At 30.1% G+C, this 283464-nt stretch overlaps 2 long non-coding RNA genes across 2 annotated transcripts; both read right to left on the minus strand.

Annotated features, from left to right (window-relative positions):
• Window positions 1-24811: 24811 nt before the first annotated feature.
• On the minus strand, window positions 24812-218988 carry LOC147658623 (uncharacterized). Its single transcript, XR_015293579.1, has 3 exons — window positions 218618-218988; window positions 29972-30075; window positions 24812-25232 (listed from the first exon to the last, which is right to left on the minus strand). It is a non-coding gene; the product is annotated as an uncharacterized LOC147658623 (long non-coding RNA).
• Window positions 80597-81418, minus strand: LOC147658624 (uncharacterized). The gene is made up of 2 exons (XR_015293565.1): window positions 81198-81418; window positions 80597-80948 (listed from the first exon to the last, which is right to left on the minus strand). It is a non-coding gene; the product is annotated as an uncharacterized LOC147658624 (long non-coding RNA).
• Window positions 218989-283464: the final 64476 nt, after the last annotated feature.

The following is a 283464-nucleotide window of genomic DNA, read 5'->3' on the forward strand; positions in this document are numbered from 1 at the left end:
GGCTGAAATTGTGTGTAACAATATTTACAATCGATTGTGAACTGGTGTAATTTTATTTCGATTAATAAAAAGTTATTTTTTAAATGTTAGATGGAAATTGTACAATCACACAAACAATTACATCTCTTTAAATATTAATTTAAAAAAATTGTTAGTAAACTTATTTTCGAACAAAGAAAATTAAATAAATTTGTATATTTTTAGTTATTTCGTTTCGATTATTGTTAATTTTTCGAGTATTCGATTTAATAAATTTAAGAGAAACTCGAGCACAACAATTTCAACAACAATTTTATTTAAAATCCTTCTAATTCTTTTCAACGAGTGGTCGAGGATTCTATGAAAAGGAAACGCACGAGTCATCCAACCGAATGTAACACAAATTAACAAACGCAATGCGAGATAAAAGCAGTTGGCAACACTTTATGTCAGTCAATGGTTGTTAAAATATTTTTCAATTATCGTCGACTAACTGAGTAGTCTCTTCAACAAATTAAAATTCCTCACCATCGTAAATGCGGGATGCTGAAGTATCATTCGTGTAAAACGAAATACGATTGTAATGTGAAACGAAACAAACCTTTTATAAGGTTTCAAACTTTTTTTTTTTTTATAAAAAAATGTATTTCTAAAATTCATGTAAACGTATATAAATTTATAAACGACTAGGAAATGAAATGAATTTAGATTATACTGTAATTTTTTTTCTCCATTCTCTTTTTTGATTAGTATATAATTATCATATAATTCTATTAAAATTGTCTCTGGAACTAAAAATTTACGAAACAAATTTAAATGTAATAATTTTCATATTGATAAGCTTACATTGCAATTTTAATTACAATCTCTTAATATAATCTATCATTGTAACAACATTAATATTTATTTTCTCTGATATATATATATAAATTGATCGTTTCGAAATGTTCTATGATAAAGTAATAAACGATTTAAAAATAAAATGATTAGAAAGTGATTATTAAAATTTAACGATTTTTTCCCTATATAATCGAACGAATATACTTATTGACGTATGCGGGTCAATGAGAAAAAGATTTTTTATTGTATCAGATGCGACGGAAATTTTATCCGAAAGATTCTTTCGGGCGGTTTGCCAAGAACAGGAACGAAATTCAACATCGCATTCACGTGACCTAGGTGTTTTTTTTTTTTTTCACCTAGTCATCTAGTGGAAATGTCATCTCTGTTGGCGTGTGATTGAATTAACTTTGATGGTGATTCAACGGTTACATTTTTCTTTTCTCTGCGGCCTAATGGAAACTATTTTTAGGATAGAACGTTAGATAAGAGATCCTTTCGTCTGAAAGGACTCTGACTGAAAGACTGAAAGAAACGATTGATTGTTTTGCGAGTCGAAAGTATGAGAACATTTTCTGTTCGATGACACTTTCGTGAATATGCTTTCTTTTATTTTTTATTTCGTATAACGACAGGTTTTTGATATTTCGTCATTCAATAAACGTAAAGAACATTAACGTTGATTTTTTTCTAAAATTTTTCTTATTATATATAAGTCAAAAATGTTTTCGTGCAATTTATTTAAATACGTTAAATTTTTCTTTAGATTAGATTTCACGTGAAAACAGTTTAAATTTACAAAAGATTATTAGATGTGATGCATACGAAATATTATTTTCTTAAAATTTGAGTCTATGATTTTGCAAAAGTAAATCGTCGCTTAAAGTTTTGAAAGTAAAATATTATATCGTAGGTCAGTTTCTGCAAATATTTGATTATGATTTTTTATTTATTTAATTTATTCAATATTTCGTTTTATAAAATATAATTGTATCGACAGTAATTAAAAACTTGGAGAGAATGACAAAAATTTAACGTTTTTTGAATTTTTTAATGCCAATATTCAACTTTATAAAAGTCAATCTTCAAATCGATTGATATTTCAAATATTTGAGAAAAATAATATCTTTATTTTTCCACTTGCTACATGATATAAAAACAATAAAAAAAAAAATGAACTCAGGATTGTGAAAATAAAAGTTTTATACTTTGAAATTGAATTTTTCAATCAACAATTCATAATATCGAATTTTTATCGCTTCAAATATGTTTTTTATAAGTATATTATATTTTTATACGCATAAATCGATATCGATATCGCAAGAAGAATATTTTGTCAGATACAAATCAAGATCTATATAACGATGCAGATATTTCAATAATAATCCAAACTTGATAATCCTTCGTTCTAAAATAATCTGATACCAAATAAATACCGATTTATTTATCGACGAATCTTTAATTCGAAGAAAAATAAAAGAACTTGTATTTTCATTGTTAATTAATTATCAATTAATTATCACGTACAATACTTTGAGTTACCAAAAATATTCATAGCATATTTCTTCGCATAAATATTCGCAATTGGAATACGTGACAACGTATAATTAGCGCCCTAAATTGGCACTAATTTGATTTAAAAAAAAAAATAGCGTAACAAAAGAGGAGAAAACCGTGAGGGGAAGACACGTCCTGTAGAAAAGATTATCGTAGCGAGTTTCATTTTATATCACGTAACAATGGCTGTACTCTGGCTGAACGTCTAAAATAAGTGAGGGAATTCGCGAGGAGTAGCGCCTTTGCCTGGCATTATCCGCGACTACTCTTATTTCGCCCGCTCGAATATTCGTCAGCTTATTCCAGATAAAGAAGTATAAAAATTTCCTGCTCGAAGCGTTTATTTAAATCCATCCGACCTGAGCAGACTTGCTTAGCGCGGTTACAATTTTATTTCTTATCCTCTCCTCCGACCGCTTTTTTCCCCCTTTTTTAATTATTCGAAGACAAGATTTGTCCCAGATATATTTCGTGCGAATTAAACTGGTTATGTCAGGCGAATTATAATAAAGCGATAAAAGAAAATTTCAATCTGTCGGATCATCGTGCGATATTAGGCGAAAAAAAAAGGAAAAAGATGGTAAATTTATTTCTACCTTTTGCTTCTAAACTTAATTGTTATCTTAAAAATCTTGCAGAAATTAGCTGAAAAATAAAAAATGAAAAAAAGAATCGTACGAAAATAGTTTATTTTAGAAAGTAGCAATCAAGTAAAAAGAATACGTCTCGAAGCACTATCGTTATTTGAGTCCATATATTATCTTGTCGATGTCGTGGAACCAAGATACGTGACAGTCGAATTGAGAAAAGTAGATTTATCGACTGGGTCATGTCCAATCGTGTATTTCTTTTAAATTTAAACGAATTACTTACAATTACTCGAAGAAAGTTTGGACGAAACCTTTTCTTTCGGATAAAAACAGGAAAGGATAATAGTGATTACGAATCCAATGAACTTAATTTTGGAAATGGAGATGTGATCCGTGGCCAAGTTTTACGTCTTACCAGGGAATCTGAGAGATCAACCGCGGATGGAACGATTTATTTCGTGGACGAGGATGATGAGTTCCCTCTTTCTCGTTTCTCAGTGAATTTGTTAGAATTGGAGTTAGAGATGGAGAATGTGATATTGCAGAGATGTTTCGTGTTTACTTTTTTCAAAAACTATTTTTAACATTTTTGCTCCATTGCTTCGTTAAATTATATCAAAGATGTAGATAGTAAAAATATTAGTCAATGATTCTAAATTATTTTATTATTACACATAGAAATAGGTATCGAATAACAAAGAATCCGATTAATTTATTCTCGTTTCAACTTGGCTTCGATGAAAACCCAAAAACCAGGAGGTGAAGATACAGAAGTTTCTGGCCGAAACTTAGTCGTCGAGTTGCTTTGTTCGTCGAAACTTTATATAAAAGTATGGTCTTCAAACACTTGTGAAAATTTGTACCCATCTTTCTACCAGATGGTGACGAATCCGGCACTCGTATTTATTCTACCAACACAGCTCTTTGCTCCAAGTATAATAGCCTCTTCAATCTCTGCTACTTTTAGTATCTCGATACCGTGTTTATGAAACTTGCTCTTTGCCCCAAACTCTCTACGTAACAAATTGGACGAGTTTACGCATTTTCCACGAAAATATGAATTTTTCGTTTCCGTAGATAAGATTTATAATTCGAATGTAAAAACATTCGATAACATTTTATCATGGCATTTACGATCCTTTTCTAAAAGTAGAAAGATTTATCCTTCTATTCGATTCGCATAAAAGTCTGCCTGAATTTTATAAATTTTCAAAGTGAATTTTCAACGCTTCTGTTGGTCCATAAAAAAGGAAAAAACGAGAAGGAACAGATCGTTTTGCTTTGTGCCAAGCAAACATTTATCCCGGTATCATCTTGGGGCAAAAGTGCTTTAAGAAATAATTATAGATTCACTTGGAGCTGGTCTTATAACCAAACGTCCTTTCAGCAAACTCTATGCATTCAAATCCCCGAAGCTTAATTGCATTAACGATTTCAAATGAAATCGATACGGAGCCGGGCGAGACGACGACTCTCGATTAAGCGTCTCTCGTAGATTGCTTCTTTGAAGTTTAATATCGTTTCTGGACAAAGTCAAATGTACTTGTCTCCATTTAAGTCTTGAGAGAGTTGGTTAAGCAAGCTCCGTGATAGAGCGGCCTTTGCTTCAAGACCGGGCCGGGGTTCTAATCGAAAACGATCGATCACGGGCTTAAAACTTCGACGCGGCAGCTGATGCAGCCGGATAACGCGAGAGATCCATTCGTCATCGACGCCGGCTGAGAGAACTCGAATCAAAAGTCAAAGTTCTTCCGTTATTTAGAGATATAACGACAAACGTGCATAATCGATTCGATGCTAGAATTAAGATAAATCTTCCCAGATTAATATAACGAATTAATTTTGAATAATTCAAAATAGTAAAACTTTATTGTTGATGTAGTGAATATTCACCATAAAAATATCAAGGCGTTGTAAAATTATGGAGAAAATTGTTGAGCGTGCGATGAACAAAAAATTTCCCTAACTGAAAACAACATAGAAAGCGAATTAGAGTTAAACAACGATAACGAAGAGGAGAATATTATAAATAAGCATCCAGAGCAAAAAAGAAAAAGATTATTGTTGACATCCGAAAGTGAGACTGACGTAGATCAAATCATAAATCAATAAAAATCAAAAAAAGTAGCAAACGTATGCCAGAAATTAGCTTTTGTAATAATACAAAATTTGGTGTAGACGTGGCGTAAAAAAATGGCAAGAAAATACAAATGTGAAGTCAAAATCTCCTCCAGATATTTTTCAACATTTTAGACTTAGCTGGAATAAATGTCTAGGTTTTGTATAAAGAAACAACGGGTGAAAATATTTCAAGGCAGGAATTTTTATTCTAATTAATTATTCTAATTTGCAGAACTGCTTATAAAGAATGGCGAGAAAACCATGTACTAACACTATCAACAAGTACAAATTCGTTCGTATGAAAAATTTCAAGTAAAATATTATTTGTAAAAAATAATTTGTAAAAAATGCTGCGAAGCTGAATAAGATAAAAATTAAATTTTAAGATATGCATACTGTAAAATTTGGTTTATTAATTAGATACATTGAAAACTAATCTTCCAGAAATATATTATATGGGAAAAATGAAGTTTTATATAATTGAAATTATATAAAAATCCATTATCTACGTTAAATCATAAAAATGGTAACTTTTTTAAGCACCGGTTATTTTGATCAACTTTAGTGTTAAAATTACATAAAAAGTATATAAATAATCGTGAAAAAGAAAAGAGTCGATTATTCGTAAGAAAATTAAATAAATCTAGATTTGAAATTCTATATCGTTCGTCGCATTCAAATTATATAAACACGAGAAAAATTAGCTTTTTCCAACTTAATAATCGCTCGATAAAAATAAGTTCCGTTAAATTTCACGCTTTACACTTCGTCGTGTCGTTTAATCGCGAGAGGAGAAGAGAGAAGGACGATGTTCCCCCACCCTCGGTATCATCGCACTGTCGAAACCAGGGTCGCCATTTTAAAGCGTGGCTTGATTAAAAACGTATGACGGGGACCTTTAGTGGTCTCGTTTTCGAAATAAATCAATGAGTTGAAAAAGCGCCCGTCGAGGACGACAAACACCGCGTGTTTAACCGTGTTTGACGGATTAACGGCCGTCACATTTATCGGTGGCGTGTCGAAATATCCGTAATAAAATTACTGTGCGCCGCCTAAGCAGGTCGACGAAACAAATGTCGTTCAATTGCCAAACTGTCGGGATCAGACAGTGTGACACAGGCAGGAATCGAGAGTTATTTGATTAAATATTCACATGCTCGATGGCAATTTATTTCGTGATAACGAAAAGAGTTCGTAGAAACGAAAATGTGCGTGTAAACATGGTATTACGTATTGCACGACTCGTATCGATGCTGCTTGATAAATAAAAGCAAATATTATTAGTTTCGCGAATCGAACGGCGGATATGCGATCGCGTTCGAGTATATTGGATATACTCGTGGAAATAAATTATGCGGAGGAAAGAATTGATTGTTTGCATAAATATTCGAATATGAAGAAAAAGTATAAAATTCGATAGAAGTAGAATTTGGAAATAAATCGAGAAAAGTTAATATTTTTTGTTTTGTGATTTTTATTGAGAATACATTTTTGGCAAAATTAACATTGTTAATTCAATTATATGCATCTTTTATGACATTATTTTAGCTGCAATCATATAAAATAGATAATAACTATAGGTAATTCTACAGTTAAAGTATTTACGCTTTTTAAAATATTAAGTAGGGCAAATTAGATTTAGAAGAGAACGTTTGTTCATCGCGAAGTAAAAATATATTGAAATTCGTCATATAAAAAAAAAAAAAAAAGATTTTATTTTAAATTATGTCCGTTTTTGAACGGACAATTGAACAAAACTTTTTAAACTTGAACAACAAACTTCCACTGCATGAGATCGATAATATTTTGCAAATTTATATGTAATAATAATAATAATAATAATTCTTTTGTGATCACAAGTTTGAACAAGATGAAAGAGGAGGGGTTATCGAGATTATCGATCTGGAGGAACGGCGCAATCGAAATGGAGTTCAGTTGATTTGTATAACCGAAAATCCATAAATGAAAAGGGGACAACAACGTGATATCGGATTATCCAATAGCACGTGGACAAATAGTAAATATTATAGGTCGTTGCAACGATATGGCGAACAAAGAAGTGATTCAAGCGATTTTGCTTCGTGTATCACGCAGTTGGACAAAGTTGAACCAGTTTTGTACGAATAACGTGTCTATCGTAATTTATGATGAGGATTATGAAAAACAGGATTTAATTTTTCATTTCCTTTTGAAATTCCGTTTGAAATTTGTGTGTATCTTTTCGAAATGAAGAAAAATTCTACTTTTTAAATTTGCATTCATTGAAAATAAAGAAAATATTGTAAACATATAATATATCTCTTGTAAATAAAAAGAATCTGTACATAATATTTTTTTTAGAAATTGAAGAAAAATTACAAACGATTCTCGTTATCTTGTTGATAATCTCATTAATCTCGAGAAACTTCTTAAAATATAAAAAAAAAAAAAAAACTTTATTCAAACTTATCGAGTTACTATTCGTTAATAATGGAAAATCCTCGATCCTGTAAAAATCTATTCTATCGAGTTTTTCCAATTCGAATGAAAAGTTAATGACATTCGAGAAATCGCGACGAATCTTTGTCTGGCGAGCGAGTGGTTCGAGTGACGGGATCACAGTCAATGGAGGAAAGCAACAGAAAAAAGAGGAAGAAAAAAGCGTTGAAAATACGTATCAAACGGGTCTGTGTTCGAGGCGAAAAAAAGAGAAAAAGAAGAAGAAGAAGAGAGAAAAAAAAGGAAAAGTGGTCGCGACACGCTTAACACCGTGCAAATGAACGCAACGAGGCCACGAAGAATGAAGAGGTTGACGGTGCATGATAATTAGAAGTCAAAGTGTAATTACGAAAGCAGCGGTTGCACGTGGATTACACGGCTTGGTAATCGTCCCTCTAAGAAACCTGTTTATACAACCTCCCCATTACTTATAATCTTTGCGTGCTTGTATAAGCCACGAAAAGTTACCTCTAGCTACGTTCTAATCCACTTAAACGCTTAGTTCGCTTAAGAAACGTATTTGGATTATTGTCCCCGTGCAAATGGATCCAATTTTTCTCTTCTTCACGAGAACAGATAATTAGAAAAGCTTCTATTTTTCTCTTGTTCGTTAAATCGTACGGCAAGCAAAGGAAGACCGTTCGTTTAACGAAATAACTTGTCAAAATTTTTGAAGAGTATGATAAAAATATGATCAACGACGCGATCATGTTACTCATCGAGTAATGTTAGAATCCACACAGTAGAATTCTTCACTTCTTAAGATTTTTAACTCGTATTTATATTTAAGAAAGTCGTACATATGTTTGCACGTATATTTCTTAATGTAGGATAGCGACATACGAGTGCAAAGGATTAAAACGGAATTTTTTAAAAGAAATTTAGTGGAATAAGCACTGAAATATGAATATAAAATCAAAATCAAAATATAAAATCAACACAGAATTTAAGAACAATAGAAATAGAAAAGAGGGACAAGTATGATCTGTTAGCGAGCCATCTTTGTACAATTTTAAATCTAAAATTATGAATTTCTACCGATAATACAGAACTCAGTTGAAGTTGGACAGTCAATTAGAGGCTTATATTCAGACCAGAATACTTAAAATCGACTTTGGAAAATCTCTGAACGAAACAGACGAAGTACCCCAACTAAATTTCATTTTAAAATATACAAAATAAAAATATTAAAAACTGCTCTATCGCTCCGCTTACGTTCTGGCTTTCAGTAACGAACTCGACGCTGTGCGACGAACGTGTTAACGAACGAAGAAGAGTGGTAAATTGGAGTTTTCCTTTTTTTTTTTTTTTTTTTTTACAACATCGTCCGGAAATCCCCTTCGAAAATCGTTCAAAGAAACGAAAGTGGTCGCGATTCGCTCGACTCGCGACGAGGCTCAGCCAGCCGGATTCAGACGTTTCTTCTTTAACGATTCAAAGGCGCGCGATAGTTAAGGGTGCTTGGAGAGACCATGGAGACAGTTGCGGAGACAATTACGAAGCCGCATTCCCATGATAATTAGTACGACCCCGTGAACGAGGTTGGGACTTTGATATCAAGAAGAAAACTCTCGTTATTTTTTCGTAATTAGCGGGAAAACTGCGTTTCACGGATGATGCTCCAGGAAACGGATGCGGTTTTACGAAACGACGAGTTCGAAGAATAAAGCCACCCTTTCGTCTCAATTTAATTAACGCTCGTTGGCTAAATAATTAACCATTGGTTTTTGGCGATTCTTTTAAATCGACTTAAACTTTACTATAAGTTGGAAAGTATTTTAAATCGAGTAGAAGAGAAGAATAACACGTAACCGCGAGGGAAAAACGTGTACTCCCTCTGAAACCTCGTGTCGTGTTATTCAAATTCCTCTATCTCCCGCCGCAAAGTAATTTGTTCCAGTTTCTAGAATCAGCTCGTGCAACGCAAACATATTCCAGTTGGTGAGACTTCATAGTAGTAGTAGTAGTAGTAGTAGTAGTAGTAGTAGTCGTTTTCGGATGTGTCCCCGTTGCGGCACGCGCAAAGAAGGCGCGAAGAATTAAAACTGCAAATCCTCCTCCCTTTTTCAAACCGCCATTCTTCCGCGCCTGCCTTTTCACCCTCACCTCCCCCCTCCCTCTTTTCCCACGTCTTTCGGCCTCTTCTCATCATCAACCATCACCTCCTGGCGACGACCTCTCCCTTTCATCCACCGACTTCCCACGATTCTTTAACGGCGGTCCACCCTTCCAGCAACCAACCCTCCCCAACCCTCCCCAACCCTCTTGGTTATCGCGTTCTTACACGAACGCCGCAGCCCGTTGCATTTTTTATTTAGCCATTGATCCCTCGGCGGAATCGTTTCAGGTTGAATATAAAATCCATGCAACGTTCACGTGCATCCATCATTCTCTCCCCCTCCCCCCTTCTTTTTTCTTGCTCTTTTCCACGAAAGCGTAGAAAAGCACGAGGAAGGAATGAATATGAATATATATATCGTGTGTGGGTGCGTATTGGGAGGAAGGTGTGTGTAGGTGAATGAGATTGTTTCCAGTGGAAATGGGATAACTCGTTCCGTGTTAATGCAGCGGGTGAAGGAAGATGAAACTACGTGTATAGTCCGTTTCGTTTCCCTCCCCTCCCTCCCTTCCCCTCCTTCTTTCTCTCTTCTTTCTTTTGCTCTTTTTACTCCGTCGAGATGTAACGAGTTGGATATTGTGTGTGGCATGAAAGTGGCGAATGAGATTGTTTCCAGTGGGAATGGAAAACTTGCTCTTTGTTCGTGCGGTTCGGTAAAAGGAGGTTGAAACTGTGTAACCGGGTTTGGGTTCGAGACAGGATTTGTCGAGTGGATTATTGCTTCGGATTTTGACACCTTTGAGTATTTGTTTATTATGGTCGAGATGAGGGAGGGGGGGGGGGGATTATTGTTTTCCATTCGTCGGAATTTTCTTTTCAAATTCCTTTTTTCAAATTCCATTTTGCAGTCAATTTGAATGCTGAATGAATCGGTTCGTTCATCGAATCGTGGAAAGATGTGGGATATTTAAGATTTCGTATTTTTAGTTTTTTAAACAAGTCTGTTAGAATGTTTATATTATATTATACGATATATATTTTTGCTCACGTAAATAAATAAAAATAAGTAGCATTTTATAATGTGTTATTAATGACTAATCTCTTTATGGGATAAATTTATAAAATTTTTTACAAAATGTATAACGAAAATCATCGTAAATTATAAAAATAAATTGTTTGCTAGGAGAAGAGTTAAATATTACTTCTACTTATTGAGAATTATATAAAGTTTTGATTAAAGTCACGTTTTATATAAATAATATATACTTATGAGCTTATATTTAGTGGTTGTTTAAGTGTACGTGATGTACAATTTAATTGTATACATCCAAGTGAAAAATTTGAAAAATTTAATAAAAGAAAAACGATTACACTTTCTGCAAATTTTGCTTGTAATTTTTGTAATTTAACGTGTAATAATTATAATTATTCAAGAAAGTATACCATAAATAGAGCATAAATCATATAACTTTCAAAAACCAATTTCAATTAATAATTTAGAAAGGGAATAATATTATATAGTTTATTTGTGAAAAATTAAAGTATCGATTGCACGTATTGAAATTGGCTTATTTTTCCATCGAGGCAAACTTTATAGCGGTTTTATGTTTACAGGAATTACGATAATATCCATTTCATCAATGAAAACGATATCGATCTAATGGAAATCAAGTGTATCGATTTATTCGATAACGAGTTTCATCAAAAATTCTAGCGAATTCAAACCATCAACGGTTTAAAACGCGGCATCGGCACCCAGTGTAAAATTCGTTGGAATTAAATTATTGTAAATTCATGCGGAGACCGTGATAAATTCCAAAATACCGGATGGAAACAAACTGAAACGTTAATTCCGTTTCCAATTCAATTCTGTTTCCAATCGGAGAATTGCCTCAAAACATCAAACTTTCACGAAAATCATGCCACGTTGACTTTTCTTTTTCAATCAATTAAACAAATTCGATGAATATTAATAGCGTGGAAATTTTCTCATACTCATTCATATTTCATTCATATAATTTCCAAATTCGAAATATGCTTATTAATTACTTTAGTAATTATTTGGAAAAGATACTCTTTTAATTTTAATGATCTTGAAATATATTATCAAGAGCACGATTTCAAGATCCTTTTATAAATAATTATCATATATTTTGTTCCTTGAATATCTTTAATACTTTGTCTTCCTATATGCATTTATTTTGTACATTAATTTTGCACGAATGTACAAACGATACGAGACAGCATGCGTAATTATTTTCGATTTTCCATTGCATTTTTTCGTTTTACAACAATTTTGGAAAAATCGATATCCGTCACCGGGATTTTCGATTCAATTTTCAATTGGAACGCGTTTCAACGATCGCAACGATTTATCGAGAGATATTCCGATCCGAAATGAAACAATTGGGATAAGTTCGATCCATGGAAATTTCGCCAACTCGATTTTCGCGACACTAATCGAGCGAAACAACTCGTGTTTAACCATGGGTGGTCTGCTGATGCCTCGCAAAAGTTCCAACATGACCCGTATGAAGAACGCCTTCAACGACGACCAGTTTCAAACTTCGATGATTCCGTTCCGGTGGATCGTTTGCATCTCGTTTTCGCGTCTTTCCAACCACTTCATCCCCTTCTCCTCCCACCTCCCCCGCTTTACATGCAAGCTTAGCCACTTTTAAGTTGGCGCAACGAAGGATTCTTCTTCTTCTTCTTCTTCTTCTTCGGTTGGTTGTTCCAACTGGTTGTCGAGTCCTTCTTCCGATTTTCTGCTTTTCTTTTTTTCTTTTTAATGAACTTCCCTGGGATTAAGCTTGAATTTTTCTATTTAAATTTCGATCTTGGAACATTTTAAAAATGTTACGAATACTTTCTTTTTCACTTCTTTCGATTGAATTCTAATTTTCCATAAATCCAGCAGACGATAATGTCGAAAGCAAAAGAAAAATACTTAAATTCAAAAAGCAAAATATTTATTATTCCTTTTTAGGAATATTTTCTAACTCGAATTCGATCGAGTTCTTCTTTTTAAATTTCGATCTTGGAACATTTTAAAAATGTTACACTTATAAATACTTTCTTTTTCACTTCTTTCAATTGAATTCCAATTTTCCATAAATCCAGCAAACGAGACTTAAATTCTTATTCAAAAAGCAAAATATTTATTATTCCTTTTCAGGAATATTTTTTAACTCAAAGTTTTTCTTTTGTTTGTAAGCGTCGTACGAGGAAGGTTCACGAATTATGACAGGAAGAGATCGGTCAGCGTCGCGACATTCGCCGACGCAGTAAGAATTTTTCCACAAATCTCTTTCGTTTCATAATTCGCGGCAACTTGGAACGGCGTTACCCGCGTCATTGGATTCGAGGATTTATGGCGGCCCGGGATCTTGTTCGAGGTGACGCCGATGCCTCTGTTTTATCCATGAAAAACTTGTATCCTGCTTTTTCGCACAGACTCTTAAACTCCACGTGGCGATCGTTCGTGGAACTTTCGAGTCGAGGAGGGAAAAAGTTTCGCGGGTGTCTTGAGAATAAGCGATGGAAACTCGGACGACCGTGTTATTTAGCTACAAAATGAACGAATCTAATGAATTAAAATATTCTAAAAAAAAGGTGAAATAGATTAAATAAAATTTGAATTTTTCGCAAAGATTTATTTTTTGTTCTGTACATCTTCTTGCATGGTGTATTTCACCATGAAACTTAATAATGAATGATCGAAACGAGAGAACCGAGAGAAAAATCAAGTCGGAAGAAGATGAAAGCGTATACGTTTTGTTTCAGAACTTCTAATGGATTCCATCGCCGGTCCAAAATCACTTAATGGACTCAAAGATATTCGATGCTAGAATTAAAGAGCTACGAAAAATCCATTAAAAATAGTAGACAAAAGTTGAAACGTTTTCTCGATAAATCGATTGTCAAACGTGTAAAAAATTGTTGCAATAAAGACAATCTTTCATTGTCGTTACAGTACAGTACAGAATTTTAGAAAAATGTTGAATTGTCAAATGATAAATATTATTTTCATTGATTTTTCATTAATTTTCCATGATTTTCTATTAAATTGTAATAATTGGTTTCTTATGGAAGAAAATAAATCATTGTCTGCAAAAGTATTTTACAATAATTTCTTATATTATTTATACGAACATATCGATAAATTTGAAAAGAAAATTTAAAAAAACTATTAGAAAGATATTCTTATAATTTTTTTCGTATTATCATAATTTCAATTAAATTTTAACTAACAACGTTTCTTGATCGAGTCTGATCATTGATAAAATTTCGATTGGTTGAAAAATTTAAAATGCTTATTAACAATTAAATATTATTTAGTAAACGAACGAATTACGAAAACGGTTGATTTTGGAAAACTTTGAAACGAAAGAATATAATTACGAGTGCGTGAAGAAGACACGAGCTTCGTTTCGAAAGAAGTAAAAGGTTGATTATTTTCACGAGAAAGAGGGATTTTTGGCTTGGAAGCGTGCTTTAAGCGACCATCCATATTTCTATTCATTATCTAGAGTCATTAACGTGAGCTTCTTCGATTTCCGTCGAATCGTTCTCAAAACGTGGCAAAGAAATACTCAGTTCGAGGAACATAAGGGTATGCAGCTCGTTTGCATGCCCCAAATATGAAAGGGTACCATCGTCTCTATATCTTTAAAAGGAGAAAAATCCATGCGACAAGAAAAATAAGACGGTCTGATTTTTATTAAAAGCTTTCCATTTTTTTTTCAACCGTACATCATTTATAATATACAATAAAAAAGATGAGAAATAGTCTTGTCAGATGTAATTAATCGTTATTCGAATAAAATATTTGAAATAATTAATTGATATTTTATTTTTTAATAATTTATTAAGATAAGTTTATTTTTTTTTATTATTCAATTTTATTTATTAATTTTATTAAATTTCACTTAATACGTTCATTACAATTTTTTAAAAGATGAATAATATTTTATTACGTTTATTTTATCAATTATATCGGAAGTGCAGATTTACTTAAAATATAAATATTTCATGAGAGGTTGTAATTAAATTACCTCTTATTTAATTTCACGTAATTAATTCGTAAATAAGAAATTATATTGATAATAATTTATTTTATTACGAGATAAAATAAGTTCTTTCAAAGTAAATAAGTTAACTCGTGTTTCCAAATATTGTTATTTCGTTATTTTATTTAAGAATAAATTACGTTTAAATTTATTAATGTTCGTTGGATTCCAATATAATTATATGTAAATATAAATTATACTCTTGATTTCTTCACACAAAGATGTGTATTGAATGAAAATCAATTATGGATTAAATTCTACAAGTTTTTCTCACGAGTCGTTTACTCGAAAGTTTTTAATTTTGGAATTGAACGATTTTAGATTTTGAGTTAAATAAATTCTCTAGTATCCAATATAGAATTGGAGTTTCCAATTTTTTTTCACTTTAACGAATTCTAATTTTACATTTTAAAATTGTTCGTGTATTTAAAAAATTTATTTTCTTATTTTATAGATTTTACGATTCTTTTATTCCTATTTTTTTTTCTTTTTACAAGTTTAATTTTAAACTTCAATTGGTCACGATAATTATATAATTCCATAAATTTCGCGTGTTGAAATATTCAATAAAATTATAATTAAGATCTGTTCTTTCATTCGTCCATGTGAAATAAATGTTTCTTTTTGATCGTGGTTGGAAATATTTTATTCTTCTTCTTTAATAGCTATAGTATGGAAGTAGTTATAATCAACATGAACCGCGACATCTCTCGGTTGTCATTGATATCCAAATATCAATGCAAAATATCGATATTTAACGCAGTCGCATATGGAGCAAAACAAACGTTGCTTTCAGCTTTTTGCAAGAACATTGTATCGTTTAATAAAGTAATTAATTTTGTGTAATTAACTAATTATTCTAACTATTACGAGAATTATAAATAAATTGTATCTGTCGAATATAAAGCGATAATATAAGAAAACATTTTTAAAGATTTTCCTTTTTTTAATTACAGTAATAAAAATTCCAATGAAAATATCCTTGCCCTAATTATATTATTTATTCTCCTATTCTTAAATTAAGGATAAGAAAAAATTGCAGAGAATAAAATTTCGATACTAATGAAATAATCAAAATAATCTTGTAAGATTATCTAAATTTTTATATATATATATATCTACCTATAAAATATCTCTTCTTCAACGATACAGAAATAAGTTAAATGCTTAGATATTTAAAGAGACCCATCGTTACTTTATTGTCGAATCGTTGTCCAAAGTGAAAATAACCTTGCATCTCATTAGTAAAACTGCTGTAATTAAATTGAAACTATCAGATCTCACGGGCGATGATTTTAAGTTTTAGCCTTATTACGCGTCCACTACTTGGAACGTTGCAACGTTCGTGGACCAGTTTCCTGTGTAACGCGTTTCCTCTTACCGTTTGTCAGATCGAAATCTATCGAATACTAATAGAAAGAGAGAGAGAGGGGAGGGGGGGAGTATCGCGCTCGATTTGCAATAAACAAGAAAATTAACGTCGCTTTGAGAGGATGCACAGTGCATGTCCCAAGTGTTGCGTTCGAATCGGACGTGTTAAAGAGATTTTAATAACGCGAAACGTTCACAAAGATCGTGTGTGGATCCCTTATGCAAGCGCAGTCTCTCCGGTTTAATTCGTAATTTTCACGGTTTCCGGCTCGTAAAAGGAAGCCGGGGGAGTAGAGAGGGGCGCTCAAAGGCCAGATCGAATTTATAATGCTCCGTTCTCTATTACTATTTGACACCAGTTTCTGAACTGAATCCACTCTGTCATAAATCTGGAACAGTTTCGATCCCTATTCCGAATTAATAAAGTTTCCATCGTTATGTATCGAGTCTCTTTCCAACAGGGATTTTTTAATATCGAGCAATAATAACGAAAAGTTTTTCCATTATGAAATTATACGAGATTTAATAAGATTTAATGATATAACTTGAATTAATTAGTAACTTTTTAATCAATTTTTTCACAATTTGAAAAACGTTTATTTATATATATATATAAATAAGATGATAATTAATTAATAATTAAAAAATTTGAATTAAATTAAAAATTGATTTATAAATTGATAAAATTATTTTTGTATTGAAAATATAAACTACATAAATTATTTTAAATTTAAAATTTAAAATAAAAGAAACATAGACTTTGAATTCAATCTTTTATAAAGTTGGAAACTTTATTTTTAATAATTTTAGGTTTTTGGATAATATTTTATTATTCGTAATTCTTTTAAAATTAAATTATTCGATATTAATGTAAATTTATATAAATCGTTATGAGTTACACTTTGACTTAAATTTCTTTGTATTTCCATACATTTTACAACACACGTTTTCTCCCTCCCTTCTCAAACATTTGATCTTGAAATAAATAACCAGAGGTGAATAAAGGTAAAGGAACGAACAAATAAATAACCTCGTTTAAGGTTTTGAAAAAAAGAAACTCGAAAGGAGAATTTGTGAAACCGGTGGATACAGCGAGAGTTAAATGATTTATCAGTAGGAAGGAAGCATTAATTAAATTGCGCGCGATCTGTTTCGCCTCGCGTGTTTTTCTCTCCCCCTTTTTCTTTTTCATCGAAGGCAGATTTCTCTTGGAAATTGGATGTCGTTTTAAAATCGACAACCTTACGAGAGGCCGCGTTAATTTAAAATGCCGCCCCCGGGTAATATTTCGCGAGTGCTCGAGGCCCGGCTTTGGTAAAAAATATCGGCCAAACAGTTTATAACCGAGGAAAAGTTTCGCGCAAAGGAGAAACGACCTAGCCCCACCTCGCGGGGTGTATTTCACCCTTGGAACGAGATTCCTTGTGTTTCGTCGAAATGATACGCGACAAAGCTCGAATTTGTTTCGGATTAACAAAAGGCGTATCGAAGCGCGACTGAATTCTATTTGTTTCTCTTTTTTTCTTTTCCTTTCCACCGCGATAATTTGTTCGCGAAAATTTGTTAAAATATTCGATTCGTCGCTTGAATCACGTTTTAATCAAGTTGAAAAAGAAGGGGATGAAATGGAATATGTTTATTGATAGAAAGAATTTTCGTTTCGATGCTTGTCTTCGGGATACGATTTTACAAAGCTCTTTTCTATACAGGGAGGATCAAAGATTGAATGTGAAATTAAACTCTCGTTAATTTATCAGGCGCATGTATATCCCGTGTGTATAATTTCCGAGTGAGAATATCTGAAATTTTATTTACTTCAACGCGTCCAGCTTTGGTTTTAATTTGTATTAATTAACAAATAGTAATTTCATACGTTGGAAATACGTTAAATTCTCTTTATATTTGTATGCAACGAGCATATAAAAACGAAAAATAAAAAATTCATTAAAAGGAATAAATTTGAGATAATTATATACGTATATATCGAGAACAGAATTTCAAACTTGTCTTTTTTTTTTTTTTTTTCTTTTTCTTTTTCAACGAGGGGACACTCTCCATTTATTACTTTCCTCTCGAAATTTTCGCGAAATTCTATATCCTCGAATGTTTAAAAGAGGTTTGGGAAGAAAGAAATTCGAAAAGCGGGGAAAAGATATAAGAAAAATAAATTTCGAGATATTCTGAAGCAGGCATAGATGCGAGGACTCCCTCTCCCGTAATTCTAACGAAACCAACAAACACGCGTTCCGAGGAATTTTATACCGTATTCCATTCAAATTCTTGCGCGTTTGCGAAATTCCTGGAATAAACATCGAATTCCATCGCATTGCAAGAAATCGTGAAATTCCTTTTCTCCACGTAACAAGCTGAGTGACAACTCCTCAACCAGAATATTTGCACCGATCGCTTTTAATTTTATTTTCTTTTCATCTTTCTACGTAACATTGATTCAACGTTGTCAAAACAATTTCTCGCAACTATATGCTTTTCCATCTATTTCAAATTAAAGAAAATTGTAAAAGAAAGAGAAAATTGACGCGTTAATTTTTTTATATAAAACTTTCCTATATGACTTTCCTCTTCAACTTGTGTATACTAAAAATGTTGATAAGTATTTTTGTAATTAATACATTTTGTTGAAATTTTCAGGAAATTATTTGTGAAAAATATTGGATCTTTTGACCAATATTCGCGTATTTCACAAAACCCGTTAGAATTATTATTGTCTCTTGGCAAACGCAAAAAAGTCATCAGTAAATAATATAGTTTAATTTCATTGTTGATTATATTTTCCGAGTTTTCTTGGATTTCTAATTCACTGTCACTTTCTATATATTCATCTTCGATTCTTTCACAATCACGTGTCTGATAAATCACCGTTAAATCAAAAATAAACTTTTAAAAATTAAACTACTTACGCTCCTTCATCTTCATCTCGGTTCAAAATTTGAATCTCTCTACTCGTCGTTTAATCGTCGATAACAAGTGAATTCCCAATCGTGGAAAATAACGTCACTCGTTCGTCGTGTATCGCTGCGACAATAAGCATTCGTGAATCGTATTAAACCGTTCACCGCATCGCGGTCCAAGGCAATCCATTTTCCCGGTTCGCGGTGCTATATTGAATTTTCAGTTATGCACACACACACACACACTACTCCTGTGTATGTCCGCCGTGCGTAATTTGCAACGATAACGATACTACGTCCGCCCGACACCTGGCAATGAACTATTTTCGGCCATCAATCCGCGAATCCCGTATTATTCGCCCCGATAATAGCCGGCCGAATGAATTCCGGATGAAAAATTTCGTCGAAACAGCCTACTCTTTTGTAGATCGTTTATATTTCCCGCGCTTTCAACGAATCTTTCGATTGCACAAGGTGTGCTATGTTGTAAGAAGTAAGTAGATTTTCATAGTTTGGAAATGTTTGATAAACCTGATTAATTGTAATAGAAATCGAAACGAATGTTGGTACATAAAGATTCGACATGGAGAATCATATCTCACTCTCAACGTTTTATTAAATAAATAATATTGTGTTAGTGTTTGTTAGTTTCTTATTTAATTCTTTTCTTCTTTTGTTTTTGATTGTTGATGTTTTTCTTGTTGAGATACGTTACGAAGGAATACTGTTAATAAATTAAATCAATTTTTTACATACTATTTATTTTTCTTATTAATAATTATAAATTTAAATAATGCATTTATATTCAATGATTAATTATAGAATTTAGAACAAAAACTACATGTTTGAACAAGTTGATACAATTAGTCTTCTGATCTTCCAGTCTCTATCTTCGTATTCCTACTTCAAAAGAATATCTAACTAACGTGGTATTTCGTGCTATCCCAACACTATTTATCAAATGCACGACGAGATCTAGGGCGTTAAGTCGAATTATTCTTCGAATTCGTGTCATTTTCATTCTCAATTCGGTCCAATTGACGGGGTAAAATTTTCAAACGAACCACACAGACGTTGAATATCGTTAATTTCCACGTCGTAATCTTAATAAAATTCGCTTTGCACGAGTCTACGAGGTTATTAGATATGAATCGCGTTAACACGCGCTGTAAGCGTTCCTCGAGCACGAGCTAATTGCAGGGAAAGAAGAGATGGATAGATAGACGGAAAAAGGAAGGAGGGGAGGAATTCTTCGAGTCGATTCTTCAACGTCGAATCACAAATTAGCACAGGTTGCGATACGATTTAATTACAAAGATTTCTTTAACTTTCCCTTCGATTTGTATTTTTTTTTTTTTTTGAATTCAAGATGTTCAAAATTTTAATTATTCGTTGACACTTAGATTATAAATTTGTAAAGAATTTTCCAAAGTATATCTATATTAAATTTTGAAATAAAATACTTTTAAATATCCAGAATAAACAGTTGATATTTTTACGTACGATCTGTAAATTACAAACCAATTTGGATAAAACATGGGGATAATTATCGTTGAAATTTGAAACAGAGAGGTATCTCTGCAATGATTTGCGTGAAAGCTCGCGTCTACGCCTTTGCATGCGTAAATCTGAGCATGCCTCCTTTGTTCCTCCTTTCATTCTCTTTACATTGAACGAGTATACGAAGCGCGTGCCATTTTTAAAATGAGATCTTCGTTGCGAATCCTTTCTTTTCTTTTTTTTTTTTTTTGCCAAACGTGAAAGCATTCGTTATTTATTGCAAGAATTGTGCTTAAAAAACTGAATTTTTTTATATAGTTTTGCACGATTCGTTCCGTGCAAAAATTTATTTCCCTCGATTCGAATCTCTCGTTAAAAATCCTAGGCGTATCTCTATTCGATTTCATTTTGTTCGTGCATTTTTCTCCCGAGAGAAACGTCATTCCAAAGGGGAATGTTGCACGAGAACGAGAATGTAATAAGTACCTTTGAACGTGGGACCGAGACAACAGCTATTCAAATATCTTGCGGCGAGTGACGCGAGCTTCGTTTTAAACGCAAACGAAGAATCCCTCCGTATCCTTCCGTGGCATTCGAACACGGAAATTTTAATTTCCTTTATCTTTTACGCCTTTCGAACGCGTATATTTATTAACTTCAATCATTTGTTTTTAAAAGTATGTGTTTTTTTTTTCGTTCTTTTTTAAAAAAATCGCCCAAATGTTACTGTCGAAAGCCGTAAGAAGGGAAGTAGTTTTAATATTTTTATTTTATATATTTTAAAATAGAATTTAGTTGGGATATATATATATAAAATTTCGTTTCCAAAGTCGATTTTAAATATTTTGAATATAAGCCTCTAATTGGCTGTCCAACTTCAACTCAGTTCTACATTATTATTATCGCTTGTATGCTTTAAGGAAATTTTAATTGAAATTCGAGCTTCCAAATAATAACGCTGATAATTGTGATTCTCGGTTTGATGCAGTTCGATTCGAACGGCAATTTATGTTTGATTTTTTGACAATATAATATAAAAGTATAATCTTATAAAGTGTAGAATAATATACTATCGAATGATTTTTTTACATGAAATTGATAGTCGTGGCGATAGAAATATTATTTCTAAAGTTTGAAATTAGTTCGAGCGAAGATTTCGTTGTTAAATGACGAAATTATTTCTATTCGTTGAAATTGAGAGAAAGAAAATAGTGATAAAAATAGAGATGTAGTATAAGAAGGTGATAATAAAATAATAATTACTTTATTATTAAAATATCACACGAAACAACGATATAGATTTTAATATAAATAGAATATAAATTTTCTTTCTTTGTGTGTAAAGATACGTAAAATATTAAAATATTTTATACGTTAATTTGTGCGTGAAATCATTTCGAGTAGCTAAGAAATTCGTCTGGAGTTCGGTCGAGCGAAAAAAAAAGCTTGGAGCGCAAGGGGATAATATTTAACGATATAATAATAAATTTTGAAAATAAAACGAATATAGGATTCGTAATCGAACGAAACGATTCAAATTTTTTGTGATTTCGAAATGGACAAGAAAAAGATGAGAACGTACAAAATAATTTCGTAATTGGAATTTAAAATCGAAATTCTCATCGCATTAATAAAACTAAATTTATATTTTTTTCATTTTGATCGTGGATGATTCACAGAAAAATATGTAAAGATAATTTTTATCCAGGTTTCGTCCAAAACGAGCAACGAACACAAGTGGAGCTAATCTCTATTTTTGACAAATAGGACGATTCATTCGTGCAGCACCAGTGACAGGTTTAAACTTGTCCAATAACAAATGAACAGGCATTTGGATAACACGCAACAACACTCGCTATTTCATTAGCTTGACATTTTGAGAACTGGTGAATTGAATTCGATCATTGGCCAATTCCAGCTTTCGCATTTATCCTGGATTCGAGTCGTAATCATTCGAAGTGACAGAGTGTTAAATTAAGCCTTAAGGAATTCGTTGAAACGAATATTCAACGTGGATTTACAAAGCGTTTAAAAATTCGAAATATTCGAATGCACGTTTATTACTCCTTTTTAATTTAAACGAAATTTATTTCACTTCCTATCGTGAAATTGGCAGTTGTATTTTTGGTGGAGTGTTTTATAACGTTCGAATAATTGTTTTTTTTTTTTTTCTTTTTCCTTTTGCCCCAAAACCGATATAAAAATGTTTTTTACGAACGAATTTATGAACGATTCTTTGATAATTTCTTCTGGCTCTCTGATGTTTCATAGTAATTTCTCCAAAAGACTATGAAATTATTCCTGAAAAATTTATACGAACTGTTGTTCGATATATTTGTTTATTTACAATATACAACTTTTTGTGAACGAATTTATGAACGATTCCTTGATAATTTCTTCTGGCTCTCTGATGTTTCATAGTAATTTCTCCAAAAGACTATGAAAATATTCCTGAAAAATTTATACGAACTGTTGTTCGATATATTTGTTTATTAACAACACACAACTCTTACATCGTTACTTGTTCGAGTCACAATTATTCCACTCGCGAATCGAGCAAATTATGCACGGATAGAATCCATTGTTCCCTTGGGGGGGGGGGGGGAATGACAAGGAATAAAATGGGAAATTCAACGACTCATCGTGACGCTCCATTAATATTATTTATGTAAAAAATTCCGGAAGATCGTGTCGGATATTTTAGCCATTCACGCGGCCCCCCAGAGTCGTTTAAATTTCTATTAAGAACATGATTTGTGCTAAAGACCGAACGAGAAGATTGAGTCGGATCTCGTGAAAGAGGAATCTGAACACTCTTATTTCCCCTGTTTCTTAATGACATTCCATCTCTCCTCTTTCAATTTACTCGAACGATTCTTCGTGAACGCTTCTCCTAACACGTGTCTGTCTCTCCTTGTGAATGAATAACTGTGGACACTTTCCATACGTGGAAAAATCGTCCATTGATATGTTTGAAACGTTATTTGAAACTAAAATAATCGAATAATACAAAAATAGAGATACGCAGATTTAAATTGTTCGTAATTTAATAAACAAAGGTGTTAAAGGATTTAGGTATATCATTACGATTGTTCTAGCTTTTAAAATCGATTCTTTCGCTCGAAAATTTTCATTCCAGTTTTGTGAAGAAGTTATTAATGGAAATATTGGCCAATCATGAAGCAAACGGTAGACCTGTCGTGGCCAGGGCAGTAGTAGTTGGGTACGTGTCGTTGTCAGTAATGATTCCTTTTTCGATGCACAATTAATTGCAATTTCTTATTAAATTATAATAAAAAAGGAAATTCACAAGGAAGAGGAATCGTAACAGTAGTAACAATAAGATTAAATGCAATTCTTTAAATTAAATTAAAAGAGGAAACTCAAAATAAAGGCAGAGAAATCGTAAAAATAGCATAATAATTAATGATCGATATTAAATTTAATGGATGAGTGAGATTTATATTATGTGATAGTAGAAATCAACATCATCGAATATAATCGTGTTGCTTCGATTATTTGTTCAATTCCGCTGACGGCACATACCCATCGCTACTATTGCGGCGCGACAGGTCTAGGCTGTGATTGGCTAGTATTTTTCATTAATAACACTTCGATAAAGCTAATAAAATGGCAATTTTCGAAAAGAGAAAAGTTGAAGTTTGAAAAGAACGACGGAGGAATCGTCAGTTGAGCATTTTCGATTTTTGATATATTTTATTGCTTGTTTTTCAGAATCTATTTACCAAAATTTTATAATTATAATAAAACATTCAGAGAGATTTATTCATCAGAGAGCGTCCTCAGTTTGTAAAAAAAAAAAAAAAAAAAAAAAAAAAGAACAATGACAAATATTAGGAGACGAGATTAACAATGAGAACAAAAAAACTAACGATCACAAAGTGTGATTGAATCGTAAATAAAATTTATAGAATATTTTTGAATGAAAATGGTGGATCGAGAAAAATTCTATGAATAAATAAAATCTATTAAAACGAGGTGAAACGTGAAAATACATTTTAAATATGAAATCATAAAATGCCAATATAAAATGAAATTCGATTTTGGCATTTCAACATCGTTCTACCGAATATAATCGATAATTTATTTTCGATGGCTATACAAAAATGTTTTATAGCTTCGTATTTCATCGATAATACATCTACTACATTCGGTATATCTCTATCGAATTAAATCAAAATAAGAGAACATGTTTCACATATCGAAATATACGATTACGTAGAGATGTGATGAAATAAAATATATATATGAAGTGCAACTAGAGACGTAATGTAACCATAGAATACGAGCGATAATAAAATAAAACAAATATTTCAATACAACTAAATTTATAGAACAAACTTTCCCTTACAAATAAGAAGTTATATATTTGCCACTAATAAAATTCATAATAAATATGCTAAATATTCTCTTTTTTCTTTCTATTCGAATAATTTGTAATGAAATTGTAAAACCGAAGATTTTTCGTACAACTTCATTGATCACGTTCCTTCTAAAAGCTCGTCGTTCGACCCACATCCATATACAGATATATTTTAATCCATGGTGGCATCGATAATTATACCAACTCCGGGGATGGTGCGCAAGTTGGAACGATTATGCCGTGTTCTGATTAATGCGTCAACTTGGTTGGTTGACCGATTCGAGATTTTGCCAGGGCGGCGCCAATCAAGAGACTTGGTCGGGAAACTTGAAAGCTGTGCCATCGGGATTCTATACTTGGCACAAATGGTCTCTGAAAGGAGAAAAGCGTAATTATCGAACAACATTTCTTGCCGGCTGCAACTATTTCAATCTCGCTCCCACGGAGCTTCGGTATCGTTTATTAAACATTGTCATGTTTGTTACGCTTGCGCACGAAAGTTGGAGAGCAAAGAGTCCCCTGTTGTTGAAAATTTCATCCGCTCGCCAACTTATCCCGCGACAAACGAAACGCAATTAACCGAGATCGTTACCTTTGACTTTACCCTCTATCTTCCGGATTGTTGAGCACGCTTTCACGATGCTTTGTCATTCTTTAATATTTTTTCGTTCATACGTGCAACTTGATTCTTTCGAGATTTAAGGAAAGGTTTGAAGTCAGGCATTGAAAGTTGATGCACTCACAAGTTCGAATTATAATAAGCATCCAACGAAAGAAATAAGGAAAAGAATTTTGTTTTAATTTCGATTCTTTTATTAACGATTATTCTTCAAGAGCGAAACATTGTTTTTCAAGTTCAAGGACATCTTGGCCAAGTTTTGTATAACAATAATAATGAAAAAGGAACGGTAAATAATCAAAAGTAAAGAGGATATTTGATGAATAATTCTGCAACGATATAGTTTTGTCTTTTTAAATCTAATCGTGTGGAAGAATTTATTGATTTTCGGCAATCATCAGCCTACTCTTCAACTTTTTGTTAATTACTTAAAGTTTGCCGACAAGTTTGGCAACGTGTAATTAAGTTGCCGCAAATATTTGGTCAGCTAAATTATCGGAAATGAACGAGGCGAGTTTATCATCGAGCCAAGGGTAAACTTTCCAACCATTAGAACCGGTCAACGTAGTACTCCTTTACGTGGCCCTCTTTACGCAAGGCTCTGCTTTCCTTTTTCATTATCCGATCCTTAAGCGAGAAACGAATTTCACAAAGAGATTTCTAAGAAGATTCTTCTAACAAGCTGTTTATCTTGCTCCATTGCATCGAATTTTTTAACTTCTTCGCGAAGCATTAATTAAATATTAATAATTCCCTCTTTTTGTATCGGAAACGTAGAAATTATTCGAACACAAATATCTCGACTTTACGAGTACTTGTGTTATATATTCCTGCGTATATTTCAATTTTTTGAAAAAAAAAAAAAAAAAAAAAGAACGAAACGAGGCGTGCAATCCTCATAGTGATAAATTTTCTCGAGAGGAGATTAATCGACTGGCAAGAACTGTAGCGAGCACCACTGACACTGTAGAAAAATGCAACGTCGGACAGGTCTACGCGTTCAAGCTGGCCGGCCGCGATCAGCGAAACCTATAATTTTCTTTCCGGATGGAATACCCTATTCGATGATGAATTACTTGTCGTCGTAGTCGAACGTTGGGTGACACGCGAATCATGTTGCGCCGAGTAAACGCGATATATTTTTTCCCTGCCACTTGTTCGATAAAACGCGTTGGCTGGATGAAAATATGTTCCTTCTTTTTCTTGGAAAATTGAACGGTTTGGTGAATTTTTTATTACGAGAGGTGGAACGAGGAGGATGGATGGACGGAGGGGTCGATTAATGCCCGAGAGAGATAAGTATAGTTAGTATAATATAGTAGACCCTCGAAATTCGATTACAATAGTACTCGTGTTATCAAGAGATTTTAAAGTTTCGAATTAGTGCAATTAATTTCGTTGCGGGCGTTCGAAATTAAGCAAAGAAAACGAGTTTAATAATCGAATGTTTTTATTTTATAATTATTATTATTATGCTGTTTCTTTGGAAAAATATTGAAATAAATTATTTGACTTTTTTTATTCCGAATTTCTAATGTATTCTAATATGAAATATTTGTACTATTAGATATATCTTGATTTTGTTTATAATTTTATCTCGTGATAAGATGTCTCCTCGAAATTCGATTACAATAATACTCGTGTTATCAAGAGATTTTGAAGTTTCGAATTAGTGCAGTTAATTTTGTTTCGAAATTAAGCAAAGAAAAACGAGTTTAATAATCGAATGTTTTTATTTTATGATTATTACTATTATTGTTATTGTTATTTGCTGTTTCTTTGGAAAAATAACGTAATGAAATAAATTATATGATTTTTTTTTATTCCGAATTTCTAATGAAATTGAAAGAAAAATTGAGTAAATAATAAGATAAATTAAAAGTATTATAGGATTATTATATAATTTATTTATAAAAATTGTTATAATTATAATAATAAGAAATGAGAATATAAATTTTGAAATATAAATTGGTATTATTTTCATTTAAAATTTTTTAAAAGTCAAAAAATAGTTTATTAAAAATAATAATTTTGGGGATTATTGATATTTATTTATTTAAATTTTTTCGAAATTTTAATTATTTTAGCAGAAATAATATTTTATATATTTAATTTACAAAATTAATGTTTCTATTCAAACTATTTAGCTTTAAATTTTAGAATTTATTAAAATTGTTTTTATCTTTTTCATTATACTTTAGCTGTAATTTTTTAAGTTTATTAAAATTATTTTTATATTTTTATTTATATTATAATATTATATTATAATATTTATTTTATAATTATAATAGAATTTGTAATAATTACCATTTTATTTTCAATAATTTATTTTCAAATAAATTCTTGATTATTTTTAATTTATTCAGTTTTTTCTGTATGTGAATTAGTTTTAGGATTATCTTTATTTATAAGAATAAATTATAAAGTTGGTCATCAAAGCTTGAAAATAACAAATTTAATTTAAATGTCTCTATATCATCTCTTATTTAAATGATTGTATGATTCTAATATGAAATACTACTGAATTATTATATCTTGATTTTGTTTATAAACGTTTATAATTTTATCTCGTGACACGATGCCTGTTTTCTCAACTGCTTGAAGATCGCAGATCGTGTAATTTCTAAATATACGTGTGCGTGAAAATCAGACTTTCTGTGAACAGGATTTGACATCAACGTTGAAATAATATTAGAAATTGAACAACTTTAGTTTCGATATTAAATTTAGATTATTTTGATCATGGATGCATATTTGCTTACTGTTAAATTTTTATAAATCGATCAATTTCTTTCCTGCTTAAAGTACAATTCAGCTTTAAACAAATCCTTCCTCAGGATTTTTCTTTCCTATTATTAGTCCTCTTTACTTATTTTGTAATCTCGTATCATTACACGTATATATACAAATTTTTAGATGTCAATAATAATATAGTATCATTATGCAATCCATAAAATAACTTATCGAAGCTTATACTTTAAATGCAAAATACACGAAGCTAACTATGAAGATGATGCATTTTTGAAATGCCAAGTTCATTCAAGATACGTATTACGATAATATGAAGGAACGAGAATAAAAATTAACCCCTTTCCGTGAAAATGATGCTCGAAAACAGTTGCGATACGAGTCGAAATACAAGTATAAAAATAAATGTGATATTTGCTTTACAGCTCTTGTGGACGTAAGCAGTAATGTACAATAATATAAATCACAAATAACAACACTTTAATAGAAATTACCAATCTTCTTAAGAATGTGATAACACTACGCCTTAAAAATAAATAGTATATTACATTAATACAAAATTAATCTATAAAATCATTTTGTAATTTTATTCAAAAAATAAAATTATTAAATCTCAAACATCACGTTTGCTTTGCAACGTAGATTATAAAGAATCGTTACCTTCTCGTAACTAAAATCTAAATCACTAAATCATTTTCAGACTCACTCGTTATAGTACGAGAAGGAATATTATTGATACAATAAATTAAAAAAAAAAAAAAAAAAAATAACCTGTACAAATAATTCGATAAAAATAAACCCGAGCGCGGAAAAATTACACACGGCTGGTCACCAATCGCGCAATAAAAGAGCGGGAAAAGTTGATAAACAAGGCGTGTGCGCGTCGCATTATCGAGCGATGTTTAATAATGGAAAAGCAAATACGGCCGTTGATCGAGGAGGGACGTTTATTGAATCGGGGCAGGCGACAGCCGTTGCGTTAAGCGGGTCATCGATTATAAGTCAAAAGCGTCATCCATCAAACGACGCAGCAGCGTACACCACGCGTCTACACGTGAGGGGCAAGGGAGGAGGGGGTGGGGAGGAGAGAGGCTCTAAATATGCAACGAACTGTGAACTTTTCTCCGCTCCGTGTAACAGTTTCCTTCGTTTCTCGCCGGGATTGCCGTGGCCCGTGCCTTTACACCTGGCTGCATGCGATCACAGCCTGGGATAATACTTGCCCGACCGGAAGTTATAGTTCACGCTAGCCTGCCTCGAAATCGTTCGTAACGAGACGCATTAAGGGCGGCTAGTAGCGCGTCTCATTTAAAAGAACTTTTTCTCTCCGCTGAATCGAACTGATTTCGTTTGTTACTTTTGCAACTCGTTTTTTTTTTTTTTTCTAATTAACACTCATCGTGAGTGTAACAATGAATTTATATGATATTCGAAAAATCCGTCTTCCCTTTGAAGAGAAATTTCGAGGTATCGAAAATACACGTACGATTTTGTTAAATTGTAATGAACGCATTTCTTGTAAGTCGTTAACATTGAAAGGTAAAATTACTAATCTTTGTAAAAAAAAAAAAAAGAGAGAGAGAAAATCAATCACAAGGAAGAAAAACACGTATCGAAATTCGTTGAAACGATTAAAATCGATGCAATAAACGATGTAATGTTCATTGTATCCGTCATCACATCCGATTTTTTCGCGCGAACAATAGTGGCGTGTATTTCGTATCAATGACACCGTGATACGTACGATGAATGGTGATAAAATTGCGTTGGTGTCTGCAGGCCACGTGGGAAATTCGGTTCGCGTCAGGCCACGCTTGTCACACGGTTGACGGTCCGATGTGTACGTACCTGGAACACATCATAATCCGTGAAACTTTTGAACACGTTTCGTGGAAACGCGATACGTAATCGGAAACCTTTCGGTGTACAACCTGGCGGCAAACAACAAAGATCATTCGCAAAGTCGCGAGGAAGTATGGATAATTTTTTTTGATTAAAATTTCTTATCTTGTATTTCGTAACTTTCTAAAAGAAATCTTAAAAAATTTTCTTTTTTTGCCGTGCCATTAATATATTTTACCAGTTTTCAAATGTTCCACGAAAAGTAAAGAAGGAAGCCTTTTTAAGCTAAAATAAGAAAATTTCGAATTTCTTTTCTGGTTATTGTTAATCGAAAATTGATGGAAATATCTCTTTTTTACTTACTGATGAAAGAATATTCGAGCAATAGAAAGCAATAGAAATATTCGAGCAATGATTTTTTATTTTTTTATTGAAATTTTAAACATATACGTGTGTATGCGTATATAAAGTTTTAACAACAATTTTAAATGTTTAAACGTTTTAATTAAAAAGTATAAATGTTCGAATAGTTCGATTTAAAACGTGAAATTAATATTTGTTTCTCCGAATAAAATTCTATCGATTCGTTATTTAATATTACGTGTTCCAGGTTTTTTTTTTCACCATCCTGCAATCACGTTGGAATCAATTTGTTACTTAAATTCTATATCTTTAAACGACGATATTTTATGGGGAATCAAATGTCGCAAAGATGGAAAATAATTAGGCGAACGTCGAGGAAGATAACGTTTTACGCAGTGGAAGGAATCGAGAGAACGAGAAATATGAATATAAAAGTGTAATCGAGAAACATTGGTTCTTTTCACGTGGAATCCGATAAGAGAAGAAGGGAACAATCTGCTTCCTTCTTTTCATCGTTCTTTCAACTCTCCACCATTGTGATACGAGGAATTATCTCACGTACGAAAATCCACCCTCGACAACGGTCTTTCATCGAAATATTTTCGGGGAAAGATCGATCAACCGTGTCCACTTTTCATCCTTTCTCTCCTTTTTCTTTTTCTTTCTCGCTCTGCAATCTTTCAACATTGTCAACTGCAATGTCTTCTTCGTGCCAATGATTTTTACCATCTTGAAAGCAGGAAAGGTATCGGTTCGAATCATCTAAGAGGAAAAAATAAAGAATAAAAATTCGGATAGAAGAAAGAATTAAAAATATAAAATTGAAATTATTAAAGAAATTAAAGAATACTAACATTTGTAATTTTAATATAGATAAATGTATTGATAATTTCTTCGTTTAATATTCAATCTTGTGCATCCAAAGATTACTTCTTGATATATTTATCTATATTTTATTCGTATATAAAATTGCATGAAAACATTACTTATTTATAGTAATACTTTTCTTCTCTTAAATTTAAACTAATTTATCGAATTGTCGATAATGATTTACAAAAACAAGATAATTAAGTGCATACTATTTTGCTAATTTCACTTTTTTTTAATATATTCGTTTTACTATTTCATATCATGTATTAAAAATCAGTTTTTCCAATGGAATATATTTCGTCTAGCAGTATATTAAATCTATAATGTAGATATCAAAGTACTTAAATAAATTTATATACTGTGAAAAGAAACTTTATTCTTTTTTAAACTTGAAGTGAATTATAGTATATTCAATTTAATGATGATTTATATTTTTCTTTATTATTACTTATTTTTCTTATTAATTAATTGTGTTATATAAAAATCACTAATAGTAATAGTAATAATAGTAATAAATCGTAATCCTTTCGATAAGCATTATTTACGACAATTGGAAACAATTTACGACTTTATATTCACGTTGTTTCTGGTATAAAATTATTTTTATAGTATAAAAAAAAAAAATTTTTCCAAACTCTCGATGGTCAATTCATCTCTGTATTCCATCCTACAAGACTCGATAAAGGTTTCGAAAAAAAATCCACACCATATATTCATTCTGATCAAACTCTCCAATATTTTTCTCTTTTCATGGAGAAAATTTATATATATAAATACATATATATAATACAGATAAACTACTAGAAAAAAGTTAAAGATTCAATCCTATTGAAATTATTCATCTTAATAAAAGATTAATTAGTGAAATACCATTTTCTTTCTTTCTTTTTTTTTAAATACAAATACTATTATTGTATTGTCATAATTTAATATATAAAAATCACTAGTAATAAAATATCCTTTTCGATATTTTTTTTATACTACAAAATTATTTTTGTAGTATAAAAAAAAAAGTTTTCCAAACATAATATATATAGATAATACAAATACACATATAATACAGATAAACTAGAAAAAAGTTAAAGATTTAATCCTATTGAAATTATCCATCTTAATAAAAGATTAATTAGTGAAATACCATTTTCTTTCTTTTCTTTTTTTTTTTTTTTTTACCTTTTTCTGATTCTGTGAAAGACACAGGTAGATAGAGTCATTGATAGACGTACACGCGCACTTGTTGCACGCATGAAAAGCTTCGATCCGTGGTCACCGCGATAAAATAAGTTTTATACGCAATACGAAAGTGACGCGAGGGTGCGAGCCGGAAATAGCCGGCCGCCACCACCGTTTTCATTCGACCAAGAGGGGGGAAAAAGGAGAAAAGAAAGGCGAGCGGTGAAAAAGGTGGATTATATCTCAATATTCCACTTATGCACCATGTTATACAGCTTTTTCTCTCTCTTTTCTTCAATAACTGGCAAAAGAAGAACACTTGAGGATGGTCTTGAGCAAGGATTTTTCTTTTTAAGCGAAGTTTGGGAAGGGAAAGTGAAAAGGAAAACGATTTTCAAAAAAAAAAAAGGGAAGGAAGAAGGAAAGAAGAAAAAAGAAAAAAGAGGTACACGCGTGGCGGCAGCTGGGAGGAGAGAAACTTGAGGAAAGTAATTAGAAGCCATCGTTCGAAGGAAACGAGAGAGAAGGAAAGTTTCGAAACCCCTGTTGGCCATGGCTGAATTTGCCAATTTTTTTTTTTTTATTTCACACTCGAAAGAAAATTTGATCCTTTTCGAATATTGTTGTCAGATTTCCAGAAAGCGAGAAAAATGTTTATACAATTGCTTGTATAATATTTTCACTAGCGTTGACGAGCTATAGCGTGGAACACAAATCACGGCACGGGAAGTGACATCGAAATATCGATTTAACAAAGTCGTTCTCTGGACACAGCTCGAACGTTATATTGAATAAATTAGCATCGTACGAATAGTTGTAAATAAATTAATTATTGTGATTATTATACATACAAAAAGGAGATTATTACGGATGGATTTAATTGTTGCTCGACGCAACAATATGTATAAATATTAAAATCCTTATTTCTGGTTTTTTTCAAGAGTACAAAAAAATGGAAAAGAGAAGAAATGAAAATTTGCTGATGAATTTTAATAAAAAAATATTTATAATAATAATACTATCATTCGTCATTCACAACGAAGGCAAACTGATATTATTTATTGCCACCTTTTCCATTGAAATGTAATTATTGCCTATAATGATATTGTAAAAGAATACTCATAATCATAGTCTTACATTTTCTCAAAAAATGTTGTATCAAAAAAACGTATTATTATTTTATAGAAAAATATTTATCGGCAGGATAAAAAGACACGAGAAGCATAACGAAGAAAATATCAATATACGTGCAAGCACTTTCGTCCAAAATTATTTTCTGTGATGCATTTATGGACACGCTATAGATGGATAGTTTTAAAGTTAAGAACAATGTCACGGACTAATCGATAGTTGCAACAATGAGATAAACGTCATAATGTCTTCGCTCGTCGAAAAACACGTTTGACATTTCATTTTGTTAAATGTCGAGCTGCAAACGAGATTTGCCTCGTTCGTTTTCACGTCACGTTCGATTCCCGGATAAGTAACGGAATTTCAGGAAATTTCTCTGGCCCTGTATTGGATGTATTGGAAATATTCTTAAATACCGCTTCGAATTTTTACCCAGAAGAATTCTGTGTCATCGTTTAATTAAAAACACAACGAATATTAATCGAGAATCTGAGAGCAATAATGGAATAAGTCCATTATTTCGTTTCCCTTTATATCGTTGTTTAATAATCGAGTAGTTTCGATTTTTTAATTCGTTTAGAGTTAAACTCCAAGCAAGTCAAGATGTATACTTTTTTTCTTAAAGAAATTACGTATAAACGAAGAGAAGTATTTTATATATAAAAATATGCATTTCCATTCTTTTGTATATTTTACATTATAAAATTTTAATTGACAAATCTTACTTTTTCCCGTATAAATTGTAACCAATTTTACCAATCGTAAATAATTAAATACGATATAACAATTCATATTGCTTCAAATTTCACTCGCGTTATTTTCATACGAATTCAAGCCTGATTGGCACAATTGTATCGAAAATACTTCCTTCGACAAAGATTAATAATAAAAAGGAAACTAAAGATAGATATTCACAATTTTGAGAAAAAAAAAATAAAGCCAATTTACGGAGGTAAAAATCAGGGACACTTAAGTCGGATAAAATAAAGGATCAACAAGCTACGAGAATCGATTTTACGAATTATCCCGCAATCCGTGACGCGATTTAAATTAATTCCTCGCGAGTATCCCCCTCGTTCACGACGCGAAAAGCTCGAGGTTAATCGAGGATAACGCAACAACGGTAATCGGCCTCGGCGAAAATTTATCGAAGAGTTGAGCGTCGATGGAGAAAAAAGAAAAAAAAAGAACGAGGACGGAAGGATTGGAAAGAGGGTTGATCTGTCATCGATAATGCCGCTACGTGTCCGGAATGTGGAAACGATCGAAAGTAGAGAGAGGTTTGGCTGGAAACGAGGAAAGAGCGAGCGACTGTTTGCACGCGTGCGAGGCGCGTTCATTGAATATGCAGAAAGTGCGTGCTTCGTACGGAAACAAACGGTTCATCGAATTTGCACGTGGCTCATACGTAGCCTGCGAGCCGCTCTTTCAAAACTGTTCTCGCGCTGGAATTTTGCGCCAAGCTTGATAAATTCGATCGCCTTCGAAATTTTCCGTTCGTCAATTATCGTTTAACTTCGTTTCGTTCTATCAAGGGGATATGTAACGATTGGAAATTAAAAATTTTATGCTGTGTGGCTCGTGGATGAAAAATATTTACGCGAGGATTGAATTGTTGAATTAATTTTGCGCAACTAGTTTGCGTGGGGATGAAAATTCGACCGAATGTTTGATTTTGAAGAAGAGCTTGATGTATATAATTTAAGGTAAAGTGTGCTTCGATGCTGGAAGAACAATCTCCGAAGATTGTCGAGTCGGTGTTGAACAGAATGGTATTCAGGATAGAGAGTATTTCCTTTTACCTGATGTATGATGCAACGAAATATATTTAGTTATTATAAAGATCGATGGTAACGAAAATAAAATATACTCGTTGCAGAAATTTTGTTTATTATTTTCAAATCGAGAAGTACTTGTCGAAAGGTACAATTGAATCGAGATTAATCCGAATCGAGATCCTTGCTATTTTTTATTCATTATTAAATACTTTTTTTTAATTTTCTAGTAAATCTTTTTTGCTATAGTATTCGGGTATATTTACTGTAATTGGTTCTCAGTGATCGATATCTACCGATGAATAATGATTGTTTACTTTGGAGCAATGCTGTTTACCATACAGGCAGAGCAACGGACAACCAATATTGATGCATATTATACAAGATTTGGATAATAGCGAACAAAAGGCAATGTAGTTAGCAGGCTCTGTAGGATCGAAAATCTTAATTATCCATATAGTTAGTTTTATAGCTTTCCTTTCGCCATTGTCACAATTTTTCTTTTTTAAAAAGCAAGAGTAATAAGGTAAAATAAAAAAAGAGAATTATTCGAAACGAAAAGCACCATTAGCTATGTTGTCACGTAATCGATATTTTTATAAATTTTATAAATTTTTGTGCTTCAATATATAATTTGATCAAAATAAGAAGCGATGGATTTTATTTTAAATTATTTATTGATTATTTTATATTTGAAAAAATATATACGAATATGATGTAAAATTAAAAAATAATCAAAATGTAGGAGTAAGTAACAAAGAGGAGAAAATTCACCTCAGATCAAACGATCTTCTGCGGATTAAATAAGTGGACAACGAAAGTATTCGAACGATTTTATAATTTTTGATGAACGAAATACATATGTTAAAGGAAAAATAATGAGAGATGTAGGAAGAAAATTTCAAGATTACGTCAGCAAAATTTGAAACTTGATTATAAAAGTATATAGCTGATAAGTTCTTGACAGTTTTTAAACATTTTAGCCAGAAATATAAATACTAAGTGAGATTATTTTTACGTTGATGTCAAACTATCGGATAATTAACAGTAAAAGTGTAACGAGAAACTCTTCCTCTGCATAAGGAAATCATATAGTGAGATAGCAAAAATTGTAAATAAAAGTAAATCTACATTACATCATAAAAAAAATCAAAAACTGAAGAAACAATTGTAGATAAAGGTCATTCAGGTCGACCAAATTAACTGAAAGAGAAGAAAAAGTTATTATTCGCAAAGTAAACAAAAATTCTATTATTCAAGTATGATATTTGAAGTTTGACAAAGATGTTCATCTCCAATTATGTCGACAAGTCTCACGAAATAATAATAGAATACCAGAAGAAGAAAGCCGTACATTAATAAAACAAAATCAAAAGAAAAGATTGACTTTTCCAAAAACATTTGTAACAAAAGATAATGCTTTTTGGGAAAAAATGATATTTTCTGATGAGTTTAAGTTTAATATTTTTAACTCAGATGGGCGAAATTATGTATGGAAAAAAAGGTCAAATACGAAATTGGATATCCAAAATGTAATAAAAAACAGTGATGCAGGCTACATGTAGCAGCTAATTGTACAGAGAATTTAGTATTTATAGTAATAATTATAGTATTTATTGATGGAATACTTGATAAATACAAATCTTTAGATATTATAAAAAACAATCTCAAAATTTTTTTCTCTATTTTCAACAACCATCCTAAACATACAGCACGAATCGTGAAAAAATGGATCCTATACAATATTATATCTCATATGCTAAATATTCTACCACAGATATAAATCCCATACAAAAAATTTATGAGCTGAAATAGGCAAAAAGTTAAATAAATTTGAAACATCTTCAAAGCAGACGCTTGAAGAAAAAATTATAAAAATATGAAATTCCATCGATCGTAATTTTAGAAAATCACTAGTTTATACTATAGATATAACAAATTATTACCACCAAGGATGGTTCAACAAAATATTAATTTTAAATAATACTGCATATTATTAAGTTAAGTTCTAATTATTCTATCGTGTATATTTGCATCGATAAATAACTAGTAATAATTATTTCTTAAACGAAATACAGATTTTCTATGAAAATTTAATCGTTTCGTCGAAGCTGACGAGAACGTAAAGATAAATATTTCGAAATTTTGGGTGAAAAATATTATAAAATGTGGTGAAGCGATTAAAAAATTCCTCGATGTAAAAGTTTCTTAGATAAATTTTTCAAGAATCAACGAGTGAAGATTTAGTGATTTTCAAAAATTACAAGTTCGAATAAAAATTAATATTTTAAAATCGAAAAACTTGTAATTTCAAAAAACGAATTAACTGAATTTAAAAATGTTGCTTCCGGAATATTCAGCTACTTGAATAATTGTTAAAACATTCTGAAATAAAATTATAACAAAAATTGAATATAAACCGTGAAAATTCTATCTCTGTTTAATTTCTCGAATCAATAACAAATCGGCAACACGTAGAAAATCGTGAATAGAAACGGAAATAATGATCGAACTAACAAATTTGTAAATTATTTTGTTTTCAATATAATCGATAATTTTACCGAATGAATCATTTATGAAAAATTCCTGTGATGAAGAATAAAACGAATTCATTTCCAGGACAATTACTTCCGATTCGCTCGCGAAACGATCGCGTTTAATCGAAAATTTTTCATTCGAGATATTAACACCGTTGGGCGTGATAACGACAATTCCGTAGCACCGTGATAGCGAATAAATCGCAACGATTAACAAGGCTCTCGAATTTTATAAATATATCCGTCGAATCATTTCAGTGGCCACACTCGATCGGCTCTCTTACGGTGAACGATTAAAAAACACTCGCTCGTAGTTGAGTGTTATAGCGTGTTGTAGCTCTCGAAACTGTCAAACGTCAATTACCATTCTCTGTCCACTCTGAATCGTGAAATTAAATTATCTTGACGGTGAACGTTTAATCGAGTACTTTACCCGCTGTAATCGAATCATTTCGAGATACACACAACAAATGATATAATTGAAACGAATATAATTGGAACGATGCTTTTCGCCCACCCACGTTCTCGACAATCGAATCCATAGATTATTATAATTTAGAGGCGACGAAATTTCACAATCGGCAATCAAGAATTTTCCAGTGCACAGGGTAATCAGCCGTTCAATGATGAAAAATGTATCGAGAATTTTCAACATTTTTCGCGTCTATGCTATTTATTGATTAATTTTTATTTCATCGTGTTCTTTATCCACGAATCATTTCGTCAAATTGTCAAAATTCGTTTCTTTGAAATAACTACGAATACGATGATTCGTGTGCAAATATTGTAAATAAATTCTCAACTAGATGCGACTAAATCTCTTTTAAATTTCGCTAAAAGAATAAATAAAAAAATTGTGAGTGATTTTATTTTTTTTTTTTTGTTTAAAATTATTTTCGATAATTTCATGATGAATTTGCAAATATCCGTTCAAACATTATAATTCATCGCGAAATGTTGAAAAATCTTTCCGAGCACGATGCTTGTCTCATCCAGAAATATTTAAATTTCGAAAGCATTTGCATATAATAGACAACAAAGAAGACGTTTAATCAAACTTGACTCAGAAATTCTCAGAAATATTCAAAGATTGTCTCAGAACGGGTAAAAGTGTTCCATGTTATTCAGAATTCACTGTGTTCCTGATTCACGATTCGGAATACGAATTTGATTAGATTCGCCGCGCCATCTTCGACGACGTCAGCTATTCGAGGAAAAATATTCGCCGTTTCGAGTGAGAAAAGGCCACAAGCGACACAAGCTCGAATCAAATCGCATCAAGCTCGCAGACATCGCGGAATTCAACGTGCGGTCTGCTTTGGAATTCTCCCTTTTGCGATAGCTAGAGCAACGCGTAGGAATTTATTAGCGCTCTCTCTCTCTCTCTCCCTCCCTCTCTCTCTCCCTTTTCCATATCCGCTTTCCCGCGAGCGCGAATAATCGTTTCTGTTACGATGATAATCCTTTGGCTCGCAGCAGAATTTAATACCAATTAGCCGAGAGCTAATTTCCGGAAAAGTGTATCGGCCGGTAAACCGGGGGGAGGGGAAAGTTTGGTAGATCGTCCTGATGAATTTTTAAATGGATCGGCGAATTTGAATATGATTATGGTGGTAGTTCGAGACGGTTATCGGTTTTGGCTACGATAAGATGAATTTTTTATCTTTCTACGATGAGAGCCAAGTGAACCAATTTGCGGCCTTCGTTTTGTTCGATAAATAGGAAATATTCTATTGAACATAGTAGAACGAAAAATAATTTGCAATCGAAACGAAGAAGGAGTATTTATCAATGACAATTTTCCAAGCTTCACGTTTAATCTCTCGACTAATTCCAATCAAACGATTCTTTCTGTTAACCCTTTGCCTCTTTCGCTCGGATGAAGCAACAAATCCAAACGATTTCCCTCACGTTCGACGAATTTCTTAAGCCAACTTAAAATTACCATATAAAACTTTTATATTTTAATATTTTATCTGTCTTTACATATAAGGGAAGAGAATTTTTTGAATATTAAAAATCTAAATTGTTGTGTGATATTTTAATAATAAAGTAATTGCTAAGAAGCATTTGATAAATATCACAATAAAATGTTACAAACCTTACCCAATAACATACTCTCATTTATTGTCTATTATTCTTATTTTTCATCTTCTTATATTACATCACTATTTTCCTTCTCTCTATCGTCAATTTCTTAACGAATAAAAATAATCTCGTTATTTTATAACGAAAAATCACTCGAACTAATTTCATCGCCAGTATTCGATAGTATATTATTCTACGTTTTATAAGATAATACTGAACCTACAGAACGATCAAATTGATCGTTTTCAAATTTTTATAGATATTTAAAGTTATTATATCGCTATCAAACTTTATGACTTTTCCTAAAATATGCATACAATATATTCTTCAGTATTTATTTTTAGTTTTTTTTTTTTTTCTTTCTTTCTTTCTAAGAAATTATTTGTACTCTGTCCTGCCTCGATCGATAAAGTATTTTAAATATATATAATCAATACAAAAAAAAAGTATCTTAAGATCGGACAACAATTGAAAATAGTAATAACAAATAATATCAGAGAGTACAAACTCAAGAAGAAAGCATCGCAGAACGTTTCGTGTGCAGTTTTTGAAAAAAAAAAAATGTTCTATGGTAAATATTCGGCATAAAAATGTCAAGGCATTCCAAAATTAGAGAATTATTAGACAAAAAAAATGGACATAGAAGAAAACTGTTCAGTGTGCGACGAACAAGAAATTTCCCTAAATAAAAATAACATGGAAACAGAGCTATTTACTATAATTGAAGCTATGATTAATATTGTGTGAAAATAAATTTGGACGAAATTTTACGAAAGTTCTTCATTTTGTATACATTCAATAACAAATTAACCATTGTCTACGTTAAATCATAAAAACGATAAATTTTTTAAACACTGGTCATTTTGAGCGCAGTAGGAATAAGTATACAAGAACTGTGGATAGTTTTAGCGTTAAAGAGCTTAGAAATTATAAATATTATCGTTCGAATTGCTGCATCTATCCGAGTGGTGCCTGAGATCAGTACGATTAATTACTACCCCCAAATTAATATCTCAATAATTTGTTCTCACATTCACTGTCTATTATTCTCATTTTTCACCTTCCCTTACTGCATCTCGATTTTCATCATTATTTTCTCAACGAATAATTTCGTTATTTAAACTTGAACCAATTTCATTCCATGCTTACTCAAAAACTTTAAAAGTAATATTTCACAATTGTCAAATTAACGCGTAAAATGTAGTTCGATCCTCGATGAAATATTATTCCACGCTTTATAACATTACGCTTAAAGAGTTTAGGAATCTATTCACGAAGCGATATTTTAAAAAATCAAGCATAAATAAATATCATCGAACGTGGTATTCAGAGATTCGCTCTCGTTGGAGCGCAAACGGAGATGATCATTCTTCCCCGAACCGCTCGGTCGTTTAACCCTTTGCAGCCCAGGCCACAACCAACAACTCCACACGATTCATCCGTTGATGAATTTCTTAGCTAACTTAAAATGATTTCACACACGAATTAACGTATAAAACTTTTGTATTTTAATGTTCTATCTATCTTTACATACATGGAATGATAATTTATTGAATATTAAAAATCTAAGGTAAGAAGCATCCTCAATTTATCAGAGCAAATATCACAATAAAATATCGTTACAAACCCAATAATTCTTCTTATATTATAACTTTATTTCTATCACTATTTTCTTCCTCTCCATCGTGAATTTCTTAGAACGAATAGAAATAATTTCGTTATTTAATAACGAAAAATCGAAACTCATATCCACTAATTTCCTTAAAGTATTCCATGCATATTTAAAGAGCTTAGGAATCTATTGATGAAGCGATATTTTAAAAAAATCAAGCATAAATAAATATTGTCGTTGTTCGAATTGCTGCATCGGTCCAAGTGGTGCCTGAGAGTCACTCTTGGAGCGCAAAGGGTTAATTAAGACGCTCGAATGGGACAAATGAGAAATTTATCGATGCGGCATCGATGAAAGGAATAATTAGTCCGAAATATGGGTGTTTGGAAACGGCGAAACAACGGTGTACGCGAAGTTGGCCCCGGAACGTGCCCGCTTAGTAGATTCTAGACACGTGCTATTATCTCCGCCGGAAGCGGAAGTCCACTCGGCTGCTCACCCACCTGGTCTTTCCGTCCCGGCTCACGCGCTGTCATCCCAGCCTTCCCCTCTCTATCTGAATTAATTCACGTTTCTTCTTCGTTCCGTTTCTCTGACTCCACTAACCCCGTGATACTTGGCCGTATCACTCGAAGGTAATACGTAATTTTGCAAGGAGGCACGTGCTGAACAGGAATAATTCGAAGCGCGTCTTCGAGTGGAATAATTTTATCGATCGAGCAAAATATTTTATATCACCATTACTCGTAGTGGTTGAGAAAATGATGATCTTATTTTCTTCTATTCTCTTCTTGGAGGAAGTTTTTCGATAATTACGATATTTTTACCGATAAAGACAGAAGCATAGAAGCATAGGAAAAGGATGTCTCGATATTGTTCTCGTGTGCGTGTTTCCGGGAATAAATCATTACGTCGCGGTAGCTGGATAAAATTTATTGCCCTTAATATATCTTACAACTTTCTGAGAAGAGGATTCGATTTCATGTTCCCCGCTTAATCTGCCCTCTGACTTCTCTACCAGCTTTAAACGCTTGAAACCTTGAATTCTCTATCGATCTCTTCGTCGAATGATCGAAAATCGATCGAGTTAGTCGAGTGGTTTGATTTGAAAAAGAACGAGATACATTGGATTTGAATTAATATTTGACGTAGTTAGAGATTATTTCGAAGGGATAAGTTATTTATTTATGGACAATTTAAATTTGCGTTAGAAAAAATAAAACGATTTTATTCTACACTTGATACAAATATTATATAAAGATAAATTGTTTGCGATCCTTCAATACGTATATTTGTCATAATTTTATTCAATTGATCGTTTTTCAATATAGAAGAACGTTTTGAAAAACAATTAACCGGAGATTTCTAAAGTAATTTTCCTTTGCGAGGATTTTCGTTTACGGCTTTTGTTTAACGAATTAACAAAAAACACTGACCAATTACGGAACGCGTAGATTAGTCAAGCCGCGGCGATAGTGTTGGGTATATGTCGCCGACCGAACACGAACAAATTCAACAAAAGTAACAAATGTTTCTCCATCGACGAAAAATTATATCCAATTACGTGTTATTCAGAAATGAACAAACTAGAACTTGAACTAATTGTTCAAGAAACGAATTTCATTCCTTTTTATTTACTAAAGATATGGAATCGATAAAGGAGAAGGAGTGGCAAGGAAATGGAGGAAAGGATAGTAAAGAAAAAGAAAAATGACGAAGCAAAATAATGACAGAAACGAAAAGAGGATTTGATGAGAAAAAAGAGAGAAAGAAAAATTGATAAAGAAACGAAGAGAAATTGATAAAGGATAAAAGGAAGGTAATTCGATATAATTTTCGATAAAAAAAATTTTGTTATATTCAACATATTTTCTTAGACTTGTTCACGTTCGATTCGCGACACATACCCAACACTACCGGTTTGATCTAATCTACACGCTTCGTTTGTTACTTTTTTTTTTCGTTAACAAAGCTGTAACGAAAGTTCTTGCAAAGGAAAATGTTGCTCGAAATTACTTCAGGAATCTCCAGTTAATTGCTGTTTCCACATTATTGGGACATCCTGTATATAAAAATATAAACACTCGTTCCAATCAGTAGAAATATAATTTTTATTTAATATAACATAATTCAACATCGAAAATATGTTCAGATACTTATAAATTAAAATTAAAAGAATAGAAATTTTTTTATTTATCCCTTTTTTGACGCAGTTATAAATAATGTATTTTTCTTCGATTCATCTTGCAATGTTCAAACGATAAACAGAATATACAACATTATAGAAATGTAATATTAAATATAATACAAAAATATTCAAAATGAAATTTTGTCATTATTTAAGCAACGTGTGCAAAATAAATAAAATTCAAATTACTATTAACTATAATAAAAGTTTTAATATATTAAAGGAACAATTTATAATAATCTCTTGCATTCGAATATTGATTCAAATTTTTTATCATACGTGTCTAATCGTTGCGATATAACCTTTGGAGAAAAAAGCTTAAAGCTCATTATAGAAACAGAATGGAAATTAGAATTTAAGAGTAAAAGGGCAATCATTTCGTGATTGTTATGGTAGATTTAGCAAATGCGAATTCTATGTTCTCACAAATTCTCGTCTAACCATCAATCCTTTCGTAGATCCTTCATCCCTAATAGCGAATATCCCTGTGTCTAAAGCACACTTCGCTATGCGAGTGGTTTTATTGATGAGCTCTCTGGCACAGGCAGGATGAACCGCGTATCCTTCAACTTCTCGTTTCTTCTCTTACACGATCCTTTACCCTGAATTGCATTCTACAACCAGAACATTCGGAACTTTAATCTTTGTTGTAATATTAAACGACGACTTGGAACAGGTTTTTCGTGACTGGGAATGAAAATCGTCTCTATTACTCGAATATTTTATCAAATAGAAATGTCAGTTTCTCTCGACTGAGTATATCCATTGAGTATTTACATTCGGTACTATAAAAAAGCAATTTTTTTATTTTTTTTCAATATTCGTATAGAAGATAAATTTTGATGATCTTGAACTTTCGATAATCTATTTTAAGAAATTAATGTCACGAGAAATTACAAAACGAATCCGTTATTGATCTCTATAGCTTAATATAAATTTGTAAAATCATGGTTTGTTTCCTTTTGCAAATTGCACCGATAAATATACTGAACTTAATGAGTTATTCGCACATTGCCAATATTTACAGATGAAAATGCGAAATTGTTAATACTTGTACAATCGTGTACATATTTGAACACGCATAAATTACAGATCCATAAACTTGAAATACTAGAATATTTTCATTTTTCATCAAATTCATAAAAAAATCGCTATTTCTAATATCACTTTCGTTACGAAGATAAGTTTCCTTCTCTTATTTCTTTCTTCAATGTTAAAAATATATTTACTGAGATAAACATAAAAATTACAGAAAAATATCGGTCAAAATTTGTTCGATCAATTATAACCAATCGAAATCGTTAAAGATACGAGAAATTTTTTACGAATCCCTCTTTCAATCGTTTCTGAAGCGAGAACAAAAACTTGACTATACCCTTTCGAATATAGCAGTAGAGAAAGAAAAACCATCTGGCACAAATAAAAAGCAAATCAATCCTGCCATACTGTACGCGTTTAACATGAAGAAAACTCGGATACTCGCGAAACAAGAGTGAAACTGCCACCAGAGATTATTCATCACAGATGCATCACCGACTCGAAGACATAAAAATTGGCCGATGGCTCGTATCCAAGATAGCATCGTCCATCGTGCAAGCGATTTCTCAATTCGTAGGTATATATCGAGGATCCTCCAGGCCAGGGATACACGTTTTTCGGTTATCGGTCACGTGCCTGTGCCCTGGCTGATACATAGACCGTGTCGGGGAATCGACATACGTATGCGTCGACGCTGACGACGTGATGCGCGGCCATCGCCATTTCCACGAAGAACACGTTTCAATGCGGTTTGCATACGGGAACGATCTCGATTTTCAATGCAAAGATCGATCTCCTCCTCCCCCTCGCGCCGTTACCAAGTGATTTAATAATGAGCAATCCGATCAGGATTCGCGTTCCTGAAGACCAAGACCAATGCATTTTACGATCGCTCGAGCGTGTACCGCTGACGTAGACGATGCCACCGGATGACCGGATGTCCCTGATAGGCGGCCATTTCCTTCTTCGACTCTTGCGGCCTCTTCGATTAACGCTCGAGATTGGGATTTAGCTACGAATAAATCCGGTTTTTGGAGATCGGAACAATTGTTATGGAATTGGGTATGTGATAAAATTTAATTGAAAACATTGTGTTTCGAAAATTGTTTGTAGATATAGACGGTGCAGTTTAGTGATATTTCTATAATTGGATAAAATTTTGAATGATTCAAGCAATCTTTTAATACAGAACTGTTGTTATATTGAAAGGAATACAGTAGAATGTTTATTCTTGGCTCGTCTTGTAGGGAATAGAGTCTGGAATGGCGTGGAGTTCGTCAATTTTTTAAGGGATTCTTTCTTAGTCGAGAACAATTCAATTTATTCGGGCAATTTTTAAATACGAAATTCTGAATATTTCAAATATCGTAACATTCGATAAAAATACAGTAGAGTATTAGTTTTTGTTTCATTTTTTAGGGAAAAGAGGCTAAAATAGCGCAGCGTTCGACATTTTTTTTTTTTTTTTTTTTTTGAGGAACTGTTATTCATTCTTGGCTCATTTCATAGAGAATACAATCTAAAATAGCGTAGCATTTGTCAATTTTTTGGAGAATTATTTTCTACTTCTGTTGCAATTTAATATGTTCAGACAATTATTAAATACAAAAGTGTAAATCTTTGAAATAATATAACACTCGAAAAAAATATAGTAGAATGTTCATTCTTGACTCATTTTGTAGAAAAAAGAGTTTAAAATAACGTAGCGTCTTTCAATTTTTTGGAGAATTTTTAGTATATAAAAATTGTCAATATTTGAAATTTCATAAGCAACTACAGAATTGAAATAGAATAATCACTTTGGACACATTTTAAAGAGAAAACCCTAAAATAACGCAGGATCCTTTACTTTTTTTGGAGAGATTGTTTTTTACTTTGTGACAATTAAAAAAAAAGTCAAGAAATTTTTAGTATAAAAATAGATCAATATTTAAAATTTAGTAACTAACGGTAGAAATGAAATAGAATCATCTTTCTGGTCTCATTTTAAAGGGAAAAATGTCTAGGATAACGTAGGATCCTTCACTTTTTTAGGAGAATTGTTTTTTATTTCGTGACAATTATAAAAATCAAAAAAATTTTTAGAGTAAAAATTTTTTAAAATTTCATAACTAACGATAGAAATGGAATAAAATAATCATTTTTATTTTAAAGGAAAGAAGAGCTAGAATAACGAAAGGTTTTTTGGATAATTATTTCTTATTCCATGACAATTCAAAAAAATTCAAGAAATTTTTAGTATATAAATTGTCAATCTTTTAAATTTCATAACTAACGATAGAAAAAGAACAGAATAATCATTCTGATCTCATTTTTAAGAGAAAAAATCCTAGAACAACACAAAGTCCTTCACTTTTTTGCATAATTGTTTTTTACTTCGTGACAATTAAAAAGAGTCAAGAAATTTTTAATGTAAAAATTGTCTCAATCTTTGAAATTTTATAATTAATGATAAAAATGGAGTAGAATAATCATTCTGATCTCATTTTTAAAGGAAAAGTGCCTTGAATAACGTGACATCCTTCATTTTTCTAGGCGATTATATCCTTGTCTGTTACAATTTAATTTATACAGACAATTTTTGAATAATATAAAATTGTAAATCTTGAAATAACTTTCAAAATAAAAAAGAAATAGGAATAGAATATTCATTTTTCGCTCGTTTATTAAAGGAAAGAGTGTAGAATAGCTTAGAATTCGTCAATTTTCTCTGAGATTGTTTTCTAATCTCTCACAATTTAATTAATTCAAGTAATTTTTGAATAAAAAATTGTCAGTCTTTGAAATACCGTAACTTTCGAAATAATTACTGTGGAACATTCATTCATTATTATAAAACAAAATGATTCTAGATTGCTTCATAATCTTTCGACTTTAATATGTATAATTTCCAAGTTTTCTTACTGAATTACAATATTATATAACATTTAAAATTACCTATTGTTTTCTCAGTGAAGAATCATTATTTATATTTGTATTTATTTTTTAAATATCTATCATCGAGTCGAAATGTAGATCGAAAATCGTATGTATTACATTTTTAAAAATGTAAAATAACTCAAGTTGTTGTCTCGTTAAGAAAAATTTTTACATCCAGACAATTGCAACTCGGCCAACAAATTATATGATTCGCAATAGTTTCGAGTTGAACAAGCAGTAAAAGTTGCAGAAACCATTGAACAACATCTAGGAATGGGGTCAATTTACTTTGATCGTGCGTACGTGTGCATTAAGCAGTTTACTCGGGGAGATCTTGCTTTTCCTTCCAAAGACCAACTGCACCCCCAAGTTTGCGTAATCTTCCTACGTTTCGACGTTTGTCCACGACCAACGTGGCAAATTACGCGTTTCCATCTGCATATTTTGTAACGAATTACCAAAACTTTGCTGTAAACTATATTAATTGAATCAGAATTACGTTTCTGAATAATCTTTCAAAATTTTTCAATGTCTCATTTCGATTGGTACTGAAGAAATTTTTGAAAAAATTTTTGGAAAGTTTGAAATACGAATTTTAGAAAGTAATTATGAAATCTTAGATTACATTGGAAAAACTTGAAATAAATCAGAGATTATTATGGAGAATTAGTGTGTTTTTGAATTTGTGGTATAAAAATTATTATACGTGAAGTTGAAAGAAATTCGTAACGATTGTTGTAATTTTGAGAAAGTGATTGTCTTGAATGAAGAAAAATAAATAACACTTCAACATTATATAATTTTATTATCGAAAAAATTTTTAAATATCCTTAAGAGAGAAAATTTAAATGAAATGCGATGTAATTAATTTGAAATTATTGATATTTATTCTCCATACGATAATAAAGCATTTAGAATTGGATCAAGTAAAATAATAAATCATATTCATGATACTATTAAAATACTATAGAATATTTATTTAATTTGGATTGAAATTAAAAAAGGAAATTACATGATATCCAAACAAAAAAAAAAAAAACAAAATAGCAGAAATATAGAATTTCATTGAAAAAAAGTTTGTATAAATCAATTGAAATGTGTTATCGATACCAAAGAAAAATCGATCAGATATTAATATCAAATAATTTAAATCTTTTTTTGAATGTATAATGTTCGAAATGCTATATTTATATTCAATATGCATAAATTTTTTTGTAATTTTCCACGTGATTTTGTTTACAATCTTATTTTGAAAATTTCACTCTATTCGTGTATATCGAACAGCGCAGAAACAAAAGGATTCAGCATTAAATATCCATAATAATAGACAACAAAATCTTAAAATAACAGGAAACCACGTATATTGTATAGGAAAATGGTCAACAATAGTACCAATGGATTTTGCATTTCATAACAATACGTATAACGAGAAACGGAAATTTATCGAAACACGTGTACTAAAAAACAAAATAAGCAAACAAAAGCAAACAAAAGTGTAATAATAAAATAATAGAATACACGTAGAAAGAAAAAACGCACGATTCATCGAGCGTAGAAAATAAGAAAATAAAAAGAATTATCAATATCATTCTGTCAATCAATCGTCACCATTCGTTCCACAAGAATCTACTACTATTAGATCCATATTCATGTCAATACAAAAATCGATTATATATCGACGTATATTCATCAAAGATATAGAGCTTGTGAAAAATATAATGATAACAAACAAAATCGCTCGACTTCTCTCCACCCAGTTTTAATTGAACTCCTCGATTCAGATTCCGCGTAAAACTTCATCTGATTATTCAACGCCGTTGAACAAAGATATCGAACATTATCGTCTTCTCGATCGTCGAAGTCAATTTAAACTTTCTTTCAATTTAAACATCGTACCACTTCTGTCTTTCTACTCGTCGTCAATGCCTGAGGAGGCAAAATTAGCTCGATTTAATCGAATACAAGTGTGTGAGAGAGAAAGAGAGAGAGGAGCGAGTTCTCGAATTAAATTCCCTAAATATTAAACAATCTTATCGAGACAACGCCAGGACAAGATTGACTTTGAACTCGATCTTTGTTTTATCCCTCTCTGCCGTCGAAAAAGCTGTTCAGAGGTCGCTAAGAGGTCGTAATCGAGAACGTGATCACTGCGTAATCCCTTTACTATTCTTTAAATTTTGATAGAAATTAATTAAACGAGACGATCGATTTATCTTAACACGCTTGTTGCAGTGGACGAAAGAGTGACATCGATCTTTGTATTTTCTCTAAAATCGTAACCTTTTGGAATCGCCTCGAGCGTAAAAATCTTTATCACCTTGTCTTGGAAGAAAACTTGGAGGTCGATTCCCTCGTCCAAAACGAAATTCTTCAACGAAAAGAGTGAGATGGCACACGTAGAATCCGAAACAGAGGAGGACCTCGCGTGCGAGCTTCGATTGATCGTCATCATTTTCGAGTTTCCGTGTCCAACGACAGTATCACGTTCGCCATTCCACTTAAATGGAACGGGTTGAATACGTTAAAAGCGGAGAGATGGGAGAGTTTGTAGGGGTCGTTGGTCCTCTCCTTTTTCCAGGGTCTCTCCATCTCTCTCTGTTCTGTAAATCGGCCAGTTACCAGCTAATTATTCCCCGCATTATCATGTGCATTTTACCAGCTGGTTGGTGAATGATTCATAGGCATCTTCGATGGACGGATGGGGAGGGGTTGTAAAGCTCCTTGGATGGTATCCATCGTCGTTTCGTGTTCGACGATGAATTATGTAAATAGATGGACGGGGGACATAAACTACCCCCCGCGGCAGATATTCCGTGTCCTGGTAATGGGTTGAATAAATGTTTTGGAAATAAATTTACTAGGTGAACTCCTCTCCAGGATTGGTAATTGAATATCTCGAATATTTCGTGCACAAAATCCGTACGGCGATGCGATTACAAGGAACGTGAAATGTTTGCTCAACAGTTATTTGCATATTGTGTTCGAATATTTCGAAATTTGGAAACGTTGGGTTACTTTGTTGAACGTGTTATAAAAATAAAACTGATCTCAAAACACAAAGTTTTTTTTCAAGCAAAAATTATACGAGGTCTTCCATTTTAAATATCGAGCAAGTCGATATTTTCCAATTTCCAATTGTAGTCTAATTATCGAAGATTTCTTTGAGAGAATCTTTGAGATTTATGATTTATGACATTCGAAATATTAAGAAGAGAATAATTTTGTTCGACGACAAACCTAATTTCGTTGACTTTTGTTTGCATTTTGATTTTAATCCCGCTGAATTAACGATTCTGTACACACACTTGGATGAACAAACGAAAAATACACTCAACCGTGTAAACGAAAGAACTCTCCAAGACTATTCCCTGTTAATTATCGAATAGTTACGAGATAATGCTTGGGTTCGCGGATAATTCCGCGGCTAAGCTCGCAAGAAATTGCCACAAAGGGCTCTAAAATTCTGATTAAACTGGGATCTTGTAAACTCAACGACGAAACTGTCATTTTAGAACTTGGCAATGCGAGACTTTCGGCTAAAGAGGCTTCGGTTCTCCTGGGAACTCGTACGATCAAAGCGATCTCAAGGATCTCGAGTCTTGTAATCCGGTGGTGAAAATTCTTTGGTTCGGTGAGCAGATAATTTACCTACTCGCGGCTGTTATTAACGTGATATGTAGGATATATAAGAACTGTTATATCGTGATAAAATTGGTCTTTTATAATTCGAAGGAGAATGATTAATTCATCGATTTGAATGCTATTTCTGGAAAATGTCTAAATCGTGAGAATATTTCGTGTTAAATAAACTGTAAATAAACGACGAGCTTAAAACGGAAGAGTATCGTTCACCAATTCATGAAATTCTCGTTTAATCTTATTTCGTTTAATAAGTGATTAATTTATTCGATTAATGGAACGAAAAATTCTGAAATAAAAATTTACGTATAATAATCCTTCGTTATTGTGAATATAAAGTATACATTTCAAATTATAAATTACAAGTGTAACCTATCGTTAAGAAGAAAATATTACATATTGTGCAGGCTGATCTCAATCAAAACTATATATTATTAAATTATATAGTAATAACTTTTTATGATAATTTCAATCATTTTGCAATTCACAAACTTTGCACACGTAGAATAAATTCTCGAAGAAAACAGTTCTTCTGCGCCAGTGTACGTCACGAATGAAAAATTGGATGGACGAGAAAAAAATCTTGTTGACGGATTCGAATGTGAATTAATTAGATGGCCTTTTCGCGGCAATTTAAGTGCAACGGTGCGTTCATTAGCATGAAGAATTTAATACACGGGCCGAATGCAGCCGGCACAAAGAGAGGAGAGCATCGTCGACTGCTCGTAAACCCGGTAGAACGTGTGCGTTACGCGCACTTGAGGACAATTAAAAATGTATTAACTCTTTGCTGACTGGTACAAACGGACGAGGGAAAGAGAGAGATCTTCGTGAGGAAGCATTATCTCTCTTGGTGGTAGGGGAGATGGACGAAATTCTGCAGAATTTCAAGTTGGTTGACGTTTCAATGGATATACTCTTCTGTCTTCGGATGTCTTCAAATATTCATTGTTCCTGCTCGAAAATTGAGAATGGAGTCAATTAATATTAAAGTATTTCATATTTTACGAGAAGGAGAAAGGAATTGGACGCTGTTTATCAAATTTTTGGTACACGTGAGATCGTATAATTTACTCCAAAATTTGATTAAATTAATGTCTTTCCGTGTATGAAGGATCGATAGAAACGAGGAACCTGGAAAATAATTAGAGGAAAATAATTAGAGTGTGGATTTTCAAATATGCAGAAAATATTATCTATCCACGATATTTATTATAATATCGTTCAAAAATACAAAAATTTTTAATCCTCTCATATCCGAATTATCTTTGTAACATTTTCTATGGTATTTTGATAAAATGAAATAAATTCTGAATTGTTAAAAATCTATTTTATATTCGAGCCAATTCCAAGATGTACATTCAAAATAAAATAAATAAAATAGATATTTTTGGACAACTCGTTTACCTGAGACTTACTCTTTACCGTTCCATTTTACGATATTTTATTTTAAAGACCTTATCATAAACGAATTTCTTAACAATAATTCTAAATAAGAGAATTGTGTAGAAACAGTAATCCGTTTTCTACGAATACAGACTGTTTCCTACCTTTCCAATCTGCTTTTAACCAATTCAATTGTGTTTAAAAAAACTTTAGATTCGCTTCAATTGTTTAAGTTGTAGAAAAATTACAAAAATTTAGATATTCTTAACTTATGCCTTACGTATAAAAACAATACCTTCCCCAAAAGTCTGAACACACGAGGGTATAATATCGATATCCGAGAACAAAAGCCGCAAAAATGAGGTGCAAGAAACGAGGAAAGTTGGTCGATTACGTAATTTCCTTGCGCTCTTCTTCGAAACGAGTTCGGGGGAAACGTAATCTCGAATCCGAATTTTATGCAAGTCTCCGCACGGTTAACTCCGCGGTTTTTCCTGGAAGAAACGAGACGCAACGCCCCATCAAGATATTTCCGTCCCATATCTGAGAGAAACTGCAGAAACCGTTGCTGCAGCAATCGATACCACGGTTTAACGTTTCATGGAAACGCGTCCCAAGTCAGAGGAGACAGCGTTCCCCAAAATTTCTCTTTAATTGTCTTCCATTTCTCTGTGGATCTTGGCTAAATATCCAGGTTGTCCCGTGTTCCAGCACGAAAATTGTCACGAAAATTGTCGCTGCTATTGACACTGGTTACGCCGACACGTGACCATCTTCGTGATCGTGTCCCCCTGTGGATACGCGACGACACATGATACTTGATGGAAGATTGGACGAAGGAGAAGTTAAAATTGGAAATTTAGGATTTTTTGATCGTTGAAAATTAAAAGATACATAGAAAAAAAATACGTTTCGAGGAAATTGATATAGCGAGCTATGGTAATGAAATTGACTTTACTCGTAATATATATATTTTTACTATTATATATATAGTAAAATTATAGTAGTATATAATAAATTTATATATTTTTGGTGTAAATTAAAAGGTATCTAAAAAAAATACGTTTCAAGAAAATTGATATAACGAGTTATGATAATAAAATTGACTTTACTCGTAATATATATATTTTTACTATTATATATATATTTAATATTTGGTGTAAATTAAAAGGTACGTAAAAAAAATACGTTTCGAGGAAATTGATATAACGAGTTATGATAATAAAATTGACTTTACTCGTAATATATATATTTTTATTATTATATATATATTTAATATTTGGTGTAAATTAAAAGGTACGTAAAAAAAAATACATTTCGAGGAAATTGATATAGTAAGCTATGGTAATGAAATTGACTTTACTCGTAATATATATATTTTTACTATTATATATATAGTAAAATTATAGTAGTATATAGTAAATTTATATATTTTTGGTGTAAATTAAAAGGTATCTAAAAAAAATACGTTTCGAGGAAATTGATATAACGAGTTATGATAATAAAATTGACTTTACTTGTAATATATATATTTTTACTATTATATATATATTTAATATTTGATGTAAATTAAAAGGTACGTAAAAAAAATACGTTTCGAGGAAATTGATACAGCGAGCTATGATAATAAAATTGACTTTACTCGTAATATATATATATATATATTTAATATATATATTTGGTGTAAATTAAAAGGTACGTAAAAAAAATACGTTTCGAGGAAATTGGTATAGCGAGCTATGATAATTTTTCTGCAACTTTCCCGAAATAGTTAGCATTCACGTGGGCGCGTTGCGTACGAAATAATTCAAGCTGAATTCTGAATAAACATTAGAATTCTGTCTGGAAGTGCGCGTCAAAGGAAAGAGCGTAAATAAAACTGGCCGCTCCGTATAATTCTTGAACGTAAGGGAATTCGTGGTTGGTTCGTTCACGCCGTTCGAGCTACGTGAAATATTCTTTCTATTTCTGTTTATTAGACACGCGCCAACCAATGATCAGATCGTTCGTTTTATTTTCAAGAAAGGTAAGAATATCGAATAAATAGTAATTCAAAGAAGAATATCGAATATTATCGAGTGTTTTTTTTTTTATAACATTTATTACCATTTCCACGCAAAGGTCATCCACGCGTCGCTTCCGCCTCTCATTTCGCCAAGTTAATTATTTCTAGGCGCGACCATGTTCCACGCGCATGCGCGCATTTGTCTTAATTAAACCGTGCCAAGAAGACCTCTGAAAATTTACCTACTATGGAATGAAACCGTTCCACCTAATCCACCTAACTTTACACGCTGATTCGAAACGAGTTACGCAACGTATATCACTTGATTTCGTTTCTAAGCTTTTATTAATTGGAAATGATTATTATTAAGAAATTGCGATACGTACGATTAAAGATTTTAACGGTGTGAAACGACTCGACTGAAGCGGGTGGACCTGATTTTGCAGTTCCAAGTAGAAGTAAATTGTAGCAGACGGTGTGTGGAGCATTCGTAGCGACGCTTTGAATCATCAAAATGCACAGTGGTGCCTCGAAAACGTGGTAAAATCGTATATTTATCCTCTTGGCTCCTTCGTTTTACACAAGTTGCTTGATTTCAACCTTTCGATGCAGAATATTAATCTGAATCTTCTAAATTGATATGACATATCAATCGTTTTTTGGAATATATATATCGACACATTTAAATACAGGAAACAAATATTGAATTTAATTAAAGACGAAATATATTTTTTAAAAATGATCCTTTTAAGCGAAAAAAGGACAAGCAGGGGATGCATTCAACGGGAACAAACTCGAATCATCGTGGGTGGATGTTAACTTTCGCCTATTTAATATATCGAAAACGCCTTATTTCGTATTCAACGTGTCAAACTGCTTACTACCGAGCCCTTGCCACGCGCCGACATGCTACTACGTGTCGAGATTTGAAAAAAGGGCCAAGCGTTTCCCTGAATTATTTACCTCTCTATCCACTACGTGGTGAATTTTTGACGAGTTGATTATATCTTTCGCTTGTTTAGTCAGATACGTAATTCGATAGTTTTTATCAATTGAGCAAGAATTTCTCGAAGCATTTTATACAGTGCTTGATGCAAAAAAAAATATCAAGCGTGAAATTGCGAGCTTTTTTTTTTCTTGCTTCTTTTTTTCTGTTGTATTCATCGCACGATTTAAAAACAGATGAATTGTATTGATAAATTGTCCTGAAGCAATCCTCCTTAAATCACTTCCATTTCCAATTCTGCCGACATTCCATTTCTCTGTGTCGCACTCTCGATCAATTCGAATATCGAATAAGTTGCATCCTCCTCCCTTTCGAGTCACAATTACGAATCCGAATTTCGCCGCGAGAAGAAGCAATCGCTGTTTCGAAACGATTTCAAAAGTGATATCAATCTGTGCGTGGAGAAACGCAGGAAGGTATTCCCGGAGCTGAAAGCAGCCAGCAGTTTGCTTTCAACTCGGGAGACAGTCGAAACGGACGACGTCGATAAATTACAGTTTCAATTTCGTACAAACGAAAGCCGGTACATACTTTCGAGGAATACGTGTTGGTTGAGGGAACTTACCGGTTCATTACACCGATGTACATTTCAATTACACGGCTCGCGGCCTGATGAAACCGAGCGTTCGTTCCAGCGCCACTGAATTCGGCTAAACTGATGCTCGATCTGGAGATTACGTCAGATTACGCTCGTGATTATGCATCCTGGAGATAAAAATTCTTCTTATCTCGTTCTTGCGTTTAATTATTTTCATATTTTACGTTTATGATAGAATGATTGGCTTAGTTTTCGAAAAAATTCGAAAGTTTATCGTCATTTTGCGAAATACACGCCTTGTTATTGTCATAAAGTTTACTGAAATTTTATTTATAATTTCATTATTGAACTATTTGCTGGCAGTTGTAAACAGATACGCGCATTCACGTATAATTAAAATATATTCGTTCAGCTAAATCCGCATATTTTATTTATTGTTCACCACTGCCATAACCAGTCAACACTTATAATATTATATTCTTGGCTATATTATTCTTGTTTCAAATTTTTATCGGCTTTGTATCGTTTCTCGATATGAAAAAGGAAATTTCGATTTCAGATTCTTGAGATTCTGATTATATTTGTTTAATCGTTAATTATAGTAATAGATTAGTTTTCTGAGGTTGGTGAAAATTCTGGTGAAATTTAGAAATATAAACAAGTGGATAAGGATAAGTTTCTTAAAAAGAGATTTGACAAATGCCTCTTTTACAAATTTACAAAGTGAAAGAAAAAAGTGAAAAATTCTTTGCATAAGATGCATAGGAATTCATATATAAGCATATGTAATAATCATAGATTATAGATTTGAGTCAACATGTAGTTTTAAAGTTTTTTTTAGAATTTGAAGTGAATTTGTGTGATATATATTTTAATAATAACAAGTATGGATTTGTAATAAAGTAAATAATCTCTAGTGTATGTAATCCATGCTTTGGATTTAACAGAACATAATATTCTATGAAATAATACTTCACGACAAAACTGTGACAAGAAAACCAATGTCACGAAAACATTTTTGATGAAATAAATAATACAGGTCATAAGAAATAAACTTTATTTACCTATGATAATAATGTTCCTTCTTTTTGGCAATGATTTATATAAATTTTTATTGAATCTAATGTTTGCAATCTAACGTATTTGATGATGATATTGATTTCTGATGAAAATTTTCAAAATTCTTTGCTTTACTTAGAAAATTTGACCGTGTAAACTTCTAACGAGACTTTTGTACAAGAAAATATTATATTCGTTAGAATAACACGCGTTTTGTAATTTTTGTCAGTCGGAGTGTGGATTTAATAAAAATTTTCTTGAACTTTTAATTCGGTAGTTCGTTGGTACAATTAGCACACAAGCTCCAGTTCCTCGAATACCGTATATCTCCTTGCTTCAAAGAAACTTAAAATTAACTTGAATTTAATTTACAGCAGTGAATACAAATTAAAAGTCAACTACTTACTCGATTTCAAGCGACTCGAAATAAAAAGAGCTTTCGAAAGTGTCTCGTTTTCAACGAATTAAGTAATTTCAATTAACAATCTCGAAAAACTCTTTCTCTTTCACAACTTGTTCTCCAGGGAAGAGTATAATCATTTTGTCGCGTTTATATAATTTTAATACGTTTCAACGAGCAACTGTAATTATAAAATATCCGTTTAATAAACCATCCCCGCGCTAGAATATCACGCGAAATGAAATTCTAGGAAGGTGAACATCTGCATACTCTGGCTTTACGACTTTACTTACAGTGTGACGCCTTTATTCAACTCTTATATGTATGTCGGATGCATATTCACGTTACAACCCGGATTTTAACCCGCCTCATAGTCTAACTCGTCTTCTCTAAACACGATTAAATCTCGTTCCGATTCCATAGTTGAGATTCGTGTTTTATTTAAGATTAGCAAAGTTTTGATCAACTGCCGATTCGTTAAGAAGATCGAAAAAATGATTCTTTGGTTGAAAATATTTTAACGAGCAACGTTGTTTAGAAATTTTCTTTATTCATATTGAACATGATATTTCGTATTATAAGCCGCATTTCTCAGCTAATTTAAAATAATTTCACGCACAAATTAACGTATAAAACTTTTATATTTATCTTTACATGTGAAGAAAGAAAATTTGAATATTAATATTACAATAAATTACAAACCTTACAATCCCATTATTTACTATTATTCTATTTTTTCATCACCATTTCTATTCCATGCTCGTTTAAAAACTTTGAAAATAATATTTCTATCACCAGGTTACATCAGTCAGGTAAAAAAATCTATCCATTTATCCGTATTATTCTAGCTCACGAATCTATTCATGAATCGATATTTAAAAAAAAAATCGTGGTGCCGTCTCAAAACAGTTGACAATAAAATTAATATTAAAACTAAACCGAAACCTCCCTTCTTCCAGAATTGCTCAAACTTCTACCTCCTAAACTCCACCAATCTTAACGGAGAATAAAATTTCTCTCCTCTTCCGTCTTAACCTCGCGTATACCTCGTTGGCGTGGTTAAATCCTGGAAACATCGAACCACGAACCGAATGCAGACCCGCGAAACGGTTAAGTAGCTCGTGGAACAGAGAGAAGGAGAGAGAGGGGGGAGCGGAGCGAAGGAGATCCTCGTCGAATTTCCGGGAGGAAAGCGGATCCCATCGCGGGAGAAAGGGAACAGTGGCTTCAATGCAACAGAACAAATACCTCGACTCAAGTGTCCATTCGCGATCCACGACAATAGTTACAATGCGGGGCGGGGAACAAAGGGCGCCGCGCTCTCCTCGCCGTGTTACCTAGGATCTATCCTAACGTTGAAGAATATTTGATTACCCGGAGGGAAAGGGGATCGCGTAATGGGATACGTAAGTCGGTGTACAATTGTCATGCGAAGCACCGGGCAGGGATATAGCGAGCTACATATACGCTTTCAACAGTCTTTGTTGAGAAACAAACATTTCCAAGTACTACGTTTCTTACTTTCACGTGTGTCGTCGTTCGACTGGGCTGCGTTTGACCGTCCAGGTGCAGGAACAGTATGATTCAATTCGTTCAATTTAATTAGCGAATTTCGAGATATCTTTCTCTCCAGGATTAATTAATTTTAATCAATTAAAAATGTATTAGTAAAGTTATTGCTCATTTATAGAACTGGTTGGATACATGGACGGTTTATTTTGAAAGTGGTGGCCAATTCAAAAATTAATCATGTCTGGCAATGTTTCTACTAATTCATCAATAATCGTTATTTTTATAATTAGACAATTAAGAAATAAAATAGGAATAGTATCTTTTGTTTTGAACTTAACATAAGATATATAAGGTAATAACTGCTCCGTATCCTTATATTTTTCATGTGTAATAGGTCTGGCATCGTTGTACAAAGGTGACGATTCTTTCAAATTTTGATAGGTGTTTATGGAAATTGGATTTACACCATTTTCATGATCGATCGAAATTTCTTTTATTGTTAAAAGTTTACACTAAATTAAAATAAACGATACAAATATCAGACACGGGCTTAATAAAAGATCCTCTGATGTTGTTGAGCAGAAACAAATTTGAATAACACTAAATTATTCCATCGAGAATTTTCTCCTCCATTCCAGGGAGAACAAATCTGATGAACAATGGAGGTAATCGAGTTTCCATCATTTTCACGATATTTAATCCAACATAAATTACACTCTCATATTTATTACCTCTGTTCAAAGTGTAACTTGCAACTGTGCGTCTCTTTATAATTACACGTATAAGACTCATACGCATCTGTGATCATATGCAAGCAGATTTCTGACATCAATTCTGACAAAATTATCGGTAAGAATCGTATGAATTGTACGAACATATCAACTCCCTTCGATCCTAAAGAATCAATGTGAAAGCAACTGTTCAAATTTGAATTGAATTCCTCGCTAATTCCGTTATTATCAGAAGTATCCACTCGCGAATTGTGAGCTTTCTACAAGCGGTTCGCACACACGCGATTCCGTAGCTGCGCTGCAAGATTACCGGAACCAGTCTATGGGGTGGCGTTGCCGTTGAAAAGCAACTCCACCTCCCTCCACACCGATGACATTAATTAAGTTACGGATTAAGGGTGCTATGACGTGCTCTGTACCAGCCACACGGCGCGTGGCCTATTCCCTGCCGACTCCTCTTGTCGTTCTATTAACGCTCTCCCCCCTCCCTCTTTCATCCCTGGATCGTTTCTGGAACGTCCTCCATCAAGATTCAAACCATCTTCTCGTTCCTCCTCCTCCATCCTCTCGAATAAAGTAACACGTCCCCGTCCTCCTCTCCTCCCTTTTCATCTTTCCACCATTGATGATGAGGCAACTTCAACGGTTCTTGTTTCTTCCATCGATCGTTCTCCACGATGCATGTTAAAATGGCCTTCTGCTGATCCACTTGAATTATTCGTTCGATGCATACATACGTCATATGTCAATCCGATTGTCGACTGATTCCCTGATAGAGATAATGATTAGTCGAGCATGTGGATGGGTCACGTTGCATGGAGTTTGGATGTTTTATCGTGTTATCCAGGTGTATTTTTATAGGGGAGAGACAGGAAGAAGATTAAGAAGGGTTGATGAGCAAGATGCTCGTTTTGGTGTCTGTTGAAGACGTGTCGTCGAAATTTGAAAACGAGCGTATCGCATACGAATTTCTCGCGAGGCAATAACAATTGTGATAAAGTTTTAAATTGTGATACTGATAAAAAAAGAGATTTCCAAATTAGCTTCGTTGTTATCGGGTAAACAACTCGATTGCAACGTGTATTTTGACATCAGTGTGACACGGTCGTGCAATGATTAAAGATTACGAAGCGAAAGATGTAACGGTATTTTTCCGCGCGTACGAAACGAAACTGTTGGAATCGTTATCGGGATGATATTTAGTTTTCATTATCGTTAATGTGCATCGTGCCCCCTCCTCCACGTTTTTCGATTTGCGATACCCACCGATATTCTCATTTTCCCAAAGCACGTTCTGCGTATAACGATCGCCACTATAAATTTTACGCAACTATCACAACCCTCCTTTTTAACCGTGATATTATTCCGGCCTGAAATTAAACCGATACGCGGTAAAAAAACGGCAATCGATTAAAAAAGAAAAAGGCAATTATTATCTTTGCAAGATATCTAAACTTGTGAAGCAAAATCATCGCGATCCTTTTCGATGTTTAACCTTTTTCGTTCGGTGAATTTCTTAAGCTAACTTAAAATGATTTCACGCGCAAATTAAACTTTTATATTTTAATATTTCGTCTGTCTTTACATATAAAGGAAGATAATTTGTCGAATATTACAAATCTAAGCTAAGAAGCATTCTCGGTTTGTCAGGACAAATATCACGATAAAATTACAAACCTTACAATCCCAATAACGTGCTCTCATTTACTGTCTATTCTTACTTTTCATCTTCTTATACTATATCTCAATTTTCATCACTATTTTTCTTCTCTCTATGGTCAACTTTTTAACTAATAAAAATAACTTCGTTATTTAATTAAAAAAAAATCAAACTCATCTTCACTCGAACTAATTTCATCGCCAGTTTTCGATATTATTCTATAAGATACGTTTTATAAGATTATACTTAACACTAAACCTACAAGAATGATCAATTTGACTATTTTCAAACTTTTATGCATATTTAAAGATATTTAAAGTTATTATATCAAACTTTATGATTTTTCCTAAAATATGCATACAATATATTCTTCAGTGTTTACTTTTAAATATATACAATAAATACAAAGAAAAAGGTATCTCAAGATCGGACAACAATTGAAAATAGTAATAACAAATAATATCAGAGAGTACAAACTCAAGAAAAAAATGTCAAGATGTTCCAAAATTACGGAGTTATTAGAAGAAAATTGTTCAGTGTGCGATGAACAAGAAATTTCCCTGAAACTGAAAACAATATGGAAACAGATGAAGAGCTATTTACAAGAAGCGAATTAAAGTTAGACAACGAAGAGGAGAATTATTATAAATAAAAAAGAAAAAGATTATTGTTAACATCCGAAAGTGAGACTGATGTAGATCAAATCATAAATCAATAAAAATCGAAAAAAGTAGCAAACGTATGCCAGAAATTAGCTTTTATAATGATACAAAATTCGGTGTAGACGTGATGTAAAAAAAAAGTGGCAAGAAAATACAAATGTGAAGTCAAAATCTCCTCCAGATATTTTTCAACATTTTAGACTTTTAGCTGGAATAAATGTCTGGATTTTGTATAAAGAAACAACGGGTAAAAATATTTCAAGGCAGGAATTTTTATTCTAATTAATCATTCCAATTTACAGAGTTGCCTATCAAGAATCGCGAGAAATCATGTACCAACAGATTTAGATTCGTTCGTACGAAAAATTTGTCAAGTAAAATATTGCAAAGGTTAGAAAACTATGAAAATCTGTTCGAGATGCGAAAAATATAAACGTACATTTGAGAATAAAATAATTTATTAATTAAAAATGCTGCGAAGCTGAATAAGATAAAAATTAAATTTTAAGATATGCATATTATAAACTCTAGTTTATTAATTATATACATTGAAAACTAATCTCTCAGAAATATATAATAAAAGAAAAATAAAGTTTTTTAAGTTTATAATTGAAATTACATAAAAAAAACTATCCATTATCTACGTTAAATCATAAAAACGATAACTTTTTTAAACACTGGTCATTTTGACCAAACACTATAAGAAATAAGAATATACAAGAACTGTCGATAGATTTAGCCTGATGCCTGAGATCCGTACGATCACAATTAACGATGTAAAATAGTACATTCGACTGTCCCCAAATTTCGATTCGAATTGAAACGACAGATCCTTGATGCGCGGCAGAACGAAACAACGAAATCCTATTTCACCTGGTTAGTGGAGGGGGTAAGCCCTCGTGTAAAGTCTCGCGATACCATAGGAGGGCTCGTCATAAAGGTGGGCTATCTGGTTGGTTGGTTGGTATTGAAAAAAACTCGAGACGTTTGCCTGGTTGACAGGTAATAAAGGGGGCCGCTCGCCCGGGGGGCCGACCACTTTTCTGTTTGACCGGGATTTCGGTTCACTGCGCCGACATGTTTGGTGTCAAATGGCCGGCTGTTTCGGGGCTTCCAAGTTCGTGGAAAAGTGCCAGTACCGCGAACGAGCGATCGATCGGACGGGCGTTCAAAAATTCAATGGGACGCCTCGTATTTTGATCTCCTTCGTATTTTCGATCGCGATGTATACCGTGTCATTAGGGATACGAGCGTGGATTTAAATTGGAAAATTCCGAGTTATTCCGAGTCGGTCGACGCGTATTTATAGCGCACTTGTCCGAGCAGGGATTGAAAGTTAATGCGATGAGCGAGTTCTCTGTAGCGGGGAAATTGATAACGATGTTTGTTTGATCTCTCGTTTTTTGATAGAGCTCGCTCATAGTGGAAATCTGATAATCGTTTGATAGTGCGAGAGAACGAAAAATTCGTTTTAAAACAGTTTGAATGAAGTTTGAATTTAAGAATAATAGAAACAGATTTTAATCTAATCTAATTTTAAATCTAAAATTAAACCGTATATGGTAACATAGGAGGGTGTTATTGCCACCGATAATATAGAACTGAGTTGAAGTTGCCAATTAGAGGCTTATATTCAGATCAAAATACTTAAAATTGACTTTGGAAACGAACGAAGAAATACGAGTAAGAAGCAAAGAAATAGAAGTAGAGACACTAAAAGCAACGGATTCGATATTACAGAATTAGTTAATGAATACTAAGAACTAATATATATAAATATATCCCAACTAAATTTTATATTAAAATATATAAAATAAAAATATTAAAACTTCCGACAGTAACGTTTGAGTTCTGTGCACGAAGAGGTTAGATCACCCAACGATCGAAATGGGTTTAATATCTCTATAAAAAAAAAAAAAAGCGAAAAACTCGATAATATTTAACCGTTTTAATTATAGGGGTGTAATAGATTGATTTGTAAAATAGAATCCTAGAATGTATTCTTATTGCTCATCGTCGAAAAAGACAATTTGATGTTAATTCTTTCGACGCGCCCGACATTTAAAAGGTAATCGCGAGTAAATAAAGAAAGCATGGCGTTATCTCGAAATTGGGGGAATCGATCGATCGACTATCCATTGACTGAAAACGGGTATATCGGGAAGAACCAATTTTTGTGGTTTTTTTTTTTTCGAAACATCGCTATAAATCTTTGTTACCGAGCTCTGTATCCTGTTCTATGGATACAGAGTTTAAATCAACCCGCGACTTTATCGCCTATTAAAAGTTTCACTGATTGCGTTTCGGTTAGAGGAGAGGGGGGAGGGCAGAGATTGAAAGTAATTGGAACTCGCATTATTAGAGTTCGATAGAGGAGAAATTTATTCATGGCTCGAGAATAACTACGGTTGCAACTTAATGGAAAAGAAAATTCGATCGAGAGAACGCCATTGACACCTACATTGGATAAACGTAAAGAAAATAATTTTATATTGTTCGTCATAAAATTATAAATATTACATGGAAATAATCTTTTTATAATTCTCTTTTTCAAACTCTTTGTAAGAAATCGTGAAGAATTAATTAATCGGACGACACAATATTTATCGTTGTTATTCCATCACTTTTATCACATTGGAAACGTGTATCTTCCATGTTTTCATTATCTTTTCACTCGATGGCAGAGAAAAATTGAAAAACCCTTTGCGACAAATCTTACAACGACAATCGTTCGATCGATTGAATAAAAAAAGGAGGAGTGGAATGGACAGGGAGTTTCTCGCGTAACTCGAAGCTAATATATTCCACCTAAACGTGGCTATCTATTTTTACAATCGACAAATAACAAAAATCTCGTTACCATAACGTAAACACGCCACCAGTGAACCAGATATTTCTCCCCTTCTCTTCATTATCCCTATCCCTTTCGCAACCGTTGAAAAATATTCCGTTTAAAGAAGCGGATCAAAAATCCCTCCTTTTTTTTTTTATTGCAAACAGAATGGAAGAAAGAAAAAACGAAATAACACGGCGAATCCAAGGTTCGATTACGCAAACTTTTTCGTTTGCTTGTCGAGGATGCTCGATAACGCCTGTCAATTTTACGGAATCGAGGCTCGTTTTCGACCGGTGTCGATATCGTGCACGCGTGTTTGGGCGTGAAACCAAGGTCGAGCGATGATAAAATTTTCGAAGCGTTGCTCGATGTGGAAGAGAATATAAAAATTGACATGGAAAGTGCATTAAATAAGAACGATTAAAACTTTATAAGCTCGGATCCATCTTCTTCTGGTAACGTTCTTTACTAAGATTAGAAATCGTCTCATTTTTTTATTATCCTGCAACTTCAGGACAATAAATGGAGCACCTGTCAAACTTTCGATATCGATCGATTACTTTTTATATTTTCTATCATCATGAATGTTTTAATCGTATCTCGTGACGATTAAACGTTACGTAAGTAGTCACAGTCCTCCTTCTGCGACTTAATTAGCATTAAATTCAGAGCGTTAAATGGCTCGCTCCAGTACATTAGGAGATGGCTTCGAGCCAATAATTTATCTCATCTGGACACGTTTGAGATAACAAAAAATTAACGACACTCTCGATAGAGGGGGGCTGATTTGTCCATGCCAAATTAATCGCGCGAAGGTAAGTTATCTGCTGGAGATTTGGGGCAGAAGGGTGTTTTCAAGCTTGGTGAAATATCGGGTGTCGATTGCACGCGACGGTATGCTCGAGAGGGAGGCAAATTCGATGTGGATGAATTTTTATTCGAGTGTCGATCGTTCCATCCGATAATTAAACCTTTCCCACCATTGTTCGCGTGTGTATCGAATTTACGTATAAAAATTCCCGACGAAAAAATTGGAGAAGAATTTCGAAACGTTCGAACAATTTTATTTGAACGGCCAATCTCTCGAGTATTGAGAGATTAAGTTTAAGATTCGAATAATGGAGCTTCAACTCTGGATATGGCGTATAAATTTGGCGCAAGTCCCACGACGATACGAAACGAAAATTCATTTCCTTGAAATCTTGGTAGACGGGACGAGTTTGACAGTCAAAGCTTTCTCCTAAACCTGGGATGAAACACACGTACACACAGCGACGTGATCCTGCGGTATTTCTGCTCGAAATCATACTTGGTCATGCTGTAAATTACAACACTTTTGGAGAATTGTTCGCCCGGTCTAGGAAGCGATGAAAAATAAAGGAAATCGTGATCCAACGGTGTTCTAACAGCGAGGAGAAAGAAGAGGTTGAGGGAAGCGAAAATTTTTAATCCGCGCGTATCTTATTCGTTCGAATAGCGTGCATGTATGGAAAATATTAATGTGATGTGAATAATTGTAATTTTTATTCGGGAAAATTGAATATTGTTCGAAAATTCATTAATTTTAAAAAATTATTGAATAACAAAGTATCAAAATTTCAAGTAGAAAAGTTTACACGTGAATTAACTAAAATTTAAAATTTTCTCGATGCGAGGCTTAATGTGCAATGTTAGGAGAAATTTAAATTGTTAAATTATCAGTGATTATCTGATAAAATATTCGGTGGAACAGAATCTCTGAAACGAAAGATATGAAAGAGAAGTATTCGAGTTTTATGAATAGCCGAAGAGGTCGTTCTTCTTAATTTATTTCGAGATATATGAAAACAAGATTCCTAGGAGAAATTCTTCTTCCACAATTTCTTCATTAAGGAAAGAATTCTAAAGCAGCTACGGTAAATGTTTCATATTCTCGAGAACTTTTACGCTCGTACATCGACAGATATCAAAAACGGTATCGAATATTTTCAAAAATGTAATATAATACTTTTTTGCATTTATTGAATAATCTAAATTTGCGAGCAACAGTGAATTTTCCATATTTCGTTGGAAAAAGTACGTTTATATCGAGAATAATTTAAAGCAAATATTAGAAATTCTACATCGATTTGTTTTTGGTGAATAGTTTTTCTTTTTATTTCAATTTATTAATTTTTATTATTATTTTAGTGTTACAACAATTTTTTTAAAATTAAAATTTGAATTTAAAATAATTATAAATAATTGAAAATTACTCTTCTTAAGCTTTTCGTTAAACTCGGAATCTTATCAAAGATGCTTGTTCAAGATTCTACGTTAATTTCCAATTAAAAAGTTTTGCTCGAAACTCGCATATGTAGACAAGTTCGTAACTAATTATATTTCCATTTCAGTTTAAGATTTTGACGTCTCTTTTCGAACGTTTAATAAATAAAACTAAGTACATGATTATAATTTTTAAAAAATTTCTTCAATCAATTCAGTTCATTGCTTAAAAATATCTCGTATTGTAAATTAATAAATTTTTTTAAATTACAATATTCATAACTTCTTCATTCTGAAAAAAACAAATATATCTTGGTATTGTGACATCTTATGCACAAGAACGAGTTTGTACAAGATTAAAAATTATAAATAATATAAATTACATTAATATATATATTTAAAGTATTGATATAATATATTCTCGAGACAATTTTAATTAATTTAATTTTTCTATACCTTCCTTTTATAGATAAATAAATAAAACTTTGTTTCGCGATTGTCCTCTAATAATCAACCCCTTTCAACCCCTGAAAACACAGATATTTAAATACCACGGTTCATAAGCGCACCCGACTAATATTACAACCCTCGCAACCCCCACGAGAAAGTAACCGAATTACCGTGGCAAAGCGACGTGGCAGTCGTCCCACGTACTCTGCGAGTCAATCATTGCGAACCCTCCCCCTCCCTGAAATTGTTGCGCCCTCCGTTTAAAGGGAAGGAAAGTCACGCATCGGAATTGCAACGCACGAAACCGAAAGCCGTCCATTAGTAGGCGCGCCAAAGTAACCTGCCTGCTAACCCTAATAGACGTCATTTAATTTTCTATCCGGTAACATGTGCACAAACACGCGTGTACATATCTACTATATCCACTCACCAATCTACCCTCCATCTTGCCAAATATACGGTTCACTAACTGAGAAATTGATTTGGCTCAGTTTGGTCCGGGACGAATTAATTTAATGAGCGTAGTTTTGCGGAAATGTTCGAGGGGAAATTTTTTAATTGTTCAGCATGAATTATTTATCATTCGTAATATGACACACGATGCATATAGCTTTTCGCTTGTAATACTTCAAATTATTTTCCCTCGTGTTGGCAAAAAAGAAAAAGCTGTACACTTTTATGAAATATACAATAGTTTTAATTATTGTAAAAAAAATATTAATTCTGATGACTGATTTGAAAATAAGATACTGATATTATGAAAATAAAACAGTACTCATTTCTCATGTCCCTTATTTTGTAATTTATACGCATAGATATTTGTTATCGATAAAAATCGAAAATGTGTACACGAAATCTGATTCAAATCTGGCCGCAAGCAAAAGCGTGTCAATTGAGCAAATCAATTCTTTTATCTCGATTTTCGTAATCGAGCTGGCAGAAACTATGGAAAATTTCGAATCGCATTTTAAATTTGTTTATTAACTTACTGGAATTATCGAAATATCGAACTTGATAATTTTTTTTTTTTTCTTCAAATATTCTTGAGAAAATTGTCTACTTAAATTCTTATTGACGAGGAATGAATAGGTATTAATTTTTTAAGTAATTAAATTAATGTTAGAATTATGTTACAAATTACATATTTGGCTTTAAAAAGCTTTAAATAAAATTGATTTTATCTCGTAACATTTTAGTTTTGAAAAAGAGAGTAGAGTAGAATATCGATTAAACGTCAAATGTCCGACTTTCGATTATCTGAAAATGAGTACGTATTTGAACTATCTGATTTATCTTCTCTGATATGTTTGTTTCGTGAGTTATCATAAATATTCACAAATTTGTTCGAATAACCAACGTTCTATCGTTCTAATTAAGAACTGATCCAATTAACGAGTCGATTAAGATTATTTTTTATAATTCTTCGAATGTGTAAATTACTCTGAGATATTACTCGATTCACTTGTAATCAAAGTTCGCTTTATTTTATCCCAAAAATTTGAAATCGTAGATTTAGAGAAATATTATTGTTAAGAAAACGTTTCTTGTTTCGTTTAATTACAACCCCTGGCGTGCTGCAATTCTTGTTAAATAAATTACTGGAAAATTTCGCGAGATTAACACGATATCTTTTAGAGAAGACAATAATATTTCCTTAGCGAGACAGATCACGAAAAGTATCATATATATTTTTCTATTATATCCTTTTCTTATGGGGATAATTTAAGGAAAAGAGTATTTCAAATAAAATTTTCGGAATTTATCGCTCGAAAAACTTTTGTCTTTGATTATACAGAAATAAAATTTTTAAATACACTAATTTTTAAAACAACGATTAAATAAAATTCAAAAGAAAGCCTGCTTTTCATCATTAGATTTTTCTCTAGACACGAACAATCGAAAAATTTCAGCCACAAAGCAAACTAGGAAAAATGGGTCGTGATTGATCACCGATCGAATAAACCACCTCGAAATGAGTATCAATTTTTCATCAAAAAAAAAAAAAAAAAAAAAAACGAAACGTCGCGTCGGCTTTTCAATTTTTGACTTTTGCTCGCCGATGCATTAACGCAAACAAATGCAACTACTACGCGAAAAAAAAAAGGAAAGAAAAAAAATAGTACAACGTTTTTATTTCTTCCTTTCCTTTTTTTTCCTTTTTTCCTTTTTTTTTTTTTTTTTACATATCGATAACGCCGTGTAACTTGAATCACAGGGGACTGTTGACCGGAACAAAAGGGGGATTCGAAAATTTATTCAACGGCGAAATATGCGCCCGCCGCCTCCCCAAAAATATCTGATTCCGTGTGTCGTTTATTTCGGAAGCAGCAGCCGGCAGCTGCCGCCAAAGAAAATCCATTTTTCCGGCGTGTTGCCTCTCTCTTTTTTTTTTTTTTTTTTTTTTTTTTTATATTCCACGACAATAAATCGCCTAATGGGTTCGAGAAATATATTTCATTCGGGAAATATATTCGTTACAATATGAATGGAGCGTAAATTGTTCCGCTAATTCGCATACCTGTTCTTTGCCTCGGTGGATATCGTTGGACGGGGGTGGGGAAGAGGAGGGAATGCAAATTTTTCTATACGTTCGCACGGGAATATCAAACGCGATTCCTACCCGTTTTTGCGGGTCGATGGAATCGTGAGATACACGAGGAGAAAAAGAAATTCCTGTATTTTCTTATTAAACGTGGAATATTGTCCCTCTTTGTTCCTCTTTCGCTGTGTTTCAAATTCAGTTTTGCAGTGTAAAGATGCGAATTATTCTTGATTAAAAACAACACGAAAGATACGTTGTCGCAAAGCAAAGTTTTTCAGATGATCTAGATTCAATTTTTGGTCGAAATAACTATTCCAAGTTGTAATATTCTAATAATCGAAAGTGAAATAAATGGAATAGAAAATTTATACTGATTGGATGTTAAACGTTTTCTTTATCTCTTCCATTCGAAGTTCGAATATGTGTTTGAATATAGTATATTTTTTTACATGTTTTGGGTATCTGTTAATATATTTTTAAGCTTACTTATGTTTTTTTTTTTTGATCTGTAATTATCTCTTAAATATATATTATAATCCAAGTTTTTATTCCATCGAAGTTATTTTACATATATAAAAAAAATTGAACGAGAAAATATCGTAATTTATACTTATTTTCAGAGCTATATATGGAAATCGATATCAAATGGTATTTATTTCAATTATTATAAGATATAATATTATATTTTCTTAAATCTAATTAATCATCTGGGCAACTTCCTTTTGGAAGAAAAAATTCGCTGTTACCATAAATCGAGTTTAATGGGAATTTTCAATTGTTATAACGTAAAATATTCTTGTTCTATGCGTACATTGAAGAATGTTAAAACGAATATTTGTATAGTAATGTGTAACAAATTAATTAATTATCAACAATGACGGGGCAAAATTTAATAGATGATAGTAATTTGTCAATTTCAAAAAAATGAAATTTCATGCGTCATAAAAATTAATTACAAGTGCATTCATTTAAAAAATTGTTAATATTAAAACATCTTTAATTATACGTATATTTTTCGTTTTAGATATTTCTACAATTAAAATATATCTTGCGTGAAATTTTGAATGAAAAAAAAAATGAGATATTAAAAGGAAATAAAGTTTTTTAAGATAATTTTTATTTCTAATTATATCCACACTGCAAAATCGAAAGAACAAAAGATTATTTCAAAGATTATTTTTTCCTTTCTCTCGTGAAATATCTACAAAATTATGTTAATTTGAAGCAGTATATTTTATAAACACGATCCAATAAACTTATAAAACGAAAAATGTATGGAAACAGCTTAAAATCCTTTTCACGATCGATCAATTCTTAATTAAAAAATATTTGCATACTTATACTATTTTTCCACATTTTTAATTCTTCAAATACTAAATATGATGAAACAATGGAAAACTCTCTTCGTTAAATCACTCGTCATCGTCATTTTTCGCTAAAACTATTTATGAATTTCACGATTATTCGGCACTATTCTATTTTCCTAGTAAAAATAATTCTTTTTTGCTTACTATCAACGCGAAACACGACATAATTTATACAAACAAAAAAAAAATAAATAAAAATCCAATGTGCGAATAAGGAAGAAGGTATTAGATGATAGTCGTGCGGTTCATCCCCTATTTACGTGGAACCGCATCCTTTTTGCTGGCCTGGTTCGCTCGAATTCGAATATCAGGACCCAGATGTTCGATGCTGATTCGTGATCGTTATCGAAATTCTGTCCCCGATATCTCTCGTCAAGTTAATCAATCAACGGTACTCAAATGGTTTTGACGCGTTTAATTTATGCACCTCTACCTCCTTACCCCCCGGATTGTGAGTCCGGTTCATCGAATTTCCCGACCGCGAACCGCTCACGATTATTTGAAATATGCATCGATATTACCGAGAAACCAAACGCGCGCTTATTATTGGACTAATTACAAACGCAGTTGTCAATGAGTTTCGGAGACCGAACGCGGTTGCCACAGCTTGTGAAATCCGAAAACAGGGATCGAGATCGGCCAATTCCTTTGACGGATGTTCGTTAATCTTCAATCTCACGGTTTTATTATAAGGAATGATTTAAATAATGATTTAATAAATTTAAGGTTATTTATTATTTAGAGATAATTGCATAAAATACATTTTCTTACGAAACTTACTTACTTCTATTTTAATGTATCCAAATCGTTAAATATTTGTAAATATTCATAACGTAACTGTAAGAAAAAAATCACTTATCCTGATGTTTTATACGATAAAGAAGATAAATCCATCATCAAATACTAAAGTTTCAGGTTTCCAATCGTGCAACGTAATCTAATAATCTATTTTCGTAGAGTATATACGTGTATGCATATTCGTCGAATTCGAAGAATGAAATTGTATCGATAGGTCTGTTTAATATCGAATGGAAAAAATTGAAAAAAAATCGAAAACCGTAGCCGATCAAACGATTAAAAGCGTTTCTCGATCGTCGGTTAATAATTGGACACGGGATATAATTTAAACGCGTATTGAATATCGGAAATGAAATTTTCCTTCGATAGTCCGGCTTCATTTTATATCCTGCTCGCAAATATTTTCCTTTGGCAACAAGTGAGGGAAAAACGCAATAGTGTTTTCTTTCGCGCCGCGAACGCCACATAGAGGGCAGGAACGTTGTATGTGCGTTCACTCAGAAATATATGGGACGCGTAGCGACGCTCTCGGTACATGAAATAGTCGCGTAAAACGGTTCGATGCCTGTGGTAATTGAAAGCCGTGGCACGTGATTTTCCAAAGAGGTTAAAGTGGAAAATACCAAATATTCCATAACGCAAACACACGCGTGGCAAACAGAATCGTGACTCGATCGATAATAACATTTAACGAAATTTTAAATATTTACGACTCGGTCGATAACAGTTAAATGTTCGGTTAAATGTTAAAAAGGATCCGCTAAGAAAGGATTGATCGATGACACCCGGGGTTATTTCGCGTTGGGGGAAAAGCGATAAAATCGAGGAAGAAACGCGTGGAAGACATTAAACGGTCGTAAAAAAATATTTTATCTCGAGAAACGCAATGGGTGGCGTATGGTGATGGCGTACGTGATATAAATGTTTCCGTGGATATAGTATCTTTTACGACGAAAAGAAAAAAAGGGGGAAGGTATGGAAAGAATGTTGAATATCTTTGAAAAATGTCACGAATATTAAAATTTTATTATTTTTTAATCGACATTCCTGTTTCAAAGTTCAAACGTGACATAAGTATCATATGTTATCTTTCCCTTTCTAAAATTCGTTTATTTTTAAAATTGAACAGTTTCAAACGGAATAATCAAACGGAATTAGTTAATTTTTTAAATTTATTATCAGTCTAACTTAACACTAATTAATAGTTTCACGATTTTTCGAATAATTTAAAGTATCCTTCATATATTTCTTTTTTCTAAATATTAATATTATGATATTCTTATTACAAGAAAACTTTTCTTTGTCACCGTTGCGCAATTTCTTTTCTCAGAATTAATCAGAAATCGCTATTTCCTATTTTTGGAACACTTTATAGAAATCGTTTAGAAAGCGAAAACAAAAATTGACATCAATTATTTATAGTTTAATTTATCAAAAGTGTTCAAAATAATTTCCACGATTCGATTACGTAATCTTAATAAATTACTCCCTCTCTCTCTCTCTCTCTCTCTCTCTCTCTCTCTCTCTCTCTCTCTCTCTCTCTCTCTCTCTCTCTCTCTCTCTCTCTCTCTCTCTCTCTCTCTCTCTCTCTCTCTCTCTCTCTCTCTCTCTCTCTCTCTCTCTCTCTCTCTCTCTCTCTCTCTCTCTCTCTCTCTCTCTCTCTCTCTCTCTCTCTCTCTCTCTCTCTCTCTCTCTCTCTCTCTCTCTCTCTCTCTCTCTCTCTCTCTCTCTCTCTCTCTCTCTCTCTCTCTCTCTCTCTCTCTCTCTCTCTCTCTCTCTCTCTCTCTCTCCTGATACGTATTTTCACGTTTGTTTGAGAAGCATCTTCGATCAGGGAAAATCGAATTTCGAAAGGGAATTTGGTGTAATGCGATTTGAAAGGTATATGATACCGACTTGTGTACACAAATAAAATCGAATACGTACGATACTATATTCATCGTAAGCAAACGGATAGAGAGCTACTCGTCGATAAAGTGACGTATAAAATAATTCGATATTACATGCTATTTAATACTTATATATTATTTTACAAATTTAATAATAATATATATATTAAAAATACATATCGTAAAAGTTTCGTAATTTATATTTTGCAACTTGAACAAATTATCTTCAACTTTTTCAATTAACTTTTTAATTAATGCTTTGTATAGCATTGAGATAGTTAAAGAAAATAGAGATATTAAATTGCTGTATCAAAAGTAATCGAATATGTCGAAGGTAGCGTTTTTAAAAATTCTTATTCGTTATTACTGATTCTTTTCTCAACTCATTAATTATCAGTAAAATTTTGTTGAAAAATTTCTAAATAAAGTTTTTTATAGCTTACATTAGAGATATTAATTAAATTTCTATCGATATTGATATCGTGTTTCTCAAAAAATTAATTTCTTCAGAAAAAGTTTATTTCTTTTTTTTTTTAATTTTCCACTTTACAATTCTCAAATTCGAAGAATCTCTTTCTCTTCTTAAGTTAAAACTAATCACAATTTATTCGAATCATTAGTGAACTTTAAACACTTTTTAAATTCTTCCTCCTCGAATTTTATAATACTCGAAATGAGAGACTTGAAGAAACGTTTCAAGTTACTTCCATAACTTATACATTATATGTATTATATAATAAACTTATTCCTTGAACGAATCATAACGACTCGTGTCGAGTCAAGTTAAAAAAACGGAAAAAAAAAAAAAAAAAAAATGACTCGTTTAACTTAAATGCGGAAACAGATGCAAAAAAAGTGTGGAAGAAGAAGAAGAAGCAGCAGGCTGCGAGAGAGGAAGGAAGGAAGAAGAGGGGGAAGGAGGCGCGTATTCCTCCCCTCTCCCCACCACTGTTTATACCTTCTCGTGTTTACTAGGTTTCTAGCCACGAGTTTATTCAACAGAATGATCCGTAAATCCTCTTACCGCGCGTGTATCATATATCCAGGCCACTCGTATTAATCTGGTAACCCGAGACGGGGGAATGGTGAAGCCCTTTGACAGAGCGTCTTGAAAATCTGCGCGACCACGACTGGCTGCGGCACGCGTCGACACGAACCTTATTACAGAGAAGTGCTAAAAGAGTATCGTTCTCGTAACCCCTTTTGGCCCCTTTTCACCTGAAACCTTTCGCGTGTTCCCCTCTGATCGAGCCGGGATTCGGCGCGGAGGAAGGGGAAGTGGAAGGCGATCGAAGGTTAAGAAGGTGGCGCCAGCGTCGATTCGTTTACTTTTACTCTCGATTATATTTCCTTACGACGGATTTTCGACAATGAGTTATTCAAAAGCGGAAAAAATTGTTTTTTGAATGAAATCGTATGTGTATTTTTTTTTTATAATTATATTTGTGATCTTATTGATATAAAATAATTGACAAAATTTATTTTGTAAGATTTTTCATAAATAATACAAATAATCGTATAAAATTTAATATAGCTGCATCATAATTTTGATACAAAGATGGACCTGATATTTATAAACAAATTTTTAAAATGAAGTAAACTATGAAAAGAAAATATAAGATATTCGACACTGATTACTATAATATCATAATTTTATTATTTAATTATCTGTTCATGTTTCGGTTCACTTAATTCCATTATCATTAATCAGTTCAATTCAGGAAATTTTATAAAATTTCACTAAAATTCTAATTATTAATTCTTAGAGTTAATTTAAATTAAATATTAATTATAACAATTTCAATAATTTATACATTGTATATGTATTATATCTTAAAGTACGCGTTGTCATTACCTCTATTCATGCATATAGATCGTTAAAATTTCTCATTGTATATAAAATCCTTTTTGCCTCGTCTTTCAAACGATGCATGTTGTTTTAATTTTGGTTTAAGAGGTTATTGGGTGATTGGATGATAGTCAGAGTGTAACGATTTGGAGAGAGGTCAAATTAGCGAGAGATTTTAATTTATGGGATTGGTTAACCGTGGGATGTGGGGACGATGAAGCTTGGGATATTGTTGGATGATTTAGTAGGTCGTAAATTAGCACGTTAAAATCCTGCATCGTGCACTTGTTGATAATTCTCGAAATGTGTATCGAATACCTTCTTTTTATTTTAAATTCCAATCCAAATCGTGATTTAATTTAATACGATTAATACGAAATTAAGAAGATTAAAATAACGCGCCTCTATTTTATCATTCTATTCGATTTAAAAATTTCCAAAATATTTCATCAACCCGATGAAAATCGAATATCGGTGGTTTTTCAAAATTTCGCGCAAATTAATTACTTCGTGCGGGGATTAAGTACTTTGATCGATCACGTAGGTATATTAAGCCAAGAATTAGGCGGAGCTGATAAGCTTTTAACAAGATTCCACGGTACGTAAAATATTCTAGGGACGATCTTCGTCACCTTGCAGGATCATCCTTTAATGAAACAAGGTGAAAAAGTGCCGCCTTTAATAAAAACTAAATCCCATTTAACTTGGTCGCGAATTTATCACGACGTGTCATTATCATCCTAATAATTAACCCCCTGCGTCCGTTGTTCCGTATCCTTTCGTTATTTCATTAACCGTCGGCCATTTTACATTCGCATTTTAGGCGGGTATTTTAATTATCGAGTTTCTCATTCTGATTTATAATAGTTTTAAAATTCTTGCTTAATTTTGAAAATATTATTTAAGATTATAAAAAAACAATGGCCTTTGTTTAAATTCAAAAAATTTAGACTCGATAAAAATAGCGAGATCAGCAAAAAAAGAGAAAAAAGAAAATTAATCATTCTTTCGAGAGAACAGTGTATTCCATATTTGTGATATATTTACTTATTTATTTTATTACAAACGAAAATAAACATGATACGATAAAATAATTCAAACGTACACTTTTATATTTTCGATTCCTTTTTATTTTCTATATTTTTTACTGTAATATTTATAATAATTAAATCGATTCCTCCATTTTATTATTAATTGTTATTCGTTCTTTTCGAATATAAAGCAATTCAAGTTTCGAATTGAATCTAGTAAGACATGGACAGTGTTTTCTTTCATTTTGAAAAATGTAACCTTATTAAATTTATGATTGTAGTATGATGAATAATATATTTATTCTTTTTTTCAATAGTACAATTTTATAGAGTGTTAGTAACAATTACAACGAGAAGAATATAATTGTATCCCACTCATTTGTTCTGTTTAAATCTATCTGCTTTGTTTAGCAACTATGATATTAGAGAGAGATTCCTCGTCGAAACGCAATATGAAAGATTTTTCTTAACAACGTTGAGTGATTTAATGGAAGACGAAACGAGCAGAAGGGAAGGTGAATCGATTCCACAAAGCATTCCAAGTATATCGCGAGATCGACGATTTAACATTTCGAGTGGAATATCGCGCGTGGTATTCGATCAATAATTTTGGAAACAGGTTGAATTCCTTAAGCGGAATTGTTGTTCCCCGAGGCGATCACGAAAGGCTTCCACTTTAATACCGAATAAATATTCGGAATGGATGACAGGCAGCGTTTCCACGGCTGCAAACGCAACGAAAGTGGATTAAAGCTCAACCTGGTTCGAATTTGATTAGAGTGGAGGTATCTGAGTACTACAAAACAGTGGAACGTCTGATTTAAGCTCGGGTAGAGACGTCAATGAACCCGATAAGGATGTAATACGAAAATAGAAAAGCTGTGCATTGATAAACTTTTCTATCTATAAACTTAGCTTTTTATTTGGGATAAAAGGAATAAAACACGGATACTTGGAATGCTAAGAAATTTAAATTAGATTAATTTAAATCATGGATGATCAGTTAATTATCAAATCGTTCAGAATTATTCGCATCGAATATTGTTTTTGAAAAATATACTTTTTTAAATTAAAAATATGATTAGCTTCAAAGATAAATAAGAAGAATAATTTGAAATTACAAGAAACTTACGATTGGAAAAATTCGATATATAGATTATTTATTATCTTCTTATTCAATTCCAACGGTTAATTTGTTTTTTTTAATTTTTGCCAGTAAGTGCATATATAGATGCAATTACAATTTTAGAATTGGTTCGAGACAATATCTTGTCACAAAAAAAAAAAAAAGAATAAAAAATCGAATTTTATCATCGTTCAGATTAATAATTCCACGACGATGGAAGAAAAATGTCTGCAGCGGGCAGAAATTCGAATTAACCGAACGAACAATAATAAGACTATTGATTCTTCCGTCGTCGTGCAGCCCCAACTCTTTTCGAACGGAATGAAATTTAATTTGAAATTAAACCGCTGCCCTGTCCGCGAATGGAAACGCGTTTAACGATATGCGGAATGGGCGAATTCACAGGGTTGCTCGTCCTGACACGATTACGTTCTTTCCCTTTACTCGCGAAAACGACCATCGTTTCCCTCAAATTGCTTACATTCTCCAGGGGCTTGTTATTAAGCTATTAACTTTTAATTGTCCCCGCAGCGCCGCACCGCTTTGTTTTTCCTGTCCTACAACTATTCCTCCCCAACTTTTATATATTTAAGGCCGATAGTTTTAATAGCCTCGATGGCCGTGATCGAAGAAAATGGACGACCGGATAGGAGAGGAATTATAAATTGAATATATAATGGAGTTAATTTGTATCGATACACGTTTTGAACGATTATATGGTGCAAATGAAGTATTCGTTATAAGTGATGCGTTATTTTGAGATCGCACGATAAAATATAAAATTAATTTCCTTGAAATCTGTTTGTCTAAAGGATTGGTAATGATAAAATTTCAGGAAGGAAGGAAGTTTGACGAGGGTAAATATTTCTTGGTGAGTGTCTTATAAAGAAAACCTTTAATTCTTTTCAATTAAAGTATTATACGGGAATAAACTCGAGTAAAATTTTTACTTTAATATTGATTGTAATATTATATTTTTAGATTTTTAAATATCTTGGAACTGACTAAGGAAATAACTCTAAGAAGAAATATAACACTAATGAAAAACTGAGGCAAAAGTGAAAATTTGAAACTTTGATTTTAATTCAAAAACTTCAGAAAATTAACCATGCTTCGAATCTGCAAATTTGTAATTGGCATAAAAATTTTTTGAACGAGCATGTTCAAATCGATGAGAAAATGAAGGAAATTAGTAACTCGAACGACAATTTAAAAGTTTCGCGAAAATCAAAAGCAAAATCTGCCGATATCTTCCGCTCGATAAAACTATCGTAGCTGTCTAATATCGAAAGAGAACCGATACCCTTTTACAACATCCTCGACACCGTCCCAATAATCCCGACCAGCTGCCTCGCGTTACACGCGTCAATTTCCAACCGTGTCACGCTGCAAGGTGCAAGATTACCTTTAACAGGCTCGAGAAAATCTGCGATCTCGAGTGTAAACGAACGTCGATAATAAGCGCCTCTTGGCGCGAACGGAGGGCAAGGAAAGAGGGGAAAATTGAAGGAACCGATGTCAAACAGAGCGTAAGTTATCCGGGGATGCGTTGAGAAAAGCGGGACGAGGAATATCAGGATTCGGTTGTCGCGGATAACCTGGGCGTGTTTCCTTTTTTATCCGCACGTTGGCGCTTCGGTATTCACCTTCCTCCATATCTTTCCTTTTGTCCCCTATTTTTCAACAAAGGGGCTCGTTGTTCGATCGACAGGCGTTTAATGCGTTCGTTGTAAAATTATTTGACGAGACATTCGGAACGAAATTTATACGCGATTCGTTTCGAACGATAAACGATCTCTTTCCACGTCACAATGGGAGGCCTCTATTCACTCGTTTTTCGAATTCTCTCTTGATAACTGTCGATTCGATGTTTTTGATCATTCGTCCAATCCCTGTGCGCTATTTTATTGATCATGTTTATAACCTTTTGTCCTTTATTTTTTAGGATGTTGATTCGTTATTGAATCTGCCTTTATCAACAATTTTTAAGTGTTATGCTTAAAATTTTCAAGATCCTAGTAATCGAATAATATTGGATTAAATAATTGAAATAAATAATCGTTTGGATTAATTGAAAAAAACATAATAAAAATATATAAATCGTATCATATAATTCTTTTTATTTTTACTTAACTATTTATTAAACTTTATGGAGTTTATATTACGTTCAAGCAAATAATTTATGTCTTCGATATTTCAATATTTTTCGATACAATGTATCTCGTTATTTGATTTTATTTGCCCAAGAGAGATTTGCCATATTTATTTGGCAGAGCAATTTAATCGGTGCTACATTATTTACATCAATCATTCAATTTTAATATTATATTGTTTTATGTAAAATTTTTATAATTTTAAATTTATAAGTACACATTCTTAACTTATTCTTCAATTTTTTCATTCTTCACCTCACATATCATATTTTTTACTTTCAATCATTCAATAAATTTTCAAACTTACTGTAAGAAGATTTCTTTGATGGGAGTAAAAACACAAAGTTTATAAAAGTTATAAAAGTTTAACTAATAAATTGTTTCATCGAAATCAACAACAATTTCTGTTATACGAGATATTATTAATATACAGATTATAATAGGTTTATTCATCAAAAATTATATAAATATTTTAAAATATTTCAAATACTAAATATGAAAAACTGAAAAGTTGATTTCAAAGAATATATTCCATTGAAAAATAATCTAACCTATTACAGTCTGCATTAAAATCAAATTTTCCAAGATTAGCGAATTTCCTTGTAATGAAGACTTTTGTGATCTATAATACGACTATAATATACTCGAGCAAACATTGTTGCCCATAAAAATTCACAACTGTCGTGTGCCCATCGAGGAAATGACGCGTTACGATGCGTAACGTGGCGATGAATAATAGAGTGGCAAAGGTTGGTTGAAAGAAATGCCATATGGTGGCGCTCGCGGTCAGACGAGTTAAGGCCACTGAAACCGCATGCTTAACACATGTTACAGGCTTCCTGCGATTTTTTCCTGCGATCCTTTTTTTTGCTACCATCGTGGTATTACAGATCTCCGACCGTTTCCTCCTCTTATTTCAACACAGATCGCGTGTTTTTTGTTCGAATTCGTCGAATTTTTCTTGCTGGTCGAGCGAATTGGTTTGGCAAATACGTTTCTTGCTTGGAAGAATTTCAACGAATTCTCCCCGATTAAAATTATTAAAAATTAAGCACAAGATTAAGCAATTTTTATCTTTTTCTCTATAAAATTTTATTTTTCTATACGATTATCTCGATTTAGAGAAAGGAAGAAAATCATTGCGATCCGACAATCGCTGGTGTACGTTCCCCGCGCACAATCAGGATTAAACGGCAAGATAAACAAAAATCACTTTATATCGCGAGAGAAGGGGTGGAATGAATATTCGTAAAACCGAGCGTGGCAAATGCCCAGGAATTTTGATTAAAAATCTAGATTAAGCAAACAAACTCGTGATGAAATTCTTTTTTCCTGAAAATTGATTAATCCACGGGGTAAATGAGAATTGAGAAAAATCGAGGATAGCGGATCTTTCCAGAAGGATCGACCGTTGTCTCTCCGTCTTCCGAGGAAAAATTAAACGCGACGAGAAAGAGCAAAAGGAATCCTAGAGGAAGATGCATCGACGGTGGCTGCCTCTCTCCATACGTGGCCTCTCTCTCCTCTGTATTTCTTAAAAGCACATCGTGGTAATTGAAAATCCGTCGTAAATGTTTTCTTTTCGTCACCCTCCCCACCCCTGGCCCAACCATCTTTTTAATTCTCGAGAGAACGCGAGGTGATATTACGCGAGCTTGTTTCCACGTACGAAGATCGATCTACGCTGATCTAAAAAAAAAAAAGTAATGAGACCACGAGCCGAGTTGTAAATTTTTTGGAAAATTCTTTCCTTCATAATGGCGAAAAATTCTTCGAATTTTTGAAAATAAAGAGAAAGTCGCATTATCGAGATGAATGTTTTAAAAAATAATCATTGTACTCGAAACGAATATATAGTTGGTGTTTTGCCTCGACAAGCATTTCCAATTAAGGAGGAAAAGCATGGGTTAAATTCAATTGATAAATAAACTCAAAAAGATAAAACTCGCTATTTTTTAGATTTCGCTTCGTATGTACGACGAAATATTTACGACTTTTTTTTTTCCAAAAAAAAAAAATTTCATCTCTCGTCGAAAATCCGAGATACAGATATAATAGTTGGAACGAATAGTTTTCAATGTTGCGATGTTAAATTTCGAATTTTCTTTTTCGATCCATTTCAATTATAAATAATAACGAATTATTTCTTAATTACCTCCTTTTCATTTTACCGATTAATTATTTGTTCCTGCCTTCTTCGACAAAAACAGAAACGCCCCAACGTAAAAACAATCCGTTCGATCCTCTCGACCTATTTAGCACGAAAAAAAAAAAAAAGGGAAAGAAAATCCTTCCTATCTCCGTGCACAAGAGTCGCCAGAATTTTCCTTCGCCGGATATTCCGGGTCTCGAATCGGTTTCTTCGCACTCCCGTTCGTGTTCAAAGAACGTCGAACTGTTTTTTTATTCAACAGCGAACCGACACTCGACCGACGGGGGTGAGGGGGTGAGGAAAGTATTGGGGTTGACACAGAATTCTCTTAAGCCGTTTGGCAGGAGGAGGTGGGGGAGGGACCGTAAAAACCGATAAAAATTCATCGAATCGGGGGAAATTATCGGATCGCAAATTTATTTATTCGAGGTTAAGCAGCGTGGCGAAGAGTTTTACCGATATCGTGGAAAAATGTTTCTGGTTGTTGAGTGAATTTCATGAGCCTTGCATACGTCATGTGAAACGGAATTTTTTTTCCAGGTTAAAAATCACATTTCTTTATTTCTTTCTCTTAAAGCTTCTCTTAAGTAATGAATAAATATTGAATTGTTTAAAAAGTGGGTTAAAAATGTGTCCTATTACATTTATTTGAAAAAATTTGATCGTGTCAACGCATTATCTATTAGCTTCTCTGATATTATATCGTTTTGATCGTGTTTCATTCACGAGAATATCCCTCTTCGAATTAATTTTGAATCGTATTCCTGCTTTTCTTTCCCCAATTTCTAAGAATCAAAAAAAAAAAAAATATCCAACAAACCGATAAAAAGATTCGATAAAACAAGGATTCAAAGCGTCATCTTCCTATAAAAGATTGGAATATCGCGAAAATGAAGTCGAATCGATGCTTGGAAATTTTTCCAACATGGCGAGAAAAGAGAAAGCTTCGAGATATCGAGAAAAACGGAATATTCCTTCGAAAATTGTTCGAAACTTTGTTAATAATTTTCCGCCATTTTGTAATTGTCGATAATCAATTTACGCGCGTCTGCATTAAACCCGCGCAATTACACGGGGATCGTTACATGTATCGGCCGTTAATTAACGAATATTATAAAGGCAACGATAAAATTTCTGTCATGTTAATCCGTTTACAGTGGTAAAACCGAGGGGCGCGGCCGATAGAAGAACAAAGAGAGATTTTCCACTTCCGATATATTCGAAAATGGAAGAAATATCTTGCGCGCGGTGTGTTTAATTTTCCTAATTAATCAGTTTGTTGGCGTATGATAATTAACGCGTTTCGCAATAATCCAATTTTGTTGTGTAATAAATTCCCATTTTAATATTCTCATATTACTTTCCTCGATTTCGAACCTCTCCTCTCCTTTTTTAATCCTCACTTATTATTATGCTGTAAACATTTAAGGAAAATAAATTTTCGAAATGGATAATAAATTTCTAATAGACGAAACAAGTTGAATATAGAATTATTGATTTTCATAACAAAATAATAGTAAGGATTAAACGAAATAGTGTCTTCAAATTCAATATTTGATTCAAGGAAATATTTAAATTTTTTAGTATTTTAATCTCTCGCTTTCCCCTTCCCCCATCATTTAACAGGCGATTTTCAAATTTAAATACGTTTTTTCCACGAATCGATTACACAAATTTAAATCCTCCGTTTAATTTAAGTACATTTCCATTAATTTAAACGTTATAAAAAATCTGGAATAAAAAATTTCAATTCTTCACAACAACGTTAAATCTTATTCACAATTTATAATTTATCAACGATACGGAGAGAGAGAGAGAGAGAGAGAGAAGCATCGAAATCGTTGGAAAATATTTTCTCGAAAAAATCCTGTGGAAAAACGCTCGGGAAATGATCGTTCGTCGTAAGTTTTCCGCGCGAGGCATTATCTTTCGGCGAGCATAATCGTTTCATATATCTACGCGTCACGTTTAAAATGTCTTTGTGCCCGTGGTCGGTTGCCGAAACGCAGAAGCTCGAGAAGGTTGCTCGTGGCGACGATAAATCATCAACTCCTAGTATCTTTCCTCCTTTCCTTGTTAGGAGCTTTCGAAATATACAGGGCGTTTCACTTAACTTTACCGCCTCGGCTCGAGAAGAGACTCGATGATCCCCTCTTCGAAAGGCAAATATTGACGTTCGACTTCTTTCTCTTCTTCCTCTCTCTTTCCTTTTTTGAAAATGGGAGTACGAGCAAAGTTCATTAATTCGGGCGAATTTTTTTTAACATCCATAGTAGAAGAATATTCGTGAAACTTAGATTAGAATTATGTTAACGAAGAGTAAATATTTTTCTCCAATCAACGTTTGTTCGAATTATTATATATAATTGATCGCTCTATAACTTAACTTCAATCGTTAAAATTTTCCTCATCTCTGGCAGTTTTGTTTTAGGACACGATCAAAATTGGAAATTAAAAATATGAGATTGAAATGATAAAAAAAACAGTTGAATTAGGAAAGAAATTCAAACAAATTCGATATCTTACCAATGAAAGGAAGAGCAAAATGTAATATAATATGCAATTCTTGAAATCAAAATTAAGTTTCTTTGTTTTTATCAAGAGAATCCTCCATATACGGAGAAGAAAAAACTAAAAAACGATAAAAATGAACAAATATAATATGAAAAATGATAATGCATTATCATTATCATTTTTAACGAAGAAATAATTTCAATAAATAATTACGTAGAAAAATGCTTAACCAAATTGTACATCAATTTCAAAATTAGCATTTCGTAAAATTCTTCTTTCACGTTTCAGCCGTCATCTTTTACAATTCTAACCACGATAAACTACGGCCGACAGTCGCAAAAAAAAATTTAAATTTCCGCAATTCCGCTTATGGACCGAATAAAGGGATATTCTTTTCGCGCGTTATGCAACGTCTTCTCTACTCAACTTTCGCGAAGCACGTAGAACGCGACGTTTCTATTCCAACGTACAGAACGATCTCGACAAACGGGAGGAGACACTGCGCACGATCTGATAATGATAGAGCGAAACATCTCGAGCGAGGAGGGCGTTGCATGCTTCTTCTTGGCGGAAAAATAACCGGTGGCTCCCGTCCCGTTTCGAGGGAGGAGTGTGATGTTGTTTGCATTAGCTTGCTCCCATCCGTTCCGGCTTGTTCGTCGGGTTCTGAACAAGCGTGTTCAGCTGCTTTGCGGTACGATATGGCAATCTCGTATAAAAACGTGCCACCGGGCTTCCCTGCATCTTGTAATGGCGCGAAACGGCAACAGGAAACTGCTCTCGCAACGCTATGCTGATTACGTCGCGGATTCCCGAGCTTTCACGAGTCTCGAGAGAGAGGAGGGGGGAGGGGGAAGGGTTCGCGTGTAAAGATGATTCTCTCGCAAGTACGAGAGAGGATTTTTCAATGTTATTTTCGCTGAATTCTAATTTCTCTCTCTCTCTCTCTCTCTCTCTCTCTCTTTGAATTATACTTGTTTCGTTATTGATTGTTAAATCGAAATAAAGAAATTTTTAAATTTTCTCGAGAGAAACAATATGAATTTGAAATTTCGTGAATTATTAATCAATAGTTTTTTTTTTTTCAAATGAATACTCGAACGAACTGAGATGAGATGTAAAAGGATTTTATATCGTTGTTAATTTTTTTTTTTTTTAATTTGAATAAATGTAAACGCGATCAAAATTCCTTTCGAGAGGTCTTTTTGATACTTGATCTACTTTCAACGTTTCTACTTCATTGCCTGCAATGAAACCATCCTCGACCTTTTTCTCAATTCAATGATTATTCAATAGTGACAATTTTAAGGTTAAGAATTGGATGACTTAAGCCTTTTATTGGAATAATTCTAATTCGAAAGATACATCGCGAATAACAATTGGAGAGGAGAAAAAATTTGTATTGCAAATCTGCAAAATCAATGGATGATTTTATAATAAGGTAACATTTTATTTGTGGAATTTTTATTTTTTATTTAAACGAATACTTTTTCAGGAAGGATCGAAAAATAGGATTTCTATTTTTCGAAGGAAAAATATGGTCGTTTAAAGACAGGGTGGCAAAAAGTTTTACATAATATTAGTTCGAATTACAGCTCAGGGATTCTTTCCACTTTAATATTCCACGTTCGAACGAGAATTAATTTCTCGAAACGTTCGAAACGTTGGAACGATGTTTTCTTTAGCGAAGATGAATGCCGATGAGTTATTCTCCCTAGAAATTCAACAGTTTCTCCCAAAAATCGTTATTACGTTAAGCGAGAAATAATCGAATTTTTAAAATAATTTGACAAAAGGTTATTTATTTTTCCAATATTCATTCCAACTATCAAAAAAAAAAAAAACATAAAAATTAAAAGTTCCTCAAAATAATTCTATTAACTATTATTACTTTTATTGCAAAATTTATGTAATATCGACATAATTCAACGCTTTAATCTTTACAAGCACGATTTTATAATCGTAGAACCAAATTTTTTAGCAGTTTCAATGTTCAAATTTATTGACATTCTAACCTATACCAAAATTAATAAATTTGGCCGAATGTTAAATCCTTTCAGATACCACGATTAATCACCAACTCGTTACATTAAGAGCATAAATCGTGTAAAGATTCGTGATATTTCACGGTTCGGATAAGAACGATTTTCATTTATAATAAAGGCCGTAGCCAGTGGCTTGGTCACGTAGAAAGACGTGGACGCAACGTTCCTTTTATTACTGCTATTATTCATAATGCCGCCTCTTTAATTAATGCCGCTCTTTTTTCTCCCCCACTAACAACGAAAGTTCCATAACGTTGGCCCGCCATTTAAGAAATGCACACATAGTCGGTTCAAAATGATGAACGCATCCTTTTCTCTCACCGTATTATTTTCCTTTTATTTCCTGCCTTTCTGTTACACTTTTTTCTCTCCTCTCTCTCTCTCTCTCTCTCTCCCTCTTTTCCTTTTTGTTCTCTCTCAGATTGAGATATAAAGGATGAGCTCTTTAATTTACAGACAGAGAAAGAGAGAGATGAGTGTGAATCACGTTTTGATTTTGTTGATAAAACGATAACAAGTTTAATTTATTAACATTAGATTTATCGTACAACGTGTTTTGTTTATACACGATACAAAAAAAATTCGCTCTTTTTTTTTTGTAAATGTAAGGCAAGAGATATATGAAAATAATTGAATATACTCGTACGTATGCAATTATGTTTCTATTCGAAATAAATATTAACTAAATATCAACAGCTCACCGAATTACAGCATATATCCAAATAGCGATTCTAATCATCTTGATTGAACAGTTAAAATGCTGCAACTTACCTGAAAGAAGAATATATAATTTTATTACAATGTGAGAAATTTTCAGTATTATTTTTCAATATAAAAGTTTTAAACATATAAATTTGAAAATAAAATTTAAACTATTTTTTTCTTATTATTTCTTTTTCAATCATCCAAAAAAAGTCGATACAAATATAATAAAAGGTCCTATTTTTTTATTGCGAAAAATTTTATTTACTTACTCGAATTTTTTTGTCAATTCACACTTTTGTATTTGAAGAGATTTTGTTCCATTCGTTTCTTCATCACCTCCACGTATCATCATCTGCGGTATACCCGTTTAATTGTATAACTGCGGTTTCGTAATTTGAGTTTCAGCGCTGATCATTAACAGTAATTGATAATACTACGCTATCAAATTCTAAGCGTAATTAATTACACTCGATAATTGATGCAGAGTATGTAATTAGATGGCAATTTTAACGATTATCCAGTGATTACTACTTTGTTAAAAATATCGAATTTTTAAAATTTCGCGAAACTAATACTGGTCCAACTTTAAATTTACTCTAATTATGGAAATACGATGACTGGCTTTATTTAAAAAATAATATTACCGATATTCTGACTGAAAGTGAACTATATGACAAAAAGACACGAGATACAAAAGAGAAAAATAGAAAGATGTTAGAAATATGTATCATTCCGGTCCATCAAGCTCCATTGGAACCACTTTGTATCGGTATCGACCGAAAATCCGGGAAGGAGCTCGATACAAACAAACGCTGTGATGTCCGCGCAATTGAAACTACGAGTAAAATGTTCGAGGCGCACCCTTATCTCGAAACTCGGAGGGTCGAAGATTTACTATGGACCGCAAACGTTTCGTCCAGATATGGGGATTCGCCTAACTGGTCGTAAAAAAAAAAAAAAAAAATCCGTTCGAATCGGTTTCTGCGAGAAACACCTTTGAAACCTTTGAATCGCTTCTGCTTCGAGTTTTCTCTCTTTTTTATCGTGAAAGATAAAACGCTTACAGTAATCGTCTTCTGGATGAATTAATTAACTTCTATCCCAGACATTTTGGTAATAATTATTCAACTGTGCAGGATGGAGCAAAATTACACGAGAATCTTTGTTGAAATGAAGATTAAATCAATGTTTAGGATCAAACTTTAATAATTATGAAATTTCTTTTCATCCATATTTTTCTATTAAAGATCTACTAGGATTTTATCTAATTTTATTTATTTTTATAATAATTAATTTTCAATATCCATACTAGTTAGGTGATTCTGTTAACTTTAAAATTGTTCTAATCCTATAAATACTCCTATACATATTAAATGATATTTCTTATTTTTCTATTCAATTTTAATTTTATATATAAATCATTTTGTATTTTTTTAAATTTAACGAAGTTAATATCGTAATAAAAGGGAAATTCTCGTGATTTTGGGAGAAACATTTTAGAAAATTTTGTTTTTGAAATTATATTTCGTCAAGGAAATAAAATTTTATTAATTAAGGAAATCAAAATGGCGACACTAATTTTTAATAAAAAAAAAAAGATGATTTCAATTTTGAAATATTTTAACTCTAAAAAGTTATAAAACTCTAACTGGGATGCTAAAGAGAATGTCATTCGTACATTCTTCACACTTCCATATATCTCAATTTATTTATTTAAATTATTTTTTAAATTCATAATTGATTCAACACGTTAATTTAAATTATGATTATTTAATATATCTCCATCATTGACTACGATTACTTTAATTAATATTTCAAATGATAATATTCTCAAAAGATTATATAAATCAAATTAATAAATTATTTCCAATAATTTCAATTTGAAATGCATCTAGCATCACAATAGCAATAACCTAATCCAAGAGAATCTGCGATTCGAATCTAATCGTCGAATCCACTGTATTAATATATTCGTGAAATATCTTAGAAAATATCTTTAGAAGAAAAATTGTACAGAATTGTAAGAAGAAAGGAAATTTAATAAATCACTTATAACTTAATAAACGACGTATACGCGAGAATAAACTGTCTGAAACGACTGCATGACGAAATAAAATGTTTATAATCGGAATCGTATGAAAGAATACGAAAAGAATTCCTATGTCAGAAACTGTGGCTCGAAGGGGACGTTTTCGTTTAAAGGGTTACTCGTCACAAATGGGTCACGTTTATATACGATAGAGATCGATCATTCCAGTATTAGAGATTGGTGCGTTGTTGCTCGGTTCCAAGTCCCTACAGTCATTTCCTTAATTACTATTCTCTCGATATGACTCTCGTGTAACCAAAGGTGACTGGTATTACTCGATCGCAAATGGAATTTGAAACAATCGAACTGGCCGATCTCTGTCCACGTCGATATTTCACGTCGCGATACAATTACTTTGAATCACACCCTCGTACCGATGAATACCGTCTCTATGATCGATAACCGGCGAACAATCGAGGAATTAGTTCGATACTGTATATAAAAGAAAATGTCACTCGTAGAGAGAGATATTTAATTTCAGTTTGTGCTCGAGCGAGCACGCGACGAGTCGCGTTTCAACAATTTTGTGAAATTGTAATTTTCGTACATTTATCGATTCACCAAATTATTATCTCTAGAATCGAAATTGTCTGCCTTTAAATAATAAATTCGAAATCCACGCGACTCGGTAATTATCGGTCAACAATTTTTATAGACGAATTTGAACAAAGATCATCCTTGTATTCATTTCTTTTATTTCAAATTTAATTTTAATAATTTGGTAAAAAGAAATTGCAAGATAACTTTTAACTCGAATTCTTGAATTAAATTTATGAAAGAGAAGGAAAGCTTCGAATTAAAGTAATTAGAATTGCGCGATCTCTTCGTGTCTTCTTCTAAAAAAAACTGTTAATAACAACTTTTGTAAGAACTTTTTTTTTTTTACACAGCTTCCTACTATCCCTTATGACATATTCCGCCCTTCTCACCGTGAAATGTAATACCCCGCGGAATATGAAGAGACAAGTTCTCGCAGATAATAACATGCTATCTTCTCGCAAGAACTGTTCCTGTAAGATGGAACATGGACTATCTGTCACCGTATCACTTCCTCGAGAAAAAACGGAGAAGAGACTTTACGTTAAATTTCGGTATTAGATAGGGGAAACGAGCACGCTTCGAGGATGGAAGACAAAAAAGAATCATTGAAACTCTCTTGGTTTCCATCCGATGTCTTGTTACACTTGTCGAGTTAACCCGCCTCGACATGGTTGGGTTAAGTCTTGACAGCCAAGGAACATTCTTTCCTTTCTAAAGATAAGAATTTTCCTACCGTACACCTTTATTAAAATTTCACGCTCGTCTCCTGCGCGTCTCGCTATGAAAATCTCGTGGTTTATACGCGATCATCTTCGATCAATTGTGCACATTTCCTTGTCTTTCTATTTATTTTATTATTCGCAATTTATGAAGTGGACGTAAGAGTACAGAAATCATTTTTCGAGGAATGTTAATTCTCGTTGAATGAAAGCTTTTTGAATAAGTTTTGAAAGAGTTGAATTTTCGAAGCAGAACGATGCAGATAAATATGTCTCTTTTTTTAGACATTCTTTAATTAATAATTTTTCTTTCGTAATTAGAATATTTTCCATATCGAATAATTAAAATTTTTTAAATTTGAGAAAACTTTTCTTTTTTCAATCAATATGTATAGAATGTGACTGGTGATAATAAAAACCAGTGATAGAGGATTCTACGTGAAAAAAAAAAAAAGTAAATCGAAAATATAAAATAAAATGTTTGAAGTTTCGTTTTCGATCGATAAATAAGTATTCCACGTGTGAAAATAAGCGAAGAAATTTAATCTAGTTCTAGTTTTTGAAAAAATTGAGATTGAAACTCGTATGATTTTCTTGAAAACTATTATCGTTCAACTTTTTCACAATGAACGTTTAAAGAGATTCGAACGGGCTATTAAACGTAATTATAATCAATCAGGGAAACGATAAAATAATTCGATGCGATATGAGAGATATCAATTTTGTCTTATGGGATAGATATATTAACGAATTATTCGCGTTAATCAATTCTCTCAGAAATCTCGATATTTTCCTATAATCATTTATGTTATACAAGCCAAACAAGTGATTATGTGTTCTTGAATTATGCATCGTTTAATGCATTGTTTGAAGTGTAACCATGCTCTAAGGCCTAGGGGAACAAGGGTTCGATTCGAGTTTTAGCTTGGCTTAATTTACCAATATTCCCTAAGAATTTAACGTTTCAAATATTATTACTTGCGCGGGGATAAACTATCCTGTAATTTGTTCAGGAATTTTTATTATATGGATGTTATAATACTAATTAATGCAATTTATTCTAATTATCTAATATTTGGAATTTGTATATTCATTTATAATCCAAACGAAAATTAATTTTGTCAAATTGCAGTATCACTGATATTTTTGAAATTTTCGTAGATAATCGGTGCCATTCATCTTGTAATCAAAACCTCTTTTAAACCCTGCCATGAACAAACTTGTCACACTTGTTCGAGTCCGTCATGGATTTCGACGCTGGTTTTTACCTCGACCACTTATTCTCTGTCCCCACAGTTCCTCGTTTCGTTTCTTCAATAGTTTCGCTCCTTTCCTGTTAAAAAGTTTCCGGAAAGAGCCGAGAAGCGAGAACGAAACGAGATTGTAGAAATGCGCACTACAACTGTTGTTGCGTCAAAGGCTTATTGAATCAAGTTTTTAATGTTAAAAACCATTATTTCTTTCTTCCCTTTAATTTTGATTTATTTTTCAAACGGATGAAATCTTGCGATACAAATATAAACGAGTATTTTTTTCCATTTGGAGAAGTGAAATTTTACATTCGAATATCTTATTTTACTTTCATCAATTTTTTGTGAAAAATTAATTTTTTAAAAAAAATGTATTGGATAAATATTTTGCAAAAGATATTTGTCACGAGAAATACGTAATACGAAAAATCGTATTATCATCGTAGTTAAGAAGAACGAATGGAGTATGTTTTACCATGCATTTGCAAATATCCAATATCGATCCGGTAAATTCGCGTGCAGATAAGCCACGTGAGAGCACGGCACGTACTCTTAAATTGGGGAAATCAGTCCGCAAATCCCTTTATGTCCTTTCGAAACCTGACATTCCCGCGGGAGTGATGATACGTCAATCGCTGCTGAGAGACAGGACCAGAATTCACATCCTTCAACCCTCTAATTAGAATTATTCTCAGATTTGTTCTTTTTTTCGAAACGAGCTAGATCGAGTCGAGACGACGAATCGATAAATTTGGATTTAAAATTTGTACAATTTTAAAATTATAATAGGTTTGAAAATTGGAATACGGAATTTGCATTCTATCGATAAAGAAGGAAATAGAATTTTTTTTTATTAAAATTCGTACTATTAATTCTAATTTTTTTATATATAAAGAAATTTTTTGTATATAAAGAAATATTCGAATATTTTAAAACTTGTTGTAACTTTTTTTATATGTAAGAATTCAAAATCAATGTAATTTAACCCAATTCAGTACATAAATTATATAAAAATCAATTGATAAATCGTTTATTATATTTTATCGTTTCGTTAAAATTTCTACCATCATGAATTTATATTTCTCTTTATATAATAATTTAATTGAAACCACTGTTGATCCATTTTAAATTAATTCAATCGAATTATTTTTTATCGTTTCATTAATATCTGTAACATTAAATTTACTTTAGATAATAATTCAATACTATTATATTTCAGATTATTTTGTTCATTGTATCTTTTTTCAATTCTATTCTACATTCCAAGTATATGATAATATAATATAATTTTAAAATTCTTTACGTGACAATCATTATTTCAATGTATAATTTATATAAATATTTAATAATTGATAAAAATATACGATAAAACAATCGATCGATATTTTCCATAATTTCGTTCAAATTTGTAACCGTCGTTTCTCTCCATCAGATTATATTTTCCTTCCATTCTATAATTTTTATTTTAAATTGGTAGCGAATAGAATTAAATTAATGCTATTTTCGGTTTATTTTATCTAATAAAACATTAATTAAGTGGTTTATATTCCAAACCAATTATTATTATTTTTTAGAGATTTTATTTTGATCCGTGAAATGTTTTAATGTTTAAATGTTTTAATATTCTTTGTTTATTGTAAATAACAATCTTTTTTTCAAACATGACTCAATAGTGTCGACACTCTTTCGATTTCGACAGCGTTTACGCTCATTACTCTCGACAATCGCCCGATTTCTGCGATTTCAATGAATACATTGAATACTGAAACATAAACAAAGCTATTATGACTAATAATATATTTTGACATTTAGAGTGTAAAAAAAATCGAAAAGAATTAAAATAGGATTTAAAGCGTTCTACTTCTTCTTTAGAGGCCTGATATATTAAAGCAAGTGAAAAAATAAGTCTAAAATTAGCTATTTCGTAATTATATATAGAAAATATACTTTCAACAGAAAACATATATAACATATGAAAATAAGCAAAAAAAAGATTTTGAATTTAACAATTCAATTATACGATATCTCGAGCGTATATAAAATTTTACTTTGATCACCGATCCATAGTTTATTCGTATCCAAAAATTGGAAAATGTCAAACCCCAAATGGAACAATTTTATTCTACATTCTCCGCCTACATTTATTATTACCACCAATTACAGAACATTCTGTATAACATATAACCTCTTTACAACGCTATGGATCAAATTTTTTCTTCTTCACTCGAGTGCCATAATCATTATGCACAATTATAACGAACGATTAACTCTGTTCGCGACGCTAGAGATGTAAGAAGCAGAAAGAAGAAACGAAGAACCAAAGAGAACCGTTGGTCGCTCGAATCGACGCGTGATGGCGCTGCCAGCGATTCAATGTCTGGCCGAACGTTAAAACTCGTGGTCACCATGGAACCGCATCATGAATTTTAACGGTTCCCCTGCACGTCGGCCGTGCCACCGACTGTATAAGTTTCCCGCGTGCACGAGGGAACGGGAGTGAAAAAAAAAAAAAAAAAAAAAAATGGAGGATGGAAAGAAGAAGATGAAGTGGGGGAGCATGGGGAGCGAGCCGGAGATAGCAGAATTATGTGTAAATTTATGTAAATTAATGGATTATTCTAGTTTCGTTAAACCACTGAATTCACCTTGGCTTCCTTACTATTTTCCGCCGTTTATGGAGGCCCCGGTGGCGAAAAACTGTCACGTTGCGGACAAGGACAGACAGCGAAATAATGCCAAAAATATCAAAAAGGAAATATATTCAGCGAACGATATAACGATTATTTGTTCGATTATTTGTTTGAAACGAATTTAATATAAATTAATGATATGATTTCTTAAAAATGGACATCTAAAGAATTGTAAAATTAAATCACCTGAATTGTCTTTTATTTAACACAATGATAAATAATAAAAAGTTTACGGGGGTTAAAAAAATTGCACAAAATTATTGTTATGATTTAACATGAAAAAGAATGTCAATCGAAAAACTTGTAAAATTAATAATTGATAAGTTCTTATTTTAAGTTTCCATGAATCTTTCAAATTTGAAAAAATTATTGTTTTATTTTTAAATATAACTCACCAGCAACAACTCAATTATTTGTGCAATAAATATTCTACATGTTTACATTCAAGATAAAGAAGTTGAGACATTTTTTATATAAATACAGACTATAAATATGTTTGATTTTACAAACACGCAATTCAAATTGTTCATAATTCGATAAATAAGTTTTATCCGACATTTTTATATATCATTTTATCTATCTAAACTTTCTAAACTTTTCTACGAGAATCCCATCGACTTGTTCATTCGCTCAACCTAGATGTTAAGATTCGTGTAAATATCCGAGACAATAACCGTTTTCCACGATACTCCAACAAGTTTCAATGGTGGTACAATGATTTTTGTCTTAGCAGATGCGAGCACGTTTCATTCCTTGTCCATCCACACGGGAACAATACGGCCTTCAACAATGCGACAGAATTGTCCTGTCAGACGATTCTTGGACCGAGAAAGGAGCGACGGTGTGTTTGCCTCTAGCTGTTGTGCGTATCCGTTCGAATATTCGGCGTCACTTTGTGTTTCAACTATAACCGATCGGTTAACTCTCTTCCGGATCTCCTCGACGAAATTCAACACGCCACGCTTTCCCGCCCGAATGATTTCATCCACTTAATAATAAACTTCGAGAAGTTTGGGTTAGAGCAACGAAGAATCGGTTTTGGCGTCTATTCGAAACTTGTTTGCATTGGAATCTTCTCCATAATTTGAATATTGAATTTGAACATTGAATGGTCGTTATACAAGTTAAAAAAAAAAAAAATACCGTAAGAGGTTTCATAGTATTTATTCATTTGTGTAGAGAAATAAAAGCGTATATTCTTTTGCAAAATTCACATTTATCATATATTTTTGAACTTCATATTGTGCATATATTGCATATATAAATAATATTTATCATATAACGTTTAACGCTTTACAAAGAAATTCATTCATTAATTTTTACGATGAATCCTTAAAATTTAAATCCTTTTATTTAAACTGCAACTTTTTAGAAAAAACGAAACAATTAATTTAACGAATCTATCAGAATCTGTAAAAGTATCTGTCAGATTATTAACATTGAAGAATAATTATAATTACGTTTATTAGATTATATGATCAATAATTATCGTTTATCTCGTTCGAGATGAATTTTTCGAATCAGAACTTTCGAAAGTACGTTTCGAATGCAATTCGAGAAATGTTGGCAATGTATTCTACACCTCAATTCCCGGCGATAATTCCGCGACTATTGTAGCAAAGTGAGCATCCATGTAATTAGGTCCATTAGACACGGTTGTCCGTGGAAATTCGGCGTGAGAAACTGGGGCTCGCAAGCAACCGCGTAACATCTACCGCGCGCTGCTTTTAAGTGGCTTAAACGAATCAATTAAGGGGAGGGGATCACACGAGATCTCCAATCCGTACCGTGTCAATGTCGAATCCACGCGTTGGGAGCAAGTAACGTTTATGTACGCTTTATTGCAACTAATAGCCGCTGCAAGGTCGTTACTAGTCAACGCGACCCAGTTCGCCTCTCGTTAAATACCGTTGTCGCGCATATTCACGAGGATCTGTTTGAATCCCCCCCGAGCGAAAAAAAGTAACGATTCCCTCCTCCTTCTTTGTCTCTGTCGTGTGAAAAAGCGGGACAAGAAGAAAACAAGGCGCACGACCTTTGAGACGTTCGATGTTTTGTGTTTCGATGAAGGTGTTTATCTTCAGCACGGTATTCGTAATTCTTGGCAAAATGAAACGACGATACACGGGATATATATTATTCAAAATATTTATAATAATTGGAAATAAATCGTTTTATAAAAATTTTTAATGTTTGATATATTGACCAATTGAAAGCTGATTGACTTTCGTTTAAAACAATTCTTTCTCGAAAGCGTCTGAAAAATCATAATTACGATTATGTAATATAGGACATTTTCTTCGCTTTTTTCTCGAAAAAATCAAATTACTACAATTTATTTTGAGTACAATTTTCAATTTCTCGCCCTCGTTGCTAAGAGAATTCGCACGAGAGCAAGAACAATTAGCAAAAGGTTTCGATATTCGGCAACGCTTTGTCGTAAATCGCTTCTGATAAAGATGTGCGCGACAAATTATCAACTTCATTTTGATCACGACTGGGAAGAGAGAGAGAGAGAGAGAGAGAGAGAGAGAGAGAGAGAGAGAGAGAGAGAAGAAAAAGAGAGAAAACGTTGGAGAAAAAAAAATTCAAACTTTCCGGTTAAACGCGCGTGATTTGTGCGACTTTAAAATGAAATCCATGGAGAAAAAATTTTGCCCGGATAAAACTGGAAATTTCAAGCGACCACGACATCGTTTCATCTTCCTTTTCTTTTTATGCGTACCGGTCTTGCAAAATACGCCTGGCGTTTCCGGAATTTATTAATACCCGCAGATTAATGGTTTTGAAGGAAGAGGGGGGAGGGGGGGGGGCAAAGTTGGCCGATAGTTGATTAGATTTCCTCGCGCGAATTCTATGATACCGATAATTTTAGAGATCGAATAAAATTGTATTATATAAATTTTCTAAAACGATGAATGTTTTGTGTGAAATATTATATGGTATATGATATTATTATACCAATATTAATTATATTATATAACGATTAGATATTTGTAAGAAAATGTCGAGTAGTAATAAATTTTGTAAAAGTTGATCGCTATTTTTAAATATTCAATAATTATCGATACTATTAATATTCAAATGTTCAGAAACGAGGTTCAAAAATATAATTTTAATCGGTGAAAAAGTTTTAAAGTATTTGAAAATACTATTTTCACATTTGAGATACTTTTTAAAATTAAATAAATCCTTTGATTGTATTTGTAATAATAGATTTATAGAACATTAAAATTTTCATACAATTAATTTCAATTCTACTAATAAGTTTATTTGTAACTAAATTATTTGAAACTTATCGAGAAAATGTTAATCATTTAGAATTGTTTAGAGCGAGGTTGTAAAATTGATAAAATTGCAACATATTTTTTTTAAGTATCGATATCGAAAATATTGGTCATAAAAGATATATTTGAATATTTCCTGTACTATTTTTGGCTCGTTTTTTAGAATAAACGATTCGACATATATATTCTTTTTTTTTTTTTTTGAAATTGTCGAATCGAAAGCTGGCTAAATAAAAAGCAGTTTAAAATACGTTCGACGAAACGACCAGAGTAACGAATTACATACTACTATATTGATACACTGGATTCGGTTTATTTACACGTTCTCTTTTTCGTACAACGTAGTTTCGATTTATGTAAATGTACAAGCGTGTATTTAAGCATGTTATTCAAATATCACGAATTTTTAATTGGTAATCGTTGAACAAGTAATTCCATCGTGAAACTTTAAAAAAACAAAGCTTTTCAGCTTGTATTACCACATTATTCGTTAACAAGATATATTATAAAAGAAAAATAAAGATCAAAATACAGTATTGATCCGAAATTTTCAGATGAAATATTTCCAGACACTAATAAAAGGCGGGCGATAAATTTGACCCATATATCGATCGATAACGAAAAAAGAAATAGCGTTCGAAAGTCATTGGAAACTCGATACTTTGGTCGCTCGAAACAGAGAGCGCCACTAAGCGGTTTTAATCAAAGCAACACTCCGCGAAATCTAACGAACAATGGAAATCGCCTCTGATCCGACTTTTCTCCTTCCAACATTTCCCACAAACATTTCCTTGACCTATTTCCATTCAATTTCTTTTCGAACGAGCCACCGTAAAAATCCCACGAGGGAATCGGAAGTCGATCGCGCGGAAAGCGTCTTATAGGATCCGTGATGCGGCACGAAACTAACCTATACTCCATCATCATGCAAGTTTTCACTGTCTGCCGTGCAAACAAAAATATGAAGAAATGGGAAAGTTTTGTAGTAATAGGTCGAGCTGTGATTTCGTCGAAAACGTCGTGCACAGAGAAATTTGAAACGATTTTCGGGCAAATCGACCTCGAACGTTATTGAATCAATATTGGATCGGGTTGGGGAACGGTTGGTTATATAAGTGATGCGTACGTGTGTGGGGATAGTGACGGATGATAAGTAGGCTTTCGCTGTGGAATTCGCTATTGGCGGATTAAGAATTCCAACAAGTTTTCGATCGGTGAAATATTGGCTCGATGAGAAGGATTCTTATTCGATGGAAATGGAGCAAAATTTTCTTTGTGGAATGATTGGAGGGCAAGTTAGAAGTGCGTTGATACGCCATTGATAGAATGTTAAAATGTTGTACAAAATTTTTTATGCGATTGAGTATATTAAAAGGGAATATCACGTAGTAATAAATGATATATCACGTATATCTGTTCTTTTTCATTGTTATCTTATATTTCTTATAAAAAAAGTATATTAAAGTGCTAAAAATATCTCGCGTGCGTGAATATATTAATAATCTACGTGTTGAAAATTCTTTAAACCATTCATTCCGAGCGAAATATAATTCTGTCGAAATTTAATTTAAAATAATTGTTGTAATATCCAACGTATTTTTGCTTATCGTATATCTACACGTAATTTTTCTTCACGGAAATAAATTTTTAATTTCTCGACTTTCTCGACATAAATTAAATTTGAATACGTATAATTATATATAGAAACAATCACTTGTTTCACGTATCCGTTCTTATCCACCAATATAAATCAGGATATTCGGCATACATGCAAAATTCATCTCCTTTGACATCGATTCGGTTTTGCGAGAATTAACTTTCGATACCGATACTCCTGTTATATCGAAGTTAGATATTTCCAGGCATATCAATTCGAGAATATAATTTCAACGATTAAATGGCGGGATATCGACTGCAAAACTGTGAAACGTAACAACGTTATCGATAATAACCAAAATAGCGCATGAGCAAATACTGAGGGATTGAAATATGAACGATAATAATTACACCGCAAACAGGCTGTTCCAGAGGATTATAAATAAATTCCGACACGTTGCGTGTATGATCGATGTCATCGTGTTCTAAAACCGAGATTTATATCGACAATCGAACGAATTTGATAGAAAATTTAAGGATTTTGTGATTTTAGTTTTTAGAAGTATTCTGAGTTGAAACTTAAAGTTGTGACCAATTTAATTTCGCACTGGGTGAAACGAACCGGAAATAGAACGGGACGGAAATAGAGTCTTATCCTATCGTCTCTGGAGCAAAATTATAACTTGAAAGACTTTGGAAATTTTTGCAAATTTTTACCAACATTTTTTATTCGGTTTCTTTTTTTGCGTATAATGTTATTCTCAAAATTTTCTATCCAAACTTTCTATCAAAACTTTGTCCAAACGTTATGTGTAGAATGTTAATATATTCGTGAGATTTGGATAATCGATTTTAGAGAATAAAACAAATGTGTATAGTCAATCACAAAAATCTGTCTTTTATTTTGGAAAATTCATTCATCTTGAAAAATCCCATTTTAATGAGTTACAAATTTATTTTTCGACGAAAAGATTTATACTCTTTGATTTATACTTTTTCCTTCGAAAATTTTATTAAAATGTTTCTAATTATTTCACAATTTAAAATTTTGTTTTATGTCGTTCCCTTATAATGAAAAAAAAGAAAATTAATAAAAAAATTATTCCATATATATAAAGAATTATCGTTGATTTTGATAACACAATTTATTACTTGAACTTAATATATATAAAAATTTTTATGACTGAAGATTGTCAATTGAATCTTGCTTATTAAATTATAAGCAATTTAAGCTCGCATTAAAATAAATCATCCATTTTTGTCCATCAAGTTTTTACCTTTATAATAATAAAGAAATAAAAAAAAAAAGGAATAAAAAATATGCTACGAATAACACTCTATATATGCATATGAATGAAATCAACGTTTGCTAATAATAGTACGCTATAGTTTATGTAGAGCTGCATATCTTGCCTTGTAGATCGCGATCACCAGATATGGAATAGTTGAAAATTATGATCACTGTTCTAGAGAAAACGAAGTTCATTTGTTCGTTGTATTGGTAATTTGAATAATCGTGCTTGAAATATAATTGGAAAATCCTTTGGAAACTGCATATATGCTGTTAAATTTTCGATGTAAATTTTGATCCAACGAAGTAATTTGTACTTTGAAAGCTATTAAGAATTATTCAATTTTATATTGAAGTGTCTATATCAAGTGTAAAAATGTTGAAATAATATAAAATATTCGTGATTATTGAAAAAAACCTTTTTTTTTTTAATTTCATCTTAAAATTTTCGTGGAAACATTTTCAAGAGAAAAAATTAACACTGTTCAATAAAACAAAAGAAAACATAAAAATTCAAGGAGCAAATATAAATTGATTACTTCAAATTAAATGATTTTATTTATATTAATTTTAATTACGAGGAAATGAAATATTTTGACTTAATTATTTTATATGAATATAATTGTTAAAAATAAAAAATGCATACCAAGAGTACACGATAATAAATTATATCGTAAAATAATACGTATTTTCTCAATAAATAATAAAAATTATTTTTCTATCAAGTATTCCATTACATATACTTTTGATAAATTTATAACAATTTATTTAAATGTCATAAGATGTAAGTAAGATGTAAAAAAATAAAAATTTGAAAAACCAATTCGAAAAATTTTGCACAAAAGTAAAAATAGATAAAACAATTGAGAAGAATCAATAAATTTTGAATTTACATTATTAAAGCAATAAGATATAATTTCATCTTTTTTTAATTGTAAACAAATTTTATGAAAAGAAATATTCAATTTTTACACTTATAAAACAATCGAATAAAATTTTCAAATTGACAGATACTTATTACATTAAGTTATTTGAAGAAATTAATTTTGATATTTAAAATTACATGTATCATTATATATCTTAAATATAAATATAAAATTCATAAAAACTGAATTAATAAAAACAAGTGTCCTCCAAATTGTATTGCAAAATCTACTTCTTGAAACAATATATCACTAAATTTTAAATATTTCACAATTTATTCCCTAATTATCCAACAATATTTTAATCAACAACAATTTATAATATTTACATCGTGTTCACAAAGTAAGATTTCCAGTTGAAATTTGTCTTTTAATCGATTTTTAATTGAGAAGCAAATTTGTGAATATATCACGAAAGGAATGGAATTTTTAAACATAGATACGTTTCAGATAGAATACAAATATTCTTAGATATTATTACGATATTATTCGAACCGTTTCATTATATTTATATCAAACATGTCGATTTAACTGATAAAAAATACAATTTCAATTATAAATAGCAGAAAAGATAGAAAAGTAAAATTAAATTATCAGTAAAAGAAGAAAAGCATAAATATTGAGATTAAAGGAGAGTGATATTCGATAATAATAAAAATATAACGAGACGATAAAAAAGACCAATTATCTAGAAACTGTGTTAAGTGCCATCGTGTACAAACGATACACAAAAGTGATCTACTTTTTTTTCTCTCTTTCCTCGATTATGCCATTCGAGAAATGACCACGATTATTCGCAATTATTCCGCATCCTTTGATCGTCGAGAATAACGTCTATGGCATGGGGCGGATTCGAAGCGTGTCTCCGATTTCTTAAACGAGAGCGAAAAGAGAAAATAATATTCTATCCGGTAAAGAAACATTATTCGAGTGGCCGGATTAAAGCCAGCCTCCGTTGAAATAGAATTCAGAAACTTAATTGAAACCTGTTTGACAAAGTAGCGTTTAAACAACGTTCTCGAAGCTAACGAAGTTACACTCTCTTTATTTTCCCTTGATTCGCTCTCGACTTTGTCTTCCTTCTCTCTCTTTCTCTCTCTTTCTTTCTTTTTTTCGAAGAGAGTTAGATATATTCTGAAGAATATGCTTTGATTAATGTATTTGTGCTCGAATTGTACTCCTGACTGTTAGCCATTGAATAGCTTGGTAAAAATGATGAAAGGGCAAGTCGATGAAGCGGATGTAACGAAAATTTTTATTTTCCTTTTTATTTTTTATAATCGTATTTGTTGAGATATACACGGTGATTAAAAATAGCGAGATCGAAGTTGGATTTACATACAGATTTCAATTGTATAATATTAAAAACTGTTATTTCGGCTTTTAAAAATATAAGAAATGAAATGAAAAATATTAATTGAAGTTGAAATTATTATTAAATAAATATTTGATATAAATTTTAATTATAAGGGTAATGAAATTGAAATCTATTTTCGAAATTTTCGGATATACGATAAAAAATGAAATATAGATTCAGAAGATAATTTGATTTTACTTCGAAATTGAATTTGATAGAAAAATTATCAGAAATAAATATATCGTAGTATTTTTATGTGTTTAAATGATTTTGTTGGCAATGTATTTAGATATTATTATTCTTATCTAAACGATCAAATTATTAATCTACATCAAACAAATTAGAGTGTCACGCAAAAGGGAATAATTAATTTCCGTCACAGGAGATTAAACTCCTAATTTAAATGCACGGATTTCACGGTTTAAGAGCGAGACCGAATTCAGGTTTAATTTTTTCTTTTTTTTTTTCTTCACGATTTCGTATTATACCGCTGTCGATATAATAATAAATAATAGCTACTGTTAGAAATTTGCTTGATACTCATCTCATTTCGATATGTAAATAATATTAGTACGATAAATATTAATTTTATTTATTAATTTTTATTATATATTATTATATATATTTATATATTTTTATTATATATATTACTATATATTTTTATTATATATAATATTTATTATAATATTAATTTAAGATTATATCGTTTATTTTTAAGAATTAAGATAAAGTAGAATTTAAAAAAAAAATTATAAATTCCAATTTTAAAAATCAATCAAGATGAAGTCAAATTTTTTTAAAAAAAAAGTGCAAATAAAAATATAAAAAAAATTTTTTCAAAAGTTACAATATTATTCAGCAATATTCAGAAATCATCATTTATATCATATAATCCGCAGAATAAAGAAAGATTAAATAAAGAATATACATTTTGAAAAAAAGATTGTGTAAATAAAACTAAATATTTTAATATTATTGATCTTTTGATTCCTTTATTTATTTAAATGCAACATTATATTCTTGAACTATAATATATATATATATAACTATAAAAAATATTATTTTATAAAATATGTTAAATATTTAAAGTTTTTTTTTTATGAGAGGATTGAAATATGACAAAAAAAAAATAATTTACTTTACACAATCATTTTTATACAAATACTTTACACATACTTTACATAATTATCATCATTTATAGAATGTTTGACATTAAATTCAAAAGTTTGAAAATAATGAATTGAATATCCATTTAAACGGTATTAAATTATGCAAATTTTCATTACAGATTACATAGAGTTAAATTGCTTTAAAGTCCCCTTTATATATCGTAAATATAAAATTTTAAATTATTATATAATAATATAATAATTCTCATGTAAAATCAAAAATCTTATACAAATAAACTAAACATCTTACATCTTACTGTAAAAAAAAACAGATATTTTTATCAATAAAAAACTTTTAGCTCGATAAATTTGTTTGAAATAATCATAACCTATCCATCGCAATCTGGTGAAAGCACATTCTGTACCGTAACATACAATTCTCTATTGCCTATTCGAGAAAATATAGAGCTATATCAAGCATCTCCATATTCTCTACATAAAATACACAATGCACAAATCCTCAATAAAACACACGTTTTACATATCATCAACCCGATACAAAGCAAGAATTTAATATTCCAAATACGTAATATATCCAATTACTCTTCTATCGCTTAAATATTAATAAAAACACTTTGCACATTCCACAAAATAGAATCCACAGGAATTTTAGACAATCTACAATCTACCATCTTGCGATCTCGACACTCGTATTTGCCAAACACTCGAGGCAAATTCGTTCTTAATCGCGTTACCAACCGCGCACGACGAAATACCCTGCTCGATGATCGAGGATGCCACCTAGTTATTTGCATCTCTGGAAACGTTAATCGAGAGAGCTGCACGAGCCTCTCGATCATCTCGTAAAGAAGGGGAAAAATATCTTCCTTTCCTTTCTGGAATCCTTTCGTTCGACGATTGGAGAAAATGAAACGATAAGCTATATACCGAGTATTGGAAAACCGAGCGTGCCATTTTCCAGAAAATGGACCATCGACCGAGTACACACACACACACACACACTGAACGAAGCTTGATTCCTCCTCAAGATCGAAGAGACACGATCGTTCGCGGGATGGGAAACGTGATCTAAACGAGAACAGCCAATACAGGAGGAGGGTGGGGAGGGGATCGTATGTCGTTTCCGTTGTCTCACAGTTATCGAGAAATTTTCTCCGCGCTCGTGTTATCATTTTATACACACGGAACAGTTGTACACGTGGTGTTGTATCCCGTGGATATTACATTTTCTCTTAGAGAAATAAAAATGTCGTTTTTAAGTGACCGCCGCTGGTAACAACAACAACAACAACTGGAATCGTATCAAATCCCCCTTTGTCCGTTTGTTGAACGAATTTTAAGAGGAAATGACGCATCACGAAACGTGCTATTCTCTCGTTGCGGTGTAATCGTTGAAGTTGAAACGCGCGTTGCGGCTTCACGAACGTGTATGTGTGTACATGATCAGCGGCCATTTCTGGTGGAGGTATAATAAATGACCCCTAGTTTAGATCTAGTTAAAATTAGCAACAGCCACGGATTGCTCGCATCGTTATTTTTTTTATGATATATTTATCATCGACATTTTGGACAAAGAATATTCAATTAAATTGATTTTATGGAATAATTATGGGATTAGATTAGTGGAATGAACATGTAATGTTTCATTTTGTGCATGGATGTAAAAATTAAAGTAATTCGAGTAATTTTTTTTGCGAATTTTGAAATTGATAATCTCGAACTACTCAAGTTTTATGCAATTGTTTCGTTAAATTAAACTCTTAAACTTTTCAACTTTTTAATTCTCGAATTTTCGAATTTTCAAATTTTTAGAATTTTTATAAAGAAATTTTTCTTACGTTTTATGTAATATTGAATATACGTGATATGGTTTATTTTTTATTTATAAATTTAAATATTTGGAAGTAAAAATAAAAATAAACGGTTGCATCAAATTCTTAATTAATTCTTAAGTAACGATTAATTAATTGATCAAAATTTTGATAAAAGAAGCGATAACGATTCCAATATCGAAAAAAAAAAAAATTACATCAAACGTGTCGAGAACAAACTCGTGTTCTTATCTCAAAAAAACTCGAAATAAAAAAAGAAAAAATCGATGTGAAAATACAGCCTCAGCTCGGGAAAATTTCGATCTCGGTCAATGGAAAGAAACAACGAGCATTGATTTCACTGGCGTCGAGGGAGGGAGGGTAACAAAAATGCATGCATCTATGCATGAAATTTAAGCGAATTCGAGCGTGTTTCCATTGGACGGATCGTCGGAACGATAGCAGAGGCGGGTTACGAAATTCGGGTTCAGACCCAGGCCGGTAAAAGGCGTGGGCAGGAAATCTTTGATTAACTTGCAAACAAAAGCCAACGCTGCGAGAAGAGGGGAGGGGATGAGGCTTTATGATACTCGAAGTTTCCTGAAGAAGTTTCCTAATTGTGAGTGAGAAGGAGAGGGAGAGGAAGAGGAAAATCGCGTTAATGGTCACGCTGTAACCCAACATATTTCCGTCAGGATGAATAAATCCAGTGAAGCTGGATTTCTAGCAGATTCTGTGTATAACAAATATTCCAGAACAAACGCGATAGAATCGGTTTCCATTTTGTTTCGTTTAAATTACTTGTTAACGTAATGATTGTATTATATTTTTGTGTATCAACTCTTTATTTTGGAATCGATATTTCAAACGTGTTTTACGTGAATATATTTACGTGAAACGAATCGCGGCTCGTTATCATTCGTGAAAAGAAAGGAGAAGAATTGATTGATTTATTTGATCGGAAAGAGATTTATCGTGACGTTTAACAAAGGAAGGCGTGAATCGAGTGCTTGAAGTTGGTCGTGAAAGGATTGGTTTGGATTTAATAGGGATTCGGTGAGAATTATTTGGTGTTAACTGGGAAGAACTTGGGAGTAGAGGATTTGTAGAGGGAAGATTTCCCGTTTTATGATGAAGAAAACCTTCGTGAACGATATTTTGAATATTTCAATGTGCACTGCTAGAGAAATTTATTCATATAAATTATACAATTTGATGAAAAATCGTAGAATTTCGTAGCTTTTTTTTCAAGTATGTAAGTAAAAAAATCATAAAACATCAAAATAGAACTACTTTATTTCAATACTTTATCAAATATGATATTTCAATTGAATACTTTTTTTAGAGATTTAAAAACAGATTTCGCATATTTCATATACAAAGAATTGAAATCTTAATCTTAATTGAAAATTTTAATCTTAATCTTAATTTAAGAATTTCTATTATACTCGAATAAAAAAAATTATAAATAAATTGCAGATTTATTTTTATTTTTCTAGATACAACAGCTTTTTTTATTGAAGCTCTTATATATTAGTCAAATACAGGCAACTACTTTACCGATGGGGCATAATGCAAAATTAATAAAATATTAAAAAAAAGAAATGCTATTATTAGACGGAAGATTAAGTTAAAAACTTAAGTACATTAAGACCAAATACATCTTCTTGAGAAGAGAAAGAGTAAAAGGTTTCATCGGCTATGTTAGTTCTCAAAGTCAAGTCTAGAAAGTAAACTCATTTTGTATAAAGCCATTCTGAAACCTATGTGGACCCACGGGATTCGACTGTATAATGCAGCAACTCTTCCTTCTTCAATTTTAAGACTTATTAGCGAAGCTTCGTAGCACATTCAGTGACCAATGAAATCGTGTATAAGGTGATTTGAAAATATCTACGCCACGAGAAGAAATCCGTGAGTAAATTTTAAAATTTTGTTCAACCGGTCATACTTTTAATCCTTCTAACTTCGTTTAATCAAAATCGTAAGCATACTATACTTTGAATATTTAACAGCCATGTTTTAATTTCCAAACTAAAATAGACTAAAGTATAATGGAAAAACTTTCTTTTAAAACGTGGAATTATTAATTTTAAGGAAGGAATCGATTAAAGCGTGAAGTTTTTCTCGTTCAACGAATTTACGTATTATCTCTCCGAAAAAATATTTCTTCGAGCGTTTTGGAATTATTAAATTCGAGGTAATCCGTTTTGCTAAAATTTAATTGCAATTTTCACCTTTTCACCAAGTAGAATTCTTGCAATTTGTCGAAACGTGACACTCGTATTTCGTGATTGCGAAACAAATTTATCGATACTTTTTGCCGAAATAATTTTGTTTCGTGCATTAGTTCGCGCGATTGAAATATATTTTCTATCTCGAATTGATGATAAATTATTTCGTAAAAAATAACGACTGGTGGTAATGTATCTTCAACGTTTCGAAACGAACACTTTCCAATAGGAAATTATACGTTGACGTGTAAAATTAAAAATTTCATTTTTAATTTCATTTTTAATTTTAAATTTTAATTTCACAGTGTTTGAATAGATTTTTGGCTGGGGTGACAACTAACAAGAACGAGAGCAGAAAGAAATAAATAATACAAGAAAATTGAAAAGCTCGGTAAAAATATTTTTCAAAAATCATTTCTACAAACGATTTTCTTAAAGTATTTAAACTAACTTATAATTCGTATTTTCTTATTTTCTTTCAACGCGAAAAATCCTCGATTATTCGCATCCTGACAACGGGAAGGGGAGACTTTTAATACACCGATTAAACGATAAACAATCGAATAATCGACAAACGAGAGGAGTGGCGAGAAAAAAAGCGACGATGGGAGGATCGTAAGCGTGAAACAAAAATATCGGCAAATACAGAAAGAAAAGGATCGAGCCAACTGACGTGTACACTCGATATCGCATTCGTATATATTTTTATATTTCCAACCTTCTTCCCAAACTCGGCCTATTATTTTTCCCTATCGATTAACGAATAAAAGAGATTTCAATCAAACTTGCCTCGATGAATCAATCTCGAGATAGATCAGTTTCGAAGGAAACAAATCTTTTCATCCGTCTCACGAGCGGATCTTCCGCCAATTAATTTTGACAAATTGAAAATTATCAACGAGACGTCGTTAGATCCGAGTTATACACAGTATTATTAGTTATAAAGATTAACTAGGGAATTGTGTGTTAATGAAGATCGAGAATGATTCTAAATTCAATACAAATTTTGTGCAAGTTGAATTGTATGTTATTGTATATATTTTAGTTTTTGATTTTTATATTTCCGAAAATTCATTTTCGTCGTTGAAGAAGTTGGAAATTGAAATTGCCCAGGGATTTGAAGAAGAGAGGAAAATATTAATAATTCAGAGGCTTGAAAATTATTTAGCAATTTGCAAAGAAATTCTTTCTTTCTGTATTTTGAAGGAAAGAATTATTGATTTGAAAAAATATCTGAAAATTATAAATTAAAAATATTCTACAAATTTTTTATTATATGTATGTATATATTTTGTCATGTTAAACTTTATTTATTGTACTAAATAAACTACTTAAATACAATGTTGTGTGGTCAACAATTAGAAAACTATCGATTGAATTTGAATAATGAATTTCATTAAATATAAAAACTTATCGGATTACAAATTGAATAAATATTTAATTATTTATCAAGATCAGCATTAATGTGAAAAACAAAAACAAGCTAGGTTAGGTCATTTATTAACAATTTTTTTAATTTTTTAATTCTTAGTTTCATCTTACTTTAAATCAAGATTAAATGAAAATTCATTCAATTGCAAGTTAATTTTCTTAATCGTTGGTTCGTAATAAACCAAAATTAAAACATTTTTATTAATAACTATTTAATCATCGTTGAAACGTTTTCGACGTGATTTAATTCGGATTTTTGTTATCGAGTTCATTGGTGGAAGTGATTTATTGTCGTAAGTCCCAATCTCATCTGGACACGAAACTTTCTCGGGATGTACAGCAATTGGGAAAATTTCTAAACTATGAGATACGGTGGAGGATAAAGAAAAATCGATACTGCAACGCGTCTGTGTCCTGCGTCGATGGATAAATGAGACAAAGAATTCCATTTTCAGGATCTTTGAACGTTTCTTGCAAGAATTTAGAAATTCTTTTCACACTCTTGCACATTTATTTGAAAAAAGAATTCTTTAAAAATTTTATTTAGAATTTTGTTTAGAATTTTCATGGATCGAATAAATTTGTTTCTTTATTCCTTGTTTTACTAAAAAAAAAAAAAAAAAAAAAATATCCAGATATCCGTTTTACTTATTCTTCTAATCTACTAAAAACTGTATTTTTAAACCAAATAGAAATTCAAATTCGCAATGTTAGAGAAGAAAAATATTAAATTAAATTGAATATATAGAGGAAAGGATAAAAATACGTAATAAAATCCATTTTAAAATACGGCGAAAAAGTAACGAGATTGCAATTTTTTTTTTTTTTATTTTTCCCCTTCGAAGCAATTTTGGAAAAACTCAATTTTGTTTAAAATTGTTATGCTCGAATTGTCTTCGATTCCAAGAATCAAGACTCGCTTATCTCTCAATTTTAATCGAAAAAGAAAGTACTAAGTAAAAATTTATTTCAACTCCAATTAAAAATTGAATCTTATTACTTTTCCTTTCACGTACGTAACAAATATTCTCACCTGAGAGAAATAAATTCCCAAAAACTCAACTCAAGAGAAACAATTGGAAACAATGACACGACTAACTAAATGAATGGAAATACCACGCACAAGAATGGTTCGTTGCACGCGAAACGAGGAGGAGCGCTCGTTCGATTTCAGGAAATGCATAATAGATCCTTTGCAACTTTTCCTTTCTTCGACACGCCAACACGGGGGATCCATATGGAACGGAAACGGGGAGGGCGGAAGGTTGATGGAAAGGAGGTCAAGTGTGCCGAGCGTGCATTATTTAAATAGCTCCGCCCCATATCCCGCTTCAATGCCTGTTATCGAGTCCGAATGGAATCGATTCCCGGCCGACACTCTCGCCCCCTATTTCATCTCTTTTTATCTCTGCCGCGTAACGAAAGAATCACCGTTGCAATTAACAGTCGAGGGGGGAAAATGCGGAGGAAACGAGAAGGTCTCGTTTGGAGGTTTATGTAAGTCTCGTGTGTTGGATGGATCCGTTTCTACGAACGTGGTTGTTCGTGCGATGAAAGTCCATCTATTTTCTTGCAGCTGAATGACTTTTATCTTGATGCCGCAACGAAATATTCGTAAATGTACGAGGTGTTTCTGGTTATTGGTGATGGCGTGACAAGGGATGATTAAAGATTAAAGATTCGTGAAATAAAACGAGAGAGAAAAGATGCTACATAAATCTTTAATCAAATGTAAATAATAAAATACTGTTGAAGATAAAGTTAATAGGATAATTGTATATACAGAATTATAATAATTTCGATGTTTTATTGATACTAGAAATATAATTTCTAATAATTTTTCTTCTACATTCGTAACTCTTTCGCAAAAAAAAAAAAAAAAGAGAGATTCTAAGATTTCAAATATTTCAAAATATTAACAAACTTTAAATAGTTTGTAGTTTTAATTTCAAGCATGCTTTAACATTTAACCATTTGAAATATTTTGCAAGATATTTTTAAGTATTGTTCACGCCCTAAATTCAAGCATTCGATTACTTTTTACTCGCCTTTAATGTTTGAAACTCATTCACGTAAATTGCGTTACCTTTAGGGAATCGGGTGATGATTTCGTGTTATTTGTTCCGTTAAGCCGTTCGTGTTGATAAATTCGGATGGATCGTTAGGGTGGTTCGTTAGCATATAATACGCTTTAAGGTCACTATGAATGCAGATGGCTCGATGCTTCTGTGAAATTTATGGCTTTCTCAGGATTTGAATCGATAGCCTGACGCAAGACATATGGGTGAACTATGGCGAGCATTGGCGAGCACAACGATCGCCAGTAATTTCAAATCACTATCGATTACTTCTATCGATTATTAAGAGGTTTCTCGGGATAAGTGGCATCGAGCATCGAAAATTTTGTGTAAGAGATTCATCGAAGAAATGGGATATTTTTGAAAATTTTATTATTTTAAAACTTTGCGAATCTACCAAATATATTGATTTTGTGTTTATTATTGGATTTCTTTTATATATATTTCTTAAAATATTCATCACATTTCTTTGTTGAGATAAAATACACGTATCTATATATCTTATATATGCTTAAAAAAAATGTTTTATTTATCATGAATTAAGATTGGATTAAATAAAATTAAGGATAGGATCAAATTAGTTGAGGTTAAGTTAATCTTTTTTGAGTTCTTAAGTATTCATTGTCATTATTATTTATTATCCAATTCAATTTGATCTAATAAATTAAATTAATAAATTAATAATAAATAAATAAATCGAATAAATAAAACTAAATAAACAATATGAATTTAAAACGATAACTAAATATTTAAATCAAGAAATTAAATTAATAAAATCTCACTAACTAAATTTAATGAAACTGGTGATCCTATATTAGATGAACGTAATATAAATCACAATAAAGATACTGAAGATATATAAAATTAATCATTCCTTTATTAATAAATATTAATCTATTTGTTTGTCTATAAATTAAATTAACCAAGAAAAATAATTCAGAAGATCTAAGTCCATGAGAAATTATTATCATATATCCATCAATTTTAAAAAAGTTATTATCCTTATAATTAATAATCCTATATGAACAATTGATGAAACAGCAATAATTGATTTTATATCATATTGACATAAACATATTAATCTTAATACTAAAACTCCAAATGAATTAATAATTATTAAAAAATTAATTACATCATTAAATTTAATTTTAAAATTATTAATCATAACATTCCATATCTTCCTAATTTTAACATAATAGAAGCCAATATTATTGACCCATAATAGGAAGCTTCAACATGTGCTTTCAATAATCACCCATGAAATAATGGAATTTTAACTAAAAAAGATATTAATAAATAAATAAATAATAATTCATACATTTCTAAATTTATAAATTCTATTAATATAAATATTAATCTACATTCAATTCAATAAATATAATAAATAATATATAATACAGATAGAGAAAAAACTATAGTATAAAATATAATAAAAACCAGATAATCAACAATTTTCTCTGTAACCTCATTCTACCACTATATAAAAAATTACTAATAATCCTAATTCATGAAATAAATAAAATTTATTTATTCTATTATTATTCAATGAATAAAAAATGAATCCAAAAATTCATAAAGTTAATAAAATTAAACCTAAACCGAATTTACTCGTCATAATCTCGTCTAATCTACCTAAACGTACACTAAACCTGTTCTAACCTGTTTCAAATAGCCATACGTGTCAACAAGAGATATATATCTGTGAGCGCATGTGAGAAAGAAGTTGTACAAAATGTTGACTCTGACAACACGTTTCAAGATCATGAAAATCGATAAAACGTTTCTCTTCTCCCAGATACGTACGCGGTATTACGTTTAAGTTACGTCCGAACAATTACTAGAATTAATATCGTGTGTGAAACGACAACACAGTGCAAAGGAAATTCCCCAATTCCACTTCCTATCAATCCTCATAATCTTCCCCGCTATTAACTTGTCGGCGAAGGTGTAATAAGCACACACAGCAGTGCAAATACATGACGTACAATTTGCAGATCAGTGCATTACAGTATGTTGTCATAGCTTCCCCCTATGATAATTAGGCATAGCAGCATCTGCTATATCCAGTGAATTTTCGATGAGATCGTACAACATACGATATATAGATTTGATATTGGGACACGTGTTGTTATCGTTCCATTTCGACTTTTCGAAATGTGAAAAGTGAGATGAAACGTGGTATAGATAGAAAGAGAAATTTACGAATTAATTCCGAAATAGAGACAAGAATCTCTTCTTCGATAAATAGAATGTAATGAAATTTGAAACGAAAACTATAAAATTGTTGCCTCGTTAAAGGATATTTCAATATCGAACGTTATTACGGAATCGTACATCGTGAAAATCAAGATGAAACAATGTTTTCGTTAAAAAACACGAAGAAGAAAGAAAAATTTCCCCTCGATAGTTTTTTTCCATCGAAGCTCCGATCGATCGAATCTGACGAGATACAATGCGTGCAACGAATGAACTCGCTGGAATAATACGTAATGACATCGTTGTCCTTGTTTTTTAATCCCTTTCTCTCTCTTTTTTTTTCTAAATCATCATTTTCCTAATGAGTGGACAATGGAAAAAACGAGTTCATCGTTTCAGCGTAATTACGGTACTAAAACGTACCTATTTTTTAAGATCCATTTCGAAATTCGTGCCAATAAAAGCAGAAAAACGAGATTATTTAATATTAATTGTATTCACATTTATATAATAATTTATTGTAATAGAAAAAAATAATGATATTACATATAATTAATGACAATAAAATGAAGCACGAGAAGAAAAGAGCAAAGTGGTTGATCAACGACGATGATGGATAATTCAAAAGAGAAGAGACGTAAAAATTCGATATCGAAAGTGTGCAAATATTTTTTAATTAAGAAAAGTCATTTTCGTCTGCGAATGAATTTGCGAACGGACTTTGCTTTAAAAACACGCCTCGTATATAGGCGGTCATTATTTCACGGAAGCTCATTAACTACAGATTTCGCTGAAAATGAGTTTAATAGTTTGCCACGGTGTTCCTCGCCCGATATAAATCTCGCCCACTGCAATTTTCAATCCAAGAGTTTCGCTGTAAAAAACAATTTCAAGATGTCTGCTATTATGCAAATTAGTTTGTTTGCCAGTATTTTGACATTGTTCCATCAATTTGCTATTTTTAATGACACGTTATTCGAAAACTTTGTTATTTATTCCCGAGAATTCGTTAGATCTTCCTTTTGATCAAGTTGAGAGAGGTTATCTCTATTTCTGAGCGAATATTATACAAAGCGAAATGAAATAAAATAAAAGTGAATCGAGCTTTGTGCTAATTGCTTCGGATGGATTAATAAGATTAAATATACTCGTACGCAACGTGTTAATAACGAAATTGCACAAAATTATAAGATCGGTCGGACAGAGAAAGAGAGAGAGAGAAAGAGAGAGAAAGGAGAGTCGATGCGACGCGTAACGGACGCGAGAGAAACTAAACGATACATGAACGATAATAATCTTTAATAATAAACAAGAAATCGAAACTTTACTTTCCTCGATCCATTTATTTATGAATACAATCGAGCTCATTTTCATACGTCATTAGAATTTTTTTTAATTGTACAAAACGATTTAAGAAATTATTACATCGTGTAAATTGGATACTTTTATTAAATAGTTGTGTACCTCCACCCTCGAGTCGTCGACTCATTTATTTTTTCCTGCGTAGAATTTTTCATATCATCTGTTATTAAAAATCGTTCGTTTCGCGAATAAATTGATTTTCATGAGAAAAAAAGAAAAATTACAAATCCGAACAAAACAACCGACTGGAAACGCTTTTTAAATCGCAGACCTTTCGTTCGATGCATAATTAAAACGCATTTCTCGTCCCGGAAAATATTTAATATTTAATATTTTTCATTAAATTTTCAGCGACTAATCGTCGTCCCCGATAAATATATTACATCCCGAAAATAAAATTGCCGGGTAAAAATGACGAAACTTTTCCAATCAACGGTACAAACGTTACGTATCCACGATCTCGACCGCGATAGGCGGGCCTCCGGTTATCGAGAACGACGGAATATTAGGGAAAAGCGTTCTTCACGGTAATATAACCGGCCGAGTGAGATCTTGCGAGTGTAAACGCTCGACGATGATGGAACGGTCGTTGATTAATGGAAAAGCCAATAAACGATCGTGAATCGGTAAAAGGCGGTTGTAAATTCGTGCATAGCGAGGAAGGGGAGGGGATGGGTGGTTACCTGTACCCCATCACTTGTCGGATTAATCCGCAATTTATCCGAATGCTGGCATCGTTTCGCGATAACGATACGGCCGGTCGTCAAGTTACAACCCGCCCGATAATAATGATGCTGTTAATCTTTGGCTATTTGCACGCTCCATATGATCGTAACGATTGATTTCAACAACTCTGTTCTATGAAGTGGAGTTTTTTTTTTTTTTTTTTTTTTTTTTTGATGGAGGAAAAATGGTGACGCGACAGCATTTGTCTTTTCGACAAGAGCGAATGTATATTTGTATAAGGAGAAAGAAGAGAAAGTTTTATAGTTTTCTACTGAATTGTTTGTGTGAGAATAATGTAAGATTCGATTGCCAGGTCATGGTTAGTTGAATAAATAATTGACTTGTGATAACGATAAAAAGAGGATGTACAAAAGAGTGTATGAGGATTGTAAATCATTTGACGCGCTAATATCCTCGTATTGTGCCAGATGAATAGATATATTAATTAAAAATCAAGCTGCTGTCCAATTGCGCACGATTGTACACGAGGGGGAAAATAAAATGATAGAATTTCACATTTACACGCAGAAACATATTCCGTTTTCAACTGATTAAAACGATGCATTTAGTAAACGAACTTTATCACGGGCTGAATAAAGAGATAATTATCGCCCCAAGATATCGTTATAATTTACTCTTCTTCTCGGGATAACGTTATTAGCGTGATTAAAATGGTATTTCTCGTGCATTTTCATATTGATAAAAATAAAGGGAAATAGATGGAACGTTGTAAAACTTTTGCAATCCTCCCTTGTCTTTACGGATATTCCCTGTTACGAACATTTTATGTTAATAATTAAAAGGGAATGCGAGATCGAAACGAAATTTCTGATCGACAATTTCGAAAAATTATCGAAAAATGTTTGTTCGAAGATGGAGCTTTTATGAATGAAATGATTTTTAAAATCTCTCTTTTCTAACTAACAAGATCCTCGACTTGGAAATTTAAAAAATTACTTTCTGAAAATTTTCGATTTTACAATTACAAACAGTTTTCAGACAAGAGTTGTTTCTTTTCATCAGGAATATGAAAAAAGAGTTATGTACAAAAAAATTAATAATTTATCCTTCCATTATATCATCTTGATTAATTTAAAACGAAATTATGGTATAAAGCAGCGATATCTTCTCTTATATTATTCGATTTATAAATAGCAATTAATTATTATTAAACGTAAATCTTAAAACGTTTGATTTGTATAGACACGATTCATTGCGGTTGATCGTCGTTTTTTAAATAAATGATGGATTCCTCATACTTTTGCAATCTTCTTTTCGATTTCTATGTAATCAATAAATATATTCGAATAATTTCGATATTTCGATATTGAATCGCTCGAAAAAAAATCACGTTCTTTTCCATTCTTTTCCTTTTTTTTTTTTTTTTTTAATCGATAAGTTTCATCTGGAAATATCCCTTGAAGTAATAAATACATGATGAGTTAAGACAGATGATTGACGGACGGAAACGAATTTCGTGACTAAATTCATCGCTTTTTTCCCAGAGATTTATCATGTAACTGTTCAAATTGAGATATTTAATAAAAATTTCGTTTTTATAATTATCGATTCAAAATTTGGATAAAATCAAACGTTTTAAGATTTACGTTTAATAATAATTAATTGCTCCACTTGCTCCGTACATCTAATAATATATCACGATATTAGATGTAACCAAGATTAATTTTGCTCGAAACAAAAACCGATTTACCTTCGATCCGATTGTTCCAGCGGATCTCTAAAATATAAAACCCTCCTCCTCGAAAGAACGAGTCATTAATTCTCGCATAAGCAAAAGTCAGGGAGAAGGAGAAAAAGAAAACTTACCCTTTTGAGCGAAACCATTCAATTTCGACCAACGAAAATTTCGAGGTGTCGGTTCTCGAATAAATATGCCGAGGACGATGAATGAGTCCACCGTTTCAAAAGGTGGAAGCCGGCCACAAAGACTCGAGGATCGACAAAGACGGAGAATATAACCCCACCCCCTCCTTCGCCTCGCCCAGCGCCTCGTTCTCCAGACGCTGTTTCGAACGACATCTTTAATGGACGATCCTGTTTACCGGATCTGTCCCTCGATCTCCAACAACTTCGACATCTTTGCCTTCGAAACGCGGTTGCTATCCGTTGAGAAAATTGGCTGCTCTCGAGAGTATTTCTTCGAGCGAATTTTAGTTTATTTCGGTTGGAGGAAAACGAACGATCGTAATTGTTCGAATATAAATATAAATTATCGAATTAATTTCAACCAAAGTTATAAATTATTCGAAATAGCGATTAAAAATCGAGACGATCAAGTTGTATCGCGAAAATTCACTGTTCGAAGAGAATGATTGAACATCCGTTAATTACCGAGGAAAAACATGGAAACATGGAGCGACACATGTAGAATGGCCGACTCGTTGCGCAAAAAAAAAAAAAAAAGAGAAAGGAAGGAAAAAAAGGGAAATCGGGATAAAGGAAAACAGGAGAAACTTGAACGAATAGCTTTGTACTTTTTCAATTAACGCGTCGGGGGATGAAAAGAAAGATGGAGTTCGCTGTTTTCTCAGCTAATTTCCGTGCAATCGCTTTATCAGTCGGAACGGGGATTAACCTTTTGAAAAAAGAGATTTAAAGGGGGCTATAATATTTCAATCCAGTTTTCACTTCTTTTCTCAATGATGATTCAAACACACTGCCGGCAAGCAATTAAATTAATGCACCTTGCCTCATTACGACAAAAGAGAGGATTACCAAACGATCGTGTGTTGGATCGATCTTAACAATTTCATTTCCTGCGTTTTAAAATAAATTTCGTTCGAATTCTTCTCCAACGATTCATTGGATTATTTATCATCGAAATTGTTAAAAACGAGCAATGATTCGGCTTAATTCGATTATCTTATTAGATTAATAGGATATGGAAACGTTTATTAATTATTCTAAAGTAATTCCTACGTTTCTCGGAAGTTTGAAAATCGCGAAACAATTACGGTTCCCACTTGCACGCGGGCAGCGCCATTTTGCGAACGAAACTCGAGTTAAAACGACGATTTCGTTGCCGCGACAATTACGTATCTCCGAGTCAACCGGTTTTCTAGGGACATTTAGCATTTAGCCCCCCCACGCCTTGTTGCAAACGAGCGAGTAATGGAGGAATATTCCGCGCCACCGTGTTTCAAATGTAAAATATTCAATATTTCGCAAGAACGATCGGAAGTTACTAGACTGGGGAACTTTCTTTCGCATCCGGCGAATTTTCGAAACTATCGACGTGCTCTCCACACCGGTTTATCAGGGATTATAGTTATGGATCGACGAAGGGTCGAACAGAGTTTAAAGGATCTTTCGATTCGAAGAGATCACTCGTTTCGAATTCTAGGGATTTTTCAGCGTGAAATTTGGGAAATTTGAAATCGGGAGGGGGGGAAAAATAGTTTGAAATTTTTATTAAGACTGCAATTTCTTCAGCTTTTTATTTTATTTATCGGGACGAAACATATGAAATTTTGAACATTTTCTCGAATTTCTTGTCTAAATAATTCACAATTAACCCTTTGCATTCCGAGCATTTTTAGCTCGGGCGAAGCAACAACTCTAGACGATTAGATCCGTTTCGGTGAATTTCTTAGCTAACTTTTATATTTTAATATTTTATCTATCTTTACATATAAAGAAAGTATTGAATTTAATTGTTGAATATTAAAAATCTATATTGTCGTGTGATGATTTTAATAATAAAGTAATTACTAAAAACATCCTCGGTTTGTCAAGGCAAATATCACGATAAAATATCGTTACAAACCTTAAAATCCCAATAACGTGCTCTCATTTATTGTCTATTATTCTTATTTTTCATCTTCTTAAACTACATCTCTATTTTTATCACTATTTTCCCTCTCTCTATTATCAATTTCTTAATGAATAGAAATAATTTCATTATTTAATAACGAAAAATTCATCTTGAACTAACATCCCCCATTCTTATTTTTCTCCTTCTCTTTACAACATCTCAATTTTCATTACTATTTCCTTTCTCTCTATCGTCAATTTCTTAACGAATAGAAATCATTTCGTTATTTAATGACGAAAAATCAAACTCGTCTCCGCTTGAACTAATTTCATTCACAGTATTCCATGCTTACAAAACTTTGAAAATAATATTTCTATCGCCTCGAATGTATATTATTCTACACTTTATAAGATTACACTTAAAAAGCTTAGGAATCTATTCATGAAGCTTTCTATTTTAAAAAAAATCAAACGTAAATAAATATTGTCGTTCGAATTACTACATCAATCCAAAAATGCCGGAGAGTTATACACTGAATGATGACTGAGAGTCATCGTTATAATAATTACATTGGACGAAAATTCCATATCTCTCCTGCACTCGATAAAGTTGACTTTAGAATCCAGAAATAAAATTTTTGGATTCGATTTTTTTTTTAGAAAACGGAATATAAGCATACTAAACCGGATTCGACTAACCTTTCTCATAGCATGCGAACAACGTACAACCTCAACAACCTCGATAATAAATAAATAATAACAAGTAAATCGATAATATTCGAACGAATAAAGATTGTGGAAAGCGAAGTTTCGAATGCTCAAGAAGCTGGAAGAAGGTAACGAGACGTTTCGAGGCGCGATTGGTCGATATTCGGCGCTCGATTGTGACGCCACGATACTGCTCGTGCTCCTCCTCGTCACGAGGCCAGCACTACCTCGGCGCAAATCATTCGCCATTAGCCAAGAGCGCGCGCGCACCACGCTAATTACCATTGAAGCGAACAGCTTTCTGGGTCGGCTACAGTCAGTTAATGAGCCTAATTAGAATGCTCGTTTCTTTGGATGATAACGTCCCATTTCGCCTGGCAACATCATCAGTCGTATCGTTCCGTTCCACTCGTAATTCGCAAAGACTGGGCTGGGATTCTTCATCTTCTCGGTGGTGAGAAGAGGAGGATCGGTTCGATTACGGGGAAAGGGAGGAAGTTTTACGAGATCGAGATCGTTATTCGCGGATTAAGGGGCAGCGAAGTGGAACAACAACTTTTTTTCGAGGCGAGGCTGGGTGTAAACGTTTCGTCGCTTTCGGGGAATTAGAGGGAAATTAAGGGACGAGATCTGTTTCTCGATAGCCGAGTTTTGAATCGGTCAAAGTCGAAACGATAAATTCAAGTTTAATGATTCGTCCCTTTTCGTCTAATTAAAAAATATCGTTCGAAAAGGAATTTCATTTGATCGTGAACAGTCGAATTCGAGTAATTCAATCTTTATTTTGTCAGCTTCGATTTTAATGTCGAAATTGTCGGTTGAAAATGCTCCTTTTAGTCTCGCATCTTTGTCATCACGCACGAAAAACAAGAATCAACTGAATTTTTTCTTGTAAATAAACCATGAACACCAGCTTTAAAACGAACGAAATTACTTTTCGAGCCATTCGATATCATTTAATTCCAATAGATTTTAAAATATTTTTACGTATTCTTCTCACTCGTCTCGTTTAACAGTTATAAACAATCATATTTTGATATTTGGGGAATTGGAGAATTATATTGAAAGCATTAAAAGGCACTTTCCTCCTTTTTTCACGAATTTTCGTGGAACAGGCTTGAAAAAACAAATCGATTATTTTGTTGAAAATTTTCTTCAATCGTATTTCAATTTAAGAGACAAATGCATAAAAATATAAATATAAATTTCAACTTCTCTTTCGACTTTATTCAAGAAACAAATCTTTTCACGATTCTATCCAATGTATCGTTTATTTTTAACACGTAACTATTTTATAATCACAGACTAGAGTAAAGTTATTATATATTTATTGCTTTTTAAAATTTCAACTTTAATAAGGCTGATATACAACAAGGTAATATACAAACAAAAAAGAAAAAGGTATCGCGATAAACAGAAAGTTTTCGAGTTTCGAGTGCGGCAAGGAGGAGGCGAGTAACCAAAAACTCAACAAAGTGACATTGGCTGTTTAAAACGCGCCAGAACATTTCCCTTAATCCTTCTTCTCTGTCTACCACTTTTAATCGTCGCATCTGCGGCAGCGACCGATGCGATGATTAAAAGTGAATCTCGAGATCAACAGCGGAGTCGAGTTTAATTATTTCTGTTCGGGAGAGAAGTTTCTCTTCTTCTGCCGGGAACGAGGAGATGCAACCGTCTTATCCGACGCTTCTTCTCTGAGAAGATGAACGAACGGACGCTCTGAGAGAAAATTGCAACAAAGATAAATCTCGATTCGAAATTTCGAACCAGCTTCCGGTTACGATCTCGGTACAAATTAGTTGGATCGATCGAAAAGGATCGAGAGAATTTTATTTATTTTTCAATTATATAACGACTTTAACCATTGTGGAAGAAATATATTTGTTTGTTTTTTTAAAGTGTTAAAAGTTATTTTTCCATTTTGTATATTATTCTTCTTCTTCCCATTCAATTGTATAGAGAATAATTAAAATATTTTTACAATAATATATGCAGGTGTCGAAAATAAATGTCGAAGATGAAAATATTCCTCGAGATACGGAAAATCAGTTCCACTTTTCCACAAAATCTTCGTGCAAATACGTGAACAAGCACGCATAAGTTCTTGTTTAAAAAAGAAAGTGGCAACAATTACAGCATTTCGAAACCTTCGAACAAACAGTTTATTTCTCCATCTTGCCGGCTTCGAAATTTGAATTCGATTTGAATCTCACCGGAAGAAAATGCATCCGCGCACAGATAAATTTTCCGGTTGAATATCGAAGTTGGAATTCCACGTATTCCACGAGCGAATACCGAGAGGGAAGAGGTTTTCGCGACTTGCCGGCTTCGAAAACTGTGTACACGAGCGCGCGTGTGTTACACGGTTAAAATAACTTGTTAATTAAATTATGCACGGGGAAACCGGCGTAACGGGCGGTGGTTTAAAATAAAGAAAACACACGGAGTGTCCCCTCCCCTGTTAAACTACAGCCTCGCCGTTTAATTAACAACTTAATTGAACCGTGTACCGACTGTGTTAATACGTGTCCAATTTTCTACCCGCAAAGGCGTACGAAATTGATAATGGCCGGTTGTTATCATCAACAACGTGTACGTTTCCACGTTGAATGAGACGAGGATTCCTTTTTCTCCGGATTTCGATGCTTCAAAATCTTCGTAAACGACTTCTCTTCTCGTAGCAATCGTGTGTTTGAAAATCTTTGAGAATGGAAATTTCATTTAAAAATGTTTAATTTGTCAGAGAATTAAAAGTTGTTGGGACGATTCGATTAATGGATCGATGGCTGTCTTTGTTCTGTGCTGAATTCGCTACATCGCATCGCGTGGCGGTTCAAATAGAATCGAAACATCAAAATCAACAATGTTATCTGTAAATTCTTTTGTTATGTTGTTTTTAAAATAATACAAAATATTATTGAAGTATGTCCATTGTTTATACTTTAAACTTGATTAATTTTGTTAATTATGATAAATATTCTCAAAGCTAATCTATAATTTATAAATTATAGAACAGTTTAATTTAGATCAAAAATAGATTAGAATAGTTAGGTTAGAATATTTCACAGGGAGGAAAGAAAAATCATTTCTACTCGTGTGTTGAATTCTTTGATTTACCTACATCCAATTCACATATTATCAAACTTAACGATATTATCTGTAAATTCTTTTGTTATGTTACTTTTAAAATAATAATTGGGTAAGATTGATTTTTTCCAAGCGAATTAAAATAATATCGAATTTCTTTGTTTTTGACTTTAGCCTTAGACTTAGACTTTAATTTATAATCTATAAATTCAGAATAGTTTGATTTATCCCAAGAATAGATTAGAATAATTAGGTCAGAATATTTCAGAGCGAGGAAACAGAAAGAGGAATTATTTCTTTGCGTATGTTTTGAAATTTTAAATAAATTTTTCATTCGACAATCAAATATTAACTTAACCTAAATTCAGAATAAGATTGTTTGATTTATCTCATGGATAGATTAGATTAAGATTTCAAAATGGGGAGACAGCGAGAGGAATAATTTTAAATTTTGAATAAATTTTTCATTCGATAATAATCAAATAATAAATTTAATCATTTCGAGGAGACATATTTTCAGGATAACTCTCACAAAAAAAAATCGTTTAAATAAATTAAAATTTATCGTCTGATTTCTAAAAATAAGAAAAACATGCATTAAAAGATGCAATTATTATATAATTTTATATTATTATATAATTTTAATCGAAAGTAAAAGGCGACGAAATATCACGAAAATATATCCAAGAATTCTCTCTTGTAATTGGACTGATTCATTGATCAATCTTGTCACGAATTACGATTTTTCGAGTTCGTTTATCCTCGAGAAATCACATTTTCTTCAATAATTATTTTTCATCATTTCAAACATTCCTTCTTTATATAATAAAACGATGATGGTACACATTTTATTATAAATAGAATTTTTATTTATATTTATTCGCTGGTAGAAACAAGACAAGGCTCTATTTTCACATCGTTATCTCGCTTTGTCATTTTTCCATATCAATTTTTGATTTTTAGAATCAATTTTAGATGATCGATTCAAAAGTTAAAAGTTGATATGCAACAAATCGTTTCGTCTAATGCAAATTATAATCGTTTACTTTCTTACTTTCTTAGAATCGAGAATTCAAAGCTTCAAAAGTTTTAAAAATTGTGTTTTATAAAAATGAAAATGAAAAATGAATAATAATAAAAAAAAAGTATAGAAAAATTAAATTCCGTTTTATATTTAACGATTTACCAATTTCTTTTAATTCGTTTATATAATTAATACCTTGCAAATTGATGTATAATTAATTTATATGTTTGCACGATGTGCAGATGCACATATTATTGTAATAACAGTTCATATATGATAATAAACAATATTACGTTTCGCCTATTACTTACATTAACACGATTCTCTTTGTTATTCGATAATTTCAATATTTGGAAACCAATGGCCTGTTGAAAATAGTTATTCGTGATATATTCATTATTGCAATGATATTATTGTTACGATTATTATTGCGGAAATATTGGGTTGCAGAAATTTGTATCATTAATATGAGAAACTCGAAATAAAACAATAGAGAATAAAAAAATATAATAAAAAAATAATTTCAAAGATTCGAAATTCATCCCCAAACTTTTGATAAATGCTGACTGAATATTTCCAGACTGGAATATTTATTACTGAATTGAATGAATAATATTTATTCGTCTTAGAAATTTAATGAATATAAAGTTTGATAAAGGATAAACATTGTTCATGTAAAAATACATATATTATTTATAAATAAAATCTTTTCTTTTAATATATATTTTACAGAAAAATCAAAGAGACGAAGTTATAAACCATTTTTTCTTTCAAAAACGCATCTTTTCATTTTGAATAAATACTAAAAAAAAACATTAAGGAAGACGAAATATTAGAATAATTTCAAAATTATATAAAATTGTAATTCTAAATAATTTTCAAATTCGCATTGTTGTTCGAAATTCGAAAGCAATAGGATGGACGATTAATTAAATTTCCCGCGCACAGCAGTTTCAAAGAAATTCCGTAAACAGCGCCCAATGAAATCGTCTCGCATATCGCGACATCTTGTGAAACAGCGTGTGCAAATTTATATGGAAATGCAGGAAATACTTTCTTGTTAAACTTCAGTTTTCTATCTAATCTAATTAACGATTTAATCGAACCGAATAACAATGCTGTTAACGTACAACTAATTTTCTAACCGATTGCTTGGAAATAAGAACATCTGGCAATTATCACAGTCGGTTTTCAATGGTGTTTACGACACATAATAATCAACGAAATAGAAAAATTTCATATCGTGTCGTGTACAATGATGAAATATCTTTACTTTTAATAATATTGTAAAACTCTTTTTAAAATCAGTGAAATCCTTTTACTTAAGATTATCTGATTTCATAAATCGTGAAAGACTGTTCAATGGTTACTTGGAGATAAGAGGTTAAGTTATTGGAACTTGGGCCATAAAAGGATCGTATTATTGATAAGTATATCCTATTATTCAAAATCAGTCGAAAGAAATAATGTTATTGAGATTCATTATTGAGATATTTAGAAATAATAAATGTTCGAATCGTCCTTGTTTTCAAGATTTATTATTATTTTCGTTTAATTATCAATAAGACACGTTATGCTTAAGAATATCTAAAAATTCTCAACTCTATTTTGCTCTTCTGAAAAATTATTCAAAATATACGTATAATACGAAAGAATATTATATACATTTCCCTTCTATTTCCTTGTTTAAATAGAACAAAAGTAATTGTCTAATTACCATCCAAGAGTTTCATCGAGATCGAAATATTATTCGAACTCACTCATATTCGAATTGGAAGAAATAAACGATAATCAAGCGATTGTATAGGGTTATCTTCACGTTTTTAAATTAAAAATGTATGAAACATCTGTCGAGCTCGAAAAGAGCCGTGTTATTTTCCGGAAAGCGTAAATCTGGTTTCCGCTTTTCGATCATGTATGCCGGAATCATCGGTGAAAAGGAGCGCGCCCCGTTGCTACAAACAAAAGTTTCACTATCTAATTAGCAACTCTCTTCGCGCGTGCTGCTAACTGTTAATTTTCGCGAAACATTTTTGCGCGTGACAAAGAAATCAAAAGGGAGAGAGGGAGGGGGGGATGAGAGGAATAAAAGCGTAGATGACAATAGGACGAGTTTGAAAATACGTATATACGAGGGAAAAAAAAAAAAAAAAAAGAAAAGAGTCGGAAAACAAGGTCGGAAAGAAAGGAAAACCTTTGCACTTTGTACAACATGGGTACACACGTGGGTGACACAGTTTGTCAAAAGTTTAACCCATTATATCAACGATTTAATTGCATTGTACGAGCCGTGCTCCAATTTTTCGTCGGTCGTTGTTAAAAAAAAAAAAAAAAAAAATGGAAAAAAAAGCGACGAAGCCAGCAACAATTTTGATATAACACCGTAACCGCGAGTTAAAATCGTGAAAATCAGAAATCGTGTTATCGATAAAGCGAGATTCAGTTTTATGCCACTGTACCGGCCGACTGACCGTGTAAAATTAGTTATCGACGTGGCCCGTGATTAAATCGCGGTTCTCTTTTACGAGGCGAGGAGAGGAGGGGGAGGGGGAGGGGGAATCGCCGTATAAAGTACGACGATCAATGGCCAAATTTTTTTTCTACTTTGTTTTCTACCTTACACAATTTTGAAACCTTTCCAATTTAATCCAAAAATCGAATTGGACGAAATTAAGATCGACTCGATCGAGATAGAAATTTTTCTGTCGTGCAAATATAATATTTATACGTAATTGACACGCGTGCAAAGCGTTCAAAAAAATAATAAGAGCATAATTTTAAGGTGTGTGAATTAGAAAAAAATCTTTCAAGATCGAATAATTTAATTTAAGTAAGTAGGAATATTTGAATGATTCGAATGATTGTTGAACAGGTTTCTTTTTTTTTTTTGAAATTCTTTTCGATTTCCTGATAGAATTTCTTTATTGATTCGATGTTATGTCTCATTTCACAATTTTATTAAAATATCGGGGAAGAATTTCAATATTATATTTAATATAGCTTATAAATAAATAGAACGATATATATATGGAACGTAATTAAACCAATCCATTACCACTTTATTTTTCCACCGATCAATCAGTTATATACACTTTCCTCCCTCCTTCCGTTTATACGAATTATATCACTCAATTTTCAACCCTCCATTAAAATTCTCCGTACGAATATTCGTTCCTTCTTCTTTCACGTTCATATTGTCTTACACATGTATCCAGAGGAAGAAGGAAGAAATCGCTTATGGCGATTCCTCCTCCTCCTACTCCTCCTCCTCTCTCCCTATTCACTATAAAATTCTTCGAGTAACGAAGTGAAAAAAAAGAAAGAAAAAAAAATGGGCAAATTTGAGAAAGAACGAGAGATAGAGGCAGGGGGTGGTTGACTGCCAGCATCAATTCAAGTCTGAAAACAAATTGAATTCGATCATCTGAAATATGTCTCGAACGGAATGCATCGAGGCGGCGGAAATGGAACGCGCGCTTATTTCACTGTAGTGAGTGAGAGAGAGAGAGAGAGAGAGAGAGAGAGAGAGAGAGAGAGAGAGAGAGAGAGAGAGAGAGAGAGAGAGAGAGAGAGAGAGAGAGAGCATTTTCACATGCTTTTCACTGGAGAACTTATTTTCCACGTACATTAGCGACACCCAAAAGTTCTCCTATGAAATTCGTGTCAGCCATTTTCGTGTTCCTTTCGAATCTACGTCGATAATCGATAATTTCGTCTATGTACAATTGATCGTGAGATTCAAGGTCTCGTTTTAATTATCTTTCTTTAATTTTGATTAAATTCGATGTATCGTTTCGCATTATTCGAAAGAAAGTTTGAAATTGTCAATTGATAGTTTGACACGCTATATGCGTTCACAAGAAAGTTAATCCTGAAAATCCTGATTTTTTAACGATTTTTTAGCGCGTGTAGAGCACAATGCACTTTTCATTTTCGTTTCGATGCGATTTTTTAATTACTTTTTAATCGCGACTCTTTGACGGAGATAGAACAAGAGTTTAAATTACAAAATATTCGGATTTATTCAGCGCTCTATCGTCCTACTATTGTAAAAAAAAAAAGGAAAAACTTGGGGGCGAAATTATATTTAAAATTTGACAAAATGTTTTGGGTTAATTTCAGCTGTTCAAAGAGAGAAGGTGCTCCATATATATATATGTATATAGCTCCATTATGCTCTACTGCCTCTGGCCAAAAAATTAGGACCACTCGCAATTTTTAACATTTTTCGTGCTTTTAGTAAAATTTAAAGGCCCGAATGAAAATTTAATTTTCTCGATGTATTAACGTATTTCGCGTATTAATAATTTATACATCGCGATACGTTTTACTATATTTTTACCGTATTTTCCGTGGCCAGACTCTCTCGATATATAATATCGTTCAAAATTTTATTTACTTAAAACATTCGTGAGATACGTCAAATTGAAGAAAAAAATAAACGATAAAAAACGAGAAAGTGTTGTATATATCGTGACGATTTTTTTTTTTTTTTTTTTTTTTTTGCCACCGACTGTACTTCTCCGTCAACGTCCAAACTTTGCCCCAGACGCGAAAAGTAATTTAATACAGTAATTTTTCTTTCGTCCCTCCTCGAATTTTCCACGTGGTCTCGAGGAAGCCAGCGATGCTGGCTGCTGGAAAATTAACGATCCGGAAACGTTCATGAAATGTTCATTCGCCACGACCAAATCGATTCTCCATACCGACAGGATGATTATCTGTTGCCCTTCTCGCGTTTGAAAAACTTTTTCTTTATCGATCCATCGACATTAAAATTAATCGATTCGAATCGGATTCCAATTAAGCTTTATCGTTAATTGAATCGCATTTATTCTATGTGATGTAAAATTTGCTAATTTAATCTTTTCTCAACATATTCTTATTGTAGTTTCGTAGATAAGATTTTTATTTATTTTTGATTTAGAGATTGGATAAATGATTTTTACACAATGTTTACGTAACGAGGGAATCGTTAAAAAGTTATTTCTTCGTGAATTTTGGTGAGCTCTTATACATAGAGATACACATAGAGAGATCAAGAGTTCGAAGATAAAATATGAAACAACAGATGGACGAAATTACAATAATATTAGTTTCATGCTTAGTATCTATTGTTGTAACATAATTGGATTCATGGAATACTTAATTTCGTAATATTCATGATTTTTATAATTATAAAATTAAGTTGGGTCAGGTTCAAATCCAACATAAACTATAGACACGTGATATTTTTACATTTTTACAAGAAATCATGATATTGAAATTATTTGAACGTTAATATTCCTATTATTACTCTTTTAATTTTATTTATATTATATTATCTCGAATTCTATAATATTAAATTTAATTCATATCAACTTGATGAATTTTGTTTGCTAGAAACTAATTTTAACTTGTATTAATGATTCCATCATTAACCAATTTGGAATTTTTTTTTTCATCAATGTGATTTAAAATTTGTGTGGGATAGATTTATATCAGATTTATAATTGAATCGAGTTTCTTGAAATAATTGTAAAAATTGAATTGACGATATGAAATAAAAAATTCACAAGAACGTAAAATTTCGCTATTTTTGAAACGAAAATTCTCCACTATCGCGTTTACCAAAGATTTCAGAGGACGTGTTTAACCCTGCAAGACGAACAACCAGTACTTTGTGGGTACCACTTTCGCTCGAGCGCCAACACACCATTTTGGCAAATGCTCATGTTGATAATTCTTCTTTTTTCTCCCTTTTTTAAACACGTAATCGTGCGATCATCGAGATCGATTCTCCAAAATTATATTACCAATGCAATTTTGGGTAATCTGATTAATTAAGGATTACTGACTGTTAAATAATCATTAATCAAAGGTCACGAATAAATCATTATGTATTTAATGTATATTCTTCGAATTCATTTTTTTTATTTTACTTGTTATTAAGTTCTTGATATAATCTTTATTTCGAATCATCTGATAATAAAATGGAAATTAATGGTAGTAAAAATAGTTTAAACTGTGTGTTATTCTCAAAATCTAAAAATCCAATTAAAATCTATTATTTGTTAGACTGATTTACTTTATGATTCACATACTCTTATCGATTTTTATTTTTATTACGAATCGAATGATCCATGCCACGAAAATAAAGTGTGATTCTCAACACGTCATATCTCTAATATAACCAATTTTCTTTTCATCAGATATAACACAAACGCAAACCTTTTACAGCAGTTACAGCGTGATTAAAGATCGATACGAACGTGTTTCCTTTTGTTATTAACGAACGAATTTTTACCTTGATGAAAATTTACCAGGTTTCGCAAATTTTTGGATGAAAAAATTGTAAATGTTTTCGAGAAAAGGAATTCGTATGGAATGGAAAAAGATTCATCGTGCCAACGATTCGAAGTTTTTCATCTTCGCGCCCCTCGAATCCTTTTGCCTTCGACACGTAAAGCCTCGAGCACAAAGCACGATGACCACCTCGGTTCTTCCGCCCAGTTCCTCCCGCTTATCGAGGCCATTGTCAATTGGGAATCGAAGCGACCAAGTGGAGCAGAAACACACGGATTCGTACTCTGTATAAGGATGGATTAACGATCTAAAGGATGATCTCTAAAGATCGAGAATTTTTTAGAAGAAGGTTGAGGCCAGATTGGAAACGGAGAAATTTATTTGGAGTTTATTTAGAATTTTGATTTTACTTAGTATTTATTGATGAATTTATTTTCTCATTTATATTTACAATATGTATATTATATGTTACAAAGAGAGATACATCTAATAATTGTAAAACTTTGATGAAAGTTATTTTTTACTTAATGATAGAAAGTTAAAGAATAAATATTTTTTTATGAAAAGTTTTGCTTTATTGTTGGAAAAAGTAAAGTTTGATGTATAGTTTTTAATTGTAAATTAAATGTATACGAATTTTTATTCTTCTTTCGCGTTAAAATCAATTAGAAACAGACGTAGAAATATATGAATAATTATGATAATAATTGAGAATTTCTTAGATTCAATTTACTTATTATTTCTAAATTTAAACATTTATTGAGAATGAATGAAAATAAGATGAAATATAATTTTTTTTTTTTTTTTTTGGAAGGAAAGAATCGTAAAAGTACAAAGTTAAATAAAATTCTTTTTTTTTTTCCAAGAATCAAGGTTAAGATTGGGTAAAAGTAATCCCTTCGGTAAAGCTAGTTTGTTGACACGAAGCGGCAAGTTTCTTCTTATTGTACTTTTTTATGCACACCTTTGAAAGGGATACGATACAATGAGCTTCTCCTCTGATACTAATATTCTTTTATATTTGTACTCTCCTTGAAAGAGGGTGCAAGATAGTAGTATCTTTTGAAATGCATCGCGTTGAAAGAGGTGCAAAATTCATCTCCAATATACGTATATTACGTACTGTAAACATTTCTTTTAAGCTTTGATATTGTCTATAATATCAATCTTTTTTACTTCACTCTAGTAATTTTTAATTTTAAATGGATAGTATATATGTGATACACGACAAAGACAATTCAACTGAATTTGAAAATTTTTTTCAAAAGAGAGAAGATAAGAAAGTCTTTAATACATTTATATGATTTAAAAACTGATTATGCAGATAAATTGAAGATACAATAATACAATTAATGTGCAGTATATTAAATTAATCAATTTCAAATTTGATGAAAAAAATTCATAAGCAATTAGATATCTTAAACTTGAAAAAATTAAACAATATTAATATTAATATTAAACAGTTATGTCACAAAATTTTGAAAAATGAAATTTTTATTAATTCTTTTGATTATTAAATTATTATTTATAATTATTTAGAAAATTTCTATACATCGATTGTTCTTCTTGCGTATTTTTATTAGTATCTAAGAGAAAGATATACCGCTTTTTTATAATTGTTAAATGTTTTTTGTAAAAATTGAAAAATTATTATTTATTTTACTGTACCATGATATTTAAAAAAAATTCAAAGTTGCAAAACAGTGACAAAGCATTCGATAGAAAATCTTTAAAATTTAAAAAAAAAAAAATATATTTTTTTGTATAATAGAATGGTCTTAAATAAAATATTTTATAAATTTTTCTCTAAATCTTTTCTTTTCGATCCAATTTTCAAATTTAACCATATAAAAAATACAATAAAAAATCTCGAGATACACTATTTTTATATCGATAAGTTGAAACATTATTTCGTACAATAACAAATAACAATGAGATACAAAGGTACAATAAAAAAAAATATAAAAATTGAAAAATTTTTATATCAAACTATATTACGATATAATTGAATACACCAACTAGATTAATGAAGAGCGAGAAAGATATCAAGTGATCAAAATGTCAGGACACTGTGATTAATTAATTTAATTAAATTTCACACATCCATTAAAACGCCATTTAATTTTCTTTGATGTGGATGTTATCGAAATCATTCTTTATATCGAGTATTTCCCACTCGCTTTTTATATCCATCGTTAGCTTATTTTTGAAACGAAACGAATCCTCGTCATTCATATAATCCCTTTTGTGAAGCATTGAACTCTGGCAAAGCGTTAATGAAGTGCGTGCGCCATGTTTGAAAACTAACCTAACTTTGTACTCGTCTCTGATCATCTTAAAGCGATTAATTGTATTAATTGACGAAACGGAAAATCTGAATCTGAATCTCATGTAAGGTTTGTGAGAATGTATTTACTAATATTTTAGTTAAATTTTTTCTTTTATATATATATATATATATATATCTTTGTTTAAGAAAAAGAGCATACATCTTTTGAGACCTTCTCTTCAATTTCCATTCAAATATTTATTGTTGCAAATAACAATAACAAAAATCGAAATGGTAATTTTGAAGACACCTTATATAATAAATTAATATCTTTAAATTATCTCAATCTTAATGTCGTTCAATTATAGCAAAAGTTCAGCCACGTTCGAAAAAAATTTGAACATCGATTCGCAAAATTTAGATTTGTATCGGTTCATGTGTGTATTCTGTAGCTATAACAGATCGCGTGAGATTGGTAAACTTTGCGCCAGAGTTGGTCGTAATTGAGGAATTATTCTCGAGAAAGCCTCTTTCTTCGATTATCGTCTTTTGTAATCTGTGTATCGTACTAAACAGAGGGTAAGGAATATATTCTTCATTTTCTTTTTTCGCCTCGGTAAAGCGCCAAAAAGAATGGTGATAAGTAGAAAGATTCGTGAAAATAGGCGAACCTCGCAGAATTTTTGATTTTTTTTTTTTTATTTTCTCTTCAGCGAAAGCAGAATAATATTAAACAAATTGTAAAATTGAATATCGACGTATAAATATAATAAAATAATTTGTTTTCGAATAATCTAAATTAGATACTTACGATATATTCGTGGAATATCTTTAGAGGATTCTAAAGATCGAAACAAATACAAAAGTTGATGCAAAAAAAATGAATAAATCGAAACTAATTTAAATTACAAGATGAAATCGAGTCCGCTTTATTATATATTAACTTTTCGCCTATGGAATCAATTCAAAAAAATATAATCGTTCCTTTTTGATTCAATATCTAACGATCTAAAAAACTCCTCGATGATTCACGAATTTTTGACAGCTATGAAAAGCGGGATTCGTTCCACGATGAAAATAATTCCTGCTCGAACCTGGTAAGAACTAATTGCTTTCGTATATGCCCGATTTAGCACGAATTTCGGGGGAGGCCTATTTTCGGTGATAAATAAAGAAGCTGTTTAAAATGCAAATTAAACATCGGAGGAAGCTGAAAATCGTATGCTTAATAACCAGAGAAGAAGCAGCCGGGAAATCGATACTTGTGCATTTCTCTGTGTAAGTGTGTTTTCCATATATATATATATGGAATATACATGCGGTTACATTATACCCCGACCGGGCCGATGTAACAGGGTGATATACAGAGCGTTAATATATTCGTAGGACAGCTTTCGAGGCTGTATTGCAGAGAAACGAAGACAAAAGTTGATGTAAAAATGTCGGTTAAGTTGTAATATATCCTGTGTATCGAATAAAATGGTTAATTTGAAATATATTTGTCAGACTTAAGAAAATCCGAATGATGAATGTTCCATTATATTTAATAATATTTAAAATATTAAAATTTTCGACAAAAATACACGCATAGTGTTAAATTATTATCACTTGTATTTTTACCTTTATGCTTTTATGCTCGATCAGAAAAAATTTCTTGGTAAATTTAAATATATTTAAGAATGTTTCGTTACTTTTAACATTTTTTTCCTTTTAAAAATTTAATTTTGACAAAAAATTTTCTATTTCTATTTTTACGCTCGACGAAAAAAAATGTCGAACGATTCGATTCTTCGCGGAGTTTTCATAAAAGTGAACGAACGTGAACGATCTTACTTTGGATTTTCGACTCCATATTTTCACTTTTCATCCATACCTTGGATTTTCGAGAAAAGAAAATTAACGGGGTCAAAAGGTGAAATCGATTCCAGTGAGCCAGTATATGCGATGCTCTCTGCTTTACAAATTCTGCCATAATAAATTTTTCCTTATTAACTTATTCAGCTTGAATTTAAATCCGAATTTTTTCAAGATATAATAACTTATATTCACGTCGATCGTTCCATTGCATCAATGGAATCGTTTCTTTGAACGATATCTTTCCCTCGAACATAATAAAAGCTTGTTCAAAGTCACACATTTATGCGTCATTATCTCGTAAATTTTCAAAGTTCTCGGGGAGAGAATCATTCTTTCCTCGCTTCCTTTGTTTCGAAACCAACCGATCCCTCGAACAAAAACGTTGGGTAAATTAAAGAGATATCAAGCCTTGTTCTCGACATCCGTGACACGTGTATTATCCGTTGAACAGCGCTCGAACGAAAGAATGCGATTACCCTTCTACCTAATTAATTAACGGCCACTTGGATCCCCCGACAATATCGAACGGTTACCGATTGAGACAATCAACGCGGCGAGTAATTGGGGGAGGGTGGGGGCGCCACTGAGAATCAATTAGAATAACTCCGAGCTATTTGAATCCGAAATTAATCGAGCCCCAAAGTCATTCTGCCTCCAAGCTTAATTACTTGCCCCGTTTTATTTGCCCACCCTCGTAATCGTAACTCATTTTAAATCCCTTCCGCTATCCAGGATCTAAAGTAACGCGTTAAATAATTCATTCCATTCGCCGTTTGTCCTCCTCTTTATTTTACCCTCCTGAAGGATATAACAGCGAGGTAAACGATAGGGAGGATCCAATTTTCAATTTCTTGCCAAACCCCCCCCCCCCTGTCGAATCGTGTTTACCTTCGATCGGTAATTATTATTTATATACGAGAACAATGGTACCGTGATGTAATATCAATGATTTTCAAGAATCGATCGAACGTCGAGAGATGGCTCTTGTCAGCCTCGAATCTCGAGTAATGTAATTGGTTAATAAAGTCGAGGCAAAATTGTGCAAAACAAATTCATACGACTTAATTCCCCTCGAGTGGTCCATAACGACCATTCGAATATTCGATCGAGATTGATTCGAACAACTTTCTCTAATCGTGGAAAATTAATTTGTTCCAGTATATTTATTATCCATGAGAATATATTATATATTCGCAGTAGGGCTTAGGGAATTTTAATACATTTATAAAATGGCCTCTGTATCGTACTGCAAAGACGAACACCGTGTGAAATTTCATACAAAGAAGGATTTTCAACGCAACGTAGGAAGGTCGTGTGTAATCATTGCGACTGCGGTTCAATTGAACCGTGATTGTGAAAGGAAATAGCATCGATTTTGTTCGATTTTAACAGATTGTTAATTGCGATGCAACGTGTTTGAAATTAGAATATAAAAGACACATTTAAAATCATAGGAGCAGTAGAGTCTTGTCGATTTGTCTGAATCGAGGATGTAAAAAATTTTTAAATTAATTATTAAAGGAGTTGCAAACGTGTGTGAAAATAACGATTGGAATAAAAGTGAATTTTCATCTATCTCTCTTCTTTAAAAAAAAAAAAAAAAAAGAAAAGAAAATTAATTTTGATTTTAAAAGGTAATTCGATGTGAAACGTATAAAATAATAGTTAAAAAATGATATATTTCAGTTTGATATTTTTTAATTCGATCCAATTCGAGGTAATTGCGTTCCATTTTAATTCACGATGAAAATCTAATTTTCTGACGATGGAAATCTAATTTTAGAACGATCGATGAAAACCTAGTTTTTTTTTTTTTTCTTATCGGTTTGCTCAAATTTTCACAAGAGAAGAAATTATTATGATTTTAATAAATCTTTGTTAAAATTTTCCATCGAGTCGAATCCACGATTGGATTTGTACAACGTTAATTTTATACTCTTTTAATATTCGATATTATTTTAATATTCGATGATAAAATTTTATCATAAATGTTTTTGCGATTAAACGATATAACAAAGAATAAAAGGATGGTGATTTTTATATAAGTTATAAATATTTTATCCCTCCTTAACACGATACAACGTGGGAGAAAAATCGTTTCTCTGCAGAAAATGCAGTGGCTTGGTGTACGATGAATAATACCTGTAAGCTATATACAGACTAAGTCAACATTTGCTACGAGCCGATATCTCTTAAATGAAACGAAATATCGAAAAACAGCTTATTCTCGAGGGATCTTCAAGAAGAAATTCTTCCAGATGGAGTACCTTTCTCCTACTGTTCAAGGTTACCTTGCCTTTAATACGCTTTTCTCTTTCTTCTAACGAATATTTAACTGAAATTTAGAAAAGGATATCTCGAAAAGTAAAGTAAAGAAATAAATTATCCTATGATAAATTATATTTCAAGATTTGAGTATTTTTTCACAAGATATATATTTAAAATTCGACAAAACGTGTAAGTTGCTGTTAAATTATAATTTATTAATATTATTTCCTTCGGTTTTAATCATATTGTTATATCATCGAGTTGTTTGATGAGAATTTTATTAACAAAAATGTTTTTTTCAAAATAGTTCAAGTTAGACCAAGTTACATCGACAAACAATCGATAGTTGAGCATTAAGAAAACTAATCTAAAATCTTTAAATCGGTTATAAACAAATTTTTATTCAATTTTTGGCTTCGAATCTTTCTCAGCCAATAGTACTTTATTAAAAAATATTTACCAATTTTTCAATCGTTTTTATTAAATAGTTTATTCGATCATTTTGTCTTTAAATTTTCCAAAAATTCAGAAATCAAACGAGAAATTGCGCTAAATTAAAAAAAAAGTTTTCTATACAACGATTAATAATCTGCATTGAAATTCATCCTTCCCTCCTTTATTACATTTTTTACACATTTAAATATATCTACGATTTTTGAAAATATATTTTTGAAAATGTGTCGATCACATAAATCAAATCTTCATCCTTACTTACAAATTAATTTCTGGAGAAACGAATGATAATTAATAATTAAGAAGACGAAGAGAAAGTTTCGAAATAAACTTTTCGCTCAAATACTTTATTCAAGTTATTCGAAAGTATTTCGAACATAACATTATGCGTGAAATTGAAGAAAAAAAGGAAGTGGAGATCGATGAACAACTTGGAAAAAAATACTTTTTTGCAAATTAGAAAGAATTGATTCTTCTTCGCAACCTTGAAATATGTTGCATCATTTTCAGCAATCTTTCCTCGTACAATAGCATTTAGATTTTTAATTATTCGTAAGAAAAGCAGCACGAATAATCCCTTCTCCATCTTACAGCACTTTGCACAAATCGTTTCTTTCGTTTCAATGAAAATCTTTGATCGAAGATTCAACGGCAAGAGATGTAGATTCTCTCTCTTTCTGACCTGAAAAATAATAACAACACGACGATTCGGAAAGAAAATACGGAATTCGGGTTATTAAAATGGCGCACAATTAACGAAAACGCCGCAAGCTTAATTTCCGTTTCACGCGGAGAAGGGTGGACAAACGCAACAATAGCAGCAATTACCACTACTAGATTCTGATCATCATCGTCATTAAGGATTGTGTATCGGCTGCTTGATTACATATACACAGTTTTACTACTCGAACGCGCTTAAATCGATTTATGCAACTACACGGCCCTCCCTTAATTAATTTACCGGCCCTTCGCCCCGATAAAAGCCGACCATTTTGTAAATATTCAACGATAATTGGCAAGAGAAAGGAATATAATGAGTGCTCGAAATGAAAATATTATTGTTCTCTTGTAATTAGTTTGGCCCGCTATAAACGAGATATCGTTAATCCTTTAAATCAGTCGATTCGTAATTACCGCTTATGAGATTATAAGTTATACAAGTTATAATTTATGGTAACGTAGAATATCATCGCCTTTTTCCCCTATAATTCCCTAGAATTTAATTCCGACCAATATTTAAATAGCAATTTTGAACGTAAATTTCTTCAGAATCTTCAGAATCAGAAACTTCTTTAAAATTCAATCGATCAATTTATAATGCAAGTTATAATTAATGATAACATAGAATATCATCGCCAAATTTTAATTTTCCCGGCCAATATTTTGAACGTATTCTATATTTCTTCAGAATCTTCAGAAACTTCTTTAAAATTCAATCGATCAATTTATAAATAAAATACAAAGACGCATTTAACACAAGTATATTAAATCGAAAAATCCTCTTAACACTCAGTTCCAATTCATAATCCTACGAGTATTAAAAGGAAACGACGATTCCAAGAACGATTTCCCATTAACCGAGTTAATCGGGTCGCCTTAACAGCCGTTGACATCGAAATCACTTTACGAGATGAATATAAAAAAAAAAAAAAAAAAATCGTTTAATAAACGCCAATTCGAGGAAATTATTCGTTGTTCTCTAGCCGACGCAATAAGCAAATTATCCGTTCGCGTGCTCTCGAGGAAAAGGACGAGGAGAAGGAGGAGGAGGAGGAGGAGGAGGACCACGTGGAGGACAGCGAAGTGCACGGGATCATCTGAAATTTGATTGAAATGAAAGAGGGCTCGATCGAGGCATCGACGTTGCGCCCAAGCCCTTTCAACTAAATTAAAGTCAATCGATAAATTCAATAACGTTAAATTGTTCCCTGCATAATGAACGAAACCGATACGCTTTTGTCGATCGATGTTAGATCCGATCTATGGCGGCACGCGACCGTGGAAGCGAAATTGAGCGATCCGAAGATATCGTGCAATAATTGTTCTTTAATTTCGAAGATCGAGAAACAAAAGTGTTCGAGGGAAAGGGAAGGGGTAGTAATATGGTCCCCTTGCAATTTTCCATATTACAACAAATGTGTTCAACATCGGTTCAAAAGTGTGTCGTTTAATAATTCAATTAATTTATTAAATTTATGTGTATATATTTTAGTGTCTGAAGAATATATATATATATTAAAGTGTGTTGGAATGTATTAATATCATTTCATTACTTGATTAGGATAATTATTTCTTCGAGATCCGGGAAGAATTATACAATTGATTTCTTGTTAGGGGGCTCGTTTCTGTAAAATTCGAAAAAAATACTATAATTCAATTGAATTATTTTCCCTTCGTCACTTTCATCACAGATTAATTTATTAATTTATACTTTATGCAATTATAAATAAAGCTCGAGAAGAACCTCGAGATTGAATATTGTTCGTTAGGATGACGCGATTGGAGGATAATCTTGGGATGAAATTTTCCAATCGATGCCAATCTCACCGTCATTCTCGAGAAAATTTATAACAAACACTCAACTTTTCTAAGAACAACGGACTTGTTTCAAATTTTTTGTAAATCAGAATTTATTTATCGATTCAAGAAATTTACAAAATTAAAACAATTCGAAGGGACATCAGAATTTATTTATCATTGTAAATTTATTATTGAACTTTACAATTAACAGATCTCGATAAAGTTTGTATTATTGGATTCATACGTGAACTTATATACAAACTTCACATTTGAACTTTGTAATTATTAACATTTTACGATTCAATCAAATCAATTGTATCACTAAATAGGACTATATGAATTACCAAGTTTAAAGATCAACTCGTATAACTTTTTAGTAAAATTTTATAGAATTCAAATAAATAAATAAAATGTGACTTTTTAATAAGACAAGATGGAAATGTTTAACATCATGTTACACAAGTGTGAACTGAAAATTTTAAAGATACTGAAATGTTAACACTGGTACAGGATAGCTTGCTATAATTTACAATATCCTTCCTCTTTGGCACGAGTATCCTAGTCCCGTTGTGGACTTTATCACCCTTAACACGAGGTTTTTAACGTTATATATAAAACAAAAGAAAGATTAATTAGATTATTTCACTAGACAAATTCACTAGCGAAACCATCCATCTTCTTCTTTTTCTTCCTTTCTCTTCTTTTTCTTCATTCGCCACACCACATCATTATACATCAATTTAAAAAGAATATCTGATCTTTTAATACGGTATTTTTTACTAGAGTATAACTTATTGTTAAACTGATTAACTTGCTACGTTACAATTTGCTTCGATTTACTACATTACTGGTATTTTTCCAATCACACTTAAACCTTTATTGCTTCGTTCCAAATACGTTTTAATCATGGCCACAATTGCATCACAATTCACCATGCATGCAAACTCTCCATTAGTTACTATCGATTGCTGTAAAGGAATTTGCATATTATTAAGAACTATTAGAAAGATACAGATGGAAATACGAATTTTTTTCTCACGTGTATACAATATACTGAAAGAAATTTTACATATAATTAAATTAATTAAAATGATTATCTTGAAGTAATCATTTTATGAACTGTAATTGAAGCTCTCTAATATCCAGGATCAATCAGTATTATTTTGTTATATTCGTCCAAAGTGTTTTAAATATATTTTGCATCTTATAGAGTGATAAGATTTAAAAATTAAAAATCAATTCAATTGTATTAAAATAATTTTGATGAACATAGGAGAAGTGAAGTTTAACAAAAAGATCTGATTATATGATGATCTCTTATATATATAAATTGTTACTTTATATGTAATTTTATATTAATTATAATTTAACAAATAAATATTTTTTTCTATATCAATTTTTTGCATTTCTTCCGTCCCTTAAAATCTTCCAAAAGTATTCTATGAATATATTAACATCCTGTATACCTATATATCTATACTAATTGTATGCATTTAACATATGTATTACCTGCATGTTAGTATGTGTGTGTAGCATTATAAATTAATATACGTACAATAAATTTATATATTTATATCGCTTAGGAAGCCATATAAATATCTTTTGAATTTCAATGTAAGCTAAATTAAAATTGAAAAGATTGGAATATTTTTTTATTGTCCTGGAGAAAGACAAAAATTAACTATTCAATTTCTCCTATCCAAGAGGAAATTTAATCCTTTTACGTGTTTTTTTTCCTAGGATTTTTATTTAATACGTTTCTGAAAAAACAATTTACACGGTTTGTTCGAGCAATTGAATAAAAATATTGTGTCACGTTGAAATAATTGCATTTATTCTGCATGTATTAATAATCGTTGTCATTTGAAACACGTTGAAATAACACGAAACACAAAATAACACGAAATTAGAAATATTATTCAGCTTCTGTTTCATCTTACTATTACTAAGACATACTTAATTTTAACAATACGTACAAGCATTAATTCCTAGTCTTATTGGATCATTATAAACCTTACGTAAATAATTTTGTTTCTCATCTCAGAATTATATCTCAATTAGTGTCGTGATATTATTGAAATATTTTAATTCGTAACTAATATATTAAAATTACAATATTCTATTTCAAGAGGAAGAAAAAATACGTAGAAGCAGAAAGAAAGAAATAATCGAAATCGTTGACAACGATAGATTCTTTTGTTCTTGCGATATAATTCTTCCTCGCGTTTCTCCAATTAAAAAAAAAAAAAAAAAAAACGAAGACAGATACACCGCAAGGACAAAAGTTATTCATCTCCATCAGATTTTAATCAAGGCCAACGTTAACAAAACGTGGTTAAACGGACGCGGTTTTAGAAAGGGTAGATGATTTATTATGGAAAAAGCGGGTCGGTTTCCCACAGCGAGCGCGGGTCTCGACCGATGAAGAATCGTGCTCACCGCACGCTTTGCGGAGCGCATCAATTGTCATGTGGCGCACGATTCCCGCCAAGCAACAGGAACAGGAACTACGCTTTAAACCTATTTTGATTGGAATCCCTTTCGCCTAATGTCTGTCGCAAGAGAAAAGAAACATCGAGGTATACACAGAGTGGACTTCTCTCGTGATGATTTGAATGATTATTTCAATGATTATATTCGATTCTAGCTGTTATAGATTGTTCAGAGAGTGGTTGATTTCTTTAATTTTGAATTAACAATTCGATTATACACGCGTGTCTGTATTTCAGAGAAGAGAATATTCATTAAATTATCGTTCTTCGTATTCGTTACATCTAATAATGAGATTATTTAAAAAAAAAAAAAAGAAAAAAATTGAAAGAAATTCAATTAAAATAAATCTTTCAATATTTTCCATTCTGTCTCCAGACTCGATCTTTCACGAATGTATTATCATACGCAAGTTGGGAATAGCGAACCTCTTCAAACTCCATCTTCCCTCCATCGAGATCAAACATACGAACTCTTCGATCGATCCCCCTTCAATCCACGCGTGGATCCCGCGGGATGTGGGAAACGGTGGAAACAGTGGCGATGCAAATATGCAAATATTTGAACTGCCTAGTGAACATGTGGGCGCAGGAACGAGCATCGAGTCACGCGAAGTCATACTTAAGAAAACATATTGGTAACGAGAGTGATAAATTGTGGAAGGATGCACACGAGCATACCTTCTTTCTTTTTTTTTTTTTTCCCCCTCTTTTGCTCGAACTTATGACAATTACGACGAATACAAAGAAATATCGATAGTCCAAAAGATATACATAATGCCTTGAATTCGAACTTAGAACTCGTTCGTTATGGATGAACTAGTCGGGCGATTGAACGAGGAAAAATTGACATATTCGTGAATGTTTTATCAAAATCTTCTTTAAATAACGTAAATGTGACATAAGTGCCAGTTTTAGATATATAAGTTTGTGAATTTTTAATAGAAAATCGATTGAAACGATTGACAACGATTTGAAGTTTATCTTCGTTCTTTCTTTTGCATTAATTAAACAAAATCTGAAAGCAATATATTATATATCGAAAGTAATACAATTATTGTAATTTTTTGAAATTAACAATTCTATAATTCTTCTTTTACATCATTCTATCGGTTAAATTCGTACCTGGCTATGAAAATTCAATCAAAAATTATTTCTCGTTAAACCAATACGCGCCTTCGAGGCTCCAGCATCAGAGATATATCCTCCTCCATTTCCAATTTGCTCTCTCGGGTCGGCCAACGCGGGAGTTTGATTAAAAATAACACTAAACCCGTGTTCTGAGTGTTCTTAAATAGGCCCAGCAAAAATACCACTCTTGTAAACCGGAACTCCGCGAATTAACTCGATTCGAGGCAGTGTTTTTAATAATATGTGTACATCCATCTTTTTGTATATAATTTTTAAAAAAATGAAACGATCCTTGTCTCTTTATGCAACGTTTTGTTTTCATTCGTATTCATTTTTGTGTTAATATCACGCGATATAATTTTAATATATCGATTGAAATTAAACAATATTTGTGAAATTAATACAAATGGAATATATTGATACGAAACGTTTTTTTTTTTTTTAATAAATAATAATATTTGATGGAAGAGGAAAATTATTTAAATTCTGCGCGCGATGATTAATGTAAGTTAACTTTTAAAAAAAAGCTGTACGCTTTGAGAAAGGAAGTTTTAAGGAGAAGTTGAAGAAGCTGCATTCTATATTTTTGACATACAATACTTTGTTACGAAGAGCTATCAACTTGCCTGTCACGTTACCAACTATGTTGCACCACTATATCATGCATTCACCCTCGTATACATCATTCCTCCATTTATTTTATACGTCTTGGAAACCACATTTCGCATGAACCGTACACGAAACTCATTCTATTCTTTCTTTCGTTCAATTCTCGCGGTTTATTCCTTTGAATATTTGAATAAAATGCATCACAAATACCGTTATACTTACAATTCCGCTACATTTTTATTCCGTGTAGTTTTTAATCCAACTAAAAAAAAAAAAGGAAAAAAATACGGAGAATTTTCAATATTTTCACTTGAATCATCTTTAATCTATGCTTCTGTTTCTAATTCTCGAAATAAAAAAATACTTTTTAATATTATTGTTACACACCGAAAAAGAGAAACGAAAGAAGTTGGCTTTGAGTGTTTCCAAAATTACGAAGAGTTTTCGTTTCTGGTAGTTATACTCCAGTGAAAAAAGCTCGATGTTTCCACAGGGGTCGATGAAAGCGCGAAGACAAAGAGGCGAGGTAGAGAAAACTACCGACCAACCTCCCCCCCTTGATGTGTGTATTTAATCGAGAAGAGGAAGTTGGCCGCGCCTTCCGCTCAAACACCGACCGCGCCTAAGGATTCGAATTTTATGCTTTAATCCGTGTCTCGATTTATGGCTTCGTGTCAAAGTAGCGAGTTTGATTAAAAACAGCCATGGATCGAAATAAACAATAGAGAAAATTATCGCATATCGTGATAAATTTCTGAATAAAATCTGAATATTTCGATTGATTTTTGGTAGGGAGGAAGTGTATCGTTGTGGATTGTTGAAATGTATAATAATAATGATAAATTGGTTAATATTTTGACATTTATCATTAAAACGTTTGTAATTAGTAAATTTTTTTAATGTATACCGATATTTGCATAACAATTAATGAGATTCATTATTTTAATGAAAGTTTAAGATAAACAAATGTATGATAAAATTAAAAAACGTTTCTGAGAATGTATAACAATAATTTATCAGCCTGGTATTACATCCTTCATTTGTATTCATAAATCATTTTTATTTTTATAGTTTTAATACGCAGTTTCGTAAAATTTAACTTTCTCGAATAAAATTAACGATATTATTTAAAATTTTAGCAAAAGCTTGATTACGATATTGAAATTAAATCGCATATTAAATTGGAAAATAATTTAATTGTTACGAAACTTTCTATTAAATAATATATATGATAAATACACACCGCGTTACAAAATTTTTCAATAGTATAAAACGATATTATACGTTTCGAATATAATTTAATTTTCCGATAAAATATCTAAAATTAAAATTATTATTCAATTTTATTGAAATGCGTGAATATAACGAAAAGGAAAAGATTATTAAGATCATTAATTATCGAAATTTAATTTAATTGTATTTAAATTGCTAATTATTTTGAAGATAAATAATTTCCGAAATAATGCTTTTTCAGAGATACGTAAAAATATAAAAAATTAACAAATAATTCAACAAATAGCGATATTAAAATTTTGGAAATTATGATTTCTAATCGTATGATTTTTTTTTCGATGTTGTAAAATATTTCAACACGAATTGTAAGCATCGATGATAAATCGATGTAACTGGAACGTAATGTGTTTTCAAGAATTTATCAAGGATTATCAATGTACTCGTACTTGTTGAAAAAATTATGATTATAATAATTAATAATAAAATTAATCGAATGTTTACTCGTGATTTATAATATATTATCCAAAATGAATCAGAAACGTGAACAAGATCAGATATCATCGATATACATTTACAACGTAATTTTGCTACCATCATGATATTTTAATAAATTTTGATAGATTAACAGTTTGATAATTTATTTTAACGAAAAAGACAATTCGTTATAATAATTTTCATAATTATATTCGTATAATCATACTCGTTAAAAATATAAATTAATTATACATCAGACGTAATAAATAATTCAAAATAAGTAATTAAGAGAAATTGAACAGAAAGAAATTGTTATTAATTTGTTTCATTCGAGCATATTGCGATACATGAAATGGAAAGAATTTTTATAAAACTCCACATTTCGAGAGTATGAAAAATAAATACGAAGATCTAAAGAGAAAACCGAGAAAAACAATTCTCCAGTCCCTCGATTTCTCTTCCATTTCACTTCGCTTCGTACTTTCATTCGAACAAATGAATGTTATTGTTTTTAAACTTTCCCGCTCAACTCTGGAACAATATTCGTCATTACAACCCCCCCCTCCATGACGAATCTCAATGCATCAATTATGTCAGCGAAAACAGAGACAAATAGACATATTCATAAGAGATTTACATAAGAGAGTGTATACTTACTATTCAGTATTTGTCTAAGATTTAAATAAAAATATTTACTGTTCCTGATATATTCATTGATTCCATATATGTTTTTTATAACAGATTAAAAAAAGTAAAAGTAAAAAAGTATCAAGTAAAAATCTCAAAGAAAATAATATTTCAAGTAATATCCTCAAAGTTATTGAATGTACTCTCTCTGTTGATATACGATCTTCTTATAAAATATTTTAAGTGTCATTTATCTGCTATTCAACTTGTACCTATGCATTTTATTTTTATATTTTATATGCACAAGAGTTTGCAAGTGTTGGAAAATATTTGATATATGTATATATTATAATATTCTTGGTTTTTATTATAATCAAATACGTCTAGCATGATAATGCAACAATGAGAAATCAGATGCAAAAATATATTGCATTTATCGATTGAAGTTTATATTTGATCGGTTGCGTTTTATTATTATACATCGAAGAAGAGGTTTTAATTTATAAATCAATACGTGCAGTGAGTAGAAGCAATATGTGTAATAAATTGCTTTTAGAAACCTTCTGATTACAACTTCTTCAGCATAAAGCAAATTAGTTTTCATCGAACGTTATTAATCTTGTTAAGACGCTTTAATTTTACCTCGTTTAGTTGTATATTTAGTGTATATTTCATAAATAATTATATCTTCTAATTTCGTTTTATAGTATTATATATCGTATTTATAGTCTTAAATATAACACATTTATCGACGTTTATCTTTAACGTGGAATATCGTTACATCATACATGCATATTTAGAAAAGAAAATCTAAATTAAATTAGTTGAATTAATTTTTAGTCATTAACGATTTCAATCAATCAAAATCTTAGATTAATTAAATATTTCTTGATTACAACTCTCAGTATCAGATGTTAAAACTATTGATATTAAGAGAACAGTTTAAAGCATCGATTACTTATTTTAATTTTATTTTATAAATACATTAATTATTATTATTTTTCATTGGACAAGAATTTCTTGAAATTTATTTCCCCATTTTTATTAAACGAATAATTTTATTGATTTACGAAGAAACGAGAAACAAGTAAATTTCTTCTCATTCGAGCGATAATATTTAAAAAAACGATACTTAAAGAAATCTTTTTCACGATCTTTGCAATCGAGATCTATTCGAGATCTACACGAAAAGTAAACTCGACGTTGAATTGCAATGTAACACGATCGAAATTTGTGCAAGCATTTCAATTAAACGACTCCCTTCCTGTCTATTTAAATTTATTACGTGACAGTGACAGATTAATCATTATCCCGAATCCGGTTATGTAAATTCCTCGAATGTAGCGAATAAAGAGCTTTGAAAACTGTGATTTCATGGTGATGGATATTTGGATTAATGATTTTGAACCGAATCGATGTTAAATTTTAATAAAGAAAAAAAGAAAAATACATTTATATATTATTTTAAGTACGATAAATGGACCTCAAAAATTAATTTACTTTTCAACTTTGTGTCTCTATCTTTTCATTGAAAATTTTGAATTCATTGGATATGTATAGTTTAATACATAATTCTTAAATAGAAAACTTTAACTAATATTAAAAAGTATATAATTATTAAGAGGAACAATTGTTTAGAGAAAATTGTATTTATACATCTCATTTTTTTTCTTTTTTGTTTATAATACCAGAAAAACTGGAGGATGAGAATTCAATTTATTATTATATATGGAACAATTGTTAGAAACTTATTAAGTTCTATAATTGTTATATATATGTTTATCATTGTTTAATTTAATATACAGTATCCAAATTTATTTGATAAATTTTAGACATATTTGTCTCATTCACTTTGAAAAATCTTATATAATATAATAAATCTTTAAAATTTTCTTTATTTATCTATCTATTATCAATTATCTATCTTTTTCAGAAAGAAATTATTATTCATCTCAAAATTTTTGCTTTCTGTTTGCAATGGAAAGATTTTTAATTTTTCCATTTTCCATTATTTACGTTCAATGATAAAAATGTAGCTTTTCTAAATTTTATTATCAATCAGAAAATGATCTAACTCGCCTCGATATTAATAAATCGTAACCGAAATTTCAACGATAAACAGATTTATTAATACATTAGAATATGTAATGCGCCCACTGGATTGGAAACAGTATTATAATTGCAACAATAATGCTAACGACATAATAAATCGAATACAAATGCAAATGGCCATGTTGCGAAATAGAATTAAATAAGGTTTATGGAAAATAGAACGAATTAATTCAGAAATCAAATGATTTTATTCGGGATTGAATTATTTGTTATATTTAAATTTGTATATTTATCTTTCTCTCTATCATTTATCAAAGATGATCGAATAAAATTAAATTCAATACCCAATAATGCAATAATTGTACAATATATTAGGGATGATAAAATTCTATTATAATATGTAACTATATTTCAATGATATATTCATATTACGTGACAAAATTTTTATTATTTGTTTGAAGAAAAGCACCTAATATAAAATAAATAATCACATAATGTTAAATCGTGAACGACTTTGGATATTGCACAAACATGTGATGGCTAAACTGATGTTGCTGCTCGAAGGACTACTTTCCTACTACTGTAACAACCGTATAATCTTTTATATTATAAATTCTGAGTGAACGAATGGTGATACTTTAACTTTTAACTATGAACGATTCTAATTGTATTTTAAAGTAAACTGTATCATTGCTGAATTTTATCTATCTTGTTTTTTATTTCTATTCTAACTGCAACACTGTTCGCAAGCCTTGGTTTTTCCTCCAATTCTTGCATTTTTCGTGAAAATGCACACTTGGAGGGATACCAATCGTAGCATATAATATAAAACAATAAAAATTAACCAAGTATTAATTTCACAATGTGAGAAAATTAATTGCACATATTTGTTTAAACTTGTATATATATTTTGAGAGAGTGTAAATATGAAACAGGAGATAATAAAAAAAAATATTATTTACTTGAAATAGGATGAAATAATAAAACACGAATTATATAGATAATACATTATTGGATTATTTATTTTAAGAGGATTAATTTATTTTATCAGACTCAATAATTTATGATATGTAATTATAATATAAAAGGAAAATATTTTTTAGCAAAAATTATTGAAAAGTAGTAATCGAATGTAAATGTATGATAATAATAAACAAAATTTTTTTCATTTATTAATTTTTCTCTATATTTTTTCGTGAGGATTGTAATTTGTTTATCGATTGACCTACATAATAAAATTTAAATTATCAACCATATTCTACGCATATTTTCAAGAATATTTTCTTATCGATATTAAAATATTTCATATAAATCGATATTCGTGTAGAAAAACTTTTCAATAATTGAATGAAACTTGTAAATTTATAACGAGATAGACGATCACGTTACGAGTACAAGATCGAGAGATTTACAAAATTGAAAAAAGTAATAGAACGAAAAAAGAGACAGAATTTGAACTTCTTTAAAAAATTTAAATTACGAATTTTTATATAAATAATAATATATCGTAACATCTTTGAATGGAAAAAGATCTTTTAATTAAAAGTTAAGCTTATTAAAAGCTTAAAAGCTTTGTCAGAATTTTCTAAAATTAAAGAGAACTTGTAAGTACTACTTATGCCATTTTTCTTTACTAAACCTTTCAATTATTCATGATACTATCTATCCACTTACATTCCATGTATCAACTGGATGGTTATAAGTGGCTTTATCCATGTTTTATTTATTATATTTAAGTAGGTAGGAAAGCTACAAGTACTATAGTCAATTGATTCCAAATCTCTTTCATCTTTTCTTATAACATAAAATTTTCTTTTATCAGAAATTAAGAAATGTAATGTAAAACAAAATTAATTTTGATATATTTTCTCGATAAATAATTAAATGATTTTTTCAAAGGTCATCAAGTTAATTTTCAATCTATTTTTGCAAAAAAAAAAATCATTTTGCCGTATTATAATTTATGTAACCATTTTTACTTCCAATCTGTCATCGTAAATATAAAAATAAATATAAAAATTTATTTTTCCATATTTCTTTACAAAAGATTACCTCATCGATTTCAATGATACTGAAATATAAATTCTTAAAATCAATCATTCTGAACGATATAACCATAGTTTGACTTTAGTTTCTAACCTAATCTAACCTAAATCTAATTTAATTTCGTAATTAAAATAATCTCGTTGGTATTGGATTTAAGAAATTCTAGGTGATCGAAATTACAGATAATAGATCTCTTCATCGTTAACCAAGAACATATTGATTGAAACTCTGTTTTTGCACTAATTGCAAAAAAATCTCCAAGTTTATAGTAATTTTTAAAAAGAAAGAAACCTGTGAAAATATTATCGCATTGACGTTCTATCGCTCGTTTAACGAACGAACGAGATATTCTGCCTTTATTTCGCCTTTATCTTGAAAATTTTTTCCCGATATCCTTTGAATGAGCATCCATGATTCGAACGGTCGATCAATCGTGAAAAAAGATAACGTGTGCATCGTTTCGAAACACCGAATTTGTTTATATTTGCGAACTCGCGCAACGTCAAAATTTTTTGTTTCTCTTCCGCGTGGATCTATCGTGGATTCCCATCACAAAAAGCATACAATTAGAATCTAATATAATTTCAATGATAATCAATCCTCTAATTCGATCTTTCTAATATTATTTTACATTAATAAATTATACATATTATTATTTTTTGAGGAAACAAAAATTAATTCTAGAAACAAAAAAACAAAAAAAAAAGGAAAGAACGATCGTTTTTCATTCGAAATTCATCGGAAAAGTATTTGCATCATCGAACGTATCTGAAAGTTGTCCATTAATCGTTGTCCAAAGAAGACAATGAAACGCGAGTTTTGTAAAGGAGTGGGCATAATGCGGAAGATGGGGCACAATGCATCCCTCCCCCCTCCCCCCCCCTCTGTCCATTTTTTTCCACCGTCGAATACGAAAATTAAACGCGAATCAGCCGGAAACTCGTTTCACGTGCAACAAATCGCGAGCCTACGGTTGAGATAACATTGATAAAATCGTTGTCAAACGGTGTTTTATCCCCGTCGAAAGAGTGGAACGCCTCGTATCGCCTCTGGTAAAATGTATTCACGTATCTCGAAATAAAAATAAAAAAAAAAAAATACATAAAAACGAGGACACGTTTCCGCCCGTTCAAACAAGAATTGAAATTTGACGAGATTACGGACAACGGTTTATTAACTTGTTACAAATTCTGTCCACGCGAATTTGTAATGGCGACGTTAATTTTTATAACCGTGCAAATGATTCTCCGTTTAACACGTGATATATTTATCAGAATATTTATTAGAACATGATTATGATACAATTTGAAATCGAAATTTCAATATGGAGGAAAATTTTTGATTATAAAATTACATTTGGAATGCTGAAAATTGGAATTATTCCATGAAATTCCAATTGAAATTTTCATTGAACGTTTGGATTAGAAGCAGAAATTCTTCCTATCTGATAAACATAAATTAAGTTAAAAGGGGAGAGAATAAATCTTGATCGTGACAACGTACGATTGGAAAATCGAAATTTGGCAAGGATGCATTTTACATTTATATTTGGCCAGTTTTGTTTGCGATACAAATGAAATCGGATAGCGCGGCTCCCATACTCACCCGGATCAGGCAAATAATTCTGTTGATCTTGCCCAACGTTACTTTACACGACTCATTTCCCCTCGTTTACGAAACTAGTTTGCTTTTAACTTTTAAACGTTTCCATGCACACAACCCGAACAACCGCGTAATCGAACTGTCAGCCGTCCCACCGAGTAACAAGCTCTCTGCCCGCCTATTTCCCCGTCTTGTTCAACGAAATCTTTCGTGTCTGGGCCTCGGTGAATTATTTAAACGGTGATAAGTCGATGAACTGGAAGAAGAATAGACAGGGAGGGTGGAAATCTTGTGCTAATAGTCGAGTTTCCAAGAATTTTCCACCTCGTCGAGAGGATCTTTCGACCTGGCTTGTCCTCCATTTCAATTAAATTTCCAAACATAAACGATACGAGTATCGTTCGATTTTAATAACGATCTCTCGCGTGGAAAGAAATTAATTCGTGTTAAAAATCGATCACCGACTCGCAACGATATTAATTTTCAGATAATCTCGTATTCGGGTTGTAAAGTGAATTAGGGGTTAATTAATTTCAGGTCTCCACTGTGTCTAGGATACACCAGCGTTTAATTAATTTCAGGTTTGCGCGAGGAGTTAAGTTTCGAAAGTTAATCCTTGATTGGTATCGTTGGATATGTGTAGCCCACAAGAGTTCCAGTTAAGTTATTTAATTAAGTGTCAAGGGTTAACATGTATAAATGGCACTTATCGTGGAAGATATGAAATGAAAGTGTGAACGAAAGATGCGATTGGACTTTGATCAAAAACATCAAATACATAGATACAGTGTTGTTATTTGTATACAAAGAAAAAAAAAGTATCACAAAAAACTTATTCAAATTTCACTAATATCCTTTGATCATGAATCTCGTTTTTAGATTACATTTTTACATGAAATTTATGTAGATTATGTTTGAAAATAAAAAATATACAGAGAATAATTCTATTGAATTATAAATTAATTTAAGAAATATGAGTCACATTTTTCTTTAACGAAAATAGAATTGCAATCAAGCATAGATGAATTTTGAAAAAGTTGACGAAACAGAGGAACGAATCAAAATCGTAATAAATTCTGTCCAAAGAAATGCAAATGAAACTTTCTGATGCCTTTATTTATCAATCTTCCTCTTTGAAATTCTAATAAACCCTCGACCTCTTTTACTTCTCCTTTTGTCTTTCGAATACGGAATAGTTTTCAGTCATTTGCATGGAAAATTCATCCTCGTCGGTATCCGTTTGACGGATCCAAATATATCAAGCTATATTTCACTTATTGAGCCTGTATTAGCTCCCATTAACGGGATTCTTATCGCAACAACAGCCTAAGAAATGATTCGAGTGATAAAACGAATCGTGTACACACGTAAAGGAAGAGAATTTCTACTTCAACTGTTATTCTTGGATAGATATTTGTGCAAATTCGTTTTAAAGAAGCGAAATTAAGTATTAATTCACATGTTTCACTTGTATTATACAATACAGAGTGATATCCCTTGTTTGAGATATTTTTAATACTTTAAAAAGATCTCGAATGTATCCCTTTAATCCGTCACTTTTCATTTCATCAATTATTCTTCCATTTATTTCAAACGTATTCCTCTTTATTTTGCGATAAAATACGTGTAAAAGAGTATTTCACCAGAATAAATACTAATTTAAAATATAAAATTTTCGATACATAAAATAATTCATAATTCGAAAATAAAGCGTAATCTTTCATTTTCTTACATTTCTTAGATTTCGAAACATAAATTGAAATTTTCAACCATATTAGAATCTTAAAAAGAGAGATCCATAGAGAGAAATATCCATTTCCAGACGTGTTTAAAATGCAATCATTAATAATTGTTCGTGTTGTTTCGATATATTCGACAACACGAATCGTTTAAAAATGTTGCGAGCGTTATAATAATTTTATTCAAATACGCTTTCTACTTTGAATTTATTTCACGCTATCTAGTTTCAAAAAATGGGGGATGTCAATACGCCAACATGAAAAAACATTTCATCAATCGAGCATCTCTCCTGCTTCCTTGTGATGTGTTTCCTTACCAGATAATTCGAAATTAATTCAAACATCATTCGATCCAATCTCCTCATCCATGCAAATACTTGAATATATTTGGGGGAGGCGAAATTATTCATCGATTGACGCCTCGTTTAACGCAAGTTTCCCGTGCGCGTGGAATTTCGTACATATACGATCATCATCCAACTCCTGTCATTTCCTCCTCCCTTCCTGCCAGAACGTGGCGCGCCGCCGATTCCGTTTCCTTCTTCGATCATTGGATAGCCGACGCGGCTCCAATATTTATGGAAATTCGATGTAGCAAAAAGGGGCCATCTTCACGCCACGTGTTTTCAATAATATTCCAACCGATGGGCGGAATATCGTCGGCGAAATTCCTTTTCAAACTTCCATCCGCCCCACACCTGTCCTTATTATCTTTCGTTATCAATTTTAATTTCCGCCTCTTCGATCGAATTGGAAATTCGAATGAGGATTCTTGCGATTCTCCATCGCTTAGGTTAGGTTAAGTTAGGTTAGGTTAGGTTAGGTTAGGTTAGGTTAGGTTAGGTTAGGTTAGGTTAGGTTAGGTTAGTAGGAATGTAAAATCTAACTTGTAACTGGATATTTAATATATTTACGGGTGAGTTCTAAAGAGCAAAAGAAACACAAGGATTGATATGAAGAGAATTACAATTTTGCGTGTAATGTATAAAACAGGAATAAAATAAATACGAAAAAAAAAAAAAAAATTAAATTCTAACGTCGAATAATTGAAAAATCTTCGATGACACGAGTTTTTTAAATATTCTTCGATTTCTTTGTTATTCAATCAAATATATCTATAAAAAGCGAAAATTTATTCGCCATTTTAGTCAGATCGAAGTAATCATTAATATCTAGCGGATAATTTTTCCACGAATTAATACCGAGAATTCTGGGATTTAATATCGCGAGGAAGAAAACTCTTGGCACCGAATCGAGTCAAAAATCGGGAAACGAGGATTAAATAATCGAAGAAATCGAAGTATGTTTCGAATAATTTTTTTGCGATAAAAATGAAGGAGCACAATCTCGTTTCGTACGAATTGATCGCGTGTACGGTACAATTTGACGAGTAATAATAAATCTATAAATTAGAACATAACTTTTTTTAACGTAATAAGAATCGAAATTGGGAAAAAATCCCAAACTTCGATATGAATCGAAAAAAAAGAAAAGTATCGAATATCATCGATATTAAAATATCGAATGTAAAATAAAAAGAACGAAAGAGCAAGCGAATTTCTCCGTTATAAATTCGTTCGGTGATCAAAAAACATCGAACCTTCCCTTTTTGAGGCGAGCCATTGAACAACGGAGTACGCGTTTTTTTCAAAGATACAAATTACGTTAGCGCCACCGCCGAAACGAGGGACGTTTCGTGCATTTTCTTGCGATCCTCCCCCTCCCCCGAATCACAATATTCGATTCGTCTTTTTACCGTGCGTACAATAGCGAGCAATCCAATTCTGCTGGTAGTTACGAAGGTAACAACGATTCCCTGGGAGAGATACTGGCAAAATTCGCGTTTCCCTACCTCTGAAAAAGAGGGTACGATGCGAAGTTGATGCTGGATCCGTGGGTAACGTATTTACAAAGTGAAGAGAAAGTATTTCGACGAAAAACTTTGTCGCGAACAATATAATTTCGATGAATAAATAGAAATCGAAAGAATAACTTATCAAAGAAATCGCGATCTTTTTTTCTTTATTTCATGTTACATTAAATATGTTTAATTTGAGCATAAAAATGTATTTAAAATATTACGTATTGTTTTTTCTATGTTTTATTTGTACGTCTTTTATGGAATTATTAAGTTCTATTAATTAGTTTTAAATGAATTTTTCTAAAATTTTTGGATTTTACGAATCTTGGAATTAACGAGTGAAACTTTTATACTTTTTTTATAAATTGATAAATAAAATTTCGAACAAACAAGAATCTTCTTAGAGAGCAATATAAATTCACTCAATTTTAGAATTTTAAGAAAATTAGAAGAAATTTCAACAAAATGTAATTATTTTATAACTAGTTAATACATAATTCTGTTTTCAAGACGAATTCAACAAGCTCAAAATAATTCATCATTTATTGTTGTTTATGCAACGATAAAAATATTTCTTTAATAGAGAATACTCTTGAATTTTCAACTCAATCGTACCAAATTTTACTATTTTATATTTACAAATAACTGCTTTTTCTATTTCTGTTCTGTTTTAAACATCTCGTTAATCAAAATTTATAATTCAAGATCGTATTTAATATAATTCTTTTGTAATTTTCAATTACTCTTCCTATTTTTTTCTTTATATATAAACAAGATTACTTTAGTTTATTATTATAATCTAACGCAATAATTGTAATTAATAATCATCGTGGATCGATGTATTTCAATCAGAGTTGGGCAATAATTAATTCTTTCGTAATCGATTTCTATAGTCGATTATTTAATGCAATTATAGTAACTGTAATCATTAATCAGTCAATCATCGTTGAAATAAATCACGATTATCTTCTGTAATTTGTAATCATTACTCAGTAATTTTTAAATCATTCAATAATGAAAATCACAAATTTATTTACTTTCAAGACAGAATTAGAAATATTACATTTCGTGTGTGAATGAAATTTAAGTATTTTAGACAAATATCCTTTAATAAAAAAACTGTTTATTTTATATAATACATCACTACCATTTCGAGAGATTATTTTCATAATGCTACAATAATGAACGTACCAGAAACGCACAAATTGTTAGATAAAATATTTGAAATGAGTTGTATTAAAAGCAAATTACATTAAAACTAAATAAGTAACTCATTCTTATTAAGAATTTTTTATATAAAACTATATAAAAAATATTCACAGCAAATGTTATTACAACGAAAGTAATCACAAACATTGATTATAACAACTTTCCTTTCTTATTCATTCTTAATGATCAATGATTATTTAATAATTAGATTTCATATTAATCGTAATTTTCAATCGGATTACACTTTTGCCCAACTCTGAATATAAATTCAGAAAGTTACCAATTCTCGTTCAATCTCATATGATTTCACTTTCATTTATTATTATAATCTGACACAATAATTAACAATCACCACTCACAAAGTTATCAATCCTCTCAATTCTAACTCAAAGAGTGAAAAAGTGGAAATACGTTTCATCGATTTGGCGACGCAAGATGGCGTTGCGCGTCAAGATGGCGTCCCTTTCAAAAATTGGCGGGAAATGGAGGCGACCTTTAGATTTGAACCTGGGAATAGAATTTCCTGCGGTGGTTCGAAAGTGCTCGTCGCGGATGACAAATTCATCGAAGCGGGCGAAACTCGAGCCCCGATCGATCGACGTCGATGCCTGTTTCTCTCGTGGCCGCCGCGCCATTTCGAAAATCGCATTTGTTAAAGTCGGGGCAAGCCTTATTCTCCCGGTTACCATCCAATTGTTGGATATCCGATGATACGGCGTCCCCAGGATCTTCGATGGTCGCAGGATAGCCTGCAGCTTGTGTCCTCCTTGTGGAGGAAAATGGCCAATTTGCGACCGAGAGATACTTTTCCGCGATCTTATCCGATCCGGTTTCGCGAGAATGTGGCTGTTGTCGGATCCTCGACGAGCAATCGATGCGAATTTATGAAAAAAAAAAAAAAAAAGAAATAGTAAGTTTGTTCTTTCTTTTCAATTTATATCTTTCAATTTATATTAACGTTCGACTTTTCCTTTTACGTTCTGCAAATATTAGTTGACAGTAAAATTTGTATGCAAAACATCGATGCAATGTATTTTTAATTGAGAAGGAAAGTGTTATTTATAATGGATAATTTTCTCCATAGAGTTTAACGGTGAAACGAATAATAATAGGGTGCTTCGAATTGAAAAGGTGTAACGGATAAACAATTTTACAATTTTCCCCGAGAAAACTTGCTTCCTTCGACAATTAATCGCAGTATTTTATACAAAGGGAGAGTCGTCGTTTATCGGATATTACCCGTGGCTTTATAGGAGTCGCGGATTAATGAAGAAAAAGAGAACAATGCGGATAGATATTTCATAATTAACAACGAATCGAATATAATTTACTTAAGCATCGTTTACCCGTCAGACTTTTTTCTTCCCTTCTTTTTAATCGCTGCTGTTAATCGCAAGATCGCGCGCTTTGAACAGAATTCTTAATTGCAAAGCCAATTGTACTCGAACAAGTATCGGATAGAGAATCTCTCTGAATTGCTTTCGACAAAGATGGGAAGGTTAAAAACAACAGCGACTCGTCGTAAACTTTCTTTTCGACTCTAGCCAATTTGCTAAAGTGGAAATCAGAGATACAACCATTCGATTTCTCCGAATAATCCATTTTTAACATTTTACTCCATTAAAATTGATATCAGTTCTGATTTCAACTATCGCTCGTTTACTGTTTACATCCATTTTGCGATAAAATTGATATATTCCAACTACATCCCAAGTAACCTCCAAGTAACCTTTGGAACGAGTAAATCTATCCTGAGTTTAAATTAAATAATAATCTAAATAATAATCTAAAATAACAATGATATAGCACATGATATCTAATTAAAATTTGCTTAGAATTTAATTAGGACATAACCAACGATGGTTGGAAAACAAAAATTGATAAAGAGAAAAATAAATGCGGAATTAAAAGGAATTCGAATTAATCATATACGATTTTGTATGGGTCATCAAAATATGCGTGTGATCGTTGACCGTGCACGATTCTCATATATATCCAAAAATAGCAATTTATATATTCGTATATAACTGCGAATTTAAAAGCTTTGGAAATGAATGGAATAAATTTTTCTCGGGATGAAGTTTCATCCGGACGAGAATTTGTTGAATTTACACGTTTGGCAAAGCACTTTTCATGCGGACAGTTATTTTTAATAGAAAAAAAAAAAAAAAAAAGTAAAATCGGTGGAAAGCTTGTGAAAATCGCCATTTTCATACTACGACGTTATAAAACTCTAGTTTATTCGATAAGAGATTATTATCCATTAAATTTACTACTCCAAATTTTCCCAATTTATCCAGTTGATCAATCTATAAAAAAAAAAGAGGAAAAAATTGACCGCATAAATCACAATGTTTCTTCTTAAACAAATAACGGAATAAATTGAACGTATCGATCGAAAACAAATTAGTGACGAAAATCACTAATTCGATCTAAATTCGATCTGGACTTCGGACTCCAATTTATCGTGTGTTTCGATACGATCGTTAATCAGGCAGGGAATTTTAAAAAGAAAGAAAGAAAGAAAAAAAAAAAAACAAAACGGAACGAAATCACACTGTCTCGACTGTAACGTAATATTCTTATCGCGTATCGGGGGTACAAACTATCGAGTAACTAAATTTGCTCCCCGAAATTTCGAATCATTTTTGTATATACGTATAAATATCTCGTTTCATAGAGATTGCACGATCATCGTATTTCATTCGAACGCGGCATCGACTTTCGTTTCGAAACGCGGGCAGATTATTTTTGCGGGGAGGGAATAAGAGGGGGCGGGGGGTGGGGGGAGAAGAGGGAGAGGCGGCGGCGTCAGCAAGAATAATAAAATAGGGGCTGGAATTGGATATTTCAAGCTTTCGCGCGTTAAATACATTTTATATTACGCGGCATCCGCGTTATTTACACTTACAACGAGTGATGTCCCATCGGCTTAATCGAAAACAACCGAGCCAACCACTAACCAGAAATAATAAAACGGGGCAAAAATTCGAGAACCGGCCGCCTATCGGACCGCACGAAAATTAAAAACGGCGAGCCTTTTTTAAATGAGTTTTTCCCCCAATCTGTCGATACTGCGTGAATTCGTTTAGTTACGGGAATCAAAAAAAAAAAAAAAAAAAAAAAAAAAAATTGGAAAAAAAATCCATTTCGAGAGTACTCCTTGACGATTCTCTTAGAAAAATGTTTCCAATGTTATGTTAAATAGAAAATCGAAAGGGATTATTTTAATTAATTATAATTTAATCTGTTTCGAGTTCTGTTGACGAACAGAAATACGCATATCGTGTGATTTATCGTGTGAATAGAAAAATATTTTAAAACAATATGCGAATGAAAATGCTTCGAACAAAAGTTGTTTGGTATAAAGTGGAACTGTGCAATTATTATTGTTACTGATTCTTTTCGTTATTTTCTAGAAGAAAATTGTAAATCTATAAAAAATACGTGTCGAAATGAGAAATTTTTAATTTAGGAGATTTTTGGTGATTTTTTATGAATACTCTATACTCTTTATTTTTCTATATATACAGTAAATTTTATGAGTTACATATATATCTTTTTGTATTTATTAATATTTAATTATATATTTTTTGAAATATTTTATATAATCAGCTAAGAAATTTAATTGTAATAAAATTATACGAATTTTTTAAGATCAGAATAAAATTATAAAATCAAATTTCAAAAAATTAAATAATAAAATAATTTAATATAGGATGAATTGTAAACCTAATGTAATGTAATCTAATTTATAATTCATTAATTTTTCTCATTTGTCGTTCTAGGTTTCATAGGAATACAGGCGCCCTCTCATGATAAAACGAAATATATACTTTTGATCTGACAAAACTGAGATAAAAATTATTAAAAATATTTCAGTAATATATATATAAAAAAATGTTATTCAGAATGATGATCTTAAATCATTTCCTCTAAACTCTTTAAAAAAAGACCATCATTCCAAATAACCAAATGAATAATTAATTAAAATAAGTCATATATAACTCTATCACGAGACTCTCACATGTCGACGATCTTTACGTCGAAGCCATCATAGTGAAAATTTGATGTCCAAATTGTTTTCGATATCGTCGAAGAGATTAGCGTTAAATCGTAAAAGGTGTTTTGCACACATGCTGGTATCGATTCGAACGATGGATTTGAGCCGAATGGCTCACGAGACCGACACTTTACCTCCAACATCTTGCGAGTCATTTAAATTTAAAAATCGCTCGAGCCTGCATCGTAACATGTTTCTGCAAACTGCTCGAGAAGAAAATCTTCGAAATATATAAAAGAATAAAGATCAAATTTTATTCGTAATACGACCAGAGTTTAGCTTCTTCTCTTTTGAGAGTTATATATCAATATTATTTGTAAAAGAAAAATTACAGACGTGTCCATCATTTTGTACCCATTTCCTTTCTCACGATTCGTGAAAACGAAATTGAAATCCATTTTCTGGGACGAAGTTTCGAGATTTTTATTTTGTTTGTGAAATCGTATAAAGATTTCTTTTGGAAAGAGCTTCTTCCTATTCGTTCTAATTCGTGTCTTCGTGGAATGGTCGGCGAACCGTGGAATCCATACCGTGAAGTCACGCAGCCGGAAGTGCATCAAAATCCCCGCATACTTATCAAAGATTCGAGCGTTCGCTGGCACGAACGCGCAACCAAGTATGGATTGATTCGAAGAATTTCGCAACGAAACGTGCCCATTCGACGACACGATATTTCTATCATTTTATCTTCTTGTTTATTCGATTATACAGAAATTCTGTCGACGAAATATCGTGTAAGAGTAACTTTGAACAACTCATCGTACGAAACTTGGTAGATATTTAAAATCGATTTATTTGTTCTATGAAGAGATAAGAAATTACGAAAAATGATTGAATAATAATCGAATGGATAGATTGGAGAAATTTAATATTGCGCAGAGTTTCGTTAAATTAGTTATTTAAAAGAATAAAAAACTTACAAAAACTTATCAGCGAAAACAGAGTTAGGTTGGGTTAGGTCATTGTTTATTAAAATTGTTTATTATTAATCCAAATTGAATATATATGAAATTAAATAAACTTTTCTTTAATCAATTAATTTGGTAAATTAATTCCAAGTTTACTTTCACTTTACAAAATTGAATAAAAATTTATTTACATTATTCTAGGTTAGGTCATTGTTTATTAAAAAATTATTAATTCAAATCGAATGTGAAATATGAAATTTAATTTTTGTTTAATCAATTAATTTAATGAATTAATTCCAAGTTTACTTTCACTTTACAAAATTGAATAAAAATTTATTTACATTATTCTAGGTTAGGTCATTGCTTGTTAAAAAATTCTTAATTCAAATCGAATGTGAAATTAAATTTTTGTTTAATCAGTTAATTTAATGAATTACTTTCCAAGTTTACCTTCACTTTACAAAAAACAAAATTAAATAAAAATTGATTTGATTGTTAGATACGTGATGGTTTGCAATTCGATTTGAGCTAGCTTTCTTAATCTAACTCAACTTAACCTAAATTGTTACTAAGAAATATTTTTGTTAATAATTTTTCAACGACCGCCAAAATCTTCACAAAAAACTTAAAACATATAATTTTGGTATTTTGTATTGAAAAATTATTGATCTGAAAATACCTTTTGCAAATAATTTTATAAATAAATACTTTCTCAGTCGCGAATAGAGGATATTGTTTTATATTTGTATACGATCGACGATGTTTAAAATTCGTGAAAAACTTTTTTTTCTACGAAACTTTCAAATTTTTCGATCATTCAAATTATCGTTAATTGTTCGTCGATCCCGTGCAATTCTATATTCCGCAAAATGAACGATCTATTCGTACGGATGTCATAATAACAAACATTCGTTCCCACTAATTATCCGTACAGCGAAACACGGGCAAATATCCTCGTAAAAATTCTACCACGCAATTACGTTTAATTTATTATGGAATTCATTTTGCATTCGGTACGCAATACGCTAATTCCCTGTGTACCATTTTTTCGACTATCTTCTTCCAATGCGGTGATTAAACGTTTGCTATTCGTTCGCTTCGATTACACAATGAAAAACGGAAACGATACTCGATGAAAAATTATCTATATTTTAAACTGGTATTAATCGTAAGTAATTCAAATTCATTTTGAAACACGAAATATTATAGATACAAAGATACTTTTCTTCTCATAAATTTGGAAAACTTTTTCTCAAAGCCTCTTTTTTACTGATTTTTTTTTAATCAAATGAATTATTGAATTTCGAATACGATCGAAAACGAAAATTTAACTTTTTTTAGAATCTCTCTCTCTCTTTCTCTTCCAATTTCCTACGTACAATATAAATTTCTGATCTTCGATTTAAATAAATTCAATTTACTTTTTATTCAATCTCTCACTCTCTTTTTTTTTTTTTTTTGAAAATATCGTTCCGTATTTCAAAACCTTGAGCATACAACGGTAGATACAATCTTGTTAATAAAAAAAAGAAAGAAAGAAAGAAAGAAAATTCTAGCGAAATTGCAACGTAAACTTAAAAAACTTTTTCGCACGCGAGAAATGGGTAACGAGTTAACAAATTTCGCACGTTTCTGTAAACGTGCACGGCGAATTGCATATCCCATTAAACAGGGAGAGGTAAAAAATAGGAGCTAAAAGGAATTAACCCTCTGCCAGCAATCTGGATCTTTTAAGCCATATATATACATATATGTATATGTATATATGTATCTTGCTACTCTAAAACTTTTTCGAAAGAACGAAATTATTATCGAGAAGAATTTTTGTGGATTTTTCTCTCTCAAAAAAATTTTAACGATCCAGTCTTCATAACTTCATATTCGTAAAAATTGTTATTATTTTTTTTTTTATTTCATTAATAGAAATCTAAATATTTTGCAGTTTAATACCCCGATGAAATGAAAATAATACTTTTTGATGATTTCATCCCCTCGAAGTTACGCTTTAAATATTTATAATGTTTTACATAAAACAGAATTATCGACTTAGTAGTCGAATAAGTGACTGTGTACATGATGATGTTAATAAAAGAAAAAGAGGAGGGAAGATAGCGCACAACTTTTCCTGTAACTTCTCTTTTCTGGATAATTAGAGGAAGAACTTTAACCAGAAGATATCCAATTTTCCAGGTACGTTTCGTTCGTGGAGAAAAGGTCAGTCACACTGTTTTCTTTCCCCCGCGCAATTTTGTATTCGATTAAATCGTGTTAATCTTGGAACAAGCACAAGTAATTATCGTGTTAAAATGGCGCAGGCGCGTACAATTTATTTATCGAGAGAAATAAAATTATTCACCGAAGAAAATTAAATTAAATTTTCGATATTTTTCTGCTTTACGTCATCGTTAATCCTAAAGATGAGTTAAAATGATATTTTCAATTGCTTTTCAATTTTTTAAAGCAAAATTAATGGAATTTAATTTCTGGCCAAAAAATTAGAACAATTATTTAATTGCAAATCTCCAACTATTAATCTGAGTTTCACGAGTTTTACTTAATATCTGAAATTTATTTAAAACGCTTGCATATACATAATCAATCATCGCATCAATTGATTCAAAGAAAAAGATTCTGGATCCGATTCTCATTAATTTTCAGAATGTATAAAAGAAGATAAAATAAATTCAATAAAGCATCAATTTGTTGATTGATCCCTAAACAAATATTACGTTTTTATGCATTATAATTATCCGAACAATGCAAACATTTGAGAAAAGTTAAACGAAGATTGATAAGCTAGATCCAAATTAACTTTTTTTCACGATTTATTTTGTTTTATGGAAAATAATATTACAAACTCGAATATAAAATTTTCTTATCGAAGAAAAGCTTATAAATTATTCCTTTTCCTCGTTCAAACCAAGCCTCGAACGATATCTTTTTATTTCGAAACTTTACAATTTACACGCTGTTAACTCGCACGATTAATTTATCATCGGGCCTCGTAATTCGAGAGTAAAAGGTAGAAACGGATCGCAAGGGTGGTAACGATGCTTCGCCACTTTTATCTCGACCAATTAGCCGACTTTTCGATTACCCCCTCCCCCACCTCCAATTACTTCAGATAATCAGGATTCTTTTCCACTTACACAGAGCGGGATCTCGAGCAGAAGAAACGAGTAACATTCAATATTCTAGACGAATTGTATTAACACAAATTTCGATCTGTTTCAGATGGAGCCACATGAGGATGAGCTTCTCCAACTGTTAAATTCTAGTCGTATATAGAGTAATCGTAGATAAATTTTCAATTTTTATAATGTAACTTTTTTTTTAAAAAAATAAAACTTTATTTGAAAGAATGGAAATATATAATTTTAAATTTAAGTATTTATTATTTTGTAATAGTGATGAATTATTGTGTAATTCAGTTGATCTCTATAGGATGTTTCGTATAAAATCCTCCATACTTAATTTTTTGAAACGAAACTGTGTAATTTTGAACTCGGATTGATTCGTTTAGAATTTAAGATTCGTTAGGAATTTTTTCAATAATTTCAATCTCTTGTAATATGTTTCATTGTTAAAAGAAAGATATATATATATGTGTATATCTGTTGGAATATATCATGGTATACTTTGACCCACATCACACCGATTCAGTAACATAAATCGATTCGGCAATACGAGCAGCGCAGTGATATCTGTCAAATGCAGAGGTAGACGGAAGTGAGATCATGCACAAGTGTACGCATACTTGAATCTTCAATATCGATTTATTCGGAAATAAAGATTTGCATTATATTTTAAAATGTAAAAACGTTATTCTACATTTTTCGACCTACTTTTTCATACAAATTCATCTTCTTTTCGTTTATAATTCAATAACATTCTATATCTATCTCGAATTAATCTTAGTTTTTAAACGAAATCTAATATACTTGTATAATTAGACATTTTTCACTTTTTTTATTATTATTATTAGATATTAAGTTAGTAAAATAATTTTCTAAAATAAATGATCTTTAAGAGAATCGTTAAAAGAGAGTTTTTATTTTACCGTATCTTGCAAATGAATTAATAAAATAGATAGTAATAAAACGAAATAAATCCACTTTAGTGTATTGATATTTCGAATCGATAAAAGAGACGAGAGTAACGTAAAAATAATTGAAATGTAATTTGCTTTAATATCTTAGTGCTCTTATATCTATAGAAGAATTAAAAAAGACAATGGATTCCTTGTCTCCTAGTAATTTCCTATTAAAAGTATCTCTCTCAACATATATTTAATGTGATAATAGTAAATTTTATTTTAAATAAATAATAAATAAATTTATTATATATAGAAACAAATAAATTTTAAATGAATTTATCAAAATTTTAAAAATAGATGTAAATAAATGCTCAAATATCGTGAAATATTTCAATGTAGTTATAATAATAAAGCTACAGTAAAATTGAAAATTAAATTAATTTAGAGAGACAATTTGTTCCAAGTTAATTTTTTGATAGTATTGATTTCTTGATTTATTGATTTCTTTTTTTTTCTTTTTTTTAATTCAAATCTATTTGCTCCTTTCTTCATTCCTCTCTTGCTAACAATATCTGTTCGAAATTCTTGATAGCTTACCTGAAACAAAAAATGAAATAATAATAATCATTTATAACTCGTAGAATATAATAATTTTAATAAATTAACTTATTAATAATTTTTATTTATAGTAGTCTACAATAAACCATTCTATTATTTAAAATCATTTATATAAAACTTTTAATAAAATTTTCCATCTTAAAGATTTCTTAGAATTTCTTAGAATTATTTAAACTTTGAATTTTTGGATATTTTATAAGAGTGATATTTTTTTATTCAGACAATCATAAAAAATGATTAGTTTCTAAAGTGAATCTCGGTTCATAACAATTTGAGAAACTCTGTTTCGTCAGATCATTAAAATTATTCGATTAAATAATGAAAAATTCTTCATCGATAAAAATATTGAAAAATATTGATATGTAAGCATATATATGTATTTCATAAATTTCATTTAAAGATATTCCAGACAAAAATTTCTTACGTGAAACGATATATTATAAAATTAAAGACTTAAGTGTTAAAAATAAGAAAAAATATGCATCATTTTATCGTTATTAAAAATTGAATATTGTTTACAAAAACTTTATTCAATTTTATTTAATTGTAATTCTTTTTGATGCAACTTTGATTTGGGATTGACAAAGGGATTTGGATCTTGATTCGTTCTCGATAAATACAGTGACTCGAATTAATATTTAAACACCAGCATTCGCAAGAGAATATTGTTCTCTGTGTTTATTTATTCATGATTGAATTAAATTTATAATTATCCTTTATAATTACTTAAAATTACTGATTATGGTTAATAGAAACCTAAGATGTACTTATTTAATGTATATAATTTTTCACATAATAACCAATAAATTAATAAATGAAGAAATTTACATGATTATTTTTAGGTAAAATATGTTTCAAGGCATATTTAAATATTTAAATATATCGAAGAAATGAAAAAGAAAAACATATTTATTTAGAGTTCCATGATAATAAAATTTAATAAATGTAAATTTTACAAATTTTTTCAAAAAATTTCACGAAACTTTTTTAATTTTAATAGAAACACAATAATCGTCTACAATTGAAAAAATGAAAAACAATGGAAAAGAGAATCTATCCATTCTTTCTATTACAAATCTACTATATCATTGTAAAGTCGCATATATCATACTAATATCGAAATTTACCAACAGAGTTCCACCATTGCCATATTTTCCTTTATCGAGATAGTTGGAATCCGTTATAAAAGAAGAAAATTGGACGAATTCTTTGGGAATGGACTCGGTATCACACTCGCTCGGTGTTAAAATTTAGCGAATCCCTCGGTATCAGGCAGGATAACTTATGCAAAAACCGTGCTACATGATGCACGTACAAAGATCACGTGGAGGGCATGCAAAATTCATTCACTTATCTGCATAAATTTCTGTTATCTCATCAGTGGCGCGAAAGTCGAGCACGAGTGGTTCAACGAGTGGTCTTAACGAGAAGGGACGCCAAAAATTCTTCAATTACCCGAGAAAGAAGTATGCAAATAGTTGTCGGGCGAGCCTTATTGAAAATGTTGAATGAACAACAATGAGGAAAAGAAAGGATGGAAGAAGAGTGAAATAGGGACCAGACTTTTCATTTGCACCGCAATCGGGAATCGAGAAAAATTTCTTCTCTCGCGCCTTTTATTATTTGCACGGGATTTTAATAAAGCAGTACAGAGAAGCAACCAGAGATAAATTCCATGTGCAATCGTGTCGAGAAAACCGCTGTTTATCCAGGAAACATTATTGTTTTAGTTAATTTTCCCTCTTTCGTCGTCTAAACTCGTGTTTCTAAATGTAATATCAATTTTATATATCCATTTTTACCAATAGTGGAATAATTATCGGATAATCAGGGAAAGTTTGTCATTTCTTTTTTTTTTCGTCAGAAAAGGAAAACACGCTTAAGAGGAGGAAAGCAATTTGTTCGTTAAAATAATTGTCCTCATTTTTCAACGGGAGACAAAATATTGAAATAATGATTTTGTAACAATAATTATTACTTTGGAGAGTGAAATAAAATCCTCTTCAACGATATTCTACGTAGTCTCTCTCTCTCTCTTTTTTTTTTTTTGAAATATCGATGCTGCAAATGATCATTAACAAGTTTCTCAATATGATGGTTCGCTTCTATTTTTCAATACAAAATCTCCTTTTTTTTTTTTTTTAATAAAGCTAATATATATATATTCAAAGTGATGAGAAGATTTTTATTTAGATAAAACGGTTTCGATTATAAAATTAAACCTTTTTTCTGAATTATTAAATTGCACAAATTTTTTTTATTAAAGAAATTATAAAAGGATATGTATCTTGCGAGTAATTTTCCACTTCGTTCTTCTCTTTTAATGATTGTAGATTTTTCAATGTTATATACATATATATGTATATTTTTGCCAATTCTGTAACATTTTTATTACTTTCTATTAATTTCTTCGATATTTCTGATTCAAAACACTAAATAAATATTTGTCATATACTAGGTGTCCAATATTGATTTTGAATTAATTTTTAATTCCACTGCTGTGACAAGGGAAAAAAAAGAGTTTTGCATGTAATATTCAGAATTTCATTTCATCCGTTTATGAAAAAATTTTTAAAAATTCGTATTTATAAATTGATATTTAAAAAAAAAAAAAAAAGAAACAACCTCTTTTGCGTGTTGTGATATTTCTGATTTTAATGTCGTGTTGGTTCGTAAAATTAGCAACCAGTGTTCCATTTCTTATCGTTCGAACTCGCGTCGCTATGAATTTTAACCAACCTGTACGAACGAAAGCGGGCTGAGCGAATATTATACCTTTTTTTTTTTATTTTCCATTTTCATCCTTTTTTGGTCAAACCTTGCACGCGGTGCCGAGTCACAGACAGGAATATTCAAATTTTCCCGAATTCCATCCCTTTCTATCGAGCTGCTGCGACATTTGTCAATACGATATCACTTTTCGATCAACCCGAGTTCGACCTTTTGTTTGCCGTGGAAGTCAAAGAGAATTAAAATCACTCGGGGTTTATGATGGCAGTTGGAAAGTTGCGTGGGAAATTTCCATTCGGGAACCATTTTGGAGGGGAATTCACGAAAACGGTTTCAATTCGATCTCAACTGGGATTAATATGGGGTTCTACGAAGAAGATTTGCGTGTAAGCAGCGTACAGCTGCGAAATAATGTTCGAATAATGATTATTTAATCCTTTTTCTTAAATTCTGAGAAATGAAAAATAGGAAACTTTGTTGATCCTTTTTTTGGCAATTAACTGTCCTTTTTCTTAAATCTAATTACATTCGTCTAAAGGAGATACATTTAAAATTCTACAATTAGAATCTTTCTTAATTTATCATTTCGTTTTTTTGAATTTTCGCTCAAATATTTTTCCTTATCTTTCTTTATGATATACTATTTTTCTTAAAAATATAAAAAATTTCATAATAATTAAAAATTTAAATTATATAATATTATTTTATAAATAGAAATATTGGAATTTCTATGAAAAACAAATTCATTTTACAACAAAGAATAAAAGAATACCGATTGCAAGTACTTTGCATATAAACAAGTGATTCGATATGATCAAGTATACAGAATTTTAGTTTTTAACCGAAGATGGCCGAAAAGAACCGAATACTATCGAACTAAATCGGATTCACGCATGCGCAATAGAGTTTATACACTACACAATAGATTATATGATATTCATAACAAATCCAATATATAATTTTATCATTAATATTATAAACTATTCATATTATTAATTTATACATATCGTAGCAATAGATCTAACAATTGTAAACACGTTTCATTAATATTTTCGCGTAGAGATTCTTTGCGCTCGAAAAAACTTCGAAGTTTCGGAAAAAAAATTCCACGATATCTTTAAAAATAAGATGTTAGTTAATATTTCCAACACGAGCAGAGAGTTTCGAAGAGAAAATAGAAGGAACAATTCGAAATTGCACGCGTTTCAATATTTTACAACTGAAGGACACAGGGAAACAATATTCGACGTAGATTTGTCGCAAGGTGCAATATTAACTACCCTGTAAATCTTTCGATTCTGCCTATTTTCGTTCGCACTTTTTCATCCCTTTTACTGCGAATTGGAGACAATATTATTATTCAAATCAAATTTGACGTGTACATTATTTTTTAAATAATATAATTTTAGAAATAAACGAAAGATATCTAAATAAATTTATTTCTGAATAGTTGGAGAGTGTGTGAAATATATATATATATAATGTGGATGAAATATCATATACATAGATATCCCAACAGTGTGAATACCTGTGAGATCCATTTATTTTAATAGTAATAAATTTTAACTTAAAAAGATATTTGTAAAATTATGATGTTGCAAAATCAATAGGTGCATGGATAAAAGTAATTTATCTGTAACAAGCATTATTTCACGTTTTAATTTAATCATTGATATTTTATTAATTTGTGCCGTTGTAATATAAATTCAGATATATAGAATAATTTATTAAATTTCAAAAGAAATTTTGAATTCAGAGTTTGAGAGTAAAAGACAGAATATAATCAATTCTTAAATGAATTCGAAAGTTTCGCATTGAATGGAAAAGGAAATCAAGGATTTTAATTGCACAAATTAATTGTCAGTTAAATTTTATAAACATATTTTACGATTGAGAGACAAATTTGTAGAAAAAAAATAAATAATTAAGAAAAAAAAACAAATTAAATTTTATCATTCTTCTGCAATCTTCCTTTTTTTTCATTTCACCAACGCATGCTAAAATGAAATAAATATTTATATAATCAAAGACATCTGCCTACGAACGAGCCAACATTCTTCGCATTCCGTACGACCAACTCAATTAACTACAAATTCAACTTCTAGTTTCTCTTCGATTTCCATCGTTCGATCCTTCTTTCTCTAGATCGATCGACGATTTTTTTATCGAAGAAAAAACAACGAACTTTTTTAGATTTTTAACTCTTTTTCGAATCCCCTGAGAATTAATTAGAGGGAGATCCTTGTAAACAGCAAGGTGTAATATTTCTCTCTTTTCATCTCTCTGTTCCTCAAAGTGAGGCGAATATTATCTTTTCCTCTCCGATGTCGGATACGACATGAAAATTCATGGGGGGATTATTTTCGTGGCGGCACGATTTAACCGACCATTTCCGAGCATATTTTCCGCGAGAAAAACAATGGTTGGGAAAATCTGGCGACTTTTCGTCTCTGGTGTATTTGGAACGAGATTATCAACAACGTCTTGGTTTTCACAGTGACAAGAAATGTAAATACGTAAATTCGTATTCTATTCACGTGTATTATGAATTTTTCATAATATTTCAATTAGTTAGATTGGGAATAAACATTCACCAATTTATAAATTTTTGAAATGTAATTTTGGCGAATCTGAAGTCTATCGTCCCATAATTTAAAAATTTTAATTCATCTAATAATAATTAAAAGACAATTTCTTAAAGATTGATTAAGCAGATTGATTTAAAATTATATTATCTATAAATATATGTTTTTATATCGAAGATGATATATGCCGAATTCCTTTAAATTATTTTATTATTTTATACCATTAAAAAGAGTATAAATTTTAAAAAATCTTATAATACTTGTAAAATATTATTTCTATTTTTATTAAATTTGTTACTGTTATTTGTTACCCGAATAAAATAAGTATAATTAAATTTACACTCTTAATGAAATTAATTGTATAAGATGTATGTAAGTAAAATTCAACAAATTAGAATCAAATATCCTAACATTTCTGCATGATCGGTAATCGATAATCTCCAATGATAATCAAAGATTAAATTTATTGATTAAAATCCAGTTAAGAAATAAAGTTACAGTAATTTCACTTACAACGTTAATCAGAAAGTTATATTATCCTAATTTGTTTCTCTTTATCGAAAAATATTTTTTAAATCAAATTTTAATTAAACATTTTCCCAATTCGACGTAAATTTTATCAGCCAAATATTAGATATTCCATCGACTTCGAAAGAAATTTCGAAAGAAATATCGTCTCTCTCCCCGGGAAAAACAACTATTCTTTCGGGGATAAAGAATTCAGGGTATCGAAGCCGGGGTCATAAGATAGCCGAGGAATCGAGTACAGTTTTATTCTCTCCACCCTCACCTCGGGCTGCTCCCGAAACGTTTTCCTTCGCCTCTCCCTCCTCTTCTCGAGGCAAAAAAAGCACGACACGATTTCGGACATCGCCGGTCGAAACAGCATTAACGTGTCGAATAACCGCGTTTCGAAGGGTCATTTTTTCTCCAACTTCCCCTTTTTCCTCCAAAAGATAAGCGTAACCTCTATTTTATCAATAGAGGAAAAGCGGATGAATCAATCTGCGGCCACCTTTCATCGGAAGTTGAATTTCGTCGATCGGCAAAAAATTGTCAAAAATTCGTCTCGAAGCATCGATATTCACCTTCGAGTTACGATTATTCGTCGAAAAACGTAAGAAAAAATCCTAAGATAAAATCGTAGCTGGATATTAAACAAATTACAATATAACATTACAACTTTTAATCAAATCTCGTTCTCTCAATTTTCATCCTCCGCCAATTTTCCGTTTTTAAAAAATCACCACGTTCGTTAATCGTCAATTTCACAGCGACAGCGAAAATACGAGGAACGACGTAATGGAGGCGTTTTGTCAAAGCTTCCGTAAATAAGCTTGCGTTAAGTCGAGAAGAGGCGGACCAAGTCGACCCTTTACGTTCAAAAAGAATGCCGCAAACGCTGCTCTTTCGCTCTTCATGCGCCGTCGAGGGAGGGGGAAGAAAAGAAAAAAATTAATTAACGGGCGGAAGAAGCCTCGTCGGCTCGCGTCACGGAACGGGGCAAAATTCGCGTCGATGATGCAATTAATTTTTTTTTTCACAACCCTTTGATTCCGACACCGTCTGAAAAGTGGAGAACGATGGCGATACTTCATCTCGTTCTTCCGTATTATCCTTTCTTATTTTCCTTATTTTCGTCCACAGGAGAGGGGGGGAGGGATTAAAAGGGACGAGAATTCGCCACGAATCTTCATCGTTGTGGAATATCTTTTTCTTCTTCTGCTCGATATGCCACTTTTTTTTTTTTTTTTTCTATTATCGAGGAGAACGAACTTGGAAACTTGGAAAGTCGAAGAAATTAAGGCCAACGATTATTCGAGGGATGAGAAATTCTCCTCGACCGGATGAAAAAGAAAATATCGATCTTGCGTTGTTCACCAGCCGGTAATCTTTCTTTGGCGACGTTGCATCCGATATCGAATGTGGATTCTTACGGAAAAGGTCGTCGCCCATTTGACAGCACCGCGATTGATCGATATATTCCACGTTTGTAGAAAGGAAGAGGGAGAGAGAACCAGAGGGATTGTCAAAAATTGGAAGGTTATTCCCCGTGCCATAATTTACCTTTCATTCCTCCTTGTTTTCCCTCTATTTTATTTTTTGGATAATATTAATCCAAAGAGAAAAGTTATGTTCGAAGAAGTTTATATTTTGACTGGTATTTGCACTTTCAATTGTTTCTCTGTTAACGAGCGATTGATTCCTTTATTTAAGATCTTTTCCAATAAATTTTGCAAAAGGTATCGTCACAATAATTCTAGATTTCAAATGGTTAAGCTCGGCATAGGCATCGTTTTGTTTGCAATTTGAATATTTTACGAAAGATATTCGATTCTGAAAAATTTGTCAAAATTAAAAGGTAAAAATCGGTTAAGGCCTATTTATGCGGTTAAATATTCAACTAATACGTTATATTATTCAAAACGTGCGTTAAAATATGTAATATTTGCAAAATGTCGACAATTTTATTACACACATTTATTCGTCGGATGCAACGGTGAAATAAAAGCGATAGGTTAAAAGCATTTCGAATAGATTTATACTTGTTTCGAGTTAGCCCGTACTCGTGGCTCAATTACGCTTTCGATCTACATGTGTAACCGCATACCTAAATAGTTTCAAATTCGGAAATCCTATGGTTTCTAATTGGAAAATAATATTGAGTTTCGATAGATCTCGTTAGAATATATATTATATATATATAATAAAGTTTAATAATTTAATATGTTTGAATAGATTAAGATTTTTGATATATTAAATTTATTAAGATTGAAGAATTAAATCTCAATGGATTCGTCGTGAAGAAATTAAAATTATTGTTACATAATCAGCCTTAGTTCATCACTTGGCATCTAAAATGTATAATGGATGAGCTAATCGCCACAGTTTGCGTCTATAAAGAGATCTTGAGCTTTTCATAAAATAAAACAATCTTCGAGCGATAGAAATTTTATCGTTACAAAGATCGTAATTGTAACTGCACGATACCGTTTTATATTATTTTATTTTCACGTTCCAAAGGCGAGATATCAATATGTATTATTACGATACATGATACAGGATGTCCAAAAAATGTTGAAACATCCGTAAATTGAAGTACCAGTTGGCTACGTGCACGAATATGCTTGCACTTGTTCGTGCTCGATGACGGCTCGTAGCCTATCCTACTCAGCCAGTTGTTTGTTAATAAGTCATATATGATAAATGTTGTTTGAAATTATCTTAGGAATCTATATCCGTGGAATTATAATTCAAAAATCTGTATACTCTTATTTATTATCAAGGAAATTTGTTTATTTCACCGATTAACGAGAGTACCTTTGTTACCATTCAATGGTAACGGAAAATTTACAAAATCCTCTACGTTCGTGCTCGATCAAACATTCGCGTATCGCTTTCAGCCGAAAGGAAAATCCTGGACGACGATCCGCTTTATGAACCGGTCTTTACTCGTCCTTTCCGTTCGAGCACAATGGGCTGCGAGCGGAAAGAAAGGATCCCGTTAGTGGGATACGGAAGTTCCGGTCAGCAGCCATATTCCAACGATCGTGGCATTCCATTTTCTATCGATAATGCGCTTCCCAGAATGTTGCGATCGTTTCCGTCTCGTAAATACGGATTACTCTCGAGAGATGGAGCTTGAAAAAAAATGTATAAAAATCCTTTCCTAAAATTGCAATAACATAATAACTTTAATTGCATCTCTTTGAAACTACCACGTATCGCTCGTTGAATTAAAATTAATAGTTACCCGGCTTAAATTTATCCTATTCTCTTAACCGAGAACGAGAAAATTAATCAGAGCGTTCAGCTGTAAATAAAATATTACAGTTACAGTTGTGAAAAATCACTAGACTCGTGAAATAACGATATATTGAAATTTAATTCCGATTCTCCTTTGCATTTCATTTCATTCACACGTTAAACACGAAAAACGAGGAGAGAAGTTCTCGATAAAAAAGAGAGAGATACTTATCCAACACATAGATGCTTCATACGCATACTCGAAACCGAGTACGTAACGCGCACAATTTTACGCGGCTGTTCAAGATTTCATAAAGTGTTCTAACGAGGGGGCAGGGTTGAACGAGTGCGGGGGGAGGTGGGGGACGATCGATATTTCCGGTCCATTTTCCGTTTTATCGGCGGGGCAAATTTTCGGCCGGAAGCTAAAAGATGCGTGTAACTGGGAACAATGACCCTGAACGGCGAGCGCGTCGAACGAAACGGATGAAGCTCCATAAAATTTGACACGGGGCGGGGAGGGGAAAGGGAGGAGGAGGAGAGCAATCTTTTTTCGTTGAAATTCCATGCCTCCAAAATTGAAGAATTGAAATTCAGAAGGAACGATCTTCCACCACTTGTTTTGCCCCATTACGCGTCAATATTCACCGACGCAAAAATATACACGATCATTCCGAGGCGAGAAAAATCGAGGGGATTCCGATGGATGGAAAATTGCAATGGACCCTTGAACGTGGCCCACGTGGATCGAATCGAAACTCGTCGAGAGAAACAAAACTATGAAACGAGTATTGTGGATATTATCGATATCTTCGTTTCAGATCGAAGAATTGGAGAATTTACAGTTTTGTGAATTTTAATTGATTTTCGAATATCAAAAATATTGAAAATTTATAATATCAACAAAGTATTTGAAACGTTAATTGTATATCGTTTGATAATAATTGAGTATAATCAATTTTAATAATAAAATATGCGAATTCTGAAAACGATTAGTAATAAGAATTAATTGTTAATTAAAATATAAAAAAATATTATATTTGGTTAGTTTATCACCGTAATGCTTTTTCAAATATGTGTTTCAACATTTTCTTCTCTCTTTCGCACATTCTTCTCTTAAATGTTCTAAATTCATTTATCATTGATTTCATTACGAATTAATATTTCAGAAATGCATTGAACCTTTTCCAACCACTCGTATCAATAACAATTCCATATTCACTGAATATATGCACTAAGTCGTTTACACAACGTTTGAGAGTAACAATTTTAAATAATAATTATATTTTCGAAAGATCGATAGATTAAAATCCAGAAAAATGATCGAATGAAATTCTTGGATGTTAACAATTGAAAGTAAACCTGAATTTCAATGACTTCCAAATATATTCATATATAGATATATATGTTGTTTATCGTTTTGAACAACTTTGATACGTATACCAGATTGTGGACTTTAGTTTCTGAGATATATACGCAAAAGTTTTTGTTGCGAACTTGTCGAAAAGACATCTCCCGTTGGATTTGGGGATCCCGCATAAATATTGACTTAAGGGAACCCCTTACACACATGTTGAACTTTTAAACTCCCCTAAAATCATTATTTTATCGCGTGTGTGCATGTACGCACACAATGCGTGAAATTCAATGGGACGATATGGTAATACGTCCTTTGTTGTTTTTCGTTGAAATTAGTTGATTATTTTCTCTTTTTTTTTTATTTGCACATCAGAATTGAAAGAATTAGAATTCTTCAAATTTATCATTATTTGAAAATGGAAAATGATACTTTTTTAAACGAATGGAAAACTTTTTTTATCGCGGAATTAATTGAAAATCTTTGAAATAATACGATTAAATTAAATATTCTCTTATTACACGAATTATTTTAATTTGAAAAAGTTATAATTATGGTTGCTTTGATTTTTTGAAAAAAAGAAAGTTCAATAGTCTATTTAAATTATAAAGTTCAATAGTAATAATTTAAATTGGAAAAGACTGAGCTACAAAAAACAGTAACTGATTAAAAATTACACGAATATTAAATCATAAGATTCTCACAAATAATTTTGACTAGAAAAGATTAAACTATAAAAATAAAAGAAAAATCATAAAGATTTGACAAATAATTTTGATTATTTTTGTTTATACATTTACATTGCATAAAATTATGTATATTATATTTTTTAAGAAAAAAATAGTATGGTTTATTCCTTGATCTACGATGATGATACAATTTTTCATGCGAAAGAAAGAAATGTTTCACTAAATTACTTTCTGTCCGGAAAGAGTTTTATGATCAGCGTGAATATGTTAGAAATATTATCACTCTGAAGATATATATTTTCTTCGTTTTCTTACTGAAACGTTTGTTTGCAACATTTTTTTGCAAATTTATTATTTATACATGCGAGAATTTAAAGAAAGCTCGTACAAAAATTATACAGAGAGAGGAAAATTAAAAATTAAATTTTTAAATTCTTTTCGAATATCGGTATAAAAGTATAAATTTGTTGATGTTAAAATATACGTGAATATTTTCTTTAAAAATAAGAAATACGAGATAAATTTAACATTTTAACAATTAATATGTAACATTTAAAATGTTACAAAAGATGGAAAGGATTATTAATGGTTAAAATATTAAACGTCATTTACATTTAATTCGATTAAATATAAATATTAATGCTTTATTCTGCTTTACTTGAGCATAATTTAATATTCAAATATTTGCAATAATGCAAATATTAAAATCACGCACACCATATGCATATATATTTCCTCCAAGTAAGAACGATGTAATATTTCACGAACAAAGAATTGAAATTATCGAAAAAGATTGTTCGATTTAAAGAATAGTATATATCGTACAAATTAATTCGTTTTTTTAAACGAAATTGCATGATTTTGAATACACGAATATTTCCTATAAAAAAAAAAGTTACGTTCAATGACGAATATTTTACTCAGTTTCTAAAATCTTTCACATAATAAAATATTTCATGAACTTTTCAAGTTGAAATATATCTTTCGAATCTGTAATATCTATAAACAGAACCTAACCTAGTAAAATCGTATTTCGTGTTTCTTTTGTCGCCAACGAACGTTTATATCTCGCCATATTTACCACGTCGTTTTTGTTACAGTCGTCTCAACCTCATACATTCGATGCCTGCATTCTCTTGCAAACAACTAAACAAGCGATATATATTCGCGACAAAAACTGCGACATTCTGAGATAAAAAGATCGTAGTTGAACACGTATGATTTCGGTCTACGTTACCATCACTCACTAGTGGATAATAACAGCGCCCCCTGAAACTCTGCAGAGAAGAAATCTAGTAATTTTTTCCAAGGATGGAAAGATTCAAATACGAAACACGATATATAGAATATCGTTGATTGAATTTTCATCCCCGTTAAAGGATAAAAAATTGGCGAGCCGATTCAAATCGATTCGATGAAACGAATAATGGAAATAGATATCGATTATGTCGAGTCTTTTTTTTTTTTTCAACTATCGTGACGTATTTAGATACGATCAAACAACTAGTTAAAAATTTTTTTTCCCTCCAATTTTCGTGAGTTTTATCTCGACATTGTTAACAAATATATCTTTCCAATATAAAATCGAAACTTCTCTTTAGTTTAATTTTAATTAAATTAATTTAATTTTTAATTAAAAAAATATATATGCATATACGTACATTTCATTATACACAACACACGTGTATACAAATACACGTTGGAGGGAGGATATTTCAATATATCGGTTCGTTTACTTCTTTCCATTTCCGCGATGGCGGTGGCCCATATCTCCGAATTTCATAAAACTTGGGTTTCCCCCTATTTGCAAGATCGAAAAAGCGGATCTTTTGCCGCGTAGCATATTTTCGCGGCTCGCAATATCCGATTTCTCGAGAAGGAGGTACATAAAACGGCGTTGCATTTGTCCAGGAATGAACAAACGGAAAGAGAGGAGCATCGGGTACGCGATAAACGAGCGGAGCCAAGTATCGGGACAAAGCTATGTATGTATGTATGTATCTATATATACATATACATATATATATATATATACATACATATATATATACATACATATATATATATATGTATCGGAAAGTTGTGACAAGCGGCGGTGGACGCTTTTAAAGGGGAAAAGTTACATCGAAAATGGCCGATCGTCTGGCGGCCAGAGGCTGGCCGGGTTGGTTAATCTTCTGTATTGGAATCCTGTGTGACTTTGACACTATCTGCAGCCGGTGGTGGTGGTGGAGGAAAGGGATAAAAGGGAAAGAGCTTGAAAAAAAAAAAAAAGAAGAGAAAAAAAAGAAAGAAAGAAAGAAGGGAAAATTTCGTATTTTACGCAAGTTTCAAGAGATCCCAATAGCTTTCGACGGCCACATTGTGCGGTACGCGGATTAATAATTTTTTTTTTTTAACCTTTTATCTTTTATATACACTCGATGATATTTGATCTTGTTTTATATCGGTGATCGATTTATTAATAGAACAGAATAAAGGGATTTTATTTTGTTGACACTTGTTGCTCGTTTCTTCGCATTATCTTATGAATAATGTGTTCCTAACAATGAATAAAAAAAAAAAAATGAAACTTTGAAACTTCGTTTTGAAAATTTTTGAAAACACAAGTGAGATTAAGCTAATTCCATCATCGAGCCAATATAATGTATTTTTAGAATAATTGGATTATATACGTGTATTTATGAGACACGTTTGAAGACGCAAAAATTGATATATCAGTTAAGGACTTATTTATTTATAATTTATAAGCAATTAAAGTTTCCGTCAGACGAAGCGAAAAAGAGACCGATCTGTCTTCGTTTCTCTTTTATTTCATCCGACAAGTTAAATTGCTTAACTTGATACATAAGCTTCGATTGATATTTTTATTTATATCAACTTTTGTATTTGTTTCGAAAACTAGAATCGAATTTTAGGTTCCGTATTTTCACTATACGACATTCGATTCACTCGAAGGCGGTAATAGGAATAGAAGGAGGGGCAAACGTATGTATCACCTGTTTATCGATATTTCATTGCTCCGTCGGTAATTGATCGATTCGTCACTCTCAGATGGCGACATCATTATCTCATATTTTATTCCAGCTATAAAAAGACGATTATCGACTTTCTTCGAACACGAGCAATTCATAAATCACGGCAGCTTTAACCGTTTTTAACCTATTTAAGAGGAAAAATTGTAAAATCCAGAAAGATACGTGCGATCGAGCAATGTTTTCGTAAAAGTAATATTAAATTCGATTACAATTTTCCGTCAAATATTCATATATTAATGAAAATACGAATGATTAACGTATTTGAACAGAAAAGTCGAACAACGGTATCAAAATGAATTTTAATGAAAGTTTGCTTTCGTGAAAAATTGAAATTTGGATTAATTTTTTATCGAGATTGCCCAATGAGTGAAATGCACAAATATGCATGACGCATCACTCGAAAATCCTGCATAATTGTTTACATATCTCACATATTGATTTTCCTCTTTTCAAGAAAAATTAAAATTACGCGAATACTGTTCAATTAAAATTTCAAATGAAGTCGTAATTAAATCAATCTACATTTATTGATTTGTTATTTTCTTATTTCTCTATTTTTAAATTTACAAAATTTTTACCTCATATCTTTACAACATTTTTTGTTAATCAAACGTACGCGTCATTTTCCTTTCAATTTTGTATTTCGTATTTTAATTTTAACGTTTAATAGCTCCAATCATGTCGATTGATGCGAATTTTCGGTATCGCGTATATGAAATAACACGCAATATTATTCAATGTGATTGAATTCGATTGTATCTTTAAGTACGGTGTACGTATTTATCTTTTAAACAATCACGTTGAATACGCCGCGTTCAATAAATGTCGGTACGAAGTTGAGTTCTATTTATATAGAATTATAGAATATAAATTTTCATCTTTGTGACTCCGATTCCCAGTTTCATCTATAATATTATATACTTTTAATATTCGACGAAATTCAAATACATACATGTTATTACGACAAATGTATTCTCTCGTCTTATAAATTGAAAGCAAATATTGATATTAATACGGAATATTTATAATACATTTCCTGATATCGATCTATATATATTTTAACATGTTCCATTAACTTTAATTTTATTTCAATTACCGTATAGACGAATCCATCATATTCTTCTAATAATAAACCATATAAGTTCAATATATCTTTCTAAAAATTAAAGAAAATCCATAATTCTCTTATACGAGAAAAGAAAACACGAATATTGATACATAAACTCCAATTTTATTATTTTCTTTTTTATAAAGCTAAGTTAGATGTTTGTTATAAAAATCACGAGAGGTCTACTTACCAACAGAAGGCAATAATACTTTTTCTCTTATGGCATAATACGAAAATAATACTAATAAAACTAATAAATAAATTTACTATATAATAAGCAGTTTCATTTTGTTATAACATTTTGTTTAACCTTTCTCGTCGTACCTCGTTCGAAAAAAATCAATCGATAAATTTTCAGATACAAACGAATGTTGCACACACTCATACGCGCATATATCTTTTAATCGATATTCCAGCGAGTTCGCGGAAGCAATTTCTTTCGCATTATTCCCCTCAAGGAAGACTCAATTACACGGTGTAACGAGGTAACAGCGTAAAACCAACTTAGTTGACATTAGGATAACGTACAATTGTATGGGAAACAGCCCACTTGGGGAATGAGACACGACATGGCCAGGTCGCCGGAATAAACTGCTAATCTAAGACAAAGGATTGGAACACTTTAGCCGTCTAACGATAAAGTATCAGACGTTATCGAGTCGGAAGGATTTTCGATGGAAAAAGCAGGATGCGAGAGGAAGAGGTACAATAGAACTTTCATTATCCGAACTAATAGAGAAACAGACCTTTCGGATAAGGGAATTATTGGATTAATGGAACGCGGAATTTTCTTATCTCGAGGAAAATAATATTACACAACGAGGTTGATAATGATACAAAAATTCTTGTTATAAAATTTTTTAATCCAAATTCCACAAGCTTTGGAAATAATCCTTCGTTTCACTCTTCTTTTAAATAATTGCGGATTTAGTAATCTTCAATTTCTTACGTTAATTCGAAATTAAATTTTCATTGCTGTGATCCGAATAATTACGTTTGCCTTTAAATAAATCTCCCTTTTCGATTAAACGTATTAATAGATTCTTTTTTATTTTTTTTATTATTTTGTGGGATTACTGCTTTGACACGATTTCTCGCTTCGTAATAATAATTAACCTCTTCGCCGAGATAGAATTAATACTGTTCTCGAAGCCATAGTTTGCCTTCTCTCTTTAATTAAAAAATACATCGAGGCAGGCAATCCTGTGAAATATCACTAAAGGTTCATCTGTTCACGTTTTGCAAATTGTAATTAACGAGACGAAGAAGCGGAAGACGAAGAAGGGCGAATTAAGTTAGCTTTTCTTCGCTTCAAAGATTTTCGTTTTATCTTTGCCGGTGTTATGTAAGATCGGCGTTATATAATTAAATTAATTTATTCGTAAAAGGAATATAATATCTCGGGACGAAATTCAAAACTTGACGAAATAATTTACTTGTGTTGCTGATACAAGTGCTTCTTAGAAGCACAAACAAAGGGATGAAAAGAGTTTGATATAAAAATTTTAAATTTCAATTAACAAAAATGACATTTAATAATATGGATGCGCAATAGATGTGTGGATAATGTAAATAACTTTTCGATATCCTAAAATCGAATTTTTCTTATCGCTTAATTTCGTTTCTTCACGCGAGTGTCGCTAGTTTATTCAGCCAACTTCGTTCTATGAAACATTTTAATTAAAAATGAATTTTTTGATACGTTTATAATACGTTTGTCATATTGCTAAATTAATATATATTGCTAACATAAAAAATTAAATATAATATTTAACAACTATATTACGCAAAAACATAATCGAAATCATTTGATCACAAAGCAAAATTAATACAAATAACAATATTTATATTAATTTTTATTTCTTTTACAAATATAAAATTAAAAATAATTTAAAATAGAAAACATCTTAATAAATATTCTCAATAAATAAAATATATATATTATAATTCAGCGTACTTCAAGCGTATTATTATCATATATTTTAAGAGTTGATATGACATTTTATTTATAAGAAAAATTCGTTCGATTCTGTGCACTTGTGTTTTTTGTATATGATAACAAAGATATGAAACCAAAAGGAGCATTTTCGGCATATTTTACTTCTCTATTACCGAAAAGGTAAGAAATGTCAAAACTAGTTTTCAAAATTTCGTTCCAACAATTTCGACATTAAAGATATGCTTTTTTTTCTTTACATAAATAAAATCATTCGATAAACTTTAAATTTGTGTTATATTTTAACACATTACAATAGCCCCCAAACCACTCGATTCATCGAATTAATAAAAAAGAAAAAACTCGAATTTAAAAAAGAGATACAAAATATCTCGATCTTAAAACTTGGTCGAAACACGACGTGCCATTTTCAACGCATTTCGAAGATTTAATCGCGCGGCTCAAAATCGAGCAAAAACGAGGTTTATCTCTCCTCCCTTCCTTCGATAAGAATTCGATATCGATTCGAGGCACAAACGCAACGGCGGGTGAGAAACGGAAAAGGTGCAACAAGGGGTTGGAGGAAAAGGAAAACGTAACAACGTGTGTGGAGGAGAAAGAATGGAATTACACGAGAGGTTTCACGATGTCTCGGGGCACAAGCGTGTCGTCCCTGTTCACAAGCATCCTCCTCCCCTCCCCCTACTATCCACGGCGCAATGTACACCAACGTGTATCCACGCGGAGCGAGTTTATGCAGCGCAGCTGACTACGATATCCGCGTCTTTCCGTAACGCAAGCACACGAGGACGTTTATGCATACGCCGCCATTATCGTATATCCTGCGCGTATCCCCTCCTCCCCTCGAAGTCGTCCTTCTAATATACTTCCGTGTAAATCTAATTACGCGCTCGTTAGCAATGCGTAGGCTAAAATCACCCTTTTGTTCTCGTATGGCATTCGTCTTCTCGTTGTTGTCGCTCGTAAACTCGTCGATTTTCTGAATATCTCTCGTATTGGTTATCGAACAGAAGGGAAAAATGATTTTTCTTTATATAGATGGAAGTAATTTAGAGAGTTTGCAGGATTAAGAGGATTTTGTTATTATTTTATTTTACTAACTGTTTTTTGTAGTTTTTGTATGTTTTATTTGAACACAACTTTGTTTTCAATTGTGAATTTCATCTGATTCGATTGTAAAATGCATTAGAAGAAATTAGAAGACAGTTTGAACATTGATGGTGAAAGATAATAAAATATTTGTGAAAAAGAATTTACATAAGAATTTTCAACTTTATAACATAACATGTTAATCGTAAGGATAATTCTGGAAGATTTAAATAATATGTTGCTTTTCATCGAATCGAATAAAATTTTGTAATTGCAATCAGGTTTTTAACGTATTTTTAATTTTTTCTCTTTTCTCGACTACGTTTCCAATTCTGATACGAAATTTCGTTTATTTTGCTTATTTCTACTCTGTTTCGCTCTGTTCCTTTGTTCCAGTTTATCGTGGAAAAATATCAAAACAAAAATCGAAATATATTATCTTTCGTTTAGCGAAAGAAGAAGTTTCGATTACATTTTTAACTCGATATTTTTTCGTATTTAACGAATCACAGTGAAAATACAAGGTTTCATAAAACTTCCGTATCAAATTATTCGAAGCCTACCATGTTTTATAACGAATGGAACGTAATTGGAACGTAAATTTTTTCGTGGCCACGAATATTCATCAACGCGAACCATTAACGTTCGAGAAATTTTTCTACGAATATATACTCGAAATATATTCCCCTGTATAAATCCCCGTCCTCTGTTGAAACAGGCATAAAGATTGTAATTATGTAACGCTCTCCGTTCAACTTTTGTCAGGGGATAAGTCTCCCGCGTTGCGTGCCAACGGCGTTAAAAGATTATACTTCTAATTTCAAAGTCCGACAACCAAGTACCGGAACTATATAGCGACCAACTGTTTCAGACCGTGGTAAAAGCCCTCCTCCTCCTCTTCCCCCTCTCCGCCCTGCCCCCACTTCGATCGTCCCCCACTTAAAACCGCATACATCAGAAGGCAAATTAACCGTTATTTACGCCGACCGAATTTGAAAATGAAACGAGCAAAGGCTATAATTTTTAATTGTCCTGCATTGGTATTCCCGGATAATTGCTCTTTTCATTGCTATGAACCGATGTAACATTTTTTTTTATCGATGTTTAATTGAAATTGAAGGATGAATAAATGTTTGTAATTAAATGCACACGGTGTCTATAAACCGAATGAATTTTTAACGCTAATATTATTAAATCGATAAAAGTATAAACGGATCTCGAGTCTCTTTTCTTTTCTAGATTTGGAACTGCTGTTATGTCACTTTGGTAATAGTTTGAAATTTATTTATAGTGTATATTTAAGAACGTTTTTCAATATTAAAAAAATCGAATAAAATTTTATCTATATATATTTTAATATATCATTTTTGAAATTTCGGATCAATCCTAGAAATATTTTTATGATAATTATAAATTATTCCAGTTTTTATTTTATACATTTGTTGTCCAAATGTTAATATTACTTTTCAATCAATATATCACGTTTAAATTAAATAGAGTATGAGGAATTAAAATCATTTTTTAGGTTATGTTCTTCCATGAAATCAAATGTTATAAATTTATTATTTGCTATTTCTTATATCGATGATGATAATTGTTTCATGGATTCAAAAAAATAAATTTTTCAAATAATAATGCAACATTAAATTAATTTTTTGAAATCGTTTCAATTCATTATTACTTCTTTTAATTCACTAATGTAATATTATGTTTAGCTTGGTTAAACATAAGAATATTATCCATGTATGCAATAACGTCAACATTACTTAGAAGTTTAAGAATTTAAATGCTTTTTTGGCTTAAGTAAAACATATCAAAATATGTAACAAATATTCAAGAAATATATAAGTATGCTGGATATGCAAAGATAGTATGATTTATATTGTTATTTTTACTTGTTATAATTCGAATTACAATAAATTCTACATAGCAACACCTTTCGAAATGTCTGCAATTTTTTAGCATTAAAATTTGCATTTCTCCCTATTTGTATCTTTGTAGAAATTTTTCTTCCACTATATAGAGTTTCTAAGTTCTCAATAGTTTAATTAATTAGTTTCACAGATTAGCCACAATTCTACTGTCTCCAATTTTTTTCACGATAAATGGCAGTGTTTAATGGAAACTGAACGTTAAATCTGGCATAACCTGTTCATTTCGGTACACTTTTTGTGCAAATTTAATCGATGTTGCATCTTCTTCATTGACACTTTCAATTACCTCTTTGATATTGTGAAAAAAGCACAAAATAATGTTGCCTCTAACCATGTCGCCCATTTTGTTATAATAAGTTCAGCCGGTAATTGAATATTTTCTCCCCTGACGCAGTATATCATATACGCAGTAGAGCTTTCAAAAAAACAACTTTCTTAATTCGAAAATGTCAGTTTATTGATAATTTAATTTAGAATCATTTAAATTTATCTTGATAGCATAAGTGAAAGTGATCGAGTAAACGAATCGTTAAAATTTCTATTTTTTCGAAAATTGATTGCGAGATGTTGGGGACTTCAACGATTCCCTCCCCTCCTCCAAAAAAAAAATAAATGAAAAAATAAATTGAAAGTATAAAATAAAATTTTTTCATACTAGGCTTCGTTTTTGAGTAAATTAAGTTTGAAAAATTTCAAATATAATTGAAATTGGCTATTTTCTAAATAGCAAATACGAAAATAAACAAAATTTTATTTCTTAAGTTCTTTTATTTTTAGGAGAAAATTAAAATTGAACGTATACATTAAAGCGTATTTTTAAAAATCAATTTTTAAAAATTAATTTTCAAAAAATGAAAAAAAAAATTTATTTTATATTTTATTTTTGCATACAGACTAACCACCTATCGCTCAATCTATAATTCAATCTAGAATCTAATCAAAAAATTGCCAATTTTATTTTGCAAATTTATTTTACTCGAGCCTTAAACGAAAAAATTTTATTCAATATTTTCAATTTATTTTTTTCCATATCATCTGTTATTTAATTGTATCACCAGTATTTGTCTCACTTCAACATATAATTAAATTTAAATAAATAAGCCTCAATCTATATTTTTCAAATAAATTTTGATTTTTAGAATCAAAAAGTGTCGTGCAAATATAATTGCTATATACATTCCATCCATTTTTATAAAACTGAAATAATATATAGAGACAAGAGATAAAAATAACTCTTAAAACCAAAGACAATAAGACAGAAAAGAAATAAAAGAATCTTCGAAAAAAATATTTCCCAAAAAATTGACGAACGAAATAGAGAAATTTCAAAGAGAAAGGAAAAAATCAAAATGAAAATATTAAATTGTCAAGACAGAAATATTTCACGTTCGTTAATACATATTAATCATTAAAAATCGAGACAAAAGAGAATTCTTTTTAATATGTATTTTATTAATACCAAATAATCCGAATTCAAACTTTTCTACCATTTTCTTTTCTAATTTCTCGAACAACGAATATTATGGATTCCTATTACGCGCTTTTATATCCGAATTCTGCTTATACGTATACGCAAAACGAGGTTCACGTACTCGCAATATTTTATATTCGCATTGCACAGTCTCTGACATCGTGGCACAGTGAGCAAAGCAGGAGAGGGAGGGGTGAGATTGAATAAACACGCGATGCAAAAGTTCAAGAATCTCGTGCAATTTTGAAATAGAAGAGGGAAAAGAGAGGAGATAAAAGAGGGATGAAAAATGAGGGAGAGAAAAGAGGAAAAGAGGACGTCGCGCGTGGCACGTCGTCGATACGTATCATTTAGATATACTACTGTGCTCTCACCCAGTCAGCCCGCTTATCTTCCATCTCTTCCAAGTTTAATCCTCCTGCAACATTTTTCCTAACTTTTAGTTACCGACCGAGCTATCCCAGTTTCACGAGGTAAATCGACGCCACGCATCCGTGCAAAAGTTGGAAAATTATATTTTTTTTTTTTTTTTTTTCTGAAAATTGAAACGTAACTTTTATCGAATTGGCTAACAATGGAGGAGAAAGATCTGCATTTATCCCTCCAGGCTATAAAATAGAACGGCGTTTAAGCCGATTAAGTTTGAACTCGAGCCGAAGTCGAACTTGAGAAACGTGTGGATTATTTTCGTTCGATTTGATAAAAAGTTTTAATATTATTTTTAAATAGCAGAATTCAATGCTTACTTATTAAAGTATCGAATTAGAAATTAATAAAATACAATTTCTTCTTTACACAATGCTCTTCTTTCCATAAAATATTTCATAAATTTCGATACTCTTATTTTGAAATGTACAATAAATATTTTAGCGCGAATCGATCCTAGTGGTTAGTTCGATATCGTTAGTTCTTCGTGCAAACAAATTGTTAAACTATAGACAATACCCCCTCGCGAATACGAGGTGTATTCAACATTATGCACATTGCGTACAATTTACGACGTGTGACCAATTTAAAGTCAATGCAATTAATGTGGCAGATTCGCGATTAAATTAATAACGAAATTACGATCCAAGCGCATTGTGTATTCGGGTTAAAATCCTTGTACCACGTTCGAATAACCGATCGAGGGAATCGAATCGAATTCACGAATCTTTCGAAAAAGACTTTTCACTCTTTCATTTCACAAGGGAAGTTTTTTTCCTGTCTATAATATATATTCATTGGACGTTTGGAGGATCGTTATTTTATTTAATAATTTTCCAAGAATATCATCCCACAGATTTTATTAACACTCTGTGCATCTGCAACGATACGAAATTGGAATTTCTTCTATCTGTATTTCTTTTACCAATTGAAAGAATAAAAGAGAAAAAGTCCCTGCTTCTGTCTAAAATTAAGAAAAACTCGTTAAACATTCCAAAGAATCACTCCTTTTAGATTGCTACTGCCTGTGTTTGTTCGAGGCCTAACGAGAGAGAACAATTTTTTTGTTTACTTCCAATTTAGTAAAGGTGTATAGCGATAAAAATGACTTGTTGCAAAGCATTTCTGATATTCCAATTAAAAGAATCAAAGTTCACTGTATAAAATTGAATATGTGAATAAATTCGAAATTAACAAAATTCGAATTAAAGATATTTAACAAAAAATTCTTTTAGGTAAAAATTTGAATAGTTCAAGATTAATTCCACGTTCGAAGCACAATAACTGACCAACCAAGTCTGAAAAATCACTTGCAAGAAATACATGTAACAGTAAAGATTTTCTGAATAAATATTCTCAAAAATTTGCTCACGTAGAAGAACTCGGAGATTCTAGTAAAGCAAATTCACTTCAATATAAAAAGGTTATCAAACTGTAAATTTGTCTTCGTCGTTTTCGAAATGGAATTCGGAAAATTAAATCTCGGAAAATCTCGGAATCGAGAGCGATTTCGCCCGAATCTCGATTGTTCAGGTTTGGAACATTATCTTGGCGCTGATTAAACGCTGTTTTTCGCGCGAAAGCAAACGGTCAATAGCGACTGTTTGTTTCTCGTTTGGCATCGTTACCGGGGTTTCGCGCGGCGCTGCATTCTAGGAACGAAAGGAAGCGAATTTTCTCGTTGTTGAACGATACACACGTACGTGATAAAACCTCGTGTTCACCGGTGCGTAATCCTCCGTGTATGAGGACTGAGTCTAATAATGTGGGCCAGACTGTGTAACCTTTAACCCTTTAACTGCGGGTACTTTTAGCACAGCCGATTACTCTAAACGAAAAAAAAAATATATTATTCAAAATCAAGTCGTAATACTAGACAATATAATTCTAATTATTTTATAAATTACAAAAAGTATACGAAGTAAGAAAGTATCATATAACAAAACGTAAAATCTGAAAATTTATATCTCAAAGCTTCATCGCTATATTCGTCAATGTTTTGTTCAACGCGCCTTTTTCTCGAGGAAGGCTTATTCATATCAAATTCACAAAAAATATATTTTGAAAGAGATTCGAATAGCAGTCAAAATGAAACTAAATTTTTATCTTGTATTAGGACAAAAGTAGAATAAAAAAAATAAAAGGACCGACAAAGTATGCATTTTATAATCAACGATAAGAAAAATAAAATGAAAATAAGTATATACATTTTAAATTATATTAAGTGAAGTGATATATTCTATTTTAAAAGATTCTTTTTATTGTATTTATTTTATTAATATATATATATTTGATATTAGCAAAAATTAACATGTTGTTTATATACCCGCCTCTGGTTATAATTTTAGTATGTGGTTTATAAACAGGAAACATTTTATTTATTATTCAACGAGCTCGTTTTTCGTGTTACATCGATTGATTTTTCGTAGCATTCTGACCAGAAATTGATTTCCTTTGAAATTTTTATCGATGATAGTGATTTCGCGTAGAAGATGATCGGTAAAAAGCATCTGTCGATAATGTAGAGCGAAAAAAAGGAATTATTTAAGGAACGAGTCTCGAATAAATGAAGAAACAGTGCAATGGAAAACTGTTTGGAATGGAATGGGGATAAAACGTTGCGGTTGATACCATTTTTTGTTTCAAAATGCTACGAGGAATCAGAATTAACACACGCAAAAAAAAAAAAAAAAAAAAATAGCAAGATAAAAGTTTTTACGACAGAATTTGTTAATAGATCCACCCCCGGTACGCGCTCAAACTCGGGATTAAACGGAACGTAATCTCTCGAAACATAATAATAATTCTCCCTACGACTACCTTCAACAAATACGGATCTTTATTAACCTACATTCAACGGCGCGCGTTCGCATAATTCTACCTCGTCGTTTTCCACTTCCGACATCCGTTGAAAAGAGAGAGAGAAAAAAAAAAAGAAAAAATGAAAAAAGAAGAAAGAAAAAAAAAGTCTTTTTACAATATTTACTCATTAATCTTTCGTCGCGTTCTCGTTTCAGCCCGGATATGAAGCAGAAATAGGGAAGAGGGGAGGGGAGAAAGAGAGGGAAAGGAAGGGAAGGAGAATAAACGCTTGGAAGGGAAATGTTTTATTCTGTTCGCGAAAGAGATTTTTAGATGTGTCCTTGAATAAGAAGAGGAAAAGAAAAAAAGAGACGAGAATTATGACCTACAATTAGTGGCCTCAATTATCGTACATCCTTCCCATGGAATATCACGGGCAATAATTATCCTCGTTTTCGAATAGTTTCGCCGGTTTGTGTAAGGGATTCGTTTAAAATTGAAACAGATGATGTCTTGATGTGATCAGTAGACGCTTATATTTTCGAGAAATGAGTTGAAAACAGTTTTTCAAAGTTGGAAAAAATTATATTTTTTTTAAATATTCTTCAAGAGAGAAATACATTTTTTTCTTTGAATCGCACGTTGATTCGATTCGATTTTGCTTCTAATTCACCGTGGATTCAAGTTTGTAATTGAATAGGGGGCGGATTTTAAAAAACTTTCATTTTCACGAGGTATTCAAATTTTCGTCGTTATGAAAGTTTTGAAATTATTATAAGACAATTTTTTAATGAATTAAATTGAAAATTCTAATTAATATTCGATACTTTTTATTTACTCTTCCTGTAACAAACGAATCGAAAAAGAATTTATCATAAATAAACAATTAAAATTTCTTCTCTCCTCTTATAAAGATCCTGAAAAGATCAATGAATATCAGAGACAGAGATGTTTTTTAAAAAATGATAGAGATTTATGGTATTTTTGTACTACAGATAAATAAGAGAGATATTTAATCTAAACAACATAAGTAAAAAGATCAGATAAAATGTCTAAACTATAAAAATATATAACACGAATGAAGTTGATAAAAATAATTATTTGATATCTTTGTATAAATTGTTTACACATATTCGAAAACACTTTAGAAATGAAAAAACATACTAAATGCAAAAGCAAAATTAGATATCTGAAAAAAGAAACTCTTTATCATCTTTTACATTTTTTATTTATTGTTGGAAAATTATAGATTTTGAAAAGAAGATTTTTTTCTTCTTATATTGAAATGGCTGCATTTAGAATTATATAAAATAAAAAAAGACAATGATTAAATTAATATGTATTTATATTTATTAAACATTTAATTTAACAAAAATTCGTTCGTGCATTCTATTTGTAAATAAAATAAAAATAAAACTTAAAAGTAGGAGAGAAATAAGAAAACGAGATAATATTCGTTGAAACGAAGAAAATAATATAATTCGTACATGCTGTTCTAAAAAATAACATAATTATGTCAATCATTATGTCACATTCAATACAATGGTTTTGTTCATTATGACGAAATATTTTGTTGTAATAATTTGCAACTATAAATTGAGCACTTTAGTCCAAATCAAGCAATGCAAATATTATATCAACGTGCATTATAAAATGGAGTACGAAATATTACATTTTCCTACACGAAGAAACACACATTTGTAACATTTGATGGAAAATGATGCATGTTATTGTCTTCTGCAGCGAAAAGTATTAGAAAGAAATGCATTTGCTTACATATTTCGATCATTTACTATGAAAATTTACGATCTATATTAATATATTTCATTTTTAAAATGATAAATCAATTTGAAGAAAAACAAAATCAAGTTTTTAATTTAAAATATAAGAACTGTAATAGATCTATATTTGATTATCTGATTAAGTGATATAATATAATAACAATTTATTTTAATATTTTTTTTTAATCCTTTATGTTCAAAATTAATTATAAATACGATCAATTAGAAAAATATTATTCACAACTTATTTTAATAATAATCACTAATACATAACATATACATATTCATCAAATATTCGTTTAATATTAATATTAAAATATAAAAACAAAATCTCTCGAGAAAAGATATTTTCAGTAAACTATATTTATTTTACACGGTTAATTTTTCGATAAACGTTAATCCTCTCCAACGATGATAATGTGAAAAACAAATAATTGATAATAAAAGTCACGTTTTACTATATATCATAAAGCACACATAGATGCAATGTCATTAACGATTAATCAATACCTCTATAGAGCAGCTATATAGAGCAGCTATATAGAGCAGCTTTCCTGCTCAGCGAAATAAAATATGATATGAATCAGAATTCGATTCTGCTCTACTAACATTACGTATAAATAATACAATATGTTGATTTTCGTTGTAAATTTGATGATTTTTCACAAAGAATCGACGAATAAATATATACTTTCTTATCGTCGAAATATTCTAAATCAACAAAAATCATAATTTCTGTGACACGCATTATAGCTTCCACGAATTATCGTGAAAAGTTGGCAAACTGTGGTTACATCAAAAGAGATGAATAATGTAATAAGAATCTATCGATCTAAGAATCTATTTAAATATCAAGCAAGATCACAGGATACGAGTTTCGTAATCGAAGGTAACAACACGACAAACCTCGGCCCGTTATTTCCTTGTCCAACGCTTGCTTTGTGATCACGTTTCACATACCCTTAATTGCAGGCTGCCTGTGCAAGAAGAGACCTCGTCTCTAATCGACACATGAATAGTTTACGAGCTATTCGGAACGAGACTATACGACGCTATACTTGTCATCGAAACTATTTCTGATACTACGTGTATTCCGTTGTATCGATGTTTCCAACGATCGAAATTATAAAACCTATGTTGAATTTTATTTCTAGAAACTGTTATTTGTAGCTGCAAGATGAACAATCTTTGATGAATTAAGTATCATTCAATCATCGAAGAAAATTAGAAAATAATTTTTTCTTTTTTCTTTTTTTACTACTACATTAATTCTTGTAGCCTAATCTAAATTCTTGTTTGATGCTGAATAACGAAAATCTGAAATAATCAGTCTTCTTATATCATATTGAAAGAAAAAAATAATCGATATCGATCATAGTTTCCAAGAAATGAGCTTATAAATTTACACAGATCAATTCTGTAATCTTAAGATGAAAAATTGAATATGATTTTCATCAATAGAAGAAGAATTTGAGGTTAGAATAATTTTTGTGAAAACAAGCCCAAATTGTTATTATCGTAATATATCCCCTTTAATATTACACGATGTTTGCACGTGTTTCCATATGCACATATCGAGACTATAGAGAGCGATTTGGAAGCTAATATTGTATACGATAGAGATTTATAAGTTTGAGACTTACAAGCTGGACGCTTCTTGCAGTCTGTTTACTCGCAGTCTCTCTAATATATAAGGTTAATCCTTTATGCACCGAGGGTACTTAGTATCGTGCATATTAACCTATAAATTGTCTTCTATGGAGAGAAAGAGAGAGAGAGAGAGAGAGAGAGAGAGAGAGAGAGAGAGAGAGAGAGAGAGAGAGAGAGAGAGAGAGAGAGAGAGTTTAAAGAGAAATGTATTTGTATTAAATTAAATTATAGCACAAGAGACGAATGTAAATTTTCAAATCCAAAAAAAAAAATTTATATAAAAGAAGTAACAAAAATAAAAAATATTGTCTAAATTTTTTCTACGAGCATTATTATTTTTTAATAACAATATATATTGATTGCACAAAATATTTGTATTTCGATATCTGTATTCTTTCAATTGTGTTTCATAATAATTAATCAAAATTAATTTTTATCGTTTAAATAATATGATTACTTGTTATCATTCTATATAAATGATAGCTGAGCTAGCATAAAGTAAAATTTTGAACAATTTTCTGTCTTACAATTTGTCGTTAATTTTCTCGTTATTAACAATTATTAAATTAAAATTGTAGCATATTCGTTGAAAAATGATAATACGAGATTTAAAATATTGCACAACAGTTATAATTATATCTAACAAATAAGAAGAGAGTAGAAAATATTCTTTGTAGCCGCTACAGCCGCAGAGAATTGTAAGTTTACTGAAAAAACTCGTAAGAAGAAATGATAAAAAAAAAAAAGGCAAAGAAACGAAAGAAGCGAAATTTAATTAAGAAAGAGGGATGAAAGCTTTCTGCATAAGACTTCAAAAGATAACTCTACAATAATGTGAGTCTTTTCTCAGAGTCAAAGTACGCATTAACCGAATCTATTTCTAATTTAACGCGACCATTTATCAATTGGATCGTAATTCAAGATTTGATTCGTTCTATGACGAGAAGAATCATTCTGTGAAAACGAGTACACTCCGATATCCTTCGACTTTCTTTGAATTCGAGTACAAAGAAGTGACATCTGGCGGATGAAATTTCACTCATATTCTAACTTCTAATTTACAACAATTTATTGATAGAACCTGATTCGTTCATTTGAATCTTTCGATAATTAAAAATCCATTTTTTTCCAAGGAATGTTGATCATTCGTCAATTTTGATCTTTTAATCTTATATTTTTATAAAACATAAAAAAAATTTAACGTTAAATTTAAAGCTGGAAAACTTTTAAAACAAGATTATTTGAAATAATATTGAAGAAAAATGGGAGGATTAAAGCAGGTGATTTTTGAGAAAATATGTATAATAAAATTTCCATTTGAATTAATAGACAAGAATAATTTTTTAACAATTTTCTAATGGATTAAATTTATATTAAATTTTATTAATTCTCATATTTCTCAATACATTAACTTCTTCGATTTAATGTAACTTTAGATTTCGTTTTAATACACACATATATTATTCAAATCTTGTCCATCATCAATTTCAAATTAAATTTCATTTTCATTATTGTAGTAGAGAAAGATATCTATTTATATTATTGCGAAGAATGATAAATGTAATTTTATAAAAATTAGTTTATTTTCTTTCAATGTCAATTTAAGACTAATGAATGAAAATTTACCTTAAGAAGTTTATCTGTTGTTCTATTCGTGTTAAAAATAATAATGAAAAATATTTCAAAGAAATTTTTTTTTTTTCCTTTTTATTTCAAATATAAAAGTTTACGCAACTCTGGATGATTTTGTGGCTCGAACAAGAATAACGAACCGAAGAGAGGGAACTGGGGAGAAGAAAAAGCAGAAAGTCTCGAGGAAGAAAATAAAAGTTCGCTCTTAGATAAAACTTGGATAATCTGATTTGATCACTTTGAAAAAATATTTTATAGAAAAATGTAAAAGTTTAATCGGTGTGCGAATATAATTGTATAATAATCTTATTGCTCGTGTTTTCAGTGAGGAATTTCGATTATAAAATTCCATATTTCTTAATCGTTTTTTCGACTGCTTTAAAACTAAACTAAAACACGATGGGGAATTACAACAGCCACGATCATAGTAATGGTAGATATAAAACTGCTGATGCACTGTAGCCATTAAAACACCGTTCCACCGTTATTTTCCACATGAATCTGTACAACCCTTGGCCAAAAAAATTAGTACCATTCACAATTTTTCACAACGTTTTTCACGTTCTTCGTGAAATTTAAAAAGCAACTGAACTAAAATTCAGATACAAATTTTAACAATTGTATCACATGTATCACATGTGTTGATATTAGTTCACAAGTTTTATGACCAAGTAACTCATTTGATATGAATCTAATTAAAATAAGTTTGGAATTTATTTAAAACGAATTTATTAATTGATTTATAGAGAAGAAGTTTGAACGTTTGGTAAAATCATCCAAAAACGAATAATATGATATGATACGTATAAAACGTATAAATATGTAAAGAAAGAAAAACTTTTGGTTTTAATGAAAATTTGTGTAATTTTTTTTTATTGCTTTATTAATTTTGTTTGGAAATTCTTTTTACAATATATGTGAATAGAGCATTAAAAATGAAACATTTTAAATGTAGTTACAATGTTTCATCAAAATTTTTTTTATTTTTTTAATAATAAAAATTTGCGACTAGAACATTATATATCGATTTTTTTTATTTAAAAAAAGTCAATTTGAAGGAGACAAAACTTGTCGAATAAAAAATGTTTGATTTTTAATGCCCCTTATCACAATGTTGTAAAAAAAAATAAAAAATTGCTATACAAAATTTGAAAGAATGCTGAAACTTTGAAGATAAACTTCACTACCTCAAAAAGATTTTTTTTTAATAAAAAAATTGATCCATATATAATCCATTATGCTCTACGTGTATACAAACTTTTATTTATTAAAATTTGAAATTTTCTTAAATTTAATACACAGAAACTTTTTCGACTGACTGAATACATATATTAACATGAATAATAATTAATAAAACGTGATAAAAATTATTGTTAAACACTACAAACATGAAAAATGTTGAAAACTGTTGTTAATTTTTTGACCAGAGGTTATTTAAAAATAAAAAAAAAATGTACGAATAAATGTTTTAAACTTTTTAAAAAAAATTATAACACAGAGGTGAAATGTTTGAAAAAAAAATTTACACGGTTGTAAATCTCTGACAGAAGCTAGCTTCAGACGAAAAGATCCAAATAACGGAAAAACCTGAATACAGTAGACCAGTGACGAATGAAGCAAATAAACTTCTCTGTCTAGTTGTTTTAACAAATGTCCACCAATCGGATATCCAACAAATTTTGCAGAACAGCGACTACGTGTACGTAAGTATTAATTGGACGAAATAAAATAAATTATTTTTCATTCGAAATGTTCGTTAAGAAAAATTTTATCTTAAATTGAATTACTTTTATCCATCGATTAATTTTAAAATAAATTCAACTATTATAATTTGATTGAAAAATATTAATTCATTGATATTTTCATATATTCTGATACATTTGATTTCAAAATATTTACAAAAATATTATTCAACAGATTATACAGATTGTTAATTCATTACATGTATATATTCATGAAATATTTTCGTCGCTTCTAAAAATGAAAACAAACTCGAAAATTGACTGTGAAATTTTGATCGAAGCTTATTCATTACATTACGAGCAATTTAATTTTACGATTGATGAGAGAAAGATAAAAGACGTGACAGACATAGAAATCTTCGTCTCATATTTCAAATATTAAATAACCAATATTCTTAAATAGTTTTGTTTTAATCTCTAGAATCCTTCAAAGGTATAAAATATATTAATATCCTGTATATAAAATTTCTAACACTTAATACTAGTTTTCAATTTAAATTAGATTTAAATTTGTGTAATATAAATATAAAAATAACTACGTATAAAAATTCACTGCACATTGCAGTTTCCAAGATTTAAAATAATTCAATTTCTAACAATTCTTAATGTTTGCAATTATTCGCAGTCAGCCAGCAACTGGATAAAAACGCAGCCATCTTTTCCAAAACGAACATAACCTTATACAAATCTAATATTTCACTCTACAAAGTGTATAAACGATTCTGAATAGTGGCGTTCAAACGTTTCTCGTCAATGATTTTCTAACAAACGACGAGCAATACGGAGAACGATATTATTATGTCAGAGTCAAAGTTCTTCAACCCTTCAACGAGGGAGGCCGAGTTGAAATTCTCTTTCCATGCGGAGATGAAGAGATTTTGCGCAAAACTCTATGAAACCGTCTCGGTTTTTTTTTTTTTTTTTTTGCTAAGACGTCCTCTATGCATGGACCGCCGTTTTTCATGTCGTCGGTCTCTATACTGTCTCTTCATCTACCCTGTGGCGTTACTAGATGCTAGTACTTATCTTTTGAGCTTTGCATTTTTTTTTTTTTTTTTAATGAAAACTGATCTCGAAATAGGAGATTTCTCGAGTATAATTTTATACTCGAATATCTATCGGTTCGATGAAGAGATAAAGCAAGATGTGCATAGAGGACAAAAAGGATGTGAAGAGAGATAAAATTGTGACTCAATTTGAGATATAATTGTAACAAATGTTTTTAACTATATTTTTACCGATATGTCAAAAATTAAAGATTACAAAGAAAAATTCTTCAAAATGTTCTCTCTAAAATGACAAACAATGTCGTGGAAGATGACATAATACATTCTGTCATAATACAATTAATGATAAAAATAAACGATTAAAAATATAACAAAATTGTGCGACATCTTTTGCATAAATGTTTTATTTATATTTCTTTCTTTTTTTTTTATTTATTTATTTATTCCAAAATAGCAACTCGATACAAACACGGCTAATGAATGGCATTACTCGTCCGATTTTTATCAACCTCATAAATATTTAAGGAAGCAGATGTTCAGGCTGATTGCGCGCGGCAAAGTACCAGAAATGGAGTTATTTTACTTCTTCACAGAACTCTCTAACCTCTAACCTATAACGCTCCAATAGCTTCGATCGAATATAAACCGCTTACACGATGAATCATAAACAATGGATAAATCCAACAGTGATAAAAATCCAAAGGAATTTAGATGTCTTCGGAAACGGTAAAACGATTTTAAAAATAGGAAATAGGAAACGAAAAAATAGAATCTCGATGTTTGTTTTATTCTAGAAATCTTGAAATTTGTTGAGAAATAAAAAAAAAAGATGGGAAATTCGTTTTTGTAATTAATTTAATGTATTCTTTTCTCAGTAAACTGCATATTTGTCAAAAAGAAAAATATCTGATATAGAATAATTTCAAAGAAAATAAACTATCTGTGTTGATTTTTAAGATACTTATTTACAAATTAAAATTAATGGCATAATTCAACTTGGTACATTGCACTCAATTTGAATTTATACTTGAATCAAATCAATTATGCTTATATTATTCAAAATGGAAGCGAAAATTTTTTATTAATTTCTATTATTCCTAGCTTAAAATCTTACGTAACAAAAATTTCAATTCAATTAATTTAATCTAAAAATACGATACGATATTTGAGAGATATAACGAAAATTTGCCTTGTTGAAAAATATCGAGATATTCATTATAATACGTGTTTTTCCGATTCTTAATATTTTTTGTATCAAAAATCAAAAAATCTGGAAACTAATACATATTTAACAAAGATAAAATTGTGATCAATTATCTCAAAAGAGAAAAGAAACCGTTTATATTAAATTTTCCAAATTTCAAAAATATTAAACGACGAAAAAAATCATACACAAGAATTCGAAACTTTACCCACGTATTTCTCTAATATTAAAATTCATAATCATATCCAAGGATTGTTATAAAATATATTTTGTTCTTTGACAATAAATCCATAAATATCTCTAATTAATATAGAATGGAACAGAACCAGTTTTGATACTACGACGAGTATAAAATAAAAACTACGTAAAACTGTTTCAAGAAAAGCTTAAATTACGAACAAAGAAAAAAAAAAAAATACGACTTTTCACTCGCATTGAAAATTATTGTCTCAACGTAAAACGTACAATATAAAATTTGCAAGAATTTATATAGCAGTATCACTTTTAGATAATCGTTGCAATTAACCGAGTGTCCACGTTACTCACAGACTCGAGTGCACACGGTTTAACCGGACGAGCAGCATCCATTTATCAATTGCGTGTCACTGGTTCGCAGGGGAAAATGCCCTTTCGAGCCTTAAACGCGCGCGCGCCTCTTAATCAAGATCCAACACGCGGACAGGATTTCGACGGAATTTTCGTTAACGACAAATGATTAAGTAATGCGCACGCTTTCCTTCTTTCTCGACCCCTCGACCTTTGACCGTGCCTTCCCGACACTTTGAATAACGATGCAAGTAAATCGATCGAGAGAACCTATTCTCTTGCAACGCTCTATTAATTTCAGTTGAGTTTCTTCCTACGATCCTCCTCCTCCCTCCTAGCGCTAGTAGCTTGATTAATTATCTGTCTGATAGCTTCATTTCGCGCGATAACGTGTATCTGACTGAGAGAGGGAGGAATGTAGTACGGTGACAGATTGTGAGATTCGGTCAACTTTTTTCTTTCTTTTTTTTTTTTTTTTTTTTTCTTTTTTGAAAACGTTAAACAGAATCGACAAAAGTTTCGACGAAAGTGTTGAATTTATCTGTCACGATGAATCATTCATGGTGATACGGTGTTTTTAAGATGAAAGTTATTATGAAATTATAGACGTGTTAAATAATTAGGGAAGTTGATTACGCGTGATATCTTGGATAATATAATCCGTTTAATAATTTTTATAATATTTGTGTATGTTGTTTAACAAAAATGTTAGAATCAAGGCTTGTTTTATCAAGTTTACATTTAATCGAAAAATGTTTGAAATGAAATTTATCGTATTCGAAGAAGTTGATCCGATGAATACAGTTTTCCAATATCTTTCATTTCGTAAGATGTTCTTAAGATCACTTTGAGAAACGGATTCAACGATATTTTATTGAATCTTGAAACGAAAAGAAAATGTGAATGTGAAAATCACATCTTACAATGATACACGGTTTATATACTTTCTTATTATTGGCGAACCTAGAAAATAATTATTTCTATCAATTTGGAAATAATCCGTTTTAAAAATTTGTTTCGAAATTGAAAAATTATTCGCGGCTATAAAAAATTACATTTCTTTTTCGTTTCAATTGAAAGTCATCGCAATACAGATCGCTAAATTTATTCTTTTAATGGTTACACTATAATAATGAAAAAAAAATGAAAATATTAAAAAATCAAATTATATTTGTTTTGAATTCAAAACATATATTTGAAACATTTTTCGATAAAGATGAATTATTTCATTCTTATTGTTGCTCGTTTTATATTTTATGTAACACGAAAGATTCTCCATTTTCACAAATGGAAAGTGAAAAATCGGGGAGCAAGCATGGCACAAATGTGTGATCCAGTGACACGCAGTTCGAATGATGCGGCCATGTAATTAAAATTTCTACTCCCCCTATTTAAAGGTGATCATCTCTAATAAGAGCGGGTAACGCGCGGGAAAGCTCAGTTGCGACATGAATCGACGCGTATACGTTCTCTTCACCGGTGGAATTACATTGTAAAGAGGAATATCGTCGCACAAGCGATCGTTTGCAACATCGTGTAATCTAATTACACGTTGCCGCAATTACTGTAACAATCGACGAGTGAGCAGCATTTGTCGATTACAATCCATTATCGGTAATAATTATCACTGGTGGTGTTTCAGTCGATTTAAAATATTCGATCAATATTGAAAAAATATATATATATATATACTATACATTATACAGAGTGTTGAAAGAAAAGAGTGCAAAATTTCAAGTGTTTATATTATTCGAAAAATATCATATACAAGATATAATTATTACTATTAATATTATTGATATATTGATCAATAGAGATCGTTTCATAAATGCAAGTCTGCTCGTTATTCAAACGTTGTAAAAATATGCATTATGTTTTGAAGAAATTTATTGAGACTAGCATCGAAAGAACTAAAGCTCTAAAAATTCCTTTTTTTTTTTTTTAAACATCTTGTATATCGTATGTCATATGTTATATAGCAAAAATTGTGATGGTATCATACGAGAACGTAATTTTATTTCGACTGCTTATCAACTGTTCTTTTTATTTTGTTTCGTTCTAGTATAATTTTATTGAAATTTGAAATTTCCTCGAGTTTTTACTATTTTATTACATTGAAATCGATTTCGATATTATAGATTTCCATAGTTGAATTTCGAATACTTATAAACCTGTTTAAAATTTCTTCCGTTATTTTTATATGCTCATTTCATCGTTTCCATTACTCTATACACTCGAACTAAACGATATTTCACTTTCTCCCTTTACATGTATCCGCGATGATACGTCAATCAAAACGAAACTGTGTAAAGTATTAACCGAATAAAAAAAAAAAAAAAACGGAGAAAAATTTGAACAAATTTCAAACACCTTTTCATCGTCGAATATTATAAAAATTTTAGATTTCTGAATGGGTGAAAATAATTCGTTCGAAATATTAATTTCTGTTCCAGAGTGTTTCACCTCGAAATAACTATCGCGCGGATTTCTATTGCTCGCTCGTTGCTTTCAAATTGGTGGGTCGAACGATAAAAACAAGGGGAACAGGGTTAATTAGGCGCATCGTTGCGAATTAGAGAGTGAGCTAAGGAGGGCCATTTTTGACCCAGTCTCCTTCGGTAGAAGGAAACCGTAACTCTTTTATACTGTGATGTTAATTAAACGAGACCCGGCGACAAGTAAACGCGATAAAATAAGAAATGAGTTTCGTGGTTCCAGTAATTAATTTCGCTATGGGCGGTAATTAAATTAGCCTCGGTCTTTGAATAGTTGTCGCGAAAGAGAGAGAGAGAGAGAGAGAGAAAAGAGAGAAAAAAAGGCATTTAAAAAGAGTAAACAATTTTTAAGAATTGTACTATTCAGAATTTTTTCGTAATTTTTCCAAGTTTCGAATCAGATTGAAAAATTGTTTCGAGGGAAACGTGTTTAAAGTAAAATTGCTTTACTTTACAAGTTTTTCGAATACTTACAAGCGATCGGCTATTCTATACATTTTTTTTAAACTGCACAAAAGAAACTCCTCCGTTAAAAACGAAGCTTCTGCTTTAAAAATCATTATACACTTCGATGATCGACAATTTTGAAATTTTAAATTTGCACGAGTATTAAAAAAAAAAATAAGAAAAATAAACTCGATAGTCAACAATTTTGGAAGTTTTAAAAATATACTCGATAGTCAACAATTTTCAAGAGATCGCGAATTTTAACTTTTTATGAGTATTAAAAAAATAAAAAAATAAAAAAAAAATACACTTCGATGGTCAAAAATTTTGGGAAGACCGTGAATTTTTTTAAAAAAAGAAATAAACTCGATAATTTTGATCAATAATCGCTTTTCACGAGTTTAAAAATAAATAAATAAATAAATAAACTCGATAGTCAACAATTTTGGAAAGTTTTTAAAAAAGAAAAAGTAAATAATACATATACCGAAAATAAAATAATTTCTTAAAATTATTCCATCGCGAAATTTACACGCGATCCCTTTGAGCAAACAATTCCGAACAACGCCCTCCACAATCATTCTTTGCAATTTCCGTGATAATGATAATCGCATCAGGCGGCGAACAAAACAGGCGGCGGTAGAGCGAGAGGCTTCGTTAGCGAACCGCGCCCTTTCACATGGAAATAACAAAACTAATAAACTTGGGAGGGACAAAGTGGAAGCCACGTTACAAGCCAGATTTACACGAAGGTGTATACCCAGGAAACGGAGGAATCGCGCACTCGCTTCCAGGATGACAGGATTAACGCCTGGCTCGGTGTCTTCCGGGTTAAGACGGGTGCAACGTACAAACGCTATGCAATCTATCTACGAGGCAACCAGTGTTTCACTTTTTTCGCCCAAATAACGAGGCGAGCATGATGCACGAGCCCCGGGGGCAACGAGAATCCAGCGGAAGAGAACGAAGCGAGGCAATGAAATTTTTAATCGTAGATCGTGGTTGTAGTGGGTTTATTATCCTGGGATTATGAATCGATCGTGAACAGGCTGGGACAAAAGAATTAACGGGTTCCGCCGAAAATTCGAGGAAATGGAAAAAGCTGTTGATTCTCGATTGGATATAAATATAAATTATCGGCGAATGGGTTGTTCTAGTTTTTTTTATCCGTGAAAATCGCGATTCAAATTTTTGATTTCGTATTCACTCGAAGACGAAGCGTTGAATGAAAAAATTTTCATCACTTTCTAACGTTTGCTTTTTCACCAATTTGTACAGAAAGTCAAGTAAAAATCGATTTTAATAACGTAGCTAAAAATGTATCATCGATTTTAATTTTTCGAATCACAGGCAACAGTATTCTCGTCTTCGATATACAAATAAAGGAAAATTGATTTTAACGATATCTCTAAGAAAAAAAAAACTACTTCGTTGAGAAATCTTTTACATAGTAATACATGCTTATATATCGCTTTCATCATCGCCATACTTGATAGATACGAATATCATGTGTACAAACTCAACTCATCATTCGAAAGGCGTCGATATGCTGCTCTGTGAAAAGGGATTTTCAGTTTGAATAAGCAACCATAGCGTAAATTAGAAGTGTCCAAAAGGGTCTTGGAGAGCGATGATATCGATACCCGAAGTTGTCGAAAATACTAGGAGCTAACTAGTCGAGACTTGAAGGGGATTTTTCATATTCGGTTCAAAGGAACATACATTTTTCAAAATCAGCAACGTCTCGATTTTAGATTTTGAAATTCTCAAGCAATTCGCCTCTTTATTAAATAAAATTAATTCTGATTCGATCTAATTTTATTCTATAATATCCAATGTTGTTTAATAACATTTGGAAGAATTTTTTTAACATTAATTATTATTAACAGACGTGCAATTGATGTGAAATTAGATTTCGATAAATTCAGATTTTGGTGTATATATTATTCATTTTTGGAGAGTTGATATGCAAAAATATCCATTGAAGTTACAAGCAATTCATGTTCGCACTAGATGAGACGGCAACAACGCGATGCAACAAAGACAAAGCGCTTTCGCTATTCGCTTCTCTCAACGCAAACTTTGAACGCTTGTAATACAACGAATAAAATTGATAATTTCGCGTATCATTTCAACCCTGTAAAGAATATATATATGCGCACGTGGAAATCGGTATAACTGCTTCATCATCGATTCATTAGCCGTTATATATACATACATGGCGAAGAAATTATCAGACCGAGTATCATTTCGGTAAATATTTGCTTTCGAAGGAATTAAAACCTTAACGCACGAGCGCCATCTGTAGAAAAGATCTAAAACTAAACTCAACTACGCTGCTACGTTCCTGTAACTCAAGGATAGATCGAGTTAGGTTAGATTAGATTTTTTGCGGCAGATTGACTCTTCCTTCTCTCCCTCTCCCCCTCACTCTTCGTATCGAAGTTTTAAACTCCTCCAAAGTCAATATTTACGCGAGTTTCTCAAATCCACATGGATATACCTTTTCGATAAATTCGCAAAAACTTTCACCTGTATCTCGGGGAACTGTATATAGGGTGTCTCGATTAAACTTCGAAAAAACGAATACGAAATTTTAAATGGCCTCCATATTTGCAAGAATTCAAGGTCGCCTTGATTTTTTTCGAATACAGAAGAACGAGAAATCTACTGACTACATCGATATGTCTTAATAATTAACAAAATAAATAAAATAATTTACTAATATTTTTACTATTTCTAAAAAAGTAAAATAGATCTCTCAACTTCGATACAATTTATTTCTTAATGAAGAAATACTTTTAATTATTTGTAAAAATGAACCCTATTTTTTTACGTGTTGCTTTAAATTTTACATTTTCATCTTTTAAAATTCTCGAAAAAATACGAAAATAATTGGGCAATGTCTCGATCGTTTTGCATAATATATACAGAACAATCGTTACGTTGAAACTACATCGATAAATTTAATTGAGAAATGGTCGAAAAAGATATTTATTTTCATAATTGACAAGAAAAATGGAAGCTTCTAGAAACAATTTATTCGATACACCCAATATATAATTCTTCTACTGATTTGCACTGATTTGTTCATGAAAAAAATTTCTCACCTCGTTGAAACAGCTAATTCTACATTCCAAGGAAATGCTCGATCCATCTTCTATTAATGGACGTGTTGATTACGCGTTTACGCACACCTAGTAAAACAATGGGGACACGTACTTCAAAAGCGACTACGGTGACTCGAACCTAACAACTTTGTTGGGTTCCAAGTTCCCGTTAGTAAACTACTACCCTCCTCCCCCAACCATGCATCTTCATTACAACGTTTAATTGTTGTAATACCACGCGATAATAATATATGGGACAACGCCTCGAAACTGTAATTTGACTACGAATGCGATTCGTGCATTATCGAAGATTACTAAATTTTTATTTTTCTTCTTCGCATATATTTTCTTCTTCGTATATATGTGATGGAAAATCACGTAAGAACGAGCGTTGAGAAAACACTTTTTATCAAAAAATATAATTATTTTATGATATATTATAAGAGAAGGAACAAAGTGAGATATTTTTTTATTATTAAAAGAAAAATGTTTAAGAATGAAATTGCATATTTGTATTTGTTAGGTTAGGTTAGGTTAGTTTTTTACGAAAAAATATAATTATTTTATGATATATAAAAGAAGGAACAAAGTGAGATATTTTTTTATTATTAAAAGAAAAATGTTTAAGAATGAAATTGCATATTTTTATTTGTTAGGTTAGGTTAGACTTTTTTGAGGAATTTGAAAAGCAAAACAATTGTGAGGTATTTTTTTATTACAATTGTTTTGCTTTTCAAATTTTTCAAAAAAATCTAACCTAACCTAACAAATACAAATATGCGATTTCATTCTTAAACATTTTTCTTTTTGTCTCCGATATCCAAAATATGGCAAAATTGAAATGTTGAGGCCCACTTTTAGTAATAATTTTCCAAATTTGTTCACGAGACGATTTTATTTATTCCTATATCTACAATCTTTTACAAGGATTCTTTTTCGATGTAATGTAAATAAATAGGAAATAAATTCGTAAAAACTATCTATACCAAAGTTCCTTTGATATCGATCTCTTCCAATTACAAGAAAATCGACAAATTCGTCAAACTTGAAAGTTCTTTCCAAGGATATTCAATTATGATAATGCAAAGGAAAGACTGAAACTGCATTCTGCAAACTAAATCGAATCGACAAAAGAAATAAAATGAAATATATATATATACACATATACAGACTGTTTCTTACTTTAAAAAAGAAAATTTCCAAGTTGTAAAATTATATTATATTATATTATAACGAGAATGGTGTTAACAATATTTTAAATTCTAATGAATAATATTAGAAAAAGAAATTTAAGACTTAAACAATTAATAAAATATCTTGATTTTGCGATGAAAATCGTTTCTTATCTATTATCTCGATCAATATTGTAAATAAACGTATTATTTTCCCGATAGTCTCCAAAAATTCCTGTATTTGGAACGATTCCCCCAATTATTTCGGATAATGGGAGTTGTAGTGGAGTACTAAAATTTAATACCCTTCGAATTAAATACGTGGAATGGAATAAGAAAAAGCCGGAAACGGAGATAATATCCGTGATTCCAAGGTATATCGCGACGAATTAAACCGATTATTAAAGGCGGCAGCATGCCCGAAGAATGTAAAACCTATTTTTGTACCATTGCCAAGTTGTGTCTCTTAAGAAGGCAATCACGATCCCATCGAACATTACATTCTATTAAAGTAAGGCTACCTCACCTCTCAGCTCTACCGCTGTCCTTTCTTTATAGAAACGCGAATTTTCAACCGCCCCCGACAATCCCTTACGACCTGAATTTCTTCTTTAGAAACATTCACGTCTACTTTCAGTCTCCAAATTATGCCAACTCTCTGTTTCTCGGCTCGTGTCTGTTCAAAGAGCCTTCTCTCTGCATTTAAAAAAAATTTCTCTCTAAGAAATAACAATATTAAAATAAAATTTAAATATCGATAACAGGAAAAACATATATAGAAATTTATATATTGTATTTATTTTAATATTCAATTTACGATAAGCAATAGTATCATTTCAATAATTTTCGACTTCTTATTTAATTTTAAGTAAGATTATAGCTTTATTACAAGTTAAAACTGGTATACTTTGGTTTAATCACTAATAATATCTGCAACTAACAGCCAAAAAATAAAATTGGCGAAGAAAAATTTTTGCATGTACAATTAAGAAGAATGTGAATTATTTTCGACATTGTTAATTTTAATTTTGTTTCTTATTCAGAATAATTTTAATTTAAAAAAAAACTAAAACTGCACGTGTGTCAGTATCTCTGAATAGATTAAATCGTTATTTTAATTATATTGAAATAAAATTTTTAATTGTATATACGATCCTTTTTTATTCATTGTGAAAGTATGGTTAATAAGTTTATTAATTACAGAGTTATAAACTTCCAACTAAACTTCCTGTTTTTTATAGGTTTCTCTGCAACGATTTCAAAGAAAATAAAAGTTCAATTTAATTTCGCTCGAAAATAAGTTGGAAAATAAGATTTCTTTCGAATAACGGTTGGAACGCGTTAGTCACGCTCCAGATGTCTAACGACTGACAAAAAGATGTTTTTGCAATATTTTTGCACGGAAGAAGAAACAACACGTATTACACGTAGCCTCTAAATTAAAAAAGTTAATTAAAACGTTCCAAGGTCACCGCGTTCTTCCACCCCTTTTGTTTCCCAATTGTATTCACCGGACAAGGACCGTCCAATTGGCGCGACCTTAATCTAGTTTCCTCGAGATTTTCGAGCAATTTCATCCCCTCTGTAATCGCCGCAGAGACTGTTACCACTCGTACAAATTGAACAGCCGATAAGAATTGTTTTAATTTTAATTATTATTTTATAATTTTACCATAGATAAAATTATTATTTCGTATAATTTAATATTTTACCTGCATAAACATTTCGTTTTCACAAATCTTGTGTTGGATTCGAGTGATCCATTATTGAATCATTGTTTATTTAACAAATTATTAAATTACAACGATTAAACGTACGATCAAATAGACAATCCAATTAACGGACTGCTTTCTAAAAAAAAAAATAAAAAAATAAAAATGAATCTCAACGGACGTGCATTCGACCTGAAAGTCAATTACCTAATTGGATACGAAGGAAGAAGAATACTTAGTCCATTAATTTAAGAATACTCGATCCATTAACTTTATGAGGATTCTCAATTGACAATATTTAAACTTTTATACGATGTATCGATTCGATGCTCGACCGGCAACACCAACGACCTTGCTTCTATTTTTAACCCTTTCTTTTATCTAGATATCCAGACAATGTCACGAAGTTTTAAATTATTTCTAACGCTAATACCTTTTTTTACAATACTTTTTTTCGTGTTATTTTTGTGTGTGTGTTTATTCAGACGAAATGTTTTTAAAAATTTCGTTCGTCGATCGCATAAAAATGTGAACGTAAAAATTCTGTCGTGGTAAAATAAATAACTTAAAAATTACATTATTTATATTTGTATAAACTAGAAATTGCAATATGAATTATTCAACTTAATTCATCTAATTCTGATTTTGACAAAAGTGTAAAGCATGAATAAAAAATTATACATAAAATACAAAAATTTCATGCATATTGCGTGCATACTTTCCTGGGAATTTTTTTATAACAAAGTGATGAAAAATTAAATATTTTTTTATAAAAAGTTTTGCTTCATTTAAAACTAGAAAAAAATTTTCGTGAATACGTAGAAAATAATATGCATTACATTTTACCTTTTCAACGATCAAATATCATGTAAAAATCGTGTAAGAAGTTTCAATCTATTTTTCTTTCCTAAATATAACATCGTAATAACACGAGACATAGAAAGAATCGAGTTCGAAGTATGAAAAAAATGAGACCTCCTCAAAAAAAAAAAAAAAAAAGAATTATTTTCATCAAACCTTCGTTAAAAATTGTTCGAATCAACGAGAATTTTCTTATAACGTCAAGATCAATTTTTCGACTCAGTGTATTCGTACAACGATATCGTTGCAAGCGTGTTTTGCAAGCAGGCGATTCGGTTGCTTATTGCTGATTGCCGCTTATTGTCTCGATGCGAAGCTTATTTCGAAGCAGCAATATTCCGTGATTGGTTTCGACCGATTCTCAAACGCGAGCGGAAGGAAATTTTATTTCGGACTTCGAATAAACCGTGGGGACAGTTTTTCACGTGAGAAAGGGAGTGGAGTGGATGGTGGAAGAGAAAGGAAAAGATAGATAAGAGAAATGAGACATGCGAAATGCCTGGAAAGATAAGGAACGTTCGTGGGATCTCCGTACTTGACTATTTTTTGGCGATAAAAATATTGGTCGAGCGAAATTATTAAATTATTTAATCGAATCACTGGATCTCTATGTAAAATACTACGTAATTAATTATTTTTACGTAAAATTCGTATAAATATTTGATAATTCATTCACGATTTTGCTTTGCGAAAATTGATTCGATTATTCGGTGGAGTAAATATCAAAAACGTAAAATTGAAAAGTTGAAGCGTTTTTGATTAAAATTTGTTCTCAAGTACACTATAAATAGTTATTTTTCGAAGCAGCTCTTTTCTTTTTTATCCACGTTTTATTTCCATAGTATCAAATGATACGAAACATTATGTACTTGGATCTAATTAATTAGTGGAAAATGGTAATGGTAAATTAGAAAATCTAATAAAATCAATATTAGAGCAGTATCTATATGATTTTATAATATGTTTGTAATAAAAAAAAATAACGTGAATAACTAAAAATGGATTTCAAATGTATTTAATCTTTTATAACAATTTGAGCAACTTTTATGAAATCAAAAAGTCAGTGTCCGCCAGTGTTGTACGTGATTTTAAGATACTTTTTTTTAATTTCTTAGATATAACGTATTTACATTATATTTACGTTGTATATTATAATCAATATACTTGTACTTTTCCAAATAAAAATAAAGTTTTCTAACTAATAATTTCCTTTTCATCCAAAGTCCTTAAATGTAAAAAGAAGAATATAAGAATTAGATTAAAATAAATTAGAAATATGGATTTCTACGTTAAATTATAATTACAAAGATACTAATAATTATTTCTATGTAGTTGAACAGGAAATAAAGAAAAAGAAGCTTCCCTATCTTCATCGGTGTGAGTATTTTTTCTTATACTTAATTAGTTTTCTCGTTAGTTTCGAATCATTGTCGTTGCAAGTAATATTTCTCGAGAAAAAGAAAGAAAAGTTAATCTTCAATTAACCAAGATTCATGTAGTCGGCGGCATTTCTCGGACCTTCTATTCGCAGTGCGGATAAGCGAAAGTTTTACGATTGCACCAGATAACACAGAAAAATCCACAGCACTGCGTTAAACTGTTTTTTCGCCATTTTTCATTATAACCGTGTTAATACTTGCAATCATAGACTAAAATGTTTAAAATTTCGTAAAATGAAATATCGTAATGGTTCCTTTTTTTTTTTTTTGGTCATTTGGTTTTATTTTATAATTGTTAAAATGTGTGAGAAGCATCAAATAAATTTCTTTCGTTTCGCACACGTGCGTTTCGTTTTTTGATCAATGATAATTAACTAAATTATTACAACCCCTGGCTGTAATAATTTTTCAAAATTTTCTCTGTCTTTAATAAAATTTAAATATAATCCGAAATGAAATTTAATTGTAATTATTATTATTATTATTAATTTCCATATTACGATAGATAATATTTTATTACTTTTTAACATATTTCTGTGACCAAACAATTTATCCAATATGAATCCAATTGAGAATGTCTGTTAATTTATTTAAAACATTTGTAAGCAATTTTACGCTACTACATTACCTAATTAAAAAAAAATTGAATATTTCGCAAAAACATCCATGCATATAAAACATGCTGGAAAGTATCAAAATAAAATGAAGAAGCACAAATTATTAATGTGTATAAACGTGTGTGTATATGTATATGTGTGTGTGTGTATTTTAATGGAAATTAAAAATTTTACTGAAAACACGAAAAATATTGAAAATTGTGAGTCTTAATTTTTTGATCAGAGGCTGTATGTTTTTATGTGATATATTTGATCAAAAATTGCGAAACTCGATTATTCCACGCAAAATCGATCTTTTTGACCTCAACATCAGGGATTTTCTTCAAACTCGGATACGTAGACCATATGAAATTACAGAAATTTTAAGTTCTTTTTAAACTCACTTATGTAGACATTACGTAGTACCAATTATGAGGTTTAAATCATTAATTTGCTGATTCCAAATTTGCTCAACAAATACGAACTTTTAAATTATGCAATTTGTGCAGATTTTCACTAGATCGGTCTGGATTTAATCTTTTTTGAATAAGATGTTTTTTTTTTTATATAATTTTATTTTAAAGAAATTTGCAGAAGAAAAATTTATTTGGATCTAACAAATAATTTCAATTAAAAATTCATAAGTACAGATTTCCTGAAAGTAAAAACGAAAATTATAAAATTCAAAATTTTGTATTTTTTAAACAAATTTAAAAAATTAGAATTGTTCGTAAATTTTAATTATTATTAGTTAATTCCTCGTTTGAAGCACATAAACATTTTTCTTTTACAAAAGATTTGAACCAAAATATCTTCTCCCAAAATAAGACAATATCTTAATTAAAAATAACTTCTAAATCCTTGTTATAAATTTAGTTACGTGATAAACTTAACATGGCAGTGATCGAAGTATCCTATTCACTTTTTTACCTCGACTCAAACAACTCAAGATTCGATATTTCGTGAATCATTCGTGTTAAAAAATCAATGGACGAATTCGTTTAAATGATAAATAGAAAGAAAAAGGTAGATAGAAAGAAAACGGGATATAAAACAATCTTGCACTACTTTTTCAGAGAGATTCACGGTTCTAGTTTCTCATTTCGTTACTGAGACCGATTACATTGAGCAAAAAGTTCAATGAAGCACGAAAAATAACATATCAGAAAAATTTAAACGAGACGAAGGGACAAGAAACAAGAACTTTGTCTAAAAATTTAGTTTCATCGTGTTAAATTCTATTTGATGAAACTCAGAATAATCTTTTCTTTTTGAATTTGCAAATCTCATTTGGAGAATTTAATGCAATTTATTTTTAACGTCTCATCCAGACAAAGAGATGGCAAAATGATGAAGCAACGTGCAAATAAAAATTCATTGAAATATTAAGTAATTATCTCAGTGTTAGCTAATCTCGAAAGAAATAGAAATTCTTGCATAAAAGTTAGTATCTTTTCTTCCTATCTTTAACAAATTTTTATACTTTAGAATTTCGAAATCATTTTTAATTCCCTAAAAGAGAAGATTATTTCTTTTTATTTCTATTGATAAACTTCAATTAAAAATCTATACAATACAAAAACAGAGATATGTCTCATAAATTGCAACAACAATCTCATTCAGAAACATAATTATTGTTAGATGTGGACATATGACATTGTACTGCAGACAGTGTACATATATTGTCCATGAACAGTCGGATGATGACACCAGATATGCATGTAGACTGTTTATAGTCAATGTCTCTCACTTTGAACTAAGTAAAATTTATTCCATGACATTTATTTTACATTAAAGACGTAATATTTTATATTATCAATCCCTAGACATAATTGAACTAAACAACAAGAACAAGTTAGATATATTATAGTGATAATTCGTCGTACGTTCTCGTGCTCAACATCTCTACGTTACATAATACATCTCGTGTAATTAGTAAAAATCATAAAATTTATTATCAGTAAATGGAGGAAAATTTTATAGAACAAATATCAAAAATTAATTCATAACCATCTATCAATTTGTATTTAAATTGTATTATTAATTTATTTTAAATCATCGATTAAATTATTATTTACGTAAATTTTCTGTAAAATGTATGATATACTAGTCTGGGAAAAAAGCATGTTCCACGACAATATTTACATGCACAAACTAACCAAATATCATCAAGGATCAACACACAATATACAAGGAAAATAAACAAAGAAACAATGGTCCCTATGCGTTTTTGAACAAAAAATAATCTGAAAATAAAAAATGCAGCCAATTACCATCGATTCTTAAAAATTCCATAGAGAATTGTATAGAATGTGGAAATACGTGTGTACGTTACAATTATCTTGCAATCTAATTCATCGAAATAATCAAATAAATTCTTAAGATTACGTGTTTCGTTTAAATGATTTATGGATTTATTCCATAGACATTTTCAAGTAATTTTTAATCCTCTGACTTGAAAAGATGGATCGAAACCTCCAAACGAAATTGTGCCAATTAAATTCAGATTAATGTTTCGACGAATAAATTATAATTTTGCAGTGTAACTTTTCTCAATTTCATTCAGACAACATGAGTATTTTTTATTTCTGTGTTTTATTTTTTATTATTATTATTCTTAAACATATGAATTGACTCATTGTAGTGCATGCTAATAGCCTATTCATATTACGACAAGTAGATCATTTATCGAATCAATTATTTTGCTATCTTGTGTAATATCACACGTACATTTTATATATGAACACGTGTCAAATCATCGATTCGTTTATTTTTGATATTCGGTTCTAAAAAAAATATTCAAAAATATCATCGGTCGAAACGATCGCAATTATGTCAATAAATCGTAAAATAAAACCATACAGGTATCACAATAGCACGTTTATATTAATGGACTTTATTCTTTCATCGTATTCACATATGAGAAAAAATAAACATTCAATCGTACAAAATGCAAAAAAAAATAAATACAACTATTAATTATTAATTATTTCTTGTTACAAATAATTTAAAAGTAAATTCAAGAAAGTTGAATGACTTTTAATGGAGATGTATAATCGTGTGAATGCTATTTCAGTGTCGAACTCAGCTCAAACTATTAGCAGATGGTGCATGTAAATGAAAAATTCTAAAATTCCAAAAAAAAAAAAAAGTAATTCTAAGAAAGAATTTTCACACATCTTGCATCTTTTAATTAGATAAAATTAAACTAATATGGAAAAGAGAAAGAATAATTAAAGTTAGCAAAAATCTACATCTCATGAAATCGAGCGATTTCATAATTATTTCAAAACTGCCCCCATTTGTTTAAAAAAATAAATTAGCAATATGAAAATAACCGCGCCTAATTCCTCGCTGAAAAAAAAAACGATAGAAATTTACGAATCCTGATGAATTATCTTCGATATTTTTGATCGTGAAGAGAACAAAGAGAAAACGAGAGTGTATAATTATAGCAAAAAACTTTATGTTTCTACGCGCGGTTTCTACGTCGATATCTCTTTAATTATATCACGTTGCGTTTAACGTGAAAGGATTAATGAACTCGTTACGACCGCTTCTTCTTCCGAATAGAAAATCAATTTTAAAGTTGTTCTATTAACGTATGCCGATAGGGTGTTCCCTTACCAGCGAAGGAAGAAAAAATTTTTTCATCTTTACGCGATCGCAAGATAAAGGATAAAAGGAAAAAAAGGATCTAAAAATTAATTTAACAATCGACACATTTCATTAGTTTAAAATGTTCGAACGCGAAATAAAATTCCAAAATGTTGCACAAACATTTGTGAAACAAAAGTAAAATAAAAAAAAAATGTTTTTGTTATTATTCTATTTTCAAAATTTATCAAATCAAATTATTCCAATAAAATTAAGAATTAATAACATCTACGAATGTCCAATACGAAAGACGAATTAAAAGGGATATCATAACGAACAAAGCACTAATAAGTTTTGTGAAATATGAAAAAAATTTATAAAAATCTCAAAAAGCAACGCGAAGAAGCGTTAATTGTGTTATCGAAGAATTTTCCCTCTATGCATTCCATCGCGAAGCGTTTCACAAATGCGTGACCAATACTCCTCGAAAGATTTAAACTCGTTTACAGGGAACACGCAATTTATTTGAAGAGCAATTGTCACGAAAAACATTAGATGAATTAGGTTGAAAATGAAACATTGCTCCATATAATATTGCGAACTCGACGAGATAACGCACGTGGCCACACATCATATGTATATTTACACAATTATAAACATTAAGAAAAAATAATATTAACACGCACGTATAAACAAAAACAATTTATTATCGTGTAATCCCAATGGTCACCTACGATCGCTTTACTAAATATTAGACATAAAATATACGAATAATAATTTAACGCTCCTTGGATATCGACGCAATAAAGAACCGATGTTAAATCGATAGGTCGAGATCGAAACTGTTCGATATTTCGTCCTATAAAAAGCTATCGCAAATGACTCGCGACAATACGGTTTTTTTAAGGACCTATTAACGATACGACACACGTGTTCACCGATTATGCTTGACGAATAAAAACGAATCTGCACTAACCTTGAATGTATCCCAGTAGAAAAAGGGTGCAGAGAATCCAGTTTCGTATCATCGTATTCATGATCCGCTGGCATTTGACACTTTACTCACAGTAGAGTGCACTTCTTGGTCACTAACTGATCTTCATTCGTATCACGACCACATTCACACACTGTGTCGTTGGCACACGGTAATCCAGGACTACGTTCACCACGTCGTTGCTGCTCCGGAAAATGGGAGATCGATCGTGATCTCGAATATATCGAGAGGAAGAATCGCAACGTGCGTTAAAACTGGTACGATCCGCCAGACGGCGCACCGCCACCAACCTTCCTCGACGATCAACGAAAGCAAACTGAACCAACCGTTCGCTATCCAAGTTCGTATCCACCGGACTCCCTCCTTCGTCCCGCGCCCGCTCCCAGCGCCACCATACCTGCACTCCATATACCCGAGTCCTCCCCACCATCACCGCGAATCCTGCCCGACACTCTCACCCTCTCTTGGTCGTCTCTCACCCGAAACCCCACTTGACGCTTCCGACAACCCGTTTGCATCGTCTTCCTCGCTCATTTTTCCCCTCAACCCTCTTTTTAACCGACCTTATCGAACACCGCCGATGTCATAGTCCCTTCCCCTTGCCCTCCTCTTATTCTTACGCGTCAATTTATCGTGCTTTTTAGATTATCGCGCCATACGAATCGTTTCTCTCTCTCTCTCTCTCTCTCTCTCTCTCTCTTTTTCTCTTTCTTCATAGATGGAGCTCGTGCCAATTATCTTCGAACCGCAAAAGGGCCACCTTCCATTGGCCTCGAACTGGATTATACACGAGAAACGATTGTTTGTATTGCTACTTTGGCCGATAAGAACCGGATTTTGGTTGTGCATCGCGTAATTTGATAGTGATTCTCCCCTTTTATGAAAGAAGAAGGAACGATACATTACGGTGTGATTATTAAGGGAATCGATAATGGATTTTGCACGATTTTGTGGTTATCCTTGCGATCATCTGCGATGATTTAAGAGAATTTCTGTTTATTTGCGATAGGAAAATGTTTTTAATTGCACGATCCTTTCTATGATTTCTATCTTTCCTGTCATTTTATATCAAACAGACATCGTTATTTATCCTCTTTTCTTTCCTCGAAAAACCATTTTTAATTATCGATTTACTTGTCAATATTTAATCGATAATCGTTATTAATGTCGATGGAAAACCTTCATTAAATAGCTTATAAACTCATTATATACTTTTCTCAAATACGTATTATTTACTAAAGTTCGTTCGAGACTTATTTACTTAATCTTCCCCTTTTTTAACCATAATATCGCGTTATCTTGTAGAGGAAGTTGTAAATATTCTTAACTAAAATCTCGATTTCTAAAAATGGCTCGCTGTTGGTAAGTAAATTCATGTACTTGCACGATATTTTGCATTTTACGATTTGAAAATTGCATTTATTTTTCCTTTCCTATATCGAAGAATTTATTATCCGAATTTTACGGAAATTTATACTTAATCCCTACTTTCAACTTTTAGGATGCAATCGATATGTGGAAAGCAGTTATTCCAATTTGTCAACGCCTCTAAATATCATAAATTTCCGATTATTGATGCTCAAATGCGTCCGATGCTTCAATGTTTAATTTATTTCCGACGTTATCACTAAAGTAAACTAGAAAGGATATTATTCGAATAATATACGATGAATTTCATCTAAAATTAAAAGTAGAACGAGAAATAGACGAAAATTTAGATTCGATAAATTTTATTTATTTTTCATTCTACGATCTATTAAATTACAATTATTTAAAATATAATAGCAAAAATATTAAACAATAATTAAGTATTTGAAAAAATAATTTTATATAATAGAGTGTGTTAACACATTTTCTTTATTATATTATTTATAATCAATTAAAATTTGTATAAAAATGAAATATACTATAAATTTCAATCATTTTTATATACCAACTTTTGTGTTTCCTTCAAAGTTGTATATATTAAAACCTTTTAAATTAATGCAATAAGTGCATGTAAAAACGTTTTAAAATATTTTCAATTTTTATTGGGCAAACTCATCGAAAATCCATTATTTATAAAGTATCCCAGAAATATTTTTATCGACTTTTAAAACGCAAATTTCTTATTTTGGCTTCTTCCACTTAAATTTTTGAACATCTGTAACCGAAAACACTGTAGATTTATATTGGACGAAATACGGAGAAAAAATATAGACAAATAAAAACGATGCGTGTTTATACACAACAGACTCTCTATTATTTCGTTGGAGCGCTATTGGACCACTGCTAAAAAAAAGAATCTTGAATATCGCGTCGATTTTAGCCAATCCTAAAACTATTTCGACTACGCGAAGCCGGTAAAATTCCACTGTTAAACCACTCGCGTGCATCCATTAACGATTCGTTAATACCTTTTTCTCTCTTTTTTTTTTTTTTTTGTAATTTACGAATCTGGTATTTTCATTATATTCCGGATCGATTCGGTGGCTACGTTTCCCTCTATTTTTCCTCCGCCCTTTATTCGCACGAGGTTTGACAATCTCGAAATAACCGTGGCATTTCGTAGACAATGTCGAGCATTTCTATCCTATTATAGAAAAATGGCGGTTCCCTGGGATGGGATCGAGGACGATTCCGTTTAAATTTAAAGATCCCCTCGATGACAAGCTTTCAAGAGCGTCTCGCCCCGGAACGAAAAGCGGAATACTTAAAAATAAAGAATTTTTGAGAACCCGATTGTCGATGCAAGAACGGTATTGACGAATTTGTCATTCTCGTTCAATGCTTCGGGTATTTTCTACGCGAATCCTGACGCTGACAGCTTTTTACTGCTTCTCGCGGATTCGATCACGAATCGTTCTTCTTCTTTATTTTTTTCCCTTTTCGATCCCGCTTCTTTCATACCCCGTATGAATTCTCTTAACACGAAAACGCGTTTAATAGACACGTATCGTCTCTGGATATTTATAAGAAGAGGCAACAGGACTCGTTCAATTTCGAAATTTTCAGGTTTAATTTTCAATTAAGAATAGATTTTGAGGAAATAAAATTTGATCGTGTGTCGATTAATTGAATTCTTGGACGAAATTTGTTTTAAAAATAATTGTTTCAAAAAGTATAAATCGCGACTCATTTCACGATTAACAATGTATTTTAATTCTTCGTATTTCTTATCTATGATCAATTATATTAATTCGAAAGGTAAATCTATACAAACGCTTTTCCATTTGAAAATTTTTGTTTCTGGAACAATATTTAAAATTAAATATTGAACAATAAATTTCACAATGGTAATTATGTTATTGAGAATAAGTCAATAGTAATAATATAAACATTTGATATTGCATGTCGAGAATATATATATTTTCGTCAAAATCAAACAACAAGTAACGACGGCAAATAATAAATAATTCATCCTGTAAAACGTCAAATGAATCGTTTAATTGCAAATATTATTAATTTAATTTTCGTATGAATTGTTTCACGAAATATTTGTTATTTCATAAATACACGTTATTTCCAAATAAATTTAAGAAAATTTTAAAATAATACTATTCAAAATTTCTTCCAATATCTCATGCAAATATACGTTTTTCTTATATTGCAAAATATTAAATACAAAACTGAATTTTTTATGGAATTTCTGGTAATCGATTTAGGAAATTAGAATTTCTTAATGCATAAAAAGATACTCTAAAAGATATAAGAATATTAGCAGTGAATTATATATATTAAGGCATTCAATATTATATTTGTGGAAAAAATTTTAAATTAAATCGCAGAAAATATTCTTTTTGACAAAAGAGAGATATTCAAAATGAATTCTTTCTTACAGCATTTCATACTTTTGTCTTTTTTTCTATTGAAAACAAATTTATAGGAATCACATTTTTTTAAAGTATTACTTACATTAACTTTAAAATTAGAAAATATTATATTTATTTTATATATTATTTCATTTATTTTTTCGATTTATTTTTTCACGTAGAATCATTCACGTTTTTAACATCATCTGCATAATAAATTTAATTCATAAACGAGGAATTACATTTATTTCTTTTTTACAAACATTCTTAATTATTTCCAATGGAAAATTTAGAAGCTGATATTAACAAGTAATATAATAAAAATTAATAATTTCTATTTTAATCTATTATCATTTAAATTCCAAGATAAAAATTTTATATTTGACCAGAGAAAAAAATTTTTATTCTCGATACATTTTTTCACGGGAGAATCTTCCAGGGCAGATCCACCCCTTGTATTGCTAACGTTTAAAGTCTCGAGACGAATCCAAAAGTCCTTCTTCCCTTCTAAAAATCTATTCACAAAGGGAAGAAGCGAACGTGTATGCTCGAGATCGTGGAAGCGACAGGGACGACATCGATCCACGTTCGATTGACGTTTAAGCTTCGAGCCGCGACTGTGAGCATAACTCCCTTTAAAGTCTATTTATTTCCAATCTCTCCGCATTCGCTCCCTTTTATACCTCCTAGGGGCAATGATATGCGCTCGGTCGAATTGATCCACGGTAAAGGTTACAAATGGTGTCGAGGAGGGGGGAGACGATCGGCGCCGATATTTCACCTCCGTTGTCCGTTGATCTTTGTTAGCGTAGATCTTATCGTCCACGGAGAAAGGTTCGATCGGCTTCTCCTCGAAACATGGGGATGCCTTCCTCATACGAAAGTCGATAAATAAGGGTATGCTTTTCATTTGCATTATATTAAAGCTTGAGCGCCGCGGCGATCCCATTTTCCACGCTGCCAAGTCAATTTCATGCTGGAACCTATCCATTTTGTATCCCGTGTGTGTCGATTCTAATGACTGATCGCGTTCCCCTCGTTATTTGATTACAATTTATCCGGATCAATGTTTCATCCAAGTGGTGGAATTCTGAATATCTCGTTTTCTTTCGACATCGTGTACATTTCAAACAATTGTAATTTTTACAGGATAGAGAGATAACAAAATTGCAATCCTATTTCGTGAGTGGAGAATTTTTCTGGCTTAAAAGGTTGCTGTAACTAAAGATGATGGTTTAATATACATGGTATAATTACAGATTTTCTTCGTGACTTTAAATTATTTATGTGAAAGAGATACTGTACGCAATAGAAAGTTTGATAAATCAGTTTTAAAACATTCGTAACAATTTATAGTGTGATAACAATGCTCGTGTTTAATAATAATAATAAATGTGACAAATTATTCTTCTTTAAATTCGCTCTAAACGCAAAAAAAAAAAAAAACGAAAAAAGAATATTTTACTAAAATCAAATCATAATGAAATCATAATATAATTCTATTTTATAAATTACAAAAAGTATACAAGATAAGAAAGTATCATGTAGCAACAAAGCATAAAAGTTGTTATTACAGAAACCTAAAATCTCAAAATTAATACCAAAACTTCACTATGTTCGTCAACATTTTGCTCAACGCGCCTTTTTCTTGAGGAACCGAAGACTTATCTATATTTACAAAAATATATTTTGAAAGAGACTCGAATAGCAGTCAAGCAGTCAACAGTTAAGGGTTAAAATTATTAAATAACGTCAGTCATTCGCTCGATGCGAAAATGAAAAGTCTTATTTTCGACGAGTCGTAGACATTTTTATCGATTTTGACAGATCCAGGACCGAACGATAGCACAGGATGAATATTCGCGTACGATTGTTCAAGAAAATCGAATTTCTGTGACGAACCGATTCTCACAGAGGCAAACTTTTGCGAGTGAATTTACGGTACGTTGAAACGTATAACTGACAGTTCCGAGTTTTTTTGAGGCAATTACGAAGTTTGAATGAGACAATTTATTTGTTTCGTTTTTTCTTTTTCATTCTTTCTTTTTTTTTTTTTTTCTATTTTTCAAAACGTCGAGAAGTGCCTTGCGCGTGAATAAAAAAAAAAGAAAAAAACTAAAACAATCAAAGTTAAGTTAAAACTTACGCTCTGAAAATTACACTTTTCACATCAATACTCGTGAGTAACGCTTTCGTGGGAATAACGCGTTCCATCTCGCGGTTTTTAAACGTCTGAAATCTTTATTTCGTTATTAAATTTTCAATAAACGCGTGCGAAAGGGTGCGAAACGAATTCGAATATAATGGAAAAAGAAAAAAGTAACTTTGTAAACCGACATTAAAACGAATTTCATTGTTAAACTCTCTTTATAATCCCGCCAAACCCGATTCACTCGTTTGCAAACAAATATTATCCACACTTATTCTTCGAAAAAGAGGGCGTACAACTTTTATTCGATGCGACAAAGGGACGAATGTGATGTATAATAAATATTAACAAATTTTGTGTATACGATGAAAAATGATGTTTAGAGTACGTTCATCCATATAGAACAATATGGATACGAAAAAAAAAAAAAAAAAAAAGAAAGAAATCGACGTGTATATACAATAAATTAAATTTTTTTAGAGACAAGAGTTGGACACCGATGAAAACTGGTTAAAAATTTCGTGTAAACTTGCTTTTAAGTAATCGCCTAAATGTTAAAATAACATTTAGTTTATAATTCATCCCCACTATTCATCATCGATTGTTAGATGCTTTGAATAACATAAATTATTATTGAAATAACATTATTCCCAACTCGTTAAAATCTCGTTCGTTTTTAAAATAATACTTTAGCCGTTTTAAGCATCCCGATTAATCAGAAGAATAATCGGGGACGATCGTAACATCAACAGGTGAGGTCGATACGTTATAATCGACACAGAAAATTCGATGAAAAAATATCACCACCTTTTTCTCGCCATCTGTTCAATTGGTGCAAATTTATGATTCATCGTAATATGAATAAAATTATCGGATTAATAATAATAATCTTAAGACGAAACTGTAAGAATTTTCGTTCACGTTCCAAATTTTTTATTCCACGAGAGATCCCTGTCTTTAAGAAAGGTTATTCAAATGTCACACTTCGAGGAACAGTGTATAGAGAGCGACCCTTTCTCTCTCCCGTCTTCAGGTTCAGGTCCCCGTGTCTATTAAAATAAAACGTTGTCCCATAATACGAATAACGAAGATCCGATCGAGGGAGGAGTGGAATCGTCGGTAATGAAATCAATTGTTGCGAAAGGCTGCGTGTTCCATCCGCGGCGTCGATATTTCAACGATCCTCGAAACGATGAAGCGTGTTCGAGCAAAGTTAAGCTCACAATGGCCGGGGGGGGGACGAAATCAGCTCATTGTTCCGCGAGGAGGAGGGGGAGGGTTGGTTGGTTAGCAAATACGCAGTGTCGATATTTTCTGAAACAAATCAAGGGAGGAGGACTGGCGTCGCGTGCATCCATCAACCAATATTCAGGCCATTGTGTATAATAGCGCTTCGAAAGTTTCGTCCACGATGAGTCGATCGTTTCGAAACTTGCGTCGCGCATCGTTCAATGGAAATTCAAAAATTTCGAAGACCAAGAATTCGAACTCTCGTATTTGTGACAACAAATGTGATGAGTAAGCGGTTTTTTAACGTTGCGTTTAAATTTTATTAATTTATTGGTTTTTTTTTTTTGAACATTTTTGAACATATTTAAAATGGTAAAAATGGCAAAAATATCGTTATATACCGACAATTTTTAATTTCTTGCCAAAATTGATTTCTCTCAAGATCTGATAAAGAAAGATAGTTATTATAAATTGTGATGTTAATTATATAAAAAACGTCGAAATTTATCAAAAAAATATCAATTATTCTTCGATAGATCTTCGACAGAGATCAAAAATTGGTATTCCATGTATTTTTCCTTTTCTTATAGTGTCAAAAAGAAAAAACAATCAAGAAGAAAGATACAAAAAGATTTGATCGCTTATAAGATTATTTCGAGATTGGCTAATTTCTATCTTCATTGATCCTATTCAACAGAGTTGTAATATTATCTGCTAAATCGTATTATCAATACAATCAGTGTTAATTGTTAATCACTTTGACAAAGTGAAATGACTAATTAAAACATTCAATTACATGTTGTAAATATTTGTCAATAGTATTATTAATATTAATAATTATTTGAGATCTTAACTAAAAAAAACTAAAAAAAAGGTATGATCTAATGAAAAATAATGAAAATCAAAAACAGATAAGTTAATAATAAATGAAATTTATAAATTAACAAATTTATCAAAAATTCTCAGAATTTTTTGCTTGAGATTTTCTAAATCTCAAAAATATTAATATAATATAATATAATATAATATATTGGATCTTTTCAAAAAGAATCAATAATAAATTCGAATTCCCAGAAAAATCCCCCCATAAATTAGAAATCATTAATATAGATTTTAGAAGGATACTGTTTTTTTATATATAAAAACTTGAAAAAAAAAAGAAAAAATGAAGAATCTGAAATTTATGTAATTATTTTAGAAAAAAACTAGAAGAAAAAAGAACAATAATGTAAAAAACTTTGAAAATTTGAAAGAAAAATTAGAAAAAGAATTATGCAAAAAGAATAAAAAACTATAAGAAAGAAAGTCGTAGCTAAAAAAGAATTAAAATTAGAAAAATGGATGAAAATTGAAAAAAAGGAAAAAAGAGTTAAAACAGCTTTTAAAGAGAAAAATTGAATGTTAAAATTTACATTAAAATTTAACATTATGATACTAATGATATAAAAAAAGGAATAAAAAGAAAAATATCTATTTAAACGATTTCTTTTAGTATTTACTTTATTTAATTATCTAAAATTACTCTAAAGATATTTTTATAATTATTTAATCATTATTAAATGGTTTTTATTTTAATTTAATTCCAATTAAGTAATCATTCACTAGCTCATTTTTATGCGATCATTTATTTTTTTCACGCGTGTTTTATTTAATAATAAATTTAAATTTGCAATAAGAAACAGTAATTAATCAATATATTTAATCGTCAAACTCAACATACATAAATTCCAACGTATACAACAATTCCATCACTCATTAGTTCCTAAATCATGTAGTTTATAATTTTATTATTAGTAAATTGTTCAAGCTTAAATTATTGCCTATCAGTAGTAGATAATCATCGACATATTCACATATTATATATCACATATTTAGCATATTCATTAACATATTCACATGATAGCTACTTTAATCATTTATTGATCAACTGATTGCTGCTTGTAACGCGTTGGATAAAGGAACAGAATAGATCAAGAAAAATTAATAGAATTAATTCCACTTTTTTATACAATATAAATGTTCATGCAAACGTGTATTTCTTAAATAAAGATGGGAAATATTTATGTCAATTTTTAGAATCTATGTGTTGTGTATCGAAGTAATAAATCGATCGAAATGAATATTTAACACGATTACATCAAATATCTGAATCATTAGGTATTTCATTAATTCATTTTAGAATTTATGAAATCTTTCGATTCATCTTTCGATAAGGATATTTCAAAAAATTAATATTTATTAAGACGAATATTTTAAAACGTTTGAAATACGTGAAATCGAAACGAGGCGAATGATTAAAGATATGATTAAATATGAAGTGTTTCGAGAAAATCGAGAAACACGACGATCTGATTGATGGTTTTAAATTATTTATATATCTCGATTACTCGTAAGAATTCGACACGATATTAAGATCGATTATTTTACGAGGAATATATTTCTCGACAGACTCCGCATTAAGGAATAATCGTGTTTCAATCAATGTTGAAAAATAAAGATGGGAATAGTGAGAGCGATCTAAGCAAAATTATCGTTGACCAGTGGAAAATCTTCGACGTTGCGAAACAAAGCACGAACCAATATCGAGCCACGCGACTAATAAAATAGTAATAGTGTCGTAACGCTGATAATATACGGTATACCTGCTATTGGAAACTACTAAAAAAATACAAATCATAAATGGATCAATGTGAAATCGATACAAACTGGAACGATACGAGAAAAACGTGGAGTTATTTTCTTGATTCGATTCTTTTTTTTTTTTTTTTTTTTTTTTGATTTATTGGAATTAAAATTCTACCGACAAAGTGATGATATCGTAATTCGTTTATCTTTTGAAATCGTATATGCAATAATCGTGAAAGTCAAATAACTTTATTTAAAAATAAATTTACTAAAATTGAAAATAGTTGGTTCTACTATTGAAAAAGAAGTAAACGAATAAAAGTAATTTCTTATATCTAAAATTAATATCGGTGGATCTTTATCAGTTATTGCTTGCGTATATGTTTTAAAATTTTTCTTCTGTAAGAAAAAATTGAATGATCGATGGACGAACATCCTAAAAAAAAACCATGAATTTATAAATTTCTTTAAAATCTGAATCTTGTGACGTATTAAAAGCTGAATTATTGAAGTTTAAACTCGATTATAAAGGTAATCGTATATACTTTGACATATGAACTTCTATTTCAGTTTGATCATTTGAAAAACGAAGACTTTTTTCGACTAATAACGAATTCAAATTTAAATTTTCTTCGTGATTTTGATTTTTGGAAATAGCGATCGTGGAATATACATGTGTTGCGCATATCAGGATTATACGCATCTCGTGATATTAATTATATCCGAAGATCGATACAAATATAATGTGGCTGGAATGGCCAACAATCCAAGCATCGATTCCGCAGTAATAGCCTGTGATTGGTCCTCATTTGACTTTAATTTTATCAATAAGTATAAAAATGCGATGATGTTTTTCATTGCAGTATTGAAATTTTATATATACATCTCAAGTTAAAAAAGAATTTTCAATGGAAAATTTCTACATAGTAATCTGTTGAACATTTGTAGAATAAGAAATGGCAATTGTTATTCGATAATCTAAATTATCAATTTTTGATTATTTTTCTCGTTATCTGTTATTATATATTCGTATATTCAAGATAGTCAAGATATGGTAATTCGATTGAGAAAGATTAAATTCCTGAGCAACGAGTTTCAAACAGTTTGGAACATTTACTCCAAATTTCATTACATGTATATTCATGCAACGAAACGTGTATACTCTATCAATCGAAATACACACAGAAATTCTGGAAAATTAGAAATAATTATTATCAAAACGAAAAATATCATTTTAATTTCAAAAATTCATTTTATATTTAATTATATTAACTTTATTATCATCTTTAACGAATATTAGACCAAAGTTTTATAAAAAATTAAAAACTTTTTTGATATACGGTTTGCCGTATATTAAATCAGCCATTGTGAATTTTTCGTTTAACAAATCTATTGTTAACAGTTGGAAAAACTCTCGGCAATAATTGTTTGCATTATTAAAATGAAATGAAAGTTTATATATTGAAATATATAAAAAAGTGAATTTTAACTTCAATGAATTTTAATTTTTTTGAATTCTCATAAAGACAATTTGAAATTGTTAGTTTAAAAATTTGTCATAACTCATATCTCATCGTAAGTTATATAATATTATAAATTCCGTTCAAAAAATCAACTGAAAACGAAAAATGGTTTTGAAATTTTTTGTCTCACTCTTTGCCTTACGATTTATCAGGTTCATACTTTATACGTTCTTCTTACAAAACATTTTTACGTTATATTTTCAGTTAAATTAGAAATTTATGAAGAATTGATAGATAAAATTCAAAAATTGTTTAAACAAATAATCCAAAAATTAATTAATAATAGACTGGAAATTTAGATTTAATTAAAAACTACGTAAGGAAAAAAATTAATTGATTTGAAAATTGATATTAATTATACAAAGAATGATATAGATTTATTACATAATCTAACATTTGCATTACAATATCTGTAAAAATTGTAATGGAAATTATTTATTATGATGATGCTAACTTATTTACAGCAGATATTACATTAAAACTTATATTAAATAAATTGTCAAAATAAAGAAAAAAAGTAACTTAGAAATTAAACAAAGACAATTATCAACTAAACAGAAATCAATAATATGCACAGTAATACATTAAAGGACAAAAAGATAAAATTGAAGATTATAATTATTGTAAATAAACTATTTCTCTCAAAATATAGAATTTGTATTCCCATATTTGAATGACCTTGTCTCTGTAACATGCATCTACAATGATAAATTAAAAATCTAATTTTTCATAATCGAAAAAAACTTGTTTCTCTCTTCTATTACTATTGTGTTACGCATTTTGCTAAGAATTAGTTAGATTTAACATTCGTTTGGTTAATCATGCAATATATAGCAATTGAACAAAGAAAAAGATTGATTTTCAAATGTAATTTCGTGTATACGTTTGAGTTAGGTTGAAATACAAACAACAAAGAGTCGTCGTAGAAGCGTAACGTGATTTAGAATCGGAATTGTTCAATAAATCGTTAGATCTTTTATCCGTTCTCTTCAGAGATAAGTGCATCGAGTTCTTTGAAACGAAACTGTATTTTCTCAACGAAAGCACGAGAAAATACAATGAATACAATCCTTGACGACATTTACTCGAGTACTTTTCTTCAGCCTGTTGTTCAATGAAAACAAAAGTGTAACATGTCGAAGAAGTTGGTAACAATGGCAATATATCCCGAACTCTAAATGATAAATATAATACGTAATAGTTCGACAATAATTTATTCTGCCCATTGTTGTATCACATTTTACGTTTGTGTAATATTTATTCACCTTTCGTGTGATGGAACTATTTGAACATTTTACAAATTTATAATATTTATATTATATTCGTGTTAAAAGATATAATTTTAATAATTATATTGTGAAAATTTTATCAATCTGTGGAAGAAATGGTTAAGTATTTATCGTTTTAACGCGTTTCTATTATAATTTAATATTTTCTACTTTCGTAAAACAATGATGAAACAGAAATTATATAAATTACGAAGATCGTTATTACCAATGTTACGATTTTATTACTCAAATTTAAAATAATTCATCGAAATCTAGATAATAAAATAAATCTATTTGTAATAGTGACAGTTTTATGTCTAATTATACGTTATTGAATACTTTCATTGAAACAAATATTTTATTAAATTATCGATACAATATGATATTTAAGTGGAAAATTTAGGAGAAATTGTTCAAGGGAAGTGAAATAATATATGTTAATATGAGGATATAATATCGAACATTCTGTTCTAAGCAAAATAGATTTCGATTTTTCGATTTTTTTTATTAAAAAAATTGCCTCATTCGATTATAGAATCGATAATATTCATTACGTAGTAACACGTGTCTATGAAAAATAATAAAAGAAAGATATAAAAGGAGGTACAAATCAAATTTTTTGTATTATTTATTTACATACGATAACATATTCTATGAATAAAAGAAATTTTAGAAGAAAATTTCAATTCGAATCGTATTCTTTAAATATTATTCATTTGTGATGCTTTATTGAAGAATGAAAAAGGTATAATATAATTATATTTGTATAGTTTTAGAGGTATTTATAATAATTTTAAGTTTATTATATGGCATAATTTAAAAAAAATGAAATTTCACGAATGATACATATTTATCATTGAAAATAATTTAAGAAAGATAATTGTAATAATTCATACATAAAAAATTTTCAATAAAACTTTCAGTATTTGAATGCTGTAAAATTTGAACATACTAATTCTAAATATTCTATTATTCAAACTAACAGTTACAATTGGTTTGGTAATGGAAATAAAGTTAAAAAAAAAACATGTACATTAAACATTTGGAAATCTACAATTATTAAAAAACAGAAGAATGGAAAATTAATTTCATATTTCCTCATAAATTTAAAAAAAAATCATTCTAATTTCGATAATTGAATATCCTTAATTTTATAATAAAAATCGTTTTTTACATTATTATATATATTATTTTTTTTGTAAATGAGGATAACAATTCCATTCCTTATTTGAACTATCTTATTTTTCTATTAATTAAGGTTCTACGATAAATACGTAAATACTTTTGTTTTTAATCAAACTCCAATGCACAAATCATTAACATTAAATTCGATCATAAAATCATTGATATATCAATTTTCTTTACTACATAAAATATTGAATTAAATAATTTTATCTACTATACCAATAATTTTGCACGTAATATTTTTAGGAACAATTACATAAAAAATTTACAATATTTTTAAATCTTAAGTTCCTCCATATTTTCTCGCCAAATAATCAAGCCATACACGATAATATCGCGTTATTTAATATGATATCAACAACAACGATCCATTTAATATCGTATGATCGTGTTTATTGTTGCGATTTCAACACAGGTCGGTGTGATTTCGCACAGTGTAAAAATAGGGATAGATGAAATCACGATCCGGTGTTGAATCGCCACCGTGATCGATGGCAACGTACGTACATCGCTGGATAATCGGATTGAGGCTTCTGTCAGCATGGCAATCTCGGTTTTTCTAAAGGCCAGGAACACGATAACCTGACACGCAACAGGAAGGATACGTGGCGAGGATAGGTATGTGCATGGTACGATCGTAAAGCAGGAAATAAGAGGCGTAAAAGAAATACAAAATACTAAACTAAATTTTTTTATTATTGTACACAGTGGTTGACATCAATTTTTTTAATCGATGCATCAGTGAAAGACTGTGAATGACTTCGATCTATTTATGATACATTTGATCCATAAATATTTACACAAGTTCTTATATAACAAAATAAAAGATATGGAAGTCAAATTCATTATATACAATATGTCTGTTTATATTAGACTGCTTATCTCGAAAAATCTTAATTTAGCAGATAATTTTCAAAGTCTGCAAAACCGTGATATCGAAGAAAATCAAAGGTGTTCCGCGTGATATGAAACAATAATGTTAGCTTCTTTTAAATTAATTCCACTTGTATCATCCCTTAAATTCGTTCGTACAACCGTACACACGAAGGTGTGTGTGTGTGTGTGTGTGTGTGTGTGTCGAGCTTGCAATTAAAAGAAACGGAATATTCCGTTTTAATCTCGTCAAGGGGAATTGCGTCGCGATCCGCGTGAAATCGCCCCACCAATCCTATTTACGCTTCATTCATCCGCCACGAAGCGCTCGAACCAACTGGCAGGCCGCGAAACTTTCCAAACTACTTTGCCGCGCACCTTTGTTTGAACTGGGTTGATTTAATTTCCGGGCGGCGGACACGCGAGGTCAGTCACAATGGCGTAACTAGAAACTTGTGACGTTCCAACTTTTCCTACCTACGCGCCGCTTTCTTAATGTTGACAAAATTCGCTGCCACCTTGTCCCCCCCCTCCTCTGAGACTCGTCTTAATTCCTCGAATTTCTTTTTTTCGACAAAAGTAAATAATACTTTTAACAACACTCCTCTCTTCTCCTTGAAAACGAAAGATTCGAAATCTGTGTTGGGATATCACGAGACGTAACGTGATTAAAAGTGACAAAATTATCGTATCGATTCGAATTTCTAAAAGGGATAACCTGATCTTTCTGGATCATCGTGAAATATCGAGGAAAAAAAAAAAAGAAAAACGAGAGAAGAAACGAAATGTTACATTATAATAGGGAAATGAAACGAGTTTCAGCAATATTTTATCTTAACCACGATTTTCGTTTTTCGGGTCGCCGTACGATAAATCATTTTCATCGGCGATAAATCATTTCTGTGTATCAAATTACGAGAACGAATAATTACGGTCGCTCGTTTGGCCAAGTGGATCGGCTGAATTTTTGCTCATCGCGCCCTGTGAAATACACCGTATAAACGCATCGGCCCGAGAGAGAATCTTTTTAAAGTGTAGTAATCAATCAATTCGATGTTTAAAGTTCACTGAACAATGCGGCAAAGGGTAAAAGAACGAACCAGTTTTTACTGAACTCCGACATTCCGATCGGGGTGGCGCAATTAAAAAACGAAGAAAAATGATTCGAATATTTTAAACGGAAGCGTTTTTTTTTTTTTTTTTTTTTTTTTTTACCGATCTGCTGCGCGATGCGATACGCCGCATTAGTTAACGTTTCACTGGCCAAAAAAAGGAAGAGAGAGAGAGAAGAGAGAGAGAGAGAGAGAAAATGATCCGTTAAACATTTCTACTGAATCAAACGGAACGTATCTGAATGGTGGACGGGAGATTTGCAATGTGAAATTCTGTGTTGAAACAAAGAGCAGTCACGGGTATGCCTCGTTAATTTTATTTTATTATTCAAACTGTGAAGAATTTATCGTTGATTAAAAAAATACGAGAAATCTGAATAATTAGAGTCGTATTATTATTTATAAATTCGAACGATTCGATATAAAATAATTAATAGTTATTATTATTGTTAAAACCTCGAGAATTTAAATTGTATCAACATACTTACGAGATATGATGTAAATGCATTTTACGTTTTAATTTTAGTCTTTAATTTAAAAGTTGATTATATACGTTTACTTGTTTAATATTAATTTGAAAGAATCGAAGAAATCGATGAAAAATTTTTTATTTATCGTGTCTTTGTATCGAATAGAAGAGTAAAGATATTTCTTCTTTGAAAAGTTTGAAAAATTCTTTTCGTGAATCCACGATAGAAAATTTTTTTTCGTAAATTATTGAATTTTGAATATTAAAATTAGAAAATTCAAAAAATAAATTTTCATCGTTTTCGATTATATTCAAAGCAAATTTTGGAAATCCAAATTTTTTATAATCCAAAACTTAGTGTACGATTTTTTTCCAAAAATTATTGAACTTTGAATATATCAAAATTAAAAGATTTAAAAAACAAATTTTCGTTGTTTTCGATTATATTCAAATCAAATTTTGAAAATCGTTTATAATCTTGATGTACGATTTTTTTTTCCATAAATTACTGAATTTTGAATATCAAAACTAAAAAATTCAAAAAACAAATTTTCATCACAAAACAATTTTCGATTATATTTAAAGCAAATTTTGAAAATCGTTATATAAAGGAAATTTCGATTTTTCCAATTTTAAAAGTATCTTCACTTTTTTATTCGCCACACGATTTTCTATCCTTTACTGTATTTTACAGATACTTCATAAAAAATAAAAATGTAAATTTTCACAAATTTAGTCGACGTAGATTCAAATTTCATCGAATATTTCTCTTTCATATTTTTGCCTCGTTTCACGCTAGAATTTATGCTACTGAATTTATGCACGAAAGTGTAAAAAGCAACGTAGGTATTTAAGGTAGATTAACGTGGAACACAGTATCGGGTAATTTTTAAAAAATGAAAAAGTAGATTCGAATACGGTATAGTATTTTTTAACCGGAGTCATCGAGTTATGAATATTTTCTTATTTCATTTCCGTTTATCTATATTTTATTTCGCAAAATATTCGTATCCCAACGTATTGTTTCAATCAACGCGAATTCGCACGAGATACGTTGGCACACGCTGTTTTCACAAATAGTGTAACGATAACTACGCGTTCCCTCTTGCTGTTTGTGAAAAATCGGCAGGGATATTTTTGATCGGATCTGTAACGACAGGAAACAAGTTCGGATAAAGGAAAAAAAAAAGGGGGATTGAACACGTTGTTTTTAGTTTTTAATTGATCGAAAAATAAAATAGTATTTTTTCTGATTTATTGACCACGTCCAATTAACAGATGGGGGAACATTAACTTATTCGTAAATCAACACCGACGAAAATAAAATCTTTTCTTTTCCTGTTTCTTGTTATAAATATATATTTTATAATTTAACTCTTTCAGGCATACTTTTTTTAGAGCAAATTTTATTTCGATAAAATATATGAAAATGAAGATTACTTCAATTGTTAAAGCAAAAAATAAATTAATTGAATATTAATTATTTTAATTTTGATTGATATAATATAATTTAATAATCCAATTTAAGATTTTTTTCTTTTAATAGGAGACTCGTAAAATAATCTTTTCAATTCAACACTCATATTATCGGAATAGTTTTCCCTCTTTTTAACAAAAATTTGAATAAAATTTAATTTCTTATTTCGTAAAAAAAGAAGAGACAGATAAAGAAGGTAAAGGTTTATAAAAATTTTTGTAAAATTCTTCGCACAAAATTTTAATTTTCAAACAATTAAAATATAATTTAACAAAATTTAAAAAAAATTCTATATTATATATTCAAATTACTAAAACGTCCATCTCTTTTTATTAAAATATTATAAGTTACGTTTAATTTTTAAGCTCAAAATATAATAATATTTTCATTCAAAATATACGTAATGTAATTTTACAATTTAAATTTTTATATCTTTAAATATTTTTGCATATCTATTCTCATCGATAATCAATTAGTTAATAATCTGTATTAAATTATAAATAGAGGAATAGGTTCATACTAATTATTTTAATAATATTGCTATATGTATGTGCCATAATAGAAACATATGCAATAAAAAAGAATGATTTTTATTATATCAGTTATTTCTTTCTGATGTGGTTGTTAAAGAGTTATTAGCATTTATTGAAAAATTTATTATTTTCATACTCTCTACATTTATACCAGTGTAAATTTCAAATAAAAATTTTTTTTATTAAATCACATATTGCAAGAATTTTTTTAATATATAATACAAGATTTTTTTATATTATATAATTTTTTTTATTAAATCACATATTGCAAGAATTTTTTTCATATATAATACAAGATCATGAAAAATATTGAAGTCAAAATAAAAGTTTGAGATTAGTTAGTGATTAATTTGTTTTTCTACAATATCCAAAATTTTATATCCAAGTTTCTTTATTTCTATAAAAATTTAAATTGCCACTTTGTTGTGTTAAAAAAAATTTTCATGTTTTGTTTAATTTCACGAATTTTATAATTTATGTTTAATTAAAGTGAAAAAAAGATACTCTTATTATTTTATAATAATATAATTTTCTTAACATTATATTCTCAATTATTTAATCAGATATTCAAATTCATATTTCTTAGATATAGATATATAAAAATATTTTAAATTGTAATTTTTAATAACCATAGTCTTCTAATCACAAATTCTTTGATTAACAATTGAAGAATTTATAAACTTCGCAATTAAGAACATAGTACATAGTGGTTAAAAAAATACAAATCACTTTGGCCTAAATTACAGGTTTGTGAATTAAGCTTCAACTAACTCGAAAATTAGCAAATTACTGGGAATGCACGAATCGGCGAGGGTTAATTGTACGTTGAAAATGAATGTAATTTTTCCTCCCGAATGAAAGATAAAATTTCTGGATTATAGAATGACTCGTAATTAAGAAAAATAAATTACCAGCTATTGTACATAGATGGATAATTCGATCTTTCTAATGAAGAAAGGAAAAATATGGAGTTAGAAATAAAAAGGAATGTAAATATTCAGAGAAATGAGTTTCAAATTTACAAGTTTGAAATGTTGAAACAAATTCATCTTTATAAGAATTTATAAAGTATCGTATGTAACATTAATATTTATGTATAAAATATGTACAACATCGCATTATATTGTAATTGTATTGTAATATAATAAATATAGTGTTAATATATTCGTGAACAATCCTCAATGTAAACACAAAAATATCGATTAAAAATTTGTTTATTAAATTAAAACCAATTAAAGTTTACATTAATGAAATTGTCACACTGCGGGAAATTGCCATTTTCGTCTTTTTTCATCTAATGAAAATTGATATTTTTGTATACAAACTTTTGTATTTGTTTCAAAAAATCTTATTCCACGTATATATCAACTTCAATAAGAAACAATTCATTTCACATTTTCATAAGTAAATTAATGGTTTTAATGCAGGCAAAACAAAATCAGATTTTTAACTAATATATAGAAAATATTGAAAATGTATATCAAATTATGTATTATAATATTTATAAAATATCAGTAATTTTATCGTGTGGATTAATCTACATAAAATTATATAGATAATTTGTTGAGTTGAAAAAGAAATATTTCTATAAATATTTGTTCAATATCTTTTTAATGCTATCACATAAATTATTTAAAATTTTTTTCATACCAATATCACAACCAAAAGTTTTATTTCTATCTAAATTTATTTATAACATATATTTATATACATTATACAAATAAAATAAATATTAGAAGAAACATAGATAATATTTATTCTTGTAAAATATAATGTAATATGTATAAAATATGTATGTCGTCCATTCATAAGTTTAAGAAACGAATCGAAGAAAGTTTTATGTTCACACAATTCACACACGATATATTAGAACGAACGAACAAAATAATGCAAAAAACCAAAATTATATAAAATTATATATAGTGTGGCATATGATTGTTTTCCTCTCAAGTTTATGCAAAATACTATACATATAAGAAGTATGAATGCTCAATGTAACACACACAAAAAACTAGTGATTTAATAAATTAAACAAACAAGTTTATTATAAATTCACTAAACTTTTATTAATCTCAATTATTCACACTACTTCCCTGGACCAGTGATAATAACTTAATTAAACTTGATTTAGTTTCTAGTTCGAAATAGCGATTAATTTCAAAGTTAGAAATCACGGATCATGGTTGAGCGATGTGTTTGTTTGTGAGAGTATTCTTCTTGAAAATACTTTTAAATTGCATGTCCATTTGAGAACAATTTATTTCTTTATAGATCATTTTTGTTCGTTTCCTCTTTTGTCATCAATCTGTTACAAAGCTATCCGGTCAGCATTGTTACACATCCGTTTATCACTTTTAACTTTTTCTTGAGAACAATTCACGATAACTTTATTCTCGAATGAATATGTACCTTCAGATTTGCAATCAGATTCGTACGAATAATAGTTTTATAGGGAAAAAATAGAAAAAAGAAAAAAGAGAATAATATAAAATTTTTCCTGTAAAAGAAAAAAGCATATCAATGACAGATTACTCGTCCTTCGTATTCGTGCCACATTCAGACAGCTTTTGATCTTTTCGCATTCATCAATAACGAACCTGTCAACGGGTTCTCCTCGATTCTAAAATAAATAAAGAGAGGTAAAATTAATCGCGTCCCTTTTCTCCAAGCTCATTAATCTGATCAATCCTAAAATGATATCGAATCGAGGAAAAATTGTTTCTCTTAAAAAATTTAAATACCGTTTGAATCCAATTCCACAAAAACAACAGGAGGGAAGGAAGTTCGATGCAGTAAGAAGTTGGTAAGAGGAGTAAAAGAGTTGAGCTTAAACGTAAAAGAAAAAAAAAAAAAAAAAAAAGGAACGAACTTGTGAAATTAAAATGTTCCCTTTGCCATTTCTTCTTCCTTTTTTCCATCTTCCTACTCGATTAGCATAAGGATTCATATTTTTTATTCAGCGGATATGGTAAAGTTAGATGGTCGAAACGCGCTAAGGGATCTCGGCACCGACAAGGAATACACTGGGGGTGCAACGAATCGAATGCCCGAAGAATAGTAATTTTGCCAATAAATCAAAACTTTCTTGAACCATGAACATTTTACTTCTGTTTTCCTATGACTACGATTTTTCTCATCTTCCGTTTTACGTGGATGGAATCGTTGGATTTCAACTTGTGTATTTTATCGATTTTTATGATAAGAGAGGACATGCTTCTTATATTTGTATTAAGAGATGTTGTATCGTATTATTCACAGACAATTGTCGATCGATTACAAAGGAAAAAATTAAAAATTGGAGGATGATTCATATGTTATATAAATTTGATATTTTCAATTATTATGATACGATGCAATTGTTAAAAAAATTTATTAAATTTATTCTCAGAACATTACATAATAAATGGAATATTAACAAATTGATGAACGAGACCTGCAATCAGGAAATAATAATGTATTTATATATGTACGTGTGTATTTCAAAATATAATAATTGAAGGATTTAAAATCAATCTCTAGTTACTTCAGCCAGATAATTTAATTAGATACAAATAGTTCTTCTTTGTAATTACGTTACGTTCGTTTAGCAATTATATAAATGTTTTAATAAAAAAAATTTAAATTTAATCATTTTCGCGATCGTTTAAAATAAAGAATTTCAGATTCAAGAATGTTATTCTCCTCTTTGATTATCTCTCGTATCAATTTCTTCAATTTTTTTGTAGAAATTTAAATTGTTTTAAAAAAGAAAGGAAAAATCTAATTTATTATTTTAAAATTAATCTTTCTTTCGATCGATACATATCATCGATTAAATTTTCTCCAAAAGAATAATTTCTTAAGAAAATGATCACACATATTGCGAAAAATATTCTAAGAAAAATAAGGCATGGATTTTGAAATTTAGGAAAGAAACAAAATGTATAAAAGTACATTAAAACTAATTATTTATGTATTATAAAATTTAAAAAATAGAAATAATATATTTTATAAAAAAAACAAGTATTAAGCATAAATTTAATCATCTTGAGCTTAATAATAAATTCTCAAAGCCATCATTGTTTGTTGCATTAAAATTAGTCAGTAGAAAAAAAGAAAGTTTGTAAAAATGAAATGTAATTTTGCATTATTAAAAGTTTTGCAAAGAATCTGATTAAATAAGTTTGAATGACGTTCGATGACTGGCAATTTTAAATTCGAAACAAGAATCAATCTATTTAAAATATATACGAAAAAAATTCATGAAATAAAAATCCTATACCAATAATTATAAATAAAATAAAATAGTTAAAATTTTTATAAAGAGATCAAAGAAATTCGAAAAGTCGAAAATCGATATTAATTTATTTTTTTCTTTAAAACAAAAGAATAATATCAATAATTGATGAAAAATACAATAAAACTCCATTTATATGAAATTCAATTTTATATTCGAATTTTAATTGATCTCTTATTATCTGAACCAACTTTATTACCATCCCTTTATATGAACATTCTTGCAATGTAATATAATTAGAAATCTGCTTTGCAAATTTGTTCCTAAATTTATAACACTTGATCCATCGTTATACATTTTAAAAAAGAAAATTTCCCTTTATATGAACGTTAATTGGACGAAACATCATAGCTGGTGGGGGCATTAGATAGACTTCTATTGTATGGATCTAGTTATAACATGCTTGTCCCCTGACAGATTCATATGAATGGAATTCTATTGCATCGCGAACGAGTTCTGATGAAAGACACATGAAAGAGACGAGCACGAAAAAGATGAAAGGTGGATCAAGTTGTTAGCTTCATACTTGCAGCCAAAACAAATATCCGAGAATAAAAATGAAAGATCTTAAATTTATCAAAAATGTCTCTCAATTTTTTCTTTTTCTAATCCAATATCCTTCATATTCGTGATCTATTAAAAATATATAAAAGAAAAAAGAAAAAGATAATAAGCAATATTAGATTGTGAAATGATTAAAGAATACAACAAGAAAAAATATTTAATAAAGAAAATAAAAATAAACTATGTTATATAGACGTGGGTCATGTCAATGCCTTTGTTTGTATTGAGCTATATTATGTCGCGGTTCAAAAGGGGGAACAGACAAAATAGAATCGAAACAGTGATCGTGTTCAATGACATCCAATTCACAAATATATAAGATACGAATCGCACATATTATGTCATCAAACTCAACAATATTACCTGTAAATTCTTTTGTTATGTTACTTTTAAAATAATACAAAATATTATTGAAATGCATCCATTGTTTACTTTAAATTTGATTACTAATTTCTGATACTGTTAATTCCATCTTTTCTTTTGCATTCTCAAAGCTAATCTAATCTATAATTTATAAATTATAACCTATATAAATTTAGAATAGTTTGATTCAGCTCAAGAATAGATTGGAATAATTAGATTAGAATATTTTAGAGTAAAAAAACAGAAAGAGGAACCATATTTCCGTCCATGTGTTGAAATTTTAAATAAATTTTTCATTTGATAATCAAATATTAAACCTAACCTAACCTAAAATAGGAATTTAAAATAGGAATGGTTTGATTTACTATCCAATTCACACATAAATATATAAGATATGAATCTTTGCATCTTTGCACATATTATCAAATTCAACATTATGTGTAAATTCTTTTGTTATGTTACTTTTAAAATAATAATTGAATAAAATTAATTTTTAGAGATGATTTTGGTTTAATTGTTCTAATGTCTAAAAAGTTTTCACTCGCTTATTCCTTAAAACAATATCGAATTTCTTTGTTTTAACTTTGCCTACATGCCTACATGCAACAGTTAATAAAACAATACAAAATGTTATTGAAATACATCCATTATTTATTGGAAATTTGAAAATTGAATAATTTCAAAAATTGTTAATTATGGTAAATATTTGTGAAATAGATGAGCGGAATTCCAGCTCTTCCTTTGCATCTTCAAAACTAATTTAATCTGTAACGTATAAATTATAACCTATAAATTCAGAATAATTTGATTCAACCCAAGAATAAATTAAAGTAGTTAAGAATATTTCAGAGTGAAGAAACAGAAAGAGGAACTATTTCTCTTCTCTCATGCGTTGAAATTTTAAGTAAATTTTTCATTTGACAATCAAATATTAAATCTAATCTAACCTAAATTCAGAATAGGAATTATTTTATTCACCTACACTCAATTCACACATAAAGATACAAGATATAAGTCGCTTTATATATATAAAGTCAGCAAACAAATATCTGTAATTAATTTTTTTTATACCATATATTATAATTACCATAACTTTTTCCATTATCGTAGAATCTAATGTCTTTCGATTTAAATTTAGAGAGAATTTATATTTTTTAATATTTATTATATATCTCAAAAAAATTGTATGATATTTTTGATATAGAGTTCAGCTATTGGCCTCGTAAATAAATTATCGTAAAAATAATTGCTTCCAAGTTCTGATCTCGATAAAAAGAAATAGAAGAGAGAGAGAGAGAGAGAGAGAGAGAGAGAGAGAGAGAAGACAAGAATAAAGTTTCTTAGGACTGCGTGAAAGTATAATGTATCTGTTACCACAAATATCCATTGCTCTCCAAGGTGCCTTTATACCGTCGAAGGAGATCCGTAAACGTTGTTATTCAAATTTTAGCACCTTTCCCTCCCTGATGGGAATCGTCCAACGTCCTCGGCTGAACGCATCAAAACTCGCATAACTTCATCAGAAAGTTACGATCGCAACTTTTTCTATGTTGTTTTCGAAATAAGGTTTATCGTTCTTTATCGAAAAAAGCCTGAGGAGAAGGGCGTATCGTGGCCACTTTTTTATATCTTTCAATTTCAAAAAATTCTCTATTATTCTATATTATATTATTAATTCAAAATTAAATAAATTAAATCCGACCATTCCATCGTAATTTTATCATTACGATTTCTTTTTGGAAGATAGAAAAATGTTACCATTTTTATAATTTTCTAATTAGCATAACGATATTAGAAAATTTTATTAATTATTTTCACATTTTAATTCACATTTTCACAATTTAACTAATATTTCTTCAAAAAAAAAAAAATATTTATTCAAAAATAAACGAATATAGAATAAAGAATTCGATTAATATCGTTTACTTGTCAATAATAAATAAAGCAGTGAAAGTATGATAAATACAAATTAATACACGAAAAAAAAATAAATGTTACATGATGAAATGAAAATAAACAAAAATTGAAACGCTTGTTCAATAATTACGAATATATTTATGCATTCAAGAATTAATATGAATTGATATTGATATAACGAAATATATAATTTATTTTCTCATCTTTGTTATATAATAAAAAAGAATCTGAGAATAAAAGAGAATAGAAAAGAATACAATTTAATTTATAAATAATTAAATTCGTTTGGCGATTAAACGAGTTATCGAAAAAAATTTACTATTTAAAAAAACTTTTAACCTATTTTCATCGCTTTGTATTTGTCTTTCATCCCTTAACACGTTAATTATTAAGTACGAATTAACTGTCTGTTTGTGAAAATCCACGAGCTATTTCGTAGAATATTCTATTTGTCGTCTTTTATAAATTTTCTATATCTCATAATGCGAAAGAACTTATACTTATAAAATATTTATATGATATAAATTAAATCAAATATGATATGTCTTTTAGAACCATGTATTTCATTTCCTTCTAAATTTATCACAGATTTGTCTAAAATACTATTTCTGATATCCTTCTCATTTTACATTTGACTGATTTTGTTATAACAATATTTATTAATTATTAATTATAAGTATTTTTTCCTTTAGTTATAAATGTTGTGCACAATCAGTTAGTAGTTATATCTACTTCGAAATCAAACAACGTAAGCCAAAAACCAGAAATTGATGATGGAAAAAATTAAATCAAATACTAAATTTGAAGTTGATGACATTTGTATAATAATTTGATGACATTGTCAAAATTATATCGACTGAAGAACTTAATCTTTTTCATTATTGTTAATTTGGATTACAAGTAAATACTAAAATTAATACTAAAACTTTGTACTAAAATTTTTTAATTTTATTTTCTTTTTTTGCCTTTTATTCGTCACAAAGATATCTAATAAACTAATTACAAAGTTATAAACTTCCAAAGTATGGTTATATACTGATTTCTTGCAATTTTTATGTAATTTCTATGTAATTTATCATGTTCAAATTTTCAAAAAAATGAACAAATATACTGCTCATCGAAGTATTTACGTTTCTTGATCTTGGTAATAATGCTCTTTCACGTGAAACTTATAAAATTACACGAATAAAAGCAGACACGAAGAGTCATTAGAGAAGAGAAGAGAAAAATCCCAGTGGATTTTCAGACGGCCAAGATAATTCGGAAATTAACCGATAATTTACACTTCCTCCCCATGTGATTGGTCCCGTAAGTAGCAGCAAACACGAGTAACCGCAAAATTGCTCCAACCTCCAGCAAATCAAACGTGCGGAATACGAATGAAATCAAAACGTCATCCTGTATTCCAGGCATCGTTACACACCGATGTTTTCGGCTCGTAAATGGCAATTTCTAAGTGTTACGAGTTTAACAAGAATACTGCAAATTGGATAGATATCTGTTCGTTGAATGTTTAATTTTTTAGAAATAGTTCGCGAGTAGTAATTGCGAAAATTGAAAAGAAAGAGAAGTGAGAAAAGATTATTCGTATAAAGAGATAATATACAAAATATCTCATCTAATTTTTAACATCTTGATTTTCTGATTTTCAAGATTGTTATACGTTTATTCGCTTTGATTTCTCAGCAAAAATATTATTGATTCTTTCATAAAATGCACAAAGATCGCGAAGATTAATTTTTAATTTAAATCAAATTGTGTTTATATTTTTTTAAAAAATGTTAAATATATTATTATAGATAGAAATTTTTCTACGTAATATTTTAAGAAACAGTAATAGATGAGAAGAGATGCAAAAATTAAGGAAAATTTTTCATTGCTTTGTAACGTTCTTGTGAAAGACTCCCTCTTGTGCCGAATTGTTCGATCGATGATTAGCAGGAACAACATTTCGATCGAATGTAATTACAACGGTTCGCGGGAATTCAAATGAAGAGGTATTTAAACCACTTATCATTTAAACCACTTCACGGTAAATAAAAAAAAAGTCAATCAAACGGCTTTCAAAATCATTGATCAATCAAACCGTATCTTGAATGAATTGAAACTCAATGACTGAAAACCAATTCGTCGATACTCTGCACAATAACAATTTTTTTTCCTTTTTTTCTTTTTTTTTTTTTTTTTTTTTAGACTTTTCGTATTTGAAATTGGTGTTTTAAATCGTTGAACTCTATGAACTTATCTACACCGTTTCGACCATTTCGATTTATTTCACGAACATTTTCACGCTATATCTCGCCGTTTCAATTCCTTTATGTTTCAACCCTTCTAAACAAAATATCAAAACTCTTATTTTCCCTTTAATGAAATCGAAACACCATTCATTCATTCATTTAAAAATTTTATTTACGAATTTTCTATGTCGAAATGTGATTTTTTTTTTAATGACATAGAACAATTTATTTTTTATAAACATATAAGATATTTTCATTTGCAGATAAATTATTGTTGAAGAATTCATCCTACGAATCTAAATATTTCTTTAATATATGTGAAATATTTTGTTGATGAAAAAATATAATGAGACATTATTGATACCAAGAATAAAAGGTACAAGAAATATTATTATAATTCATTTGTGGAAATCAATTATGAACAATGTCATGTGCACATTTATTAGAAAAATATTAAGAAAGAAAAAAAAATATCAAGAGATGTTTCAACGCAATAATGAGGCCAAAAACAATCTCAAACCTTGTTAAATCATTATTATGGTTTAAAGAGATAAACACTACTCTTTGACTTAAATCCAATCCAAAGAGTTTATTTCAACATTAGCCAAATCCATGCCTCATGTCTTTGCTGCAATCATAAAAGCAAAAATGATTTTATAAATTTTCCAAGTTAAAATTCGAATTTTTTTTATAAACTATTGTGGTTTTGAATATGTAATTTTTTTTATTTATCCTATATATACCCAATATTAACTAAATTCTTTTAAATCCACTAAACTTAATATAGTATAAATAATATATTTTAATTTATATATTTGTTAAGAACAGAGCTTATGAAGCGATTGGATCTGGCCTTTTTCTTCAACAGTTCGAGTATCTCCAATAGCCTAATTTATGAGCGGGCATTTTTCTTAAGTTTTCCAGATTTTTGATTTAAGCAAAGATAGCAATGGCCATTTTATACACTTGGAGTTACGCGATGGAGTACTGTGGAAGCACAAGGGTCCATCCTTCGAAACCGCTCTCCAATAACGATTGGTCCCTCCAACCCCCTCTCAGTGTGCATTTTCACGAAAAGCAAAGATTGGAGGAAAAACCAAGAAACAGTTTTGCAGTTGAGTTAGAATAGAAATAGAAGACAAAACATAAATTTCAGCGACGATACAGTTAGAATCACTACAATTAGCCACAGAGAATTAAAAGTATCACCATTCGTTCTCTCATAGTAATATCAGTTTTAGGAATTACATTTGTGCAATATCCAAAGTTGTTCACGCTTTCGATATTAATAATATTAAATATTGTATTTTTTTTTAATTTCTTCTTGTTTCTAAAAATACTTTTGAATCGAAGCAAATTGTTTGTTTGAAATGATTAAAATGATTTTGTATAGAAAATGTTTTGGACAAAAATAATAATCCGTATATATTATATATTAAAAAGCTTTTAATGAAAAATGTATATAACTTTTTCTACAAAAATATCGTTGAATTTTTCACCAAATAGTGGACGATTAAAATGGAGATAAAATTTTATCACTAAAATATAATTATTATATTCAAAATTGAATCCCAGAATATCATCGAAAAAAATTATGAAATGTTTTCACTACTGAAATGTTTTGAAAAAATTAAATTTTTTCGCCACTTTCAAAAGTTTTATCTTTGCTTCGTTAAATAATAATTCTTTGAACAACAAAAAATTTTATTTCGACGTTATCGGACAATATCGAGAATTGAATCTTTAATTTTGAATCGTGTATAAAAAATATTTAATTGGACAGTAAAAAGTTATCATGAAAATAAAGTAAAATGAGAAAATAGGATATAGGAGAGAAATATGTCGGAAATAAAAAGAAAAAATTATTCTATTATGTTACTTAAAAAATATACCATATTTTATAAAATTTATTTTGCATTTTTTTCCTCTTTTTTGAGGCCAAATTTGAAATAAAAGTAAAATAACGTATAAATGATATAGAAAAAAAATTGTTTTAAATAAAAATTCTCATTTTTCCTTTAAAACAAATATAATTGTCAAAAATAGGATATAGTTTTCGAAACAGAATTTCAAATTAAAAATTTTAATAGAAAAATAACAAAACGATTACAGATCGTAACAAAATATTTATTACGTGTGCAACGAATTAAACTAATAAAATTTAAACGAAACTTCGAATCGATAAAACTTTACTCGAACTAGAACAATACTTTCGATAAAAACGTAAAGTGTCCACTAACAAAAGAATTCGCAACGAAGTGAATGATTTCAAAAAAAAAAAAAAAAATAGCGAAGATATAACTGAATAAGGATGAAAAATTTTCGTGCGCATAAAAGATAATGGTAAACAAATCGTCGTCGCGCCCACGAAGAGATGAACGAGCCGGATAGATATCGGTTTCCCTTTTTATACTTGCTTTTGAAATAAAAAACGAAAAAAAAAAAAACGCAAAAAAAGGCGAAGAGAGAGAACGAACAAGAAAAGCGAAACGAAAAAAAGAAAATAAACAAAAAGATAAAGGAGCGACTGGAAGATAAGGGAGGGAGAAGAGCGAGAAAGAGAAGGAAGAAGAAAGGGAGGTGGGCGAGAAGAGTGAAAAATAAAAATCCTTGTGAACGTAGGTTTTTCGTGCTTTGCGCGAGAACATTTTCCGCGGAAAGGTGCTTATTTAGGCCAGCCACGCGCGCGAGAATAAATATCAAAGGCAAGTGCGTTTCTTCGTCCTCCTCCTCCACCTCGAACACCACCTTCTCCTCCTCCTCGTCGACGCTCTTTTCGCCTCTTCCTTTGCTGCCAACCTCTTCGCCTTTTCGTTTCCATCCACTTCTTTCTCTCTCTCTCTCTCTCTCTCTTCTCTCTCCTTCCATCTTCCTTCCACCCCCTTCCACTCCCACTCCTACCGTGCGTTCGACGACTCTTTTTCCTGTCCGTTAGCCGAGGCAGGCGCGCGCCCTCTCGCACGACAGGTGCGCACAACCCAACCATGGAGCCACGTCGCACGTCTGAAAATTTTCACGGGGCTGGAAGACCTGAGCCGTTCGGGCAAACGTTTTCCAACGGTACTCTTCGAATACCGCGAAATGTCTGCTGAGCGGAAAATGCACTTTTAATTGCACGTCAAAGTCAAAGCGGGCGACCCCTAACCCGCTCTCGCGGTTATATCGCCGCAGCCTGCCTTTTTTTTTTCTCGCGCGCGCTCTCTCTCCACACCCGCCCTTTTTTTCACCATCCATCTCTCCATCCATCTCCTTCCCACACCTCGTCACTCGTCTTCTTCTTTCACTTTCGTCCGTTTTCTTTTCTTCCCTTCGTTTTCTCTTCCTTCCTTCCCCCCCTCGCGCATTCCTTTCCCAAGTTTTTATTTTCTTCTCCTCCTCCTCCTCTTTCTCTCTCTCCCCCTCCTTTTTTATTTTTCCCTTTTTAATAAAAACTCACACGTGTGCGCTTTTGAAGTTCGTTCGTTCACAAAGTGCAACGCGTGCACACCTCTTCTTGTTAGTCACCCTGTTCCACTCGTGGCTTTTCTCGTTGTTGAGCCACCTTTTCCCCGTTTCAGATCGTTTCAGAAATACCATCGTCATCCCCTCCCCTCCCAGGCCAGGAGTTTTTCAACGCGCCAATTTTGCCGTTTCGTAATTTACGCCTTCGGATTCGACCTCCAACTTTGTTCTTGTTCCACTTCCGCGTGGAAAGGGAGGAGAAGGAAGAAGTTTGACTTCTCCTCCAATCACCTCGTGGATTATTCGGCGGTTTCGAAACATCGTTTTCGGACTGTTTATTGAACTGAGTCGAAGGTTTTTTTCGAAACTCGCGAGCGCCACTCGTTAGCGGCGGCCGCTTTGATCAACGATTTTTATACTTGATGTTTTTTTTTTCTCCTCCCTCCTCCTCCTCCTCTCTTCCCTTTTTCCCCTTCCGCTTCTTTCCGTTTACCTTCTCGCGGTTTTTTTCACGCTACTCCCTTTTTTTATTTTCTTCTCACGTTTGGCTCTCGCGGCGCGGCGTTACCAAGTTTTTTTATCGTCCCTCGTATTAAGTTTCGCTGTGATTTTAAACCGTACGAGTTAAACGTTTTCATATATATTCCAAAATAATGATAATTGAAAAAATGATAATTTTATTCCATATCGATCGATACTTATGTATGGTATGGTTCAAAGATTGACGATTTTTATAATGAATGATTCTTGACTTTTATTAATTGTCACAGGAATCCTATAAAAAAGTGGCGAACGCTACTACATTATTCTAAACTTTTTTCCCTTTGAAATAGGATGAGAATAATTATTCTATTACATTTCTATCGATAGTTACGGTATTTCAAAAATTGACAATTTTTACTGTAAAAACTTTTTGACTTTTTTTTAATTTTCGCACAGTGGAAAACAATGCTTTAAAAAAGTGACGAAATCTACGATATTTTAAGCTCTCTTCTCTTTAAAATGAGACCAGAATGATTAGTCTATATTCATTTCCATCGAAAGATATGGTTTTTCAAAAATTAACAATTTTTAACAGTAAAAATTCTTTAATATTTTTTAATTGTCACGAAGTGGAAAACAATGCTTCAAAAAAGTGACGAAAACTACGTCATTCTATGCTCTTTTTCCTTTTTCTCCTGAAGTGAGACCAGAAATATTATTCTATTACCTTTCTATCGAAAGTTATGATATTTCAAAAATTTTTACTGTAAAAATTTATTGAATGTTTTTAATTGTCACGGAATAGAAAACAATCTAAAAAAGTGACGAAAGCTATGCTCTTTTTCCCTTAAAATGAAACCAGATATTAATAATATTCGATTATCTGTCTATCGAAAGGTATGGTATTTCAAAGATTGACAATTTTTACAATAAGAATTTCTTGAGTATATATCATAACTGGCTGACACGATTGAGAAGAAAATAGATCAATCAAGTTGAATTTATATATTAAGAAAGAGTCCTCTTTAATAGTGTATTTAATAATATTAAATAATTAGTGTATTTAAATAATTAAATATTTCTTAAAAATAATCTTTTTTGGCTGATTATCAATCAGATGATAATTATTAAATATGAAAAATAAAACCTTGCAATGCTACATATAAATATAACGAAATTATATGCAAAGTTTTGAATTGATTAATTACACTTTTCACTTTTTTCAAACATGCAAAAAAAAATCGATACCTTTAATTATCTCTTCTCTCAAAAAAGTTTCGATAAGAAAGCATTGAAATGGAATTTTTATTTAAAGCGAAGCGAAATTAATTGTAAATGTTTTCATTCGTATTGTGCCACCGATAAACGTTTGAAATTATTATTGCGTATGTTATTATTAAATGTATAGGATGACAAATTACTGGTTTACGCCACTCATCTATTTACCTTCGGTAATCGTTTCAATCAAGTATCGGTAACTAATTATTAAAACAATATTGAATATCAACAAACCGATTGTCGCGCAATGTATACACCGTGATTATGTGTGCTATTCATAAGCTGCATCAATTATATCGTTAAAATCGTTGAACTTTATAATACATATACTTACAACTCTACGTTTCAATTTCCAATCTTCTAATTTAAAAACACCGAATTCCATTTCCTTTTTCTTCCATTTCATCTTTCCTTGTCTCGAGAATCGATATTCGTACGTTTTACAAACATTCTTTATTTGGTAATCATCGAGAACGTGGGATGAACGGTAAAAAAAATATTTTAATAATGTATATTAAAACATGTACTTTTCCACTTTTTTTATCCATTATCTTTTAATTTAAATATGATAAAATATAAATTTGGATATTTTAAAATATATTACAATCTGGACAATAATATTTTTTCTCGGTTACACATTGGAACTTGAATTAGTTTGAGAACGAATATAAAAATATTTTTAGCGGTTCTCTTGAAAATTTTCAAAATTTGGTGAATGCAATTCATCATTCTTTAATTTTCTAAAGAAAAGATTTAAAGTTGTTATTATCTTCTAGCGAAAAATTTCGTATATAACGCGGTTTCATATATATGGCATACGAATTAAACGCAGAATTTCAGTTGTTCATATGACGTACGAAGTAAACGGCGAAAATGTGCCATTAAAAGCGCAAAAGGTTTCTTTTTAATACCGTTTTTGTTTCAAATCGATACGACTATGCTTTACCGAGATATCGTTGTTTAAAGAGAATCGCAATTTCTCGTTTCTTAGACCTCTCATGCTCGATACCTGACCCACCTCAAGCTTGGCAACTGTTCGCCTGGTCACCGATAAACGCTGAGTCACCAGTTTTTTACTATCTTATTTACGGATGTACGCAGTTCTGGGGGAAAAAATAAATACCTATCCTGAAATTCGACGATTGTTCTTACATTCGAGGTGGCGCTTTTCACTTTCGTATTCGTGAACATTTAGAGATATTGTGTTCGAACAAGAAAACGTTTTAAAAGGCACGATGTATTTCGATTGAAAGTAAAATAAAGAAATAAGTCTATAGAATGTATGGAGGACATTCTAGTGATTCTAAGTAAAAAAGAAAAAAAAAAAAGATTGAGACAATTTCACAGAGTTTTACGTAAAATCTCTCCGTTCGCATGCAAAGGAAATTCCAACTCCAGCTGTCTTTGAAGGATTAAACGCGAGCTTGCAATATATGTGCAATCGTATTATATTATATATTCTTTTATTGTTTATAATATAAAATATTAATAAAAAAAAAATCTAAAGTTCACATTTCGTTTTAGATGTTTCAAAATTATTTTAATGATTTTTTTAAAACAGGCAGGTCAGTAACACATCACAATAACTGTGATAAGTTATTAAAAGAGATTATTCATTCTTATTTACAAGTTTTCAATATATAGTTTATTAAAATAAATCGCAATATCGTTCTAATTTATATAATTGTATAATATAATAGTTACGTCACAAGAAGTTATTTATTAAGAAATATCATTTAAATTCGTGGTTAAATCCTTTTAAAGCTGATCTTTATGATCTTTATAATTACAAAATCGATATACATTAATAATCAATATGATTTTATTATTTCGTTAATGTACAAGACGAACAACTATTGCTACGAGAAATAGATATTATTTTAATAATAGACAAAGAAAAAAAGGTTTTAAACTGTTGATAAACTTATTTTTCTACATCAATAGAATATTTGTTTAAAAATAGATATTATTTTTTTTTAATCGTTCTACGTGACTCGTGATACCAAATCGAACGCAAAACAAATTGTCAATACTGGATCGTGATTTATCGGATTTTGTAACAATTTGTCATTACCATCAGCACGAATGTTGCATTAGAAATGGAAAACCACATATCCAGGGAACAGTAATCCGCGAATTCAAAACATCATAAATTCCCAACAAAATATCGATGTCGTGTTTGATTTACAGTCCGTGTTTTTACTGTCCGGCTAGATCCGTTGTTCTGGTTTATAGACCCGCAAAATTGTCAATAAGTTTTTTCTCCGTTGTTTTTCGCAATCAGTAAACAGTGTATCATATTAACCTGTTGTGTTTACCAATATATTTTATTTATTTTTTTTTCGTCGCACAAACTGTTTGCCAATTTTTCTTTTTTTTTTTTTTTTTTTTTTTTTGGTTTTAGTTTTACTTCTATATGGAGATAGGTTTTAGATAAATTACTATTTACTTTCGTGTTTTTCTCACCTAGAAAATTTGTTGATTCTGTTAAATATTTTTTACAATTATTTTGTTAGTATCGTTAAAAATTAACGCTCTATAACACGTTTATAAATTTTTTTCCATGGAAAAACTTGTTCAATTATATTTTTTTATTAACGTTTAATTATTTGATACAAAATTATATGTTTTCGAGAATTGCTCCCTCATGATTTATACAGAGAACTTAAAACTTTTAAACTTTTAATGCTGTTTTGTTGGGAATTATAATTGTATGATAATAACGTGTTGAAACTGAGACACGTCGAAAAGCGTAGAAGGTATATTTTCGAAATTGCATATATGAAATACTTTTGTCACACTTTAGTAAACTCTGTTTTTGCAATCGTACAAATGTTTCAATTATAGTTTTATTGAATAATGAAAGTATATGAATAATGAAAAATTTTACAATCATGAATTTTACAATTTTGTTTTTAGAATAAATAATTAAGAAAACTTTTGCACGTATGTTTCTATAAAAAAAATTTTAATTAGTTAATAGTTATTGTATTTATATAGTTTAATGAATAAAATCGAAAAATTAAAAAAATTTATTCAAAATGAAGCAATTAAAGTATCAAAATATTAATTGCTCAAAAGTAATAATGAAATTTATAAAAATTTATAAAAAATTAAAAATAGTAAAAATGATGTTTTTTATATTATTAATTATATTTTAATTTTTAATTATTACATATACAAAAACATATTAATCCTTTACATTTTTGAATCGTTATCGTTAAAATTAATATATCATATTTTCAAATTAATTAACGAGTCATTCAAAACCATTTACAAAAATTGAATTTTAATCGAATAAGTAAAAAGCTAAAATTAAGCAACTTGACTCAAAAAATTCCTGATGTAATTACAATCTAGGATAATATGATACAATAAATTAGAAGAAGTTTTTTGTAAATTTTAGGAAAAGAAAAATTATATTGGAATAAAAGAAGCTAAGTATAGTTAACTTTTACTTTAAAAGAAATTAAAAATGTTGCATTATCATAATATTGAAAATTAAAAGAATAATCATAATTTATTTCATAATATAAAATAATCCCTTTATATATATAAGTATATATATATATATAAGTTTTGCATCTTAGCTTAAATTAGATTATGTTAATAAAACTTTTTTATTAAACAACGATCGCCAAATAAAAACACATTATTTAATGTGACGACAACATATTAAAATGATTTTTTTTTTCCTCGTGAATATTTATGTGCTTTACTCACAATAAAAAAAAATTTTAAGAATGTCAATCCACATCGTTGTTGTCCAAGTGCAAGTATTGCCATCTGTCGGAATGCAGTAAAATTTATTCTACAAAAAAAAAAGGCCAAACCGTTTCCTTTTATTTATACTGTTGCACAGGTGGTCGATACGGTGCTATTCAATCTGTTTCCAATTCGTCAAATTTATTATCACGAATAAAATTTATCGTATGATCGTTGAGTGATCGTGGCTTCGTGAACAATCATCTGAACTTTTATACGATACACACGCGATACGATCGATCTGCAACGATGGTTTCCAAAAATCCTTTGCAACTACGATCCCGTGAAATTGTAACCAGCAGAGCAAACAGTTGTATCATAAACGAACGGAAATCAGTATGCCTGTATGACACTCGGATTTGAGATCGTGCTGTTATTTCGTACGATTGTAAAATATGATTGACCTGTATTTGCTCGTGTGAAATATTAAAAATTCTATATGATATAATATAATAATAATGTTATAACATTAGAAAAATAATATAAAGCGTTAAAAGTTATTTTTAAAAGTTATTTTATTTACTTTATTCCATTACAATCTTAATCTTTATTTTTATATTCCTTAATATAACTTATGATGAAATTATAGATATTTATTAATTTATAATCTATGATTGATAGTAATTTTTAACTTATAGCTGAAATATACGTAAGTTTCTATTTATATGTAATATATTACGATACTTGTTGTAACTATTGCTCTGGTCTTAAATATGTGTACTTATCTGTTAATTCTTCCATTAATTCTTATTTTTTATTCTTCTATACGAAATGTTTTTAATTTTATTTCGGTTAGTTTTCTTTATTAAATTATTAATAATATTTTTAGTTTTCTATGAATTTCATTTAAATCCAGCAGAGTTGAATATAAAACTGTAACAAATAATGCAATGTTTCTCATTTTCAATTTCATACTGGTATTAGTATGAAATTATTCAAGTGTTATTGAAATTATTCAAAGTATCGAATCTTCGATTATCAAATATCGAATATTTAATGAATCGAAACGAATCTCAAAATCACATATATCAATGATAATCAAATGTAAAATATAAGAGTAGAATGAGAAAATTATGCAGATACAAATCGAAATAACAACAGACATGAATTGCAAATGCATTTTTTTCTTGAGATAAATACTTATAAAGATTCGAAACGATTCCTTGTGACAATTTGAGAAACATATTTATTTACGATGCCATAATTCACTTAAGAATATACACTGCTTAAAAAAACATCACTATTGACAACTGTTCTTTATTTTCCAATTTTTATTTATTGCATTTTTATTTATTGTATTTTATTCTATTATCTCTCTTTTATAAAGAATTGCTGCTAAAGAACGTAAAAAAAATTGAGAAATTACAAATAAAAAAGAGAGAAAAACAAGTACCAGAAAGAAAGAAAGAGAAATCAAAAGACACGAGTGAATAATATGTACTGTAATAAGTGGCTTTTGTTTTTAATGAATTTTAGAAGACAAAGGAAACAAGGAAGAAAGTTAGTTAGCATTCAAATGATTGAAAGAATGTTACACTTTATACATTTTTTATATACATCATTTTTATTGAATACATTCTATTTTGCTTAACATAGCAATCGATGATTGCTATGATCTATTCATTTTTATATTAATAATTCAATCCATATCCTACAAATAAGTTTCAATCGATATTTTCGTACAGCAATTTTTGTTTTGATCTTTAGAATCAACCAAATTTTATAAATATATTAAATTTGCATATTGTATATAATTATTTTTAAGTATAATGTATAGCCATGATATTTTGTAAAGTCAGTTTTTATTTAGGTCTTCAATACCTGCATGGTAATGTTTTTATTAATGAATCAAATAGCTTTTCTACTATATATTTATTTGCTAGATCTATTAGATTTTGTAACTATTGATTTTCACATTGTATCTACACAATTGAGCTCAAGATATGTAATATTTGATCGTTGTGTTAAATGCAAATTATCAAATTGTGTATAGTTAAATACTTTTTTATGTGTATTGATACGTGTACTAATTATATAATAATATATAATTAACAAAAGAATATTCCTCGCGGATTACAATGATCTTGAATAACATGTTGTCAAGATCATCAATCTGAATAACTTTTCCTTATACATGTTACTGTTGCTCGACTTTAGTTTCCAAGATATTCGCAAAAAACTTTCCCTGAACTTGCCTTATGAATATATTCATAAGTTCAAGAAAAGTGAATTCTAATATGGATAGCCATATAACCCTGTATGCATATAACCTAGTAATAATCTAACTAATAATCCAAGTTAAGCTAATAAGAAAAAAATTAATGAATTAAATTAATAGATTAGGTTAGATTTCGCAATAATTATTATCATTATTATGTTTGATTAAAAATTTATATTATTTTATAGCTTATCATAATTATTATGTGCATTTAGAAATACAATTTTTTTATTATGATTATTTCTTGTGTATAAAATTTTGTTATGAAAAAATCTATAAGATTTTCAAATTTATTTGATTAGTATATCAAACAATTAAATAAATACATGTGATATTTTAATATGAAAATTGATTATGGATAAAGAATGTAATTTAAGAAGTAAGTAAAGATTTTAATTGGTTGTGAAATAATTTACTCAAGATGTAATAATATTAATAGATATATATTTCAAGTATCTATATGTTCCATCAAGCAATACACTTAGAATATTTTATACAGAATGTTTCACAAAATGGTTCTCTCTCTGACTTCTTACTTTGATTCTTTTCTATTTATTATAACTCTGACTTATATATCTTTATAACTGTGATTATATTTAACTATGATCCATTTTTCATACCTTTCTGCTTATCAAAACTTTTCTGAACAAAAAACATATATGATTAGCTCTTTGCCTAACTTCAGAAAATTCTTGCATCTGTTTCGTATATATATGTAGATTAACATTGAAGTTTTGAAATCTTGTTATATGTAAAAAGCATACATATCGAGCATATCATGAATAATATTTTTTTTTTAAATCTTATTAATTTATTTTATTATTTTCAATCATTTCTCTTCTTCCAAATTTTAATGACTTTGTTTCATAAATTAAAGATCATTCAGTATATATTATTTATTTTTTTTAATATTACAAATGTTTTTTAATAAATACAATAGATTTTCGATCAAGATATAAATAATGTTGTTTTATAACTATTAAAGTTAACCATTAAAATTTCACATAGAAAAACGAATTTAGAAGAATAAAATAAATCAGAAATTAAGAAAAGTAATTTTTGTCTCAAAATTTGGTTTTTATCTCTTAGAATTTAGACAAAAAAGGAAGTATGTATATATTTATATATATTCTATTTATTTTCAAAGTTTTATAATATTTTAAATAATATTCATACTATTTATGTTCTATTTTAATAAAATTTCTATTTCAATAGTTTCGAACTAAATCTATAATTGTATTTCTGGCTAAATTTTTCTTATATTTTGAATGCTTACAATTCTATCGATTTTATATATCATATTATTCCAAAATGTCATTTTAATTTTTTTTTCTTTTATATTATTTTTAAAGCACCTTTTACCAAAATAACTAACTTTAATTAATTTCACATCATATTTCTATTAACATTTTCATGTATATAGACTTTTTAATGATCTTTTTTACGTTATACTTTCCTTCTGCACATTTATTTATATTCTATCTTTTTAAAATTCTTCTATAAAATTTTTCTTCTCATTCAATTGAAATTTCCTTTATTCTTAATACATTTTTACAATCAGTTACATTTTATTATTATTGGCTGTTTTTATTACTCGAATATATTCTATTTTTACTATTATATCTTAGTTTTTCTTACATGAAATTTTATATTTCTCTAATTTCTCCCTTTATATTTCTTTAATAATAATATTTAGTTTCTTACCTCCTCCTTTCCTTTTTATTCTTTCCAGCTGTTCAATTCTTCCCACTAAGATTTTTCTTTTCTCTATTCATTTTCTTTCTTTTTTCTTCCATTTCCTCTCTTATAATTGAAATTTCCTTTAATATCGATCACCTCTGCATATTATTTCTTATTTCCTTCAGTTCCTCTTACATCTTTCATTTCTTTACTCATTGTATCCATTTTATCCATCATCGTGTTTAATATTAATGACAAATTCTGTTCCATATTACTCTTAACATATTTAACATAAATATCGTGAATATTGTTTATTTTCATTTTTTTTTTTAACCAATTGTTATATTCTTTTGTTTTGATCTTTCTCTTGCAGTCTTTCTTTCGTTTTTTATATTTCTTTAGTTTTACTTGAAATTATCTAATTTCTTCGTGAATTTTCTTCGTGTCTTGTAATTTATTGATTTCGTTATTTTTTCAACAACTTAAACATTTTTTTGTTACAGTTATGCACAATTTGTCGCATACAAAACTCTCTCTTTTAGAATATTCATAACTTTTATCTTTAAACAAAATTGTAAATAAAATAAAAAACTTTACTATTCATCAAATAAATATCCCATTTGGAAAATTTTAAGATTTTCAATGTAAATCTTATACTATTTGAATTATAAAATATCCCATTTTTTTTTTATTAAATATATTAATAATTTTACAAATAACGAACTTTCCTTTGAAAAAATTTAAAATTACTCGTGGAATTATTTTCCAATGTAATTGACTTCAATATATTTTTTCCAAAATATGTGATAAGTTTTTTCATCGACAAAAAATTCTTCCACCCTACTCTTTAAAGAAAACTCACTTCTGTTTTGATTGAAAACAAATCGAAAACGAAAAGAAGAAGTGAAAATCTGATGGAGCCAGATTTCGGTTGTGGAACGATCTCAATTTCAAGCTCGCATCAAGAGTTATGCATGCGATGTGCGATCGAACGCTGTCATAGCATCCATTTCGAATCTCGGTCGAAATTGCGGAGCAAATTTATTTCTACTTGGCCGTACGTATATAAAGAAGAAATGAAGCTATAAAGAGTACAGATGTATCTCTCGTCAATAGCGAAAAAAAGATAATTGTTTTGGATTCTTCGTCCATACTTCAATCAAAATATGTCACGCATGTAGATAACTTTTGAAAAATTTTTTAAAAATATTTGTACTTGATATTTTGCTATTGAAAAAGAAAGGAATATAGTTCCTAGAAAGCTACACATCGTACGTGTCGATGTTTCTCTTACAGATTAATTAATTCCGGTTGGTCAGAATAATTAAATTATCTCAGCGTACATTCACTGTGTATGTGTGTATGTGTATGAACATTGCAGAAATCCAAGACGAAATTCCTCGATATTATATCCTCCTCTTTGTGCGTATTAAAAAATGCTCGAACGAAAGCATAAAACATACATATAAATCCCAATGATATTGTGTAAGTAACAGCAATATTTCGCAAACCGCGCGTGAAACACTGCATTTCAATACGGATGAAAAATTTCAAACTCGTTGTGTTGTGGCCGTTCACAGCCAGAGGCGAACGCTGGATTAAACAGAGATGAAAAAAAGGTGGAGAAAAAAAAAATACATATATATATAAAATAACATTGCCTATAGCTTAATAAACGAATGAACAGATATCTTCAACCCTCCACCATCCTCCTTATGATTTCCATTCCGAGCGTTGTACTTATTACATCCCAACCCTCTCTAATGAAATTCTTCTCACTTGTCATTCTTGTATTAACATTTCTTCAACGAAAAGCTTCCCCCCTCCCCCTTGCTGCTCGATTTCATTAAAAACGTCGACACCGCTTTCGTCTTCTAATATGACGAATAAAAAAAAGGAAGGAGAAAAAATGTAAAGAAGCGAGGGAAAAGGGACGGAAGAGATGGAGGAGAAACAAAAAAAAAAAAAAATGGAAATATCCCAACGTGTTGTGAAATGTATTTGATCAACCACGTGTTACGCTCGATTTGCATGAGTCTAGGATTGCTCGAAGGATTTTTCGACGTGATTATTTTTGATGTCCCGACGAGATTGTTGTCTTTGAAATTGAAAATGAGTGGAGAGAAAGTAAATTTTTTTTTTTTTTTTGGATTTCGCACTTTTTGTTTTTAGAATTTAAAAAAGGAGAGGGGAAGATCGTAATTAAAATCGTTGGTATATCGTTTAATTTATTCGTTTAATTTTACGGTTTCGTGTGAATTTTCATGCAAGAGAAAATAATTTGAAATAATCCAATATATTGATAAAGAAATTGATCGGAGATTTTGAGAAACAATTAATTGATTATATTGCGAATGAAAAGTAAATTTTATATCAAGATTGGAAATATTTATTTAATATCATTTCCTTTGATATTATATTCTGTATGTGTGTGTGTGTGTGTGTTTTTTTTTATTAGATCGAAAGAGAATAATTTTAATAAATAAAATTTGTTTCTTTTTTTAATTTTATAAAGTAAAGATAACGAAAAAATTTGCATCATTTTTTAATTAAACCAAAGTTTCAGATATTTCATCATATTTCTCTATTCAATTTCATGTTGTTTGTTCATTTGTTCTCAGCTCTCTACAATAATTTTTTATTCGTTTCAAACGAATTATAATGTTCCAAATCTGTGGCATTTTCATTTTGGCAAATTATTTTAGCAATAATATGTAAAAGATCAAGATAGAAAATAAAAACTTTTATGTTAATATCTCGAACGTTAAAATTATTATTTCAAGATTTGGAATCGTTTCGATCGTTTTGATCGTTTCGTTTACGATTGTTACAAAAGAGATCGTATAAAAAGAAAGAAGAATATAAAAAGAAAATTAAAATAATAGAAGGATTGAAAACATTCTTAATAAGAATTTTAATTTTAATTTAAAACTTTTGTCCAAATACGATATCCCTGACTGTTGATAGCATGTTGAAAGATTTCAAAAAAATCTTAAATTTCATCTAGTTTCCAGAAATATTTAATTTGTAAATCATCATTTAAATGTTACAGATTACAGAAAAAATTACAAAGATTAAATAAAGTATTGTAACGCAATAAGAGTCTAATTTCTGTTTTTATTGAAAATAACATTCATATCTCGTTCATTGAAAAGCAAGGCTGTATAATTGATTCTTGTAACTCCTTGGTTTATATTTTCAATTTAAATAAACTTTTATATTAATATTTAATTATATTAAATTTTAATTCTGCAAAAGAAGCATTTCAATTCATATAATTTACAATTTGCTATTTTATTTATTATATTCCTTATATATCTTGTTAAATTTTGAATAATAAGTTGTCATCAAAATCAACAATAGTATAATTCTATATCACTAATCTAATTCTATTAAATAGTATTAATATATAGACTGTAATGAAATACATGAAATATCACTTTCTTTTAATGAAATATCACTTCGAGGGAATGAAATCCATCTTTATATCATTTTATTTATTTCTTTTTAATACATTGAATTTATACTATGACATGAATTTGTAACGCTGTACTCTATCGTAAAAAATATTTTCGAATGAAGTTTGATAGAAAGCATAAAAAAATTCGAAAAAATGAAAATCTAAGAGATTTTTCCTCGAAAAATACATCGTTTCACTTAAACTTTTATTAAAATCAGATTTCCAAGATCCTTTAACCATTGAATTTATACGCATTTACATGTACAAAAGAAAACATAAATATAAATTATTCGATCTTCGCCTCGCAACTTTTCCCCAGTTTTCTCACAGTCCCTCTAATAAAAAATGATTAATCAGTTATTCCGTGCTTTCAGCGAACAATATTCATGCGCTGTTAAAAGCTTCGTGGCACAGTTCCCTCTTCTTATTTCGAACAATCCCTGAACGTTGGCGAATAAAGGCAGTCATTTTGTCGCTTCAGGCCGCCGCCATTCAAAACGCTGAATTTTCTTGCACCGGGGAATTCCTGACAAAATGTATTACAGCGTGGAATGAAGACACATCAGACAAAAGATCCTTTCTTCAGCTGCTAAGAAGGTCATAATGTGTAACTACTCCCGGCTACATTGTAGAAACGTGCCGGATCTGTTAAATGGCCAACAACGTTTAAATGCGTTCACTCTGTAACGATGATAATAACTGTTGCGTTTCTTGATTTTTTTCCCTTTTCTTTTTTTTTCATCGAATTCTTCGAAGTCAAGATCGAACAAGATTCGATTTCAATATCGCTTTGAATGTTCTGTTCGACGATTGTTGCAAAAAGAAACGAAAAAAAAAGAGGGGGAGGGATTATAAATATAAATTAAAATAAAGGGAACGAGAAAGGAAAGAAAGGAAATGGCAAGATTGAAACTGAGAGAAAAATTCTTTCTAATGATTTTTTACTTGTTGTTACTAGTTTAATTACTAATGATAAGAATTTATTTTTTGTAACTTTCTTCCTGAGATATAATACGTGTAATGCAATTTAAAATTTGTTTTAGCAAAAGTGTTAAAAATACACGTAGAGTTGAATAAGAGAAAAATTATGCGAAAAGGAATTCATAGAAAATTCGTGAAAAACCTGATAATTTTAATAAAAATCTGTGCGAAAAATCTCTTTGAAAATTAACTTTTAAATTTTTATCGTTTTTTCATATTTTGTAGTTTGATTTTATTCTGGAGATACTTTTTACAACAGGATAATAAAGCATTAAAATTTAATTGTTTTATTTATTTAAAATTTCGTTCTATCATTACGAAATTATTTAAAAAAGAAACGAAAAATAACGTTAATTTAAAAAATCGATTTTATTTCATCGAAGTGATATTTCATTAGTAAGAAAAAATTATAATTATAATTAATTAAATATTGCTCTATTATGATCTATACTAATAATGTTTCATTCAAAATGTAATTATTGTTGATTTTGAAGACACAACTTATGCATTAGTTGAACTGTCATAAACTATATGATGAAAAGTTTCTGTGCCAGGCATTACATTTTGAATAACTTTTCTCTATATATGTATATATATATATATATCCATTATCCTGCTTTAATGTTTATAATATTTGTTAAAATTCAATATTATGCAACACAACTTCTTATTTCTAATATTTATGTTATAACTTGTTTACGTGAATTATTTGTTTTTACAAAAAAGTAAGGAAAATTATAATGAAATATAAGAGTATAAGTATATACTCTATGAAAAATGTATTGGAATTGTCTTTTATTTTTATTTAGAGTGTTTAAACTTTTTTTGTAGTTTATAATTAATATTATAAAATATACGTAATAAAAATATTCCTGTAAATGAACGCAAATAACTAAATTCTTTTAATCTAATCTTACATGGTAATAAAGGAAAATTTGAAACTCACAATTTAATGTAAATTTGTGGTTTAAGGTTTAGGTAAAGGTATTTGTGGCAGGATATTTAAATTAGTAGTTTTACGATAGTTTTAGTTTAAGTTAAGTTTAAATTAGATCTAATAAATAAAGAAGATAATTATTATCATTAGTAGATACAGTTTTTAATATTTGAAAGCAATAATGGACACTACATTTAAATTTATTTCAACCAACATTAAATCATTAGTCTTAATTATAAAGTAAAGTAAAGTTTCATCTTTTTATGAAATACTTGAATTTCTTATAAATTTACTTGTACAATACTTAAATTCAATATTTTAATTTATAAAATATTGGAAAATTGGATAATATTATTAAAACTTTTTAATAATAATAGCCAACGTTTAAAAACTTTTTCTGTTTAATTAAAGGATGATATGTCAAGGTGAAAAAGTCAAAAATTCATTGAAGCTTAATCTTTAAACGCGTAATGTTAAAAATATAAACTAAAATTATAATTATTATAACTAAAATTATTATTTATTTATATTATTATTTCTTTAAGGATTAAATGATATTTTATGTTGGAAATTATGTATTTTCTTATCAATACTAATTAAATATTTCATTAAAATGCTCATGATTAAATTAATTATTATTAGTAGCAGTAATTAATCTTTCGATCAGTTTTTTCATTGTTTGCATGATAATTTCTTTCTTTTTTATTTCATAAATCTTTTTGTGAATCTGAATACTTAGTTGTTTGTCCTATTCGTCCCATAATTTTTTCAATTGGATTTAGGTCCAATAATTTTTAAAGTATTTTCTTATTTATATTCTCTTTTTTTATTTTTTATTTCTGAATAATTTCTACGGAATTTAGCGATGAGCTTAGAGTCATTCTATAAAAATAAAATTATATTTGATATATAATATATTGATATATGATGATATATTGATATAATCTATCTAAAGGTGTGTTCTTGAAAAATAATTTATAAATATTGTTTTCTGCGTAGAATCTATTTTTATTAAATTAAAACCTTTTCTATCAAAACAAGCCAAATCGTTACGAGCAATAAAATCATTCCATTGTTGAGTTTTGTCATTATGAAATTATATTCTTGCAATTTTATTTATATAATTTTTACATAAAAATAAATTTTATTGTGTTACAATACTTTTACATAATACTAATCACAAAAGAGAAAATGATTATAAATTCTTTTTTTTTTTACAAAATTAGATTTTATACAGAATAAAGAATTGTTTAAATATTTTTGAATAGAAATTTGTATATATAAATATAGAAAAAGATTATTGCTTCTGAATGAAAATGATAATTCATCCAAATCGATAACTCTTTTTTTTTGCATGATTATTAAAAAAAAATAATATGGTAAATATGATCTAAAAAATTAAAAATAAAATAAACTTTTATTCCTTTGGTTAGTAATATTATTAACTGATATTGGTTTTATCATTTTGACGTTTAAAAGAATTGCAGAACAGAAAAATGGTAATAAGAGATATAAAAAGAAGAATGAAAAGAGTGTGCATTTCGGTCTGACTCTGGTATATATTGAACCATCAAGTAGACGAGGAATATGGAATATGGAGACAAAGGAATCGTCACAGGTGAGCGAGAATTTACGAGAATAAGAATTGGACCATAGTCCCAATTTATTGGACTTGTGGATGAAAATACGTAAAAAATTACTATCTTATATTTTCTATACATTTTAATAATTAACAAATAATTATATAATAATAATAATAATAATATAATAATAATATTTTGGCAAGATGCATGTGATATATTTCTCCAATCGAGAAAAACCAAAGATTTAAATCTTTTTCCTTTTTTAATAACAAAGTTTTTGAAAATACTTCTAGAAAATTAAATTAATTTTTAAATATTTCCTTTCGAATTTTAGATCGATTATTAAAAATTAATTCTGTTTAAATTTTCGCAAATTTAGAAGCAAGTAAAAGAAAATCAAATTACAGATATATTTTATTCTTTTCTCACAATGACATGTATTAATTTTACATTTAAAAGTAATTTTAAATAAAATCTTATTTTATATAAAAAAAATTTTTATTCCTTTTTTCCACTTAAGTAAATTTTAAATTTTCTATTCATTAATTTCTTAAAATACTCTATTTTCATAATTCTATTAAAAATATCATATCTGTTTGATATATGAATATTTAAACAATTAAATATTTAAAAATTGTACAAGTCGTTAACCTGAATTATCAAAAAAGTGTTTAAATTTTCATATAGTAATATATATATATATATAAAACAATATAAATTCGTCACAGAATGTTAAATAATATTCTTAGAAATTATTATAAAATAATAACTATTTTTAATTACAGAAATATAAAAAATGTATAAATCTCTATATGCTTCATCTCACGTAAAACATATATTTCCTTCTAAAAAATTTTCATTTTTGACAAGAAAAATATTTGCAAATTAACTCTAAATCATTATTAATCATTATTAAATTAATCCTTAATTACTATTTGCATTTTTAAATTTCTGAATTAACAAAGTTATCGTCATCATGTTAAATGAACATAATTTATATGTATCTTTAATCTTCTAAAAATGTCTCTTTCATTCATCATTTAATTTAACTTAACCTAATTTAAATCCATATCGAATACATAAAAAAATTTCTTTACAAAATCTATAATTTTATATAAATTAAAATAAAGCCAAATAAAGCTTCGATATTTTTAATATGACAAACGAGAGATTAATAATCACGTTACCTAAATTCCTAAATTAGTTATCGACTTAAATTTAAATAGAATTTTGCAATATTGAAAAGCATTCTGAATTTAGTCTTAAAACGAAAAAGTATAAAAAGCATATTATAATTCGTACTTCAATCGAGAGAAATCCAAGATTCGTCTATAATTTTTGAAATTCAAAAAGAATGTTTGAAGGAATAAGGAATATATATTCAAATGATACTTGATTAATATTACGAAACGAATAAAAATAAAAAATATACATAGATAGATAATTAAAAGGATGAAATAAAATTTTTCAATTGTTTTTTACGTAGTCAAAATATTTTATCATATACAGTAACAAATAAAATCTGAAAAATTGAATCAACATTCTAAATTATTACTATTTTTTTTTTATTCTAAAGACAACACATAAATAAAAGTTTATTACGTGTGCTCAAAAATATAACAAGTGAATACAATATAACGTAATAAAACAAATATGAAAGTAACATGAATTTTTTAAATTACTTTCTAGTGTTTTTGCAGATGGTACATAAATTGGCAATTTTAAAACATTTTGCTATATTTACAAAAAAAAATATACCATAAAACTTAATAAAAATGGAAAAAATACATCATGCCACACTTTGCAACAGATAAAATAATAAAATAATAATAGAAAAAAGATTAAATCATTTTTAATTTTATTTTGTTTATTAACAATGCATAAAATTAATTCCAAAACACTTTATCATTAAACACTTTATTATTTTTTAGAAAAACAATGTGCTTAATTTGAGAGAATAATTTTAATACTTTCGTTACTTTGATCTTCGTCGCGCCACATCGTTACGTTCGTCAAAAAGAGGAACTAAAGCTAAAGCTGGAAAGTCGCTTGTTTGGAAAATAACGACGAGACTTTGTGAAAGACTCGCGATCGCGCGAATAAGTTTATTTCAAATTTGAACGGAAATTCTTTTTCACTGGTCGCCTTCTTTATTTCTCTTGTATGAGCAAGCGGTGTGGCATCAGTATTCGAGCTGCTATTCAGGTCACATGATAAATATGATTCCGAGATTGAAACCGAATATCTCTCCTGCTTTTTCCACTCTGCTTCGCTCCGTTACGTGAATAATAAATTCAATCGCGGTAGCTAAGAAATTCTGCATTTCTTTATTCCATCCGACATCCCTTTGTTTAAACGATAACACTTTGTTGAGAATGAGAAATTTCATCTAGATTTTGAATATTCTTGATTACATTTTCACGTAGAGAAAACCTACCATATTGTGAAATATTTGTTGACAATGTTTTCTTGTGATATGTAAATGATGTGCATTTTCAAATGTTCTGATTTTTATATTATATTGTTTTTGAAATTGTACTGCTAGTATTTTGATAATCGATAAGTAATAAATTGTTTGAATTTGTTTATGTAAATTTATACTTTGTAAAAGGTAGAAAGTTTCCTTATTTGGGAATACTAAATATGTTATAGTTTACATATTTTTCATTATTACACATTTTTTCCATTCTTTCAAATATATAATATTTTATTTTAAAATCCAAAAAGATCTTTACTTTATCTTAAATATGCAACGATCTTTTAAATAAATTTCGAAATTTTAGAAATTTTCCGACTTTAATCTCAATTATTCGTTTGTTAAACATTAATGCAATGAAAGTATTACAGTAATGTATGATACGATTATTGGGTATAACTCAGTGTTAAATAAGTTAGAAGCGATCGATCAAAATATTAATTGATTCTCATATAAATTATCTTGCGATTGATAAAAGAAAGTTGATTCGTTGAAAAGGTTAAATAAAAAATGAATATTTGACTAATGGAATGACTATAGGAATTAACGATCGCAGAATATAACGAGAAAAATTGTGGCAGTCTGCTTCACACCAAAGAAATGTATATAAATGGCACGTTGAATTTCTTTCATTTCTGTTAGAGTGCTATCTTACAATATTAATAAAGATAAAATATTGTCTGCCGAATAATGTGACCTTAAGTACATTCAACATTACCAATTAGGAAAATATTATTCTGACTTTAGCGAACTTCTTAAAGTAGATATTACAACGCGATTACGCGATTTTAAAATAAGATGTAAAGAAAAATTAAAATTTTCTGTAATTTCCGAATCTTTCTTTAAATAACAATGATCTAATAAGAAAATAATTCTTCGATCAAAGATGAGATAATTATTTATAAAAAGGAATCATCGATTTTGATGATCTTTTTTAATATATTGCCTATATCGTCAAGATCGTTATTTCGAACAGTGTTATAAAGATTTTATTTGGAGATTGTCCTTCTGTTTGGCTTAGGTTAGATTATTGATATATAGAAAATTGATTTATTAATAATTTTTTGATCTTGACAACATAATAAAAAATTCAATTTTGGAAATAAGTGCAATTAGCTAATTTTTTATTTGAATTATTGAAAGAGATACAATAGTGTGAATGTAGGTGGATAAAATAGGGTTCTAAACGAATAAAAATTAATGAAAGAAAGAAAAGAATTAAATTTTTTTATCTAAAGCTTCGCTCTCGTAAAAATCCAGTTTGAAAATTAATTGGACACAAGTGTATTTGATCAATTCACAACAACGAATGTATTGAATCGGATGTGTTGAACGGATTGCAGAGAATCTCTTTTCAAATTCGGTTTTTTTTTTTTTAAATTTCACGTATTTTTTCAAACGAATTGTACCACGCTATTGTACATTTTCAATTTATGTTGTACATTTTCAACACTGTATGTCGAATGTTGAATGAAGTTGCACTATTCAGTTGGGAGTTAGTATACTCGACGAGTTTTTAAACTCAATTTTCTCGAAAACGACACCTGTAACGAAAAAACTTTATTCCCTTTTTTCTCAGTTTATTTTTCTCAGTAAAATAACTACTTTTACCGAGGCATTTTACATACTTACATAAAAATTCTTATTTTGCACAAGCAAAACGTATTTCCTTCTGATATTAATTTCATTTGTACAAGAATTGTATAAATTATATAAACAAATTTAACCATATTTCAAAAAATAACTTTTTAATTTATTTATAGAAGCATTATAAGAAACATTGAAATAAAATATATTATCATGAATATATATATATAGAAGGATTTCTTTTTCGACTCAATTTGAAATTTATCAAATGTATATATTTTTAATAACACGATATATTTTTTGTTAATTATAGAAATTCGCGGTTTATAATAATTTTCAAAAATTATATTTCTTCAAATATATAAATAAGACGATATAACTTGAATTTATTTAAAATAAAAAGAAAAATTCATTCGAGGAAAAATACAAGAATATTGCATCGAAAGCAGTATTTTTTCGTCACTGTTTACCGAAGAAGATCTTTTTCGTGCCATGCACGAATAATAAGACTGTAGACAATATTAAAATATACTTCTGAAGAAGGAATCAAGGTACGAATGCGCCTTACGATCGATATCAATTGCTTCCAAGGCGCTCTCAAATATTAAAAATTTCTTGTCAAAGAGTACGCGACTTTATGAGCTCCATTGTGTTTCTATCAGCGTTTCATTGTGATACGTAAAAGACATAAAAAGCGTACAATAAAAGAAATCACTTTCAATCTTGGCGTAACTTCAGAATAAAGAGAAAAATAATACGTTTCAAAAATGGATACTTATTTGATGTAATAAATAAAAAAGTCTGGTTATTTACATTAATATTCTATGTGTAATATTTTATAACGAATTATGTGAATGAAATATTAAAGAAGAAATAAATTAATGTTTATTATTATAGTCCTAGCACTTTGTTTTTGGTATTTAAAGCTATTAAATTAATTTGTAAATGCAAAAATTAATGGGTATATATTTCAGTATATTAAAAAAGTTTATAAAATGCAGCTATTTTAACTCGTCATTTTAATAAATTTGATTATAATTTATAAGTAATTAAAAAATATGTTTATACCGAAAATTATTATTTTTCCATTTACTTATATATTATATATATTACTTGATTTGTAAGTAAAAAAATTAAAAACAACGTACCTTCTTTTTATATTAAATATCTTCTTTCGTACTTATGCAGATACATTATTGGCCATTTTTCCTCGCGTAATTAAGTTAATTTGTAATTTGCAAATGAAATAACATGTTATACTAAAATACTCTTACAAAATATCTTCTTTTTTAATATTATATTATTATTTAAAATTTTCATACAATATTTCGAAATTCGTTCAATACGTGTATATCTCGTTATCGAATAAAGTAAGTAATAATCGAAAAATTGAACAATTAACATTTAAAACTAAAAGTAACGTTATTAAGTTAACTAATATTACCGACAAGTATTTTTATTCTCGGCAGATCGAGAATATTTTCACGTTTAAGAAAAAAAAGAGATTATAAAAAAATTAAAAATCTAAATATAAAGAATAAACGTGTATTTTGTGAAGTTTTTATTACTAATAACTGAATATGTTTATATTAGAACTTAATTTAACTTTATTTAATCGTAACTTTGATGCCGCTATAGTGGCGACATCTGTCCGCAAAGGATTAATTTATCGAAACAAATTTGATATTCCAAAGTTTCTTAATAGGATAGATCAGGTAACAGGGAGACAAATGTAAATAAATAACGTCAAAGTGTATAATATTAATGCAAATTTTCATTGTATAATGAAGATTGATATTGAAAATAAAACATTCCTTCGTATCAGGCAATATAATTAGAGTATCAAATAAGTGATGAAATATTTTGTGAATTATATTGAATAGATCACATTATAATTTTAATAAGCACCTGCAGAGTCTACATCACTTGTTTGAGTACATTTGAGTGCTAGTCACCAAAGAGCGTTCAAGTGCTCAAGTTTTACAGACCGACATTTTGAATATTCTTTTCTACAAATATTAATAAGTATGCAATATGTTAAATATATATATATAACTTTTTCTTGTCTAAACTTAATCTAAAAATGTAATATAAATATTCTCTTTACAAATAATTGTTTTCTCTTCTCTTTAATATATAATCTTTAATATTTAAAAGTTTAAAAGTTATACATATTTAATATAGTCTTTTTTAAAGTAGTATTGATCATTACTTGTTAGTTTTAAACGTCTTATCAATAAAATAAAGAATATTATCGTTTTTTTCTTTTTTGCTAAAAACTACTAAATAAAAATTGATATTGAGGTAGTTTAATATATGAGTATTAAGTAGAGTAAGTTTAATATATGACAAAAATTGATTTATATGTTTATTATAATTGATGATATAAAATAATTCTCAAACTTTTATTATTTTATACATAAGATAAGATTATTTCTTTTCATTTATTATTATAATATTTAGTTCAATAAACACTTTAATTTTCTAATATTAAAATTACAACCGATATTTTCTCCGTTTATTATTTTTTCTATATAAAATTGATACTTAACGTATTATTGCGACTTAATGATGTTAAGTGAGTAACGTTTTCATCGTTAGCGTGATAGTTTCTGCATTAATTCTATTCCAAAGTCAAAATGTTATGACCGGCCTCGGTCTATCCTAATTTGAAATTTCTATGCAAAGCATGAAATTCGGTTAACGTGCGGCGAGTGAAAAATGGCGCGAAATATAGCCGAAGTGGGAAGTTGTGCCGGAACCTGTTTCACGATTAGTACGTTTCGATGATCTTCCGGTTTGATTATAGCTTTCATCTCCAGCAATGACACTGGTGTCGCGGTTAAGGACGTTTTAACCACTCGGCATCGAGTGTGTTTAGCCGCATGCCTCCCTGTTAAATGGTAACTAATCCGTCAAATCGATGAACGTTAAAATCTGGCGATTCGAGTGAACGGTCATTTGGCCATTTTCGAAAAGTTGTCGCCCATACGCGCGCCGTGCAAATGTTGCACATGCAACCTGTTTGTGACTTATATAATATTTCATAAGCTGCTTCCAACAAATATCGAAATAATGGCATGGCTTACGTTTCGAAGGAACAAGATTTTGTCAACTCGATTCTACTCGAAGTATGATCGTTAAAATATGATGGAACGAATGTTGAACGATTTCGAAACTGATTCTCTTCTCTGTAATCTTGACTGAGATGAATAATTTTTGACGAATTGTAAATACGATGGATTTGATATATTTTCGAAATTCAATATGATATTTTCGAGTTTAATTTTCTCGTTGATTATTATTTTATTTTGATATAATTTTTTAATATTTTATTATTTTTCCGTTTATCGATCATTTTTGTTTCTTGATATTTAAAAGGAAATTCTGTTATTGTAGTTAATGAAAATTATGCAGATTCATGATCAAAATTTTGATCAAGCTTTTTTTCCAATTTTGTAAATGGAAGTTTAAAAATATACGATAAAATCTTGCTTATTTGCTTTATTCAAAATGATCGGATAATCGAGCATTTTAAATAATCGAACGATTCACAATTATGGCAATATTTCATATAAAAAATTATAATTTTTTAAATATTATGTTTCATTTGTTTATTTATATTTACATGTTACTCATATCTTTCTACTAAATTGTATATTCTTATTGTTTCGTCGTTATTATCTAATCGAATCGATACTTCATATTTCACTTTAATTAATAAAACAATTACGTTTCGGCATTCGTGGTAAAGCTCAATTGACAATGATACGTTGACAAATCTAATTTGATTTCGATATATCCATATTTATGTATATTAAATATTTATTGCAATAATCGATATTCGAATAATCGAATGTTCGAATAAGTTCTTCAGAGTTCTATTGTATTAATTTAAATTAGTCTGACAACAATTTTGAAAATTTTTCCAAACTTAAATTACAATTATGTAGGATGAAATTCAATTAGAATTAAAATCTGAACCTTTTAAAATTAGAATTGATAGTTTTTAAGTTAACGATTTAAAAAAAAAATGAATATAGTAAATAAGTATCCTTTTAAAAAATTCCTGCAAAATATTATTTTTTTTGTTAATTTTTTTTCTTTCTTGTTATCATCAAATTGCGAATGTTGGATAGAAATTTGCTCCATTCTTTAAACAATATAATGTGTATTATACTTTAAATTTGAATTTTTATTATAATTATTATAAAAAATATATAATTATTATATTTATATTTAACTTTACATACGTGTTTCCTTACTACGTGTTGTCACGCTAATTATTTCAATTATTTTTGTTTATCTCCGACAAATTTACTGATATCAATTTTTAAATAGCATTGCTCGTTTTTGCTCATTACTTTTTATCTATTTATAAATATATTGATAAAAATTTTTCTCTCTTTTTTTTATTTTTTTAATTGATCAAAGAAAGTGAAACAAGATATTTTTCTGTTTAATAGAAAAAAAATTAAAGAAAAATATTAAACAACGAGATAATATAAGAAAATTTTGTCCGTAAAGAAAAATTCATTCGTCAAAGATTCTTTGTTCGATAATGTTTTCCTTCAACTTGATGAAAAAGAAGAAAAGAAATGGAAAAACAAAAATTTCTCTACGCGACTGTTTTCAACACTTACGTTTTTAATTGGATTAATTAACTCACCTTTACTTACCCGCTCATTCTCCGTTTTCATCTGTATTTCTTCTATTCCGCTTTTCCTTCCTTTCAGAATGTTCTTTATGCGATATTTTCGCTCTTCGAGTCTTTTTCGTTGGATAATTTTCCCAGGATAAAATCACAATTAACACGGAAATAGCTTTGTAATTTAAAAAAAAATTAATGAATTAAAGAAAATGTTTGCGTGTATCATTTCGATATTCATCGTTATCGACATTCATTGCTTATTATAATTCTTATATATTATCATAATATATCTATCTCTTATCTATTATTATAATTCTTGAAGATGAAAATTTAATAATCAATGTCCTGTCATTTGTGACTATTTTTATTAAATTGTGATTATTAAACTAATTATTTTATTTTCTCCTTCTTTTTGTATTTTTTTTATTTTGTTATAAATTGCATTTGATTAAATTGTAAAGATTACAATTTCTTTCTTAATAAGAAACTTTTTTTAACATAGCATGTATTAATTCACTTTACCTCACAAAATATAGAAATATTCTTAATAATTATTTACAAAAACGTACCACCATTTCGATCTTGATGATTTTTTAATATTTCAATTATCCTGAGTAATAATATCATGAAGATTTTATATCTGATGGTCATTATTAAAAAATTATTAGCAAAAACATTTGTTCGAAACAATAATTAGGTTAGGCTAGATCAGATTTTAATCAGATTTATTGCTATAGACAAATGATGGTCAGCTGTTTCATGATCAAATTAAGAAAGCTATCCTAAATTTAATGTAAATCAGTTGATGAATTTTTAAATAGTTTTATTTTTAAGCTGAAATTAAATTCATTAATATAAATTAATTAATTAAAAATTTATTTAATTTAATTTAATTTCATAGTTTATATTGAATTTGGATAAAGTTAGGTTATGTTAATAATTTTTTAATTAAACAACGAATTTTACAATACTATTAAACGCCAAAATTTATCTTTCATACAATACTTACCTTTATTTGAATATTTATTTTATTATATTTAAGTATATTATAAACCATATGCTAAAATTATAATTTTCTATTATGTTTATTATGTTTATTATATAATGCTAAACTATACTAGTTATACATATATACAGGTAGTATAACGAATAATATTGGTATACTATACTAATAAAGAAAATAATATTTACTATTTTATCTAGCATTTAATAAATTTATAAATAGTGATAGAAAATCTTAAGATTAATTATATTCGTAAAAATGGAAATTTTTTAAGAAATGTAAAAATGTGTTGATATTAATGAAAATGCGTGAGAGAAGTGAAAAATATTATTTATTAAAAATAAATTGTTGAATAAATTTAAGAAATTTTCGTATCGATATTTTTACTTTCCAATAATTTAAAAAACTAAAAATTGTATTATTCTGTCAAATATCTATCAGATCGCTTAATAAATATTATAGTTAAGATATGTTATCTTTTTTTTTTTAATTTTTATTCTCTATTTTTATTCAATTTACTGATAATCTTGCAAACAAGCAAAGATTACATATTCACAATTATTTATTTTTTTATTAAACCGCAAATTCGAAAATTAATCAAATCCAGTGTAATATTTATTCTGATTCCTTATCTTATTTATCCTTTAGGTTAACCAAAATATTCGAATAATCGTTACCATTAATCAATGTTATCATCAAGAAAGTTACAGGGCCTCTCGACTGAGGAATCTGAGAGAAATTTTACTTTGTAATTCCAGTCGTGCCTTGTCCAAATATTTACTGATTATACTAAATTCCAGGATTCGAGTGGCTCGTAAAATTCTCTGGAATAATAACTCCTCGAAACAAATATTCGCAATTAAACGGCAATCTCGTTCTTCTTTTCTCGTTCACGAACCTTCATACTTCTGCACAACTCGAGGATCCATCAGAAGCAGAGATTGCAAAGAAAATCGATTTTTTTTTCATTTACTTTTTTCAAAATCACCAGATGCAAAAATCTACGATTGCCCATTTCTAAATGAGATCATCGTCCATATGCATACAGAATGCAAATGTTGCATCTGCAGCTGTCTGTGACTTATAATATTTCATAAGCCGCTACCAACAAATATCGAAATAATGGCCTCGGTTTACGTTTCAAATGAACGAGGTTTGTCAACTCGATTCTGTTTATGGAATGTAATCATTGAAATTTGGTGAAACCTATGAATACTCGAAACTGACTTTTGTATAATCTTGATAAGTTTTCAATGATAAATATGATAAATTCGATACTTTTACAAAGTTTGATTTTGAAATAATTATTATTAATAAATATTATATAAACATGAATTTTCTGGACACTGGAAATTCGTGAAAAAATCGAGTATTTGAGGTTAATGTGTGGAAGATGGATGAATGATCAGTTAAATTTTTAAACAGCAGTTTTATTTTATTGAAATTTCATGAATTTTGTGCAAATATATTAAATAAATGAATTTCGAATAAGAAATATATAATTGTAGATCAAAAAATTATTTGAAATTAAAAATTTTGAATCGTTTTTACTCTGTTTTCAAATGATTTTATTTCGAATTGTATCGAATCATTTCAAAACGACGCCATTTTGTTTTTAAATTTTTCATTTTAAATTCATCTTTCCTTTTCTTATACATGTTTATAATTTCAAAAATTATTCTATAACTTTCAATCGTTTCTCAAATAACAAAAAAAAAAAAAAAAAGAAAAAAATATGAAGCATTTGAATGTTTATTCAAACATCGTTTCGATTTCTCGATAGTAATTTTATCTTTGTTCTCGATGTTGCATCGCTGTTTACAGATTTTACCTGTTCAACTTCTCGCCAACTGTTCGCCTCGATTTCTGAAACAAGCATGGATGCAACGGTTCCGATGTTATGCCACTCTTCCCTCTGATTAATGACGTTCCGGACCAGTGGCTCGCAGAGTCTTCAGATAAGGATTCCAGGATAGTTTCAACAGTCAATATTTTGCTGGTATCCGTGGTTGTCGGTGAGTACAAAGTTGCTTCGAAATGTTTGTTCAAAAAGGGATTTTCGAAATGTGAATCGAGAAGAAGTATTGGACGAATACAAATGGCATTATGGTTTCGAAAATTTGATTTGTCGTGAGAGAACGATATAGAACAATCGAAGATGTGATAGAAAATTGGAAAAAGTACAAATATATGTGTTATAAAAATGATAATTATGCTATAATAATTCTAGAATTTAATTTATAAGAAATTAAATTATGAAAAAAATAAGTAAAATAGAAGAAAGTGAATGAAAATAAAATCGAGGAAAATAGAAAAATAATTTAATAATGAGTAATACAGCGGAAATTCTAATTTTGAAAAATTAGATTCTCATTATCAGGTTGAGAGTTACTGTTCTAATTCGAGGGATTTGGTACGCGCTAAAGCACTCAATATTTGCAAATCCCACTAATAGATACCGCAATGCAACTGTATCTAGCGAAGAGGAAATTTCCGTTCAAACCGGATGTTGGTCGAGAGGTCAATAAATAAAATAACTTAGCCCAATAAATAAAATTTTAAGTTGTAAAAATAATATTAATTCAAACATTTGTCGTTATCATAATTTGATCGTTAAAAATAATTAAAAATTATGTATTAAATGCTGAGATTAAATCTGAAAACCTCAAAATATCATCGTTAGATAAGATTTACAATATAATCAAAAATTTAGTGTTATTTTTTAAGTGAAGGAATATAGAATTTCGTCCAATTGCCAACGCAAACTTGATCTCTCATATTTAAAGTTTTTTTCTATGCCTCAATAGCAGTGACCTTATAAAATGTCCTTAAAGAAATGAACAATTCATTCAAACCTCTTAAACCTCTTTCCGGGATGTTCCAGAAAAATCCGCGGGGACCAATTCTACAAAGCTTCTGTCCTCCTTCCAAGAAGAACGTAACGAAGAACATATTTCAATGGAAAAAAGAATGTAAGTCCTTAAAAATCTTTTAATTGCCCATTCGAATTCAAATCACGCAGAAAAATGTCACGGAATTCATGTAACAAAACATTATAAATTAGATAAATAATAAAATTTTAAATTTCAACACGGTTCAACAGTCATTCACCCTTCTTTATTATCATTACATATCTAGCCAAACAAACATAGGAGAGACTTAAAACATAAAAGAAGAATTTTTATTCCTATGGATATCATTGCAACATAAAATATTATTGCATGAATAATATTTATTATCAATTTATTAAATATAAAACTATTGATCTAATTTTTGCTTACAATTATTATATATATGTATTATATATGTATATTACATGAATGATTATAAGATTGTATTTATTATGTGTACATTGTAATTATAATTGAAAATAATTAAATATATTAAATATATATTTCAATAGAATTAAGTTCTAGTTCTAATCAATTTTAATGATAATTAAATTATGTATGTTTTACAAATACATTTTATTTTATAAAAAATAAATAAAGAAATCGGATAAAGAAATTTATAAATTTATTTCATTTCAAAAAAATATATTTTATTTTGCATACTTGAATATTGTGTATATTTCTTGCATATTTTCTATATATTTAACATATTAGATTATTTTTCAAATTTAGAATTATAAAATTATCATATAATGAATATTTTTTAATTTTTAATTCGTATCTTTACATACATATTTATTACATGATTCTAATTTATATATATAAGGAAAAAGTGACAATGGAATATTTTATTTCTACATTTTAATCATAGAAATTTTCATCACGAGTTTCATTAATATCTATCCATTATTCTCTCATAAACAAAAGCTGAATTAATATTTCGAAATTTAATTATATTATGGCCTACTTTTAAAATTCAAATAGAAAAAATATTTTAAATTTTCTTTATCATATTGCTCGTTCATTAAAAACAAAAATTAAAAAATAAAGTAAACTTAATAAATAAGAGGAAAAAAGAAGAGAAATATTAGAAATGTGTAAGATCTAATAACAATAATAATTACAATATTTATAAGTCATAAAATATTGTATACTTACTTTTTTGCATACATTTTGCATATATTTTTTATATATCATATGTGCATAAATTATAAATTATACATTATATTCGTAATTTAATAATAATAATATAACAATTTTTTTATTATTTTTGCTACTATATAAATTGAGAATATGAGAGATCAAATGCAAGAGAGCAAATCTGCTGCTGTTTACCGTTGCAATTGCTATTGGATTAATTTGGCTCGCACAGTATTCCATAATTAACATTGACACTATCATAACTAGCATTGTTAAAGCAAGTCAATTCTCGTCAAATTCCTACGAAATAAGCAAATAATTGATCATGCGTAATCATGTTTGGAAAATTAACATCTATACATCTTTGTAGAAAAATCATAATAATAATAAAAATGGTATGATCTAAAATCATGTAATACAATATTATTATAAATTAGTATTGTAACAAATTTTATTAATTTTTTAACTCATTATACGATCTTGATTTTTAAAAGAGTTTAGTTCATTAATTTTTTTAATCATCTTTTTTATTGAAAAAATATGATATGGAAGACTTTTTTCCTGAGAAAAACATTGTTTTAAAAACTTAAAACTTTTACATTGAAAATTATCAAAAACTTTTGTTTTATTAAATGATATAATGTGCCATCTAACGCAATTAAACAGTACTACGAGTACTCTGTAGGTTATCGCAGAAAATTCAGAAAATGTAAATTTCTATAAAAATTTATTAATATTTGAATGAATTACTAAATAAATATTATATAATAAAAATTATGTGAAAAATAAAATTTCTAAAAATAGCTTTAAATTTAAATGATAAAAGTTTGAAAAAAGATTGTTTCCGTCAATTAAAAATGTCGATCCCTGTAAATTAGTTATATAACGGCTTTAGATAAAAAAGAAAGTTTCTGTTTTACCTTATATAGTAAACTTCAAATAGAATAAAGTTTTCTGTTTTATCTTTTATAGAAATCTAACTTTTTAAATTTTCGATATTCTATGAGTATTAACCATATTATATTTTATTTATTTTTTAATATCAATGACAAAATTTCTAAAATTCTCTAGTGATTTGATTAAAATTTTGAAAATAGTTTTATTTTGACACAATATATTTGTTTTTAACAACTTAAAATTTTACGAAAAAAATTTATCACTTTTATTTTCAACATTACTGACATACCATAGAAAAAATTACAACAGTATTCATATTATTTTTTTTTTTTTAGTTATATATGATAATAGAAACATCAACTCATTAAATGTATAAAATTAAATGTATGTATACTAATTTATAAAATAAATTTATTCATAACTAATCAAATTTGATTATTAAATCTTTAGATTTTTACATCGGATTTAATAATATCCACAAAATAAAATGTTATATAATTGGTTACACAGAAAATATTATTTATATTTTATTTTTCTGAATAGTCCGCATAATATATATAATGATAAAATTACAATAATTTTTCATTCAATTCATTGATTCAATATTAGAATAAAAATAATAGTTTTTAAAAATTATAACTATTGCTGAAATTGCTAATTATTTACAGCAATTGAAGAAAAAGATTTATTTGAAATCTGAATAATTAATAGCTCAAAAACCACATACAACTTTTTATATTGATATTCTTATATATCCTTATTCTTATGTTCAGTTTTCTTCGAGTTAGAAGTCTGTGTTATTATATATAATAATATTTACAATCATAAGAGACAGAAGGCAAAATACGATAGAAGAATATACAATATTAATAGTAAAGGAACTGACATATTAGTAAGAGTTGTAAATTATTATATATTATTTCAGATAAATAATATATAAAATGTTATATTCATGAGATTCTTTCAAAGATTTGATTCTAAAGATTAAAACAAAAATTGTTTCATAAAAATGTTGATTGAAATATTATATTAATATTATATTATATAATATATTAATATAATATATCTAAAAAAAATAATATATGTAAATACATTATATTAAATTGTGTAACATAATTTAATTAATAAAATAATTTAAATTTATTTTATTTTTATTTAAAAAAAATTTAAAAAAAGAATTAATTTAAAAAAAGAATAACTTATATAATGATATAATTTGATAATAAATAGTAAAGATAATAATAAATAGTAAAGTTGATGAAAAACATTGTTAATAATTTTAACAAATTGATAAATTCAGATTTCAATGTAAAATAATCGTACAATAATAAGTATGTAAATTCAAAACATTAACGAAATAATATTGACAAAATTGTTATTAAAGATTTCGAATAATCTATTTATAGGAAGAATATTTAAAAATATCTATAACATAACGAAATAAATTATGTAATCAACTATAAATTGATATTTACAATGTAAATAAATCTGATTGGCTGATTTTGAAAAATTTAATACAATTCATAGAAATAAGCATGCCTATTGGCTAATAATCACAATAAGAGTATATAATGGAAACTAATATATTCCTTGCCTTTGTGGTATCCCAGTTTTTTTCAGTTCTGCATATGGTAGTTATAAAAGTTGCACGTGTTCTTTAATTTTGTTTTAATTGAGTGTTTTTATAATAAATTATAGAGAAAACAATGTTACATTATGAAATAATTGCAATAAATATATATATGAATATTAAAATAAATACAAGAAATAAATGATGTAATATAATCTAATTAATCATAAAACAAAGGGTAAGTTAAATAATTCTAATACATAGTATATATTATAAAGAATATTATTAAAAAAAAATATACATATATTTTTATATATCGTTTAAAAAAATTCTGTGATTTATCAAAATTAAACATTAACAAAGTTAAATTTTTAACTATGTAATATTATCTATGATAATATATAATAAATAATTATAATAATAAATATATATTATAATAAATAATTTTATAATGAATAACAAATTTTTTTCATATTTTTTTTATGTTATTAATTCATTTGTTATTTGAGAATAATTAGTTACTTGTAGTTATTTTATGAATAATAGATAATGAAAAATTTTCATATTTTTAATTAAGAATCATATTTAAGAATATTATTAATTTATCTTTATAATATCTGAATATTTCTCTATTTACAGAATTCAATAATACTATTTAATAAAATATTACAATATTATAATTAAATTAATATCTTTTAAAAGATATTATTAATTTTCATTATTAAAATTTTGATACTTGTGAAATTTAAGGAAAGAAAGTGATATATAAAATATGTGTAATAAATTATCATTTATATATATTATATATTATTTTTATTTTTAAATAATTGTTATATTAATATAATGAATTAAATCTCTTTCAATAAAAACAATGAAATATGAAATCTTATATTTATTTTATATTTATTAAATAGATGCATAATATAATGAAAAGTTAATAACTTAAAAAATATCATTTTATAAGATATATATATATGTTTTTTTAATTATATATAATTCTTATTAAAAATAGTTAAGAAATAATAGGAAATATATATAATTTTTATTTATTATATATAAATTATATATTATAATATTACATATATGCTAATATATAATCTATAATAATTGATTAAATATAATCAATATATATTATATATATAATTGATTAAATATATCAATAAATATAAAATAGCATTTTTTTAATACTATTTTGA

The sequence above is a fragment of the Apis florea genome, unplaced genomic scaffold (genome assembly GCF_048593485.1).
Source record: "Apis florea isolate Af1SG1 unplaced genomic scaffold, ASM4859348v1 contig_1794_pilon, whole genome shotgun sequence".
NCBI classification, from domain to species: Eukaryota; Metazoa; Arthropoda; class Insecta; order Hymenoptera; family Apidae; genus Apis; species Apis florea.